The 284,907-nt window shown below is 40.4% G+C and overlaps 2 protein-coding genes across 8 annotated transcripts; both read right to left on the reverse strand.

Annotated features, from left to right (window-relative positions):
- Positions 1–3,948: 3,948 nt before the first annotated feature.
- Positions 3,949–136,084, reverse strand: msrb3 (methionine sulfoxide reductase B3). 7 transcript variants are annotated; one of them, XM_073059583.1, is made up of 8 exons: positions 135,951–136,038; positions 108,448–108,804; positions 107,382–107,524; positions 88,391–88,499; positions 86,591–86,668; positions 74,373–74,401; positions 6,624–6,721; positions 3,949–4,704 (listed from the first exon to the last, which is right to left on the reverse strand). In XM_073059583.1, the coding sequence occupies exons 3-8, from the start codon at positions 107,491–107,493 to the stop codon at positions 4,549–4,551; spliced, it is 582 nt and encodes a 193-aa protein (XP_072915684.1). In that variant the 5' UTR covers positions 107,494–107,524; positions 108,448–108,804; positions 135,951–136,038; the 3' UTR covers positions 3,949–4,548. The 7 variants fall into 7 exon arrangements, with proteins under 7 accessions (XP_072915684.1, XP_072915687.1, XP_072915685.1 ...); XM_073059586.1 differs by lacking the exons at positions 107,382–107,524; positions 108,448–108,804 and adding an exon at positions 106,520–106,646 and having other exon boundaries at positions 135,951–136,072; XM_073059584.1 differs by lacking the exon at positions 108,448–108,804 and having other exon boundaries at positions 135,951–136,071.
- A 54,224-nt stretch (positions 136,085–190,308) lies between these two features.
- On the reverse strand, positions 190,309–234,391 carry lemd3 (LEM domain containing 3). Its single transcript, XM_073059590.1, has 14 exons — positions 233,098–234,391; positions 211,481–211,509; positions 210,227–210,290; positions 206,553–206,629; positions 201,397–201,476; positions 201,145–201,290; positions 198,430–198,531; positions 196,893–196,995; positions 196,614–196,792; positions 195,078–195,159; positions 194,356–194,461; positions 194,128–194,206; positions 191,922–192,018; positions 190,309–191,210 (listed from the first exon to the last, which is right to left on the reverse strand). Exons 1-14 carry the CDS (start codon positions 234,338–234,340, stop codon positions 191,129–191,131), a joined length of 2,469 nt encoding a protein of 822 aa, XP_072915691.1. The 5' UTR covers positions 234,341–234,391; the 3' UTR covers positions 190,309–191,128.
- Positions 234,392–284,907: the final 50,516 nt, after the last annotated feature.

Raw genomic sequence — 284,907 nt, forward strand, 5'->3', positions numbered from 1 at the left:
ACAATAACAAAATAACAGCAGCAAAATCAGTTCTTTTCACACCTTCACACTCACAGGCCCCCAACCCCAGGACGGGCTGGTTTGGGGCCTCCAGTCTCTGGCCCAGTACTCTCAAACTCGCGGACGTTTGCCTCCACCTCCAGTCTCTGACCCGGACTCCCAGACTTGCAGGCAGCTCAGTGCAGCGAGCATTTCTTCCCCTTTCACTTCAATCTGCACCACTCTTGCAGGTCACTTCTCTGAGAATGTTGTGACAACGCTTCTTTGCAAGGCCAAGTTCTGCAGCCTGCAGCACACCTCTAGTTTTTGAACGGGGAGAAAATTCAGAAATCTGAGATGCAGAGGGACTTGGGAGTCCTCGTGCAGGGTTCTCTGAAAGTTAACTTGCAAGTTGAGTCAAAGGAAGGGAAATGCAATGTTAACATTCATTTGTAGAGGATTAAAACAGAAATGCAAGGATGTAATGCTGAGGCTTTACAGCACATTGGTCAGACTACATTTGGAGTAATGTGAGTGATTTTGGGCCCCTTATTTAAGAACAGATGTGCTGGCATTGGAGAGGGTCCAAAGGAGTTTCATGAAAATGAGCTCAGGAATGGAAGGGGGTAACGTATGAGAAGCACTGGGTCTGTACTTGCTGGAGTTTAGACGATTGTAGGAGAATCTCATTGAAACCTATCAAATACTGAAAGGCCTAGAACAGAGTGGACATGGAGAGGATGTCTCCTATAGTGCAGGATTGTAAGACCAGAGGACACAGTCTCAGAATAGAAGGATGTCCCTTTAGAAAAGTGCAGAGGAGGAATTTATTTAGCCAGAGGGTGGTGAATACCATAGACAGCTGTGGAGGTCAAATCATTGGGTATATTTAAGGAGGAGGTTGACAGATTCTTGATTAATCAAGTATGTCAAAGGTGACAGGGAGAAAGTGGAGAATGGGGCTGAGGGGAAGAATAAATCAGGCATAATTAAATGGTGGAGCAGACTGATGGGCTGAATGGCTTAATTCTGCTCCTCTGTCTTATGTTCGTACTTATAGTCTTACTTAGATCCTTTGACGATCAGGCTGCATTGTAACTTAGCTCTAGCTCTGTTGAAGATGGTGAAATGCTGGCAGGGCTCTGAAAACCTGTGTCAGCCAATGGGCCGGGAGTGTTCAAGAACATCTTCAACCTCTCACTGCTCCAGTTGGAGGTTCCCACCTGCTTCAAAAATGTGACAATCATATCAGAGCCTGAGGAGAGCGAGGTGACCTGACTCAATGACTATCGCCCACTGGCACTCACATCTACTGTGATGAAATGCTTTGAGAGGTTGGCCGTGCCTGCAATCAGCTTCTGATTAAGCAAGGACCTGGAGCTGCTGGAATTTGCCTATCGCCACTGGCTCTCCTTGGATCACCTGAACAACAGCAGTGTTGCTGTTATTTGTTAGTTACAGCTCAGTGTTCAGCACCATCGTACCCTCTGAACTAATCAACAAACTCCAAAGACTGGGCCTCTGTACCTCCCTCTGCAACTGGATCCCTGACTTCCTCACTGGGAGACCACAGTCAGTGTGGATCCCAGATAACATCTCCTCCTCACTGACAATCAACCCTGGTGCACCTCAAGGATGTGGGCTTAGCCCACTGCTCGACTCTCTCTACATCCACAACTGCATGGCTAGGCACAGCTCAAACGCCATCTATAAATTTTCCAATGACACGACTATTGTTCGTGGAATTTCAGGCAGTGATGAGGAGGCGAAAAGGAGTGAGATAGATCACTTTGTTGAATGGTGTCACGACAACAACCTTGCATTTAATGTCAGTAAGTCCAAGGAATTGATCACGGACTTCAGAAAGGGGAAGTCGAGGGAACATACGTTAGTCCTCACTGATGGATCAGCAGTGGAAAGGGTGAGCAGTTTCAAGTTCCTGAGTAGCAACATCTCTGAAGATCCATCCTGGGCCTAACATATTGAGGCAACTACAAAGAAGGCACAACAGCGGCTATATTTCATTAGGAGTTTGAGGAGACATGGTATGCCACCAAAAACCCTTGAAAATTTCTACAGGTGTACTGTGGAGAACATTCTAACTGGTTGCATCACGGTCTGTTGCAGGGGGGCCATTGCACAGGATTGGAAGAAGCTGCAGGAAGCTGTAAACTCAGCCAACTCCATCATGGGCACTAGCCTTCCCATCATCGAGGACACCTTCAGAAAGCGATACCTCAAAAAGGCAGCATCCATCATTAAGGACCTCCAAAACCTAGGACATGCCCTCTTCTCACTGCTACCATCAAGGAGGAGGTACAAGAGCCTGATGACACACACTCTATGTTTCAAGAACAGCTTCCTCCCTTTCACCATCAGATTTCTGAATGGACAATGAACTCCCTTTTGGCCCCATTTTTAAAATATATATATACACACACACACATACAAAATACTTAATCTATTTGTTGTGTATTGCAATGTACTGCTGCCGCAAAACAACATATTTCACAACATATGCCAGTGGTATTAAACCTGATTTTGATTCAAAGTGGCAAAGATATGCTCAACAATTACTGTAGTTGGATGCAGGCACCTTATCAGTTGGTGCCTTTAGCTGCAGTCCCTGGGAACTAATCTGTATTATTGAGATGGTGAGTTGCCAAAAACTAAAGGCAGCATGACAACTTCTTTTTTCCCATGGATCTTTCCATTTCATGAAGGAGCATGTAAGGCAAGATTAATATGAACTGTAGTTCTTAAGCCTTTAGAAATTTTGCTGGTAAGTAAAATTGCACAATAGCTCACTGCTTTTAGAGGGAAGAGGGAATAAATCTTTACCAAAACAAACTGGTCATCAGTCACCTTTATACAAAAAAAATGCGTAAGTTGTTCAGCTAACATTTCTGAACTGATATCCTTCTCATTCACAAGCTGCCACTTGTAATCTTGATGGGCCTTGGCAATGCCAACCCTGTGAAGAGCTGGCTGCAGACCAGGAAATGTTTCTTTCACACTGAAGTACCTGCAAGCATTGTTCCACTGACAAATGGTGGGCATGTGTCTTTGTCCAGTGCAAGGCGACTAGCAAAGGCATATAAAGGGCAATTTGCACATGAAACACATTATTTGGGAAGCAGTGAACAAATGACTAACTCAAGAGAATATTCTTCAGACATTGCACAAAAATACCGGTAGCAATTTCTTTCTTTTCTAAACCGGGGTGTATTGGTTATCAGAATCTATTAGACAGAATGTTGTGGACAGACAGAGCTCTCAAATGCTTTATTTAAATCCGTCTCTCAAATTTTTGAATAAATACTTTATTCAATTCATCAAGTATATTATCATTTATGAACCATTTAGTGTTCTAATTTAAGAAATCTAGGGATGTATAGAAGAACAACATATTTTTAAGTTAGCAAAACTGGAATGTATTTCAACTTTTTAAAGGGATGAACTAGGAAACTTAATGATCCTCAATAATAAGTTGTTACAAAAGTTTACTTTTCAGTCACTAATCCCTCACAACATTCCAGGAGAATCATTAAACTACTGGATGGCAAATTCTTCATGAAAATCTTCAAAACCTCCTTGAATTCCATTACAAATACTCCCCATCCTCCCATATGCATATCTATAGATTTTATGTACTCACAAGCATATGTAAAAGGTGGAGAGTTTGAAAAGGTGAAGGTTGAATCCTTCTATAAACGTTTGCCTCCTCTTGATTAGATTTCAATCCCCTCAAATATTTTCCCAGGAATGAGTGTGTGCAGGGAATCTGAGCGTGCTCCACTGCTCTGACCCCAGCTTCAGAAGACTGCTTGAGATAAAGTGCTGGAAGTACTATATACAAAATGCAGACTGTCAGCAATGGGACCAGGTATACTGAGCTGCTCTTGACATACACCAGCTGTGAACCAAATGACCTGTGGTCAGCCAGCAAGATTCACACACAAAAAACACTTTGGGCCTGTATCACTTTCTTTTATTAGGCAATGGTATTTTTTTTTCAAACAAGTTCTGAATAAAAGATAAAGGAAAAAGTGGAACTTAAATATCCATTTCATCAAAATAGATTTAAGGGTGGTGTAGAATACATAGGCTTCAGACATGCCATTTCTCTGTTCAGCTCATTGTGACCTGCGCTTGAACTTTTTGTTCTCTTGCTGCTGCATTTCATTGTCAGGCATTCCTGGCAGTCTCCACATTACATTATGAGGAAACTGCTAATACCTTGCTTTTCCTGACTGCCCTGTGCCATGCTATGCTGCTCTGGTAAAATACAATGGATTTTCTATTCTACATGGTAGAACTCCCATAGTTTGTAAACCCCAACCACATTGATTTGCTCCGTTACAATATATATCCTATGGTGAAAAAAACGATTTACAAGGATACTCTTATCCACGTTAAGTGAGTTCATTGTTTTGTGCAGAAGAGCTTTACTGTGTGCGTGTGTGTGTTTAAATAACTTGTTACTTTAGTACATTAAATGCACAAAGATGTCTGTCGCTGGAGCAGAGGCTTGTGAGGTAATAACCCCATTCATCAGCCCTCTGTAGCCTAAAGTTCAGTCTTGCCAGATGGGGTAGGATCGTTGCCTTCATCAGTTGAGCTCTGGCCCGTGGGTATAAAGGATAATGAGGCAGAGTTTATACAATACCGTTTACCAGTTGGACGGGGCCCATCATCAAAGATATGTCCCAGATGTGCACCACACTGAAATGGAATAGCAAAAGTAATTGCTTTCTTGTAACAAAATGGATATTTTAGATTGCTGTTATAGTCTACATCATTCATCACAGGGCAGTAAACTCTAGATAACATCTCAATATTCCTTCAGATCTAACCTTTCACCCTTTAATAGCAGCTATTTACTGTGCTTAAAAAGTACTCTTCCAGCAACTTGATAAAGTGATGCAGATTCAGAAATATTAATTATGCTTCATTAAATCAACTGGGCTGTAGTTAACTTCAGCTAAAGATTTCAAAAAGAATCATTATTTTATAACGGAGATTATAAACTAATTCTACAGGAATGTTTTTAACAGGGTTGCCTTTGAAATGGTCACGTGCATTTGTCAGTAGACACTAGAAACAATAAAAGTCACCTTTCTGAAGACTTCTGCTTTTGTACACACACGGAGGTCTGTCGAGCTGAGATCAGAGTGTGTATTGTTGATAAATAATGACACTGTTGTTAAAATTGCTTTCTGCCACTGTGACCCTGCCAGTCGTGTGGACCATCAGGTTAAACACCCTTCTTGTTGCCATGGATACAGAGATCTCTCCATTCCCTGGTATTACTTGCCAGCTTTAACATTCTGTCTGTGACTCTAATACATACTCGAAACCAAATGCTACAATTCCTGGACATTGCCAATCAAGCCCAGTTACTCGATAAACCCAATAAAGTCTGCAGATACTGGGAATCCAAAGTAACACACACAAAATGCTGGAGGAACTCAGCAGGTGAGACAGCATCTATGGAAATGAATAGACAGTCGACATTTTGGGTCAAAACCCTTCTTCAGAACTGAGAAGGAAGGGGGAAGACACCAGAGTACAAAGATGATTGGTTACATTTATATTAAATATATCCATTACATGAATTAAATTTTTACATTTTTATATAATTTTTTGGAGAATTGGAGATGCAAACTTAAAATCTTTTACATCATTGTGTGAGAAGCATATACTTGTTCTTTGTATCTATTTTTTACAATAGTATCTTGTCTCAATCCTGCAATATTGAACCCTTATTCGGGTGCAGTTCAAGTGGACACTGTCACAACAGTAATTGGCAACCTTTAAAAGGAGGGCTTTGTGGTTTAATGTGACAATACCATCCAGCTGAATCCTGTTCTCACAGATGTATTGTGAACATGGACTGTTGGATATCAGATTAGTCTTTTTTTTAAACTTCTTTAAACTGGAGGTACTGAAGGCAAATCTGATTTCACTTATCAACAACTTCACTAAGATCAGTTGTACATAAACCAAAAGCCAAATCTGTGATTTTAAAAAAAAAAATTCTGTGGCTCTACTGCTGAAATAACAAGAGAATAAATCAGATATGCTTTTAGCATTTTTGATCTACTGACCTGCATAAATGTGGTTTGGAAAATTGGAGCTAACTTACATATTATAAACACGAGAAAGTCATCGGATGCTGGAAATCTGAATACACACACACACATACGCACAAAATGCTGGAGGAACTCAGCAGGTCAGGCAGCATCTATGGGAATGAATTAACAGTCAACGTTTCGGGCTGAGACCCTTCTTCAGGACTAAGAAGGAAGGGGGAAGACACCAGAAAAAAAAAGTGGGGGGAGCGGAAGGAGACTAGCTGGAAGGTGATAGGTGAAGTCAGCTGGATGGGAAAGGTCAAGGGCTGGAGAAGAAGGAATCTGATAGGAGAGGAGAGTGAATGCTGCCTGACCTGCTGAGTTCCTCCACCACTTTGTGTGTTACGTATTATAAAACTTGATATCCATAAACTGTTGGCAAAAGAGTAATCAATGCAAATTTCCCTAGAAATAAGCTTAACTTAAAAAGGTATAAAAGATAGCTCCTATGTATCAACATTCAATAGCAGTATAAGTGTAAAACCAATAAGTTATTAATAAACTTACGTAGCTACAGCTGGTCTCAATCCTGTGCATTCCATGGGAAAAGTCATCTACCTGTGTTATTGCCTTAGAATCCAGCACATCATAGAAAGATGGCCAACCTGTGTGGTAACAAAACGAATCATCAATAGTTTGATTGAACAATCCTGTGTCTCCTCCACCAGCACAGGTGCATTTCAAGGCAGTGTGCTTATCCCCCTGCTCTACCTGCTTTACACTTACGACTATGCTGCTCAGCACAGCTCCAATGCCATATTTAAGTTTGCTGACGCCACCACTGTCGTCAGAAGGTGGTGGTGAATCTGGCTGAGTGGTGCCACAACAACCTCTCACTCAATGTCAGGAAGATTAAGGAGCTGATGATTGACTTCAGTTGGAGGAAACCAAAGGTCCATGAGCCAGTCCTCATCTGGAGATCAGAGGTGGGGAGGGAGAGCAACATTAAATTCTTGGTATTATCATTTCACAGGATCTGTCCTAGGCTCAGCACACAAGTGCAAATATGAAGAAGGTACAGTAGCACCTCTGCTTCCCTAGAAGTTTGTGAATGACTCCAGGATTGAATGGCTTGTCATATGAAGAGTATTTGTTGGCTTTGGGCTTGCATTCACTGGAATTCAGAAGAATGAGGGGTGACCTCACTGAAACCTATTGAGTAGTGAAAGACTTTGATAGAGTGGATGTGGAGAGGACATGACCGCCTGTGGGAGAGTCTAAGACCAGAGCACACAGCCTCAGAATAGAAGGGGTGTCCTTTTAGAATGGTGATGAGGAGAAATTTCTTCTGCAAGATAGTGGTGAATCTGTGAAATTCTTTACTACAGGCAGCTATGGAGGCCATGTATATTTAAGGCAGAGGTTTATAGATTCTTGATTGATCGGGGCACAAAGGGATATGGGGAGGAGGCAGGAGAGTGAGGCTGAGAGGAACTTTGAATCAGCCATGATAGAATGGTGGAGCAGACTCGATGGGCCAAATGGCCTAATTCTGCCCCTATATCTCATTGTCTTATTGAGCACATCTACATGAAACGCTGTCACAGGAAAGCAGCATCCATCATCAGGGACCCCCATCACCCAGATCATGCTCTCTCCTTGCTGCTGCCATCGGGTAGATGGTACAGGAACCTCAGGACCCACAGCACCAGGTTCAGGAACAGTTATTATTACCCCTCAACCATCAGGCTTTTGAACCAGAGGGAATAACTTCATTTGCCCCAACACTGAACTGTACCTACAACCTATGGATTCACTTTTCATCTCACGTTCTTGATATTTATTGCTTATTTCACGACTTCAGGATTGAAGGACGTCCATTTAGAACAGAGATGTGGAGAAATTACTTTAGTCAGAGGGTGGTAAATCTGTGGAATTTGTTGCCATGAGCAGCTGTGGAGGTCAAGTCATTGGGTGCATTTAAGGCAGAGATAGATAGGTTCTTGATTAGCCAGGACATCAAATAGTATGGGGAAAGTTAGGGGAGTGGGGATGACTGGAAGAATTGGTTCAGTCCATGATTGAATGGGGGAGCAGACTCGACGGGCCAAATGGCCTACTTCTGCTCCCATATCTTATGGTCGTATTTATTTAATATTATTTTTTTCTTTTGTATTTGCACAGTTTTTTGCCTTTTGCACATTGGTTGTTTGTCCATCCTGTTGGGTACAGTCTTTCATTGATTCTATTGTGTTTCTTGAATTTACTGAGTATCCCCACAAGAAAATGTATCTCAGGGTTGTATATGATGACATATATGTACTTTGATAATAAATTTAGTTGAACTTTGAGATCTGCATTCCCAGAATAATTTCAGTTGTAATGGCTTACTAGTTACATCTGATAATGGTAATAATGAAAATTACATATGATTTAATTCCAAAACTATTGACAGAAACAAAGGACAGCACTTAAACTATTTTAAATAATATGATATGTATTATAATATATATGGAATTATTTTATAGATCAGCTGTTACAGAATCAGCAAGTGAATAGCGTGCAAGAGGACAAGGTTAATTAATTTAGGGAAGAGTGATGATAATATGTTTTGTATTAAGATTGTAAGTGTCTTAGTTGAAAATGAAAGCAGGGCAAACAGTCTCAACAAAGCTAACTACAGATATATGAAGCATGATTTGTCTGGTAGAGTGAGAAATGGAAAAGTGTGACAATGGCCAAGCAAGAGCTAATATTTAAATAAACAATATATTGTTTTCTCTCCTTGAAACAAAACATGAAAAGTGATCCAACTGTAGCTAACAATTAATTAAGTCAAAGAAAAAAATTTATAGGATTGCCAAGTAGGAGACAGTTTGAAGATTGGGCGAATTTCAGAGTTCTGCAAACGAGGATCAAGAAATTGAGTGAAGGATCCTAATGAAGGGTCTTGGTCCAAAACGTCCACTGTTTACTCCATTCCATAGATGTTGTCTGGCCCGCTGGGTTACTCCAGCATTTTGTGCGTGTTGCTTGAATTTCCAGTATCAGCAGATTTTCTTGTGTTCCCAAAATTGATAAGTATAGAACATGTGTATGAAGATAATCCATCGAGTAATACAAAAATGCATCATAAACATTTCTACAGACGTGGGATAAGGAAACGATTAGCAAAGGTTCAACTCAACCCCTTACATTCTGGGATGGGAGAAATTATATTGGAAAATATAGAACTGGTAGAGAAATTAAAGAAGTATTCTGTTGAATAAAAAAAAACCAAATTCTTGAAAAAAAATTACGAATAGGGGAAGGGTAGTGATACTTTAAACAAATTAGCATTAAGAAAAAGCAATTTTGGAGAAATTAATGGAACTGAAATCCAATAAATTCTCATGATAATATTCATCCCAAGGTTTTGAAAAAGTTGTATATGGAAGTTGTGGATGCTGGTGATTATTTTCTAAAGTTCAATGGATTCTAATATGTCTCCATCTGATTATAATGGAAACGGAACTAGAGTGTAAATGTTGGTAACCAATTAAGAGTGGTAACAGGACAATTAAACATAATAAGATGTTTGATCAGAATTAATGAACTTACAAACAGAAAACTTTTGAGAAATTGTTTTGGAGTTTGTAACTTGCAGAATAGGTGATGGGTAAGTAGTAGATGTAGTATATTTTGAGTTTCCGAAAGGCTTCAATGAAATGCCACCCAGGAGAATATTGAACAAAATCAGGGCACTTGGGTTCATTAATAACATACTAGTATGTCAAACAATGATTTATGTATAGACAGCAGGGAGTTTAGATAAAGAGGTATCTTTGGGTACAAAGCTGTGTAACATGCAGGATGCCACAGGGATTACTCTTGGTATCCTAGATGACGTAAACCTGTGTGGTGGATGTAAGGGAGTTGTAGAGATGCTTCAGATGTATCCAGGACATCTTCAAGGAGCGATGCCTCAAAAAGGCAGCATCGATCAGTAAGGAATCCCATCATCCTCTTCTCATTGCTACCATCAGGGAGGAGGTACAGGAGCCTAAAGCCACACACTCAACAATTCAGGAATAGCTTCTTCCCCTTTGCCATCAAATTTCTAAATGGACACTGAACCCATGAACACTATCTCACTACTTTTTCTTTCTCTTTTTGCACTATTTATTTAACTTAATAAATAATTCTTACTGTAATTTACAGTTTTATTATTATGTACTATAAAGTACTGCTGCTGCACAATAACAAATTTCACAAATATGTCAGTGATATTAAACCTGATTCTGATTCTGATACAGATTGACAAAGTGAATGGGTAACAATGAAGTTGATGAATTCATTCCCTTGAAGAAAGTTGAAGAAATATAGAATAAAATTTTTTTAAACGATAAAGACTGAAAAGTGTCAAGAGAAACCAGGAATGTAACATGCAGCTACATTAGGACAGTTATTTTCCTTACTAAATTATTCCTTACTAAAATCATATAGGGCCTCATTAAGCCAGCACCTAGAATAATAACGTCCTTAAGAAAACATTTATTTGTGATAGACTGAGCACAATAAAGATTAATCACATTAATTCCTGCTATATAACAAATCACCTATAAATAGAAATTAAGGAGATTTGGTGTGGATTAATATCAGTTCAGAAAATCCAGAGGTCATCTCATTAAAATATTTTAAAAATTCTTATGAAGCTTGAAGGATTTATGCAGGGAAGATATTTTCTGTAGCTGAAATGCCTAAAACCGGATTTCTCATTTCAAAATGAGGGGTTGGTCATTCACATCAGAGATGAGAAGAAATTTCTTTACCCAGAGGTTCGTAAACCTTTGGAGTTCGCTACCCACGAAAGCTCTAAATGTCATTCGCTAAATGTATTCAAGAGAGAGAATGATATGTTCAGGAATCAGGGGATATGGAATTTGTACAGAAAGGCTGGTAGTGGGGTAGAAAGGCAGCCATGATCTTATTGTATTGTAGAGCAGGTGAGAGGATCTGAATGGCCTACTGCTATGCTTCGTTACTCCAAAACATAAAACCAATCATAAGAAAAAAACAGAAAAAAATGTGCATGTTTTTTTTTACTTTAGTGAGGCACACCCTTATGACACTGTGGTATGATGACGACGTATGACTTTCATATACTTTGTACATAGAACCCACAGTGAATTATGTAGACAACAAATAATGCTTAATGAAATAATATGTTTATAATACATTCAAAATTATAATATATTCAAATATACTCAAATATTAAATACATACTTCTGCAGCAAAGTGCTGGAGGAACTCAGCAGGTCAGGCAGCATGTATGGAAATGAATAAACAGTTGGCATTGAGGGCTGAGACTCGTCATCAGGGCAAACTTTTGCTTGTTATATTCTAGTGTTCCTCAACATCAGCGAGTAGCTCAGAACGAGTGGCTGCCTCTGCCTCTGCCTCTGAGTGTGTGCCGGTGGCCAGAGCCAGAGGTAAATGTTGGTCTGGGCTGATACCGCCTCACGTGTTGTGAGAGAGCAGAGTATCAGCAGGGTTCGGGATTGAGGGATCTTTGAATGGGAAACCAGCGCACCAAAAGGAGCAACCTAGAACTCCAATCTGCAAAGTTAAGCAGCCTTATTTGTGTTTCAGAAAAGATGGGCTTCTCACCCGTTAATAACAGAGTTGGATGAATGTTGGGAAGCTGAGGTGACCTTCCTGACTTACTCAATTGTAAAATAGATAGCCGTTAGTTAAACTTCTCCACATTTCTGTTTGAGTCATGCTATGATCTGGTTTGCCTTCACGGTGATTGTTAATTTGTAAGATGAAAAATTGAATGAATACTCAACTATGGCTGGCACCCCAGCTACACCAGATACGGTCATCATCTGATTGCCACAGCAAGAGTGGCTTTACAGTATGAATCAATGTCTGGCCATCGGAAAGGAAGTATGACTGAGTAGCCTGTATAACCTCATCATTCATCCACCTGCAGACATCCGAATTTAACACAACCTGGGAACAGAACCTTGGACCTTCTCATTTATACAGCTTGGCACTGCGTGAGGGGTGCAATCAGGTAGTAATTAACGATGTTCTGCACCGAAGTTCTGTTTGTCTAGAGGTATCTGACAGTTATATTAGAATAAGATACAATGGAAATAGAGGTTGTGATCACATCAATATACACGAATACTCTGATTTCTCAGATGAACAGATTGCTTTCTAACCTTTTTGCGATACCATTTAGTGGCAGTACATGCATGTATAGTGATTCAACAATGATTCTCCACCGTCACACACTGTCAGATGTGAGTGCAATATCCAGACAGTCTGAAACTTTAATTGGTGAAAGGTGTTACTGGCCATGCAGATGTGTACTGAGCAGCACCAGATAATGCTCATACAATCGAGGACCACATCCACCTACCCACCTACTATTCTGACAAAAGGTGCTATCCGGAGATGAACAGGAGTTAAATGTTAGGAATAACGCAAAGAACCAATATCAAGCTGAGAAGTTCAGAAAGTACCATTCACTATCAATACAGAACTCGGGACCTTATCACGTTATGATATGGAGACAAGTGGTTGGAAGGGGAAGTGACTCATGGGTGGACTCCTCTAACTGGTAGATCTGTATAAAAGCTCTAGAGAACTAGTCACGTTATAGCTGGGTTTGAAGCTACTTAACTGAATTGCATTTCTCGGGATACAATATTTTTAGGCATCTTATATTTTTGTTTCATGTTTCTTCCCCTCTGCCATCAGAGTTCCGAATGGACATTGAACCCATGAACGCCACCTCACTACTTATTAAATTTCAAAGTGGCCGGTGGTGCGGTCCCAGATTTGAATCCGGCTGGTTCCTTGTACACTTTCCATCTGTGCTGGGTTGAGTGTTGAGCTAGCAACTCAGCCTCGTGTAAAAACAGACAAATGCTAAAGGACAACAAGATTGTCGTCCAATATGCCACAAGGTGCAGAAAGGAACAACAAAAATTATTATATTTTATATATATTTACCGTAATTTGCAGTTTTAACTACGTATTTCAATGTACTGCTGCTGCCGCATAACAACGAATTTCTAGAGATATGCCAGTGACATTAAACCTGATTCTGACACTAATCTATAAATAATAATAAAATAATATTCTTAGAAAACTTAAAAATTCCATTGGGTATTAAGGTTGTTTGCTTTTTCTAAAACTATTAACAGTGCTAGTCTAATTTTAATTCATCAATTGAGGAATGTTCAACCACAATGCAACAAGGAGCATTTTTAAGGATTTTGTACACACTTTAAAGATTACAGTGAATAGTAAAATTGTTGACAGAATAAATAACTTCTAAAAAAATACCCTCTCCAGTGAGGGTTATCACTGATTTTTTAAAATATTGCTCATTCTTGCAATTTGATACTGTCATCATTGTAAAGAGCATGTCCATCATGGTTCTTCCCCAGTCTGCCCAGGGCTGTAGTTGCTCCATTTTAATCTTCTTAAATATCATATTTTGCTAACCCTTCCAGGTGTCAGGCAACTGCATAACTCAGGTTCGAAAGCTTTGAGCTAATCTATTCAAACAATAACAATGCAAGGTGCAGCAGGTTAACAAATAAGAGTTTAGTACAAGCTTCTCCAAGGAGGATGGAATGATAGTACACAGTTCCTTTGATTTGTAAGAGATCACTCTCTTTGGCCATCACTGACTTTTCCCTTTGTCATGGAAGTTTTCCTATCTAAGTAACTGCCTGCTCTACTTTGGAAGATGGTACTGATAACCACAACATTCTACCTAAAAATATTTGCCCTCATTTTGTCTCCGGTTCTGTTACCTATTAACTCAAATTGCATTCCTTGTTTAGACCATAAAACATAGGAGCAAAATTAGGCTATTTGGCCCATCAAGTCTGCTCTGCCATTCCATTATGGCTAATTTATTACCCCTCCCAATCCCATTTGCCTGCCTTCTCCCTGTAACCGTACTAATCAAGAACCTATCAATCTCCACTTTAAATATATCCAGATTCACCATCTTCTACCTAAAGAAATTCCTCCTTATCTCTGATCTAAAGGAACATCCCTCTATTATGGGCTGTGCCCTCTTGTCCTAGGCTCCTCCATTATGGAAACATCCTCTCCATATGCATTTTATCTAGGCTTTTCAATATTCATTAAGTTTCCAATTTTCCAAAATGAAATTGTAATCTCTATAGAATTTTGAACATTTTTATCTAACTTATCCTCACCTTCTACATTTGGGAAGAACAATTCCAGAGTTTGTTTTCTTCTCTCCACATAACTAAAATCCTTCAAATCTTGGATCCATTTAGTAAATTCCCTCTGCGCCCACTCTTAATTTTTCCAAAGTGTGGTGCCCGAAGTTGATTACAGTTACCCTACATGGTGCTTTATAAACATTTCTAGTTGTCATTGTAATTCTAGCACATTTAAAAATATATGGTGTAGCAGATGTGCTATTAATTTGGTTATCCCAGAACAGGAGCTGCGGGGCAATTTTCTGCCCAATAACAGCTCCAGGCACACACACATGGAGTTTAATAGGGCAGCTTTGACCTCTGCAAACTTCCTAGTTCTCAGGCTCAGAAATCCATCCAATGTAATCGCACCAGATCAGTCAGGTATAAGGACAGTGAACCCACTGAATACAAGAGGAAAAATTGTCTTTTGGGTAAAAGTAAAGCTTTTTGCTTAACTTAATCAAGATTGCCTAAATATGATTAAATTATATGCATGGATTGTTAAGTCTTCTAACCTAAGATAACTTAAAATAAATCATACTCTAAAACCCAAAATCTGTTCCTTAGTAAGTACATTCATGCAACACCAACAGCCATTACAGAGCAGAATGCAATGGGAATTCTACAAAAAACAAAAGACGCTAGAAATCTGAAATAAAAATAGAACATACAGCTCTGTACAACAATGTTATAAAACAGAAAAAGCTAAAAATGCTCAGCAGCTCAGGGAGCATCTGTGGAAAGTGAAAAAATGTCTTTGACATTTCAAGTCAAAGACCCTTCGTCCATTTCACTTCCCACAGACGCTGACTGGCCTGCTAAGTATTTTCAGCATTTTCTGATATGATTCCTGCGAAAGGGTAATGACATTATTGTACAGTGCCTTGTAAAAGTATTCAGCCCCAACCCTTTGGTCACATAAATGAGTATTACAACCAGAGATTTTGATCAATTTAAATGAGAATTTTTTATTTGTAAATCAGATGCTCCTTTTTCACATTAGAGCCCAAAAAATAGGGAAAATTGTAAAGCATTAACAACTAAAAATTCAAACACAAAAATGTCAGCTTGAAGTATTCATCCCCCTTTGCTCACTATTAGTTGAACCACCCCTCAGAGCTATTACAGCCAGCAGTCTTTTTGGATAAGTCTCTATTAGCTTTGCACAGTGTGAAGAATCAAGATTTGTCCATTTCCCGTTGCAGAATTGCTCAAGATGTACCAGGTTAGTTGGGGATAGCCATCTTGAGGTCTTTCCAGAGATGTTTGATTGGTTAAGGTCAGTACTCTGAGTGGGCCACTCAAGGACATTGATTTTCTTCATTTCAAGCCAGCCTACGGTTGCTCTGGCAGTGTGCTTTGGGTCATCGCCCTGCTGAAAGACAAGCTTACTCCCCAGTTTAAGCCTTCTGGCAGAGGCTAGCAAGTTTTTATCTAGTATGCGTCCGTATTTCGCAGTATTCATCTTCCCATCACTCCTGACCAGATTTTCAGCCCCTGCGGCAGAAGAGCATCCACATAGCATGATGCCTTACAGGATGGATAGTATTACCCGGCTGATGCACAGTATTAAATTTACGCCACACGTACCACTTGGTGTTGAAGCCAAAAAGTTCTAATTCAGTCTCATTTAACCACAAGACCGTCCACATCTTTACAGTATCTACGTAATGCTAGCAAAGTCTTTACAGGCAAGGATATGCTTTTTTGTTAAGCTAAGGCTTCTTCCTTGCCACTTTTCCATAAATACCCCTTTGGTGCAAGGTCTTAAGAGATTGAACGTCACCTCCAGATGCAGCCACTGACTTCTGCCGCTCACTGAGAGTGACTGTTGGCTCACAGTTATGTCTCTTACAACTCCCATTCCTCCCTGGCGACTAGGTTTATAGGGACAGGCAGACCTAGGCAGTGTGGCTGTGGTTTTGTATTGTTTCCACTTTTTCATGCTGAGCTGCACTGAGCTCCAAGGCATGTTCAGTGCCTTTGAGATGGTCTTGTACCCTGCCCCAGATTTGTGCTTCTCTATTATCATTTCCTTGACTTGTCTTGGAATACTCTTTTGTCTTCATTTTGGTTTGGTCTTTTGAAAATTGCCATTCTGTTGGGCCTTACAGAGAGAGGGGGCATTTATTCAGAACAGGTGACCCTTCAATTTTCTGCATCAACAAATTGCATGAGTTCGTAAGGTAATATACAGTATTGTACCTGAGGAAAGCTAGCACAGTTATTACAACAAAAGGGATGAATACTTCGTCAGCCTCACAACTTTGGTTTGTAATTTTTTGTAAATTGTTGACAGGTTTTGGAATTTTTTTTTTGATTTGACATGATGCACAATGTTTTGTAGAAAAAAAATCCTACTTCAATATAGTTTAAACTTAGAAAATGAGACAGTAAGATGTGAAAATTGTTGTGGGTGCTGAATATATTTTCAAGGTGCAGTCTATATAAAAAACACCAAGAATAGTAATACTTATTTATAATGATTGCATAGAATGTTGTCCTATACACACTACTCAATCCTGCAATTATTCAGCTAACAGTAGAGAAGATAACTTAAATTTAATAAATATTAAACAGGCTAGGCATCAACTCAGATTTCCAAGTGCAAAATACTCAAAAGCCTTCTTTACCTGCTGAACAGGAAATCCACACGACTGACATTACAACTGAGGTCTACAGATGGAACTTTGTGTTTAGTGAATTTGTCTTGTTTAAAGAGATAAACAGCACGCGGTTTAATATATTTTGGCTTCTTGTCGGCAGAAGCATAAACTGCAACTGTTTGGCTTTGCTTCACTGGAAATTATTTACTGCTTTCTTTTCCTACATCCTTAACAATGCTTATGCATTCTTTTGGCACTGACTGTGCACAGTTAATAACAGTAGTTGCGTCTTTTACAATCCACTACACCATAATTTTTTCTTCACCTAGTAATCTAAAACCTTCCATAACCACTGTGCACCACAAAGAGATACAAATCAGCTATAAGCACTTTCTCCCCTCAAAGGTCTAGCTTAGTAATTGCCAATAAATTTGCTGTTCTCCAACAACAAAAGCAGTTGAAATACTTGTGGTTCACCATGACAGCCTCGTGACCTTTTGAGCTTCTCATTATTTTGTGCAGGACTCATTCCAACTATGTTAACCAACACCACACAAACATGCAGTCATATATAATAAGGGTGCCAGTACTGATTCTTTGCATGTAATCAATGGAGTTACTAATGTCATATTTATAATTACTTTACCAATTACATTTGGCAAATGCTAAGAAACACTGGCATTATGATAAAATCTAAATTACAGCTATTTACGTGCTTAAAATGACCCAATATAGCATAATAGACTGCTCACCAACTCCATTTGAATTAGCATTTTGTAAAGGTTTCCTTCAAATGTTTGCAGATGTCCGTAGAAATCCAGATTGAATTAATGTCACTGTAATTTCTGTCAGTACTTTACCAGAGCACAATTTTATTTAATAACCTCTGGTTTTCTTTGAATTATTTACAACACTGAGGTGCTAGACCTATTTTAAAGATGACAATTTTCATTTATATAGCTGCAAGGTACTCAGAATCAGGTTTAAGACCATTAAGATGTAGGAGCAGAAACAATCCATTTGGCCCATTGAGTCTGCTCTGCTATTTCACCAAGGCTGATCCAATTTTCCACTCAGCCCCATTCTCTTGCCATTTCCCCGTATCCCTTCATACTCTGGCCAATGAAGAATCCATCAATCTCTGGTTTAAATATACATAAAGACTTGGTCTCCACAGCTGCCTGTGGCAAAAAATTCCACAGATTCACCACTCTCTGGCTAAACAAATCCCTCCTCCATTCTGAAAGGACGTCGCTCTATACTGAGGTCCTCTGGTCTCAGACTCCCATCATGGGAAACATCCTCTCTATATGCACTCTATCAAGCCCTTTCACTGTTCAATAGGTTTCAATGAAGTCAGCCCTCATTCTTCTGAATTCTAGTATCACCAGCATATTGTATGACATTTGTTGACTTTGAAGCAACAGTACAATAGAATACACAATAATTAGGGGGGAAAAAACTGTGAATTACAGTATATATATAACAATTATTAAATTAAGTAAGTAAATAAGTAGTACTAAAACAAAAATAAAATAGTAAGGTAGTGATCATGGGTTCAATGTCCATTCAGAAGTCGGACAGCAGAGGGGAAGAAGCTGTTCCTGAATCGTCGAATATAAACAGAAGTATTGTCAAAATTTGTTACTGAGCCTTGCAAGTCAATATTACTGCAGAAAGGCCAAAATGGTTGGTCAAGGAGGCAGAATTTTAAAAATGCTCCTTTACAGGAGCGGAGGTGTAAGGTGTAGAGATCAAACTGCAGAATCCAGTTATCTTGACAGCTGGAGCCTTGGCCTCTGCTGGTGGAGAGGTTAAATTTGAGGATGAGAAAGGTAGAAGGTTTAGAGGGCACAGACATCTAAGAAGGTTGTAGGATTGGAGGAGATTACTGAGGTAAGGAGAGGCAAAATAATGGAGGGATTTTAAAATACCAATGTGAATTTTAAATTCAAGGGATTGCTTAATGGGACCCACTTAAGTTTAGTTAGATGAATGGGAATGGTGAATTTTGGGGGACACACACTAGAGCCTGGGTAATATCAATTTAGGTAAAAGAAAAAACTTATTGGAATAGTCAAGTCTGGACATAACAAAATCATGGATTACAGTTTCATCAATGGATAATGTGAATCAGAGTCAAGAGTTGACTCATGTTACGGAGATATTAACAGGAGATGACATAGATGTATCATCCCAAGTTCAAGTCTGGATCAAATATGCCATAATGGGTGAGGAAGGACCTTGCTCAGTTTTTAGGATGAGGGTAAAATTGGCAACCAAAAAATTGAACCTCCTACATGACCACAATGATGCCGTGGTTTGGTGGCCTGCGTTATATTTTGGCTCTTCGCAGGGTCCTCGTTGCCAAACAGGTCAAAGGACAGAGGTCAAACTAAGAGCGGTCCACCAGTTCTCCAGGTTCAGGGGTTCAGCTCAGGGCTAACAACCCTGACCAGTAAAACAAAACTGTTACAGACACAGCAATGAAGAATCCTTCAACATCTGAGTGTGGCGGTATTCATCAGTTTCCACCCGGGACTTGCATGGCCGATAGGAGTGAAAACTGAGAGGAAGCTACTGACACGATGAAGGAAGCCATGAAAACTGCCAGAGATGGAGGACCTTTACTGCTGCCCTAAACAGCCTACTAGTGGCGTAACAGGCAAAAGAAGAAGAAGGAGGAAGGGAAGAGCCATCTGCTTATTGAATACTGGATATCAAGCAAGCAGTCTGATGACAGGAGCCAAAAGAAGTGGTGTTTGTGAAGTAAAACTCAGGGTCATCTGTGTTTATGTGGAAGCGACCAAGGATAGATCCCTGACAGGTTAGCAAAGGAATCTTCCAGTGTCTGGGAGGGAACCCTGGGCTTTTTTCCCAGGGCTGAAATGGCTATCACGAGAGGTCACAGTTTTAAGGTGCTTGGAAAGTAGGTACAGAGGAGATGTCAGGGGTAAGTTTATTATGCTGTGAGTGGTGAGTGCGTGGAATGGGCTGCCAGCAACGGTGGTGGAGGCGGATACAATAGGATCTTTTAAGAGACTCCTGGATAGATACATGGAGCTTAGAAAAATAGAGGGCTATGGGTAACCCTAGGTAATTTCTAAAGTAAGTACATGTTCGGCACAGCATTGTGGGCCGAAGGGCCTGTATAGAAAACCTATGTTTCTAGATGGCTGTAGACAGGCATGGTGCTAAAACATAGAAACTTGTTGCAAGTTGCTCTCTGCATTTACCAAGACTATCCATGATTTACCAAATTATCTTTGGCAATGAGTGGAAATTGTAACAGTATTTTAGTAATGGGATTTCAGTGGGTTATAAAGGAATGGTGGAATCAAAGTAAAAATGAAATGAAAACAGGAAATCTGGGAAAGCTTAGCAGGTCAGGCAACATTTGGGGAAAGGGAAACCAAATGAATGCCTCAAGATTGATCCAATGAAGTTCTTTGACCCAAAGCTTTAACTCTGTCTTTCAACCTCTGTTCCTATGTGTTATGGTCTCACATATGCTGTCTGATATATTGAATACTTCTAGAATTTTCTATTTTTACCCGCTCACTTCCGTGCTGTAATTCTCCCTCTGTTCCCTATCTTCAGCATCCTTTCTTCACCTGATTTCCAGCTGCTGGAAGGCAGCATCTGCCATTGGTTTTGCCAATGAAATAATTCCCTTGAAATGCTCTGCCTCTGCCCCCATCCCCTTGTGACAGCTGTGTGCAAGTGTTGATATTGAACTCTCTTTTTCTCTAACACAAAAGAATTCTGCAGATGCTGGAAATCTACAGCAACACACACAAAATGCTGGAGGGTCTCAGCAGGTCAGGCACTCTCTACGGAAATGAACAAACAGTTGACATTTCAAGCCGAGGCCCTTCTTCAAGACTGGAAAGGAAGAGGGAAGACAACAGAATAAAATGGTGGGGGAAGGGGAAGGAGGATAGCTAGAAGGTGATGGGTGAAGCCAGGTGGGTGGGAAAGGTGGAAGGCTAGTGAGAAAGGAATCTGATAGGAGAGAAGAGAGGGCCACAGGAGAAAGGGAAGGAGGAGGAGCACCAGGGGATGTGATAGGCAGGTAAGAAGAGGCAAGAGGACAGAATAGGGATTAGAGGAAGGGGGAAAGGGGAAGGAATCTTTTTTGACTGGAAGAAAAAAAATCAATACTCATGTCATCGTGTTGGAAGCTACCCAGATGGAATATAAGGTGTTGCTCCTCCACTCTGAGGATGGCTTCGTTATGGTGCAAAAGGAGGCCATGGATTGAAAATGTCAGAACAGGAATGGGAATCAGAATTAAATGTTTGGCCACTGGGAGGTTCTGCTTTTGGCAGATGGAGTGGAGCCACTTAGTGAAGTGGTCCCCCAATTTGCAACAGGTCTCACCAATGTAGAGGTGAGCACTGGGCACAATAGCCGAGCCCTGCAGGTTTGCAGTTGAAGTGTTGCCTCACCTGGAAGGATTGTTTGGGTAGAAGTGAGGGAGGAGGTGAACGGGTAGGTGTAGCACTTTGGCCGCCTGCAGGGATAAGTGCCGGGAGGAAGATTTGTGGGAAGTGACGAATGGACAAGGGAAAGATGGGGGGAGCGATTTCTGCAGAAAGTGGAGAATGGGGGGAGGGCGAAGTGGTATTTGGTGGTAGGATTCCTGTGGAGATGGTGAAAGTTGTGGAGAATGATATGTTGGGTGTGGAAGCTCATGGGGTGGTAGGTAAGGACAACAGAAACTCTCTCACTGTCAAGGCAACAGAGAGGAGTGAGCAAGGATGTTCCAGAACTGGAGGAAATGAGGGTGAGGGCAACATCAATGGTGGAGGAAGGGAAACCCCACTCTTTGAAGAAGTATGGTATCTTTGGTGTCCTAGCAAAGAAAGCCTCATACTGGGAACAGTTGAACTGGAGACGAAGGAACTGGGAAAGGGAATAGCATTTTTACAGGACATAGGGTGGGACGAGATATAGTCAAGATAGCCATGGAATCCTGTAGAATTATAAAAGATGCTGGCTGAAGTTTGTCTCTAGAGATGGAATCTCGTTTTTCTTTGCCCAAGTAACTTACACATAGGAAGAAGCAAGGTTTCCATGAAGAACAAGAACACTTATCACATCCCACCGATTGGAGATGCCTCATTATAATTCTACTGTTTGTCATTTATATCCCAACTAATTCACAGTGTATGTAAAATGTTTACAGTATTCTTGTTTTTTAACTGTCAATGGTAATTTCCTGCACAAAACTAGCTCCATCCCTTGCATATATTATTCGAGTGTCTTCTGATATCACAAGCTGAAACATAATACAACCAGATCTACCACCCCATAAGAACCTACAGCAAGTAGACCATTAGCCTGATGAAGCAAGGATGTCTTTCCAGCACAAAACTGCCCTCCATCCCCATAGTTTGCTACTGATAAGTTTGATGATATTGAAATCTAGGGCTTCAAATCTTTAAAAAAATCAGAAAATGCCAGAGGTAAACAGAAACATCTGTGGCGAGAGAAACAAAATTATCTTTTCTGAGTGATGACTTCCTGAAGAAAGCTCCAAGGTTTAATGTTTTTATTTCATATTTTCATCACCTGCAACTTTTATTTGCTTTTCAGACTTCAACACTATCCTGGAGCTAATTATTTTGAGAGGCTGATCACTAATAAGTACATGACTTAAACTGTGCCTGCTTCTTTGCAATAGAACCTATGACAAGCCCCTCTCCCACTCTGACCGCTCTCCACTGAACCAGCCACTGAATGGTCAATGTAGATAGCAGCTTTTAGTTGCATCATTACTTGGTAGTTGCAGAATACACCCTGGGTAAATAATGTAACATTAAAGTTTGCCTTCCTAATTTCTCAAAACAGACAACTCTCTCTGGGGCACACTCCAGTTCTCTTAATCAATTGGTGTTGTGACTTGTTCCACAAGGGCTGGGTCTCTTTGTTCAAAAAGTAAACTGTGGTTCAGATGTGAGCTCAAGAGGTAACTGAGGTCTGTAAGATTTAGAAACTCTAAAGGAATCTGACAGCAGATTGCAGTTGTCCGTAGGGGCAATACCCAAGTACTTGTGCAGTTCGTATGAGGAAAGACAGTTTACGACAATCATTGGCCATGCCTCTCCTGCAGGGCTGTGGTGCCGCACTACCACCAATTTGCAGAAGGTCCAAATGTCTTTGACCAAAAATATATATATATATCTATTGGGGTTCCCACGTGACAACTGCAGTGAACATAGCAGTTGGCTTTTCTACTGTCAACCCAATACCTAATGCAACTTGAAAATTGTTCTCCTCAGACTTGAAGTGCTTAAAATAGTAAATCCAACCAATTTCATGAACAGGCATCTTTTCTCCTTCATTTATAAACCTGTGGAACATCAGAGCATCAAATAGCAGTCTGTAGTAATATAAAGTCTTGTTACAACTGATAAAAGCATAAAACCTTGGCCATCTTTTTTTCCTTAGAAGCAGACAATCTCTTCTGTAATTCAATGTCGAACATTATTTATTCAGTGCACCAGACAAAATGGTGCAGCTGATAAAGGCATAAAACTCTTGTCTTTATTTTTTTTCTCTTAGAAGCAGGCAATCTTCCTTTTAATTCAATGTAGAACATTATTTATTCAATGCACCAGACATAATGGTCACTTTAAGGTTACAGGAAGCGAGTCTGCAAAATATTTCCTCTGAAACATTCCCTGTCAAACCTCTAAGGCCTACCACAAAATTGCTGCACCACATCAATAAATATGACAGCCTTAATGTTTTCAAAGTTTATTCAAAGTTCCTATATTCTTTATCTTTGCCTATCTTTATTGCACTGCAGTTGCCAAGTTCCACAAAGCTCTCGTATCGTTTCCTTGAATATTTATATACACGACAGTATTAGCTGCAAAACATTGTTCACTTAATTCATGGTTATGTTTTATCTCAGCAAACCTGGGCATTCCCTGTCAGCAGACCCCGCACAAATAAGTTAAAAGGTGAAATGCACGGAGCACTGAAAAACAATGATAGGCATTACTTTTCTTCCGACCCCATTATTTTATCATAAGACAAAAACAGAGGCCTTGATTTTAATTTTTGGACCCAATGAAAATGCGGGTGCACTGGGTTAAAAATAAGGGCGACATTTCATGCACAAAGCATCTGCATCTTTCTGAGAGAAGCATTTTGGGTATCACAAAGGCAACGTAAATGTTTAAATGCAAACGCACGATGATGTATTTAAAACCACAATAATTTACCTCCTCCTCACCGGGCTTCATCGACCACCTTCCAGCTTCTACTCCTTCCCCTTCCCCCACTCTTTATGCTGGCTTCTTCCCCTTCCTTTCCAGACCTGATGAAGGGTCTTGGACCAAAACATAGACTCTTTTATTCCTCTTCATACATGCTGAGTTCCTCCAGTATACTGTGTGTGTTACTCTGGATTTCCAGCATCTGCAGTATCTCGTGTGTTTATAATTTAGCCAGACACAGTTAGTTTGTCATGTGGTGCTAGTTTCACTTGGAAGCATCATGGTTGAAGGAGCCAATGGCCATCGTCCAGCACCACCTACATCCATAGTAATGAAGTGTTTTGAGAGGTTGGTGTTGAAATATATTAAATCCTGCCTGAGAAGTGACTGGGATCTGCTCCAATTTGCCAACCAGCACAACAGGTCCATAGCAGATGCTATTTCATTGGTTCTTCACTCAACCCTGGAACATCTGGACAGCAATGATGTATACATCAGGATGCTGTTTTCTTGATCGACTCGGCATTCAATACTATCATCCCCTCAAAACTAATCAATAAGCTTCAAAACCCTGGCCTTAATACCTCCTTGTGCAATTGGATCCTTGATGACCCCCAGTCAGTTCAGATTGGCAACAACATCTCCTCCACAAGCTCCACCAGCACAGGTGCACCACAAGGCTGTGCTTAGCCCCCTGCTCCACTCGCTTTACACTTAGGACTGTAAGGCTAAGCACAGCTCCAATGCCATATTTAAGTATGCTGACAACAATGATACCTTTGGCTGAATCAAAGGTAGTGATGAATCAGCACGTAGGAGAGAGACTGAAAATCTGGCTGGGTGGTGCCACGACAACAACCTCCTACTCAATGTCAGCAAGACCAAGGAACTGATTATTGACTTTAAGAGGAGGAAAGCAGAGGGCCTTGAGCCAGTCTTCACTGGGCCAGCTGAGGTGAAGAGCGTCAGCATCTTCAAATACTCTGTCTTATCATTTCAGAGGACCTGTCCGGGGCCTGGCATTTAAGTGCAATTACGAAGAAAGCGCAACAACACCTCTACTTCATTTGGAGTTTATAAAGATTTGGCATGAAACCTAAAATTTTGTCAAACTTCTACAGATGTGTAGTGGAGAGTATATTGACTGGTGGCATCACAGCCAGGTATGGAAACACCCTTGAATGGAAAATCCTACAAAAAGTTGTGGATATAGCCCGGTCCATAATGGGTAAAGCTCTCCCCAGCACTGAGCACATCTAATGGAGTGCTGTCGCAAGAAGGTAGCATCCATCATCAGGGAGCCACACGGCCCAGGATATGCCCTCTTCTTGCTGCTGCACCACTAGGTTCAGGAACAGTTATTACCCCTCAAACATCAGGCTCTTGAACCAAAAGGGATAGCTTTACTCAACTTCACTTGCCCCATCTCTGAACTGTTCCTGCAACCTATGGACCCACTTTCAAGGATTCTTCTTCTCATGTTCTCGATATTTATTGTTTACTTATTTATTACTATTGTGTATTTTTTCTTTCATTTTGTGTTTGCACAGGTTGTTGTCTTTTGCACACTACTTGTCAGCCTTGTTGGTGCAGTCTTTAATTGATTCTATTATGGTTATTGGATTTATTGAGTATGCCCGCAAGAAAATGAATCTCTGGGTTGTGTATGGTGGGATACATGCACTTTAACAATAAGTTTATTTTGAACATTGAACAGTATCCCAGGAACAGCCAAGATAATTAAGCCATCCTCCTGAATAAATGTTTCTCCCCAGCTCAGGGCCAGGAGTGCTCCTCTACAATCTCTGAGTTTTGAATCTGCCTACTACATCATCCCTGTGGGTCATCTTGCTGGGGTTGATGCACTCCCACCTGCTGGGCGACATGCTTTATACTGCGTTGGATTCATAGAGGGTTGGGCATGAAGTGTGTCAGCATGGCCCAAATCTCATCTTGACAAGTTGATCGAACACAACAATTTTTCCAGCAATATTACCCACACTGAAATAGGAAGGTGTCTGTGTTATGAAATAATTGATACAGTGTAAATGCTGGGTACAGTCTGTCCTCAATTGCAGTTTTGATTATTTTTATCCAGCATCTCTTACAGTAAGTTTGCACAGATGAGACCACCCAGGAGCAACACCTTATACCCACCAACCTGATGGCATGAATATCACTTTCTCCTTCTGGTAAGTAAATCCGTCACCCGCCCCCCATTCCCCACTCTGAACTTTTACTACTTCTCAACTGCCTATTGGGGAAGTCCTTCCTTTTTTCCTGTTGTCCAATCTCCTCTCTGATCAGATTCTTTCTTCTCTAGCACTTGATCTTCCCACCCACCTGGCTTCGCCTATCACCTTTAGCTAGCCTCTATCCCCTCCCCTCCCACCCACCTGGCTTCGCCTATCACCTTTAACTAGCCTCTATCCCCTCCCCTCCCACCCACCTGGCTTCGCCTATCACCTTTAGCTAGCCTCTATCCCCTCCCCTCCCACCCACCTGGCTTCGCCTATCACCTTTAGCTAGCCTCTATCCCCTCCCCTCCCACCCACCTGGCTTCGCCTATCACCTTTAGCTAGCCTCTATCCCCTCCCCTCCCACCCACCTGGCTTCGCCTATCACCTTTAGCTAGCCTCTATCCCCTCCCCTCCCACCCACCTGGCTTCGCCTATCACCTTTAGCTAGCCTCTATCCCCTTCCCTCCCACCCACCTGGCTTCACCTATCACCTTTAGCTAGCCTCTATCCCCTCCCCTCCCACCCACCTGGCTTCGCCTATCACCTTTAGCTAGCCTCTATCCCCTCCCCTCCCACCCACCTGGCTTCACCTATCACCTTTAGCTAGCCTCTATCCCCTTCCCTCCCACCCACCTGGCTTCGCCTATCACCTTTAACTAGCCTCTATCCCCTCCTCTCCCACCCACCTGGCTTCACCTATCACCTTTAGCTAGCCTCTATCCCCTCCCCTCCCACCCACCTGGCTTCACCTATCACCTTTAGCTAGCCTCTATCCCCTCCCCTCCCCTCCCACCCACCTGGCTTCACCTATCACCTTTAGCTAGCCTGTACCCTCTCCCCCCACCTTTTTATTCTGGCATCTTCCCCCTTCCTTAGCAATCGTGAAGAAGGGCCTCGGCTGGAAATGTTGATTTTCTATTCTTTTGCGTACATGTTGCCTGACCTGCAATGTTCTAGCATTTTCTGTGTTGGTTTGCTCAGCTGTTACAATTACATAATTTACTAAAAATTTTAAAAGCGCTTGCAAAAGTTACAGATCATACATTCATCCATTAAATTGATCCACAGTTACTCACCTAGACTCCTCCAACCCATAAATTCTGTCATCAAGGAGAAAGAGGGAAGCAAACACCCGCTCCACCCCTCAGTGATACCCTATTCTGACTTGGAAAGATGTTGCCATTCTTTATGTCACCGGGCCTAAATCGTGGCTCTCCCTACCCAACAGCATTACGATAGCAATTTTCACCAGAAGGAATCCAGCAGATCACCACCAGATTTTCAACAGCAATAAGTGCTCTCCTTTCTGTAGGTGCTCATGTCCCAGATATAACCAACTATCAGAACAACACTTTACAGTGCAGGCCAGCCGGGTTCAATTCTTGCTGCTGCCTGTAAGGGGATTGTACGTTCTCCCTGTGGGTTTCCTCTGGGCGCTCTCGTTTCCTCCCACAGTCTAAAGACGTACCAGTTGGTAGGTTAATTGGTCATTGTAAATTGTCCCGTGATTAGTCTCAGATTAAAATGGGTGGCGGGGGGGGTGGGTTTGCTGGGGGCACAGCTTGAACGGCCAGTAGGGCTTACTTTGCACTGAATCTGAATACATAAATAAATAGAATGTGTTTCCAAATCTACTGATTTCACTGCAGTGAATTTTTTTTTTAATTTCATGGAAGGCAACTTCTCAATGGCTTTGGTGGTAGATGTATTGGCAAGCGGCTGAACATAAAGTGTGAGTAAGTTGTATGTGAGCCCTAGTTAGCTGATTTCAGCAGGGCTCGAATACAACTGAGCAATTAGCCTCAGGGTTTTTGAGGAGAGAAAGTGACCTGGTGGAGAGTCTTGGCTCAGAATGTCAACTCTTTATTCCTTTCCAATAGATGCTGCCTGACCTACTGAATTCCTGCAGAATTGTGTCTGTGCTACCATTAAAAAGGGACCATGCCTGGGTTCCCAATGTTTGCTATTAAAACTGCATGATGGTAAATGGCAGGACCTTTCAGTTGTACAATGTCCTGTGTATGTTACTCAAAATGGCTTCTTTGGTTTGTTAAGAGTAGGAATGCTTCTTTGTCTGATAAGTGTTTCTCTCGCAGTTGTTTAGCTTTAGACTTGCTGATATGGGGATTGTATTCATTTGTTAACCAATGGGGAATGTGTGGTGAACTAGATATACCTGTCTGGACTGCTCCTGTGGCTCCTCCCACAGACCCCTGCTGACTGCTCCTGTGGCTCCTCCCACAGACCCCAGCTGACTGTTCCTGTGGCTCCTCCTACAGACCCCTGTATAAAGGCGACTGTGGCCTGTTGCCCTGCCTCATTCCCCAGGATGTAGTGTTGTTCATTCTTCCAGTCAATAAAAGCCGATACCTCGCTTCCTACGTCTCAGTGTGAGTTATTGATGGTGCATCAGAATGTTATTTTGTCTTGTGAGGCTGGGAGCTTGGGGGGTTTTTGCGGGTTTTCAGGAGAGTCGGGAAGAAGACGCCGAGGAAGGTGGACGTGCGCTGCACTGCTTGGTTGACCACCGGGGGTGGTCCCAGGTGCGAAGACGTGGAGGTCGGAAGAAAGTGACGAGGGGTCGAATGGTTCGATGGTTGAGCTACAACGATGTGCACTAAAGTGACTGAACTTTGATAAGTTGGCGCCTTTTGCTTTTTCTTTTCTTTCATATATATTGTACTGCCTAGTACTCTTTTAGTTTTAGTAAAATCTTTAAAGTGTATTTCATAACGGTATCTGGTGTGAATTTGATGCTGTGTGCGTGCGCGAGGCATAAACTTGATTCCCACAGCACCTGCGCGTACGGGAGGTGGGGGTGGTGTGTGGCTGGATCTCATTTTCCCCTAGACATTTACCAGCCTGTTGGGTGAGTATTACACAGTATTTTATCCATAGCCAGCACTCTCCCCCCAAATCAATTAAATAGTTGTTCATTCAGTCGTTAAGTGTCACGTCATATGACATAGGTGATCATGGTCTTTCCACGACCATGAATGTTCTTCGCAAATTTTTCTACAGAAGCGGTTTGCCATTGCCTTCTTCCGGGCAGTGTCTTTGCAAGAAGGGTGACCCCAGCCATTATCAATATTCTTCAGCCATTGTCTGCTGGATGTCAGTGGTCGCATAACTGGGACTTGTGACACGCACCAGATGCTCAGGTGACCATCCAGCACCTGCTCACATGGTTTCATGTGGCCCCGATCCGGGGACTAATCAGGTGCTACACTTTGCCCAAAGAGGACCCGCAGGCCAGCAGAGGGACGGAGTGCCTTACACCTCCCTTGGTAGAGACATATCTCTACTCCGCTATCCAGAAATGTAGTGGCAAAAACACAAGTATAATTGGTTTATAGCTGAAAGAAAAGTCCATAATAGATGTCATTTTTGTAACAATATTAATCTCTACCAGGGGATTAGTTTTGCAGTGAGAAGTGCATGTTATAACGAGCATATCCTCAGTCAAATTTCAAGGCACTTATGGTATCACTGTTCATTAAGTCCTGCCATCCATTTACTGCTGTACCTCGCACTCCCACTCAATGACCCTTAGTATTCAGTCTCCCACACTACAACTAAGCTTAGCATATAATCAAGATATAGTAGCTCATCTCCTGGAGATGATGTACTACAGCTTAACAACTCAGTGTCAGATTCAACAATTTCACATGTTCAACTCTTCGGGGTTTGGCATCTCACACTTTCAACATGCAGTTTATTCCCGTTTCTGTTCTTGTTTTCCAGATATCATTCATCTCCTCCAATTTACACCTTCTTCATACATACCTCTGTTACACTTTTCTAGCCAACACTCCGACTCATGCCACTCAATCCTTTCCTATGGCCACTCTCAAAAAGTACAGTATTCAAAGTACATTTATTATCAAAGTACGTATTCAGTGTACAACCTTGAGACAGCCGCGAAACAAAGAAACACCATGGAACCCATTCAAAGAAAACATCAAACGCCCGTTGTGCAAAAAAAGAGCAAATCGCGCAAATGGTGAAAAAACAAGTGAAAGACACAGAATATAAAACATCAAACCACAGAGTCATTGAAACAGTTTAGGGATGTCCAGCTTAGTTCAGTTCAGTTCAATTTAGCGCTGTGTCATTCGGTGACTGCAGGTCGCAGAGCTAGTCTGCCCCAACCAAAATCGCACAAAATAGCATAAAAAAAGTGTAATGAATAACTAAAAAGCAGCAGCCAGGGCCCTTTCTCCGGGAGCTGTGAGCAAGAGGGAGAGAGAGAGACCAGTCAAACACAGGCAGATGGCGCTGAACACCCGCTCTCCATTTGCTCTCGTCGTCACTGACTTCAATCTTGCTTGACACTTTAGTCGGCAAGATTGGAAAGAAACGGAGTCCATCATGGGCTTGCGCCCTGCCTCCAGGCCACACACTCCATCCGAAAACTCACTGTACTCCCTCGGAGACAGCAAAGCTTCCAATCGCTCAATCAGCCCAAAAATACACTACCGAAATGTAAATCATAAGTACCAATAGTAGCAGTATTATATTTGAAAGAAAAAAAGCAGTTTTGTGAACGTCTGAAGGACATTGCCTTTGGTCTCGTTGTTTGCTGGCATCATCTTTTTCCTTTTCATTTTCTTCTGTATTGGAAATTGTCCTTTCTCCCCCTCTGTCCCCTCTTCCCCTTTTTTTTTGCAAACTTTCCCAATTCTGATGAATGGCCATCATTTTTTTGTAAGTTTCTTCATTTATTTGGGTTTTTCACATCTTTGGTTTTACCATAACATGCTTTGGTTGTTCTTGACCATCCCCATCTCCATTTAAATATCTGACATGTTTTCTTAGAAGTTCTTATTATTTAAGGCAATTCAAATTCCTCAATCAGTGTCTATATAAACCAAACACAAACCAAATAATTGTTTTAAAGAAAGTATTGTTACATACTTTACGAGATATGAACCTGAGACCAAATCAAATTTACATTTTTAAAGTTGTAATCTCATTTAAACAATTGTTAGGAACTGCCATTGCATTAATGGTAATTGTTAAATAAATGAAGATTTAGATTCTGTGTTTAATGAAAAACCTCATGGGTTAAGTTGATATAAAACGATCAATTGTTTTCTCATATTCAGACCATTCTGAGACACAGATATGATTTAAATGGAGGTTTTAGGGAATTGAGGGGAAACTGATAGGGTATATCATTTACCCTTCAACCATCAGGCTCCCGAACCAGCACGGATAATCCCACTCACCTCAACACTGGACTAATTCTACAAACTATGGACTCATCTTCAAGAACTCTACAACTTCCTTATGTATGTATGTATGCATTTACATTTTAATTATTTGTGTTTGCAAGTTTTGCACATCGGTTGCTCATCAGCCTTTGCTTGTGCGTAGGTTTTCACTGATTATTTTGCTTATCTTTGTTCTACTGTGAAAGCCTGCAAGAAAATAGACCCCAGGGTTGTTGTATATGGTGACATATATGCATTTTGATATAAAAAATTACTTTGAACCTAGGTCTCATAAAGCAGAATGTGAATGATCCTGCAGAAATCTATTCCAGCTGCAGATAGTGGTATTCAGTTGGAACTAGTCTACAAATGGCATTTGATTCTAAATCATCTATAAACTTCATATGCAAAATGTATTTGTTAAATGAAGATTAAAAGGCATACTGAAAAAAGGCAGTTCTTTAGTATTTGGCGACAGAACAACCATAATCCCATTGAACAGTGGCATGAGCCTGAATGATAAAACAGTGCACACAGGTTCCTATGTTCTCAATTGCCCCTTTTCCACTAGATTTAATAATCATTGTTAGCAATGTACCTAATAATAAAGAGCTTTTATCACAACAGACTTCATTCTCCCAGAACTGACTAATTTCACATTACACTTAAAACTTGGAAGCAAGTAGAATCCAGAATAATTTACTGCAAAACTTCAATCTTCAAGTAGTTATGCATAATACAAAGTGGTAAGTCATAAGGGAAATAAAAATGTTTGCTTATTAAAAATATGCATGTACTTAAGATAAATATCATACACTGGTAGAATCCAATGCTCCTTAATTATCAGACAAGAGCACAATAATTACCCTGCCCTTCCCACTGTCTGGTGGGAAGGAAACGATGCCAGCGCAGGGAAGGTCAGAGAGTGGTGGTGGGAGCTCGGAGATTTGGTAAGGGAGTGGTTTGGACAGTTGGAAGGCTGGCTGGCTGGCTGGTGGTCACCTCCATTGCCTCAGCCATCTCCCAACCCCAGACCCAAGCAAACACTGGTAATTACAACAGGGTCTGCCTGTTGGCAAACCATATTTTTTTTCGGGCCATTGTGTCCACAACTTTGACAAGAAAGTCCATTGGATCCTCCAGGCTGGAAACAATTCACACCAGCAATCAAAGGCATACACTTTGAGAGTGAGACAGAATCTGGCCAAGCAATGGAATTTGCTCAAGGTTACTTTTATTTGTAGAATTATACTTCAAATTATGTTGTAAATATACAAAACACTGCTGGACTGTACTTAAAAGTATTGTGTGCAATCTTGGTTGCCACATTATAGGAAGGATGTGGTAGCGGTGTCTGGGTGGTGGTACGAGCACCAGCTGCTCATACAACCATCCTCCTCCTGCTCCTATGGCTTCTCATGACCCTGATCAGGAGGGAGGGGGCTAAGCAGGTGCTACACCTTGCCCATGGGTGACTTGCAGGTTAGTGGACAGGAGGAGGACCTTAACCCTCCTTTGGTAGAGACATATCTCCAATGGCTAGGGTCACCCTTCTTGTAAAGACACTACCCAGAAGAAATCAATGGCAAACTATTTCGGTAGAAGAATTTGCCAAGAACAATCACAGTCATGGACAGACCATGATCACCCACACTATACAATGATGATGATGATGATGTGGTAGAGGTGATTCACCAGGATTTTGCCTGGATTGGAGGACTTCATAGTGAAGAAAGACTGCACAGGCTGTGTTTGATTGCCCTGGAGTGAGGGAGGCTGATGAGTGGCTTGATAGCGGTGCATGAGAGGCGGAGTTAGGGTAGATAGTTATCCGTGGTAAGGGTTTCGAGAAAAAGTGAGCAAGTATTTAAGGTGAGAGGGAAGAGTTTTAAATTAGATTTGAGGGCTTTTTTTGTTTACACACAGTGTGATTAATATATGGAACTCACTGCTAAAGTAGATGGTGGAATCAGATACAACACTGTGGCTAAAAGCAACACACAAAATACTGGAGGAACTCAGCAGGTCAGGTATCATCTGTGAAAATGAATAAGCAGTCGATGTTTCAGGCTGAGACCCTTCGTCAGGACAGGACAGGAAGGGGGAAGACAACAGAATAAAAAGGTGGGGTAGAGGGGAAGATGGATAGTTAGAAGGTGATAGGTGAAGCCAAGTGGGTGGGAAAGGTAAAGGGCTGGAGAAGAGGGAATCTGATAGGAGAGGACCATAGGAGAAAGGGAAGGAGGAGGAGACCAAGGGAGAGGTGATAGACAGGTGAGAAGAGGTCAGAGGCCAGAGTGGGGAATAGAAGAAGGGAGAGGGAGGGAATTTTTTTAACTGGAAGGAGAAATCGATATTGATGCCATCAGGTTAGAGGTTATTCAGACTGAAAATAAGGTGTTGTTCCTCTACTCTGAGGGTGGCCTTAGCGCAAGAGGAGGCCATGGACCAACATGTTGGGACAGGAATGGGAATTAAAATGTTTGGCCACTGGGAAGTTCCACTTTTGGCTGGCGGTGCGGAGGTGCTCAAAGAAGCAATCCACCAATTCAGGACACGTCTCTCCAATGTAGAGGAGGCTGCACCGGGAGCACCGGACACAGCAGATTCGCAGGTAAGGTGTTGCCTCACCTGGAAGGACTGTTTTGGGGCCCTGAATGGAGGTGAGGGAGGGGGTGAATGGGCAGGTGTAGCACTTGGGCCACTTGCAGGGATAAGTGCCAGGAGGGAGATTAGTGGGGAGGGATGAATGGACAAGGGAATCACGGCAGGAGCGATCCCTGTGGAAAGCGGAGAGAGGTGGGGGAGGTAAAGACGCTTAGTGGTAGGATCCGTTTGAAGATGGCGGAAGTTGCGGATGATAATCTGAAGACTATTTCAATTCACACAGGCAGTCCATACAAACAGAAGAAATGTTTAATTCCTGGATTTTTATTTAAAAAAGGCAAAAGCTGTTCAATAACTCTGATCTTGTGCTGGATTTCAACATCACAACTATAATCATGTAACACACTGACTATGGATGGCACCTAAGCACACAGATTTAAGCAGCACATGGTATTTTATCAACCTCCAAACATACGGGAAATGATATTTATCATCAAAGTGAAAAATGCCACGCTAAACTCTTGTATTTTTATTTAAGTGCTTTCCAATGTGCTTTACAAAGTGTTGCAGTACACTCAAGGAATAATTAAAACAGGCAGCCAGACTTCCTAGAAGTTGTCAATGTTTTAATGCACATTGCGTAACACTTAATTAAAAAGAATAACCAAATAAACGTAAAGTTTTTACAATCTGCCAAGGTTCAATTTAAACCAGAATTGCAAAATGTCTGGAATTCCACTGTATCCTAAATTTCACCCCCAAAAAGATATCCAATAGCATTTTCTTATTAATTGCTAAATGGACCAATATAGCAGTAACTCTATCCCCTTTTCTCCTCTCTGAATGAGTGATGAAAACCTGATGGATCAGCCTTCTAGCAAATAACCACTGAATAGAAAGAATCAAAGAAACACAAACATATATAGAGACAAATATCGCTTAATCTACAGCTGTTTTACAGGTTGTCCTTAATGAGAACTGTAATGATGAAAAGAAAGTGGGAAACACTTTATTTGAAAGCCAGAGAGAGAGAAAAAAAATTACTGCAGTCAGTTTTCAAAAGGGATCAATTTTCTAGAAAACCTGGAGTTGGTAAGTGACCCAGCCGTGCAGGTATCACGTGCAACCCAAAAGAACATGGTCATTTAGAAGTAACTGCTTCAAGGAATTCAGCTAAAACTACAAAGACATGAAATTCCAGTCAGACACAGGAAATTCTTCAGAGAATAAAGGAATTCTCTGACTCAGAAGATAAAAATCCTCATGAATACTTGCTAAATTATTGTAATGAAGTATTGTCACTATGAACATTGTTGGGCGAATTTATACAGTGTGCAGCAGGTCTTTAACAAAACAGGAAATTAGACATAACCAAGACACATTAAAAATTTTTTGCTGTTTGGGTGGAATTTTTGTGTTAATTGCCATGCAGACATGTAGAGAAAACTATTTTACTCCCAATTATGCATGGGGCATTTCTGCAAAAAAAAAAGCACAATTCTGCTTATGTATATTAACAAAACTTATGTAAAGATCTTGCTTCCTGCTTCACCAAATTGTTATGTTAAGGCAGATGACTTGCAAACAGAAAGCCATTTCTGTGGCAAAAATACCAGAAATGAAGTCTGAGGTAAATGTGATTCAGTGTGTGCTTTCCCTTTTTGTAATTACTTACTCCACGCGATTTCTGAAATCAGAACCAAGTATAAGTAACTGATGCCAGGTGCTGCTTGTGGAATAAATATACAAGACTTGAGTTACTTTTGTGTAAATTCAGACACAAGTGGCCAAACAGAACTAAACAAAGCCTGCTGGGTGATCACTATGCATGCGAGTTTATGAGATAAAAAGCAGGACACACAAAAAATTCTTGATTCCAACAAAGCTGCGATTAGTCTACTGGAAGTTTTCAAGCTCACCCCACTCGGTTGTATCCTTCAAATTTAGTGCAATAGTGAACTCTACTTAAAATGGTAAATATTTAGTTTAAAAATACAACATAATGTGTGATGTTACCGAACTGCCAAAAGTACTGTGACCAATAGCAGCTGGGAGGGAAGTGTTCAGTTCACATTGCAATTATGCAGAGCTTGGGGATTACACACTTTACAATCAATAACTAAAAGTTTAACTCGTATGGCTGGGGAAATAAAAAGCTACTAGGTTAATCACACATTTTAACTATCTGGGGCGGAAAGCAAAGATAGAGAACTAAACAGTGCTTCTCCTTATGCATCTTCCACGCACTAAAAAGTTCCTAAAAGGACGGCAGGGTAGTGTAGTGGTTAGCACAAGTGACCTGTGTTCAATTCCCACCACTGCCCGTATAGAGTTTGTACGCTCTTCCCGTGACTGCGTGGGTTTCCTCCCACAGGCCAAAGACATACTCGTTGGTAGGTTAATTGGTCATCGTAAATTGTCCAATGATTGGGCTGGGATTAAGTCAGGGGACTGCTGGCCAGAAAGGCTTTTTCCGTGCGGTATCTCAATAAATAAATAAAAATAACCTAGTTCTCAAAAACGCAAAGAAATATGGAACCAAAGTTGCTCTACTCAGTGTGCCTACCCACTAACTCTAAAACACGTACATAGTGACAAACATTAATCCATGCATCTGCTTGAATGCTGATGGTCAGAGATTGATGTGTGGGATCATAAACCTTCACCTGTCTTCAATTCCTTTCACAGCTTAATAATTTTGTCTACACTTCCTCCATGCTAAATGCTACTGTGTCAATTGTCCACAACTGTCATATATTAAGGCCCCTTCTTTTGTAAAATAACTTCAAGCTGGAGTACTCTCTTTGATTTTGGTCTTCAAGGGCTACAATTGGAACCATAATCATGACAGTTTTACTTCTAAAGCATTCGGAAATACATGATAGTGAGGAGGTATTTCAATTTTTATTTCTGTTGATTTTGGAAATGATTAGAGAGGCCTAGGGAACCATTTATTCCAGCTGTTTACAGGGGTAAATGGGAAACTACTCCAGATAAAAGCACTTGGATTTGCAGTGATCATACAAATTGCAAACTACGAAAATTTCACAGGAGAATATTTGAAAATGGCCGTATTTCAAATTTTCTCTTATTATTATGAAATTATTTCCCATAGTATTTTAATTATTTTGGAATATATTTACAATGTCTACCAGATCATCTGTGTTACGGTTTATAGTGAATCAGGGCTTTTATATGAACAGGGATAATGATTTATTAGCATTCAGGCAGCTTTAAGATCGGAAATTATTAGGAAGAGGAAATAGCGTCTGATGCTGGTTTGGATGCTCAGTATCAGAGTGGATAGGGGGAAGGACATCCTCTTCCTCCCTAGAGGTAGAAAGCCCTCCAGGGATCAATTCAGAACAGAGTGGAAAGAGGTCATGCAGCACATTATTGCTGGGGAGTTTAACATGTAAGGCTCCAGTGTTGGAAAATTTCAATTGCCTCAATAGGTAAGAACAGTGATCTCTCATAAAAACAGAACTTGCTGGAAGTGCTCAGACAGTAAGCAGCATGGGCGGAGAGAAAAGAAAAAGGGTTAATGATCAAGTTAAATGAGCTATCATCAGAACACAAAATCATTAGTATTAAATGCAGAGATTGGATCCATCACGGGTAAAGCCCTCCCCCACCATTGAGCACATCTACATGAAACGCTGTCACAGGAAAGCAGCATCCATCATCAGGGACCACCACCACCCAGGTCATGCTCTCACACCACCAGGTTCAGCAACAGTTATTACCCCTTCAACCATCAGGCTCTTGAACTAGAGGGGTAACTTCACTCAGCTTCCCTCGCCCCATCATTGAACTGTTCCCGCAACCTATGCACTCACCTTCAAGGATTCTTCATCTCATGTTCTCGAAATTTATTGTTTGTTTGTTTATTATTTCCTTCTTTTTGTACTTGCACAGTTTGTTGTCTTTTGCACACTGTTTGAGTGCTGCGGTCTTTCATTGATTCTGTAATAGTTAGTATTCTATAAATTTATTGGGTATGCCCACAAGAAAATGAATCTCAGGGCTGTCTATGGTGACATACATGTACTTTGATAATAAATTTACTTTGAACTTTGAATTCCATGACCTCTGATGATAAGTCACTTTTGAAACCTAACTCCAGAAATTTTGATCACCCACAGAGTATTTACTGCATTTGCTGTTTCTAATTCAGATTTTTAGCCCCCGCAGTAATTTAGCTTTTGCAGTGGCCGTCTTAATACCCTCTTGTTGCACCATCATCAGCTATAATTTCACGACTCACTTGATTTGGCTTCTGAACTTCCTTTCGCGTTGCTGTGATCCTTGCACAACACTTTGCTGCACTTAATGCTATTACTGCAACCTTCACACGCCACTTGCATCTGTTACGTCACAGTTATTCTACACATCAAGCTCTAAGCAACTCAAAAGATTCCCATACACTATAACCTTGCAAGCGGTGGCACAAGAAAGGAGAAAGGGGTGACCGCGGTAATACTGAACTAGAAGTCTGCAACTGTCCCGTAGAAGCCGCAAGATCCCCTGACCAAGCCCATTTACTGTCAGTCAATACTTTGCTGTGCCGTTCCGTACATTGTGAATCGTGCAGTCGACCAAATGCAAGAATGAAAATGGTTCCTACAAAAGCCAGCTTTTTATCAACAGCAATGTCACCTTGCCCTCTCTCTCCTCAGATACTGCCTGACCTGCTGAGTATTAACTACCCTTTCCAATTTTACTGCAAGTGCAGAACACAGATGCAAGTGAAACATTTTACAGTACTATATGCATAACCTGGCACACACAACGTGGTAACTTTCAGCATGCAACACTTAAATTCTGTTTATCATCGTGGAACATCAAAGTTTAAAGTAAATTTTAATATCGAAATGCATATATGTTACCATATACAACCCTGAGTCTCGTTTTCCTGTGGGCATTCTCAGAAAATCTATAATAGTAACTATAAACTGTATCAATGAAAGATCAACCAGGGTGCAGAAGACAACAAACTGTGCAAATGCAAATATAAATAAATAGCAATAAATAATGAATACAAGAAATCATGAGATAAAGAGTCCATAAAATGAGATCATTGGTTGTGGGAACATTTCAATGATGGGGCAAGTGAGTGTAGTTGCCCCGTTAACTGTAGCTGAACCTGGTGGTGTAAGTCCTGAGGTTCCTGTACCTTCTACTTGATGGCAGCAGTGAGAAAGGAGCATGGCCTGGGTGGTGGGGATACCTGATGATGGATGCTGCTTTCCTATGATAGCATTATAAGCTCAATTTGAATAAACCAGAAGCATTTTAAAGAACACACACAAAATGCTGGAGGAACTCAGCGGGCCAAGCATCATCCATGGAAAAAAATTACAGTCGGCGTTTGGGGCCAAGGCACTTCGCAGTCTCTAAGACGCTGCCCGACCTACTGAGTTCCTGCAGCATTTCGTGTGTGTTGCTTGGATTTCCAGCATCTGCGGATTTTCTCGTTTGTGATTTTAGCATTTGGAGTAAAGATTTAGCATGTGTACTCTACTCTTCATCAAAATCATTACATGCCGTGTCTTCATGGCCGTGATCGTCCTTGGCAAATTTTTTCTACAGAAGTGGTTTGCCATTGCCTTCTTCTGGGCAGTGACTTTACAAGACGTGCCCCCAGCCATTATCAGTACTCTTCAGAGATTGTCTGTCGGGCGTCAGTGATCACATAACCAGGACTTGTGATATGCACCAGATCCTTATAAAACCATATGCACCACCTGCTCCCATGGCTGTACGTGACCCTGATCAGAGGGGGGGGGCTAGACCTTGTCAAAAAGTGGCCTGCAGGCTAGTGGAGAGGAGCGCCTTACACCTCCTTCAGCAGAGAGGTATCTCTACCCTACCACCCAAGATATACTTAATACTATCCCTATGTTTTTCTAAACCACTTAAGTCACAGAAGACCCTTGTGTTCAAATTACTGATCCTAAACTGCACAGCAATACATATGTGTATATACACAACAATATGAACAAAGGGAAAAGATTCAGATGTCATTCCTGCTATTAACCAGAGCACTGTTAGAAAACGCAAATTGTAACAAAGGACAAAACATGCCTGGGAAGCTCACAAATGAAGATTTAATGGTCCACCAGCAGGAACAATATGAATGCTCTTCCAGTAAAAGTAACTAGAAAAGACAAAAGGAGGGAGGTAAGTGGAAAAATGGGATTGACAAGATTAAATCAGAATCAGAATCAGGCTTGATATCACTGACATTCAGTATGCCATGAAATTTGTTGCTTTGCAGCAGGAGTACATTGCAACACATAATTATAATAAACAATAAACATACAGAATTTTAAAAAATTTACTTAAAATGTAGTGTGAAAAAGAGAGCAAAAAAAGACATAAGTATTGAGATTGTGTACATTGGTACAGTCCTTTCAGGAATCCGATGGCAGAGGGGAAAGAGATGTTTATAAACCGTGGAATATGTGTTTTTGGGCTTCTGTGCCTCTTCTGTGAAGGTAGCAATGAGAAGAGGGCATGGCGTGAGTGATGGATGTCCTTAATAATGGATGCCTTCTTTCTGAAGCATTGTCTTTTGAAGATGTCCTTGATGTCCATGTGGAACGGGTTGCGTTTGTTACTTTCCGCAGCTTTTCCCGAACCTTTGCAGTGACCCCTCCATACCAGACAGTGATGCAATTGGTTAGAATGCTCTCTATAGCACATCTGTAGAGATTTGCAGGAGTCTTTGTTGTCATACCAAATCTTCTCAAGTTCCCAAAATATAACTGCTGTCATGACTTCTTTGTAATTCAATCAATATTTTGCCCAGAATAGACCTTCAGAGATGTTCAAACCCCGGAACTTGAAAACTGCTCACTCTTTCTACTGCTGATCCCTCGATGGGGACTGATGTATGTTTCCTCAACTTCCCCTTCTGAAGTCCATAATCAATTCCTTGGTCTTACTGACATTGAATGCAAAGCTGCTGTTGTGATACCCTCAACCAGATGATCTATCTCAGTCTGTACACCTCCTTATCACCATCTGAAGTTCTGCCAACAATGGCTGTTCATCAGCAAATTTATAGATAGCATTTGAGCTGTGCCTAGCTACACGGCCGTGGATGTAGAGAATAGAGCAGTGGGCTAAGCACACATCCTTGAGGTGCGCCAGTGTAGATTGTCAGGGAGCAGAAGATATTATTTCAGATCTACACAGTCTGTAGTTTCCTAATGAGGAAGTCAAAGATTCAGTTACTGAGGGAAGTGCAGAGGCCCACGGTTTGGAGCTTGTTTATTACTGAGTATTGAGGGTATGATGGTGCTGAATGCTGAGCCGTAATCAACAAACAGCAGGCTGATGTAGATATTGTTATTGGCCAAGTGATCCAAGGGCCAGTGGAGAGGCAGTGAGATTGCATCTGCTGTAGACCTATTGTGGCGAGGCGCAACATGCAGTGGGTTCAGGTCACTGCTTATGCAGGAGTTGATTCTGGCCATGGCCAAGCTCTCAAAGAACTTTGTCACAGGAGACATGAGTGCAACTTGGTGATGGTCATCGTGCAGCTCACCCTGCTCTTCTTGGGCACTGGTATCATTGTCTCCGTTTTGGAGCAGATGGGAACCTGCTTGAGAACTGGCGTGGACTTGATGGGTTGAAGAACCTCCTACTATATCTTAATAAAGTATGGAGAAGCTGCCTATCACCTCTCATTAAACTGGAACTGTTCAGTGCAGAAACTTAAGGTCCTGTCTAGCAGTTTGTGTTATGAGGAATCATACCTACTCTCTACCTATAGTGATGGCAGCCCTAACAACAGTGAGGGCCAAACTGTCCCGGGCCATCAGAGAGGCAAAGCATGCACATGCCTAGCGAATCCACAGCCACTTACAGGACAGCGGCGACATGCGGCACATTTGGAAGGACATTCAGGACATCACCAACTACAGGACAACATCACCTGACTGTGCGGGGGATGCCTCCCTCCCAGATGCGCTGAACAACTTTTACTCTCATTTTGAGGTGGAAAATGACGTGGCAGCGAGTAAGTCCACCCCTCCTCCAAATGACCAGGTGCTGTGTCTCACTGTGGCAGATGTGAGGAGAACATCTCAACCCACGGAAGGCTACTGGACCAGACAATACTCCTGGCAGAGTGCTCAGAGGATGTGTAGACCAGCTAGCAGATGTTCTCACTGACATCTTCAATACCTCCGAGCAGTGCTGTCGATCCAACGTGCTTCAAGGCCGCCACCATCGTCCCATGCCGAAGAAGTCTTCAGTGTCCTGCCTCAATGCTTACCGTCCCATTGCACTCATATCCATCATTATGAAGTGTTTCGAGAGGCTCGTCATGAGGCATATCAAGATCCTGCTGCCCCCCTCACTGGACCCCCTGCAGATCACGTACCATCCCAACCACTCAACAGATGACACCATTGCCATCACCCTCCACCTGGACAAAAAAGACACGTACGTTCGAATGCTGTTCATAAACTTCAGTTCAGCATTCAACACAATCATCCCTCAGAAACTGATTGGAAAGCTGAGCCTGCTGGGCCTGAACGCCTCCCTCTGCAACTGGATCCTAGACTTCCTGACTGGGAGACCTCAGTCAGTCCGGATCGGGAGCAGCATCTCCAACACCATCACACTGAGCATGGGGCCCCCCAGGGCTGTGTGCTCAGTCCACTGCTGTTCACTCTGCTGACCCACGACTGTGCTGCAACACACAGCTCGAACCACATCATCAAGTTCGCTGATGACACGACCATGGTGGGTCTCATCAGCAAGAACAACGAATCAACGTACTGAAAAGAGGTGCAGCGGCTAACGGACTGGTGCAGAGTCAACAACCTGTCTCTGAATGTGAACAAAAGAGATGGTTGTTGACTTCAGGAGGGCACGGAGCAACCACTCTCTGCTGAACGTCGATGGCTCCTTGTTAGAGATCGTTAAGAGCTTCAAATTTCTTGGTGTTCACCTGGAGGAGAATTTCCCTCAACACCAGCTCCATAGCAAAGAAAGCCCAGCAGCATCTCTACTTTCTGCGAAACTCCATCTCCCAACCCCCCATCCTCGCCACGTTCTACACACCGCACATTGCATCTGCAAAGCAAACAGCATTATGAAGCACCCCTCATACAAACTCTTCTCCCTCCTGCCACCTGGGAAAAGGCACCAAAGCATTCGAGCTCTCATGACCAGATTACGTAACAGTTCCTTCCCCCCAAGCCATCAGACTCCTCAATACCCAGAGTCTGGTCTGACACCAACTTACTGCCCTCTACTGTGCCTATTGTCTTGTTTATTATATATTGTAATGTCTGCACTGTTTTGTGCACTTGATGCTGTCCTGGGTAGGTCTGTAGTCTAGTGTAGCTTTTGTGTTGGTTTACGTAGTTCAGTGTAGTTTTGTTTTGTTTCATGTAGCACCATGGTCCTGAAAAACATTGTCTCGTTTTTACTGTGTACTGTACTAACAGCTATGGTCGAAATGACAATTAAAAAGTGACTTGACTAATTCATAACTTTGTGTACATCAATCTGATTCCCATTGGCCTTCACAGTTTTAAGGAAAATGTATCCAGCCTATCCAGTCATTCCTCATAACTGCAATGCCCAGCCCAGGAAATATCTTGGCAATTCAACTTTTATTTTAATTCTGGATGGTAATAAACAGTCAATGTTTCGGACCTGATGAAGGGTCTCGGCCCGAAATGTTGACTGTTTATTCCCATCCATAGATGCTGCCTGACCTGCTGAGCTCCTCCAGCACATTGTGCGTATCGCTCTAGATCTCCAGTACCTCTTGTGTCTTTAATTTATTTCTCTCCATTATGCCATGCCAACATCACAGATGGATGAATTGCAGGAAAAAGGGTCAGTTTGGATAGAGAGAGAAAAAGCAAGTTACTTGAAACTGATTTCTACAATATCAAGTAAATAGTTTTCTGTCTGAATCAGAACTAGCCACTACCATCAGTAACACTGTCTCACGTTTTCTCTGCCCATTAGCAGAGCCTGCACTGCACATCTTTGAGCAGCCTATGTCTGTATTCTCACTCTCTAATTTTGTTCCACATTTTCTCTTTCCACTGCTTTCATTAACCCATTGATCCCTAGAACTATCCTGCCCATCATTTCTCCGCAACTTAAAACTTTTTCTGCCCCTCACGTTTCCACTTCTGACAAAATATCTTCAACCTAAAACATGAACTCAGTTTCTGACCAGCTGGGAGCCCCCAGCATTTTCTAGTTAACATCTGCAATTGTTTTTGTGTTCTCTAACAAAAAAACTCTATACCCACATCCTTAATATAATGACATTACTATTGCCTGAACACAAAACAATATACGATTATTGTTTGTTCGTTATGTGTTGTGCTGTATGACATGGATGATTATGGTCTTTCCATGACCATGATTGTTCTTGGTAATTTTTTCTACAGAGGTAGTTTGCCTTTGTCTTCTGGGCAGTGTCTTTACAAGACGGGTGACCACGGCCATTATCAATTCTCTTCAGAGATTGTCTGCCTGACATAAGTGGTCACATAACCAGGACTTGTGCTGTACACCAGCTGCTCATACGACCAGCCACCACCTGCTCCCATGGCTTCACATGACCCTGATCAAGGAGGCTAAGCAGGTACTACACTTTACCCAAGGGTCACCTGCAGGCTAGCAGAGGGAAGGAGCGCCTTACACCTACTGCGGTATCTTTACCCCGCCACCCAAACATAGCTTATATTCTTTGAAAAACAAAACAACTGTGAACACTAACACGAGAAAAACTGCAGATGCTGAAAATCCAAAGCAATACATACAAAATTCTGGAGGAACTCAACAGGTCAAGAAGCAGCTATGGAAAAGAGTAAACAGTTGACGTTTTGGGCTGAGACCCTTCATCCGGACTGATGTGAACACTTATCAGTTACGCATAAAAATTGCTTCTTTGCACTATATTGCACTAATTTAGTTGGCAATAAAAAGAATAAAAATAATAGATGCTGGATTTCTGAAATAAAACCAATTACTGTGAAACTTCTGAAGGGTCATCGACTGGAAACGTTGACCATTGACTGTTGTCCCACTGGTGGTAATACAGAGGAAATCAATGCTTGAACTGCACTCTTCTGTCTTCTAGCGATCTTGTCTCCAAATGCATGATTACAATACAGTACCTTGGTAGAGATTTTGAAAACTACAAGCTCATTGCTCATGGTTTATTAGAGTTTCTGACAACATGTGCCCAGATTATAGCTCTCCACAATCTCAAATGCCTTAGGGTTGAAAAATTCTTGCAATTTCTGAACTACCAATTCAAATGAGGCATCCGTAATTTTCTGCAGAGCTACTGGACTAGTGAGGATGTGATGCACTTTAGAGACATTTTTTATGAATAATATTACTTTCTTATTCATCGGCAGTACAATAGCCAATGCTGTCACTTTTTCAGCAGTCTTCTGTCTCAAAAATGTGAGCAGCTCTCAAAAGTGTCTTCGTTCTCTCCAATTCTAACAGAAAGAAACTGACTGCCCCCAGTGCTCACATCACGTAAGTGATGACTATGATGGGTGTACTAATTCCTGATCAACTTTCTCCGGACATCTGTCCAAAATTCAGGATGTCAAATCTCCAAATTCTGCTCAGTGAATCAAAAATGCCAGAGGCTAAGATCAGGAAGCCATTAAAGTTGAAATGTATGCAAATCTGGATTAAAAGGTCATAGGAAACTTGCAGCGACTCTGCTATTTGATGTTTTTTATGCAGCTTGTTTTAAATAATGAGTTAATGAAGACTGTACCATTTTCTCACACTGAGAGATAAAAATGTGCACAGATATTTTCCCATCAACTTATGAATGCATTCAAAGAAGAATGTTCATTCACACAAAGGCTTGATTTTTTTTTGTATTCGGAAAGGAATAATACTCCGAACAAGAGGTACTCTGCTGAAGTTCACCTATCCTTTTAAATGCAACAATGCAAAAAAAAAAGAGAAATCACTTTTTAAGTTCGTTAAATGCAACAGCTTTGCTGCTTCTGTTCAATTTTAACCTTAAATAAAATCACCAGTTCCGAACCAAATATCACCTACCATGCAATGTTATCTTTCGGCCAGTCAAACACGAACTATGAAGAGATAAGACATTGTAGCCGAAGTGGGCATGATTCATTTACATCCTACTTCCTGATGACTGGCTCGTGATAAAAGAGGGAACTTCGAGTTCCTGGAGTCATCTCTTTAAAATACTTCACTGAGTTTATAATGCTGATCCACCTGCAATCCTGTAGTCATTCACTTTAAGTTAACAACTACTTATGAAATAATTGCCAGAAAACATACACACAATTCATCTGGTATAAGACATGAAGGGGCATTCCCGTTCCCCATAACTTTTAACAGAATAATAAGCCTCCCTCATCAAATACGCAGTTTTGTATTGCCAGGGTTTTCGTACAATATTATTGTAAAATTTGGCTGCATCATGTGGCTGTTTTGCATACAGTGACATCTGAATTTAAGCAGGCATACTGTATGCACTACAGATCATCCTGTCCATTATTAAGGAAAAATGGCAACACTTTTAATACTTTTGATTGTGGACAGTCGAGAGTTTCTGTTAATATTTAGCATGCATTACTGATTTACTTCCACTGTTTCCCAAATGGAGCCCAACTACGTATCTACAGTGACGTGTTCAATAGCCACAGAAGCAAATGCTTGACAGCAGAACTACCCTACCTGTGCCTGTTAAAGGGATCAAGTACTATCAAAAATAACTTAATTTCAACAATGTTGCTCTAAGACAACACACGCTCAGTGTTGCTAGATTTCTTCAGTGATCTAAAGCATGAAGGGAGGTGACATACGAGGGCTTCAAGGAATTCGTCATGTTTCAAGACTTCTGCAATAAAGTTGTTCTCGGATGTGGATGTTCTAGAGACCCTTTCTACTTGGACATTTAAGTGAGAAGAAGGTACACAGAGGATGTTTCCTACAGTGGGAGAGTCTGGAACCAGAGGGCACCGCTCAGAATACAGGATGGTCCATTTAGAACAGATATGAGGAGGTTAGTGAATCCGTAGAATTCACTGCCACAGGCAGCTGTGGTCCATATATATTTAAAGCAAAGGTTCTTGATTTGTCATGATATCAAAATCATAGGGAGAAGGTAGGAGAATGGGGTTGAGAGGGATAATAATCAGCTATGATGGAAAGGCAGAGCAAACTTGATGTGCTGAATGTCCTAATTCTGCTTTTATGTCTTTTTGTCTCATACTCTAAATTAGGGTAAAAAGTAGGACGTTTACAAACACACACAATCCTGCGGATGCTGGAAATCCAAGCAACACACAGAAAACTCTGGAGGAACTCAGCAGGCCAGGCAGCATCCATGGAAAAGAGAAAGGTATAGTGACTGAACGTCCATGGTGAAAATGAGGTGATCAGGGCCAGGGAACTGACAGTTGTTAAGGAGATCGAGTGCACGTGAAGTGTCACGGATGTAGTTTGGAAGGGACTGGAGTCAAGATATGCGGACATGAGTTCAGTGGGACTGGTGCAGACAGAAACAACGGGTTTAATTTTTCAAAACTAAACTGCAATGAAGAAAATATCTCTAAAGTCGGCAATGAGATGTGATTGAGTTATACTCCCCAATCTATCTGAAGCCAGAATGCCCAACTGAGGATCTATCAAGAACAGCTAAAAATGAGTTCACATTGATAGAGAGCAGCAAGCTGGTTGTGGGTGCTGTGCTCGAACAGCTAGTCGGAAGTGAGCTCCATCCCCCCCCAAGGGAGTTTGACTGTGAGTTTCTCGGTCTCTGTCTGGTTGTCCACCATTTTTGTTTTTATCTAGAGTTCACTGACATCAAAATCATGACAGATTTGATTTTACAAGGATTCATACTGATAATAGCTTATACATGTTTGGTGAAATATCCTACCTTTAAATACAATTATTAATATATGAAATAAAAGTAGTCTTAAAAAATTTTAAATTCTGCTGGATGTTCATCTCTTTCATTGATGAATCCCACATTAGTACTATATTTTTCATGGCCCCAGCCTGTTAATAACTTTAGGGATGCAGGTTAGATGTCAATTAGCACTAGTTAGTTTAAATGAGCATTCCTAAATTAGGGCAGCACAATAGTGTAGCGGTTAGCAAAACACCGTATGGTACAGGTGAGCTGGGTTCAATTCCAGCCTCTGAACGTAAGGAGCTTGTACATTCTCCCTGTGACCGTTTGGGTTTCCTCCGGGAGCTCCGGTTTCCTCCCACAGTACAAAGATGTTGCTTGGTTGACAGGTTAATTGGTCATCGTAAATTAGGCCAGGATTAGTTCAGGAGATTGCTGGGAGGCATGGCTCAAAGGGACAGAGGGGCCTATTCCACACTGTATCTCAATAAAAAAATAAATCTACTCTAATATGTGTGAACGGGACAGAACATCACAACACCTCATCTGCAGGAACGGTTTGTACATGGAAATTTCAAAACAGTGGCCATTTTTGAGCTTTCGAATTGTCTATTGCTTACAAACATAAAAAGTAGATTTTATAATTTTTGATCAATCACTTCTAATTCATTCAATAAAGTCAAATTATTATCTTGATAATGACACACCCTCTTCTCATTGTTACCCACTGGGACGGAGGTACAGAAGCACGAAGGCACACTCTCAGCGATTCAGGAACAGCTTCTTCCCCTCTGCCATCTGATTTCTGAATGGACATTGTACCCATGAACACCACCTCACTACATTTTTTATTTCTGTTTTTTTTGCACAACTGATTTAACTTAACCGTTTAATTGGCATATATGTACTTAATGTAGTTCAATTTTTTTCCTCTATATTTATCATGTATTTCATTGTACTGTTGCCATAAAGTTAAATAGTTTCACGACATTCGCCGGTGATATTAAACCTGATTCTGAAATGAAGTTGTCATGGGTTACGGGTTTTAATGCCTATATTTACTTTTCATAAAAACACTGTATTTCAAATTTCTCCAATGTTCATTTGTCCTGGCTTCACTCATCTGTCCTCCTTATTACCTTTCTACTGTGCCAGATTCCTTCAATAACCTTTAAATCCTCATGACTACCCCCTACCCCACCCCCATTTCTCATCACCAGTTATTGGAATGTGCAGCCACTTGTTATTGTCTAGGTTAACTCCGAGTGCTTTTAAGACGACTGTTATCACTTCCTATTCCTCCAGTCCCTGGAATCCATTAATTTTACAATAGTCTTACATAAATAAACCATAATGTAGAAATATGTGATAACAGCAAGAGCTTTTTGTAAATATAACTTATTTTAAAAGGCTGATTGTATTTTGTGCGACACATGAAGGTTGATCTGGGAGGTCCTTTATTACAGCCATGTTTGCAGAATTGACTATACAATTCTGAGCTGTGTATTTTTCTTAAAACTGCATCAGAACAGATTAGAGAAACAGACAATTAAATTATTGTGCTATAAAATATAAAAATAAATTTCAGAAAGACCCAAACCGACAACTTATAAAATGAGAAGCTAAGTAATCTGTAACTTGAACAGTACACTAGAGATGTATTGGACTTCATTAATGAATCTCCAAGCCAGTGGATGCCTTGGAGACTGACCTGCTTTAAAGATCACATTCTAAAGCAAAAATAATCCTTGCTGTGTTACAGGGACACAACATTTTTATTTTTAGAAAACCTTATACACACGTTTACTTTAACAATTTAAATTATATTGGCTATTAGAGTGCTCAGTAATTGCAACCGCTTAAGTACGACCTGGAAGTAAGACATTGTAATGTTTGTACATTTTTCTGCCTCAGAACGAGACAGAATGGCAGAGCTCTCCCATTGTGATGCAGAGGCAAGTCACAGTAGTCTACATTTGCTTGACCCTCCATTTCGAAGCTGAGCCTAGTGGCAAGGCTGATTTTTTTAAAAAAGCATCACACACAGAACGCTGGAGGAGCTCAGCAGGTCAGGCAGCGTCTATGGAAAGAAGTAAATCTTTTGAGCCTGAGACCCTTTTCAGGACTGGGGGGGGGGGGAGATGCCTGAATTAAAAGGTTGGGAGAGGGGAAGGAAGCTGACTGGAAGGTGACAGGTGAAGCCAGATGGGTGGGAAAAGTAAAGGGCTGGAGGACAGAATCCAACAGGAGATGAGAGTGGACCACAGCAGAAAGCAATGGAGAGACGGGGCCCAGGGGAAATAACAGGCAGGTGAGACAAAGTAAAAGGTCAGAGTGGGGAGTGAAGGAAAGGTGTGGGGTGGAGAGGGAATTTTGTTCACTGGAAGGAGAAATCAATATTCATACTATCAGGCTGGAGGGTACACAAACGGAATATAATTGTGTGTTGCTTTTGATTTCCAGCACCTACAGTTTTTCTCACGGTTGTTTTTTTTTAAGAATTGTTTTTGAGAGATGGTTGTGACAATGCTGAGCTTGCATCCAAACAACTTTACTCGATTCAAAATGTCGATACAGAGGTTGGACTGCTAAACATTGCGCTGTTGGCTGGAACAGCATAATTGAGACTTTTATGGAAGTCGCTGATCTGCAAGATTGAATTATGAAGTGGACCAAATTACGGGATGAGGGGAATAATTACCCGTCTGGAGTAGGCAGTGAAGAGCTTCTCTCTCGTATCACTGCAGCCCATTTGGTGAAGTTAGTCACTGTGTTTGTGGGGAGGGAATGTCAGGAATTAGATGCGGTGGCGATTTCCAGGTGGGAATGCTGTGACCTGGAGCAGGTGCTCCCAGATACCTGCTGCCCTCACCCTTCATATGGTATCGGTTATGGATTAGAGTATGATTACTATTGTGATTGGTTTATTATTGTCACATGTACCAAGTTACACTGAAATGCTTGTCTTGCATACTGTTAAAACCAACCAAATTAATACACAGTGCATGGTTGTCAGAATAAGGTAAAGCAATAAAAATGCAGAATGAAGTGTAAAAGCTACCAAAAGGGTGCAGTACAGTTAAACAATAAAGTACAAGATCATAATGAGGTGGACCGTGAGGCCAGGAGTCTATTTAATCATGCAAGAGGTTCACTCAGTTGGATGACAGCAGATAGAAGCTGCCCTTGAGCCTTTTATAATCTTTTGCCCGATGTAAGGGTGGCGGGCGGGGGGGGGGAGGGAGAGAGAATGTCAGGGTGGATGGTGTCTGATTATGCCTGCTGCATTATTGGAACAGCAAGAAGTGTAGACAGAGTCCATGGAGGGGAGGCTGATTCCTGGGATGTGCTGACCTGTGTCTACAATTCTCTGCAGTTTCTTGCGGCTACGTGCAGAGCAGTTGCCGTACCAAGCCATTATGCATCCAGACAAAATGCTTTCTTAAGTGCATTCATAATCATTGGTAAGAAGTGACAGAGCCTTATTTATGTTTTGTTAGCCTCCTGAGGAAGTAAAGGCGATGGTGAGCTATTTTTGACTGTGATCTTAATGTGGTTGGACCAGGTCAGGCTATTGGTGATTGTTCACACCCAGGAACTTGAAGTTCTCAACCTCACTGTTGACGTAAACAGCAGCATGTGCACCACCCCCTAACTGAAGCCAAAGAGCAGCTCTTCTGTTGACATTGAGGTAAAGGATGTTGTCACGACAACACTAAGCTCTCTACCTCCTTCTTGTATTCACTCATTGTCATCATGTTGGAATGCCCTCGCTGATTAACAGCAATGCATTTTGTTGCTGCTCCACACTGCAGACATGCAGGGTTGCACTGGACAGTGTGTCAATCAAACAAGTCACTTTGTCTAGGGTGGTGCTCAGGTTTGAATGTCGTTGAAACTGCACACATTCACTGTAAGAACTCTGACTTGTACAGTGCAACGAGTAATAAGGTTTTGGGGAGTTAAAAACAGAGCCATTCCCTCAGCACAGCAGGTCTCTGAGTTGCTCTGATAGCCAAGATCTGTATTAGTCTGGTCAACAACCACTCCCACCCTCACCTCCCAGCAAAACTTACGATGGCATAATATTTGGTAATATTATGTTGAATATGAAGGAAAAGGGGTTAAATAGAAATTGCTTGGCATGAATATTACTTGCCACTAATCTGCAAATGCTTGAGATTGGCCTGGCCTTGATGATTGCAGTCATTTTCCAAGGAATTATAAACGGAATTTAACAAATGCATCAACCTACAACTGATTGAAGGATGGAGAGAAAACTATTTATGAACCAGCCAAGGATGGTTGGTCTGAGAACAGTTGTGGAGGAACTGCAGAATTATAGGCTACAATGCACTCTGAGACAGAAGACATATTTCCACTACTTGAGCATTAGTACAAATGCAAGCACATTATAGTAGTTCAGTAAAAGTGTAAAAACTATGCTATTCATTCAATAGGAAGTTGGACAAGTCCTGTCCAGGGCTGAAGTCGGCCGAGTCTTATACAGGCTGAAGTTCGAAGAGTCCTATCCAGGACTGAAGTTCAACGGGATTGGAGTTGGATTCATTCTATTTGGGCTGAAGTTTGAAGAGTCGTATCCAGGGTTGAAGTTGGATGAATCCTAACTAGGGTTGAAGTTGGATGAATCCTAACTAGGGTTGAAGTTGGATGTTATAACCATTTCAGCTTTCCTGAACTAAAGTAGAGAAAAATATTTGATAGGATTTCTAATGTTAATATAAACCAGTGACTCTCATTAAGAGTGTGTATTTCAACAAATATGAAGCTGCTTTGACTGAATGGAAAAGTAGAATCAGAGAAAACACATATTTTCCTTTATCAGGTAAAAGCTACCAATTCTTTTGCTCCTCTTTCCCATCTCAATATCATTGACTATTTACACAGATGGTTCCGCCTACACTGTTAAACCCAGATACACATTGTGGATAAGCTCAATGATCACCACAAGAAATTGTAACTCAGTTCAGATTTCCTCCCATATGTGCTTTCTTAGCAGGTTGCTATGATCAAGTGCATGAGGTCTAGATGATTTCCTCCTCCAGAAGTATAAGGCAAGGTTCCTGCGACCAAGCCTGCTTAATACTGACTGGAGATGAAATTTGCGCATTAAAAAAAAATCTGACTCAACTCACCCACCCAAACCTCCCAAAAAACTCCACTACCCACACACGAGGAGATCTGCAGATGCTGGAAATTCAAACAACACACACAAAATGCTGGTGGAACACAGCAGGGCAGGCAGCATCTATAGGAGAAGCACTGTCGATGTTTCGGGCCGAGACCCTTCGTCAGGACTAACTGAAAGAAAAGACAGTAAGAGATTTTAAAAGTTGAAGAGGGAGGGGGAAATCCGAAATGATAGGAGAAGACCGGAGGGGGTGGGGTGAAGCTAAGAGCTGGAAAGGTGATTGGCAAAAGGGATACAGAGCTGGAGAAGAGAAAGGATCATGGGACAGGAGGCCTTGGGAGAAAGAAAAGGGTAGTGGAGCATCAGAGGGAGATGGAGAACAGGCAAGGAGTGATTGTGGGAGGGGCAGAGAGAGAAAAAAAGAGAGAAGGGGGAATAAATAAACAAACAAGGGATGGGGTAAGATGGGGAGGAGGGGCATTAACGGAAGTTAGAGAAATCAATGCTCATGCCATCAGGTTGGAGGCTACCCAGAAGTAATATAAGGTGTTGTTCCTCCAACCTGAGTGTGGCTTCGTCTTGACAGTAGAGGAGGCCATGGATAGACATATCAGAATGGGAATGGGACGTGGAATTAAAATGTGTGGCCACTGGGAGATCCTGCTTTCTCTGTCCTTCTAGGTGAGGTGACACTTCACTTGTGAGTCGGCTGGTGTGGTATACTGCGTCCGGTGCTCTCGGTGCGGCCTTCTATATATTGGTGAGACCCGATGCAGACTAGTAGACCGTTTCACTGAACACCTATACTCTGTCCACCAGAGAAAGCAGGATCTGTCTTCTCCTATCATTTCGGATCTCCCCCTTCCCCTCCAATTTTAAAATCTCTTAATTTCTTTTCTTTCAGTTAGTCCTGACGAAGGGTCTCGGCCTGAAACGTCAACAGTGCTTCTTCTTATAGATGCTGCCTGGCCTGCTGCGTTCCACCAGCATTTTGTGTGTGTCCACTACCCACAACTTGATTGGAACATTACTCCCATTTTGCTTTTAAATTTGCCTTATCATTAAAACATACATTAAACTACCCAAATAGGAAAAGGCGATAAAAGTTTAGGATGTTTTATATGTTAATAAAATGCTAATCTGAAATCTGAGATTCACAGATTATTTTTATAACTCAAACTATTGCCATAATCTGGTAGGGCTAATGACCTACTTCAGCTTTCGTGTATATGGAGGATCCTCTCTGCACAGCTGGAGTCTCACAGCATATAGGCGTAGGAAACTTGGCCCCATCAGCTCTGCCCCAGCACTTAATAAAATCACAGTTGAACTGATGGTAAACTCAACTCTGGATAAGTCTTCTCATAGCAATCTTCTAATCAACAAGTCTATTTCAATGACCGTGCTCAATCACTCCTTATGCATAGCATTGCAGATACCGTCGGCCCTCCTTACCCGCGGGGGATTGGTTCCGGGACCCCCCGTTGGTACCAAAATTCGCGGATGCTCAAGTCCCTTACTTAACCCGAGCGGAACCCCAGACCTTATTTAACATGTCTCAGTGCGGTGGTCTTTGGGACCCGGCGCAGCCCTGAATCCGCAGTGTTTCTGCTGACGAAAATAATCACGATCACGATTGAAAATAAAGTGGAAGTAATAAAGCGATCAGAAAGAGGTGTAACGCCATCGGTCATTGGAAAAGTGTGAGGCTACAGTTGGTCAATGATCGGAACAATTTTAATGGAGCATGTGAAAGGCCCTGCCCGGATGAAAGCTACAATTATTACTAAGCAACACAGTGGTTTGATTACTGAAATACATACGTTTCTTAAGTGTTTTATATGCATATAAAGGTAAAATATATACTATATACTAAGACAAACGTTTGACTAACTGACGCTAAATAATACTGGATGTACATGTTCCGACTTCAAATCCGACTTAAAGACGGATTCAGGAACGGAACTCCTTCATAACCCGGGGACTGCCTGTACTTTTAAATCATCTCTGGATTACTTATAATACCCAATACAATGTAAATTCTATGTAAATAGTTGTTATACTGTATTGTTTAGGGAATAATGACAAGAAAAAAATAGTCTGTACATGCTCAAACGACGAGTGTTGGAGAGAGAACTTCCGGGTTTTCCCGATCCGCGGTTGGTTGAATCCGCGCATGCAGAATCCGCGGATAGGGAGGGCCGACTGTAGTTTCAAGAAATAAATATGAGATTGTTTACTATCAAGAACTTCAGCATCTACATTAATCAAACAGAAAGTGTTGACATGCACATGTGATGCATAAGTGCATACGTGCATGTAATAATGCAATGTTACATTTTCCCCATAGCCCCTTAGCCCCATACACACAGCACTAGAATCTTAACTGAAATGCAGCTACTAATCAGCAACTCTGAACTAACAGCTTCACACAAATATAGTATGTTTAACAAATGAGTACTTGTTTTAATTTGCAGTTTTAACTTAGAATATCTCTTCAGTCACCAGATTTGTACCAGTTTTAAATTACTTCGATTTTTCAAAGCAATCAAGTAACCCCTTTTGCAGAGGCTCTTTCAAATTGTGTTAATTTTGATGTTCTCATCAAATTAAAAGATATTCTTTAACAAATCAATAATAAGTAAAGGTAATATACTTAAGCTAGTCTAATATGGAAGTCTACTAATGCACTTTCACAGGCTGCAGTGTAAATAAGCAAATTAATTTTCATTACCAATTACATTATCTCAGTACCTTTATCCATGAATCAGAATTAGAATCAGGTTTATTATCACCGGCATGTGACGTGAAATTTGTTAACTTAGCAGCAGTTCAATGCAATACATAACCTAGCAGAGAAATAATAATAACAATAAAATACAACATAATAAACAAACAAATCAATTATGCATATTGAATAGATTTTTTAAAAATGTGCAAAACCAGAAATACTGTATATTAAAAAAAAAGTGAGGTATTGTCCAAAGCTTCAACGTCCATTTAGGAATCGATGGCAGAGGGGAAGAAGCTGTTCCTGAATCACTGAGTGTGCTTTCAGGCTTTTGTGCGTCCTACCTGACAGTAACAGTGAGAAAAGGGCATGCCCTGGATGCTGGAGGTCCCTAATAATGGCTGCTGCCTTTCTAAGACACCACTCCCTGAATATGTCCTGGGTACTTTGTAGGCTAGTACCCAAGATGGAGCTGACTAGATTTACAACCTTCTGCAGCTTCTTTCGGTCCTGTGCAGTAGCCCTTCCATATCACAGTGATGCAGCCTGTCAGAATGCTCTCCATGGTACAACTATACAAGTGGAGAGCAGAAGCTGCAGTGGAAGAAGCTGAGGCGTGACTGCACCACAAAGTGCTGGTGGCGGCAGTCGCCAAGGGAACAGTTGGACCTGTAAGCCTTGAAGTCCCCCGTTTTGACAAAGTACAAAGGAAAGAGTGACGAGGATGGGATCAGAATGAAGTAAGGGCAGCTGTGGAGGAGGAGAGGACCAGCAGAGCAGTGGCAATGAAACAGCAAGGAGCCTGGACCAAATGGGAGCAGGTGATCGAGTGAAAGATCATGTGGAACGATCTCTGGAAAGTGGATCCACACGAAATCAAGTTACTTATCCAGGCTGTTTATGACGCCCCTCCTAGCCCATCAAACCTGCATGGCTGGGGCCTTGCAGAACGACCAGCTAGCCCCCTCTGTGAGAAGACTGGTACGCTAGAGCATATTCTGAGCTGCTGCCCCAGAGCTCTTGCCGATGGCCGCTATCGAAGGGGGCACGACCAGGCCCTCCAGACAATTGCTGAGACAACCTGCAGCACCCTTAACATCTGCCAGAACACAAGTCGGTCAAGAATAGCATCTGCTTTGTCAAAGAGGGGGAAAGACCAGCAGAACACCAGAAAGCAACCAGGTTGCTCTTCACTGCGCAGGACTGGAAGCTGAAAGCAGACCTGGGAAAACAGCTGCAGTCCCCTCCCCACATCACAGAGACTACGTCGTGGACCGACACTGTGTTGTGGTCCGACTCATCGAAGCACGTTCTCAAGCTTGAGCTCACCGTGGGAAGAACGCGTGGAGGAGGCCTACGAACGGAAAAGAGGCAAGTATGAAGATCTGAAGAACAACTGCCAAAGAAGAGGCTGGAGAGCAAAGTGCTGGCCCGTGAAGGTCGGGTGTCGTGCCAGTCGCTCTGCAGAGTATACACTGCACTTGGAATTACGGGAGAGAGAGGAAGGAGAGTCATTTCTACCACCACAGATGCAGCAGAGAAAGCGTCAAGATGGCTCTGGATAAAGAGGGCAGATCTGTGGGTTGCTGCTAGGGCACAGGCCGGGGTCTGATCAACCTCGGTCAGATCGCCTGGGCAAGGGTGTATGATGTTGTAAGACCCGAAACACCTGACGACCTGAAGTAACATCACTGATAATGTGCCCTAGCTTAGCATCATGCAACGTTTCTGTAAGACTTGGAGCGATTGTGCGGGTGATGCTTCCCTCCCAGATGCGCTGAACAACTTCGACGCTTGCTTTGAGGTGGAAAATGACGTGGTGGCGAGGAAGTCCACTCCTCCTCCAAATGACCAGGTGCTGTGTCTCACCATGGCCGATGTGAGAAGAACCCTGTGCAGGGTCAACCCACGGAAGGCTACTGGACCAGACAATACTCCTGGCAGAGTGCTCAGAGGATGTGTAGACCAGCTAGCAGATGTTCTCACTGACATCTTCAACATCTCCCTGAGCAGTGCTGTCGTTCCAACATGCTTCAAGGCCGCCACCATCGTCCCCATGCTGAAGAAGTCTTCAGTGTCCTGCCTCAATGCTTACCGTCCCGTTTCACTTACATCCATCATCAAGTGTTTTGATAGGCTCATCATGAGGCACATCAAGACCCTGCTGTCCCCATCACTGGACCCCCTGCAGATCCCGTACCGTCCCAACCGTTCAACAGACGACGCCATTGCCATCACCCTCTACCTGGCTCTAACCCACCTGGACAAAAAAGACACATACGTTCAAATGCTGTTCATAGACTTCAGTTCAGCATTCAACACAATCATCCGTCAGCAACTAATTGGAAAGCTGAACCTGCTGGGCCTGAATGCCTCCCTCTGCAACTGGATCCTAGACTTCCTGACTGGGAGACCTCAGTCAGTCCGGATCGGGAGCAGCATCTCCAACACCATCACACTGAGCACGGGCCCCCCAGGGCTGTGTGCTCAGTCCACTGCTGTTCACTCTGCTGACCCACGACTGTGCTGCAACACACAGCTCGAACATCATCAAATTCACCGATGACACAACCGTGGTGGGTCTCATCAGCAAGAACGACGAGTCAGCTTACAGAGAGGACGTGCAGCGGCTAACAGACTGGTGCAGAGTCAACAACCTGTCTCTGAACGTGAACAAAACAAAAGAGGTGGTTGTTGACTTCAGGAGGGCACAGAGCGACCACTCTCCACTGAACATCGATGGCTCCTCGGTAGAGATCGTTAAGAGCTGCAAATTTCTTGGTGTTCACCTGGTGGAGAATCTCACCTGGTCCCTCAACACCAGCTCCATAGCAAAGAAAGCCCAGCACCATCTCTACTTTCTGAGAAGGCTGAGGAAAGTCCATCTCACACCCCACCCATCCTCACCACATTCTACAGGGGTTGTATTGAGAGCATCCTGAGCAGCTGCATCACTGCCTGGTTCGGAAATTGCACCATCTTGGATCGCAAGACCCTGCAGCGGATAGTGAGGTCAGCTGAGAAGATAATCGGGGCCTCTCTTCCTGCCATTACAGACATTTACACTACACACTGCATCCGCAAAGCAAACAGCATTATGAAGGACTCCATGCACCCTTCATACAAACTCTTCTCCCTCCTGCTATCTGTGAAAAGGCACCGAAGCATTCAGGCTCTCATGACCAGACTATGTAACAGTTCCTTCCCCCAAGCCATCAGACTCCTCAATACCCAGAGTCTGGACTGACACCAACTTACTGCCCTCTACTGTCCCTATTGTCTTGTTTATTATTTATTGTAATGCCTGCACTGTTTTGTGCACTTTATGCAGTCCTGGGCAGGTCTGTAGTCTAGCGTAGATTTTACTGTGTTGTTTTTATGTAGTACAGTGTAGTTTTTGTACTGTTTTATGTCTCATTTTTACTGTGTACTGTACCAGCAGTTATGGTCGAAATGACAATAAAAAATGACTTGACGTGACTTGACTTGAAGGTAAAATTCATCACCTCTTTTGAGAAAAAGCGCCTACTACAACATGTAGCTTAAACATTAAAGCAGAGAGTACTGACACATTATCTGTGAAACAGATATGACATCAACTATAAAAACTGTCTCTGTACTTTTCAATAATTTTTTTTAGTACAATGTTCTTCATGGAAAGAAACCTTGGCTATGTGTGACTCCTGACCCTCAATGTTGTGTCTGACTCTCACCAGTCCTCAAAGACGCCAATCAACTCAGGGATAGCCAGTTGCTGACTTAGCCAGCAATGCTCATAATCTATGAATGCATTAAAAAATCAAATAGTATTTGTGGAAAAAAATCACTTGTTATTTCTATATTCTTAGTTAGTTTACTGAGATACAGTACGGACTAGGCCATTCTGGCCCTTTCAGCCGCGCCTCTCTGCAATCCGCAATTTAATCGGAGCCTAATCATGGGAAATTTACAATGACCAATTAACCTACTAACCCGTACATCTTTGTGGGAAGAAACCAGAGCACCCAGAGGAAACTCACCCCACCATGGGGGAATAATGTACAAACTCCTTACAGGCAGTGGCGGGAATTTCCAAACCATATTTGCTTACTTGAGGTCTTTGTCCTTCTAAAGTGTAAACATAATGTAAAAGAAAGCCCATTTTTCATTGATATACCTCAGAAATATTTACTTTTTATCTACTGTTGTTCTTGTTGAACATTGAACATATAGTGTTGTAACTTCCACCAAATAAGTCATTTTCATGAATGTGATCAAAGGCCTTTTTGATTTTACACAACTTGAGGAGATGAGACTGTCTTTATCTTCCTTCACCCGCCCTAACTTAGAGTGAATAATTGATTTGTCAATGAAAAATGAAACATGAGACCTTAAAACCCTTTAGTGCATAGGTACGGGCAAAATTCTGTACGCAGAGCAACTGCTAATGGGAAATGGGAAATTATCTTGTCCTGCTTCCTAATCTTTTCAACCTTGGTGGTAGCCTGCACTATCTACTTTATCTGTCAGGTCAATTTTTCAGATTTAAAAGGAGAAAGGATGAACTGTTTTTCTAATAAAAATCTTTATCCATTTTGGTAAAACTTATAAAGTCTGCCAGAAATGAATAAATTCATGAGTAATACCAGTTGAATTATTTTCAAAAACTTATTTTAATAAACATCATCTTAAATTCCTTTGATAAATTTGTCAAAATGTAAAGTTTTACAGCCGACACTTGTCACCTTTAACAATATTGTACTCTTCCTCTTTTGCTCAATAATGATATAGACAACAGGACAGATTTATTAAATAATACTGTCCAATGACTATTAATATATGGTTATTAATGAGGTATTTGCATTTCTAAAATAATACACTGCATTGTTAAATTAAATGAGTCATATTCGCTTTACAAAAAAAGTACTTTTACTTCAGTTTTTGACATTGTTCCAATTTGCATTTATTGCTCTCATTTCAGAGGTGTTCCTGAAGCAATTGTAAGAATATTATTTTTTCTATATCAATTAATATATAGTTTGATAGTGGGGCAGCTCTATTAATGTAGACAACCGCCACCAAGTGCTCATGAAGGGGACTCTGGAATGCTGAGTGGGCAGTCAGCAACTTTGTTGTGCCCTGGTTTAGTGTCTACATCATTGTTGGGTGGTTCATCGGACTTTATTCCTTCTCTGTGTTAATAAAGCAGTTTTGTCCACTTTAATGGATGGCCAGGTCACTTCAGAGGGCAATTTAGAGTCAACTACTTTGCTGTGCAGATTACATGCAATGCTGTAAATCTTCATGCTGGTTGAAATCCAACAGTTAATGTTTGCAAAGACTGTCCAGAGCCATTACATTTATGAATTAAAGCTAAATACTTTAAAATATACTGTAAGGAACAAAGAAATGAGATTAGAGGTTGTTTATTTATTGAGAATAGGCTTGCCACCCAGCAATCCCCGATTTAATCGTAGCCTAATCATGGAACAATTTACAATAGCCAATTAACCCATTAACCGGTACATTTTTGGACTGTGGGAGGAAACTGGAGCACTTGGAGAAAACCCAGGCAGTCACCTGGAGAACACACAGACTCCTTACAGGCAGCGGTGGGAATTGAACCCAGGTCACAGCATCGTAAAGCACTGTTCTAACCACTACGCTACTGTGACACCCCTGATGTCACTATTTAGTGCTAAAAAAGTATAATGGCACCTTTCAATTAAAAGAGTAATGAGTTCAATTTTTGACCTAAGAAATAATCTAATATTAGTTACAATATTTAGAATTTCAGCAATAGAAATGGAACCATAATTCAGAAGAGAAAGGAGATTTAATACTATTTTTTCCTTCCTTTGTCACTTAAGTTTAGGCAAATAGGCAATTTTTCCCAAATCTATGCTGGGCAAAATGACATAAGCCAGGCAACAGACTCAAGAGTGATGGGAACTCAATCTGTGATTGCTGAACTCACACACATTGCTGGGACAGCTCTTCGATGAACATCTAACAGGAGGTCCGAGAATACCAAAATCCTCAATGCACAAGGATGCTCAGTGAAAATATATTAAATCTTTTTCTGTATCCTGTTATCCCTTTTTAAGGATATACTGACTCATTCTAGATTGCAATTACTTTGTGCCCTCATAAAACCAAATATAAATGGATCATGCATATTAAACTTCTGTGAACATGACAATGAGGATATATAATTAGCTCCTACCATCGATAAAAAGACTTAAGTTATCTTCCAGATAGTTATTTCACCAAGGCAGTAAAATATAAATTTAAAGAGAGCTAAAGCACTAACTGGGATTTCTTTTTCCTAATGCACTACATGCCACAGTATACACGGCTAAAAATACTTCAGGGTCTCTCTCACATTTTTGTTATTTCAGAGGAATATTTGCTGGCTAGTTATATTCCCTTGGAGATAAGGCTGCAGAGAAAATGTCTGGTGGGCTTCTAAGTCATACAGTGTAATTCATTCTCACTTTTAGAGGGTATCAGCTGTGTAGTAATAGGCACTCCTCAATTAATCTAAGCATTGCTGAGTTACAGAGGGCTGAGGGGACGAAAAACAGCTGTATTTCCCACATCCACTGACCCCACCCCCCCCCCTTGCCATTACCACCCCTACCCGGCCTCTGGAAAATACACATGCGGACAAACTAAAATCAATTGTGATTCTCCATCTGAATGAGAAACCAACTCTCACTCGTTGTTTAGACAAACACATGAAGAATGGCCGCTTGTTTGAAATTCTGGAGGGCTAAATGGATGATTAATAACGTGAAAATTAATTTCACATACAGACACTTCAGACTGGAAATAAACTTTAAATTAAGCTAAATCTTCCAGTTTGCTACTGGAGTGTTCTCCTACGGGGCTCCTTGCAGTAATGTGAGGATATGGAATATTGGGATCAGTGTAGTCACATAAAATATTGCATTTGTAAAGTTAGGTTCAAGTATTTGAGCAAATGTCAAGCTTACAAGGTGCAGAACTAGAGAGATAACAGACTAAGTGTAAGAAACACAGCTGAGTTTTTCACCCAACTGAGAAACTCTGGAGAGCTTCAACTGAGCAATAACATATGATGTAAAAATGCACTTCAGCTTCAATGTTTTTCAAACCTATTAATTTCTTTCAGCAGGTTATGACAATCATAGCATTATCCAAATTCTTTTAATGATTACACATTTATCTTTTGTTGCTTTATTACGGGTCCAGTTATACAAAACCATTGGTTCCCATTCTAGTTCAAAAATTATTCACCATTAGGAGACCTTGGGAAAACAGTAGACTTTTTGAACCAACTGTACACCATTCTTGTGAAACTGCTTCCTTAAAACTACCACGTCAGATTGTTCTCCTTCCATATTTCCCTTGATCATTTGTCCCTCCCCATTAATTTCCTCCCTGCAATTGGAAGAAGTGCTACACCTGCCCATTCACCTCCTCTATCACCTTCATTCAGGGCCCCAAACAGTCCTTCTAGGTGAGGCAATACTTCACCTGCAAATCTGTTGGCATTGTCTACTGTGTCCAGTGCTCCCGATGAGGCCTCCTCTACATTGGTTAGGCCCAATGTAGATCGGAGGACTGCTATGTTGAACAAAGAGGCTCCTCTTCTGCCACAATGAGGCCACTCTCAGACCGGAGAAGCAACACCTCATATTCCATCCGGATAGCCTCCAACCTGATGGCATAAACGTCAATTTCTCCAACTTACCGTAATCCCCCTCCCACTTTGGTTTCCCACTCTAGCCCCACTCTTACCATTTCTCTTTTCCTCACCTACCCATGCCCCTCCTCATTCCACTCTCTACCCCTATCAGATTCCTTCTTCTCTAGCCCTTTGCATTTTCCACCTATCACCTGTCAGCTTCTTGCTCTCCCATCCCTTCCCCACCTGCCTGGCTTCACCTATCACCTTCTAGCTTGTACTCCCCCCTCCTTTCTCCACCTTATTGTAGCTTATTCCCCTCTTCCTTTCTAGTCCTGATAAAGGGTCTTGGCCCTGTTTATTCCTTTCTCATTCGTAAGGCCAGTGACATTGTGGGGGTGGAACTGGACTCTCTGACGGTGGTGTCTGAAAAGAGGATGCTGTCCAAGTCGCAAGCCATCTTGCACAATGACTCCCATCCACTCCATAATGTACTGGTTAGGCACAGGAGTATATTCAGCCAGAGACTCATTTCACCAAGATATAACACTGAGAGTCATAGGAAGTCATTTCTGCCTGTGGCCATCAAACTTTACAACTCCTCCCTCGGAGTGTCAGACACGCTGAGCCAATAGGCTGGTCCTGGACATTTCCACTTGGCATAATTAACTTATTATTATTTATTTATGATTTTATATTGCTATATTTCTACACTATTCTTGGTTGGTGCGGCTGTAACGAAACCCAATTTCCCTCGGGATCAATAAAGTATGTCTGTCTGTCTGGAGATGCAGCCTAACCTGCTGAATTCCTTCAGCATTTTGTGCATGTTGCTCTGGATTTCCAGAATCTGCAGAATCTTTTGTGTTTATAATTCAAAAGTTGGTTCCAGCATGATCTCACCAATAAGGCAGAGATTTAATGGTGACAGTGCAAGCTTGTCCTTAGCCTACTCAGGAGGTACTGCAATAAGAGCTAACTTGCTACAGCACTTCCTATAATAAGTACAACCTATGGTCATGGTACTACTAACGAATGAGAAGGTAGATGCTGAGACCAGGGCATGAGATACCAATCAAGCAGGCTGTTTTTCCTGGACGGTTTTCGAGTCCTTGAGCAGGTGCTTTTAAAAGTGTTGCAGCTATCCCTATTCACATATGTCAGAATGTTCCATCACACTCCCAAAATGACTTTTAAGCGGTAAAGAATCACCAGTGAGCAAGTCAGTTGATGCAATATATCTACTCTGTGGCTTACTTCAGAACTGAAGCATTTCTCCTGGTGGATCTAGATCAGTTTTTGTTCAAAGGTGATGCCGAAAATATTCATGGCACAGCAGTTAGAAAGCGAATGACACCAGATCTGGACAGTATTCAAGCTTGATTAGATAAGTGACAAGTAATAAAAGGTCAATTCAAGTACCACCCAATAGTCTTCAGCAATAAGGGAGTATCTTCCTACATCTCCATGGTATAACCATCATCAAATTAGCCTTCATCAACAACTTGGGCATCACCATTGGCCAGAATTTCAATGGATGGAGCCACATACACACTTTGGCTACATGGTAAAATATTCTGTGATGAGCCACCCATTTCCGAATTCCTGCAAACCTTTCCACTCCCTGCAAGATGCAAGTCAGAAATGCGAAGGAATACTCTCTGCTTGTCACGTGGCAGAAAGGCAAGATACTCTGAATGCAGGCATTCACACCTGGACTAGGCTCCACAGTTAATATCAGTCAACTTGTTACACCCATCTAGATGTCAGGTGGCCAGGAAAGATCAACAGTATCCTCTTCACAATGTTAGGAAGCTCCTAATGCTTTTTGTGCAAGGAGAAGTAAGTTTCTCTACCTTTCATTTAGCACAGAGATGAGGTTGACCCAGTGGGTACAATTGTCAATATTGAGAAATTAGGGTCATATCCATGGAGCAATATAACACTGATATAAGTCCTTTTGGCCCAACGAGTCCACACTGACCACAAAGCTCACCCATCAAGTCCCATTTCCTACATTCCACCCATATCCCTCCAAAATCCTCCCCTCCAAGTGCTTCTTAAATGACACTATTGTACTTGCTTCAACCACTTCTTTTGGCAGCTAATTCCACATGTTCACCACCCTGCGTGTGGAAAATATTGCACCTCGTCTTTTTTAAAATCCTTCCCTCTCAGTTTATATCTCCACCTCCCCAGTTTAGATCTTCCCTACCTTGTAGAAAAGACATTACCATCCACCTTCTCTATGCCTCTCCGAATTTTAAACATTTCTATAAGGTCATCCTTCATTTGCCTACATTCCGAGGAATAAAGACCCAGCTGGGCCAAGTACAGACTGGAGAGCCCATAATTCAGTCTCTCTAGTCCTGACAGCATTCTCATAAATCTTTTCAGCACTCTTTCCAGTTTAATTATGTTTTTCCTATAACAGGGTGACTTAAACTATACAAGGTACTCCAAGTATAGCGGCATCAATAACTTATACAGCTGGAACATAATGTCCCATCTCCTGTACTCAATGCCCTGACTGATGAAGCTAGCGTGTTAAACTACTTTCACTATCCTATCTACCTGTGCTATCACTTTCAATCAACTAAGCCCTTTCGCTCTGAACTCCCTCAGTTCCACCCTCTTGTGCCATATTATTTGATGTACAAGTCCGATTCTGGTTTGACTTTGCAAAATGCATCAATTTGTACTATACTTATCTGTGAGAAATTCATTTGCTACTCCTCAGCCAACTTCCCCAACCGATCAAGGGAAACACGGAAAGCATCCAGCCCAGATGCAGTATCTGGCTGAGTACTAATTACCTGTGCTGATCAACTGGGTGGAGTGTTCACTGACATCTTTAACCTCAGCTACTGGTGGCTAAGGTCTCCCTAAGCAACTGGATCCTAGACTTCCTGACTGGGAGACCTCAGTCAGTCCAGATCGTGAGCAGCATCTCCAACACCATCACACTGAGCACGGGGGCTCCCCAGGGCTGTGTGCTCAGTCCACTGCTGTTCACTCTGCTGACCCACGACTGTGCTGCAACACACAGCTCGAACCACATCATCAAGTTCACCAATGACATGACCGTGGTGGGTCTCATCAGCAAGAACGACGAGTCATCATACAGAGAGGAGGTGCAGCAGCTAACGGACTGGTGCAGAGCCAACAACCTGTCTCTGAATGTGAACAAAACAAAAGAGATGGTTGTTGACTTCAGGAGGGCACGGAGCGACCACTCCAAGCCTAACATCAACAGCTCCTCAGTAGAGATCGTTAAGAGTACCAAATTTCTTGGTGTTCACCTGGCGGAGAATCTCACCTGGTCCCTCAACACCAGCTCCATAGCAAAGAAAGCCCAGCAGCGTCTCTACTTTCTGTGAAGGCTGAGAAAAGTCCATCTCCCACCCCCCATCCTCACCACATTCTACAGCGGTTGCATTGAGAGCATCCTGAGCAGCTGCATCACTGCCTGGTTCAGAAATTGCACCATCTCGGATCGCAATACCCTGCAGCGGCTAGTGAGGTCAGCTGAGAAGATCATCGGGGTCTCTCTTCCCGCCATCACGGACATTTACACTATATGCTGCACCTGCAAAGGAAACAGCATTATGTAGGACCCCATGCACCCCTCATACAATCTCTTCTCCCTCCTGCCGTCTGTGAAAATTCTCTGAAGCATTCGGGCTCTCACGACCAGACTATGTAACAGTTTCTTCCCTCCAGCTATCAGACTCCTCAATACCCAGAGCCTGGACTGACACCTTACCCTGTTGTCCTGTTTATTATTTATTGTAATGCCTACACTGTTTTGTGCACTTTATGCAGTCCTGTGTAGGTCTGTAGTCTAGTGTAGCTTTCTCTGTTTTTTTTTATGGAGTTCAGTCTAGCTTTTGTACTGTGTCATGTAACACCATGGTCCTGAAAAAAGTTGTTTCATTTTTACTATGTACTGTACCAGCAGTTATGGTCAAAATGACAATAAAAGTGACTTGACTTGACTAAGAAGAAAGTGGTGACCTGCCTCAATGATTGTTGTCCAGTAGCACTTACGTCCACTGTGATGAAGTGCTTTGAGAGGTTGGTGATGAAACTTATCAACTCCTGCCTGAGAAGTGGCTTGGATGCGCCCCAGTTTTTCTACCGTCACAACAGGTCCTCAGCAGCTACCATTTCATTGGCTCTTCAGTCAACATTGGAACATCTGGACAGCAAAGCTGCATATATCAGGATGCTCTTTATAACCACAGCTCGGCATTCAATACTCCCCTCAAATCTAATCAATAAGCTTCAATACCTCCTTGTGCAATTGGTCCCTCCATTTCCTCACTTGCAGACCCCAGTCAGGTCAGATTAGCAACATCTCCTTCAGAATCTCTCTCAGAACAGGTGCTTAGCCCCCTGCTCTACTCACTTTATAGCTGTTCTAATACTGCAAGTCTAAGCACCAGCTTTAAAGCCACATTTGTCATTGGCTGAATCAAAGGTGGTGACAGATCAGCATATAGGAAGGAGACTGAAAATCTGGATGTGTGGTGCCACAACAACGATTTCTCACTCAATGTCAACATGAGAAAGGTGTTAATTATCAAATTCAGTAGGGGGAAACCAGAGGTCCCTGAGCCAGTCATTATCAGGGATCAGAGGTGGAGAGGGTCAGTAACTTTAAATACCTCCGTGTTATCATTTCAGAGGATTTGTCCTGGGCACGGCACATAAGTGCAATTATGAAGAAAGCACAGCAGCAGAAAGCAAGTTGGCGAAGATTTGACATGACATCTAAAAACCTTGACAAACTTCAATATACCTGCAGTGGAGAGTATATTGACTGGTTGCATCACAGCCTGGTATGGAAGCACCAAAACCCTTGAATGAAAAATCCTACAAAATGTAGTGGATACGGCGCAGTCCATCATGGATAATGCCACTGAACACATCTACATGGAGCGCTGTCACAGGAATGACCGCCACCACCCAGAACACGGTCTCTTCTCGCTGCTGCCATCAGGAAGAAGGTACAGGAGCCTCAGGACCCATACCACCAAGTTTGGGAACAGTTATTACCCGTCAACCGTCAGGCTCTTGGACCAGAAGGAATAACTTCACTCAATTTCACTCACACAATCACTGAACTGTTCCTACAACCTATGGACTCACTTTCAAGAACTCTTCATCTCATGGTCTTGATATTTATTGTTTATTTATTATTTTTTTTGTTTTCTTTCTTTTAGTATATGCACAATTTGTTATCCTTTGCACATTGGTTGTTTGTCCATCCACTGGGTGCGGTCTTTCATTGATTCCATTGTGTTTCTTGGATTTACTGAGTATGTCCACAAGAAAATGAATCTCAGGGTTGTATATGGTGATGTAGATATTCTTTGATAATAAATTTACTTTCACTTTGAAGATCTCCCTGTAATCTACAATAACCTTCTTCACCATCGACACCACCTGCTAATTCTGTGACAATTGCAAACTTACTGATAAAGACTTGTATATTTGGATCCAGATCATTTATACAAGTAACAAATGACTACTTAGATTTAAGGTGCTAACACCGACCTTTCAACACACCACCACGGCCTCCATTCTGAAAAACAACCATCGACCACCACCCTCCGCTTCCTACCTCTGAGCCAGTTCTGGATCCACCACACGAACTCTTCCTGGATTGCAATGGATGTAACCTTCTAGACCAGCCTACCATGCAGGACCTTGTCAAAGGCCTTGCTAAAGATCAAACAGACAACATCTACTGCCCTACACTCGCCTATTTTTTTTTTGGTTACCTCTCTAATAAGCTCTCTAACAGGGGTTCCCAACCCTTTTTATGCCATGGACCAAAACCATTAAGTGAGGAGTCTGTGGACACCAGGTTGGGAACTCCTGCACAAAGCCATGCTGACTCCAAATCAAACACTGTCTATGCAAATGCTGCTAGATTCTGTCACTCAGAATTTCCTCCTGTCCTTCCCCACTACTAATGTTAGGCTGACGGGTCTGTTCGCTTCTCCCTGGCTTGTCCTTTCTACCCTTCTTAAACAACGGAACAACATTAGCCAGCTTCTAGCCTTTGGGAACTTTGAAGAAAATAGCTCCACAAGGGCCTAGGCTTCAACAAATTTCAAGTGTTGGTACAGTGCTCTTGTGCAGCACTTCAGTGTTCAATCCCCTTCAATAACCACAAGGTCTTCTATTTCCTAAAAAAAATCAGTCATAACTGAGCACAGGAAGAATCTTCTTTCGGTCAGTGTCAGCCTCCTAGGAGCTCAATATCACCTCTTCATTTTCAGCAAGTCCACCATGCGTGGCTTTCTTCGATCCAGTGCAGGTCTCAAAGGAACGAGTTATTTCCTACTTCCCCAAGATTCTGAATCATGCTCCATCAACTCTTCTCAGCACTGCTACAGTGAAAATCTCAGCAACACCAGGGCCTCAGTAATGGAATTCAATAGCAATGACCCACTCAAACTGCTCTCTAAACCAGTCTGGGAGGGCACCACAGGGCATGCCAAGCATACCTCCCACACTCATCACTGGCTACGTCCTGCCCTTTGACTGAAGCACTACAGCAAAGGGAGAAGCAGGGGCCAGCAACAGGCTTGAGGATCAGATGATGGGCTGTAGGTAAGAAGCACTCACTACCTAGTCGGATTGAGGCATGTGGTCCGTCACTTGTATGGAAGCATTGGTATGTGAAAGCTCCTGCAGACATGCAATGCAGAACTCAGTAAACAATCAAAAACAATGGCGCTAACACGCTGAGATCACTCACTTCAGCCACACCAAATAACTATGTCCAAATGCTCCAAAATCAAAGCTAATGAATCTTTAGGCAGTAACCTTTAATGACTATGAATGCCTGTTTCTGGCCGTATTCTGAATCTGAATGTCTGATTGCCTTCTCATAACAAAGGAGGTGATATTTCATATGGTTGTCCCACGGGAACCAAAGGTTTATATTTAAACCAGAACCTAACTGAGAGAGTTCACTTTCACCGACTTTTCTAACCACAACCTCAAAATACAACAAAAAAATCCAGCATTCCCTCACTGCCTTTGCTGACATTTTGAGATCACTTCTCAGAATCGTGACAATTCAGTACTCTGGTATTTCCATTAATTATATTTAGAACATTAATGCAATCAATTATTACCATTCCACCCACAAAGCTGGAATCTCTACTGAAATAAATGGGGTACAAATTAGCATAGTCAATTTGAAATGTGACCTGGAAAGTTAGGTAATGTTTTCAGTCTAGTCATCAATCATGATTTCATTAACGATTTGTTTATTTTGGACATTTTTAAATATAAAAATAGCACACAATTAACAGGGATAAAAGGCAGGAAGTTATGTTTTCTCTATCTTCTATTTTTGTGAATGGCATTCATTTAAAGAAGGTATGCCAGGACATAAATTGGCTGCCCTTACCCAGCAGTTCAATGTCAACTTATTTAAATATCTTTCTGTTCTCTATGAATGTAGCTCAGGAATGGAAAGATTAAATAGGGCTTGAGTTACTAGTAGCAACAGAAGAGCAACTCAATTCACTGACTGTAATTCAGTAGCTCTGATAAAATATGCAATGCGAGACTGGATAATGTGGTGTGAACTCTGACACAGCAGTCCACACTACATGATATCTACTAGTATATTTATAAAGACAAACATGAAGACCCTGTGCCAATTCTCTTCAGTGTTATATTACAGCAATTAGTAAATGTGGAATTAAACATTTCCATCGCTGACTGCTGTGCACAAGCATTTCAGATTCTACAGATGAATAGTTGGAATTCACAGGTGTACTCTTCGCATATCTAAAGAGGCTCAAGAGCCTGAAGACACACTCTCAATGCTTTAGGAACAACATCCTCCCCATTGTCATCAGATTTCTGAACAGACAATGAACCCATGTACGCTACCTCACTGTTTTTGCTCGCTTTATAGAATTTGAGGGTATCGACAATCATCTTGAATGTTTCCGTGAAAATGAAGATATGTAGGGTGTAAATATTTAAAGCATTGTATTAAAGCAGTCCATTATCTGCATTCAATGTTTGTGCTGATTTTGTTCATTTACAGTCAATCAAAAGAATATGGCAGCATTCACTGAATGAATTCCTCCATCGATAAATATTAGGAACTAATACACAGTTTTATAGTACTGTAGTAGTATTGGTAATGTTCTAATTTGTTCTCTATTTCATCTAAATACATAATTTGTTACTCAGTTAAAATTAGTTTACCTTTTTATACCTCTTTAATTATTTCCATGAAACTTTGGCTAATTGGGGGCAGCCACTTAATTAGGCTAAAATGGATTGATCTCTATGTTCTCATATATATAAAATACAAACCCCATTTCCAGAAAAGTTGGGATATTTTCCAAAAGGCAATAAAAACAAAAATTTGTGATATGTTAATTCATGTGAACCTTTATTTAACTGACAGAAGTACAAAGAAAAGATTTTCAATAGTTTTACTGACCAACTTAATTGTATTTTGTAAATATACACAAATTTAGAATTTGATGGCTGCAACACACTCAACAAAAGTTGGGACAGAGGCATGTTTACCATTGTGTTACATCACCTTTCCTTTTAATAACACTTTTTAATTGTTTTGGAACTGAGTATACTAATTGTAGTAGATTTGCAATTGGAAATTTTGTCCATTCTTGCTTGATATAAGACTTCAGCTGCTCAACAGTCCGTGGTCTCCGTTGTCTGATTCTCCTCTTCATGATGCGCCATACATTTTCAATAGGAGATAGATCTGGACTGGCAGCAGGCCAGTCAAGCACATGCACTCTGTGTGTACAAAGCCATGCTGTTGTAGCCCGTGCAGAATGTGGTCTGGCATTGTCCTGCTGAAATAAGCATGGCTGTCCCGGGAAGAGACGTCACCTTGATGGCAACATATGTCTCTCTAAAGTCCTAATATACCCCTCAGAGTCAATGGTACCTTCACATACATGCAACTCACCCATGCCGTGGGCACTGATGCACCCCCATACCATCACAGATGCTGGCTTTTGCACCTTTCGCTGATAACAATCAGGATGGTCGTTTTTATCTTTGGCACGGAGAACTCGATGCCCGCTTTTTTCCGAAAACTAGCTGAAATGTGGACTCATCTGACCACAGCACACGGTTCCACAGTCTTTCGGTCCATCTGAGATGAGCTAGGGCCCACAGAACTCGCCAGCGTTTCTGCATAGAGTTGATGTATGGCTTCCTCCTTGCGTAATACAGTTTCAAGTTGCATTTCTGGATGCAGCGACGGACTGTGTTAAGTGACAATGGTTTTCCGAAGTACTCCCGAGCCCAGGTGACTATAATTGTCACAGTAGCATGACGGTTTCTTAGGCAGTGCTGCCTGATGGCTCGAAGATCACGCGCATTCAACAGTGGTTTCCGACCTTGCCCTTTACGCGCTGAGATGTCTCTGAATTCTCTGAATCTTTTCACAATATTATGTACTGTAGATGTTGAAAGACCTAAATTCTCTGCAATCTTGCGTTGGGAAATGTTCCTTTTGAACTGACTTAACAATTCTCTCATGAATTTTGGCACAAAGGGGTGAGCCACGACCCATCCTTGCTTGCAAAGACTGAGCCTTTGATGGACGCTACTTTTATACCCAGTCATGATACCTCACCTGCTACCAATTAGCCTGCTTAATGTGGAGTCTTCCAAACTGGTGTTACTTGAATATTCTGTGCACTTTTCAATCTTATTTTAACTCTGTCCCAACTTCTGTTGAGTGTGTTGCAGGCCTCAAATTCTAAATTTGTGTATATTTACAAAATACAATTAAGTCGGTCAGTAAAACTATTGAAAATCTTTTCTTTGTACTCTTGTCAGTTAAATAAAGGTTCACGTGAATTAACATATCACAGATTTTTGTTTTTATTGCATTTTGGAAAATATCCCAACTTTTCTGGAAATGGGGTTTGTACATATATAAGTGTATGTATACCAGTACATTTTGGCCCAATGAAACGGCTGCCATAAAACAACAAATTTCACGATATATGTCAGTGATACTATACCCGACTCGGATTCTGATTTTATTTCACTCAGTCTTCTTCATGGTGACCAAAAGGTTGCCCGGCTTGAGCCATTCTTTTGCCATAATTTGCCACATTTAAATAGAAATTATATTTCATGTGAGCTAACTGAATGTACAGTAGTAGTTTAAAATAGTAGCACAACTTTAAAATACTGAGACGAAAATAATTCTGCAAGAATTGGTGCTGACATCCATAAAAACATATCAATGTCACATCCACATTCATTAGACAAAAGATAGAAATGCATCACATGCATTGGAATAATGTTACATGGGTAACATTCATGTTCATAAACTTTGACCATGAAGTCCTGATTTATGTGATAGCAATATACCCCTCTAAAATTCCACCAACTGAGACAGGGTTGCCATTTCTGACAGCAGTGCAGGACACCAGGAAATTTGGGTCTTTGTGATTATTACTGTACAGCAGCTGTTTTAACTTACTTTAAATTAGATAAACTTTTATGTGACACATGGCCAACACTATTAAGTAGCAGTCAGGCTGAATGCTTGACCCAATTTCACACAAATCAAAAATTAATGCTTTAAAATTTAGCCCAAACAATTTTAGAACACAATTGTTTTTCTGCAGTGTGGACAAGAATAAAGTAAATGACTCAGCTTCAAAGCTATACATACCAGATCCAGAGTCAAACTTGGTTTCAGACCTATAAAATGAAAAAGGAATTATTTTATTTACAAAGGTTAACATTTTTTGCATATCTCAATGTGTGTACAATAGCCAGAAACTTGTGGCGAGAGCAGCCTCTGAAGAGCACATATGCACAGTTAATTGCGGAAATTCAGATGTTGATGTCATTGCTTTCCCTGTTCTTCGACAGGATTCCTGCTGGCTGCAAAACACAGGCCAACACAGTTGCACAAGTTCTATTATGGAAAGGAACAGCAGGCAGTCACTGGTCAATTGTGGCACACCTACTTCCATCTCACCTAATTCACATGGAGAGAGTGAATGTGGTTTTCCTCCTGCCTTCATTAGCTGGGAATGAGTTCACTGAAACACACCTTTACCTGCTCAGTTTTCACTCGTGACACAATGAAAATACTGAGGAGATCTGATAGATTTCCTAACAGTTTTTATACCAACTGGCATGATGGTTGTCTTAAGCCCATTACGCTGTATCCCAGCAACTGTCAACATCTTTAAAAGATAACAGCCAAAGAAAGAACTGGCAAGATTTAAAAGCGAGTTTAGATAAGGTGATTATCCTACACTATCATCAATGAAGTGCTCACCAAAGTGTCAAATTAGAAGAATCAAATCATTACTGACTTGTTACATAAAAATAAAAAGTCAATTCAAATATCTCCTTGAACTTCATCCAACCTTTAGAACTTTTTCATTTCAGTGCATAATTATTTTTCATTTGTTATCTGCCACTTCTGATAATATTACTGATCCTTTTTTTTTTAAGAACTGTTATTTTCCCTACATTAGTGAACTGCAGGTTAAATCATACTACAAGCACAACCCCTCGGAAAACTTACTAATTAGCTGAGTATGTTAAGAATTTTTGTATCTTGGAACTCAGTATCTCAAAACCAGATGTCATTCCCCCCCCCCCACCCCCACTAGTTGTTGCATGGTTAACTGACTAGGCAATTTATACATTTTAAAAGGGAAAAAATTCTGCCCTTGTGGGAACATCATGTTTCAGATATAAGTTAATACTAGCTGTAAATTCAGGAGCCTTTGAAGCTCTCCATTCAGCTGTGGGAAAACTGCTGTTGGGTAATTACACTCAAGATGCTGCTGATGTGCTGTCAAGCAGAATTAACCCTCAGTCTAGGCCTATCTATGCAAGCTGTTACAAGACAGCATTGTCTGTATGAGACTCTCGAACCAATTAGTGAGCATGCTCTGGTCAGATTTATATTACACATTAATGCTCAGTTGTATATCTGTCCACAGCTGCCACAGCAAGATACAAGAATTGCTCAGCAGGAGCCCAGTTAGAGGATGTTACATGCATAAAGGCCTTTCAATAAAATGTATTAAACTACCTGAGAATGAGGCTTTAACCTCTTTTCCCTTCAATGACAGATGAAACTAGAGTGCATTTAAAGGTTATACTGTAATAGTATTTCATATCAATATTGAGCTTCAGCCAAATAATTTTATTTGGACAGAGCAAAAATAACAGGATTAATTTCCAAAAGTCTAACTTTACCGGCATTTTATTGCATCTCCACTTACAACGTAATAAAATTGCTTTTTTAACATTAAGAGATGTATTGCCAAAGGACTCGGCACAAATATTTCATAGTTTCAGGGTACACAAAGTTAATACGACTGTGTAACTACAGCTCAAACCAAGCATTTCGGTACAGTACATTAACATGTTGGAAGCCAACATATGCTGAAATAATGCCAGATTTTCAGGGAAACCTCAAAATAGACATGCATAATTTGAATCTGAACAAAATGTTTTCTAACTTACTAAATCACATTTGAGAAATGGATATTAAATTAACCTAAAAGGTCCGTAAACCAGTTTTTAAAAAAAATTGTTTAGCTCCTTCCATAATACTTTTGTGTAAAATATGACTTTGTTTTACTCCAATATGGCTAGGGTACCAAATTCTGAAATTCCTTTCCCAAGCCATACCAATTACAGATCCCTTTAGAATTTAAATAACCGACCAAGCTTTCAGACATAGTAATGGCTAGAAAGTTGAATACATAGCACTGGTTTTCTTCTGCACTACACCTCTGGGTTGTGGGAAGTGCATAAAAACAAACAAAAAAAGTTTATTTCCAAAACTAAATGGAGAACGCAAAACTGTGAATTTCAATCAGGCACGCACCCACCTTTTTCAGCAATGCCTGGGAAATTGAATCATCTATTTCCTCCACTCTTTATAGTATTTATTTGATCAGGAGGTCAAATAATCAGAGGTGGTGACCCATGGTTAACATCGCATTTCAGGGAATCTTCACATTTTTTTCCCCCCAGGTTACAGCAACTGCCATTTCACTTCTTATTGCCAACCCCAATGCTAACTCAAGCTGTTCCGCAAACTTTTTTTTATTCCATTCTGTTCCTTTTGCTGCTTCCTGTAAAGAGTGCACCAAATTCGGAAACTCCAGTGGATCCTGCCTTGCTAAACTGTGTTTTGGGTTATTCGTTTTAGTATAATGCAAGGAATCATAGACTATAGCAAAATCATCAACTTATCTTCTTAAACCAAATTGAATATATCTTCTTGTGTCTTTTTGTACATTTTTGTCAAGTTTTCCTTTCCTTCTGTTTTGGGGACCATAGGTTTGCAAATTTGAAGGATATCACCAACTATTTTCTCATGTTGGAGCAAGTAGTTCATCGTTAACTTTCTGCTTCTTCTGTTGACATTACTGTCTCATCTTTAACCCTGCCTTGATGCTGGGCTTTGTTTAGGCTGGTGACGTCGTGGCATCAGCGCCGGACTTCAGAGCGAAGGCTCCCAAGTTTGAATCCAGCCGGCTCCAAAAACCTGGAGAGGGATGGGCTCCAACAGGTGTCAGATGCCCAAGACACGCCGTACGATGAGCAATCACCAAAAAGATTGTCATGACGGCGCCCCGACGACTCCACCAGGAGTTAAGGGCGCGCGCGCACACACATACACACTCACACCTACAGATAGCCACAAGGTGTTAAAGCCATTTAAAAAGACCTTGTAGCCCAACTGTGGGAGGCCAGCCTGGGTGAGCATCTTCTCCCCGTGAGACCATCAATGTCAGATCTCAATTGCCCATTCTTGCTACCTTTGCCCAAGGCCCACATAAATAGATACCACTTGCACTTCTGGCTTGGATCTCTGAGCACCAGCCAGCTTTTCCACACCAGCCGCCTTCTGACCTCACATCCACCCCTGCTTTCACTGTACTTCTATCACCAATCTTTATGGTGCCCGAAGCCTCAACATCTTGGCCTCACGTGCTTCTACATTTTACTGAAGAGGGGCCTTGAACTGAACATGAAAACGTTCAGGACTCTTGCCTCATGCAATCCTGGGACCTTTCATGTCATAATAAAAAGGACCGCTCACCATCTTTTAGCTGGTTGAGAGCCCAGTGAAGTGTTTAGTGGGGTGACCTGAAAATTTTGGTCTTGTGAAGAAATAGCCTGGTGAAGAAGTGTGCCTGCAGAAGATATGCACTTTTTACAATGGGGCCATGAGACTCTCCACAGCTATAACCAGGCACTCTCAGTGAGAGGTTAGCAGAGATGTCTCTGTTCGGGCATACATGCAATCTGTCAATTAATTTGGGGAAGCATACCAATGCAGACAAAGATCTATCCCTGTTCCTGAGGGGAAAAGGCAATGCAGATGAAATTTCCTCTCCTCCAGTTTGGGTAACCTCCATGATCCGGTAGGCGAACAGCAATCTGAGAGGTGGGAAGGATCAGCAGAAGTAAGCTGAATAATCCAAGTGTAGGAAGCTTTGTGACCTCTATGGGCAAAGCGGCTAAGGCACACATGTGAGGTTATGGGATTCCCTATCATAGGACAAAAAAAAAGCAGTTTGGAGTTCTAGCTCTTTAAGTAGCACTCTTTGAAGGGGAAAACAGAGTTGGAAAATTTTTTGTGGTTTCTCTGAGTAAATAATAACTACACTTTCTCAGCTGAGCTTGGTTGCAAAATGTCACTGCAGACGATCTTTTTTGGTACAATACAGCTGCCTTTTTTGGAGGTGGTTTAACACTTAAGGGGTGAATATACAGGAGTGAAATTTCCTAGTGGGCACCAGGACAACCAGAAAGATGCCTAAAACTACTCTGTTCATGGGCTATGACGATTTTTGATCTCTAGATGTACCAACAAACTTCTAGGTTAATCTGAATGGTAAGGTTAATTAAAGACTAAATATTAAGACACAGCAATAGCGTATCTCCATTGTACATGGTCACAAGGTCTTTCATTGGACTTTTCACTATCACCAACTGCTAAACTTGCTACTAAGCTTTATCACCCACCTACTTCCTACACCCACATTCTATGCTCATAATTGTACAAGCATTGTTGTTGATAAATAGGAATCTTCTGAACCAAAAGCAAAGGGGGACTGGGCACACCATTACAAGCAACCCATCAGCCATTGTGGTTTGTTAGTCTTACTTAATCTACGTCAACCTTCAAAGCATACTCCTACAAACCCTTTGATATCATCTTCCTCGGTGCTTTATATGAGCTCTTTATTGCTTTATTGAGCTCTTCTGAAAACTATGTTGTTTCTTCTTAATGTCAAAAAGCTAATTTTTTTCAAAACCTAAAGATACCTTTAGTCCCAAGTCAGCAGCAAATAGAAGTTTAAAGAATTAAAATCACCAAGTTTAACAACAAGAAGTATTTTTCTTGTGATATACTCCCAACCTTTTTGCATTTTAGGATTCAGTCTTTCTGAACTTGATGACTAATTTTACTTTTACTTCATTTGCACCTGAGTACCGTTTTCTTTTGAACATGCATTCTGATAACAGCATCACCTCAAGTACTCTTGGTATCTCTTTCATCTTCTTTTGCAAATTAAACTGAGGTTAAATCCTCATTAAGCATTTCTGTAATTCCCCAGCTCTTAGTTCTTAATGAGGTCCTCAACATTCTTTGACAACTATTTCTACTGAGCCAGATTTGCAATTGTGTAACAAATCTTAATCAATAATGGCAAGTGTTTTTTGTCTGTGTGCAGGCTTTCCTATCTCATTTCCTCCCATTTACTATATTTAGAGGCTTGTCTTATCCTAAGTGACAAGATTTGAGATAAAGTGATTGGAGTTTGTTTTGACTTGTTCTTAGATAGTTATAAGTGGGTAAATAGGTTTGTAATGGAAAGAATAACAGATAGCTGGCTAATGAGTTTGAAACATACTGAAAAATGTGGGCATGACACGTGTTCTCCTAATGAATTTCGTGTGGTTCCCGACCATACAAACATAATAATAGATGCCTAATATATTCTCATACATTGGGATAAGTCATCCTAAAGTCACAATGCACAAATTTTAGAAAGCACAGTATTTCATTCTTAAAACCAATACAATCCCACATGTGTTTATTATCACTTGGAATCACAGAAAATGGTCACCAAGGTTAATATGGTAGTTAAGAGGATAGTTTTGGAAGCTAGTGGTGGCTAAATTCAGATGTGTTAGATTCCTTTACCTGTTTGTTGATAAATATGTTAATGATTGATAAATATTTCCTCAGGATGAGAAGCTCTGGTGAGATTGCCACTTATTGTCCACCTACAATTATCTCTAAATAATGACAGATAAGGTTTGACAACACAGGTATAAGGATACAAGAAATACAAGGCAAAAAGACAAAGGAACAGAATAAACTTTTTGGCCTATCAAGTCTGCTCTGCCATTCAGTCATGGCTGATTTAATATTCCACTCAACCCAATTCTCCTGCCTTCTCCCCATAATCTTTGACGCCTTGTTTAATCAAGAACCTATCAACCCCCATCTACCTCACAATCATCAGGCTCTTGAACAAAAAGAGATACCTACACTCACTTGCCCATCCATTGAGATGTTCCCACAACTAATGATCTCACTTTAAGGACGCTTTATCTTGCTATCTCATGTTCTCATTATTTATTACTATTTATTTATATTTGTGCTTACATGGTTTGTTGTCTTCTGCACTCTAGATTATCTTTCATTGATCCTGTTATAGTTACTATTCTATAGATTTGCTGAATATGTCTGCAGGAAAATAAATCAGGGTTGTATATGGTGATACATAGTATATGTACTTTGATAATAAAATTTACTTTGAACTTTGAAATATACCCAATACTTGACCTGCACAGATTTACCACCCTCTAGCTAAAGAAATTTTTCCCCATCTCTGTTTGAAATGGATGTCCCTCTCTTCTGAGACTATGCTCTCGGGTCCTAGGCTCCCTCACACACATCCGCTCTATCTAAGCCTTTCAATATTCTATAAGTTTCAATGAGATTTCCCCCCCCCCCCCCCCCACAATTCTTCTAAACTCCAGTGAGTATTCCAGAGCCTTCAATCACTTCTTATATTTGTTAACACTTCCATTCCTGGGACCTTCATTCCTGGAATCATTCTTGTGAACCTCCTCTGGACCTTCTTCAATGCCAGCACATCTTTTCATGGATAAGGGACCCCCAAAACTGCTCATGATACTCCCAAGTACGATGCCTTATAAAGCCTCGATATTACATTCTTGCTTTTCTATTCTAGTCCTCTCAAAATGAAAGCTAAAATTGTACTGGTCTTCTTAAACACTGACTCAATCTGCAAGTTAACCTTCAGGGAATCCTGTACGTGGACTCCCAAATCACTTTGCACCTCTGATTTTGAATTTTCTCCCCATTTAGAAAATAGACCATGCCTTTATTCCTTCTAAAAAGTGCATGACCACGCACTTCCCTGTACTATTTTTCATCTGCCTCTTCTTTGCCCATTTTCCCAAGCTGTCCAAGTCCCTCTGCAGACACTTTGCCTCTGCAACACTAGCTGCCCCTCCACCTATCTTCATATTGTTCACAAACTGTGCCACAAAGACATCAATTCCATCATCCATTTAGCATATAATGTGAAAAGAAGCAACTCCCAACACAGAGCCCTGTGGAACACCACTAGTCAACATCAGCCAACCAGAAATACCTTTTACTCAACTGTAATAATGATACATCTGACTGTATCTTCACCTTTGCAAACTGCAGGGTCAATGCTATCATATTACGATCACTGTCTCCTAAGGGTTCCTTTACCTTAAGCTCCTTAATCAAATCTGGGTTATTATAAAACACCCAATGCAGAAATGCCACTGCACTAGTGGGCTCACCCAGAAGCTGCTCCAACAAGCTATCTCTTAGACATTCTACAAATTTCCTTTCGAGATCCAGCACCAATCTGATTTTCCCAATCTACCTGCACACTGAAATTCCCCCATATCTATCGCAACACTGCCTTTTATACCCACCATTTTTTAGCTCCCATCGTAATTTGTAGCCCACATCCTGGCTACGGTTCAGAGGCCCATATGTAACTTCCATCAGGGTCTTTTTACCCTTGCAGTTTCTTACCTCTACCCACAAGAATTCTACATCTTCTGATCCTATGTCACATCTTTCTCAGGATTTGATTTCATTTTTTACCAATGGAGTTACCACACCCCCTCTGCCTAACTGCCTATCCTTTCCTACAATGTGTATCCTTGTATGTTAAGCTCCTAACTATAATCTTCGTTCAGCCACAACCAAACAATGCCCTGGTAGGTCATTTTGCTTCACCCCCCCCCCCCCCCAAAAAGTATCCAAAGCATTATACTTATTACTGAGGGAAACAGCCACAGGGATACTCTGCATTGGTTGCCTATCCCCATAGTCACCCAGATACCTGCCTGCTGCAACTTAGGGGTCTCTACCTCCCTGTAGCTCCCATCTATCACCTCCTCATTCTCCTGTACGAGCTGAAGGTCAGCCAGCTGCAGCTCGAGTTCCTTAACACGGTCTCTAAGAAACTGCAGCTCGGTGTACTTTATGCAGATGTAGTTATCAGGGAGACTGGAGGTGTCCCAAAGTTCCCATATCTCACATAAGGAACATACCACTCACTCTGGACACCTTCTTAGCACCCTAGCTATGTACGAGCAAAAAAAAAATTACCAGGAATTTACTTAGAACCTTTGCCTGTTCTTGCCTAAGCCTGTTGACCCAAAGCCTGACTATTTTAACACCCTAAGATTTTCAAGCCACACTAGGAAAAGATATTTACAATTATATTTTATACTTCTTCTTCTTCTTCAGCTGACTTTCAATTTTTGATGATGACTGAGGCCTGGGCAGGGTTGTATGGAAGACCTGCAGTTGCCCATGCTGCAAGTCTCCCCTCTCCATGCCACCGATGTTGTCCAAGGGAAGGGCATTAGGGCCCATACAGCTTGGCACTGGTGTCGTTGCAGAGCAATGTGTGGTTAAGTGCCTTGCTCAAGGACATAAACACACAGCCTCAGCCAAGGCTCGAACTAGTGACCTTCAAATCACCAGACCAACACCTTAACCACTTGGCCACGTGCCACATTTTATACTTAGGAATACAGCGTGGATCAAGCCCTTCCAGCCCAGCAATCACAGGACAATCTACAATGATCCTACCAACCAATACGTCATTGGAGAGCACCCCAAAGGAAAGCACGGGTCAAGGGGAGAACATACAAACTTTTTACAGATGGCACTGGAATTGAACTCCCAACTCCGAGCTGTAGCACTAACCACTATGCTTTCATAACGCCCTATATAGACAGTTGCTTTCTCTAAAAGCCAGAAGTGAATAAGAGGTTTCCTTTTTTAAATGATAGTCCAGTAGGGTACCACTTGCATAGTGGTTAGCACAACGCTTTACAGTGCTAGGGCGCTCAGGTTCAATTCCCACCCTGTCTGTAAGTAGTTTGCATGTTCTCCCCTTGACTGTGTGGGTTTTGTCCGGATGCTCCACTTTCCTCCTAAAGTCCAAAAACGTACTTGTTGGTAGGTTAATTGGTCACTGTAAATTGTCCTGTCATTAGGGTAGGGTTAAATCGGGGGTTGCTGGACAGCATGGCTCGAAGGGCTCGAAGGGCCTTTCCCGAGCTATATCTAAATAAATAAATAAACGAAAGTTTCATGCTCACGACATGAAAGATTAGTTTTATGAAAGCAAATTCCACATATATTTAATAGTTGTCATTGGGGAATTCAAACTTGCATCTCTGGATTAATGATCCAAACCTCTGGTTGCTCGTCAAGAAATTTAACCACTGTGCTATTGTCTCTCGCATAATAGATATTTAAAATTTGCACTCAACAGGGGTTTGCTATGGAAGTCACAACCACACTCATGGCCCTGAAGGAATAAGGATGGTGCGCAAAATAAATACTTGTCAATCCAGAAATCTGATTGGAAAATCACAGAAGGCGTTCAGAATGAAACATGGGCATGTGGGCAGTTTTTTCCCCAATATTTCAAATAATAATGTGCTTTCATATCACAAATATTATATCAAATATTTATTTTTAAACTAGTTGACAACATAATTTAGAATGATGCTAGTTTCATTATTAATTTTCATACTGCATAAATACAAAGTCATCATATTACCTCTGAAATTTTGGCCAATTGTCAATCACTAAGAAATAATAAAATCAGCATATTAGGCTAATTATACTAAGGGGCACCAGTTAAATTGGCTCTATGTTTTGGCAAATTATAAACTTTATATGATTAAACTTCATCTCACACAAAACTCAGCTGATGAACACCACATTTTCATCCACTGCCCTACTTTTGCTAATCTATACTGCATCCATTTGAGACCTCACCACCAAGCAATGCAGGGCTCCTCCAGAGCAGCAGTGCCACCTTGTTAGCAAGCCAGTGGGTACGTCCTGGTTGCTGCAGGAGGTACAGTTGTTCCTGTACACTTGCTGCCCAAAAGTTTGTATGTGGGTTTTGCATCAGGTTCATTAAAAGGAAAATGTTTGTCATCTGGCAGTCAATTTTGGTTTGTTGTGGTACCTCACGCTCTGCTGGTACAGAGACTGGCTGCATAAATAAAGGCATTAAGGTTGTTGCCGGGGTATCATGTACTGATCTATTGGATCTAATATCACCAGCTGGAAACTTAAGAGAATGAATTTCTTTTAATTCTAATATATAGCATTGTAGGCAAAGCACAACCACAGTCTAATTTCTCTGCAATTAACAGCACACCATGCCATAGGGAAAATGCAGCCAATGTGCTCTCTCTACTTGATGACTTCTTGCAAGAGGGAATGACACGCCATAGCAGCGTGTCGCTAGTACAGCTCGGGGTCTCGGAGTTCAGAGTTCAATTCCGAAGCCATCCGTTAGACATTTGTACATCCATCTGTGAGTGCACGGGTTTCTTCTGGGTAAACCAGTTTCCTCACACGTTCCAAATATGTATCGGTTAGTAGATCAATTGTTCATTGTAAACTGTCCTGTGTTTAGACTTGGGTTAAATAGGTAGATTGCTGGGAGGTGCAGCTCGCTGGGCAGGATCCATGCTGTATCTCTGAATAAATCTCCTTCCTACAAGTTATACTGAAATCAGATTGTAAGAGGATATTAATTTCTCCAGTTTCAGTATGAAAGGAAGCAAACACATAGCTCACTAATGCCATGATCTGCATTCAGGGCACTGCTTACATATTAAAGCACTTACTAAAATGGCACCCACTGCAACTCAAGACTATCGTAAAGCTCCAGTAATATTTGATACACTGACCCCCCCAAAAAAAAGGCATTCATGATCCCAACTATGACTTTCAAATGTATGCAAACATGATGATAGTAATAAAAACATTAAAAGAACAGCCATGTATCAAAGGTGATGCATGATATTCAAAGCAGAAATATTCTACTCATAAACAAGCACGATTTCGTTAATGGATTTCATCAGCAAAGTGGGCAAATTCATAGTGCAATTAAAACCTAAAAGCCAAGAGCAATTAGTTCATAAAGGAAAAACTTATTATTTTGTGAAATCAATTTGACTTGCAGTAGCAAATAAACCCTTATTGCTAAACCCTTGGTGTACAAAATGGTAACAGTGGCGACGTGGACAGGGTATTATTCTCTATCTATATTATTCCTTTCAACTGCTCCACACATATGGGAAGAGGAAGGAGGTTCACTAGGCTAAATACTGCATCCTGCCATCTGGTTTAGTTTAGCTTTTAGAGGTTTTGCTTTACAGGTTTTGTGTCTTGCAGATTCTTTTCGTGGGCCTGTTCCCCGAGTTCCTCTCAAGCACTTCAGCAAGATAACAAGTGCAGTCATCAACCTGGATGTGGGGTCAGAGTGACATAATGGCACAACACTTGCACGCCCTTTCAATGTAATTGTCGGTTTCATCATATGCTGTGAACTTCACACAAGGTTTCCATGACCCTGCTCTCGGGAAAATGCCAGTAAGCTAGAAAGGGTGCAGAAAAGATTTACGAGGATGTTGACAGGACTTGGGGAACTGGGTTACAGGAAGAGGTTGGGCAGGCCATAACTTTAATACTGGGACTCCTCAAGGAGTGATCTTATAGATAGATAGATAGATACTTTATTCATCCCCATGGGGAAATTCAACATTTTTTCCAATGTCCCATACACTTGTTGTAGCAAAAACTCATTACATACAATACTTAACTCAGTCATAATATGATATGCATCTAAATCACTAACTCAAAAAGCATTAATAATAGCTTTAAAAAAAGTTCTTAAGTCCTGGCAGTTGAATTGTAAAGCCTAATGGCATTGGGGAGTATTGACCTCTTCATCCTGTCTGAGGAGCATTGCATCGACAGTAACCTGTCGCTGAAACTGCTTCTCTGTCTCTGGTTTAAAATCATGAAGGGCAGAGATAGAGTGAATGTACCCACTCATATAAATCTTTTAAGAAATTAAGGACTAGAGGCCATCAAAATGACATGGGTAGGATTTAATGAAACTCGAGAGGCAACTTCTCCCACAAAGAGGGTGGTAGATACATGGAACAAGTTGGCAGTGGAAGTGATGAGGCAGCTACAATAAAAACATTTAAAAGGAATTTGGACAGGTGCATAGATGGGAAAGATTTAGAGCAGTGGTTCCTAATCTGGGATCCACAGACCCTCAGTTAATAGTAGGGGTCTATGGCATAAAAAAAGGTTGGGAACTACTGATTTAGAGGGATATGGGCCAAAGGCTGGCAAGTGAGATCAGCTTAGATTGGCATCTTGGGGGCATAAATTAATAGTGCTGAAATGCCTGTTTTGTGCTGTTTGACTCTTTGACTAACTTGTTTATTAACACCATATATTTTTCTACTTACGTAAAAAGGGGAGTCCCACAAACAACACAATTGTAGGTCCCTTTGTCTTTGTATAATGTGTACTCGCCTGTAAAAGGACTAGAATAGAAAATTAAGTGAATAAAGTGAATTCAAAGGGAGTGCTATTTAATTGCAAAACAGTAAACACGTTTGAAAGAAAATGCTGGATTGTTATTCTTTCACCCTTGTTCCTTTCTCCACCCCTCTCCCTCCGCTGCTAGTTTAGATTGTGAAAAGAATCTTTGCACCTGTATTCCAAATCATTCCGCCAGTTTGGTGTTCAGCAAAATATCATTTGGCCGAGAACTCATGGATTAAGATCAAGGTCCGGTGCCAATGTTCCCACAACCTATCGGCTCTTTGGCAAGGACTCTTCATCTCAAGTTATCAGTATTTATTGCTTATTATTTATTTATTTATTTATTTATTTATTTCTGAATTTACACCGTTTTATGTCTTTTGAACATTTGCTGTTGGTGGTCCTGTTGGGTGCTGAACGATTCTATTGTGTTTCTTGTATTTACTATGAATGCCCACAAGAAAATGAATCTCAGGATTGTATATGAAGTATACAGTGTGTACTTTAATAATAAATATACTTTAAATAATGCACTTCTGAATCTTCTATGTTGACTCACTTTCAGTAAGTTCAACTAATATATTGTGACAGGAAGAAAGTGTGGCCTATTAACTGGGGCCCTATGTGTTGTAAAAAGTCTTTTGCAGAGCAAGAACAGGAACAAGCAGTTACATCATTAATAAATTTGGATTTGATGTGCCTGCAAGCCTGTGCCAGGGTCTACTGTATAAACCTGACAAAATAGTTATCCTTGGCATGTCAACTCCCGAAGTAAGAATCAGCTGAGAGATTGAATTTATTCACTAAAAACAGCCTTGGAAGAGAGGAGGATTTTTTTTTTAAATGCACAGAGGGCTAAGTTCCAGGGACTGAAGACATGTGAGGGCAGTTATTGAACATTTTTGACATTCCGACCGCAAATGAGCCAATAAATACTTTCTCCACATGTGCTTCAAAAAAAAAGGTCTTAATTACACTACCTTCTTTTGGCAGCCAAACTTCTGAACACACAATGACCACCTTCAAACCGCTCATTGGCGGCAGTCCATTTCCCTCAGTGTTTAGTTTATTCTAGTATCTGGAGAGAGAGAGAGACTTCCAAAGTAGTCGAACTACTACTTTGCTGCTTTGTGTACAAGTGGCTTTAAAACAATGTGGAGGACGTCTCAAAATAGAAAAGACTTGGAAACAGGATTCTACAGTATAAATTGAATCACACCCCACTCATGCTTATGCCACATGGTTAAAAGCAAAGGAACAAAGAATTGTGTTAAATGCATCAGTGCAAATAATCAGCTGCCCTCCAAGTCGTGCAGATGAAACTCTAGTTGTAGATGTATGACATGAACTGCTGGAGTGGGTGATGGTTGATTATGGGAAAGGATCTCAAGATCAGCAAGTGTTGGTCCCAGAGACCTTTCAACTTAAATGTGAAGTCAGGAGAAGTACATTTTTGAGACTGTACATTGAAAAATTACCCAGGTTTGCCCGCGGATTCCTTGGATAAACTGACTGCAGCATACACAAGGTACATGTTGCAAACAAACACTGGGAAAGAGTCCAACCAACAGCATGTTAGATGCCAGATTTGCAGAGGAGTTATCCTGAACAGCCACCCCAACTAATATGGTATACACCATCAACCTTATGTGGAATGGGAGTGTTCAAACCATGTTGCCCCCTTCATGTCCCGTTAGACGCCAGACATTGAATGATCGCACCTCTCCGTCCCCTTTTCCTGAGTCACGTGGTACTGCTGGGCTGTCAAACGCTTCCTCAGCTCCTCCTGGGGGAAGGTTACCTTGCAGCTCTTTTTATCCCTACATGAACCTGGAAAGGGAGAATGTGGGAGAAAAAGCACTCTAGATTAAAAGCTGAATAACTATTTTGGCTAGTGGCCACAGCACAGTTTCTGCACTCATTTTTCAATTGCCAAACTAGTCCCCGATGCAATGCTGAGTTGAGCGGAGTACTGTTGGTTATTCTTTAATTACAAGTTAAGAATGCTGCAAGAGAGCCAGGTGACTCCAGTGGAGGTGTGACAATGTGTAGCAGCCAAAGCTTTCGCTGTGCATATAACATCCTGCTAGAGAACATACCGACAGTGAAAAACATTTTATGTTATACTAAAAATAACGTGTAGAATTCACTTGGGTCAAAAGCAGGCTATTTTAACCTCCCTGTTACAAAACCACCAAATGCAAGCGCCTGTAGGTCCCTTAAGAAAATGGTACAAAATAATGAGTTCAAAGTGTAACGGCAAGGTGGAATGAAACGAATTAATGGTGATATTTCAAATTTCTCAATCCCTGTGGAAATTAAGGCATAAATGGGATAATGGTGTCATGTGACATCATCTGTCAACATCTTGCCAGACCTCACTGAGCGAGTTTGAACAAAACATCACAAACTTGGACTTTCCTGGTCAAGCAGGCACAAGAGAGCTTCCCACTGGACTGAAAGGTACATGGATAAATGTATATTATCCAGCTTGGATTACAAAACAGTTGTACCCTGATTTAGGAAAACATCCAGGCAATCTGGGAGCAGTGCAGAGGTGCTTTAGGTTTATACTCACAACATGATAAAAACAATGTTTCCAATCTTGCAAACTCAGTAACTCAGGCAAGTTACAAGTCAATGAGCAAATGATATACCACACAGAATAATTCCAATGGCGTAACGATTTAAAGCACTTCTCAAACAGATAAGCACATCATAATGGAAAAATATGCAAAATATAGAAACTAGGGAATCCTCTCTTGGAATTTTATGATTAGCATGTGAAAGAACAAGGAGTTTACCCAAAGAACTATTTGAAAGTCTTTGTATTGAACATCAAAACTATTGAACTAGTGAGCTTTATTTTTCGTCCATTTCTGTCAGGCACATATAACGGAAATGAATTCCCTAAGATTTCACCAAAAATTAAGCAGTAGAGCACAAAACATAAATTTGATATTAGACATTCTAACTTGAACAGTTCTCCATAGTTTTTTTTCTTCCATGTTGCAATGAACTTATTCAATATTTTGATCTGGCATATAATACCTCATCAATAGCTTGCCTCTTCATACCCATAATTTTTCCCCAAGTATATCTTAATGTATTTTGGATTCATTCTTGAAGCTGCTTGCTAGTCCATCTAAAAATCTCACAGCCACTTTGAGCAGTAAGGAAACTTTCTTGCCAGAAATAACTTGGAAGATACGTAGCTCAGCTGGTTGATGTTGAGTTGCTGTCTGATCTTGGTAATTTACTTGCAAATGGTTCGTCACCATGCACGGAGATATCGACAGTGCACTGTTGAGTGTGGTGTGTCCTCTGTATGCTTGGCCTTTATACACTTTTCATTTGGATGTCATTTCTGAAACTCAATTGTGATGTGGGGAGGAAATCTTGTAGCTGATTAGCTGTGTGGCAAACTTCATGTGCTGTGGTATGGAATTTTCCCCGCGTCAGCTCACATGTAGGATCGAGGTCTACGCGTTTGTTTACAGAATTGTTCGCAGAAAAGCACGCTTCCAGGAACTCTCTTGCATGCTGCATGTTCGCTTGCGCCATGACTTTCATTGATGCCCAGTCGAATTTGTGCCCCTTTTGATCTTCATGGGTAGAGACTAGGGAGAAGTTGGGCATGCCACTGAAACAACTCACATCCATGCAAAAAGAACAATGCGATGGTCTTCCAGTTTGTGCGATTCTATAAAATACTGCAAGTACTAACACCACACAATTAATTCCATTTAGTTAGCAACAAAGTATGTACATTATCTATCATTTTCATTCACGTGCTGCCTTTAATATGTGAAAATGTCGCAGAAGGTTCCAGACTCACGTCTGTATGGCTAGGCACAGTTGAGACACCATCTATAAACTTGCTGATGACGCAACTGTTGGTAGAATTCCAGATGCTGATGAAGAGGCGTTCAGGATTGTGACAGATCTGCTGGTTGAGTGATGCCACAACAACAACTTTGCAAATAACATCAGCGAGATCAAGGAATTGATTGTGGACTTTAGGAAGGGCAAGTCCAGGGAAACCACACCACTCCTCACTGAGGGATCAGCAGTGCAAAGGGTGAGCAGTTTCCAAGTTCCTGGGTCAGTTTCAAGATCTCCCAAGATCTTTCTTGGGCCCAGGATATTAATACAAGGAAGGCACATCAGTGGCTGTATTTCATTAGGAGTTTGAGGACTATTGATAAGTCACCAAAGACTCTAGCACATTACTACAGATGTACCTTGGAGAGCATTCTAACTGGTTGCATCACCATCTAGATCGGAAGGTCCTGCAAAGCTGCAAACAGCCAGCTCCATCAAGGGCACTAGGTTTCCTAGCACTGAGGATATCTTCAAATGGCAGCATCCATCATTAAGGACCCTATCATCCAGGACATGCTCTCTTCTTATTACTACCATCAGGCAAGAGGTCCTGGAACTTGCGGAAACACATTTAGTGTTTTAGGAACAGCTTCACCCCCTCCACCATTTGTGAATGGACAATGAACTAACAGCACCTCACTATTTTTGCTCTCTTTTTACACTACATATTTATATTTTATATGTATTTCTTGTTGTAATTGATAGTATTTTTACTGATGGTATTATATATTGATATTATTTTATTTAGTATTACATATTGATTAATATTGATAGTATTTATGTCTTGCACTGTACTGCCGCTGCAAAACAACAAGTTTAACAATGTGTCAGTGATATTAAACCTGATTATGATTCAGGCATGGATGAGAATAAAGAAGTTATTTTACTGCATGGGCACAACTCTCCACATACGTTCTACATAGGTTTAACCCCAAAACATGCAGCTCCATTTATCCTGGGAATATTTGAACCGGTGTCTAAAGGGTAACATAAAAAAGAGACATGTATTTGAGCTGACAATTTAAACAATGTCTAATGTTCTGTGGCTACCCGAATTTATAACTATAATCTAAAGCTCATCCTGTGGGAAACTGAATGTGCAGACCTTTATCCAATCACTCAGTGATAAGAATATGTTGAAACACAAATGTGCTGTGTTACCAGACCTCTCATGCAGTCAGAATGATAGATAGATGGACTGAAAAGAGCAATTTAGTTACAATTCTGTTCTGATTTTGCAGTAACTTTAAGCTACACTAGACAGGGTTTTCCTTCAGATATCCTATCTGGTTTTTTTAAAAATTGTTTTTCTCCTGAAGGTGATTACTCTGACTTTTCCTTTTATGCTTCCAGCCTTCCTAAGTCAAATGGTCAGTTTTCCATGAAAAAAGCATTCCCAGGCTGTTCATCTATGACTGCATCACAGCTGTGTCCAATTCCCTTCCAGTCCAAACCGCATATACTTTCCACTTTGGTCACTGGCTAAAAGGAGGTTCAAGGAACCCTGCTTTAATCTTTGCCTGCGTTGCCAGAGTTGTGAAGAATGGAAACATGAAATTGGGCCAAGTTGTTCATGCCAAACAATGTACCTTCCTGAGTGAGTTCAACCGGCCTGCATTTGACCCACAGTCCTCTAAACTTTTCCCATCCATGAACCTGTCGAAATAGCATCTAAAATGCTGTAATTGTATCCGCCTCTGCCACTACTTCTGGTAGCTTGTTCCACTTACTGTAAACCTCTGTGGAAAAACTTGCCCCTCAATTCAAATACTGTACATTGCACAGTGGCGTATCTAAGGTATGGCAGGTATGGCACGTGCCCTGGGCGCCACTGAGCAGTTTCTATTAAAGTCAGACAAGCCATCCTCGGACAGTGAAAAAAGAATTTTCTTCAGATGTAAGATCTGTCTTTGATTATCATGGGTGAGAAGCACTAGGATGGCCTTATTTCAGAGCATTGTGTAAGAAGACCATGAAACGTTTCTTCACGAAGAAGAAGGAAAGCAGAGCTGAAGGACGGAAGAGACGAAAGTTGGAGGCGGAGGAAGCCAAGAAGTTGAGCAAGTTCTTCATGCCCTTCTTTGAAAAGCCCGGAACAAGTCATTCGACGCATTCCATGGAGTCACCTGTGCCTGCTACAAGTTTGTTAGAATCCGAAGGTGGATCAAGTACAAGTGTGTCACAAGCCGAGGAGGAAGTCAAGTCAGATAAATCCGAGTATGACGAGATTAAGAGTGAGGCTGCCAGAGAGAACATGGACATGACAAGAGGGGAAGACGATGGTGGTGGAGGTGATGTTGAGTTTATTGACGAGATTTTACCTGACGACACTGAACCTAGTGAACTGGATGGTGTCAAAGAGCCTCGAACTGTCATACCAGAAGTGATTGAACAGCATGATATTGGACTTCTGAAGTTCGACAAGGATACTGGAAAAGCAATTCTGCCTGAAGCATTGAGAACAGAAATAATAAAGCTGGGTTCAAAGTATTTCCAGAACAGTGAGAGGCCTTTCCTACCAACAAATAACCCCTCAATGAACAAAACTTGGTTCAAGAGGAAATTGGGAAATGGTCGTGGTGAGGAAGTGACTTGCTCATGGCTGGTCTATTCCCCTTCTAAAAAGTCTGCATTTTGTAACTGTTGTCTTCTCTATTCCTGGTCAGACTATCAATCCTCATTGGAGCAGGAAAGTGACGGAAGTGGAAAGAACCTAAAAGGATTAGTGTTCATGAAAATACCAAGAATCATTCGGAATGCTTCTCACAGTGGAAAGAAATTTAGCTGGAAACAGAGGAGTTATTGACACTGGATTTCAGTCACAGATTGAGAAGGAAAAGCAGAAGTGGCGTGATATCTTGACGAGAATCCTTCACTGCATAAATTTCCTTGCGACTCAGAACCTGGCTTTGCGAGGACACAGGGAGTCACTTCAGCTAGATGATGACTCCAATGTGGGAAATTTACTTGGCTTACTGAAACTACCGGCCATCTTTGACCCTGTCATAAAAGAACACCTCATTCATTTGGAAAGTCAACCTGGATTCATGTCTTATCTTTCACCGGGTGTCCAGAATGAATTCATCCACATGATGGCATCCACTGTTCGCCAGAGTTTACTGAGAAGCATTCGTAAAGCCAAGTACTATGGTCTCATGTTCGACTCAACTCCGGATCAGGCACACTGTGACCAGATGTCAGAAGTAGTGAGGTATGTGGAAGTTGATTTTGAGAGGAAAACAGTCCGTGTTAGAGAGTCCTTCCTTGGTTTTATCCAGATAAGCCAGAAGGATGCTGAGAGCTTGGTGGAAGACATCTTGAAACAGCTAGAGAAGGACGATATTGAGCTACAAAATTGTCAGTCACAGTGCTATGACAACGCTGCTGTGACGGCTGGACACTGAAGCGGTTCTCATCAGAGAATAAGTGAGAAAAAACCTGGCAGTGTTTGTGAATTGCGACAATCACTCACTCAGCTTGGTGGGTGTACATGCAGCCAAGCAGGATACCATGATGGTCACGTTTTTCGGAACCATCGAAGCTCTCTATGTGTTTTTCTCTCGTTCAACACAGTGCTGGGAAAAACTCAAAAACACCGTGCCTGTGGTTGTTAAGTCAGAGTCCGAAACCAGGTGGAGTGCAAGGACAGAAGCAGTGAAGCCCGTCAATTAGTACCTTGAGGAGATTCTTCAAGTTCTCCAGGACATGATAGATAATGAGAACAAGACCAGTGAAACAAGAAGTGACACAAGGCAGCAGTACAACCGCATGTTGAGTTACGATTTTATGATTTTGCTAGGATTTTGGAACAAAGTACTCATTTGCATTGACTGTATTCAAAAGAGGCTGCAGGATCCTAGCATGAACTTCCACAATGCTGCCCTGGATTTGAAAGCCCTCCAAGATCATTTTTATGATGAAAGAGAAGTGTTGGTCAGTGAGTCACACTAAGGAGGAGTCGGTCTCTGTCAAGAATGAAATACTGAAGTTGAAAGACATCAGAGACGAAAGAAACGAATGGCTGATGAGAACTCGAGACACGCTGGGTTAACAGCTAAGGAGGAAATGGAAAGAGTCATGAAGGGAACACTCGACCGTCTTCACAGAGAAATGGACGAAAGGTTCGCTCGTTTGCATGACACTGACGCCAAATTTGGGTTCCTCTTCAATGTCGAGGGACTGTGTTATGGTGCCAACAGTAATGACCTAAAGAAGAAGTGCGAAAATTTGGGCGCATTGTACAGCTCTTTGATGTTGATGGACAGCAGCTATATGAAGAAATTTTGGATTCAGAATGTTGCTATCAAGGCAGGTCAACATGAAAATATCAAGACCTGAATAGCTTCTTGAAGTTATTGTTCAGTATGGAGATGAGAGCATCTTCCCCAATCTTTGCATTGCTATTCAGATAATGCTAACCATCACAGTTTCCATCGCCAGCTGTGAGAGATCATTCAGCAAGTTAAAACTAATACTTTCATATTTGAGAGCCTCCATGGGTTAAGGCAGACTCTGTGATCTTGCTCTGTTGAGTGTAGAAAGAAAAGAAAGTGAAAAAGCTGACTTTGATCACATCATAGACCAATTTGCATCAGTGAAAGCAAGGAAGGTGCAGTTATAATTTTCATGTAGTGCCATAATTTGTTAATTAAAAGATTAACGAGCTTGACTTGTATTTTTGAGCTGATATTATGGTAAAGTTATCTAAAAGATGGGTGTCAGATGTTTAGACAGGGGCGCAATTTCAGTGCTTGTCATTGGCGCTATGTTCTGTAGACACGCCTGACATTGCACAAAACAAACTTAGTGGCAAACAGGAAGAGTTGGTGAATACTACTGCACTGATCAGTAAAAAGTAGAGATGGAAAGCTTTGAACTACTCTAAAGGAAACCTAAATTTAGAAAGTCATATACCATCACAAGCTACTTTAAAAAGCACAAACCCAGTATTATAGAATCCTAACCGAAAAAGTCAGTTACAAATCTTGAAATCTTAATGCAATTAAATGGCATGATTTCTATTGACATAATCTTGGAAGTAGGTACAAAGGAGATGTCAGGGTTAAGTTGTTGTTGTTTTTTTTTAAAACGCAGAGAGTGGTGAGTGCATGGAATGGACTGCCAGCAGCGGTGGTGGAAGTGGAAACAATAGGATCTTTTAAGAGACTCTTGGATGGCTACATGGAGCTTAGAAAAATAGAGGGTTATGGGTAAAGCCTAGGTAGTTCTAAGGTAGGGACATGTTTAGCACAACTTTGTGGGCTGAAGGGCCTGTATTGTGCTGTAGGTTTTCTATAATTTCAATTAACGTATTATACAAAGCATCATGTTGCTGAAGTAGAAAACACAAGATAAACTGGAATACAGAAATGATTCTATTCACTTTGGCCTACTTTCAAAGCCCACATTGCTTATAACTAACTAAATCTTCATCATCCGCAAAATAAACACTACATTAATTTATCCTCAAAATGAGAGTAAATCAGATACATTCATTCAATACGTTTATTCATCAGAAACACTTCTTTAGAGCTGCACTTGTTTCAACACCTGGATGGAACAAAATTTCTTACCTACCTCTTAAACATAAGAGAGGATGATAAATCAAATTTATAAGTATTTTATTTCATAACTGAGTCACAGTTTTTGCCTTCACAGCTTTTCTCTTGACATTTTCTGTACCATAAGCTACCAGGAGGAATGGGAAAGGCCCTCAAACTTTTAGGCTAACGTGTCTCTTTCAATCCACTGCTAAGAAAATCATTGAGCAACAGAAGAATAATTAATTCTATTCAAGTTCACAGCAGCACATGCTGGTGCATTAACAATTGAACTTCTGGCTTAAAGTTAAGGCTCAATAATGGGAAGGCAGTGTGATACTACAGAATTAGAATCATGTTTAATATTACCCGCATATATCGTGAAATATGTTGTTATGCGGCAGCAGAACATTGCCAATACATGGCAATAAAAAGAGTAAATTACAGTAAGTATATATAAAAATTAATGAAATAAGTAGTGCAAAAAAGAGGGGCAAACTACTGAGGCAGTTTGCATGGGTTCATTGTCCTCAGTAATATTTTTTAAACTTGGTAATGTTGGTGGCATACATAAAAGTCCATTTTAAATTTTTTTTTGATGATATTCAAAGTTGAAAGAAGAAATTTGAAAAATATTCATGTTGATCCATAGTCAAGAGTCAAATCCAAAATTCATTTTTCTTCCAGCAGTATTCATCAAACTGACTTTGGAATCAAGCACTTTGTTTCTTCAGGAAGGAACAACTATTTGCTTGCCATTTGTCTGGCAAAGAACAGTGTCATTTTTATCTGATCATTGACTAAGTATCATCTGCAAATATTTCTCTTCTCACTCCTGCACCTTTACCTCTGAATTCTTAAAAAAAAATCTATCCCTAGACACCTCTTCTCATTCGTATCCGTAAATACAACAGGGCAGAAATACAGTATCAGTTCCACACACCAAGATTTTAAACAGGCTTGTTCATCAAGTGGCACTACCAAGCAGATTCTGACGCTGGGCCATTGAAGATAGCAGAAAAGAATGAACAAAGTTCTTTCGACGAACCTCATAAAAGGACAAAAGGGTGGACATGAGAAGTAATGCCAGAACCCAGAGCCTTGACAGGCGAAGGCAAGGTTACCTAGTTTTGGAGCAATTAAATACAGGAATGATCAAGCAAGCACCAACAAAGAAGCACAGACACTTCACATGAGCAAAGAACGAAGGAAAGTGGAAGCTGTGCCACACAAGAAGGACCTCCGCAGTGCTGTCAAGAACAAGTGGAAGAGAGACCCATCAACCAAAAGGCCTTATTTCCACTTGGAATAATTTACTTATTATTATTTAATTATTTATGGTTTTATATTGCTGTATTTCTACACTGTTCTTGGTTGGTACGACAGGAGCGAAACCCAATTTCCCTTGGGATCAATAAAGTATGTCTGTCTGTAGCCACCACCTACTTTTGCCCACACTTCATCTGACTATGTGGATCTTTACAGCCATCTGAAGACCCACCAATAGAACAGAAATGGTCCAGGCAACCTTAGTGGTGACACAGATGTGACACCAATGTCTGGTTACATTTCAGAGAATTATCTGAGAGTAGATATGAAATCACTCTTTAGGAGGTAGAGATTGTTACTAGGAACCAGATAATGGTTACAGTCTTTGCAATATTTAATCAGAAAAACCTTCTGCTCAACCAGCACCAGATGCCAGCCTGAAAAGTTATAGAACATGAAAAAGGGAAGTGGTAGTGAGGTTGATTTGAGTATCTGAGTATCATCTTTCCAATATACATTCTTCCTTGTTTTATTCCTTTTAGGATATTTTCCAGTCACCTTGCCTCTCCATGTCCGTCCACTTTCCAACTCTAATTCCTACACAATCCTACAGCATTCCTAAACTGAAAAACAGCTTCAGATGCATAATGCACACTTGAAGGACATAAGTAAACAAAATGGGAACAAGAATGAGGAAAACAGAAGTTTTATATAAACTGTTTTGCATTTGTTTCAATTTAGCGCTTACAATACTTTCTAAATGACACAAAATTGTGCCAATAATAACTTGACGAACCCAAAAACTTCTTTAAATATCTGCTTTTTGAGACAGTCCCATTACCAGAAGTTGTCAAGATCCCAGTATGGGATTAACAGACACAATGAGTTAAACACGGTAGGATTACATAGTTTGTTATCTGATAACTTAACCTATTATGTTTCAGAAGGTAATAGACACGATAATTGCACAGCAAAATGAAGAGCATCAGAATTACTCAACTATGACTCATCAGCACAAAAGGTCACCTAGACATATTTCTTCTCCGTAGCCAATTCTGATATTTCATATTTCTGTACCCTGTAGATGATGGCATTGTAATAAAGTGATTATTTCAGCATTTAATCATGCGCCTTCCCTAAATTTTCCATATTTTTAATGTTGGTACTACACAATTTAATACATTTCCCAATGAAATTCTGAACATACCCAATTAACAATCATCTGATCAAACAGTCTCAGGTTTCTATTATTATAATTGTGAAATAACCCAGATGTTGTCAGCCAATAATAATATCCCAAAACTCAATCTAATGAAAATGGTCTACTGGATAGATTAGTGAATGCATACATGATTTAATTTGCTACTAAAACACACTGATCAATTAAATCTCAGAGTTGATGCCTGGAATGTGTTGTTTGCTTAGTTGAGCAAGGCTGCACAGGGTGCTGCAATTGGTCTGAATACCTCAAAGGAGAGCCAAAGAGAAACAGCAGAATTCCCATCCCTTCTCACAAACTGATGTGCATATATAATAATCCAGCTCAGTTGTGACGACCGCTACAATCCGATAGTTCGATAACTATGTTCCTACATAAAAAATGCCAGAGCTTTTTTGAGATATTGGATTGCCCAATGTACCATATCAAATAAGAAATTTTGCCTTCTCAAAAGGGACTGGGAAAATAATCACGAGTAAAATCAGAAAGTAAGCATGAGCAAATCTACATTATTTTCTTCTCACTTTATTTTTTTTCAAAAGTTTAATGTGCACAAATTGTGTGACAAGAGGCAGTTTGCACTAAATTAGCCTCAGAAAAACATGTGTAAAAAAAAAGGGAAAGGTGTACAAAAATAAAACTGTGTCAAATAATACTTTTGTTACTTAGAAATGTGTACTTGTATAAAAAGGCCAATTGTGCACACAAACTACAAGAACCAGAGTTGCCCATCTGTATGTCATTTACCGCAAGAGAAGCAACTGCAGGTTTAAATTACATGGTATTGGATTGCAATTTCCTAACATTGAATGCTTTTCTACTTTTACCTTGAGTCATTACTACAAAGTATTCATAAAAACTGCTCCAAACACAGTTACTGGCAACTCATTTAAGGAATGTTGACTCGCATTTTGATTTTTTTTTTAAAAGTCACATTGTTCAACATTGACTAAGCTCTGAAATATTCATTGACCATAATAAAAGATTTGTTTTATAAATTTTGATTTTGAAGTTGAGATCATTGAAGTCTCACTGGAAAAGTGGGCTTAAAATGCACTCTAAATTTTGTACGAATGCTTTTGATGTGACTGCTGCTCAAACTAACTTTTGCATGAACTACAGTATATGACAGAACTTCATTTCAATAACAGGCTTTGAAAGAGCACTGTCATATATCTTAGCTAGGGGCAGTCTTATTTAAAAAGGAATAAAGATTTCATTCTTGGTTTCTTTGTTAGTCTTACAAGACCAAATGAATGAATATTCACACAACTTTGGCAGAATGCGCTTCATGTTGTGCCTTAAATGTGTTGAGACATTTGAAGACATCAGTTTCTAATTAGCAAAATTTCTTCAACATTTTAGAATTTTAAACATATAAATACAACTTTCTCCTTGGCTAAACCCTTGTGGATTGGCTGTACAAGAAAGAATTAGACTGTCTAAAGGAATCCAATTAGCCTTAATTTATTAACTTTTTGATAACTTCATTTACATCTTATTTATTTAAACTTACAGATAAGTAAGCCCTCTATCCATACTAATATGAAGCAATATATTCCATAATCCCTATATCAGTTTCGAGTAGAGAATACTCAGAAGTTCTATTCTGCTAATTTAACAGTCCTACAAAGAAATTGAAAACCTGTTGGGGGTGGGGGAGGGGATGTGAGAGTAGAGCAAAGAAAAAACAGGCCATTTGGGTTATATAAAGAAAAACAGACCTTGCCATTCTAACAACACTGCTTTTTTAGTCACAGTGTAACATAAAAGTTTGAAACTGTCTAGAGTCAAATCTGCACACAGCATTCTAAATGCCTGGCCTAAGTAAAGTCATTTGGTTCTTGGTTCATATACAGATAAAGACGGATTTTTTTTGCTTATGGTCAAGTATTTTTACATATTTTCATAAATAAGAAGCAGATTACCTTGTCAATCACCTAAAGCCCATTTCCTTTTTATTCATTCCAATAGCACTGGGTCAATAACAAGGTTAACCAAGGTTTCCCCCCCCCTTAATTAGTAAAATACTGACAAAATTTGATTTTATTTAAGAACTGAAGTTTTGTTATGAGCACAGGAATGATTATGTTAAACAATTTATTGGAATGATCACAAAAGACCAATGAAACTCTTTGGGTTTTTCCGAAAATTCCACCCTCCTGAACTTACCTGGGTGCAAGGTGCAATGGGCAAGGAAGATAATCATCACCTTGTGCAAGTTAAGAAAAACTAAATGTTCAATTGTTTCAAGACATTTATTAAAGATATATTTCAAAGATTATTGACTACAATTGTTTATTACATTTTAGTTAACTGTATATAGAATGATTTTGCCTTACATATCCAACACCAAGCCTTTTGTATCTTTCCTGAACTATTTTAAATAAACACATTACACTTTCTCCAACTGTATGAAACCTTATTAAGAATAGAAGCCATAAAAATCTCAAAAAAGCAAACAGTTCTTTGGTTAAAACCATTGAGAAAGTTTCAAGGCAATACACTTCAGTGAACAGTTGTGTAAAGCAGCTTCAAAGGTGGACACAGTTTGCAGAGGAAACACAGGATCATTTGCTACTTTCAAAGAACCATTAAGCAGCAATAGCCTTCTTCAACAAGATTGCATCTGCAGATTGAGATGAAGGTTTTCACAATAGAAAACCACTTTGAAGGGCCTTATTCTTTGCAATTAAAAGCGAAAATAGCTTCTATATTAGAGGATTTAAATATTTCTAAAGAATTTAATTTCAGAAGATTAAACAGAGAAAAAAAATTGCAGATTCAATATTTGGAAAAGGTTGACCACTAATTGCAATAGTTTTAACATCATGAACTGCAAAGTATCCATACCATTTTTTTACTGTGCAGTAGTTCATGTGCCCATTGACTTGTGTTTACAATATAATGCCAAACTATCCAGACAAATGCGAGGTAACAGGAAGTTGATTGTTTAGATAAAGGTTGGGATTTTGAAAATTCTAATAAGAAACATCTTTGAAGAAAATTTATATGTGCCTGCTATTTACCTAGTATTAACAATGAAAAGAATTCAACTTATAATGTTAATAAAAATAAAAAAGGCAAAGTTTTGGTTATCAAACGATTTTATGAATAAGTTACTTTGCCTTTTCTCCAATCCCCAACCACAGACCACTAATCATATTAACTTCTATATGCAGTATTATATACAAGGAAATGGGTGCTCCGAGTAGCAGCATGCAGTTAAATAGCAGAATTTCAAAGCAGTAAATCATTTAGCAAATGACTGGAGATAATTATAAAGCAAAGCATAATAAATAGGAAAAGCAAATTATGCAGCACTTGCATTTAAAGGAGGGGTAGACTACTGTAGAAAATCCTCTAAATAACTTTACAGTGTTCACTGAACTCCTCTGAGTAGTACAGATCAAGGCAGTGAGCCTCCTTGTAGCAGCCTATTATGGATTCCAACACTGAAAGTACCATGCTGGAACATTAATGGTTCTCGCTCATTTTCGAGTACTGATGGATGTACTTTTGCTATTATGGGCTACAACACACAGCCAAAAATCTTGTAAAGCACGACTTTCCTTCCTAAGAATGTGTTTTGTATCATAATAATTTAGTCATATTGATCATTCATCTCCCTCACCTCAAGGCGTGACTTGTACATGGATACCAAAAAAATCTAATTCAAATACTGTTAGGGTGATTATGATCGAAAATAGCATCTCTTACAACAAAGCTCAAATGAGAAAATAAAATTCTGTAGATAAATTATTGGGAGTAGTTGAATGGATATGATATTCCAAATCATTTCAGTGCTGCAATTTGTCACTGGAGCTTATTCTAATACATTTATTATTTTATATTTACTGTGCAATGCACAATTCTGATAAATGCCCCAAACAACTCAGCTAATATTTCTGAATTCAATCCCATTTACTGAGTATAATCACATGCGCCATCTGCTGGATTTTGCTGAAGTGTGACAGGATCAAAATTTTTTTGCTTAAATCAGTTAAATGTAAAAACTACAGCATGGTATTCCGTGGGATACCATTTTTCAATAATAATGAGATTGGAAAGTAAGGCCCTGGAATGCATTATATACCAGCAATGGACAATAATACTGCCTTAATTAGAAGCTGTGATTACAGCGAAGGAATGCAGAAGATAATATGAAGTTTGGAGTTAACTTAGTTACTGTACTGTTTGTAATGTGATAGCCACTGGGTTAAGAGTTGATTGTATAAGCAAACCTCAGTATTGCTGCCATTTATGATAATATATAGGTCACTGCACCCATGAGCATTAAAGCACAGCATAGTAGTTCCCTTGATGCATCAGTTGGGTAAGCCAGCGGTTTGCTGAATAAAAGATTCAGAAATGTCTTGGGTTCAATTTCCAGTCCTGGAGCATCAGCAGTGGCTACGATAATTAGCCTTAATATCCCCTGGGTGGGAGGAGGGGAGAGGGTCAGGAAATTGGGTTCCACCTTGAGATTGCCATTTAGTAATCCTTACTGGTAAATTCATGGCCCTTAAATGAAACCATAATCTGGATCAGCTGTGCTGGTTTCAAAGTCAAGCATCTTACTGTCCAGATTTAACATGAAGAACAGCCCCTTGGAGGCATCAGTGAAGGACAGTGATCCTGGAAACTGACTCCAACAACATTAGTGCTTTTGGAAAAGACAGAAGTAAATTGAACAACCACCTCCCCCTCCAAAATTACAAAGAAAGATCATATTTAATGAATGCTTTAAATATAATGATCTATCCCCATTCCAAAAAGTTCTACTGGTGAAGGGATGGAAAAGACCCGTGAAAGTGAAACGGGAATTACTTTTATAAGTTCTTAATTACATAAGCAGCATCAGGATGTCAAGTCTGGCCACCCAGCAGCTCTTGCAACTTACATAAGCATGACCTAGAGTCTTGGTAACTGACCAATCAGCAGGTCCTCAGTATCAAATAGTTCCTAGACCTCCACTTTTGGAGTGATCAGTCAGGGTGCTGAGCATAGGAGTTGGTACATTATGTCGCAGTTGTAGGTGAGACCGGACTTATGTACTCTGTTCAGTTTTGGTCCCCCTGTTATAGGAAAGATGTGGCTAAACTGAAAAGAGAGCTGAACTGAATATGCCTGGACCCTTTCAGTTTTGCGTTCTATATTCTGTGTTTTTTGCTCTTTTTATGATGCCTTTTGACCATTTTTTGTGTGTGAGAGAGTGTTGATGTTCTTCCCTGAACTGGTTCCATGGTTTTCTTAGCTTCATGGCTGTCTGTGGGGAAGACAAACCTCAGGGTTGTATACTGCATGCATACTTTGATAATAAATGTAATTTGAAAAAAATTCATGAGGATGTTGTCAGGACTAGAGGGTATGTTATAAAGGAGAGGTTGGCCAGGCTAGATTTTTATTACTTGGAATGTAGGAGACTGAGGGGTAACCTTACAGAAATATTTACAATTACAATATAGATAAGGTGGACAGTAACAGTCTTTTTCCAAAGGTAAGAGAGTCCAAAACTAGGGAGCATAGATTTAGGGAGAGAGAGGAAAGATTTAAAAATGAACCTTAAGGGGCAATTTTTTCTACACAGAGACTGGTGAGCATGTGGAATTAAGTGACAAAAAGGAAGTGGCTGATGTAAGCATAATAGCATCATTTGCGAGGTATGGAGCTGAGGCTTAGAGGGATGTGGGCCGAATGCAGGCATTTGGTACCGGCTGGACAGGCACCACAGATTTATTGAGCAGAAGAACTTGTATCCATGTTGTATCACACTTTGACTATGATGGAAGCACCAATGTCAAATCAAAGTTAGACAGGTATCAAGGAATTTCCCTGGTTCAGAACATACTGTACATTAGTTTAAAGCAAGGGTTCCCGAACTTTTTTATGCCATAGACACCTATCATTAACTGAAGGGTACACAGATCCCAGGTTGGGAATCCGAGGTATAAAGCGATATCAACGACTTCCACTTTTCCCCCCTCCCCAAATGGAAATTGTCTCTGTATCAAAGATCTCCCCATGCCTGGTTATACAGATACTTAAACATAAACTAATGTTTTTCTGTCATTTACTCTTTGGGAGTTTTCTTCTATTTCATGGGTGTCTGCAGAGAGTAAGAATTTCAGGTTGTATACTGTATATTAAATGAAACCATTGAACCATTGAATCAGAAAAAAGGCCTATTTATAGCAGAGTTAGCAAGGTTTCAGCCAGTTGCCAGGGGAATAACAGTGAAGGATTTTCAAAATTCTTGGAATTCAATATTTCACACGGTCTTGTTTTAAGTGCATAAAAAGGAGTCATGCATACACCAAACAACCCCATTCTAGGTAATTGCTAGTTTTTCATAGTTAACTGCTGAGTTTGCCTTTCTACTTGTGTCACAAGGAGATTACTTTGTCAGTGCTGCTTTGGAGAGATACACTATTCAGGGTTGGGAGATGCTTTAAAGTGAAGTTCGCCATAGAAAATGAGATAATTAGATCACATTTAGAATATTAACTAGCCTCTGCCACAGGATTATGGATGGGAATAATATCTCCAGGTTGCAGCCTGATTGGTCTGTATCAAGCAACATCCTTAACCACAAAGTGTCTAATTTTGAATGTGTTTTGTGCATGTGTGCATTCCTCCAAATTAGTGGGCTGTACTAATAGGTTTTTTTAAACTCGGTTTTTTTCCTCTGCCTGCCATTTTAAGTGAGAACACACATATTTTGTTTCCTCTTTGAGAGGACACGTTCACAAACCGTCTCGTCTGCTGTCTCCCCAGATACTGTCTGACCTGCTGAATGCTTCCAGCTTTTCTTTCAGATTTTCAACGTCTGTAATATTCTAATTCTTCAAAATAATTTTGGTACTGGCACGCATTTCCATTTTTAGTATGCATTTTTTTAAAAAACAATCACAATTTCTTTGTTATTCAAACTGAAGCTGTTCACATGTACTTTTGATTACATCAAATTCCCCCAATGAATAATTTCTGAGCTGCTACATGACAAATAGCATGTGTACAAATGAAGATTAAAGCTGAACCTGTTCTTTTGTGTGTGGCACACACACACACACACACACAAACAGAATTGAAACAGGCTTCTCAGAATTTTTAAAAGTATTACCAGCACCATGTAAAGCTGTGCATTTTAAATATTATTTTATGCAAATCACAGGAATTGTTGCGATGACACCCCTAAATGAAAACCAAAATTGGAACAATGTTGGTGGCGATCAGTTAACTTGAGGAGGATTTACCATCACCATGTATTATTGTCAGCAGTACTTAGTTTTGTTGAGTTTTAAGTTGGCAATGATTTCAGTATAGTTACTGATAGTGAATAAAAACATAAAACAAATCTGGTACTTTAATTTCCTCAGGTCGGTTAAATTGAAAAATGTTTTGTACTGTGTATAAGTTACCTCTCTGGAGCTCAAAGCTTGAGCTAACTTTTACAACCGTAACTTTATATTTTAACCTACATACTTGTATCAATGCAATTGTTAATGCCATTCACATTATGGAATCTCAATGCATGAATTAAAATGTCATTCAACACTCTTTAAAATGAGAATGGTAACACTATCAAGATGCCGTCAAGATTGGGAAAAGCATCTCAAGTAGCAAAGATGATGATAATTAAATTTTCTCAGGATCTGTGAGCTGTCCTAGCATCTGCTAGATAATATATAGACTAGGGGTTGCTGGAAAATGTTACTTTGGATTTTTTTTTAAATGGGGACAATGTGTACACTTAAAGCAATGATTTATTGCTGACTTCTGCCTTCAAAGACAAACTCTTCTAAAACAAAATGAGGGTCAGTGTCACTAGAGTCAGCTAGGATTTTCTGCAGCAGTCACCTACTCCCCCATTATTTTTTTTCTTGCTAATGGCACCCAAAATTTGCAAGACACACAGCATGCAGCACACATTCAACCTGAGGGAAGCCCACAAGCACGAAGGGCTACTGGCTGGCTCTTTGTCACCAAATGCAGCAGGTTGAATGCGGACATCACTGGGACACTTCCACCAAGAAACAAGAGGCAAGAAGCAGGGAACAACAGCTAAGTAGGGAAACAAAAAGAAAATCATGTTAAATGTCAAAATGCCAACTGCATGCAGGTTATGTAAAATAACATTCTGAAAATTCCGACATTTTTAGAACCTAAACACGTAATTTGGAGTCAAACCACTAGTTTTCTTTCATCTGACTCAAGATGAATGTATTTTTCCATGTAAATGATGTTTATTCCTTATGTTTGACTTTGGATCGAGTTGTAAATTGGCAGCAAAAATGAATAAGGATCATTCATAGGCAAATACATCTTCAAAGTAATGTTGCTTATGGTGCTTTCACAGACGAGCAGCAAAAGCATTTCAGGAGTACCAGCACCTTCTGAAGAACAAAACAATGATTTATACAGTGAGCAGTTATTCTGGAGTGTGTCTGAAAGAAATATGCTTATGTTAACTTTGACATCTTAAAAGTGACTTATTGCAAAGCCAAAATAATTTTTCCTGTTTTTACAAGGAGAGAAAAAGGAAACAAAATTAAGTGTCACAACGAACAGTCTCAACGAGCCATTAAATAAAAGTAAACATGTCAACTTCAAAACGACTGTGTGCTGCTGAACCAAAGGGGCATAGATTGAGATTACACTGTGGGAAGTCCATTCATTATTAACCAACAGAAATAACAAATAAAAAATTAATCAGAAAGCTTCAGTAGATGAAATTATTCTTGTAACTTTTTGCAGAGCCTGCAATGAAAATGGAAGTGTTCAGTGATGTCCAATTACCTAGCAGAACTGCATTCTTACTCAGTCTCCGCAGCTGATCATAAAAGGGCGTCCTATTCGGTATCATCAATTGCAGTACCAGGCAGCCTGTGCGCCTACCAATCGAAGCCATCTGGCTTGTGTCAAGCCTCTGGGTCAGGCAGCTACAGTGCAACAGGAAGAGAGGCAGTGATGTCACTCTGCAGGTCAGGCAAAGAACAAGGATGTATTTTCTAATTAAAAGGCAGTGTGCCCCAGTACTAGGGTTCCAGCATAGTTGAACTGGGTGATTTATGTTTAATGCAAAGCTCATGCAGCTAGTGAAACAGCTGCCATCTACTGGTAGAATCAAGCAGGAAAGGTCACCCTGCAGGAGTTTACTTCTGCATATGTCTTAATACAGTGGATTCCAGTTAATTGGGACACAATGGGACCAGGATGTTTTGGCCCAATTAAGCGGCTGCCCTAATTATCCACGTTTTCATGGAAATGGCTAAAATGGTATAAAAAAGACAAACTACTGTTTAACTGAGTAATTAGGCTAGAGTTCATGGCTCGAAGGGCTGTTAGTGCCTCTTTAGCACTGTACCTCTCAATAAAATAAAATACAGGTAAAGAGTTGTTCCAAATAGTGACCGTCCCAATTAACCAGAATCCACTATATTTCCAAATAGTTACTTTTTGTGCAAATTTCATTAGTAACATAAATAGATTTACACTCTACAAATTATCCTGTTAAGGTGATTGTGTTTTCAAAGACTTATTTCCTTCTGACTGTACATGGCTTTATTATTGATATTTTTGTGAATAACATGGGCAGCTGGAAGGATTAATTGAAGGACTGCCAATTTTCACTACATAATTGCCAGCAGATTAACTCACAGATTTACTGTGCAAAGTAGCATGCATTAGGCAACACGGTCAGCAGTGCTTCAACTGAATAGCATTGGCTCCAAGCTATGTGTGGGGCAGGGGAATGAAAATCAGCCACGCATCTCGCTCACAATCCTGTGTGTGAACAGCAGGTTAAGGCAAGACAAGGCTAAATTATGCTGCCCCTCACTATCAAGAGCCTGATTACACTCACCATTAGGAGTAACCACTGCCTCGAGGGGTCGCTGTGCAAAGGTTCAGTTTGGAGTCTGGATCTGTGTTAGCCAGTTTCCTCATGCAATAAGGGGGCCTGTTGTCTGTTTGATCCCTCCTTTACTGAACTGGCTTGCTGGAAGTAGACCAGCTGTGTTCAGGAAATCCAGGTCTGCATACGGCCAAGCGGCGGTCCCCAAGGATTGTTACAGGCGGCCACCACAAGCCTATTCATATCTGATTGTGACACCTGGAGTAGCCATTCTCCCCTGCCCTTCAAATTGGATTCCTCTCCCGGCTTTTCAAATTTATGATATATGTGCTTGTGTCAATGCTTCAGACAAATTCTGAAAATGAACTACCAAATTCTGCAAATTATTCTAAATTATACAGTATGTAGCTATTGTTCATACATTTCATTTAAATTCATTTCAAATGAGCATTCCTTTAATTTCCAAAGTATAATAATGCATGTCCTTTATATACAATTTAATGTAATTTTTCCAATTCATTAAATAAATTTAATTTCAATTTTTAAATTGTATGTCCATATGGAAACAATTTTAATTCATTTATTTCTTTTCAAGCTAGCATTTAAAATGCATCTAACTTAATAATGATTCTATTTTATACCACAAATATGCCTCTCCTGAAATAAGAACAAAACTTTCAAACCAGCACGAAAAATGCCATGGGAAATCAGCCAATGTATGTAAAAGTTTCACATCTGGCTTTTGTCACATTCCCAAATGATCATATTTTGTCACACATCCAAATATTTCTCCATTCTTCCCTTGAAAGTTGCAATGGTCTCAGTCCCATTCCCTATGGCATTCACTGCTCCAATAAAACTCGAAGAAAATACATTTCTCCCAAGTTCTAACATCTTTCCTTCCTCTGTCTCTCTTTCTCAAGACAGACTGAAGGGCCACCTTCATCCCATTTTCCATCCCAAACTAACAACTTCTCCAATTTCATACAATTATTCAGCCTATCGAAGTGCCTCATAACTTAAAAACTACTTCATCAGAAATACGAGTTCTGATCATCAGTCTGAAACATTGACTCCATTTCCATTTCCGCAGATGGTGCTAATTTGCTGAGTATCTGTAGCATTTTCTATTTTTATTAGACTTGCAACATTTCCTTTTTTGTTTCTGAATACATTTCTGTGGTCTCTTCTGTTGCAAAAACACTCACAGATTTTAAGGTAAAACTTCATTCAATGTGACTTCTTCTTCAGAAAGTTTACATCCAGTAACTTTTGTGGATGTCCATTTGTTCATTATGTTTACAATGTGGGCAATCATGGTCTTTCCATGACCATGAATGTTCTTGACAAATCGTTCTACAGAAATGGTTTGCCATTGCCTTCTTCTGAGCAGTGTCTTTACAAGATGGGTGACCCCAGCCATTATCAATACTCCTCAGAGATGGCGTGCCTGACATCAGTGTTTGCATAACCAGGACTTGAGATGCACCGGCTGCTCATACAATCATCCACCACCTGCTCCCATGGCTTCATGTGACCCTGATCGAGGTGGGAGGCCAAGCAGGTGATACATCTTGCCAAGGGTGACCTGCAGTCCAGCCAAAGGAAGGAGCATCTTACACCTCCTTCGGTCGAGACGTCTCTCCACCGTGCCACCCGTTTGTTAATGCAAGGTTCTAAAAATACAAGGCCAAATATTGTTGACTCTGTTTCTGATCCAGTGTAGTCCCATGGCTTTCCTACACTCGCATCGTACCTGATCAGGATGCACTTTTCCAGTCTGAAGCACCTATGCCAGCAGCAGTATGGCCCATGCTGCAGCTGAGGAGGAACAGCCTCTGGAACTGCCCTAAAAACTCTGTTAGCCAGAACAGTTTCGGCTGCTGTGAAACATGGGGAATTTTAATAGTTCGAAATTACCCAGATGCCCAGGAGACATTCAAGATTATTTACTGTTATTTCCTGTACACAAGTGTAAAGGAGAATGAAATAATTGTTACTCCAGATCTCATGCAACACAAAAAGAAACCCAATAAGAATACAATAAATGTAAATACATAAGAGAGCTTATATACATAGATTGATTAGAAAAGTACAGAACTTCGTTGTCATTGGTCAAGGGAACAAGATTGCAGTGCTACTCCAGTCCGTGCAAAACAGATAGTCGGCCCTCATTATCCGCGGGTTCTGCATGCACGGATTCAACCAACCGCGGATCAGGAAAACCTGTGAGTTCTCTCTCCAGTACTCATTGTTTGAGCATTGTTCGCCTCAGGTCTCGTTCGGTCGCTTTGTTTCTGTGAAAAAATGGCTCCTAAACAGCAAATAAGTGTATTAGGTATTATAAGTAATATGGAGATGACTTAAAGTATACGGGAGGATGTGCGTAGGTTATATGCAAATGCTACGCCATTTTATATAGGGGACTTCAGCATCCATGTTTTTTGGTATCCACGGGGGGTCCCAGAACCAATCCCCCGCGGATAAGGAGGACCGACTGTATTTACAATGCATGCAGGACAGCTTAATTTTTTTTTAAATCCCATATTTACATGCAACACATGATTTCAATAGTCTATAACACTCAAAGGCCATTGGCAAGCCAGAGTGCAGCATTATTCAGCTGCACAAAACCCCTCGGGAAGAAGCTGTTTTCCAGTCTTAATTTCTTGGCTAAGATGTTTCTGTATCTCCTATCAGATGGCAGGAGATTGAACAGAGTTTCCAGGATGGGAAGGGTGATTGTCTGTAAAGTGACACTAGGTACAAGAGTGTCTGTACTTAAGGTGACTGGTAGGAAATGATAAATTAGTATTGGGGGAGTGTAGTGGGGGGCAGTGTTGATCAGCCTCACTGCTTAGGAAAGTAATTGCTTTTGAGTCTGTTGGCCCTGGTGTGGTTGCTACATAGCCTCCTCCCTGATGGGAGTGGGACAATTAGTCCATGAGCAGGATGGGTGGGATCCTTCATGACAATGCTGGCCTTTTCCCAGCACCGTTCTGCATTTATGTCATTGATGACGATAGACTGGTGATGGTGATGCATTGGGCAGTTTTGACTACTCATTGTACAGCCTTCCTGTCTGCCACAGTGCAGTTTCTGTACCATAGTGACGCAGCATGTTGGAATGCTCTCCAGTGTAAAACGTATCAAGTCCAGCTCTCTTCAGCCTTCTCAGAAAGTAGCGATGTAGGTGAAGTTTCTTGATTGTGTGGGATGTGTTCTGGGACCATGAGAGTTTGTGCAAGGTGTGCACTCCCAGGAGCTTGAAACTACTCAGTTTCCGCTGCTGTGCTACCGATGTAAGAAGGCATGAACGGTGTGAACTCTCCTTAAGTCAATAACCATCTCCTTCATCTTGGTGATATTGATGAAGAGGTTATTTGTCTGGCACAGGTCCTCAAGCTCTTCCACTTCCTCTGTAGGCTGTCTCATCATTGTTGGGAATGAGCCCCCCACTGTCACGTCATCAGCAAACTTGACAATGTAATTACTCAGGTGTTTGGCCATGCAACCATGAGCATGTAAAAAACTGAACTAAATAATTTACAGGTACAGGTATTGATTATAACTGGCGCTTCAATAACCAACTCCGCCATCTTCGTCAGGGATGATGATTGGGGGTGCTAAGCTTGTGCTACACCTTGCCCACGGGTGACCTGCAGGCTAGCAGAAAGGATGATACCTCCTGTTTTAGAGACGCATCTCCATCCTGCCACCTAAATTAAGTATTACTGAGCTCATTTTCATTAATTATACAAATACTGCACACCCTGCAATTGTACAATGGGTGAAGTCAGAGGCACGTCTGAAATAACTGGCAGAAAGAGGCAACAAAGTGCATAAATCATCCAGAGAAGTGGTATTATTCAGTCACAGAAGAGCAGAGAATATTTGTTACTAGCTCCCTGTAGCTTTTGTTTTGCTCAATCTGCCCTGGGCTGCAACAATCATGAGACGAAATGAATCAACAACAAATTCTGGTGTCCACAATGCCCGATTAAAACAAGGTCCAGACACCGTGAGAGCATTAAATCGGGATCTCAGTGCCCATATTAGGACTCTTCTCCAGGATGTGGACTACAAATTTCAACAGGAGATAAAAAACGCATGTCAAAAGTACAATGTTACAATATGCAGGTAGATTGGGAAAATGAGGTTAGTGCTGATTTGCTGAATTTGTAAAATGTCTATCACTTTTTAGGGCAGCTTGTGGTTGAGCCGACTAAGTGATCAGCTGTTCTGGATTAGGTGTTATGTGATAAACTGGATTTAATTAGGGAGCTTAAGGTAAAGGAACCCTTAGGAGTCAGTGATCATAATATAATAGAATTCACCCTGTAATTTAAAGAGAGCTAATGTCAGATTATTAGTATTATAATGGAGTAAAGGAATTACAGAGGCATGAGAGAGGAGGTGGTCAAAATTGATTGGAAGGGGACACTAGCAGGGATGATGGCAGAACAGCAATGGCTGGAGTCTCTGGGAGCAATTCGGACGGCGCAACATAGATACTTCCCAAAGAAGTAGTAGTATTCTTGTCAGGTCACTTGTCTGAGTGCTGCTGGTACCATGTAACCCGGTACTACCTGTCGCATGGTCGGGTGCTCGGTGACTAAACCGGCACCCCCACCGGGCTTGCCTGGTGAGGACGGTGGCTAGACATCTGCAGGATGAGAAACAAGACCTGTCAAAGGGCGGATGAACCCTCTCATAAATACTTCCCAAAGAAGTAGTATTCTAAAGGAATAATGACACAACCTTGGCTGACAAGGGAAGACAATGCCAACATAAAAGCAAAAGAGACTGCACATACGAAAGCAAAATTAGTGGGAGCAGTTAGAGGATTGCAATGCTTTTAAAAACGGACAGAAGGCAACTAAAAAGCCATAACGAAGGAAAAGATGAAATGTGAAGGTAATCTAGTCAATAATATCAAAGAGGATCCCAAAAGAGTAAGAGAGGTGAGAGTAGATATCAGACTGCTGGAAAATGACGCTGTAGCGCTATAGATGTAGAAACGGTGGACAAGGTATTGACGGATGAAATGAATAAGTATTTTGCATCAGTCTTCACTGTGGAAGGTACCAGCAGTATGCCAGAAGTTCAAGAGTGTCAGGGGACAGAAATAAGTGCAGTTGTTATTACTAAGGGGAAGATGCTTAGGAAGCTGAAAGGTCTAAAGGTAGCTAAGTCACCTGGACCAGATGGGCTCTGAAAGAGCCAGCTGAAGATATTGTGGAGGCATTAGAAATAATCTTTCAGGGAACAATAGATTCTGGCATGGTTCTGGAGGACTGGAAAATTGCAAATGTCACTCCATTCTTCCAGAAAGGAGGGAGGCAGAAGAAATTATAGACTAGTTAGCTTGATCTCAGTGCTTGGGAAGATGTTGGAGTCGATTGTTAAGAATGAGGTTGAGGTACTTGGAGACACCTGATAAAATAAGCCAAAGTCACCTGGTTTCCTTAAAGGAACATCTTGCCTAGCAAATCTGTTGGAATTCTTTGAGGAAATGACAAACAGGATAGGAGAATTGGTGGATGTTGTTTTCCTAGATTTTCAGAAGGTCTTTGACAAGGTGCTGCACATGAGGCTGCTTAACAAGACAAGAGCACAGGAAAGATAGTAGCATGGATAGAGCATTGGCTGATTGGCAGGAAGCAAAGGGTGGGAATAAAGGGAGCATTTTCTGATTGGCTGCGAAGACGACCGGTGTTCCACGTGGGTCTGTGTTGGAGCTGCTTCTTTTTAATTTCAATTGAAAAGAATGTTGGAAGGATGTTGGAATTGATGGCTTTGTGGCCAAATTTGTGGATGATCTGAAGATGGGTAGAGGGGCAGGTAGTACTGAAGAAGCAGATAGGTTGCAGAAGGACTTCTGAAAATCTAGGTACACAACATCCACTGATGTAGATGAAATAAAAGCATAGACTATTTTCTAAACAGGGAGAAAATTCAAAATTCTGAGGTACAAAGGGACTTAGGAGTCCTTGTGCAGGATTCCCTGAAGAATAACTTGCAGGTTGAGTTGGTGATGAGGAAGGCAAATGAAATGTTAGCATTCATTTCGAGAGGACAAGGATGTACTGCTGAGGCTTTATAAGGCACTGATGAGGCCTCAATTGGAGTGTTTTGAGCAAATTTGGGCCCCTTATTTAAGAAAGGATGTGCTAACATTGGAGAGGGTTCATAAAAATCTGGGAATGAAAGGCTCTTGGCCTATACCCACTGGAATTCAGAAAAATAAGGGGAGGATCTCACTGAAACCTGTCGAATATTGAAAGGCCTTGATAGAGTGGATGGGATGTGGAGAGGACACTTCCTATAGTCCGGGAGTCTAGGACCAGAGGTTACAGCCTCAGAATAGAGGGATGTCCACTTAGAGGGAAATGGATCAGCCACGATCAAATGGCACAGCATACTCGATGGGCAGAGTGTCCCAATTCTGTTCCTATATCATATGATCTTCTCCAAACTTAGCAGACAGATCACATTCTCAAGCTGAAGATAGAGTTCATAGCTGTGCTTCAGATCCCTACTCAGATCAACGCTAAATTTACTCACACTCTGACAAATATTTCTACCCACCCTAGCTCCAAAATGCAAAATCCAAAATCCTCATAAGCAGCTTTGCTTCCTCTGGCCTCAACCAGCCCAGCGCTCATTTTACTGGCTTTCAAAGTTCTGCTGTGCTATTCTAATCCTGGACTGTCAACTCTGAAGGCCCTGTCTTTCAATTCTCTCAGGAATTGCTGTTTGACTTTCCTTCTCCCACACAACTCTTTGAATCTGCCGCAGAAGTCAAAAGCTGAAAAATATTACTTCTTCCCATGAACCTCCATGCCAGCTTTTCTCATGGTTTGACTTGGATGATGCAGCTGGGGTTTCCATTACTGAAATGGATTTTGTTACCATTAATTCAGCAAATGTCTTTTAGAGCTGAACGGGTTCTGTTCCTATCAGCAAAAACAAGTCTTATTAACTCTCTTATTAGTCCCAACCATTGTTCCAGCATAATCATCCAACCTCTTCCCCGCCCCAAAGTAGGAAGAGTTCACACTGGCCATCGTATATCAGAATTAATTTATCCTTATCTGTGAGTGCCGTTGACCCACCCCAGCGCTGAACTGCCTCCGTGGTTGTGGCCTGCAGCTGTCAGGCTCCTGGACCAGCTTCACCCACCTCAGCGCTGAACTGCCTCCGTGGTTGTGGCCTGCAGCTGTCAGGCTCCTGGACCAGCTTCACCCACCTCAGCGCTGAACTGCCTCCGTGGTTGTGGCCTGCAGCTGTCAGGCTCCTGGACCAGCTCCCCCACCTCAGCGCTGAACTGCCTCCGTGGTTGTGGCCTGCAGCTGTCAGGCTCCTGGACCAGCTTCACCCACCTCAGCGCTGAACTGCCTCCGTGGTTGTGGCCTGCAGCTGTCAGGCTCCTGGACCAGATTCCCCCACCTCAGCGCTGAACTGCCTCTGTGGTTGTGGACTCACTTTCGGGGAATCTGCAGTTAATGTTCTCTATGTTACTTGTTTACTCTTTTATTAACCATATAACAATCACAGCACGGAAACAGGCCATTCTGGCCCTCCTAGTCCGTGCCGAACTCTTAATCTCTCCTAGTCCCACCTACCCGCACTCAGTCCATAACCCTCCACTCCTTTCCTGTCCATATACCTATCCAATTTTACCTTAAATGACACAATTGAACTGGCCTCTACTACTTCTACAGGAAGCTGTTTGCACAACAGCTTGTTGCAAACAATTGTTTGCACAATTCGGTTTTTTTCACACATTCGGAGTGTTGGTTGGTTGTGTGACTTTTTAAAGGGGCTCTACTGTGTTTCTTTTGTTTTGTGGCAGCCTGCAAAGAGATGAATCTCAAGTATAGATACTTCGATAATAAATGTACTTCAAACTTAGAACCAACCCAACGTGACCCAAATCTCTCATGCTCATCTTAAGTTTCAAGAACAGGAAGATATATTTGCCATTACTTTTTGTTAATTTTGATAATAATAAAGGAAGAATTCATCATTGAGAGCAGCACAGTGTGCAGCTGGCAGAGACCCAGCTTCAGTCTTGACCTCACATGAATATACTTTGGCATTTGCACGATCTCTCTGAAAACCTGCAAGTTTCCTCCGGATGCACCACTTCCTTCCTATTCCACTGTAATCTCCCCTGGTGTGTAGGTGAGTGGGAGAGTCTGAAGGAAGATGTTGAGGAAGTGGGGAGTAAAAAATGGGAATTCTGTATGATTGGTGCAAATGAACAGATGATGGTCAGCAGAGTTGCTTGGCTGAATAACTCATTTCCATGCTGTCTTCTCAATGACTAATATTCTATGAAAGGCATTCCTGAATAATCAAAAATCTTAAGATCAAAATTTGTGTATGGAATTGAAAGGTAGATGATTATTGTAGAAAGATCCCCTCATTATAAATACAGTCTATCTGCTGAAGAAACTGTCATATTGCTTTACCAAAGTGATTTTTCATTTTACAACTGTAAAAATACTAATAATTTAGAAATTACATTTGCAAAAACTACCTCAGCATCCCTTATTTCCATACAAATTCCCATGATTGTATTCAACCAGAGGCACTTAGAGTCATAACATTTTTTTTATCTAAAAGGGTCCCAAATACTAAATTATGCTAATTCAGTTCCAAATAGGGAAAAAGATAGATTCTAACAGACTTAACCATTAACAGAATAAATAATAATATCAAACGAATGAATAGACTAACTCTTCTCTGGCTTCTAGCCATGTACATATATTGATTTTAACCGACGTTTTGAAGATATACTCTGCCATCTTCATCAAGGATGGTACAAGTCCGATGGTACAGATACCCCAGCCGTCTGTTCCTCCTGACTGGTTAGTCTTCAACCAAATCAGGATTCCACAGTTCCACCTTGTTTACAATCGAATTTCAGTTCTTACTTGGAGTGAGGCCTTCATCTTTGTTAAAATTCCTATTCTTTCGTCTTAGTTCAATTAATTCCTTTACCAGGTGGTCCCAAAAGCCATTGACGTGGCACAGTTGTTCTGTGCCATTGAAGTCAATCCTACGGCCACTGAGAATACAAAGCTCTACTACTGTTGATTTCTCCAGGCAACCCAAAAATATACATCTACGCTCCTTGACGCGGGTTTCCACCGTGCGCCCGATCCGCTCCGCATTCACAGGGAACACTGTAAACGCCAGTTGTCCTGAGTCCCAGGTTATCTTCGGCTTTTGGGACAACTCAGTGAAGGAAGCCCTCGTGAAAAGACTAGGGAATAAGAACTTTAACTAAGATGAAGGTCTCCAAGTAAGAACTGGAATTCTATTGTAAACAAGGAGGGACAGCAAAAATCTGATTGATTGAGGACTAACCAATCAGGAGGAACAGACAATGGGGGTATATATACCACTGGACTAGACGTACCTAGGTATCATCCCTAATGAAGATGGCAGAATTTGTCATTGAAATGTTGGTTAAAGTCATTATCTGTACCAAGCTGGAAGCTCGAGAAGTTTATTCGTCATATACCCCAGGAAACCAATAGATCCTGTCTCAATATCAAACAAAGTTGACCACAAGCCAGGTATGGACCTTCATTTGCCATTCACTTTAAGTTATGCTATTGTCCCACATACACCTTAGCCTTACTCTTCAGAATGTTCTTGCTGAGGAAATTCTTACCAAAAAAAAGCTATGCTTCCAGATTTACCATTTGTCAGACCTATCCTGACATGCTGAAGGAGTTAGTGATTAAAGATCCAAGTCTGAAAACGGCTAGAAGTTTAAAACAAATATTTATTGCTAATTTATTATTATTCATTTCATTTTGTATTTGCTTAGTTTGTTGTCTTTTGCACACTGCTTGAATGCCCAAGTTGGTACAGTCTTTCATTGATTCTGGGATGGTAATTATTAGAACCATAGAAAACCTACAGCTCAATATAGGTCCTTCGGCCCACAAAGCTGTGCCGAACATGTCCTTACCCATAGCCCTCTATTTTTCTAAGCTCCATGTAGCCTTTCAGGAGTCTCTTAAAAGACCCTATCCTTTCTGCCTCCACCACCGTTGCCGGCAGCCCATTCCACGCACTCACCACTCTGCGTAAAAAACTTACCCCTGACATTTCCTCTGTACCTACTTCCAAGCACCTTAAAACTATGCCCTCTTGTGGCAACCATTTCAGCCCTGGGAAAAAGCCTCTGACTGTCCACACGATCAATGCCTCTCATCATCTTATACACTTCTATCAGGTCACCTCTCATCCTCCGTCGATCCAAGGAGAAAAGGCCGAGTTCACTCAACCTATTCTCAAAAGGCATGCTCTCCAATCCAGGCAACATCCTTGTAAATCTCCTCTGCACCCTTTCTATGGCTTCCACATCCTTCCTGTAGTGAGGTGACCAGAACTGAGCACAGTACTCCAAGTACTGACCAGGGTCCTATATAGCTGCAACATAACCTCTTGGCTCCTAAACTCAATCCCATGATTGATGAAGGCAAATGCACTATATGCCTTTTTCCAATGCACCATATGCCTTCTACTATTCTATAGATTTATTGAATATATCTGCAAGAAAATGAATCTCAAGGTTGTATATGGTAACATATATGTACTTTGATAATACATTTAAACTTTGAACTTTAAAATTGCTGCATATAAAATGCAGGTGTATAGAAATTTAGTTAGACCACATTTTAAATATTACACTCAGATCTGGTTAGCATACTACAGGAAGAATGTGGAGGCTATGGAGAGGCACAGGGAAGTTTCACCAGGATGATGCCTACATTGGAAAATATTAGTGATAAGGAGAGATTAGACAAACTTGGGTTATTTTCTCTAGAGCGTCAAAGGCTAAGGGGCAACCTGATAAAAGTATATAAAATTAGAGACATAGATAGAATAGATATTTTTTCCCTCGGGGGGGGGGGGGGGGGTGAAAACGTCAAAAACTGGACAGCTAGTGTTTGACACCATCTCATTTCAGTACTACTCCAACTGACAGGGAGAATGTTTAAAGGAGATATGCAAGGCAGATTTTTTTTTAATGGCAAACAGTGTGGTTGGTGCCTTGAATGCACTGCAAAGGGAAGTTTTAGAAACAAACATGAAAGCAATTTTTAAGAGACATTTAGACAGACCATGTTCAGGCATATGGGATTAGTTTAGATTGGTATCATGGTTGGCACAGACACAGTGGGCCAAAGGGTCTGTTTCTGTGCTCTACTGTTTTATATTCTGAAAGTACACAAGGAATGGAACAATAAACACAAATAATTGCAACTCCACTTAACTTTTTTCCTCAGTCATAAAAATTGCCACAAAAGTGTCAGTTCCATAGAAACAGAGAGCAGCCAGGAAAATCTTAGCAGAAAGACAAGAAAATCTGCAGATGCTGGAAACCTTAGCAGAGCTCGGCAGGCATTCAGTGCAGATCTGCTGGTAGTTTTCAGCAATTTCCAGCCTGTTGGAACAGGTGACCAAAAGGTTGGTCGAAGAGATAGACTAAGAAAAAAATCGCGATGTTAAGAAATTTGGGAAGAAAGATGTAGTGGCACACAGCTGTCAATTTACCAAAGGTAGTGCATCATATTACTTTTATAGAGAGAAGAGAAATATAGAGAAGAAGGAAGATAATTATAAGATACAGAACCCAGTACAGCCACATGCTTCATGAGTCTGCTCCATCACACAGGTTAAACCTGCAAATCTTTTCTGCGATCTGGAAATTCAACTTTCAAAATTCAATTTTCCATAAAATCACCAATCAGAATCTAGGTTTATTATCACCAGAATGTGTCATGAAATTTGTTAACTCAGCAGAAGCAATGCAATGCCACTACATGATAATATAAAAAGAAAATAAATCCAATTAGAGTAAATTATATATAGTCCACGTAAATAGCTAGATTAAAAATAGTGCAAAACAGAAATAATCATATCCTTGCTACAGACACTACAGCTACTATTTTTGCACAATCTATGTTAGGGAGTATTCTGGACTTAGGTCATATAACAAAATATTAACTTCAGCAACTAACTTCGGCCACCAAACTTCAGAGCTGAACATGGATTGTAGACTAAATTTAAAATGCAGCCCCGGAGAATAGCTTCCTGAAGCTGTCACACACACCAGTTAGTTGAAAACTAGACAATGCTGCTAAACATTCATTTTGTGTGGCTGGAGTTTGGGTGCAAAGGAAGGAGGGGTGAAAATTATATGTAATTCAAAGGGAGCATTGTAGATACATTGTAACTATAGAATTGTCCTTTGCTCTTTAGCATATGAAATGTCATGTGATATTGGATCAAACAGGCTTCTTCCTCCAAAAGGCTCTCAATATGATGCCTGCTGCTCGTTCTTGTTAAATAAAACACTTCTATACCCACGAGCTTCAGTGTCTCTCCAGTGTCTTCGTTCATGTTACAACAATCTTTACCCAATTTGTATTTCCCTTTGAACACTGTTTTAACCTCATTATATGAGGGGTGATTGATAAGTTCATGGCCTAAGGTAGAAGGAGTCAATTTTAGAAAACCTAGCACATTTATTTTTCAACATAGTCCCCTCCTACATTTACACACTTAGTCCAGCGGTTGTGGAGCATACGGATCCCTTCTTTGTAGAAGTGGTCCACAGTAGGGGTGATTGATAAGTTTGTGGCCTAAGGTAGAAGGAGATGAGTTATTAACTTCAAACTTTCTGCATCATCACTCAAAGAGCTAACGTGCATTTAACGAGTGTCTTGGACCTCCTGGTGGTCCACAGCAGGAATGATTGATAAGTTCATGGCCTAAGGTAGAAGGAGATGAGTTATACAGCTCTCGTTACATGCATGTGCAGTTCAACTCTTTGAGTGAAAATGCAGAAAGTTTTAAGTTAGTAACTCATCTCCTTCTACCTTAGGCCACAAACTTATCAATCACCCCATGCTGTGGACCACTTCTGGAGGTCCCAGATGCCAACTTCTACAAAGAAGGGATCCGTATGCTCCACGACCGCTGGACTAAGTGTGTAAATGTAGGAGGGGACTATGTTGAAAAATAAATGTGCTAGGTTTTCTAAAATTGACTCCTTCTACCTTAGGCCACGAACTTATCAATCACCCCTCGTATAGATTTCTCATGCATTTCTCTCTGCTGTTTGGAGCCCTACATACAAACCTCTTTAACTGATTCTTAGTTCCACTCAGACTGATTCTACTTCTTTATCATCCGAGATTGGATCTCTCTACTCTGCTGTCTTCATCACATCTTTAACCTAAAGGCTACTTTCTTCCTTTTTTCATTTCACCTCTCTTCTGAAAAAGAGAAATATTCTGGAATATTTCATTTCCAAGCTTAGTTACACTTGCAACATTGCCTTTGAAATGTTTACCAGAACGTGCCTATTTCCCTTTAATTATGCCATTAAAGTTCAAAGTACATTTATTACCCAAGTATGTGTACTATATACAACCTACAGATTTGTTTCTTTGCAGGCAGCCACAAAACAAAGAAATCTAATGGAACTGATTAAAAAAAAGACCGCCAAACACCGAACGTGCAGGAAAAAGAACAACTTGTGCTGTATTCAGAACTGAAGCTCACAAAAGTGAGTCCACAGCCACAAAGTCAGTCATCACTGCAGCTGATCCAAGAGCATGTTAATTGTAGCCACAGCCTCGGTTCATTGCAGAGATGAGCAAATCTTTCAGAGCAGCAAGCTAATTACTGGCCCATTGACTGCCTCCAGCCATGACATCCTGACAATTTCAATCCGGCCTGGTGCTTATATCAGCCAAACAGCGGGTCCACACTTCCTCTTAGACACGGGCCCTGCAGCTTCGATATGATCTCAAGCCCAGGACTCGGTGCCTTGATTCAGTCCACACCTGACCTTTCCAATTCAGCCTGGCACGTAAATTGGTCAAAACTTCACAGTAGTTAATAGCTTTGTCCATTGCCAGCAAGTTGTCGCTGTGCTTCACCAGCGCCATCTTAAACCATAAGAGTTGTCATCAGACTTGTTACAAATTCTCTAAGCCTTTCTCTTTAATAGAATCATAAACAGAAGCAGCACATTAAGGACATGGGAGGGGGAACAAAATCCAGTGGACTGAGAAGTATTAGTAAATACACTTGCATTTGGAACACCCTAATTTCACATGCGGCAGACACCCAGTTTCTACTTGCGTTGTTCAGAAACTGAAGCAGTCCGTTCCGTGGCTGCATGCAGACAGACCTCGACTGTATTCAGGCCTGGGCTGCTTCATGGCAAATAATGCTGTAGTACCAAACAGTGGCCATCTTTTATCAGTGAGTCAAACCACCTAACCGTGACATTCAATGGCATTTCAAGGGCAGCAGCAAATATTCTATCTGTTTGGCAGCAGATTCTTTCCCCCCTCTCATTTTAAACAATGCTCCCTAGTTTTGAGTATTACTATCTACTCCCCTCATGATTTTATAAAATCACCTTTCCTCGCTCAAAGGAAAACAGTCCCAACCTATCCATCTCTCCTTATAACTGTAGCCCTTTTGTCCCAGCAGCATTCCTGTGAATCTTTTCTGTACCCTATTGGCACCTAATACCGACATCCAGACTGAATGATGCCCCCAATCTCCTCACCCTCATGCCACCCATGCCTCAGAACTGTGCTAAAACAAACTTTTTCCACAAAAGGCCATGAGATATAGGAGCAGAAGTTGACCATTCAGCCCATCTAGACTGCTCCACCATTCCATTATGGCTGATTAATTAACCCTCTTAACCCCGTTCTCCTGCCTTCTCCCCACAACCTTTAACATCCTGACTAATCAAGAGCCTATCAACCTCTGCTTTAAATATACCCAATGACTTGGCCTCCACAGCCACCTGTGGCACTCAGTCCTACAGATTCACTATCCATTGGCTAAAGAGATTACTACTCATCTCCATTCTAAATTGATGTCCCTCTACTCTGAGGCTGTGCCCTATGGTCCTACACTCCCACACTATAGGAAACATCCTCTCCACATTCACTCAATGTCGGCCTTTCAATATTCAATAGGTTTCAATGAAATCCCTTCAGTCTTCCAGTGAGTACAGTCCCAGAGCCACCAAACAGTTCTCATATGTAAACCCTTTTATTCCCAATATCATTTCCTTGACCCTCCTCTGGATCCTCTCCAATGCCAATACATCTTTTCTTAGATAAAGGGCCCATATCTGTTCACCATACTCCAAGTGTAGTCTGAACAATACCTTATGAAGCCTCTGCATTACATCCTTGTTTTTGAACCTCTCAAAATGAATGTTAACATTACATTTGCCTTCCTTACCACTGATTCAACCTGCAAGTTAACCTTTAGGGAATCCTGCACAAGGACTCCCAAGTCCCTTTGCACCTCTGTTTTAGAATTTTCTCCCCACTTAGAAAATTGTCTATGCCTTTATTCCTTCTATCGAAGTGTATGACCATACACTTCCCAACACTGTATTCTATCTGCCACTTCTTTGCACAATCTCCCAATGTCTAAGTCTTTCTGCAGACACCCTGCTGCTTCAGCACTATCTGCCCTCCATCGATCTTCATATCATCTGCAAACGTGACACAATGTCAGCAATTCTATCATCAAACTCACTGACGCGCTGTATAACATGAAATGAAGCAGATCCAACACTGACCTCTGCAGAACACTACTCGTCACCAGCAGCCAATCAGAAAAGGCCCCCTTTATTCCCACTCTTTACCTCCTGCCAGTCTTCTGTGCTTGCTAGTATCTTTCTTGTAATACCATGGGCTTTCTTGTTAAGCAGCCTCATGTGCGACACCTTGTCAAAAGCCTTCTGAAAATCCCAATAAGCAACATCCACTGACTCCTTGAGAGGAGATCTGCAATACACTATAGTTTTGTGAGAGTCTTCAACAATTTTATGAGGGGACTAACACAAGGGTGCATAACTTTAAGATGATTGGAAGAAAGTATAGGGGGTAAGTTTCTTTATCCCTATTAAAGTAGAGTATAGGGAAAGAATAGAGAAACAAGAGAAAATCTGCAGATGCTGGAAATCTGAGCAACACACAAGGAAAGAATAGAGGTATGTTTCTTTACAGAGAGTGGTGGGTGTGTGGACCAGGGGTAGCGATAGAGGCAGATACGTTACGGAACTCTTGGGTACATGGATAGAGAAAAATGGAGGGGTATATAGCAGGAAAGGGGTATTTTGATTTTAGTGCAGTTTAAAAGATCGGCACAACATCATGGGCTGAATGGCCCACACTGTGCAAGGGAATGGACTGTCACTGTTTCAGGTTGAGATCCTACATTTATGGATATTAAACTCACCAGTCCGACTGAAAGATGTCTATCAGCACATCTACCAGAAGGTTCAAAGAATTTGAAAGTTATCTGCCAAAATTTTGATATGTATTTCATCAGGCTATACAAATTTTACCTCTATTTCTCTGCACACCTATAATCTCGAACCATTCTCCAGGCAGGAGACTTGAATGTGCAGTGTATGTTACACAGCCATAAATAATTACTCTGTTCTGCTGCTGTCTGTTCAGTTGACGCAAGTGCCTAATAAATGATTGGTAGATGAGACTGAATGGATTAACAGATCAGTTCACTATTGAAGCAATGTTTAATTGAAAATAAAATCACAAGGACAGGTCACAAAAGGAAGATGATTCTTGTTATGTCCTCACAGCTTTAAATCTAAAATAGTGCAATATTGAAAAACTTGTTGCTGTTTCTCTCTGGGAGTGCTCACTTTTATATTGGCAGGGGGCCTATATAAACACCAACATTCCCAGAGAGAAACACCAACTGCGCACTGAGGATGAAATATCTGCAAGCTAGTTCCCAAGCTGAGTGAACACCACGACATCAAACACCTCAACCAGAGCTACCAATATTCACCACCATTCAGAAACATCTCAAAATTATTCAGAAAAGATTCATTTCTAAAATGCTTTTCCAAAAGCAGCTTAAGCCTTAAATGTAGAAAATGTTGCTGCCAACTTGCAGGCAGCAAACTCCTGCAAGAGTAATTTGATAATCATCAGATAATCCGTATAGCACTAAATAAAGGTCATGGCATTGCACAGTAGCACGTCAGGGCACAGCAACAGCTGCCAGGCCTGTGGCATTTCGGCCAGTTCTGAAGCTCAGCAGGGAAGGGTAAAGACAGGCACAGCAATAACGACAGGAGACTCGAAAGTTAGGGGCAAGGCCAGCAGATTCTGTGGCCGAGAAAGAGAAGACAAAATGGTGTGTTGCCTCGCAGGTGCTAGGGTCCAGGATGTCTCAGAGCGGCTGCAGAAGATTCTCAAGAGGGAGGGTGAGCAGAGAGATGTCGTGGTGCACATTGGTTCCATTGACATTGTTAAAAAAAGGGGAAAGAAGACTTTCACACAGTGAACATAAGCATCCGTTAGTCTCCAGAGACTATGGACTTGCTCCTTGGAAAGTTTCCAGGGCGCAGGCCTGGGCAGGGTTGTATGGAAGACCGGCAGTTGCCCATGCTGCAAGTCTCCCCTCTCCACGCCACCAACGTTGTCCAAGGGAAGGGCAAGGGCTGATACAGCTTGGCACCAGTGTCGTCGCAGAGCAATGTGTGGTTAAGTGCCTTGCTCAAGGACACAACACGCTTGCCTTAGCTGAGGCTTGAACTAGCGACCCTCAGATCACTAGACGAACGCCTTAACCACTTGGATAGGGGGTTAAGAAAGAGGCTAAAGAGCAGGACCTCCAAGGTGGTAATCTCCGATTACTCCCAGTACCACGTACTAGTCAGGGCAGGAACAGGCTAGTAGTACAAATGAATGAGTGGCTGAGGGAGTGGTGCAGGGAGCAAGGTTTCAGATTTCAGGATCATTGGGATTTCTTCCAGGGAAGGTACAGCCTATAACAGAAAAGATGGGTTGCACCTGCACCTGAGGTGAACCAATACCTTTGTGGGTAGGTTTAGCAGAGCTGTTGGGAAGGGTTTAAACTAACCTGGCAGGCGTATGGGAACCAAAGTGGGAGGGGCTGAGAATGGGGCAATTGGTATGCAAGTTGATGCACTGTGTGGTGAGTCTCTGGAAATTCCAGTCTGTGGGAAGTATAACATGGGGCAAAATCAGCAAGGGTAATGAACACAGGGCTGAAGGTGTAATATATGAATACGCAATATACGGAATAAGGTAGATGACCTTGTAGCACAGTTAGACATTGGCAGCTATCATATTGTGGGCATCACTGAGTCATGGCTGAAAGAAGATCATAGTTGGGAACTTAACATCCAAGGACATACCTTGTATCAAAAGGACAAGCAAGTAGGCAGAGGGGGTGAGTTAGCTCTGTTGGTTAAAAAATGAAATCAGATTCTTAGAAAGAGGTGACATGGGATCAGAATATGTAGAATCCTTGTGGATAGAGTTAAGAAACTACAAGGGTAAAGAAATCCTGGTGGGAGTTATATACAGGCTCCCAAACAGTAGCTAGGATGCAGGATATAAATTACACAGCAGATAGAAAAGGCATGTAATAAGGGCGATGTTAAAATAGTCATGGGTGATTTCAATATTCAAATAGATTGGGAAAATCAGGAGTGGTTGATAGGTTCTTCATTAGTAAGGGTGTTCAAAGGTTACAGGGAAAAGGCAGGAGAACGGGGTTAAGAGCGATAATAAATCAGCCATGATGAAATGGCGGAGCACTCGATGGGCTGAATGGCCTAATTCTGCTCCTATATCTTCTGGTCTTATACTTATAGCTCAACCTCAGCTGTCTTTTAAGAAAACAGTGAATCTATCTGAAATAACTATATTCATTCAGTTCTATATAATCTGGTCTTGTACACATCTGCTTTACACTAAAACTTACTGAAGAACAAATAAATAAAGTAATGGAGATTTACAGCAAATTTGCAGGCCTTTTGGCCTATCATATTCATGGTCAAACCCTTTGTCATACTACACTAAACCATTTGGCTGTATTAGGTCTGTATGACTTCTGCGTCTTGCCTATTCTTCTAGCCGAATATCACTGGAATTATCATCGGCTCTATTTCAGCAAGTAGACATAAGTCTTCAATAGCGCTTCCACCACCAAAATCACTAAGAAGCACTTTTAATTTACCATTGTTCTTCTGGTGAAAATCCTACAGCAGAACTAGACAGGGCATGGCAGTTCCAGTTGTGATGTAGGTGTAACCTGGCCCACCCAATATGAATCATATGTAGTGAAATTATTCCAGGAATTCCTTCTCATTACAAAGCAAATTTCCAGTCGTCAACAGGACAGCAGTTCAGAACTGGTAAGCTGTAGTCAAAGGACAAGAAATACCAAATGTCATTGTTGTTCTTTTGCTATAAACTTGGTTCCTTAAGATTGTTGTAGCTGACAGAGCATGGGGTGGTAGTGGGGAGAAACTCTCACTTGCGACAATGCTAAATGATCCCAATGGCGTGCTTCTCGAATAGCCTCTGACACCCAAGTCCAGCTCCTGGCCTTCTCATGTGGCTTAGCTACTAAACCCAGCAGAACCGTTTCTACTGACAGGAGGAGGAACAAAGGTGGGTTACTTTTGCCTTAGAAACAGTCGCTTCAGGCAGATGGAATTCATCGACAGTGGTTGGCAGCTCATCCGGAGGGAAAACTCATGGTCTCATACCTCCGCTGCCTTGCAGCTACACCCGCTCATGGGGAAGGCTTTGGAAGTAAACCCCGAGGAGAAATACCAAGCTGGAGTCCCTAAGGCAGTCCTACATTGTGTACAACACTGACTGGTAACTCCTGCAATGCCGCTGGCGCCAGACTGTATCGGTCACTGCCATTCCTTTGGGTTCAAAAGCTGTGCATGTAACACAGGGGAAACCTGTAACATGGACAACAGTTTGCTCTCCGTATCATGCTGTCCTGGCTTGTGTACCTAAACAGCTGGGAAGCAACATCTATGGTCGATCCTGACCATCCAAGAGCGTCAAACCTAACTTGCAGACAACAACAAATTCCCTTTCCTTTCAGAGCAACACTATTTATCATTTATTTATTCTTCTAAGGAACAGAGTAAATCAAAATAAGAGTGTATTTCTTCAGCAATATTTACATTTTTTTATAAGAGAAACCCATTTTATATGGCAAGCAACTCGGGGATTAATCCTGACTTTCGTAAAGTGATACCTCAGATAGTATCAGAGCTTACTGTTTGATGGCTGTTTGAATTATTAAATAAACTCACTCAAAGACTCCATTAAACGTGATCGTTTACTCCAACAGCTTCTCCAGACTGATTCAGAAAGTTTCTACAAACAATGTTACAACCCAGCGAGCTGTCAACCATTTGACACTGAACTTGAAAGAGGTAAAAGCCTTAAAGCAGTAATTACCCTTTCACATCCAACATTTCGCTCCCACACAAGTCAAATTTTGATCAAAAAAAAGATAAAGCAATCAGGCTCTTGAATATCTATTTTGGCAATTCTGTTTCAACAATCTGTTTCCATCATGATTCACCAACATCTTAAATGTACTTACCTACCTTGATTCTGAATCCCAAAATCAAAATTGGTCATTCAAATTTTTCAAAACAGAGCTTAGCCAGCTTTTAGGGGAGAGTACAAGATTTTTACTCTCTTTAGCGTAAGGGAATTTGCTATGACATTTAAACTGCCTCTTTTTTTTTACTAAAACAATTTGTTTGTTGTAATACTTATCATTATGCCACTAAATTCATACATTGGTCATTCAAATCAGGAAGACTCCAATTTGGAAACCCCAGGATAATGTCGGTTTGATTGCCCCAGGACTCTAACTGTTTTTGGGTCCTCAATGTCAAAAGGTTCACCGAATGTCATTGGATGCCACTGCACATGGCAAAGTAGCTTTGCATGCAAATACATAATAGATATAAAGGTCCTGGAAGCAATTTGAAATCTCACAAGAACTTCACAATACTTGATCAGGCTTTTGATAAAATTCTATAGTAGGGCCCAGAAAAATGTTTTGCTATTTTACAGAATTTATAGGCCGAAAGGTCAACACTTTCCTTCAACAAATGTATGGCATGGCCATTCATCAGCATCAGTCATTGAATAAAAGCAGAACACTCTTTAAGTGGCTTTCCTCCCAGCCCTTTCAATTACAGTCTTGCCAATAATCCTTCTGGACTCGTAACCGGCCAGCCTTTCGCAAATCCAAGTTTCACAACTACTTCTGCAAAATCTGCGGCAAAAAGCCTACTAAGTAGTACAGGATACTCTGGGCCTTGTGCTCAGTGGAATTTACCAACAAACAGTGCACGGGCAGAACATATGCTGCTGCCCTTGTAATGCCAGTGAATGTCACGGTTAGGTGGGTTGACTCTGACACTGTTTGGCACTACAGCGTTATTTGCCATGAAACAGCCCAAGCCTGAATGCTGTCGAGATCTTGCTGCATACAGGCAGGGACTGCTTCAGTTTCTAAAGAGTACAGGCAGAAACTGGGTATCCACCGCATGTGGAATTAAGGTTAAAGTAAAATTTATTATCAGAGTATGTACTGTATATGTCACCATATACAATCCTGAGATTCTATTTCCTGTGGGCATAGAATCAGAATCAGGTTTATTATCACCGGCATGTGATGTGAAATTTGTTAACATAGCAGCAGCAGTTCAATGCAATACATAATCTAGCAGAGAGAAAAAATAAAAACAATAATAAATAAACAAGTAAATCAATTACGTATATTGACTAGATTTTTTAAAAACGTACAAAAACAGAAATACTGTATATTAAAAAAAGGTGAGGTAGTGTCCAAAGATTCAATGCTCATTTAGGAATCGTATGGCAGAGGGGAAGAAGCTGTTCCTGAATCGTTGAGTGTGTGCCTTCAGGCTTCTGTACCTCCTACCTGACAGCTACAGTGAGAAAATGGCATGCCCAGGGTGCTGGAAGTCTTTAATAATGGACGCTGCCTTTCTGAGACCCTGCTCCTTGAAGATAGAAACATAGAAAATAGGTGCAGGAGTAGGCTATTCGGCCCTTCAAGCCTGCACCGCCATTCAGTATGATCATGGCTGATCATCCAACTCAGAACCCTGAACCTGCTTTCTCTCCATACCCCCTGATCCCTTTAGCCACAAGGGTCACATCTAACTTCCTCTTAAATATAGCCAATGAACCGGCCTCAACTGTTTCCCGTGACAGAGAATTCCACAGATTCACCACTCTCTGTGTGAAGAAGTTTTTCCTCATCTCGGTCCTAAAAGGCTTCCCCTTTATCCTTAAACTGTGACCCCTCGTTCTGGACTTCCCCAACATCGGAAACAATCTTCCTGCATCTAGCCTGTCCAATCCCTTTAGAATTTTATACGTTTCAATAAGATCCCCCCTCAATCTTCTAAATTCCAGCGAGTATAAGCCTAGTTGATCCAGTCTTTCTTCATAAGAAAGTCCTGCCATCCCAGGAATCAATCTGGGGAACCTTCTTTGTACTCCCTCTATGGCAAGAATGTCTTTCCTCAGATTAGGGGACCAAAACTGCACACAATACTCTAGGTGCAGTCTCACCAAGGCCTTGTACAACTGCAGTAGAAACTCCCTGATCCTGTACTTGAATCCTTTTGCTATGAATGCCAACATACCATTTGCCTTTTTCACCGCCTGCTGTACCTGCTTGCCCAACTTCAATGACTGGTGTACAATGACACCCAGGTCTCGTTGCACCTCCCCTTTTCCTAATCGGCCACCATTCAGATAATAATCTGTTTTCCTGTTCTTGCAACCAAAGTGGATAACCTCACATTTATCCACATTAAATTGCATCTGCCATGAATTTGCCCACTCACCTAACCTATCCAAGTCACCCTGCATCCTCTTAGCATCCTCCTCACAGCTAATACTGCCGCCCAGCTTCATGTCATCCGCAAACTTGGAGATGCTGCATTTAATTCCCTCGTCTAAATCATTAATATATATTGTAAACAACTGGGGTCCCAGCACTGAGCCTTGCGGTACCCCACTAGTCACTGCCTGCCATTCTGAAAAGGTCCCGTTTACTCCCACTCTTTGCTTCCTGTCTGCCAACCAATTCTCTATCCACATCAATACCATAACCCCAATACCGTGTGCTTTAAGTTTGCACACTAATCTTCTGTGTGGGACCTTGTCAAAAGCCTTTTGAAAATCCAAATATACCACATCCACTGGCTCTCCCTATCCACTCTACTGGTTACGTCGTCAAAAAAATTCTATAAGATGTCCTGAGTACTTTGTAGGCTAGTACCCAAGATGGAGCTGACTAGATCTACAACCTTCTGCAGCTTCTTTTGGTCCTTGCAGTACCCCCTCCATACCAGACAGTGATACAGCCTGTCAGAATGTTCTCCACGGTACAACTATAGAAGTTTTTGAGTGCATTTGTTGACATGCCAAATCTCTTCAAACTCCTAAAAAAGTATAGCCGCTGTCTTGCCTTCTTTATAACTACATCGATATATTGGGATCAGGTTAGATCCTCAGAGATCTTGACACCCAGGAACTTGAAGCTGCTCACTCTCTCCACTTCTGATCCCTCTATAAGGATTGGTATGTATTCCTTCATCTTACCCTTCCTGAAGTCCACAATCAGCTCTTTCGTCTTACTGACGTTGAGTGCCAGGTTGTTGCTGTGGCACCATTCCACTAGTTGGCATATCTCACTCTTGAACGCCCTCTCGTCACCACCTGAGATTCTACTAACAATGGTTGTATCGTCAGCAAAATTATAGATGGTACTTGAGCTATGCCTAGCCACACACAGTCAGCAAATCTACACAATAGTCACTACAACAGGATCAATGAAAGATCAACCAGTGAGTAGACAACAAACTGTGCAAATATAAATAAATAGCAATAAATAACAACAGCACAAGATAACAAGATAAACAGTGCTTAAAGTGAGATATTTGGTTGTGGGAACATCTCAACAGATGAGTGCAGCTATTCCCTTTTGTTCAAGAGCCTGATGGTTGAGGGGTAGTAACTGTTCTTGAACCTGGTGGTGGGAGACCTGAGGCTCTTGTAGCTTTTACCTGATGGCAGCAGTGAAAAAAGAGCATGGCCTGGGTGGTAAGGATCATTGATGATGTTCCTGATCTAAGTGTATTTACTAATGTTTTCTAAGTTCACTGGATTTTGTTCCCCTGCTATGTTCTTAATATCATAAATGGGCTTAAAATCCACTAAAAGTGGAGAAAATATTTTGTATTCTCTTTTTAAAGTACACTCAAGATTGACACTGGCCCCTCATTTTCTTTTGAAAAAGTTTCAAATAAATTTGATGAATTAAAGGGTGATTTTTGGCACAGAGTCTCACTGTACTGCACACAAGGGAAAGAATCAGATTGACCCACTCCATTGAGGTGTCCTACTGGGAGCAAGCTGTGGAAGAATGATCTCAGTACTACTGCACAGTGTTAAATCACACCGGGATGGAAATTTTCATACAAATTGGAATTTAGCAAAACATCCAGCACAGCACTGGAAAGCAACCCACACAGTCACAGGGACAGTGGACGAACTCCACGCACGCACCATTTACCAGAAACTCAACTGAACCGGCCACATGAACACAATGAGGAAAAAGTGGTGGTTAAAGGCCGGAGATCCTGGATGGACGACTCACCTGCACAGAAGCCTGAAGCCCCACACCGTCTGGTTCTGGAATTGTTACTTTCTTACCACCATCAGGTTCTTGAACAGACCCACACAACCCTAACATGAGAAAATCCGCACAACCTAATCCTAACTCTGCAACACAGCATTATGCACCGTCTCTTGCACTACTATGAGCCTATCTCTGTCTTCTTTCGCACAAATGTTTTGTTTTGCATCAACTTCTTTCTCCTCTCTCTTCACTTTAAATATTCTGTCTTGCCTATACCAACAAGTTTGAGATACTGCTGCATTTTTCATTGTATCTGTACCTCATCGTATTTGTGCACAATTTGACTTGATAATAAAGTCCTTCCATAATTGTCAAAGCAGAAATCAAGAGCACGATAAATACCTGCCACTTGCCTGCTATCATAAAGATGTCAAAATATCCGATCTTAAAACAGATATTTATAGAGAAATATCACACCCAAGTAATCACAGCTCAGCTGTTGTGGTTGTAATGTTTGCTGTGTTGCAACTCTAGATTCTCAACAAGGCTGCTTGTATGTGAAAATCCAAAAGATTTCTCAGCGATATCCAACTCTTCCACCGAAGTTTTCATTATAGCAAAATTATTTTAAAGTCAAATGAACATACAAGAGCTTTTTAATATATTATTCTCTTTGTGAAACAGAGGTGCTAGTACGTACTAATTATTAGTCATTAAAGATTGAACTCTGTGGGCCTGAAAAACCAACTTCATATTTGTGGGTTTGTCAGGTTATATTTTCCATGATAAAAGTTCACAACATGTTCAAAAAGTTTGTTCACGTACTTCTACTTCTGTTTCCACCTATATGATTGTCTGTAATACCACAAGACACACGAGCAGAATTAGACCATTCTACTCATCGAGAGTGCTCCATCATGGCTGATTTATTATCCTTCCCATTTTCCTGCCTTCTCCCCATAACCTTTGAAAACCCTTACTAATCAAGAACCTATCAAACTCACCTTTAAACTCACTTGGCCTCCATAGTCATCTGTGGCAAACAACGCCACGGATTCACCACCCTCTGGCTAAAGAAATTCCTCCTCTTCTCTGTTCTAAATGGATGTTCTTTTGCCAACCTATGCCCTGTGGTCCCTGACTTCTCCCACTATAGGAAACATCCTCTCCACATCCATTCCCTCTAGGCCATTCAATATTCAATAGGTTTCCATGAAAATCCTCCCCCTCGTTCTTCTAAACTCCAGCAAGTACAGACTCAGTGACATCAAACACTCATCATACATTCACCCTTTCATTAACAGCATCATTCTCGTGAACCTCCTCTGGACCCTCTCCAATGCCAGCACGTTCTTTCTTCAATAAGGGGCTCAAAGTTGTTCACAGTCCAAGTGCGTTCTGACCAATGCCTTATAAAGTCTCAGTTATCACATCATTGCTTTTAAATTCTAGTTCTCTCAAAATGAATGCTAACATTGGATTTGCCTTCCTTACTGCAAACTCAACCTGCAGGTTACCTTTAGGAAATCCCGCCCAGTACGGTCTCCAGTGCACGTTCTTTTAAAAGCAAAAGTGCGATAAAACAGCTTGGTCTTCCTGGTTTGCTTAAATCTTAAATGCAATTAATTGGCTGTTTTGCCTGCTTGATGACATTATTGTTGCTGGACATTGGAGATCTCCTATTGTTGGCAAATAATTAAATTAACAATAAGAAAGAGAAATGCCCATCACTGAGCTTGCCAAAATGTTATAAGCAGCTTTCGTAGAAATCAGTGCCAAGTAGTGTTGCTTCAATGCTGACTGCAAAATACAGGCCTATTATCTTTTAAATAAAATTACTGACAGTAGACTAAACTTTGTAAATTAAAAACGCAGGTGCACCCTTTTATTAATAATTGAATTGAGGTTGGACTAAACAGCCCAGCTGTGTGGTCTCTCTCTTTAGACTCTCTTGGTGGTATTATGCTGTTAAGTAATCGTACATGAGCAGAGACAGGCTTAAGTAATTTGGGACTGCTGTGTCAGATGTGCATCCGTGGTAACTATCAACATTTCCACGTCCTTTTTAGTTAGCTCACACAACATTCTTAAACATAGAATCCAGAATCGTTAATAATTCCAAAACGATATCAGCAGCTTGTAAACTTTTTTATGCTTAAGACAGAAGGAACTTTATATACCGTAGTTATAAATGCATGCATTTAAGGAGTACTAACCAAGCTTTTAAGGTGGGTCAAAAAATTCTTGCCCGCAAGTCAGCGTTGACCCCAATTATTATTTAAACAGTGTGACATTTATAAGTGAGGTGGCATCGTTGAACCAACGGGAATATCTATCTGATAAGTCTGGTGTTAATGAAGGCAAGAATTCACGTCTGGGTTTAGGCAAGTGCGGACACAAAGGGGTCTGCAAAAATAAGTGTTAATAGCTGCTCAAGGGCAACAGTTCTGCAGGGTTTTTTTTCCCCCTGCAGTCGCTTATTTTTTTGTTAAATACGCCAGTGAAGCAACCTTTACAGGTCGGGCTAACATGCGCAGCTGAGCCCGGGTAGTGGCAGCATCCGAGCTCCTGCCAGTGTGGGATGGGGGGGGAGCCCATCAGCTCCAGTACCGGGCCTGCTGCAACTCCTCACGCTGAGCAAACACGCCACAAATACCCCTCTGAAAGTTAGAAGTAACAGTGAAGAAAACTTTTTCCTGTAATAAAAAAAAATCATTCCGCCAGCAGAATTGATTCCCACGCTTGAAACGCCGTCTCGTTTTTTTTCCCCCTCTGTGTGTGTGTGTGTGTGTGAATGTGTGTTGTTTATCTCTTGAAGACCCGGGCAGCCCTCGCACTAACGCTGCGCAGGAGCCGCCCGACTCCGCGGCGCAGATCCGTTTGCTCTGAGTGTTTATCTCGGGGGCCCTTACCTGGCGCCTGTCGCGCAAACAAGGTCAAAAGCAGGAAAGTAATGACAAATGGATCAAGACGACCGGCCTCCCTCCGATTCATTGAATTCCACCTCTCGGCTTCTCAGTGGGTTAGATAATCCATCGAGAAGCACTGTGGGAAATTCCTCTGCCCAACAACTCCAAATATGACCATTGGCCACAAGCCACCGTGAATATCCCTCTCATTTGCCAAGGTTTTTGCTAAAGTGCTCTGAGAGGGGGAACAAAGTTTGCTAGTCCTATTTTGCTGAAGAAAAGTCTTTGGTATAATTTAAGCTGACCTCCCTCACTTTGATGCAAGCAAATAGGCTGTAGGTGTGTTTAAAGTTCTCCTCTGACCCACCTGGTGTCTTTTTGTTTCTGCTTTTACGTGTCTTTTTAATTTTAAATTACACTAATTATCGTGCCTTTTCAATCCAAATGCAGGCAAAACAAAAGAGAATATTTTTAGTACAATTCCTGGTTCCGGGAATGGCTGACTTGAGGTTCCGTGTTGAGGCATTGCAGCGGATCCCAGGAAAATATGCTTCTAAAAGATAGTGTAATGAAAATGATGTAATAGATTACACTGTCTTTGTAATTTAACGTCCCATGAAACTTGATGATCAGGACAAAAACTGACTCGAAGCCAAACGATCCATTTGGGCAAGTGAACTAAAGTCTGATCCAGGAATTTTAGAAGGAAGGGAGGTCCATGTTCCAGGAGGAATTTCCATATGTTAGAATTTGAATATCAAGTGGTATAAACACTAATGGCAAATGAGATACAAAAAGCCACAGTTTGAGGGTTGCAACAGAGGGTCTTGGAGCTAAAGCAGCTCACAGTAGTGAGGACAAGGACAAGGAACAATTTGAAGACAAAGGTGAAGTTTTGGTTAATTCAGAGCAAATATGTGTTTATGAACAGAGAGACATGAGACAGTCGAGACTGCAGATGTTGGAACTTGGTGCAAAGAAACAAGCTGCTGAAGAATCTCAGCAGATCAGACAACATTTGTGGGGGAAAAAGGCCTGTCGACGATTCAGAATGAAACTTCAGCTGGGCAGAGGGAGAATGTTAAATTGATCATTGTGGATTAGGATTGAGTTTTGAACAGGCACATTGGCAGAAGATGAGAGAACTGCAAGAAGGGTATTGGAATAGGTAAAATCTGTGGTAACAAAGTTTCAAGCTACTACATTAATCACACCTTCTCTGGTGAACAGTCACTGCAATCAATAGCCTGTGATTTCCCTTTCAGAAATGAGCTTTTGAACCACCTGGCATTTTTGTGGTGTGAATTGAAGTCTCGAAGGTGCAGGACGGCTGCGGCGTGGATCGAATTGAAGTGGTGGGGTTTGGGCCTGAGAGTGTAGCAAAGCTTCAGGGCCCATCTCCTAGAGCGAGGAACGACCCGAGGTGTGGACGGTTTAAGCACCGAGCTGGGTTGAAATGGTCAGGGTGATAGAGCTGCAAGTGAGGGACAAGCTTGGTCAGCTTGCTGCTCCACAAGGTTTACTCGTCTCTATGCCGAACTGAGGCTGTGGCCTGCAACTAATGGGCTCCTGGATTGGAGGCAGTGATGAGTAGCTTCACGGCTGTGGACTCACTTTGGTGAATTTTGCTGTTTGCTTGTTTTTGTTGTTTGCACGATTTGTTTTTTTTCCCTGTGCACATTGAGTGATTGATGGTCTTCCTTTTTTAATGCGTTCTATGTGGTTTCTCTGTTTTGTGGCTGCCTGTAAGGAAACAAATCTCAAGGTTGTATATAGTATGCATAGTCTGATAATAAATGTACTTTGAACAGAGAAACTGAGACATCTTTATTATGGAGGTGGAAACATGGTCTTTTTAACGCAGTGGGCAAAAGATTGAAAGCCTAATTAAGGAAGAAGCACAATGGCAAACTTGTAAACAATCAGGTTCATTATGAGACAGGGAGAGAGATAAAATCAGTAACTAGAGGAAGCTTGTCTTTATTTACTGCACCCAACATGGCAAATCTGTGCTCCACATGGTTGCTTTAATACAATTCTGAAATTCTAAAACTTTGACAGACCTCTATAGATACACAATGGAGAGTATAATGACTGGCTGCATCACCACCTGGTGTGGGAACATCAATGCCTATGCATGGAAAATCCTCCAAAAAAAAATGTAGTGTACAGCCCAGTCCATCACAGGAAAAAAATACTCCATCATTCAGCATATCTATAAGGAGCAGCTTCACAAGAAAGCGGCATCCATCATCAAGGACCCCCACCATCCAGGCCATGCTCAGTTCTTGTTGCTACCATCGGGAAGGAGGTACAGGATACATAGACCCACACCACCAGAGCCAGGAGCAGTTTGGCTCGTAGGCTCTTTAACTAGGGTGGATGACTTCACTCATTTCAACACTGAACTGATTCCACAATCTATGGACTCACTTTCAACTATTTATTTTTTTCTTTGCATTTGCACAGTTTGTCCATTGGTTATTTGTCTGTCTTTGTGTGTAATTTTTCATTGATTCTATTGTATTTCCTTGTACTACTGTAAATGCCCATAGGAAAATTAATCTCAGGTAGTATATGGTGACATATGTGCGTACTTTGGTAATAAATTTACTTTGAACATTTACCTTAATTCACATTTGATTTTGTATCTTTAATGGTTTAGAAGAAACACACTAAACAACATTTAACACATTTAAATATTTTAAAGTAAATAATCACTCAATTCTTTATGTGCTCACTCCTATAAAATTCATAGTAACAAAATTATCAGTAGTCCCTTGCATGGGCCTCTCAATTTTTCTTAATAAGACTTCTTAAATCAGCTTCCTGTTTTCAAGGTCAAAATGATCATTTCTCCTTGTTAGCATTTGCCCTCCAAGAATTTTCTATCTCCACTGTGTACCATTTTTGTGCATTTTCAGCCCTGTGTATATATTCTCCATAAATCAGTGAAGTTACAGGAATAATCTCTGACACTTGAAAGGAATTTCCACAAAACCCACTCTCATTTTCTACCAATGAGCTCTCCCACAATCCTTTTCTGTTTGTCCCAATCCATCCTGATCAGTTCACCATGATCACAGTGTTCGTTTACATACGCTTGCTTTTGCCTGACCAACACCTACGTTAAATATTCGTCCTTGTTTTCAAATTTCTCCGTGGCTTTGTCCCTAACGGCAACGCAAAAGTAATTTTGATAAATGGACGATTCAATTAGTAGGTAAGAATGACAAGAACTTTAGCAGGAAAAATACATGTAAATTACATTCCCAATAAAGAATTGCCCTAATTTATGTATTTCAATCAACAAATTTTGTTGATTAACTTAATTCAGATAATACAACAAGATAGAGTGGCCAAGATTGTATTTTAGTCTTTACATGACAGATTGCTTCATTGGTAAGTAATGATACTTATGTGATCAAAGAATGATGAACTGTATGCCTTTACATGACACAGGGAATGAATGTGAGACCGTAGAATACTATGGAAGAATGAAACAGATACGTTGAATGGAGTCCCCTGACTGCTTTTAACTTTATTGATCTTGGGAGCTCCCAAGCCTCTTTTAAGGACCATTAAGTTTTATGATTGATTTCTTCTTGCAGTTTTCTTCAGCCCAGCATAACAATGGATTTCCAAAGGATCCCACATTTTAATTTAATCCAAAGCAGAAAATTCTGTCTAAAAGTCTGTTTAAGAAAAAAACTTTTCATTCTATAATGTACTTCTTCTCTTTCTCTTTTTCCAAACTATGTTATGGTCTGCAATATTTAATTCTGAATCTTTGCATCTGGATTGTGTCCCAGCAATTGCTTATAATGCCCCACATGTGAAGTGAAACTTCCTCTCTGTGCCCAAGACAAACACTACTAAAATGAGTTGTTTTTCAACTCTGTTTCATGAACCACGCATTGACATACAGCATGAGATTTGCAGTAGCAGCATTGCTTCTTTCACACTTTAGAATTAAGAAATGAGTAATTTTGCATAGTAATTTTCTATGCAATTTGCCATAGCATAAATAATGATCATGATCTATATATCCATGTAAAGGCTCAATTTAAAAACAAAATCTTAAGTATTTCAGTTAAAGCATTTAAATAGTAACATTTCTCTGTTTAATCATGGTGTTCATCTAATAAAGGAAATATTTCATGATGCAACTCAGTTTATAGTGTACATCATGTTTACTTCAACCATCCCAATGCCTACCTTATCAAAGTCTCTTGTTCACTGCTGAAGATTGAGATATTAAACTTATTATCTGCCCTCCATAACAAAAATACCTTTTATGTAGTTTAAAACAGTAGTTTTCCTAGACCTGGGACTCAATACCTGTCTTTGCCACTGGATATTTGACTTTCTGGCCAACAGACTGCAATCAGATAGGATAGGTTGCAATGTCTCTGCCATGATTATCCTTAATACTAGTGATCCATAAGACTGCATCCTTAGCCCCTTACTCTACTCCCATCTGCATGGTCAGATTCCATTTTAATTCCACCTACACTGTGGTGGATCATATCTCAACAGAGTACAGGAAGGAGATAGAGAGCCGAATGACATGACCAACGTTAGAGCATATTCTGCAGTTAGGGTATATAGCAAATATTAATTTCAACAGCAACTAGTCTTCAGATCGTAACATGGACTGTAGATTGAATTTAAAATGCAGCTCGGATCAATGGTCTTCCTGCAGCTGCATTTTGGAGTACATTGCAGACCAGCAACTATCCAATTGACCTGAGATGTCTGCATATGCATGAATGCAATCAACACCCTCATTGCATGAATATGATTCAGAGATCATGGTAATTAACAAATATTTTGGATGTGTTGGTGGGAAGATCCAGGTATTCGAAAAATTGCATGTATTCTGGAGATGTGCAATATACCAAATATTAATTTCAACAGCAACCAGTCTTCAGATCTGGATATGTTTGCTGTTGAAATTAATAATTGTTATATTGCGTATTTCCAGAATACGCCTTAACAGTCAATGCCAGTAAAACAAAAGGGCTGGTCATTGACTTAAAGAAGGAGGGTGGTGCACATGATGCTACTTGCATCAGAGCTACAAAGGTGGAGTGGTTTAAAAGCTTCAAATTCCTAGGAGTGAACATAACCAATGGCCTATCCTGGTACAGCCACATTGACACCACAGTCAAGAAAGTTCACCAGCACCTCTACTTCCTCATGAGACTAAAAGAAATTTGGCATATTCCCTTTGGCCATTACCAATTTTTATTGATGCACCATTGAAAGCATCCTATTTGGGTGCATCATGGCTTGATATGGCAACTGTTTTGCCTGTAAAAGAAATGGCAGAGATTCGTGGAGATGGCTGAACACATTATGGAAACCAGCCTCCCTTCTGTGGACTCTGTCTGTACTACTTGCTGCCTTGGTAAAGCAGCCACCATCATCAAAGACCTCATCCAGTCCTCCCTGATCCCAACAGACAGAAGATACAGAAGATTGAAAGGTTCAAGGACAGCCTCAATCCAGCTGTTATGAGACTATTGAACTGTTCCCAATATGATAAATGGACTCTTGACCTGACAGTCTACCTTGTTATAAACTTATTGTCTGACTGCACTGCACATTCTCTGTAAATACAACACTTTATTTGTCACGGTCCCAACCGTTAATTCCCCATATTCTCCTAATTCCCTTTGATTGGGGCACACCTGATTCTCATCTAAACCTGCAGCTTAAATATCCGGGCTTTGCATCCACACATCGCCAGATCATTGTTTTAGCCAGTGTGGTAATTCACGTTCCTGGCCGCTTAGGATTGTGTATTCTAAGTTTTACTTCAGTACCAAGGTTTACCTGTGTAACTCGGTCTCTCCGTGTCAAAATAAGCATTGCCTGCCATTTGCCTTTTCTGTTTGCCGTTCAGCTCCAGCCACACACGCCCTTGTCTGCATCCTAACCCTATCTGCACGCTAGTGTCCTGCGTTTGGGTTCGCCCATTCTTTCCAACACTATTCTGCACTCTGTTATTGTTTTTCATTGCATTAGCTGTTGTAGTAAATTATCTGTATGAACAGTATGCAAATTTTCCACTCAACGTTCAACGTGCATTTATTATCAAGTATGCATAACCTTGAGATTTCTCTCCTAACAGGTAGCCATGAACCAAAGAAACTCAGAAGAACAGATTAAAAAACAAGAGTATCGTACACCCAATGTGCAGGAAAAAAAACAAATCATGCAAACAACAAACGCAAGCAAAAGGCATTTTCAACTGAAGTCCAAAAAGAGAGTTCATCTACAGGCCCTTAGTTCTGCATGGGGCGGAGCAGGGAGCTGAACCATCCTGTCCCTTGCCTTAGACCCTGGCACCCTGATCTTTTCAATCTGGCTCACTACCTAAATCATCGTCCAAACATCGGCTTCAGTTGCTTGGATACGCTCTGTGGCCTGGACCCCACCACCTTGATTTGGCCTGTAACTGATTTTTTCAATTCAGCCTGGTGCTTAAATTGTTGTCCAAACATTGGGTTCAGTCACTTCCGTATGCTCTGGGGCCTAGACCCACCACCATCGGCCTGTACCCAACCTCAGCACCTGTGACAATAAAAAACACTTTCATGCAGATTAAAATCGTTTCTTCTTTTTCAATACATTAACATTTATTTTGATTGACTCCGTAAGTACACATTGCAATAATCCCATGTATGAACATTAACAAATAATACCATAAAACTGATGTTTAAAACATGCTTGTGTATGAGTTGCTCTTTGGAATCCGATGGTTAAACACTTTTCTTAGGTTTCAAATATATTTGGATTTTTCTGTGTTTTTTCTTCCAAGCTAAATTTTATTAGACACACTGCTGTGTAAATCCCACAGATGAGGGATGATCTCATTGAAACCTATCGAATGTTGAAAGGCCTCGATAGACTGGATGTGTTGAGGATGTTTCCTATAGTGGGGGAGTCTAAAACCGGGGGCACAGCCTCAGAATAGAGAAACATCCATTCAGAACAGAGATGAGGAGTAATTTCTTTAGCCAGAGAGTGGTGCATCTGTGGACTTCGTTGCCTCAGGTGGCTGTGGAGGCCAAGCCATTGGGTCTGTTTAAGGCAGAGGTTGATAGGTTCTTGATTTGTCAGGGTACGAAGGAATATGGGGAGAAGGCAGGAGACTGGGGCTGAGAGGAAAATTGGATCAGCCATGATGAAATGGCAGAGCAGACTCGATGGGACAATTGACCTACACTGTAATTCTGCTCCTATATCTTATAGTCTATAATCATTACTGTCTAAATATGTGTCCCCCCGCTAGAATTTTTAGCCCCTTCCAAAAATATTCAGGAGGAAAGATTCAATAAAGATTTTTTTTCCTTTGTGATTGCCTGTTAAGGAGGTTAATTGGGCATATGAAGAGTATCAAACTGCAGTGGACAATACTTTTATTGCATCATGCCAGCTGCGACTAACAAATTAACAATGTGCTTTCCCTCCATGTTGGCGTTAAAGTGCTTAGGCAGTAAATATTTGCAAAGTGCACATATTTATCTTTGAAAAGGGCTTGCCATGTGTTAAGTATCATCAACAGTAGATTAACCACCCATAAAAGAAATAAATTCAAGTAAATAAATTTACCCTTGACAGTCAGAGATTAGCAGCATTGAATTTATTTTGAACATGGTTGCATGCAGAGTGGGAATATTGAATGAAGGTTTCAAAATATTTTGTTTAATGGGAAAAGGAACTGCAATTTATTGAAAAAGGAAGGTCTTAAAATCAAGCCCACCCCCCTCTCTCCATCCTAATTAACTCTATGTTGAAATTCTGGGAATAGTTAAAAAGGAAGGAGTAACAGGTATTGCTACCAATGCTAAAAGTAAACATTTTTGAGGAAATTTGTACAAAAGCGATATTAACAATGTCCACAATAAAAGCATGCAAAAGATAAGAGTCAGTATACTTTTGGATTGATATACGATGACATTAGTGGAGGAAGGAAAGGAGGGGAAGAATTGAAGAATAATTGGTCTAATGACCTTCTTCAATCCTGTAACTGAAATATGATTCTGTAAGTTATATGACATGTTACACTTTGTACAGAAATGCTAATCATTTTATAAAATATCTTGGGAGAAGTAGAAACCAAAAGTAATTGGCTATTGGTTTATTATTGTCATGTATCGAGATATAACGGAAAGCGTTTGTATTTCATGCCATAGAACATAGAACAGTACAGCTTAGGAATAGGCCATTCAGCCTACAATGTTTTGCCAAACCAGCTAAAAAGTAAATGAAAAACACCCAAACACTAACCCCTCCTACCTACACCATGTCCATATCCCTCCATCTTCCTCGCATTCATGTGCCTTTCCAAACGACTCTTCAAAACCTCTAATGTATTTGCCTCTACCTCCATACCAGGCAGCGCATTCCAGGCATCCACCACTCACTGAGTAAAAAAACTCACCCCTCACAACCCCCTTGAATTTACCCCCAATCCATACAGATGATTTCAAAACATGTCTGATAGGCATAAGGTAAAGGAATAAGATTCATTAAACTTTGATCGATTAATTTAACACAATAAGGGTAGCACAGCAATGCATAGAGTAGAGGCACTGCCTTACAGTGCCCGGGATCCAGGGTTAATCCTGACCCCCTGTATTGTCTGTGTGGAGTTTGCATGTTCTCTCTCTAACCGTGTGGGAATCAAAATAAGGTTTATTATCACTGATACTTTTGTGAAATTTATTGTTTTGTGGCAGCAGTACAGCGCAAGCTTTAAAAATAAGTAAAAGTTACAGTATAAAAAATAAATAAATAGATCGATAGATAAATTAATAAATAGTACAAATAAGGTATAGTGAGGTAGAGTTCATGGGTTACATAAGAACTTAAGAAATAGGAACAGGAGTAGGCCATCTGGCCCATCGAGCCTACTCTGCCATTCAATAAGATCATGGCTGATCTGACCATGGACTCATCTCCACCTACCTGCCTTTTCCCCATAACCTTTAATTCCCCTACTATGCAAAAATCTATCCAATCTTGTCTTAGATATAAACCTTGTCTTAAATAATGGTTCAAGGATCATTCAGAAATCTGCTGTCAGAGGGGAAGAAGCTGTGTCCAAAACTTTTGAGTGTGGGTTTGCGGGCTTCTGTACCTCCTCCCCGATGGTGGTAATCAGAAGAAGTAATTTTCTATCCAATGTCACCTAGTCCCACTGACCTGCACCTGGACCATAGACCTCCACACCCCTTCCATCCATGTATGTATCCAAATGGCTCTTAAATATTGAAATCGTATCTGCTTCCACCACTTCTGCTAGCAGCTTGTTCTACACTCTCACCGTCCTCTGAGTGAAGATGCTCCCCCTAAACATTTCATCTTTCAACCTCTAGTTCTAGTCTCACCCAACCCCAGTGGAAAATGCCTTCTTGCACAAACCCTATCTATACCCCTCATAATCTTGTATGCCTCTTTCAAGTCTCTTTACATTCTCCTACACTCCAGGGGAAAAAGTCCTAACTTATCCAATCTTTCCCTATAACACAAATTCTCAAGTCCTGTCAACATCCTTGTAAATTTTCTCTGCTCTCTTTCAAACTTATTTATATCTTTCTTGCAGGCAGGTGACCAGAACTGTATACAATTATCCAAATTAGGCCCACCACCATCTTTTACAACTTCAACATTACATTCCAACTCCTGTACTCAATACATTGACTTATGAAGGCCAATGTGCCAAAAGCTCTCTCTGCAACCCTATCCACCTGTGATGCCACTTCTGAGGAATTTTGAATCTGCCTTCCCAGATCAATCTGTTCTACTGCACTCCTCAGTGCCCTACCACTCACTGTGTAAGTCCTACCCTGGATTGTCCTCCCAAAGCATAACCCCCCCCCCCACACACACTTTTCTGCTTTAAAATCCATCAGCCATTTTTCCAGCTGGTCCAGATTCCTCTGCAAGCTTTGATAGTCTTCCTCGCTATCCAATTCACCCCCAATCTTGGTGTCACCTGCAAATTTGCTGATCCAGTTGATTAGATTATCATCCAGGCCGTTGATGTAGATGATAAACAAAAACAACTACAAACTCAGCACTGATCCCTGTGGCACACCACTTGTCACAGGTCTCCAGTCAAAGAGGCAATCATCTACGACCACTCTCCGGCTTCTCCCACAAACCAGTGTCTAACCCAATTTACTAATTCATCCTGAATTGCCTTGACTGACCTTCCATGCAGGACTTTGTCAGACGGTGTTAAGGAACTGGAGCTGGAGCCGATGGAGCGGGAGGGATTGGAGCTGGAGGAAATTCTCTGGTCTTGCTGCCAATGGAAGATTTTGTTCCAACATCATCACAGCAGAGTGAGTGTTTGAGCTGTGCCCAGCCGTGCTGTCGTGTGTGTAGAGTAGAGCAGTGGGCTAGGCACGCACCTTGCAGTTGACCCATGTTGATTGTCAGCGAGGAGGAGATATTGCTACCAATCTGCGCCAACTGTGGTCTCCCAATGAGTATATTAAGAATCCTGTGGCAGAGGGAAGTAGAGATGTCAAGTTTTGAATCTTGTTGGTTGGTACTGAGAGGATGGTGGTGATAAGCACAGAGGAGTAATCGATAAACAGTAGCCTTGGGCTGCTCTGCTTCCTTCTAAACTTCCTCCGTACTTTGATGTCCACAGCAAAATTCCACATAATCAGATGTGGGACAGCACAAAAGAGCTACAGAAGAAACTGTCCTCCATCATGTTTGAGAGAATGGTAGCGTAGTGGTTAACACAACACTTCACAGAGTTCAATTCCTGCCACTGCCAATAAGGAGTTTGTACATTCTCCCTGTGACCGCGTGGTTTTCCTCTGGGTGCTCCGGTTTCCTCCCACGGTCCAAAGACCTACTAGTTGGTAGGTTAATTAGTCATTGTAAAGTGTCCCAGAATTAGGCTAGGATTTAATCAGGGGATTGCTGGGTGGTGAGGCTTGAAGGGCCGGAATGGCCAGTCCTGCGCTGTATCTCAATATGTAAATAAATAAAAATGCAGGCTTTGTAGGTTAGCTGACTGCAAATTAACCATAGTGTGTAGTTAAATGGTGGAATTTGTTGAGAGTTAGTGGAAGTTTTAGGAGAAAAAGAAGCAATGGGATTAATATAGGATTAGTATAAGTGTGTGTTTAATGATCGATGTGATTTTGGTGGTGGGGTGGAGATACGTCTCTACCAAAGGAGGTGTAAGGCGCTCCTTCCCTCTGAAAGCCTGCAGGTTACCCTTGGGCAAGGTGTAGCACCTGCTTAATCCCCCCCCCCCCGGCCCCATCCGATCAGGGTCACGTGACACCATGAAGCGATGGGAGCAGGTGGTGGATGGTCATGTGAGCAGTTGGAGCATAGCACAAGTCCTGGTTATGTGACCTCTGACACCAGAGAGACAATCTCTGAAGAGTTTTGATAATGGCTGACGTCACCTGTCTTGGAAAGACACTGCTTAGAAGTAGGCAATGGCAAACTGCTTTTGAGGGAAAATTTGCCAAGAACAAAGACCATGATTGCCCTCGTCATACGACATGGCACATGATGATGATGATGATGATGATAGTGGTTTTGGTAGGCTGAAGACCTATATAATACGTATACAGTAGTAACATATAAAACAATGTCCTTTGTATGGAAGACTTTGTTCAGTAATTATGAAAGATTTTTAAAAATAAATTTCAAATTAATAGTTATATATGTTATTTAAAAATATTGGATAGGTATATGGACAGGAAAGGAATGGGGGGTTATGGGCTGAGTGTGGGTCGGTGAGACTAGGTGAGAGTAAGCGTTCGGCATGGACTAGAAGGGCCGAGATGGCCTGTTTCCGTGCTGTAATTGTTATATGGTTATATGGTTGTTATATGGTTAAATGCAAATCTTTTATGCAGTGATTTTACTTCAAAGAACAATTGATATATTGCAGAAATTTCTAGTTCAAAATTCTTTATTTAATGTGAAGGAATATTTGCAATAGCATTCACAAACTAAATTACAAGGTCTCATAAAAGTCATAATTTGAATAGTTCAGACAACAGGAGGAGGATGAAGTTAGATATGGAGATTACAAGCTGAGAAGCAATAAATCAGGCAGGAAGAGGTCATGTTATGTCCCAGCTGTCAATGAGACGCAAGTCAGGGCAGTATGATATGGAGAGCAAGCTGTTGCCCATGTAGCAAGTTCCCCTCTCCAGGCAGCTGATGAACCTAAAGAATGGCAGAGACCGATACAGCTTGGCATCAGTGGCATCGTAGGAGTTGCCAGTCAGCATTGAACTCAACGTAGGACTGTCTCAGGGATTCCAGCTCCGGATTTTTCCTTAGGGTTTCCTCCTGAAGCCTTCCCCCATGAGTGGGTGTAGCCGCAAGTCAGCGGAGATTTGAGATCTGAATTTTCCTTCTCCTAGAAGAGCTGCCAACCATGGCCGATGAGCACCAAATGCCTGAAGCAACTGGTTTTCAGATGCCAGTAACCCGTCTCTATCCCTTCTCCTGTCTGTAGAAGTGGTTCCGCCAGGCTTAGTAGCTAAGTCACGCATGAAGGCCAGGAGCTGGACTTGGTTGTCAGAGACTATCTGAGCTGTTTGGCATTGAGAGTATTTAACAGGTAGTGGGAGCTTATCCCTATTACTGCTCCTGGCTATAACAATCTTAAGCAACCAGTCAGGAAGAAGTACATTGAATATGCCACCTCTGTTCTAAAAGCATCACTATTACCAGTTCAAAGGCAACATTTTCAAGTGCGGAGGAACTGAAATAATCTTAGATGTTGGGAGGAAATACAAGCTTAGTCAGTTCCAGCATTCAATAATTGGCCAATTTTCTGTTCATCAAAATGTGGCATTTTATTACAGTAAGATTTATTTGTAGAAAGAAGAGGGCAGCAGTAATGATCGCTGGTGGTAACGCATTGCAAATGTACTAAAGTGCACACAGCATGAGCATTAAAGAAAAATCCTCATTCAGTTTGTTAAAAATCCATTAAATTAGATCCAAATTAGTTCTAAATTAGCTTAACTTAGAAAGAGAAAGAAATCTTTAGTTGTTATCTGTGTACCTTGGCAGAAGATAGGGTAAAATGAAGTTACTCTTGTTTGAAAGTTCAAGTGTCTGAATATCAGATAAGGGCATGTTTGGCTCCAATCTCATACAGCGTTGGAACTCTCATTGTTTTGGCCTGACGATGAAAAAAGGTCAGAAGCTTCCCTTGCATAATTAGGACTTTGATTTATTATCAAATATGCAAATGATTAATTTTCTTGTAGGCATACTCAATAAATCTGTAGAATAATAACCATAACAGAATCAATGAAAGACCACCCAACTAAGGCGTTCAACCAGAGAGCAGGTGACAACAAACTGTGCAAATACAAAAGAAGAAATAACAATAATAATAATAATAATAATAATAATAATAATAATAATAATAATAAATAAGCACTAAGTATCAAGAACATGAGATGAAGAATCCTTGAAAGTGAGTCCATTGGTTGTGGGAACTTTTCAGTGATGGAGTAAGTGAAGGTGATTGATGTTATCCCCTCTGGTTCAAGAGCATGATGGTTGATGGGCAGTAACTGTTCCTGAACCTGGTGGTGTTAGTCCTGAGCCCTCTGTATCTTCTTCCTGATGACAGCAGTGAGAAGACAGTGTGCCCTGGGTGGTGGGGTCCCTGATGATAGACGCAGCATTTATGTGACAATGTAGATGCGCTCAATGGTTGGAAGAGCTTCACCCTAGATGGAGTGGGTCATATCCACTACTTTCTGTAGGATTTTCAGTTCAAGGGCATTGGTGTTTCCATACCAGGCTATGATGCAACCAGTCAATATACTCTCCACTACACATCTATAGAAGTTTGTTAAAATTTTAGGGGTCTTCCCAAACTCCTAAGGAAGTAGAGGTTCTGCTGTGCTTTCTTCATAATTGCACTTGCATGCTGGTCCCAGGACAAATCCTCTAAAATGATGACACAGAGGAATTTGAATTTGCTGACCCTCTTCACCTCAGATACTTCATAAGCACTGGTTCAAGGACCTCCAGTTTCCACCTTCTGAAGTTAGCACTGCAAGAAAAATTACTGGTTATTTAAAAATATACGCATATAATATTCAGATTAAATTTCTTAACAGAGTAAATAAAATGATATAAAATAATATTATTAAATGGTGTTTCAATTCTAATAGAGGCATAAATGGGATACTTAAAATCATCTTTATTAAAACTCTTACAACTATCTAAAAGGACTTAAATGTCTTTTTAAGAATGGAGAATATATTGAAAATGGTGAGAAATATAGTATAAGTTATCATCTGCTTGGAATAATTTATAGTACTTTGGGCCTTTGAAAGGACTTTTGAGTTCATTCACCCACTCAGTTCACTTTTATATTCTGTAAAATTAGTAGGGTGTGTTATGTTTCTTCTGTTTAAACATACCGTGGGTTAACAGTGAAGAATCATATTCTGGAAGAATTAAGAACTTTAATTTACAGCAATAAACAAACACGTCTTATCCCAGCCACGTGCTGGAACATTCTAGCAATCCTGCGCATGCTCAGTGCTCTGTCCAATCATGTACTGGCACATCATTGTACGTGATATCACCACATCTTCCTTTCCTTAAAAAGAAAAAACAATTAACAGCGTTAATCGAAACACATCTATATCAGATAACTGAAACTCTGAAGTTGGCTCTTTCTTAAGGTCTCTGTGATTTCTTCTTAACCATGCGCCCTCCTCTGCTTGGACCATGTATGATCTGGTCTGTGTCCGTGTGTTCATTTTGTATCCTCACTTTGTCTCCTTGTCCTTCAGACAAATGTCTCCTTAGTTCAGTCAATTCACGTTCCACTTCCATTTGTAAAGAAATATGAATCTTCCTTTCTTCATCTAATTAATTTATTAATTTTTTTATACCGAGACTTCATCATTTCAATAAAACTTCTCAATTCCTTCGCTTGTGCTTTCACTTCTTCCTGATACTGTGCTCACTGTGAGTGTTCTTGCTCTAGACGGTGCTGAAACTGAATCTCATATTCTGTCAGTGTCTCTTTCATTATCGCTTGCATTGAAGCAACCTCCTCCTGCCATTGCTTTTTCATGTCATCAATTGCCTCCTGTTTGGTTGTCTCAGACACTGCAGCTACTGCTTTTATATTCTCCATGTCAGCATTTGCCTCCATGAGCTGGACCTGCAGTCGAGTTACATCACCTGCTGCAATGCAACATTCTGCCGCTTCAGCTCTGTGTCACTATCCAAGACTAAAACTCTTTTCTCCAAATTAAGTTTTTCTCAGGCAGATAAACCCAGAATTGACTGTACATTTTTTGGCACGACCACATATGAAAGTGTGTGCACAATATTTTTGTGTGATACCTTTGCCATGCGTGTTCCTTTAACTGGAATGTCTGCACCTGAATACCCAGTCACTTTTATATTCATCCGATGTAACTTCGGTCTTGGCTTTAAAGTATTGAACTCAGATTCCACAAGAACATTTACTTGTATTCCAGTATCAAGTTTAAACAGAATATTGTTTTGGTTCATTTGCAACGGAATAGTCCAGTCATTCTTACTTTGTTTATTTTCACAAAGCACATCGATATAAAACTCCTCATGTTCATCTTCAAGCACAGCATTTACTTGTTTCATTTTATTTTCCTTTTCTCTACATTTACAACAGCGTGAAAAATGATTAATCCTACCACAGCCGTTGCAAATTTCGCCATATGTGGGACACTGATTTGGACAACGTTCCCTTGTACAGCAATCGCATGACTTTTTCTTTCAAATGCTGTTTTGCGTTCTGTCAGTTTTGTCGACATATTATTATATTTCTGTTTGTAAGGTGTGGGAGAAATCCCAGTAACTTACGGAGAGTACATGCAAGCTCTGTACCCAAGTGCCCCTTGTTCAGGTTTGAACCTATGTTCCTGGAGCTGTGAAGCAATGGCCCTCAATGTTGCACCACAATGCTGCCCTATCCAGGCATAATTTAATATCCAGGCACAAGATTTCCTTGATGATAAAATTATGGAAACATATAACAGAATATGAAAAAGTAGAAAAAAGTAATTACATAGAAAACCTACAGCACAATACAGGCTCTTCGGCCCACAAAGCTGTGCTGAACATGTCCTTACCTTAGAAATTACCTAGGGTTACCCATAGCCCTCTACATATACACAATAAAATCATTAATTATCTTTATAGAATTTTGTAAGCCAATTATGAAAACCACTGTTTGGAGGGAGAATGTAACAATGGCGCTCACAGGTTCTTATGAGAATTCTTGACTCTGGTTCAAACACCAATGACCTTTTATTTCTGATAACCATCATGTTTCATATCCTCAGTGCGCTTTGCTATTTGTGCAATTTGATCAAGGTGCTTCGGCACGGAACTGGGCCTGCAGCCATCGACACAGCACTGATTTGGTGGCTGTGGCCGCGGCCATTGGCTCCTGGGCCGGCTTCACTCGTCTCAGCGCCTTGTGCCTGTGGACTCACTTTTAGGGATTCTGCGGTTTGATGTTTAATGTTCTGTGTGTTATTTGTTCACTTTCTATTGTTTGCATGATTTATTCTTTTGCACACATTTTATGGTCTTGTTTTATGGGGGTTTTCTTGAAACGGGTTCTATTGAGTTTCTTTGTTTTGTAGCTGCCTGCAAGGAGATGAATCTCAGGGTTGTATATTGTATACAAATGTACTTTCAACTTTGAACTTTGGTATCTTAATTTAATGACAGGCAAACTCTTTGTTTCAGATTACATTACAACGGTGAGTTTGATATCAATGTAAGCAATGTCCTGAAAGATTCTTCCGGTTGGTAAGTACTGCATAAAGAGGAAAGGAAAAAATGATCCACACCTGGAGTTACAACACGTTTGTAATTGATTGGACATTTACAAGGTTTGATAGAGTGAAACTATTTCTGCAAGGCAGGTGTTTCTGAAGTGAATGGAGCACATTTACCTGCAAAGGATGCAGTTTATAATTTCCATTCACTAATAGCAACTGATGTTGGGACAATTGTAAATTTAAATATAAGATTGATAGTTATTTTTGATAGTCAGAGGTATTTTTACTATCTATGATCTCACTAAATAGCAGTGGAGCCAAATGATCTTCTCGTGCTTGTTATGGTGCGAAGCAATATTTCATGTGCACCATCTGAAAACAACAACGTAACTTGGTAGTTAAATTTTGGCCAAGATCCTAAGAACATAATAAATTTGAAAGGATGTTTAAAGACTATCTCACATCAGAATCATCTTAGCTGTGGAGTACATCTAGTTCAGTTTTATCATATTTTAATAGTTCTCATTCTTTTAAAATTTATAGAGATGGGGAAAGCAAACAAGTGTACTCCTCTAATAGTGATACGTTTCCTCAAATTCTCATCAAGCCTTGCATTGTATTGGCACAGTGTTTCTTTGTGCTGGTTTCAAAGTGACCTGTTGGTGTGTAATGATATCAGTCTGAAAGTGGTAGTAAGTAATATAACATTAAACTGTTCTACATGTTTTCAACTCTGTTGGAGTACACTCACTAGGCTTTTTCTCCCCCTTCTTAAAGGGTCAAGGGTAAGGAGCTCTCTGGAGTTTAATATTCAACAGAAATGAATCTCTAGATTCGTATCTCCTACAGTCACTTCCAGACATTCTGGATGCCCAGTTTTATGGGCGTATCCTTTGGGATTTCAACAGCAAATGGGACATTCAAAATGTAAGTAAGATTCATGGAAAATTAGAATCTCCTTTTTTCCCTGGTTATTACATTCCAATTTCTTTTCAGCACTTTGAAATGCTTTGCTTTATTGTTAAACGGCTCCCAATTGTTCTCCCAATCGTTGTGTCTAGAAACACAGCATAGTACCTAGAATGGTGTCTGATCATTCAGGGATGGAAGACATATATGGATATCAGATGAGAACAGGAGTGATCCGAGATATGATTTGTCCCCATGGTGAAACAAATGACAACACTTCCTGTCTGGGCTTACACATGAAGAATGGCTGTCCTGTCAACTTTGGGTAATTACCTTAAAAGTAAATGTTTTTCATAGACACAAGAGGTACTGCAGATGCTGGAAGTCAAGAGCAATACACACAACGTGCTGGAGGAGCTCAGCAGGTCAGGAAGCATCTGCGGATGGGAATAAACAGTTTACATTTTGGGCCAAGGCCCTTCATCATCAAATGAAAATGTTGTTAATTTTTCACAAGGTAGTGAAAGAATATATTTAAATCAATTTTTAAAACACTGCAAGATATATAGAGGGCTTCATAATGCTGGTAGTGCTTTAAAAAGCGTCTAAAACAGGTGACGCACCAAGGTTCATCAAAGATAGTGACCACGTATGCATTCCAAAATACAAAGTGACAATGCTCAAGATGATTCAAAGTTCAAGGTAAGCTTATTACCAAAGTACAGAAGCAGGAAACTGAAGATCTGTCATATATTGAAGTGGTTAAGGCCAAGCTGGAGAGATGAGGCAGTGGGTGATGAAAACAATTTATTCATGTGAATTGCAGCAGCTATTAGATTACTACTATCATGAATAAATGGTCCCAATAAAAATAATGAAGTGAAATACATTCAGAGGCCACTTTACATCCTCTTGACCGTGTCTGCGTGCTCTTATGCATTGAGTTGCTGCCACATGATTGGCAGATTAGATATTTGTATTATTGCGGAGTACAGTTTACAGAGAATGGTATTAAAAACCTTCAGTGGGAGGCAGTTCTGTGGGTGAAATTGCCTTGTTCATGAGAGAATGTGGAGGTGAATGGCCAGACTGGTTCAAAATGCCAGGAAGGTGACAGTAACTCAAATAATCATGCATTACGACAGTGGTGTGCAGAAAAACGTCTCTGAATGCACACACATCGAACCTTGAAGTACAGCAGCAGAAGACCATGAACATATACTCAGTTGTCACTTTGTTAGGTACAAGAGGAATCTAATGAAGTAGCCACTGAGTGTATGCAGTCCAGTGTAGGTCTGTAGTCTAGTGTAGCTTTCTCTGTGTTGTTTTTTTTAATTATGTAGTTCAGTCTAGTTTTTTGTACTGTGTCATGTAACACCGTGGTCCTGAAAAACGTTGTCTCATTTCTACTATGCACTGTACCAGCAGTTATGGTTGAAATGACAATAAAAGTTGACTTGACTTGAAAAGGAAAGGCAAAGGTGGTATATATTTTTCTGCAATTAATGATCTCATCAGATTTATTTTTCTTCAGGAATCTGATCATGTCTGAAATAACAAGTGCTGGGGATAGAGAAACACAGAGGCACGCCTTTTTTTCTTGGATGTTCCTTTACTCTGAAGTTCAAGAAAGACATCCGGGGATCATTTCAGGAGGAAGTGGGAACAAATTATGAAGCATGTCTAAAACATTGTGCTCGGGATTTGCCTGAAAGAAATTTATTGATAAAGGATCAAGTATCAACTCTACTCGCCATATACATTAAAATGTATTAGGAATTTCCTGTGATCAGGGCACGACATAGAACAAAAAACCTGAACATTCAACAATTATAAAGCATAAAGAATTATACAAATAATGAAGTTAGATGTTTAAGATGGTGTGTTTTTAAAAAAAAAAATAGATATAGGACTTTCCAGAAGAGAGCATTTGGAAAAGACAGTTTGCAGGTTACTTAAATGCGGACAAAATATTCCCTAAATGCCTGCCTTTGGTTTTCTCTCCTGCACTGTGCCTGCCTTCTTGTGGCAGATGCTGTTGCCCCCCCCGGTGGTTTTTTCTCCCTGTAGCTCCTCATTCTAAGTGACTATCCATGATTGTGGGATGACTATTTATGGAGCAGGGAAGACCAGCACAACATGAGCAAAATCAGCCTCTGTCTATACCAAGTAAACTTCGCAGGATGTCACACCAAACTATGTCCAGAAGTCATTAGCAGCCTGAAATATAAAATCACCTTAACCTTGTCACCTGTTGCATGTTCTCTTCAGTTGCACATTCTGCAGTTTTGTTAGAATAGTCAGTCAGACACTTCTGTATTTTTTTCTTAGAATTATACTGTAAACAAAGACCTGAAGACACTTCCAATTGGAGTTTTAAATTTGTACTTGTAATGGCCATACGCCTGTTGTAAATATTGACACATTCTTTAAAACTAAACACAAGTCTTAAAATAGAAGTACAACAGAAGTAATGACGGCTCCCGATTGCTATGTTTCAAGGCTGGTGGGAATGTGAATGATGTCATAAGGTATATTCACACTATTCAACATGCAAATTATAGCAGATTCATACTCCAACAAAGAAACAAAGACACTCATTTTGCCATGTTAATATGCATTATTCCGCTCATTCTGAAGAAAATGAACAATATCTGCATCCATAAAACACAGGAGTGAGGCTTGAGTTTGAGTACAATTATGATGATAAAACATCTAATGTGTGCATTAACATTTCTGTCAAATCAGTATTTTCAGTCCGGGAGCAATAAAGTACATATTGTCTTGCTTGTTTCACATTTTCCTCTATCATGAACCTTTCTCTTTCTCCTGCGCACTTTCCTTTCCATCTCTTCAGCTTTTGCTTGCATCTCTCTCTCCCTCTCCCTGTCACGTCTCTTACCTTTCTCTTCCCTTTGTTCTCTGCTCACATCTCATTATTCGCTCCTTGTCTTCTCTTTCTTTCCTATTTTACTCCAAACTTACTTTTCTTTTCATCTTCCCATCTTTCTGCTCTGTTCTCTTTCTCCTATTTTCCATCCTTCTCTTATCCACATTCCTATTCTCCCTATTCCCTCCTATACACATCTGCCTCTTCTTACTCTCCATTGTCCAGTGGATTCTGTAGTTCCCAATTCTCTGCCCTACTTGACTTGGAAAATGAGAATTAGTTTAATCAAAATTGACTAGAAATGTAAATTAATTGAGTTCTAATCAATAATTCTGAATTCTTTAAAATATAACAAGTTAATCATAAGTTGGAACAATTTGATTCATACTGGGAAAAATGGTTTAACTACGTGACACCTCATAGGCCTGATTTTATTCTCCCAAATCAATGAATATGTTGTAAAAAAAAGATCACTCCCTACTTGTACATATAACCATATAACAATTACAGCACGGAAACAGGCCATCTCGGCCCTTCTAGTCTGTGCCGAACGCTTACTCTCACCTAGTCCCACCAACCTGCACTCAGCCCATAACCCTCCATTCCTTTCCTGTCCATATACCTATCCAATTTTTTTTAAATGACAATATCGAACCTGCCTCTACCACTTCTACTGGAAGCTCGTTCCACACAGCTACCGCTCTCTGAGTAAAGAAGTTCCCCCTCATGTTACCCCTAAACTTTTGCCCCTTAACTCTCAATTCACATCCTCTTGTTTGAATCTCCCCTACTTTCAATGGAAAAAGCCTATCCACGTCAACTCTATCTATCCCCTCATAATTTTAAATACCTCTATCAAGTCCCCCCTCAACCTTCTACACACCGAAGATAAAGACCTAACTTGTTCAACCTTTCTCTGTAACTTAGGTGCTGAAACCCAGGTAACATTCTAGTAAATCGACTCTGTACTCTCTCTATTTTGCTGACATCTTTCCTATAATTCAGTGACCAGAACTGTACACAATACTCCAAATTTGGCCTCACCAATCCCTTGTACAATTTTAACATTACATCCCAACTCCTATACTCAATGCTCTGATTTATAAAGGCCAGCATACCAAACACTTTCTTCACCACCCTATCCACATGAGATTCCACCTTCAGGGAACTATACACCATTATTCCTAGATCACTCTGTTCTACTGCATTCCTCAATGCCCTACCATTTACCATGTATGTCCTATTTTGATTAGTCCTACCAAAATGTAGCAGCTCACACTTATCAGCATTAAACTCCATCTGTCATCTTTCAGCCCACTCTTCTAACTGGCCTAAATCTCTCTGCAAGCTTTGAAAACCTACTTCATTATCCACAACGCCACCTATCTTAGTATCACCTGCATACTTACTAATCCAATTTACCACCCCATCATCCAGATCATTAATGTATATGACAAACAACATTGGACCCAGTACAGATCCCTGAGGCACACCACTAGTCACCGGCCTCCAACCTGACAAACAGTTATCCACCACTACACTCTGGCATCTCCCATCCAGCCACTGTTGCATCCATTTTACTACTTCAATATTAATACCTAATGATTGAACTTTCCTAACTAACTTTCCATGTGGAACCTTGTCAAAGGCCTTACTGAAGTCCATATAGACAACATCCACTGCTTTACCCTCATTTTCTACTTTCGCTTGTTCTTCCTTTCCTCTCTTTTCTATAAGTGTGTACCTCAGATAAATAGCATGTGGAGATTTGTGGCAAATATGACTATATGATATATATGTACAATATCTGAAATACATCTTGTGGAAATGTTTGTTTGATGATGAAGAACTTCAATAAAAAATAAATAACAAAAAAAAAGAAATTAATTGATCCTACATGAAAGATCACATTAAGAGATTAAACAGGATTTACTTGTTGTTTTACTTCACAATTTTACAATTCCTAAAATTAAATTATGCACGATCATGTCTTGAACTGACTGTAGACTTCAGGAGAGGAGTACCAGAGGTTCTTGAGCCTGTCCTCATTGGAGGGTCAGGGGTGTAGAGGGTCAGCATCTTTAAATTCCTGGGTGTCACTATTTCAGAGGACCAGTAAATGCAATTGCCAAGAAAGCACAACACCGCTTCTACTTCCTTAGGAGTTTGCGGAGATTTGGCAAGACATCTAAAACTTTGACAAACTTCTGCAGATGTGTAGTGGAGACTGCATCGTGGTCTGGTATGGAACCACCAATGCCTTTAAATGGAAAATCCTACAAAAGGTAATAGATTCGGCCCAGTACATCACGGGTAAAGCCTCAAAACAACTGAGCGCAGCTACATGAAATGTTGTCACAGGAAAGTAGCTCCCATCACCAAAGATCCTCACCAGGCCAGGCCATCCTCTTTCCTCACTGCTACCATCAGGTAGAAGGTACAAGAGCTTCAGACTCACACACTAGGTTCAAGAACAGTTACTACCCCTCAACCATCAGGCTCTTGAATAAAAGAGAGATAACTACATTCACTTGCCCATCCATTGAGATGTTTCCACAACCAATTATCTCACTTTAAGGACTCTTCATCTCATTATCTCATGTTAGTTATTGCTATTTATTTATATCTGCATTTCCACAGTTTGTTGTCTTTTGCACTCTAGTTGATCTTTCATTGATCCTGTTATACTTACTATTCTATTGATTTGCTGAGTATGCCCACAGGGAAATAAATCTCAGGGTTATATATGGTGATACATATGTACTTTAAATAAAATTTACTTTGAAAGTTTACAAAAATAAGCTTTTACTTTTTTGGCATCCATATTGTAGATTAAGTTAATCAAGAGACAATAGTTCTTAAAACTTTGAAGCTCTTTAAGCTTGTAATTCCTGTAATCTGCAAACTTTCAAAGCGTTTCAGCAAGTAACCTGAATGCTGTTATTAATTTGTACACTTAATGAATAAAACTAAAGTGAATATTTGATTGGTTGGATTTTGATGATTTTAAAATCTAATCCCGATAGACTGAAAATAAATATTCTGGGTTTCATTTATGCAAAAATTCTACGGGGTGTTTTATGACTAGATTCCTACAAGGCCTTTAAACATTGCTAGTTCACCCATGAAGGCTTTGATTTTGTATAAACAGAGTGGGACAGTGATTTTCACATTTATGGAGCCTTGGGTCTGTATAACATATATTTAAAAGCTGTGTACAACTAATAGCCATCCACAGTAGTGTAACATCTGGTATGTGGATCTTGAGCAATTGACAATGAAAATTTAAAGATTTAATCCATTTCACAAAGCAAAATGTGAGGGGGGTGAGATGTCCTCATTGAAAGAATTGCATTCAGTTTTGACCGATGTTGCAATTACTATCTAGATCTCTAGTTTACTCAACAATATCGGCATTAACAAACTTGATGTTGTGTGATTAACCATGTTACTGATGTCACTAGTAATATGACTGAGATTTTTAATTATAGGAGGAAGAAGTCCGAAAACGGGTGAAACTAATGAAACTAGATTTACTTGCAATTTGATACTTCAGTTTTTTTCTCTCTTGTTCAACTTTACCAATGTCAATGTTCAGAAGAGTTTTAAGCTTTTTAAACAAATAAGATTGATGTTAACGATGTGGTGCTGATTTTGTTTATGTAACATCTAATGACCTCATTTAAGGAGTATATCCAAACTTTATTTTTATGTGTCAACCCAAACCTTTCATTTGGTGGAAACAAAATGGAAAATGGAAAACCACAAGGTGACCCTTTACCTAGAAATCCGGAACTAGCAAAATTAATCTTAACTACAAAGAACTGTTGATATTTGGCTTCAATAACAAGTTATTGCTGCAGAAGCAATAATTTTGCTCAGATTAGATAATACAAATATTAATGACATTTCTGTTTTATTGAATTATTGTCACATCATTAAAAATTAGCTATAGCCATGAAACAGATTTCTTTTAAGAACACTTAGGTCAAGTTCTGGTGCTAGTTGATGCCAGTACCTCAAAACCACTGATAAACATAGGCATCAGGGAATAAAATGTGTTTCATTCCAATGATTGTCCCCACTGAAACATTGGAGTATTTCTACTCTTGTGGCATCAAGATGCATTAAATCTAAAATTAGATAAATAACAAAAATGTAGCATAGCATTTTAAATAGTACGAAGATCACTCCTATTCTGCTATTATTTATGCAGATGTTTATTAGGGAGAATTCAGTGCTAGAAAACAACTGTATTAAAGGCTATGATTGAACTTTAGATCCTGGTCAGAGTCAGAAATGTTGTCTAAATCAAAGTGAGTGAACGAAATTACTATTTGCTCAAATCTGAAACAAAACTATCAGACACTGAGCAAAACGCAGAGTAACCAGCTGACAACAAGGGAATGGTAGGGGGAGGGGGGGTTAGAGGTAGATGTTTGAGAGGGTATTAATTTGATAGTTATTACACTGAACTCCAGGGTATTTACGTAGTTAAATTTCAGGATATGTACTAGACTAGAATTTTAGCACAGCAGGAATCTTAGGAAGTCGTAGGGTGGAAGATCGCAGTGGCAGGGTAAGGTCAGGGATCTGAAAGCAAATGAGAAATTTTAAATTGAGCTGTGACTGATCGGAGATACAATGCTGATCAATGAACACATTGGTGATGGCCCCAGTAAGGAAGCAGGAAGGAGAAATTTGGATGAGTTCAATCTCACGCATAGGGAATGGGAAGCCAGCCTGGAGTTCATTAGGGTAGTCAAGTTAAAGCCAACTTTGGCAGCAATGAAGGTTTGAGTAGGAGATCTCTGAAGCAAGGCCAGTTTCAAATAATTTCTTGTGTAGGTAAGGATGAGGGAAAAACAGCAAGAAAAAAATCCACTCCAAGCTTTAAATCTCAAGCAGTTTAAACAGAGTGGTATTTTATTAGCCCTTTCATAACAGCTAAAAAGTGTTAGAATGTTGGAACCGTAGTCTAATATTGAGAATCACTAAATTACAGTTTTCTTTTAGAAGGAAAGTATTTTGCAGTTCCTGCAAAACCTTTTAAAAGCCCATTCTTGAAATGATCCATGATTGCTTCCCTTACTTGCATCAAAAAGATCTGTAGATGTTTACCATTTCGTTACCTTTTTGGAATAGAGCTGCCAAAACTTACACATAATATCCTGAGACACTTCAGAGACATAATCAAAATAAAAACGCCTGAGGGGTGACAAAGTCAATGAAGTCTGACAGCACTGTGACAAGTGGCACTAGAGACTCATGTTAGAAAAATGGACCATTTCAGAGGCAGAAGAATAAAATCTGAGCGAAATGAAATGAGTATGACAAAGTATTTGAAAATATGGATTATGATTTTTGGGGAACTAGCAACCAAAGCAGTTAAAGTTTTTTGATGATGGGAACTGATATAAGATAGAATACAAGTAGCTGTGAGTTGGATGATTCGAGGTTTATACTGAAGAGAAGCATTCAGGTTTGCCAGAAATCATTGGATTAGCAATTTCGAAACTAATTCTAGAAGAGTGAGAGGGAATATTCACTGCTCTGCAAAAGATCTGATTAAAAACCCAGGGACTGGAGCTTTTAGGCTATCCAGCTAATTGATTATCCTCCCCAGTAGGAACCCTTAAGCATTTTGTTATCACCACATTAAAATCATACTTAGGGTTCCAGTTATTGATAAGCTTAGACGTGGTTTGAGATGAATATATTACAGAAATGGAAACTGGTACCTTTTTATGTCAATATGTATGAGATTTGCTCAATGACAAAAAGCAAAGATTGTGCAATTATAGAGTCAAGGAGCAATATAACATGAAAACAGGCCATTCAGCCCAACTTATCCATGCAAACCCAGATGCCCATCTAAAGTAGTCCCATTTGTTCATCTCATTGATTGTGGTCTAATTGCTAGTCCTTGGCTTGCTTACCTGGTTGATCAAGATCTTCTTGTAATTTTTGATGACATTCTTCACTGTTTACAATATGACCTACTTTAGTGTGATCTATAAACTTGCCTTTACATTCTCATCTAAGTCTTTTAGATTAATGACAAACAACAATGGACCCGACACCGGTCCCAGGGCACATCACTAGTCATAGGCCTCCAGTCCAAAGAAAACTTTTATCACCGCTCTTTTCTTCTTATCAACAACCTAAGTTTTGCACCTACTTAACTAGCTCTCCCTGGATCAGAAGCAATCTAACCTTCTGTGCAAACCACGTCAAAGGCCTTGCTAAGGTCCAGACAGACAATGTCCACTACACTGCCCTCAGGGTTATTTTGATCGGTCGGTGTCTACAAGACTCCTAGAAGGAGTAAGATTCAATTATCTTAAGTATATTTGAATCATAACTCTATCAAAGATTTCTAATTACAAAACTTAGTTGGTTTGTTTTGAGCAGATAGCAGACAAACTGGACTATACTGGCTCTTGTATTCTTCATGCAAGCAGTGGTACCTGTTCTATGTTTAATATTTCAGTAGTATTTGAATAATATTGTAAATATATAGTTTGAGTAAGCATTCTTGCTATTTAAATATTTCATTACGGGTTAAATGTATAAATACGTGAATTGCATAAGTCATCATGTTACTACATGATATTTGCATGCCTCGCTTAAAGTAAATTCAAATTTAGACTTGCATTTCAGACTCCCAGGTCTTCCTTAATAAATTTACTTTATACTTTGAACTTTAAAACTCCAGTGAGTACAGACCCAGAACCATCAAACAGTTCTCACACATTAACCCTTTCATTTCTGGAATCATTCTCGTGAGCCTCCTTTGGACCCTCTCCAATACCTACACATCCTTTATCACCCACTAAAGATACACATAAAGGGCCCAAAATTGCTCACAATACTCTGTGTGGTCTGATCAATGCTACATAAAGGCTTGCTTTTATATTCTATTCCTTTCAAAATGAATGCTAGTATTCCCATTGCCTTCGTTACCAACTCAACCTGCAAATTAACCTTTCAGTAATCCTGAACAAGGACTCCCAAGTCCCCTTGCACTCTGATTTCTGAATTTTCTCCCCATTAATAAAATTGTCTATGCCTTTACTCCTTCTACCAAAGTGCATGATCATACACTTCCCTACACAGTATTCCATTTGCCACGTCTTTCCCCATTCTCCTAACCTGATGGGCTTGAGTCCTGTCACCTCTTATAAAGTAAAATCAAAGAACATGGGCAACAAAAGGGCTTCACTTCCAAATGAGTGCAATGCTTTCTTGCTCCCTTTGACAGTCTAAACGTGAACCATCATGAAGTCCCACAGCCCCCCCAAAGGTCCTGCGATTTCAGTCTCTGAGGGTGATGTGTGAGCATCTTTCAGGAGGGTGAACCCATTAAAAACATCCAGCCCAGGCAGGGTACCTGGCCAAGTACTAAAGAGCCATGGTCACCAACTGGAGTGCTCACTGAAATCTTTAGCAGCTCATTTCTGTGCTCTGAGGTCTGAGGTACCCATCTGCTTCCAGCAGCCTTCACTTGTATCAATGCCCAAGAAGAACATGGTAACCCACCTCAATGACTATCATCCAGTAGCACTTACATCCACTGATGAAGTGCTTTGAGGGGCTGGTGATGAAACATATGAACTCCTGCCTGAGAAGTGATGTGGATCCACTCCATTTTGCCTGCTGGCACAACAGATCCACAGCAGATACCTTCTCACTGGCTCTTCACCCAACCCTGGAACATCTGGACAGCAAAAATGCATAGATCAGGATTTTCTTCATTAACTACAGCTCCGCATTCAATGCTGTCATCCCCTCAGAACTAATCAATAAGATTAAATACCTAGGTCTCAATACCTCCTTGTGCAATTGGATCCTCAAATTTTTCACTTGCAGACCCTAGTCAGTTCAGATTGGCAGCAACATCTCCTCCATAGTCTCCATCAGCACAGGTACATCACAAGGCTGTGTGCCTTGCCCCTCGTTCTTCTCACTTTACACTTGTGATTGTTCGGCTAAGCACAGCTCAAAGCCATTTTCAAGTTTGCTGATGACACCACTATTGCTACATCAAAGGTGGTGATTAGTCAGCATATAGGAGGGAGATTGAAAATCGGGCTGAGTTGTATTACAACAACAACCTTTTACCCAACGTCAGCAGGACCAAGGAGCTGATTGTTGACTTCAGGGGGCAGACACCAGAGGTCCATGAGTCAGTCCTCATCAGAGGATCAAAGGTGGAGAAGACTGGTAACTTTAAATTCCTCAGAGTTATCATTTTGGAGGACCTGTCCTTAGTCCAGCACGTAAGTGCAATTACAAATAAAGCAAAGCACTGCCTCTACTTCCTTAGGAATTTGTGAAGATTCAGTATGATAATTAAAACTTTGACCAACTTCTATAGACATATGGTGGAGAGTTTATTGACCACCAATGCCCTTCAATGGAAAATCTTGCAAAATGTAGCAGACACAGCCCAATCCTTCACGGGTAAAGCCCTCCCCACCACTGAGTACATCGACATGGAGAGTTGTCATAGAAGGCAGGGTTCAGGAACAGTTATTACCCCTCAACCATCAGGCTCTTGAACCAAAGGAGATAACTTCAGTCAACTTCACTTGCCACATCATTGAAATGTTCCCACAATCTATGGACTCACTTTCAAGGACACTTCATCTCATATTCTCAATATTTATTATCTATTTATTTGTTATTATTATTTCTTTCATTTTGTGTTTGCACAGTTTGTTGTCTTTTGCACACTGGTTGAACACCCTGATGGTGCAGTCTTCCATTGATTCTGTTATGGTTATTAATCTATGATGGATTTATTGAGTATGCCCACAAGAAAATGAATCTCTGGGTTGTATATGATGACATATATGTACCTTGATAATAAAACTACTCTGAACTTTGAAGTCCTTCCGCAGGATCCCTACTTGCTCAACATTACCTGTTCCTCCAGCTGTCATTGTACTGTGGGCATTTGTGGTACTGCTACAACAGTTTTTATACAGACGTTGATCCTCCTCTAGGCTCAGAAGCAATACTGACAGAACAATACAGCAGAACAAGTTATTCAGCAAAATTTAAAGCTATTCAGGAAGGCAAATACATTTATTTTCAGTGGCACTACTAAAACATGCAAGAACAGTATTTCGGTGAGCAAGGGCTGATATGACGTAAAAGTTGGTCCTTTTCAGCAATCTGGTATGAGTTCAGAAATCACGAGGTCAGTGTACTCACTTTCATGTTGTTGTTTGTTTTGTACCTTTGATAACGTCTACTATCGCAAAACTGCTTGCTTACTAGATCAACGTGTCCATGTGGCCCAGAGTTTGTCTTTGATTTTATTACCAATGCAAAAAGCATTTTTGTCTTTAGTCTTTACTGCTTATTAGACACAAAGTAATCTCAGTTTCAGGTTATGTTTACTGATCCAATGCGATCAGTTGGCACAAAGATCATCAGGAGTTATTTTCCAAGGAGAATCATTTGTTGAAAAGTTTCAGCCCAGTGGATTAAAATTCCAAAATAACCTGAAGTTATAGGCTACAAACCCACAAAAACAGTTTTTCTTCAATAAAATATACTGTATAACATAGATGTAATTGTTATGTGAATAGGATCGTTTAAAGTGAAGGATGTATGCTGACTTAATTTTCCGATGGAAAAATTATATATGTTTAGATAATATTATAATGGATGCTGTATGTCATACATGACAACATATTCTTGGAATTTGATATTCTTCTATTCAAAAAAACATAAGGTTTGGAAAATATTTTAGTTTTGATTATATTTGCCTCTGTAGCTGTGCCATGGTACTTCATTTATAACTTAGTGATAGTCCATAAGGTTTAATCAAATCCTTTTTGATACTCTTGTGGCTTGAGGAAAAGAGACTAACATTCAAACTGTGATCCAAGCTAAACTGAACAGTGAGGCAGGAGTTTACCTTGACATCCTTCAGTAAGTGAGGGCTCTACTTTCCCAGGTTTTAATAGTGTCTACTTAACCTGCTCAAAAATCATATGAATATGAATATTTTGCAGGGATAGGCTATGGTCTTACTGTATCTGTTAGCTTATACAGCAAGATGTTAACTGACCATCACCCTTTAACAATGAAACATGAGAGTCTGTACACATGCACTAAAGATGTAAAAACCAGATCCTGTTGTTGTGAGAATGAACCTCTTTGGGTTTTTTCTCCAAAATACTTGATGTAGGGAGGCACTCTCACAACATTTAAGAATACCTAGACAAACTCTTGAATTGCCCAGTTACTGAAGGCTATGGACCAAGTAGTGGTAGAAGAGAGTTATGTAGACAGGCACTCCCTGGTTGATATTGTGAAATCTAAAAACTCTTAAAAAGCAATTAAATGCCAGACTGGAATTGTAACTCTGAACAATTCCATTTTTATTTATTTTATTTTAGTGATACTAAAATGTGTGGAATAGGCCGTTCGGCCCTTCTGGCCACGACACCCTCCCCCCCCCCCCCCCCACCCCATCCCCGTCAAATCCAGATAATCTTAACCTAATCACAGGACAATTAATAAAGACCAATTAACCTACTCAGTTGGTCTTTAGACTTTGGAAGGGAACCGAAGTGCCCAGGGAAAACCAGTGCATTGCATCGGGAGGATATACAAAGACTCCTTACAGAATGGCACTGGAATTGAACTCTGAACTCTAGGCCACCCTGAGCTGTAATACTGTTGCACTAATCACTACACTACCAAGGTTGTATATGATCTGCCAATTCTTGCTAACTCAAATGCTGGCAAATTTGAAATGAGTGGAAGAGAGGAGGTGGGGCACTTGATAAGCTCCTGGTTATCAGGAGAAGCTCAACAGTGTTGAGACACTTTTTGAACTCATGAATCAAGCAATAATCTTTCCAGATAACATGGTCTTCAAAGAAAAGATTACTCTCTACCATGGCACAGTTTGGTTAGATAGCAGTGAGTTTATCTTTCCTTTACACAGCTTTCTGGACAAGTTACCAACACAGGTGACCAATGCAGAATAATTTCAATAGAGAGTTGGATGAGTTCCTGTTAGTGGATGGTAGCTTCAATTAATGAAGGAGAAAATGGAGACAGGAACAGAAGACACTGTAAAGAGAAGGACTGTATTGGGGACAAATGGATTAGATGATAGTGGAGTAACAAATGATCTGCTAGAAGAACTCAACATGTTGAGCTGTATCTGTGGGAAGAAAGGAGATGTCAATATTTCAGGTCAAAATCTGGAAACGAATTCTCCCTGAACCACAAACTTCTTACAGTGGGTTGTTTTTCGCACCCGACTCAAACATCATCAGTCACTTGTGTCTCAAAAGCTTCTACAGACGTATCATGGAGAGCCTTCTGACTGGCTGCGTCATTGTCTGGTCTGGACGGAGCAACTGCATAGGTCTGAAGTAAGTTGCGGAGAGTGGTAAAATTAGTCAGCTCCATCATGAGCACTAGCCTCTGTGGTATCCAAGACATCTTCAAGGAGTGGTGTCTCAGAAAGGCGACACCCATCATTAAGGACTTCCTTCCACCACCCAGGGCATGCCCTCTTCTCACTGTTACCATCAGGAAGGAGGTACAGAAGCCTGAAGGCACACACTCAGCGATTCAGGAACAGCTTCTTCCCCTCTACAATCAGATTTCTAAATGGACATTGAACCCGTGAACACTACCTCACTACTTTTTCTATTTCTGCTTTTGAACCACTTACGTTAATTTAACTATTTAATATACATATATGTATTCTGTAATTCATTCTATATTTATCATGTATTGCACTGTACTGCTGCCACAAAGTTGACAAATTTCATGACACACACCGGTAATATTCAAAGGATTCAAAGGTACATTTAATGTCAGAGGAATGTATACAATGTACATCCTGAAATGCTTTTTCTTCGCAACCATCCACGAAAACAGAGGAGTGCCCCAAAGAATGAATGACAGTTAAATGTTAGAACCCCAAAGTCCCTCCCCCAGTTCCCCTCCCTCGTGCTCATAAGCGGCAGCAAGCAACAATCTCCTCTCCCCCCACCAGCAAAATAAAGCATTGGTACCCACCACTGAGCACTCAAGTGTGCAGCAAAGTGACAGCAAAGACACAGACTTGCAGTTACCCCAAAGACTACTCGTCACCCAGTAGTCAACATACCACAGGCTCTCTCGCTCTCTGATGAGGGAGAAAGACACAGCATTTCACAGCGAGAGGGGAGACATAACAAACAACTGGCTGGATTTCGATTACGTTGCTTTATCCAAGCTCTGTGCCCAAAGATCTCGGGTCTCTGGGCACACGGCCATTGATGTTCCGACTCCCACGACACACCGACCTCCTGCCGGGACACCGACCTTCGATCCGCCCGTCTCCAGAGCCACGGGATCTCGGTCCTCCAAAGGCAAGCTGAGCTCTTCGGCCCAGCCCTTGGCGTGTCGAATAACGGCCGGTCGTGAAGCTCTGAGAGCGGCTCCCATTCCTGCAAAGAACCAAAGTCAGCATGTAACTCCAGGCCAGGCTCTTCAAAAGTACCCTGAAAGGGAAAAATAGAGATATTAAAGATGGAAGTGGAGCTGTTTCCGAAGATGCAAGCAAAGGAGTCTCTGTTAGGTGCCATTGTCTCCTCCTCCAATATTACACCTGATACTGATTCTGATGCTAGCTGGCAGTAGAGGCAGACTTGACACACAGTTAATGTTTTTCTGTGATTATCTTTTGTATTGTTATGTTATATTATCACCATCCAATTTTATTTCTGCCTACATAATTTTTGGTATCTATTTAAATTGTAACACACATCTTCAATTTTCTCAGCATTGATTGAAAATTTGATTATCATAATTAATTAGATTATATTATGTATATTAGAATAATATAACTTCTGTAATATGTCCTCAATTATGAAACATATAGGAAAAACAAATCTGTCATAACAATAACATGGCTTATTGTAGAACATTGATATAGGAGAAGTGAACTATAGTCAATTATAATATAATAATATAACTGACTGATAGTTCACTTCTATATTTAGGAATATGGCAAATGTTCAATACTATGAATGTCTGTTAACAAGAATTCTTTATAAATAAAGCAATGATTTAATAATTGTAAATTACAAATGCATTTATGTCAAAGTATATTCTGTGAGGTACTATAAATGATCAACTATAGAAAAGTATTGCACCAAAACCATCCTTACACTCTTCTTATGTTGGTATTTAAATGCTTAGCAGAACTGTTTATTAATGTGACCACAAATATGTTAGATCAGAAACTCAAAGAGTTTGATTCATAGAAGATTGTTTGTTGATTTCAATTATGCAGGCAGTCAAAGCACTGCTATTTGTTGTGTATTTAATATTTCTGTAATATTTGAGTACTATAATAATATATTGTTTGATTAAACATTCTTTGTTTATATAATTTGTTACAGGTTTTATCTGAAAGTACATGAATGGCATATGTCTTTACACCTTCACGTCATATGTGCATGCCTCACCATGGTATAACTAAGTAGATACACATCTCTTCAGTTTCAAAACATAACAGTGGCAACGAGTAAGGTTTAAAACAAACCCGAGATGACCACTTACCTGTTGAAGTGTAGCATAATTTTTCTTCACGAGGGGAGAAAAGCGACCGAGTTTAAAAAAAGGCAGAAAATGGATGAAATTCACAGGTTCATGAACAATGAGTACCAGGTGATAATTGTAAGTGATAAAAGAAAAGCAGAAATGGCTGGCTACATAGGAAAGATAGATGCGTTCAATTGCACAATAGATCACTGGCTGATGTATACTGAATTGAGCAATGTTTTAAAGCAAATGGAATAGCAGATGAGAAGCGAGTGCTAGTTTTACTGAGTGCAATTGATGGAAAAGCGTAAAGTTTGCCTAGAAGCTTAAATGCTCCAACCGAACCATCCGGAATGAGCTTTGCTGATATTGTGAAATTAATGCAGGAATGCTTAGAACTGAAACCATTGTTGATTGCAGAATGCTTTATGTTTCACAGGCAGAATCAAAAGGAAAGGGAGTCCATTTCAGCTTATGTGGCTGAATTGAAGAAATTGTCTGAGCAATGTTAGTTCAGTAATGAGCTTAAAGATGCACTGAGATATTACTTAGTTTGTGGAGACTAACAAGAAAGCATTCAAAAATAGCTCCTAACTGAAGCACAACTCACATTCAAAAGAGCAGTTGAAATCACCTTATCAATGGAAACAGCAGCCAGAGACACAAATGAGTTGCAATCAGGAATGAAAGCAGGCATGAACAAATTTGCAATGTCCAAACAGAAACTTGCCTGGCTGAGCAAATTATGTTACCATTGTGGCAGAGGTTCACATCCACAAGACCAATGTGGGTTTAAAGGTGAAACTTGCAGAAAATGCAACAATGTAGGACACGTACAAAAGAGCAGTTCAGGCAGACCGAAATAAGTGGACTGCACAGGGAAGAGAAAAAGATAAATGGTGAAGTTGCACTTTCAAAAGCATGTACTTGCTGAAAAATCTGATAATGATAGGAGTGGACTAGGACCCTTGAGATTTAAAATGTGAAAACTAACAATAGACAAACAATGTAGCCCACACTAGAAGTGAACAGCAAATTAATTAAAATATAATTGGACACTGGCTCACCTACTTCAGTCATTACACAAAATGAGTGAATGACATTTCAAAGTTACTGAACTGAGGCATGCAGATGTCCAACTAAGAACTTATACTGGAGAAAAGATAACTCAATGTTCAAAGTAAATTTATTATCAAAGTACATATATGTCACTATATACAGACCTGTGATTCATTGTCTTATGGGCATACTTAATAAATCCATAGAATATTAACCATAACAGAATCAATGAAAGATTGCACTGACTTGGGTGTTCAACCAGTGTGCAAAAGACAACTCCTGTGGGCATGACAATACAATAGCCAACAAGCCATATTGGGCTTGTATTTGGTTAAAACCGGAGGGCCAGCATTGTGGGGCTGGGATTGGCTGAGACTTGATTGGAGATCCATCCATCATTTGCATGACACATCCCCTACAAAAGAGTTGAATGAATGTGAATTAGGAAAGGTAATGGATGCTACCACAGCAGTGTTTAACGATAGCATTGGAAAACTCAAACATATCAAGGGTAAAATAGTGTCAAATGAAAATGCTACACCCAAGTTTTACAAAGCCTGTCCAGTTTAATATATCATCTGTGATAAAGCAGCCAGTGAGCTAGATTACACGGAGGCTGAAGGAATTGTTTCCGAGGTTGAGTGGTGCCTATGGACAACACCAGTGGCCCCGAGAAGGATGGGTCTGTCAGGATCCATGGTAATTTAAGGTCACCATCAACCCAGTACTGAAAGTAGATCAGTACCTTCTGCTCAAGAAAGAGGAAATCTTTGCAAACCTTTCCAGAAGGAAGCACTTCAGCAAAGTGGACTAAGCTGAGGCCTATCTACAGAAGGAGATGGAAGAAGAGTCCAAAGTGTTTCTCACCATAAATACTCACAAAAGACTTTATCAATATAATAGGCTTATATCTGGAGTAATATCTACACCAGCACTTTGACAGAAAACTATGCACCAGAAGCTGCAAGGCTGCCCAGGCACTCAGTGTTACCTGGATGACATCATTGTTACCAGTGAGGATGACGAGGAACATCTTCCAAAATCTCAAGACTGTTAAGAAGATGAGAAGATTACGGGATCAGAGCACAACGCAACAAGCTTTGACTGCTGGCCTGTCAGCAAATCAAGCAGCTAGCCGCGCATTGTTCAGGATGCCAAAACATCCAGAGTAAAGGTGTCCAAAGCTATCAGGGCCACGTACTGCAGCCTCAGAGTCAACTCCGACAACCACCTCTGAGGCCCCAGAACCCGAGGTTGCCAATCAGAGTGACCACCCTTGTAAGGAAAGATGCTATCTCACAAGAGTAAGGAATCCTGAACACCAATTAAATCTTTAGAGCTGAATGGCCAATTTCATATTTACTATGCTGTGGATGTCTATAAAGTGGTTGTATTTTATAGAATACTATATATATATATATAAAATGACTATAGGGCAATTTGTTACACATTTAAATTGTGATACATTCTATATTGAATAGAAGTTTATAGCTAAGCAGGGATGAGTGTTGTGTATTTAATAATTCAATAATATTTAATATTGTAAATACAGTGCTTGATTAAACATTCTTTGTTTGTTTAACTAATTTATTACAAGTTATGTGAATAAGTATGAGAATGGCATACGTCGTTATGCAACCATGCCATACGTGCGTGGCCCACTAACGTAAAACTAAGCAGACATGCATAAAAGACACTCTTTGGACGGCCCAAAACTTGATGGTCTGCCAGCACATGGAGATGTCCGTGGGGGAATGCTGCCGACTGGCACATTCTCGGCTGCAGGAGTACGTGCTGAGGGACGCACTCAAACTCGGTGCAGCCACCGCAAGGGCCCGGTGGGGAAGGACCACAGTTTAGGGTTCTTCTCCTGTGGGAGTGGGAGTGGGTAGGGTGGCAAGGTGTATACCCCTCAACAAAGGTATGTAAAGATGAACCAATAGAGTGAGTGGCTGAACATGTGAAAATATATAAAACGTAGTGGAAACGTCTGTAAAGGATTGAGAGTCATTGAATGGTTTATTGTACATAATTTTATTTTTGAATAAAGTATATTTTGTTAATAAAAAATCTCCCAGCTCCTGTGTTTTTCTTTTGATTCGTTTTTGGAGTTACAAAACACAACATTATTGATGTTGGCAGCTTAGGAGAAAAGTCAGCCAGCATTCTAACTGGTTGTATCAGTGTCTGATATGGAAAGGCCACTACATAGGATTGGAAGATGCTGCAAAAAGTTGCAAACTCAGCCAGCTTCATTATGGGTACAAGCCTCTCCAGCATGGAGGACATCTTCAAAAGACGCTGTAGGTTCACTGGCACCTCAATAACTTAAGAAGAGGAAGTGGAAGAAATTATGATTTAAACTGTTTGATTTAAACTCTTTCCTGGACATTAACACTTTTTAAAATTTAAATATAGCCCTTTGTTGCCCCATAGTGGTAATATTTGCAATTGCAACGAATAGGACTAGTTCTGCAACCACTAAAATTTGGTTTGGAAACCAAACTTTGTTTCCTTTTCTGTAAAATCTCTTTGGGACAAAGAGTTCCTGTTCTGAAATGTGAACTTCTGTAATTTTGTAATGTGAGTTGTGACTTCACACTCTAAATTGAAACTGTTTTATTTATCCCATTGCCCGAGCTTAATCTACAAAAGGGCTGCATGCTCTTTGGTGATCTCACTGTACTGATGAACTTTGGTTTCTATTATGCAACACAGACTCTGCTCTTAAGCATTCTGATGAATATTTTGTTTATCTCGAAGTCTTTGACAAGTTCCTGCAACATTCATATCCAAAGCAAATCATATGATCCTCTGCAAAATTATATTCATAACAATTTAGATTTTAAATTTCTTGATTGTTCTGTAGTTGACAATATGGCCTGTGACTTATTTTCCATTAACTTAATACCCACACATCACTTTCTTTTATTCTCCGCTCTTCACCACATCAAAGTATACCCATTTTTGCTGATGATACTGATCTTCCATTTTAAACCTTCCTTCAGATCACGTCCTCATTTGTCACCTCAATTTCCCAAAGAAGATGTATGACATAGGAGCAGAATTAGGCCATCTGGCCCATCGAATCTGTTCCACCATTCGATCATGGCTGATTTATTCTCTTTCTCAACCCCATTCTTCTGCCTTCTGCCTATTAGACATAAGATATGCGGTGCCTTGAACTCAGCCCCAAATACTTTGTTCACAGAAATGACTATTACAACCAGTGATTATGATCAATTTAACTGAGATTTTGTAATTGTGAACTGCACGCTCATTTTTTTTTACATGCCAAAGCCCAAAAAACGGGGAAAATTCTAAAGCATGAAAAACTAAAAATTCAGAAACTGAAATGTCCGCAGTTCAGAAGTATCCACCCCACCCCTTGATCAATACTTAGTTAAACCATCTCTTGCAGCTATTACAGCCAGTAGTCTTTTTGGATAAGTTTTTATTAACTTTGCACAATGTGATGACCCTATTGCAAGACCCTGCAACGGATAGTGAGGTCAGCTGAGAAGATCATCGGGGTCTCTCTTCCCGCCATCACGGACATTTACACTACACACTGCATCCACAAAGGAAGCAGCATTATGAAGGACCCCATGCACCCCTCATACAAACTCTTCTCCCTCCTGCCATCTGGGAAAAGGCACCGAAGCATTCGGGCTCTCACGACCAGACTATGTAACAGTTTCTTCCCCCATGCTATCAGACTCCTCAATACTCAGAGCCTGGACTGACTCCTTGCCCTATTGTCCTGTTTATTATTTATTGTAATGCCTGCACCATTTTGTGCACTTTACGCAGTCCAGTGTAGGTCTGTAGTCTAGTGTAGTTTTCTCTGTGTTGTTTTTTTACGCAGTTCAGTCTAGTTTTTATACTGTGTCATGTAACACCATGGTCCTGAATTTTTACTCTGTCTCATTTTTACTGTGTACTGTACCAGCAGTTATGGTTGAAATGACAATAAAAGTGACTTGACTTGATGAAGCAAGATTTGCCCACTGCTCTTTGCAAAATTGCTCAAGCTGTGCCAGGTCAGTTGAAGAGTGGCGATGCAACAACCTTGAGATGTTCGATCGACTGAAGGTCAGAACTCTGACCAGGTCACAGAAGGACATCAATTTTCTGCATTTGAAGCCACTCCATGGTTGCTCTGGCCGTGTGCTTTGGGTCGTTGTCCTGCTGAGAGCTGAACTTCCTCCCCTGTTTATGCTTTCTGGCAGAGAGAGGATTTCTCTCTATTTAGCAGCCTTCATCTTCCCATCAATCTTGACAGGTTTTCCGGTTCCTGCTGCTGAAAAGCATTATGTTATATTACGCTATATTATGTTATTACTTCTACCATGCTTTACAGTAGGGATGGTGTTACCTGACTGATGCGCCGTATTAGATTTAGACTACACGTGCCACATAGTGATGAGCCAAAATGTTTCACCTTGGTCTTATCTGACCATGTCTTTACAGTATCTTCTATGTGATGCTTTGTAAAGTCTTCATGGGCAAGAATATTTTTTTTCTAGTGGTATGTGTGGTCTAACTCTAATACTTAGCATCAGCCTGGTAACACCATCCCTACTGTGAAGTATGCAACTCACAAATAAAAATTCTCAGTTAAATTGATTGAAATCCCTGTTGTAATACTCATTTACGTGGGCAAAGGGTTGGGAGCGGAATGAGCTCTTATGTGTTACAAGGACATAGGAGCAGAATTCCAGGTAAGATGGAGGTGTGCTCAGACAAAGCAACTTCTATGGGGTCAACCAAAGGAGTTATTGTCTTTTTTAAATGTAGTTTTTATAATGTTTCTGCTGGACATTAAGAATTTAAATGACTGAAGTCTACCCCGTCAGTGAGTTGCTCGCTGACAGAGAAACTGAAGGAGCTGGACTTGGTGTAGACTGTGATGCTGCCTGCACTGGTGCATAAAGGAGATCTGCAGAGCTCTGCAGCCTAACTGCGAGTGATCGTCTAAGTCACTTTCCTAGTGATTGCAAGACTCTGTTTGGCATCGGTGGTGTGGAATGCTGCAAGTCCAATTCATTGGTTTATTGGCAAACGGCAGGGGAGCTGTGCTGCGTCGGTCACAGTGAGAACAAGGCCTCAAGCCGTGGCACGCGCAAAATGCTGGAGGAGCTCAGCAGGCCAGGCAGGATCTATGGAAAGGAGTTTCGGCCCGAAAGATCAACTGTCCTTTTTCCATGGATGCTGCCCGGCCTGCTGAGTTCCTCCAGCGTTTCGTGTACATTGCTTGGATTTCCAGAATCTGCAGATTTTCTCTTGTTTGTGATTGAAGCTGTGATGTCGCCTGTTTGCAGTTGCCCTGGGTGTGGGGTCGGTGTCGGGCGCACCACTGGCGGGGTGGAAACGGTGTGGCATGGCATCCATACTGGAATTGGTGCTGCCACCCAGTGTTTGCTCCGTAGAAGACAAGCTGGTTTGTGTTTGCCTGCAGACTGCGGCAACATTCACAGACTCCGGAGACTGTATCTTACTGCTATTTTAGATGTGCTATATGTGCCTTGAGCTGTGTATGACTGTTGGGACTGTGTTCTGCAGCTTGGCCCCGGAGTAAAACTGTTTCATTTGGCTGTATTCATGTCTGGTTGAATGACAATTAAACTTGAATTTGATTTAGGCCATTCAGTTCATTGAATCTGCACTGCCATTACATCATGACCAATTTATTTTCCCTCTCAACCCCATTCTATTACTTTCTCCCCCTAACTTTTGGCACCCTTACTAATCAAGAATCTATTAATCTCTGCTTTAAATAATTAAGAACACATCAAATTCCATTGTAAATATACTCAATAACTTTGTCTCCACACTTACAATCTACGGTATTAACAAAGCTCTGTAAACATTTGAATCTCTTATGCAAATGTGGCATTCCTCCCTGTACCTTCACTCCGTCTCTGCAAATTGAAGCTAAATTTCTCACTTTCCCGGTTTTTTCCTGAAACCTTATTTCTGTTTCTGTTTACACAGAACCACTATGTTTACAGTGTTCATTGTTTCTAATTTAATTTTACAGTACCTGTAGTTCTTAGATTTTCAAGAGTGTTTCTAAATCTCTATTCTGTCTAACCAAGTTCAACTATTATATATCTTTAATTTGGTGGCATCCGTCGGTCTCGAGAGACCATGGATCTGTGCCTGGAGTTTCCAGGGTGCAGGCCTGGGCAGGGTTGTATGGGAGACCGGCAGTTGCCAAGCTGCAGGCCTTCCCCTCTCCACGCCACCGATGTTGTCCAAGGGAAGGGCACTAGGACCCATGCAGCTTGGCACCGGTGACGTCGCAGAGCAATGTGTTAAGTGCCTTGCTCAAGGACACAAACACGCTGCCTCAGCTGAGGCTCGAACCAGTGACCTTCAGGTTACTAGTCTGATGCCTTGCCCACTTATAATATTGATTTCATGATCTCTCATCACCTCCACAGCTCTGCATTTATGATAGCCTCCTAAAGCTATCATGTTATTTTCTTTTTCTTTGCATAATCCAAGCGTACAAATCCAAACTGTCCTGCACCTTATGGGTAAGGATCACAAACATTTTTCACACTTGTCTGAGCAGCAGAATCAGAATGACTATTTCCCATCAAACCCTTAGTTTAATTTCCTCCTGTCCCCTTTTTAACTCTGCTTATTCTCTGTAATACAATTATGGATATTTGTTTCTTTTCCATTTCTCAATGCAATTCCAAATCTCTGAAATTTAAATTGCTCATACATACATGTCCTCTCTAGCCACAGGTGAGGTCCTAGAGTACTGGCAAGTTGCCGATGTTGTTCCATTATTCAAGAAAAACCAGGGCTAATCCTGGAAGTTATAGACCAGTGAGTCCCATGCCAGTGGTAGGGAAGTTACTGGAGAGAATTCTTAGGGATAGGATTTATGAGCATTTGGAAAACTATAGACTAATTAGGGAAAGCTAGCCCAGCTTTGTGTGGGGCAAGTTCTGTCTTACTAACTTGATTCAGTTTTTTGACAACGTGACTAGGGTAATTGATGAAGGTAGAGCTGTGGATATTGTCAATATGGATTTTAGTTATGTGTTCGTCAAGAGGTTTGGGACTGATTCCAACTGGGGTTTGTGATTAGTTGTGTTATGCAGGGATCTGCACTGGGTCTTCTGCCATTTGTGATGTATATAAATAACCTGGAAGAGAATGTAGATGGGTGCTTAGTAAGTTTGCAGATGATACAAAGATTGGTGGTGTTGTGGATAGCGTAGAACACTGGCAAGGAATACAGCCGATATAGATCAGTTACAGATATGGGTGCAGAAATGACAGATGGAGTTTAACCCAGCCAAGTATTGCACCTTGATAGGCCAAATGTAAAGAGACAGTACACAGTGGAAAGGGCAAGACACTTCACAGTATTGATGAGCAGAGAGATCTTGGGGTCCAAGTTCATAGCTCTCTGAAAGTGACTACCCAGGTTGATAGGATGGCTTATAAGGCATATGGCATGTTTAACTTTATTAGCTGAGGCATTGAGTTCAAGTCAACAAGTTGTGTTGCAGCTTTATAAAACTCTAATTAGACCATAGCTGGGGTATTGCACAAAGCTCTGGTCGCCCCATTTTATGAAGGATGTCGAGGCTTTGGAGAGGGTGCAGAAGAGGTTTACCAGGATGCTTCTTGGATTAGGGGTTGATGCACCATCAATAACTCTCGGAGACGTGAGGTGAGATAGGCTTTTATTAGCTGGAAGAAAGCAGTCAGCAGCAAGAGACCATCACACAACATCCTGGAGACTGAGGGAGGAGCAGTGCCTCCAATCGCCTTTATACCGGGGTCTGTGGGAGGAGCCACAGGAGCAGTCAGCAGGGGTCTGTGGGAGGAGCCACAGGAGCAGTCAGCAGGGGTCTGTGGGAGGAGCCACAGGAGCTGTCAGCAGGGGTCTGTGGGAGGAGCCACAGGAGCAGTCAGCAGGGGTCTGTGGGAGGAGTCACAGGAGCAGTCAGCGGGGGGTCTGTGGGAGGAGTCACAGGAGCAGTCAGCAGGGGGTCTGTGGGAGGAGCCACAGGAGCAGTCAGCGGGGGGTCTGTGGGAGGAGTCACAGGAGCAGTCAGCGGGGGGTCTGTGGGAGGAGTCACAGGAGCAGTCAGCAGGGGGTCTGTGGGAGGAGCCACAGGAGCAGTCAGCAGGGGTCTGTGGGAGGAGCCACAGGAGCAGTCAGCGGGGGGGGGGGGGGGGGTGTGTCCAGACAGGTATATGTAGTTCACCACAGGGGTGCCTGCTGTAATGAGAGCTTTGACGAACTTCTGTTATTTTCTCTAGAGCAGTGGAGACTGAGCGGAGACCTGATCGAGGTTTTATAAGATTATGACAGGCATAGATAGAGTAGACAGACAGCATCTTTTCCCCAGGATTGAAATGTCTAATTCTAGAGGGCATGCATTTAAGGTGAGAGGGTGGTAAGTTCAAAGGAGATGTGAGGGGCAGGATTTTTGCACAGTGAATGGTGGGTGTCTGGAATGCGCTGCTAGGGGTGTTGGTAGGAGCAGTTACAGGAGGGACGAAGGTAGGCACATGAATGTGAGGATATGGACATTGATGAGGCAGAAAGGTTAGGTTTATTGATCATTTGATGATTAATTTAATTGGTTTGGCACAATATTGTGGGCCGAAGGGCCTGATCTTGTGATGTACTGTTCTACACTTTATAACACACCGGCACAAACACCACTGTGATAATTCCTGGTAGTTAAACATAACTGGCCAAAATATACAGTGTGTAGATGTGGTGCACATACATCGGAGGAATCTAAGAACTTTCCCTGGTCCAAGATGCCAGCAGATCTTGGCCACAGCCTCAGACCTGATGGAACATGTAGTGAGGTCCAAAGGTTGTGACTGCCAAGTAAAACTGAAATTATCTACCTGAGGGTTGCATATAAAGGTTACAGGCTAAAACCTACAAAAGACATATTTGAATCGCGAAGAAGGGCGCTGCAGTCATGTGACGGTGTAACCAGAGAGCCATGCCTGTCACGTGACAGCACTGCCCTCACCTGGTTGGAAGTCACACCACATGCCAGTCAACATTTTGCCCCTCCCAACTAATCAATGCACACTTAACCATTGGCCACCTTAATTGGATTAACCTGTCTAGCACCAAGCCGTTGGCCCCCCGGTGAATCACCTGAGCTGGACCCTCCAGCTCCCTGACCTATCAAGGGTGCTACATGTGCTTGGCTCGCTCTGTTTTTGCCATCCTGGAGGGACCACCCTGCTTCACTCCAGGCTGGAGACACATGGTAAGGTGTGTATTGAATAGGGCTGTGGGAGTGTTTATTGTTGTCCCTTTAGCAGAGAGCTGTGCCTGCCTTAAGTCAAGGGGTAGCAGGTATTGTAGTTGCTTTTCCCTTGCTTGTATGTGTACCTGTACTCTGTCCCCACACCGTTTTCCCGTGTATTGTACTGGCGACCCGACTTTTCCTACGCTTGCCTATACTAAGCGCGTTTGTGTGAATATTATAGCTGCTTGTGTTGTTCCCAAGCTCTTCTCCCCTTGTAAATAAACTCCTTATTATTAAAACGGTGTGTCCAGAGCCCTTGCCTTTGAGACCCAAAGAATCTGTCTCATTTCCATCACAACAGACGGTTAGCACAATGCTATTACAGCTTGGGTATTTGGAGTTTGGAGTTCAATCCCTGGTGTTCCCTGTGAGCAGTTTGTATATCCTCCCTGTGGAATGAATGGGCTTTCTCCGGATCCTCCGGTTTCCTCCCACAGACAAAAGACCTACCGGGTAGGTTAATTGGTCACCGTATATTGGCCCATGATTAGGTTAGGGTTATATCAGGGTTGCCAGGGGCTGCTGGGCAGTGTGGGTTGAAGGCTCAGAAGAGACTGGTCCACACAGTATACATAAATAAAATTAATTACAAACATAGATTAGATCAAGCAACACACACAAAATGCTGAAGGAAATCAACGGGCCAGGCCCCATTTTGTGTGTGGTGCTTGAATTTCCAACAGTACAGATTTTCTCTTGTTTGTGAAAGATTGGATCAAAATCAGATAGGAAAATGTGTCTTTAGAACAGAGATGAGGAGGAATTTCTTTTGACAGAAGGTGGTGAATCTGTGGAATTTGATGGCCACGAAAGGCAGAGCAGACTTGGTGGGTTGAATAACCTAATTCTGTTCCAATGTCTTATGGTGATTTAGTCACTAGAGGCCTGATTCTAGAAAGACCAGCTCAAATATCATCACAAGGAATTTCATTTTATTTTATTTTACATTTCATTTAAATACATCTGGAAATAAAAAGCTGATATCAGTCTCTGTGTTGATAAAACCACTAAATTCTTATTAAAAACCCATCTGGTTCACTAACATCCTTCCTTTGGGGAAGACAGACCACTCTTACCCAGTCTGGAGTGAATCCACAGGAATGCTCATTTCTTTTAACTGCAGCAGCAAGCTACACAGTTTGTGGAAAATTGGGGGCAGACAAAAATGTTGGCGATGAGAGGAAGGAAATGGCAAAAAAAAGCACAAATGATGGCAATCAGCCATCGGATAACTCAATTATCCCACTAAACCAATTCTGAATTTAAAGGAGAAGCACTGTCGACGTTACGGGCCGAGACCCTTCATCAGGATGAGTCCTGACGAAGGGTCTCGGCCCGAAACGTCGACAGTGCTTCTCCTTATAGATGCTGCCTGGCCTGCTGTGTTCCACCAGCATTTTGTGTGTGTTGTTTGAATTTCCAGCATCTGCAGATTTCCTCGTGTCTGAATTTGAAGCCAGGGTTTGTAAGACTTCTATAAAATCACTTCACCCTAAAATCTGCTAGAGTCGTCTATTGTGTCTGGTACGGCCAATACGGCCTCCTCTATATTGGGTGAGACTCGTCGTAAATTGTGGGACCACTTTGTCGAGCACCTCCGCTCCATTCACCAGAAGTGGAACTTCCTGGTGGCCAAACATTTTAATTCGAATTCCCACTTCTGACATGTCAGTCCATGGCCTCCTCTTGTGCCGGGGTAGAGGAGCAACACCTTATATTCCATTTGGGTAGCTTTGAACTTGATGGCATGAATATCAATTTGTCTATCTGGTAAAAAAAACCTTCCCCTCGTCTTCTATTTCCCACCCTGGCCTTTTACCTCTTCTCACCTGCCTATCTTCTCTAGCCCTTTACCTCTCCACCCACTTGGCTTCATCAATCACCTTCCAGCTAGACTCCGTCCCCTCCCCCACACTTGTTTCTGGTGTCTTCGCCCTTCCTTCTCAGTCCTGAAGATGGTCTCGACCTAAAATGTTACCTATTTATTCTTATCCATAGATGCTGCCTGACCTGCGGAGTTCCTCCAGCACTTTGTATGTGTTGCTTTCTATAAAATCAGATGTTGGTGATAATAAGTACATAAAACTGAATAGAAAGTTGGATTATAATATTTAATTACTTTATGTAGTTTTTTTTTACCAAGACAGTCAAACTCGTATTAAACTAAACTGAGCAGTGGGATATCATGTAACAGAAAACTATGGCAAACTATTTTTCTGGATCAAGCTCATAGTAAGAAATCTTTTAAAATTCAAAGACAAATATCCTCAACAGCTCCAAAGTACATTAAACAGAGCAAGAGCCTGCAAATTCTCTTGCTCCTGTCCCATCCTAAAATTCCTGATTCAGCAAATAAGGAAACAAAATTTGCCATTCAATTAAATAAGCTAAATCCTATTTATATAATGTATAATGACTAGTGTTGTGCAATGCTTGGGAAGAGTCATTAGCCAGTTTTTTTTTTGAAAAAAGGACTAGCTTTATTTGTTATGGAATAACAAATACATGGAAACATACACTGAGATGTGCCATTTTGTGCTAACAACCTGCATATTCCAAGGGTGTGCTGGGGGTAGCCCGCAAGTGTCACTATGCCTCTGGCTCAACATGGCATGCACATAACTCACTACCCCATAGCATACGTCTTTAGAATGTGGGAGGAAACCCGAACACCCGGAGGAAACCCACATGGTCAGTTGGAGAATGTACAAATTCCTTATGGACAATGGTGGGAATTGAACCCCGATCTTACAGATGTCATTCTGATGTTGCTTCATTGACTCATATGTTTTGGTCTTGTCCTTGTTTACAAAATTATTGGAAAGATATTTTTAATATCATTTCAAGAGTTTTAAATATCAATGTCCAACCGCATCCTTTTACTGCAATTTTTGGTTTACCAATGATAGATAATAATCGTCTATCCGCTTCATCTCAACGACTGATTGCATTTGTTACATTAATGGCTAGAAGATCTATTTTATTGAATTGGAAAGAAATTAACCCGCCAACTGTATTTCAGTGGTTTTCTCAAACTATTTCTTGTTTGAGTTTAGAAAAAATTAGAAGTGTGGTTTTTGATTCTTCAGTTAAATTTGACGAAACTTGGAGACCATTTATTCAACATTTTCATATGAGTTAAATGGTCTGATCCCAAACCTTACTGTTATTATCCTTAAGTATTTGGATGGAGGTTCGGAGTTATCAGCACTACTGTATGTATTTAACATTATGCAATTGCCCATGTTGGTTAGTTTTTTTTTTAAGTTCTCTTTTAGTTTTTTTGGGGGTTTTTTTTCTCTCTTTTTCGATTCTTTTATATTAATACTATGAGTTTGGGAGGCTTTATATATTGATTATTACATATCTGATTGTCTGTTTAAACTATTAATTATGTACTCTCAAACGTTTTGTATTCATATCTCATGTTTTTCTTGAAATTAATAAAAAGATTTAAAAAGAAAGAAAGGGAATTGAACCCCGATCTTAAATCAGAGCATAAATTACTGTGCTAACCACTATGCTACCATGCCACTTGTTACAGCTTGAAATGCATTTTTCAGAACATTAATATGGCACTAACACTGCAGGCAAAACATTGCCTTAATAATGTCAAATAATTTACAATTTTCAAAGAATATTTTCTTATGATTGCACAATACTCAGTTCCACTCATGACTCCTCAGCAAATGAAGCAGCCTATGTCTGACGCACTACAACTTTGACAACGTTCAGGCACGGACCGATAATTGTCATGTGACATTCACACCACAAGGTTATCAGGCAATGATCCTCTGCCACAAGAGAATCTAACCACCAGCTTTTGACACTCAACAACTTTACCAATGCTGACCCCCCCCCCCCCCCACCGCCATCATTATCCTAAGGGTCTTCATGAGCTAGGAGCTCCAACATTCTCTTACACAAGTAAAATATCAGGTGTAAGAATGACCTGCCACCACAGGATCTTCTCAGCTTCTACAAGGCTCAGGTCAGGAGTGTGATGGAATACTTCTAACGCTGGATGAATGCAACGTCAACTCTCAAGACACCAGAATCGGGTTTATTAGCACTGACGTGTGTGAGATTTTTTGCTTTGTGGCAGCGGCATGATGTAATTCATAAAAACATTCCTATAAGTTATAAAAATAAATTTAAAAATTCATGTTAGTGCACAAAGAGAGCAAAAGGTGATTCAGTCCATGACTTCCTCTACTGTCACAAGGAGGCCGCTCTCAGGTTGGAGGAGCAACACCTCATATTCCATCTGGGCAGCCTCTCCAACCTAATAGCATGAACATCAATTCTCCCCCTCCTCTCTTTTTCCCATTCCTTCTCTTCTCCCATAGTACACTCTCCTCTCCCATCAGAATCCTCCTTCTTCAACCCTTTAACTTTTCCATCTATCACTTAGCTTCTCCTTTCATTATCCCTCCCACCCCAACCTGGCTTCACCCATCACCTTCTACTGTAGTTGTACTTTCCCTACTCCCCCACCTTCTTACTGGGGCTACTTTCCAGTCCTGATCAATGGTCCCAGCCTGAAAAGTCATCTCTCTTTATTCCTTGCCTGACCTGCTGATTTCCTCCAGCATTTTATAACAGCAAAAAGTGAGCCTGTTCAGAAAACTGGAGGGGAAGAAGCTGTCCTTAAAATGTTTGCGTGTATCTCTTTAGGCTTTTATACTTTCTCCCTGACGGTAGTAATAAGAGAGTATGTCAGGTGGTGAGGTTCATTAATGATGGACGGCTCTTTCTTGAGGCATCATCTTTTATAGTACAATGCTTCCCGGTTGATTGGTACTCCAATCACTCATTTCTTCCACCACCTGCTTGGAAAAAAAGATGCAACAAACTTTCAACACCATAAATCAGCGATTTGTTTGTTTCGTCTCCCCCTCACTGTGATATGGGGGGGGGGGCGACGCCTCTTTTTCCCTTATTAGGGAGAGAGAGAGTTTGTGGTATGTCGAATTACGGAGTGAATGAGTAGTATTTGGGGTACTGCAAGCCTGTGTCTTAATGATGCTTTGCAGCACGCTTCAGTGCTCGGCGGAGGGTGCCGATGCTTTTTTTGCTGGTGGGGTAGGGAGGGGAGTCGTTGCCTTGCTGCTGCCTATGCATGGGAAGGGGGAGCTGGGGGGGGGGGCTTTGGTGTTCTAACATTTAACTATCATTCATTCTTTGGAGCACTCCTCTGTTTTCATGGATGGTTGCGAAGATAGAATTGCAGGATGTACATTGTATACATTTCTGTGATATTAAATGTACCTATTGAAACAAAGGCAACAACTGGCCACTAGGCATCAAAACTAGGTATTGCAGTTATTCATGCAGGCAACTCTGATTGCAACTTCTATCACCAAAGGGGGTGTGAACAGGAGGTGTGTGGGAATGCTATCCTCTCCAGGTCACACAGTATTCAGACATGACATTCAAAGTCTGGGCTAATGATGGCTAGATCCAGTGACTCTAACCAACATGGCTACTTTCATCAGAAGGATAACAGTTCAAAAGGTTGTCAAACGCATATTCAAATGCAATATGCGCTGGCATGCCAAGGCACACAAATTTGTAAATAACACATCATGAATCATGTTAAAAGGTATTTAATTGATACAGCACAGATATTTTAATTGAAATGCTTTCTTGCTTTTCACGTATTTAATAGGATGCCAGAAAGCACTGGTGCCGAGAAATTCTTTAATTACTGAATTGGCACAAATCTCCACTTCTGCACGAAGCCACACAAGCTGGCAAGATGGGGATGTAGATCCACTAAGATTACCTTAGGCTTAAAACAGCACAGCTACTGGCTGTTGCAATGTTCAAAAGTGTGAAGGTTCCAGATGTCTAAAGGTGCATATCATACACCAGAGCATTGTTACAAGTGTTGTGAACTGCTCACTTTGTTGTTAGGATAGAGAGGCAATGGAGCAAAGGGATGATGCACCCCACCTCAAACCGGATCTCAATACAGGAGGACATGGAAAAGAGGAGGGATCCTTCACTGCAGTTGTCCAAAATGACACCTACTGTCTCACTTATAGCAATACTGTTTATTCCAGTTGCATTCCAAGTTACATGAAATTCAGTTCTAACACTTGTAACTACTTGTTACGTGCTGTTTCAGCTTTGGCACTCAGCTGCTCTCCTCATATGTTGATGAAAGTTTCTGATATTCTGAGATCTGTGTGATTATTGGACTGTACTTCATACTGGTTTCTCAGTTTTTCATTTTTTCGCCCCCACAATTGACAGGGTCAGGACCGCTATCTCTGTGGTGGAGGGGGATTGTGGGGTCTGTTGTTTTGTTGGGGTGGGGGTGAGGAGTTGATGACCTTTCTGTTAATACCTAACTATCTGGTATAGACAAATATCAGAGTTGTATTGTACAATAAAATGAATGTTTAGAGGGGAATACAGGCCAACATCAGATCAAGAATGTCCAAATGATGGGTAACCCCTATATGTAAAGGTATTTCTCATATTATTAAATTCAACACTAATTTCTATATATGGAGAACTAATTTCATTACTCTCCGCAACAATGATTGGTATTGAACACACACAAGACTAACAACAATCATTAAAATTCCACAGGAAAATGATTGCCAGTGATTTTTCTGAGTTACAGGCATAATATGTATACTGAAGAACCTGAACTACATTATCCAGGGACAACCTGTACTTCATGCAGAAGCTCACTCAGTACAAGCAATCTACCATGTATTGGGAAGGAGGGATGTGGATAATTACAGGGAAGTGTATGAGGGAATGCTAATGTTTTTCAAATGCTTATTGTTTCTCCTGCTTGACAAATTAAAAGACAGGAAGCAGCATAGACTATTAACCTCTACAAATAATAAGACATTGATAATAAATTTCCCTTCATGTTTAATCACATTTTATACATTCAGGTTGCATTAATATTTACAATTATTAAGACTGAACATGAGAACTTAACCACAAGGTGTAGGCGCAGAATTAGGCTATTTGGCCAATCGAGTCTGCTCATGGCTGATACATTTCCCTTTCAGCCCCAATCTCCTGCCTTCTCGTATCCCTTCATGCCCTGACTAATCAAGAATTTATCAACTCTTGCTTTAAATACATCCAATGACTTGGCCTCCAAAGTGGCCTGTAACAACATTCCACAGATCCACCACACTCTGGCTAAAGAAACTCATCTTTGTTCTAAATGAATCCCCCTTTATTCTGAGGATGTGTTCTCTGGTCTTAGTCTCCCCCACCATAGGAAACATCCTCTCCACATCCACTCTATTGAGGCCTTTCAATATTTGATAGGTTCAATGAGATCCCTCATTCTGAATTCGAGTACAGGGCCAGAGCCATCAAATGCTCCTCATATAGGCATTTCAATCCTGGAATCATTTTTGTGAACCTCCTTTGAACCCTCTTCAATGTCAGCACATCCTTTCTTAGATAAGGGGCTCATAACTGCTTGCAATACTCCAACTGAGTCACCAGTGCCTTTATAAAGACTCAATATTACATCCTTGCTTTTACTTTGTAGTCCTCTTGAAATGCCAACATTGCAATTGACTTCCACTCCACCAACTCAACCTGCAAGTTCAGCTTTAGGGAATCCTGTGTAAGGACTCCTGCAGCCTCTCTGCTTCCTTACCACTACCTGCCCCTCCACCTATCTTCATATTGTACACAAACTTGGCCACAAAGCCATCAATTCTGTAATGCAAATCATTGACATAATGCAGAAATAACCCCTGTGGAACCAGCAGCCAGCCAGAAAAGGCCCTCTTTATTCCCACTCTTTGCCTCCTGCTAATCAGCCAATGCTCTATCCATGCTAGTATCTTTCCTGTAATACCATGACATGCTTTGACACAAACATCATTCCAGTTCAATGTCCAAAAAGTTCACAAATCCATCTACCTCCATAACCTCATGCACTCCACTGATGGTAAAAGTTGTATTTCTTTGAACACCTACTTTAGTGGACAGCAATCTCTGAAATGTAACAGGTCAGCCATGGCCACCTAAAATGCTCTAGAGCCTAGGAAGCTCCATTTAGAAAATCTTGGCCTGAGTGAACAATGTTAACAGAATAATACAGAAGGGTAGATCTGAGCTCCTCTTGCCCCCTCTGCTCTGCAACACACCCATGGGATCATCATTGAATCATTACCGAAACATACAAGCTAGAAAAAAAGCTTCGGATGCAGAGGTGTCACCCATTGAGTCACAGTAGTGAATAGAGAAATGCTTTCAATCAAATCAGCCTGCTGAGAGCACTGTAGCAGAATTCAGGAGCGTTTATAAATCTTTAAATAACAGCATGGAGAGTTGTGAAAATCTTGCAAAATTTGGGTGGAATCAATAATTCATCTGAAGTAGTAAATACCACTCCAGGTCACCAGATAACATTCTAAACACACATTTTGTAGAATGAGGTCACTTCATTGGCATTCTTAACACACACATGAAATTCGCATGCACACATTGCAAATGAAATTCCCTGCATATTTTCCCATCTATGGTATTTCACTGATAAGCTGCATAATTAAGTTTCACTTCCAGAGATGAGAATGCAGTGTTTATGCAAAATCTAGACCTGAATCTACAATTTTGTGATTCAAATGTATCTAAACCAAATGAAATAGGGATTTTGCAGTTCGCTTTATGCTCCCTGTTGTACAAAGCCATCACTCTGCATCCAGAAATCTCTTAAGCTATTACATTCCTTCTAAAAATCTTTCAGAACTAATCTCTGACCACTTCTATCTTAGCTCCTACTTCTTAACCACTCTTGACCCAGACCAAGTTCCTTGCACACTAGACTAATACCACTGATCCAAAGACACTAGTTGAAATCTCAAAGCGGAATTTAATTTAAAAAAAACAATCTCAGCAATGGTAGCCAAGAGGCCATTGGACCATCACGTTACACTTACCTGTAACCCAATGTGGTTGATGCTCAGCTACCAGATAGGATAAATTACTATGGATAATAAATGTCAGTATTACCTGTCACATACAGATGGTTAAGATAAAGAGTTATTACATGATTTAGGGTAAAACAAAATTTCCAAAATATATTCTATATGGTGTCTCCCATCAGCTTTTTGTAGAGTTCTTGGCATTTATTTTTGTCAAAGGGGATAAAATATAGAAAACATGTTAGCACTGTACAGGGCAATGGTATACCACATTTGGAGAACTGAACAGTTTGTCTCCTTATTCAAGGAGGGATATACTGTGCAATTCATGGAGTTCACAATGTTGAATACTAGGATGATGGGGGTTGTCTTATGAGTAAAACTTTACCTACTGTATATCCATTGGAGTTAAGAAGAATAGCTATCATCTTATTGTAAGATAACTAATGCCCCAAGTTGTTTAATTCAGGGATAATGCAAAACATTAAATTTGTTTGATCAATGTATCTATTATCCCAGTCACCTCCAGAAATGTAACAGTCTTTTGGAGGAACTAAGGAGATTGAACAACATTTGTAGTCTCTTGCACCTCCAGAAATATATCTGATTTAAGAGGCATGGCTGTACAAGCTGCCCGTTACTTATAGTTAAACAGAAGTTTTCGAAGTAAATATAACGATTATGAAATGCTTTGAAGTGAAATTGAAATGCAATTCCCCTGCCGGAATATTTTGTTATAAAAACAAGTTGTTCAACAGTCACTGTACAATAACTTAGAAAATGTTTTACTTTGAAGGTGCTTATGGCAAGATAATACAAATCTTAATAAAGATTGCAAGTAATATACACAGATACCAGTATTTTAAAAACCCCTAGTAAACCTTTAATTAGAGTTGTTTGTACAAGACAAATGACAAATTACATTAAACATCTGAACTTTGAACTTCTGGATATTATACACCTTCCCATCTGTCTTGCAGTTTGGGATATTGTCAATCTTAACAGTTATAAGCAAAATAAGCTGGATAATGGTACATATTACAATATATAAATGTACAATGTTTACATAAAATGAAATACATCAGAGAAGCTGGAAAATTCAAAGATGCATCTGCATCAAGCGGTGCCCTTTAAAAAAAATGCCACATCCACATACTTCCACTCTTACAACAGGATCAGTCAGGTGCATGAGGGATTGGCCCAACATGAACAATATCAATACCATTACACAATGCACTCAAGGAACAGTGAGTTTCCTCACTACTTTTAGTACTACTGTTTAAACCAAAGTGCAACAAAGGCTGTACAGAAGCTCTTCAGATTTGTAAGTGGAACATTTTAAAACTGGGATTAAACTACATTCCTGTTCGAAACAGTGCCAGTGTCAAGCACACAGAGGTAAGGCACAGTAAAGGCTCTGCTGCGGGCAGTGTGCATCATGTTTATTAAGTAAATTGTGCATTTGTGCAATACCATGCTGAAACGCTCTGAAACTGCAGAATACGATCCAAATTCATAATAAAAATCAATAACAGTAGGATTATATACCAAACTATACTCATTTTGCAAATGGTTCCGTCAAATAGGTTGCTTTTATTTATGTACTGAGGGACAGATAAAGTTGCTAATTAAAATACATAAGCAGCTTTAATTGCATTTTGTAACAATCTGCACTTGGTCATTTTGTAAATTTTGGTGCATTACACGATACTGCTGGTTTTCTCCTTTCTGTAGATGGTACCATTTTAATCCAGACATGCCTAGTGCACAAAATAAAATCAGATCTTATTGGTAAGCAGACAGCTACATTATAAAGTTGTTCTGAGTAGTGTTCAAATTTATTCAAGACTGTTGAAATGCACTTGTCTATTTTGTGTACTATTAGTACTCAGCTAGTCTTCCTACTATGCTATCTGTAGCTTTTAGCTGGTTGCCCTGTCCTGTGCCAAACTACTTGTATAGATTTACTTCCGACCCACTGCAAATCACGACTCCAAAAATGGAAGGGTTTTGTGCAGTCAAGTTAAACCTGTTGGTGCCCTTTCATGTAGCCATTGTCAAATACTATTTGGACTTAATCTACATGATTAATGTCTAATGTACCTAAAAATATCATTCTTAACTTTCAGTAAACAAAACAGTTCATGTCCTATCCACGAATTAACAACTGCATGGAAGCCATGCCTCATTTTTACTTCTACACAACTATTTTAGAATCCCAATACACCAATGCTACAGATAGCTCCTTTGGAAATTTTCTTCAGCTTCCTGGCATCTTACACAAAAGATGCAGTCCTTATAATACAAAAAGTGTACATATAAAAGCAATAAAAAGGAAGACAGAGCATTCAAGCAGGACTTCTCCTGCTGCAGTATAACAGTACTGGCAGGAGTAGCAGAGGTCTCATGAGGCTCCTTGAGAGTTTGCTGTGTTGGTTAGAAGACGCAGATGTGACATTGAATTCATGTACCTATTTGATGGTTTCAAGGGAGTGTTGCAATGGACAGCCTGAGGGAAACGATAATGGTAGCGATCTAGTCTCAGATATTTTACAGTCACTAGCTTTCCTGAAACATGAAAAGAAGTTAATTAAATAAAAATTCAAACAAGCGTTCAGAAACTTAATATTCACAAGTGATGTTCTGCATAATGAGCAATAAATCACTGCAAAATGTTATTTATGCTTTGAAAAAAGCCACTATCCAAAACAATCAACTAAGCTTTAGTATCAAATGCCAATTTTTAAAAATTAAACTGCAATTCAAGATTTTTTTAATATAATTTCCTGTACACAAGTGTTAGGAGAATGAAATTAATTGTTACTCCAAGTCCAATGCAGCACAAAAAGATAAAGAACACAATAAAAAAACACAACGTAAATACACGATAGTTTATATACATAAGTGATTGCATGTTTATAAAGTTACGCTAGGTTGTACATGCAATGACAGATGGGGGTGGGGAGGAGTTGACCAGCCCTACTGCTTAGGGAAGCAACTGTTTTTGAGTCTGGTGGTCCTTGCATGGATGCAATGTAGCTTCATTATGGTACTGACCCTTTTCCACCACCTTTCTGTATGTAGGTCCTAGACGGCGGGTAGGATGGTGCCAATGATGCATTGGACAGCTTTGACTACTTGTTGCAGAGCCTTCTTGTCTGCCACAGTGCAGTTTCCGTACCATGCAGCGGTGCAGCTTGTTAGGATGCTCTCCACTGCACGTGTGCAGAATGACCAAAGTACGGATGTGCAAAGTCCAGCTCTCTTCAGCCACCTCAAAGTAAAGGCACTGGTGAGCTTTCTTGCATCTGGGACCATGAGAGGTTGATGATGTGCAGTCCCAGGAGTTTTAACAGCAATTTCCACTGCTGTAAAGGTGAGTGGTGCAAGTTCTCCTGAAATCAATAACCATCTCCTTTGTCTTGTTTACAGTAAGTGGTTATTGCCTGGCACCAACCCTCAAACTTTTCCACCACCTCCCTACAGGCTGTCTCATCATTGTTGGTGATGAGTCATTGGTGAACTCGACGATATGATCGTTTGGGTGTTTGGTTGTGCAGTCATGTTTGAGCAGAGTATGCAGCAATGGACTCAGCACAGTTATGGGAAGCACCCATGTCGAGGATGGGTAGGGAGGAGTTGAGTCTGTTTGTTAGCAAGTCCAACAGCCAGTTCCACAGGGGTGCATTTAGACCAAAGAGTAGAGGTTTATTCAGCAAACACGGGGAAATCTGCAGATGCTGGAAATTCAAACAACACACACAAAATGCTAGTGGAACACAGCAGGCCGGGCAGCATCTATAGGGAGAAGCGTTGTCGACGTTTCAAGCCGAGACCCTTCGTCTTGACAATGCTTCTCCCTATAGATGCTGCCTGGCCTGCTGTGTTCCACCAGCATTTTGTGTGTGTTGTTGTAGGAGTTTATTCTCCAAGGTTTGTGGGACAATAGTGCTCAATGCTGAACTGAAATCCAGAAACAGCATTCTTAGACATATCCTTGTTTTCAAAGTGTGTTTCAAGGCCAGGAGCATGACAGATGCTACAGCATCTGTCGTAGAGTGTTTCTGTCAGAAAGCATATTGGTGTGTGTCCAACGTGGCAGGAATGGAGTTTTTGGTATGTGCCATTATCAGCAATTCTAGGTAATTCATGACGATTGGTGTCAGTGCCACTGGACAGTAGTCATATAGTTCTGAAGGTTTAGAGTTCTTTGGTACAAGGGTGGTGGCGGCTGATTTGCAGCATGCGCAGATAGCAGCCTGGATGCATGAAATGTTGAAGCTGCTTGTGAAGTTGTGAGTGAAACAGGAAGGAGGGTTAAGCAAAATTTATAAGTAAAATTCATTTGTCCCACTTTACAATAGCCTACATTTTATTTGAGAAAGCTGGGGCTTTGCACAACACTTCCACACAACCAATACGGCTGAAATACTACAAATGGGAATGTAAAAGGCAAATGCAGCATTGGATTCTAAAGTGTGATATAACTCTATCCACTACCACCCAAGACACATTTATGGTTGCAGGCAAACAGAATATTAGCATTATTGATTTCCCTACTAATACGTACTTCCTGATTTCAATGTCCCTGATTGTTCACTTAGTTGTTTTTAAATTCAGCACATTATTCTACCAAAGTGAAACTTAAACAAGTAAGAGCATTTCAAAACATCTTACCATCAAACCATGAACCATGCAGTGCTTTAAAAGCCTTGCCAGCATATTCTGGAGAGAGACACTTTACATAGACACAACCCTGCAGCAGAGAACAGAGGAAATTACAGTACATGAACAAAAACAAGGAAACCACATCAATTACAAAAAAGAGACTAAGCAAGCTAGTAAGCTGCACATTCAGACATCAAAATGAAATCAGAATATGTCTTAAAAAGATAGTAGACCTACCTCACGTGAGTTTTTATCTACTGCAATATGAACAATTCCTTCATTGTCACTGCATTTTTCTAGAATTGCTTCTTGAATTGCAACATGCCAGTCATCCCCAATCTCCCTATAAAATATAGAAATGAAAATAACACTTCAGAAGGGTGGTAAATGAAGGGTGGTAAAGGGTGGTAAACTTCAGAATAAATGGAAAATTTTAGTACAATAAAATGTAACCAATACACGTAAACTGACATTTGCAAATCTATGTTTAACTGTAGATTGTGCAGTGTTTGGTGTAAGCATCTCAATTTTTTTTATCATGTCTTTTAAACCAGTTGTGTTAATTTCCACCACCAAAAGTTACACTTACACAATTACTCCATTACTAATATCCTTCCTAATTTGTACATTTCTTCCTACAAGATACTTTGTCAGCACATCGAAAGACAATTTAGGCAGCATTATTATTCTACATTTAACTTGGTACCTTTCTAAAGTGAAAGAACAAGTCTATTAAGTGAATATTACTTTATAATTTGGCAGCTGATTCCAATATGAGATAGTTAATAAAAATAAAAGCATGACTTAGATATTTAGGTAAACCACCATAGCTGAACACATTTCAATAATTACAGAAAACAAATTAAAAAGCTAAGCTTTTGAGTTATGATTTGCAACCCTTTATTTTTAACTATATTAATGTACAACTCTGGCCACTTGAAGACCACAGTAATACTTACATGACTGGGTCAAACATGTTGCGGATCTTTAAACAGGGTGTCAAACTATTAGGTGGTGAATTTCTACCATCGAGGTGGAAAGCTACACGAGAAAAAAAATCAGAACATAATGTTGTACCGTACATGGATTCTTAAATTATTTTTCTACAAGAACATATCCATCCAGTATTAAAAACTATTTAAATCGAAGCATCAAGGTGGAAGTTAATTTTACTTGGGGGGTGCGGGGGGGGGGGGGGGGGGGAGTGGATTGAACTTTTGCCAGGAATGCATGTTTCAGTGACCAAGTGAATGCACTCCCTATAGTGATCCTAAGCTTACAGTTTACCATCATTGTGACAACTAATGTTGACTTGAGAGCAGTCCTGTCTCAGTCAACAAGGGGTTTGAGGATTTCTCCTCCTGAATGGCAAAAAAAAATTAAATTCATATTTGCTTGCAGCTTCAAATACAATTATCCCTGTACTGCTGTTCCCACCTCACTGGCAGAATATTTGCAGCTACTTATTAGTATTTACATGCAAAATTTCTTCACAATGCAGCTTTCAGTAATGAAGCTGAGGAATGCCCACAAATCAAGATGGTAGTGATGCCTGTTGTCAACCAAATTCTGGTGGAAATAAAACAATAAAGACTACAGTATATAATTCCTGGAATTTCAATCCAATGGTTGCTTCCTCGGTGTTAAATAAAAGTCATTTCCGAGTCTAGTCCTTACAGTGTATTCTGTAGGACACTGTGGTTAAACAAAGCCAGATGCACACCTCCTACATCTGGACCTCAAATTCCTTTGACTTTAAAATGAAACTGATTACCCTAACTGATGCAAAGGGACTTGAAATGCCCAGCAGCTGCAAAACCAAAGTGAACAGCCACCTAATCAAAGTATTGCTAGCAAACCAGGGAGGAAAAAAATGCAGTTAAGTTAGTATTTTAAATGTTTTAGAGTGGTAAATATAGGGCAGAACATACATAAGATTATGGCAAACTGAACTACTTTAAGACAAAATTACTGAAGCTTGCAAAAGAGCACACACACACACAGATTGCCTCCAGAGCAACTGAAAGATCTGACAGAAGTATCTGAAATCATGAATGATGCAGACAAAATGGATATTGAGATCCTCCTTCCACTGGTTGAAGGGTTACAAAACTAAGAACATAAAATATAACTGTCAAAACTAAAAAAAACACATATGGGACTGAAGTGAAATGCTGGGGCTATTGATGAAGGTAGTTTCTATTGTAGCATTCAGAAGGGAGTTGGATAAATACTGGATATTTAAGAGGAAAAATTAGCAAGGCTCTGGAAGAGAAAGGAAGGAATGTATTACATTTACATACAGCTCAGAAGCCTTCTAATATGCTGTTATCATTGAGATCACCTTTACTGCACTAATGAGTGCAACACCAAGTGGTTGATTAGTTTGCACAAATCACATCAAGGTGACTTGTCAGCATTCAACTTAGTTTTCTATAAACGTTAATTTATTCAATACATTTAAAAGTGCAGAGATTTGTAAATCAAATTCATACCTTTTCCTTGCCATACTTTTGATGGCACAACTGTAATCTTATCGCAAGTCGAAGGCGGCTGCATCCACCTCCATACTAAGATATCTCCTCCTCCTATTCTTTGAGTTTCTTTCCGAATACGGGACTCATTGGTTTCTACAAAATCCACAGCTCTTTCCCATGCCTTCTTCATTTTTTTCCTGAAAATTTTCAACCAAAAAATATTAATATAGGACTGGAAAACAAATACTTTGGTGTGACTGAAGGTTCTATTTTGGTTCTTTAATATTAATGCCTTACCTATTCTGAGGTGGTATTAAAGAATCACGTACATGGGGAATAGGTAAATAGGGCTGCAAATCCTTATTTTCTTGGCAGGCTTCATTATGGCTTTTTAAAACATCTAAAAGCAAGAAAACAAACCAACCAGTGTCAGCCATCATTTAATTGGTAACTACTTCAATACATTCCTGTAAAATATCAACTTAAATCAACTTGAGACAGCAAGTCCGTAAATTGAGGATCGCAGACAGGGGTCTAATAATTACCCACCTCCATCACCTTCTCTGGCAATTCACAACAGACACCAACTACTTTTGGTGTGGACTTGTATAATATTACATAGTACTAATATTATTTACTTGCGTTAATATTTTATGACTATCGTAATTCTATGATACAGCTATCGTAATTCTATGTGCTGTATTCAACTCTATGTACTGTGGTTGCACCTTGGCCCAAAAGGAACAATGTTTCGTGTAGCTGTATACATATGGATGGTTGAACGAAATTAAACTTGAACTTGAAAATTTACCCTCCAGACCTTCATCTCCTCTCTCTCAACTTAAACCAATGACCTTTAGTTTTAGTACTCGACTATGGAAAGACTGAATATCTACCCTATTGCATAATATTATAAGTGAAAAGGTACTTGAATTGAGGGAAAACAAACCCAGCTTTTCTAATTTTTACTTAGAACTCAAGATCTCCACTTCAGGCAACTTCCTTGTGAATCTTCCGCTGTAGATGAATCATGTTTTTTCTGTAGTGTGGCAACTAAAACTGCATGCAATGCTCTAAGAGCAGTCTAACCAACCATTACTCTAACATGCCCTCGCAATTCTTGTACTCATTGTTTTGGTTGATGTAGGCAAGCATGATAAATACATTCTTCATCACTGTCTTACCTGTGTTGCCACAAGTACATAGGGTACTAGGACCCTGTCCTTTACTAAGTAATGCCCTGGATTAATTTCCCAAAAAGCATCACTTTACACTTGTCCAAGTTAAATTCCATCTGCCATTCGTTTGTCCACTTTCCAGTTGATCACTAACCTGTTGTAACCTTAGACAAACTTCTTCACGTCCATATCACGTATTGTTGACTCCCTTTAATGGGAAACTAATTCCGTCAGCCATCTCCCCATCTTAGACATCTTCCTAGCTGCTTGTTCATTCTCACTGAAGGCTCCCAGATACACAGTCAATTTAAAATGTACAGGTGTGCAACTGGCACAATCTTTTAACTTAAGGATTTCTATTTTTTTGGCCAGGGCAATAGATTTGCATGTTTTTTGTTCACAATATCACACGATTTCTTCAATGTGATGTTCACAAACATGGCGACTGAAAGCCTTTGCATACTGCATTAACACGATACAGCATGTTGCAAATTTGTCACATTATTAAAAGAGTGAATAGTAACCTGAAACTGTAAAACAAAGGTCTATCAATTTACATGGAAATTTTTGAAATTATAAAAGGCCTCAGCCTCAACTTGTTAATAGATTTCATTAGCCATCAATCATACTATATTTTCAAAACAAACACTGGGTACCTATGATTCTTTCCACCATGTCATACATCTGTTTGGTCTCTGATTCTTCCTTTCTCCAACGATATTTCATGTAAAGAAGCACTCCCCAAACAATTCCAACACCTAGAAGTATCAAATATACAACACCAAGTCAGTCATTACATGCCATGAAAAGGCAGATGGCCAGGATCTGGAAAGTTTTGTCCAGGATATTTCACCAAGGGTAAAGAATTCAAAGTCCCATTGGAAATCAGAGAGTGTGGGGTGGAGAAATGATACTGCTAGGTAACACAAAATTGGTAGGAAACTAAAAGACAAAACCGGTATTTATCTGGTCGGCAAGAAATAAAGAAGGGTGTGCTATTTGTGATCAATGCTGTGGCAAGAACAATTTGTAATACAAAAATAGTCTGGATAGGCCAGGGCAATCCTCTTGCATTTGTACAGAGCCCTGGTGAGACCACACCTGGAGTATTGTGTACAGTTTTGGTCTCCAGGGTTAAGGAAGGACATCCTGGCTGTAGAGGAAGTGCAGCGTAGATTCACGAGGTTAATTCCTGGGATGTCTGGACTGTCTTGCGCAGAGAGGTTAGAGAGACTGGGCTTGTACACGCTGGAATTAAGGAGATTGAGAGGGGATCTGATTGAAACATATAAGATTATTAAGGGATTGGACAAGATAGAGGCAGGAAATATGTTCCAGATGCTGGGAGAGTCCAGTACCAGAAGGCATGGTTTGAGAATAAGGGGTAGGTCATTTAGGACAGATTTAAGGAAAAACTTCTTCTCCCAGAGAGTTGTGGGGGTCTGGAATGCACTGCCTCGGAAGGTAGTGGAGGCCAATTCTCTGGATGCTTTCAAGAAGGAGCTAGATAGGTATCTTATGGATAGGGGGATCAAGGGATATGGGGACAAGTCAGGAACCGGGTATTGATAGTAGTTGATCAGCCATGATCTCAAAATGGTGGTGCAGGCTCAAAGGGCCGAATGGTCTACTTCTGCATCTATTGTCTATAAAGGCACCAAAGGCATGACTGCTGATGACACAAAGAACACATGAAGGTAGCACAAGAGGCCTACAAGGAGACATAGATAAAGTGAGTGGCAAAGACTTAATGTGGGAAACTATCAATTGTCCATATTGACAAGAACAAAGAAAAGGCACATTATGAGTGCAGCTGTCAGATGCTGAAGAATCTGGGTGTCTGAGATACATGACTAATAGCAAAAATTAGGAAAGCTGCAATGTTAACCCATTTTCCACAAGGAACAGAAAAGTATGGAACTATAATAAAAGGCAGTAGTTATAAAGACAGTAGTGAGACTACATCTACAGTTCTGTGTACAGTACTTGTCTCCATATTCAAATATTTTAATACACTGAAGCAGTCAAATAAGATCGACTAGACTGCATGTGGAACGGAGAGATTATTTCAAGGTTGAACTGCTGGAATTTAGAAAATATGAGGTGACTTCATTTATACAAAATTTCACAAAATTGTGAAGCAGATTCACAGAATGGACGTAGAGAAGATGCTTCCTCTTGTGGGAAAACTTGAAACCAAAGGGTCACATGTTTGGGACTAGGACTTTTTCCCCTTTAGAAGAATTGTTAGTCATGGATCTCTTCTCCTTAATGATGGAAACTAAATTCTTGATGAACAAAGGGAGTGTAAGTTACCATGGAGGGCAAGAATGTGAAGCTGAAGCTGTTATCAGATCAGCTACAATTGGTAGACTAAACTCAAAGTTCAAAATGTCAAAGGGACCCACTCCAGCTTCTCATGATTTCCATACTTTGGGACAAGTTTCCTGGGTTGCTGCTTTAGACTTCTCATAAACCTAGTTTTACTGACTAGATATTCTCTTTTTACAATAACAATGGCTGGAAACTTCTAAATATAGCCAATCTGCAATTGTACAATAATTTGTACTGCAATTTTGCAATAAGTGACAATTCAATGGAACATTCCTTCACTGTAAGTAGGGACATGCATTAGTGGCCAGCAACAAAACTGCTGGGGATGAATTCCTTTCCTACATTATATTCACCCCATTCATGGCCTCCTAATAGCACCCACTCTCATGTGCACTTGCAATAAACTTTACTGGATAGGAATGTGAAGGGAGGAAATTGTTATCCCAGCTTTATATCCTGAAGTACTAATGTCAGTACTGGAAATGGAGGTTTCCGAAATCAAGAAATTGAGTAACATTTTCAACTCCTCTGTTGAGGGCTAATTAAAATTAGATGAAAAGTCTGGAAGATAGAGGGTCACCAGAATAACAAGAAAATATTTGATTTCTACATCACATTAATCTAAGTTAGCAAAATAATAATCAGCCTCTGCAGGCTGCGGACTAGACTGAGGAAATATGCAACAACTCCCACAGTCTCTTCTGAAAAGTGGGAAAGATCTGTCCACACAAAGAAAAATAAGACTGATGATATTAAGTTTGGGCCATTACACAAGATTTGGTTCAGCCAGGATATGTGGAACCACAATGCATGGAAGAGAAAAAAAAAGGAAAAAAAATTCAATATATATGACAGTGAATATTGTTGATTACTTCTAAACTTTCTGAAGGAGCTTTGGACACAAGCTCGTTGCTGAAAGGAAATAGTCAAGACAAGAAACTTCCTATCATTGATTTCTATAATCCTGCAAGTCTCAGTAGTTTTGAAGTTGTACAATATTACATCACTGGATAAAGTATTACAAATGAGAAACTCACCAACAAGGAAGATAAACATTCTGTGAAGTACTGTTAAGAATGCACGGCGGAAACGGCAAATGAAAGACATCTGTGGATGGGTAGATTCCAGGTACAGTACTTCACTCACATCATTTACTGCTACTTCTGAGTCATTGCCAAGTAACCTATTCATTAAAGACAATAACTGATCATTACTAGTTCTGTTGCTCTGAGTTGCAATGACATAGATTTTGGGCTTAAAGTCCACCATCAATGAACAAATTCACTCACTTTATGCCCAAGTCATCAGTACTTTGTAAGATCCACTTGAGTGAACCATTAAATTTATCTTCATAATTGGGATCAAGATCCTGTATAAATCAATAGTAAAAAAAAATTAAAGCTCATCTTAAAATTTCAGAAATCAAGCTCTCTAAACATGCAAATCTGTACTAACTTACTACAGCACTTAAAAATTTTTGATTGCTTAACAATTCTAAGTAACTACTACTCGTAAGTACTTTGAGGCAAAATTTTGACATCAAAAACCACTAGCCTAATCAAAGACTAAAATAAATGACTTAATTATACAAATATTTAGATTTTCAAAAACAAAGCAACACCATCATATAACTACATCTTACAAATTAAAAAAGGAATTATGGTTAATTACCAAATGCAGAAAAGTCTGACTGCAGAATTACAGAATGCACTCCTAAAATTTATATTTTCCTACTTAAAGTCACAATGTGTGAAATAACAGGTAATTCAAATGCCACTATGCACTCAAACACACTTCAGCCTACTTAAATGCAATAACTGTTCATACAATTGGCTACTGAATATACTGTGGCAGAATGTTGCCTCTGTAGGTGTGGGTATGGTGTGGTATAAAGGGCAGTGATATTAAAGGATTGATTGTCCCCAAGCTTGATGATGATCTAGGAAAATGCAGGAATATTCATGGAAAGACCTGAACAATTTGTGGTAGTACATGGATCTTCTGAAAGCATCCACTGGTTCAAGACCAACCACAGTTGGTTTAAGAAAATTTCACCTGCATGCAAGAGGCAGAAAGTAGCAGCAGAAAATTTCCAAAAGGTACTGAAATGAATCAAAAAAATTTGCTGCTCCCTTAGATGAGTGTTTGAGGCGAATAAGACAATGGGATAACAAAACCACTCAGGCTTAAAGGCAGCCAAAGATCACATTACTCATCTCCTTAGAGGCAATGCCAAGTCTGACTCCCACCTTAAATAGATCTTAATCTATCACTGAACTCAAAGGCTCCTAATGGATAGTCAAAGGCCAATCTTCCAGTGGCATGATCTAATAAAAGGCTAAATGATGGTATTATTCTTCCAAGATTATATCTTATTTTTTTATTGTCTCATTATTAAATGATATTGTGAAAGAAAAATCCAACTGATTATCAACAATGTCCCTGATGCAGTTCCTTAACGCCAGATCATTGTTAGAACCACAGACTAAGATGTTTTCCCTATGCTCAAGGTTCTCAACTTGCTGCATTCAATAAGGCATGTCATTTTAGAGTTAGGTGGCGATCATAAATTTACCAATTAGTAAATTTGGAAAGGCCAGAATACCAAGAGGAAGGCTTATTGTCATTTCCTCAAAAAAGTATAAACTCCCACGTTTATGAAACTGAAAAACTTTCACTGTCAAGTTGCCAGTTAATGGAATTACAAAGCCAACAGCTCACGAGCATTTGTTAAAACTTGAGCAACAGAAGGCAAAGAAACAAGAAGTTCCAACATGAAGAGCCGTTGAGCAGTTATCACATCAAGGTGGTGGCCATCTTCAAAGATGATGTCAATGTGGTGCACAGCATTACTCATGGCCACTTGATGGAAAATGAAATGCCTTGCTTATATGGACCTTTATCAGATACCAGGAAAGATGCCCGTCAACACTTTCCTCAAGCTTCAACCAAAAGCCATCCAGGAAAAGTCACAGGAAGGACTCCTCCCAGTTTTCCAAAATCACAAGTTATATTGTGTATAGTTCTGATCACCGAATTATAGGAAAGATGTCAACAAAATAGAGAGAGAATACAGAGGAGATTTACTAGAATGTTACCTGGGTTTCAGCACCTAAGTTACAGAGAAAGGTTGAACAAGTTAGGTCTTTATTCTTTGGAGCGTAGAAGTTTGAGGGGGGGACTTGATAGAGGTATTTAAAATTATGAGGGGGATAGATAGAGTTGACATGGATAGACTTTTTCCATTGAGAGTAAGGGAGATTCAAACAAGAGGACATGAGTTGAGAGTTAAGGGGCAAAAGTTTAGGGGTAACACGAGGGGGAACTTCTTTACTCAGATAGTGGTAGCTGTGTGGAATGAGCTTCCAGTAGAAGTGGTAGAGGCAGGTTCGATTTTGTCATTTAAAAAAAAATTGGATAGGTATATGGACAGGAAAGGAATGGAGGGTTATGGGCTGAGTGCAGGTAGGTAGGACTAGGGGAGAGTAAGCGTTCGGCACAGACTAGAAGGGCCGAGATGGCCTGTTTCCGTGCTGTAATAGTTATATGGTTATATATTATTCACAAACACCAGTGACAATTCAATCATTTATCCCAACCACTGACACCTACCACAAATTAGGAGCAGAATTGACAACTTGATCCCATGATCCTAATCTACGGTTCATGACTGATCTGGTTGCTATCTCAGTACAAAATTCCTGCCTTTCAGTAACTTTTCACCCCTTGCTTACCAAGAACCTATCCCCAAAATGATTCTGCTTGCACTGGCCTTTGAGAATAAGAGTTCTGAAGATTCATAAGCTACACAGGAAAATAAAACACTTCAATGATCTTAAAAAAGGACGAACTCTTATTTTCTTGGAATCTCTAGTTCTAGATCCCTCATAAGAGGAAACAACTTCTCCATATACACCAGAAGGACTCAGTATCAGTCTCAATCAATTCGCTGCTCATTCTTCTAAACTCCAACAGATACAAATAGCGCCTGTCCCAACATTACTTTGGAAGATAATCCATCTATTAGCAACAGTTTAGTAAATAACCCCTGAAGTGCTTCCACCACACTAACATCTTTAAAAGGGAGATTGGTCAAGTTTGCAGTTCTCCAGATGGGCCCTAAATGGAACAAATATATTTTTATTATCTATTAACAATTAACAAAATGCCTTTTTTCCCCAAGTTTTCATATAGTAAATCACGTCACCATGTGATTCAAGGTTATTTAACTGTGTCTTCTTGCACTCAAGGTCCAAAAGTTTAGATTCTTCTAACATTGCTCATATATGGCACCTGACATTCCCCCCCCCCCCTGGAACAGAATGAAAAATAATATATAAATTAATGTATTTTATATAATATTTGACCTCAGTGGAATCTAAGCTCTATATTAACAATTCAAACCAGGGTGTACAAATGTGATAGCAGGAATGAGAACAGTAAGTGGGAGGAAGAAAACATCTTGATTATTCCAGCAGTTTCATAATTCTAGAAATATGAAGCAAAGAACAAACTGCCAGAGAAACTCAGCAAGCTGGTAGCAGCTGTGGAGACAAATAAATGGTTGATTTATATGAGACCCAGCATCAGGACCCAAATGATATAGAACCAGACCCAAGGCAAGGTTGTAACCCAAAAATGTCAACCGTCCATTTGCCTTGACAAATGCTGCTTGAACTGCTGAGTTCTTCCAGATTTCAGCATTTGCAATCTCTAGAGCAGGGGTTCCTAAGCTGGGGCTCACAGACTCCTTGGTAAGTGGTAAAACTCCATGGCATTAAAAAAGGTTGGAAACCCCTGCTCGACTCTCAAGACATATGAAAAATTCTATAGCTAGAAACAGGTTCAGGCAGATTATAAAAACCTGTGGCACAAATCAGTACAAAGGGGTATGATTTAGCGGCCATTACAGAGACATAGTTGCCAGGTGGAGATGGATTGGGAATTAAACATCCAAGGATAACAGGCAATACAGAAGGATAGGCAGGTGGGGTAACCCTCTTAACTATAGACAAGATCAGGGTGATAGTGAGAGACAATGTAAGATCTAAGGAGTAGAATGTTGAATCAATCTGGGTAGAGATTAGGAATAGTAAAGGGGGGAAAAAATCATCTTCGGTGGGAGTTGTCTATTGGCCACCAAATAATAACCAGTAATAACAATCTATTACAGTGGCACAGGCAATAAACAAACTTAATGTGAGTTCTTTGAGGATATAATGAGTGCAGTGGATGGACGTTATTTACCAGGATTTCCCGAAGGTGTTTGATAAGGTGCCACATAAAAGACATCCAGAGGATAAGGATGCATAAAGTTGGGGGTGATGTATTAGCATGGATAGAGGATTGGTTAACTAACAGAAAGCAGAGAATTGGGATACATGGGTGCTACTCTGGTTGGCAATCAGTGGTGAGCAATGCTCTGTAAGGGTCAGTGCTCGGCCCACAACTGTTCACGATCTACATTAACGATCTGGAAGAGGGGACCGAGTATAGTGCATTTAAATTTGCTGATGAGAGTAAATTGAGTGGAAAAGCAAATTGTGCAGAAGATAGAGTCTTCAGAGAGATATAGATAGGTTATGTGAGTGGCAAGGGTCCAGAAGATGGAGTACAATGTAAGTAAATGCAAGGCCATCCACTTCGGAAGGGAAAATGTAAGAGCAGATTATTAAATTGTAAAAAAATAAGTAAATAAATTGCAGCATGCTGCTGTGCAGAGGGACTTGGATACATGAATCACAAAAGCTTGGTTTGCAGGTGCAGCAGACTAACAAGAAGGGAAATGTAATGTTGGCCTTCATTGCTAAAGGGATTGAATTTAGAAACAGAGCTTTATGCTGCAACTGCACGGGATACTGGTGATGTCGCACCTGGAGTACTGTGCACAGTTCTGGTCTCCTAACTTGAGGAAGAATATACTGGAGGGACTTTGGAGAGGAGGTTCACCAGGTTGACTCCAGAGATGAGGGGGGTTAGACCATGAGGAGAGATTGAGTTGCCAGGGACTGTACTCACTGCAATTCACAAGAATGAGAGGAGATCTTATAGAAACATAAAATTATGAAAGGGATAGATAAGATAAAGGCAGGAAAGTTGTTTCCACTGGTAGGTGAGACTAGAACTAGGGGACATAGCCTCAAGGTTCAGGGGAGTAGATTTAGGACGGAGATGAGAAGAAACTACTTTTACCCAGAGTGGTAAACTGCCCAATGAAGCAGTGGAGGCTACCTCAGTAAATATATTTAAGACAAGGTTAGATAGATTTTTTTTTGTATAGTAGGGAAATCAAGGGTTATGGGGAATACAGCAGGCAGGTGGAGAGGAGTCCGTGGACAGATCAACCATGAACTTATTGAATGGCAGAGCAAGCTCAACAGTCCAGATAGCCTACTCCTATTTCTTATGTTCTTATGCAAGCCAAACAAACCCTGAAATAACTTACAGTTACATATTCAGCAGCACCCTGGACAGATAGACTTCTGTTTTTATAATGAACATGGTCGCCACAATCATATTCTCCTGGAATTAGACGAAAAAACATCAATTAGGATAAAAATCTTCCTTAGTATCAATACAGTAGCAGTAAAATGTGCGGCAAAAACTGCTAGATTTTAAATTCCAAGACCCATATCAGCATATTGCTTTTAATTAGGCGGTCATAAGTTTTACAAAAATGCTCCAGACTTCTCCAGAACAAAAACCACAAGAGTAGTATAAACTCAGCCTTCCGTTCATCGATATTAGCCCAGACATGTATTTGATTATCTAAATATTTTGGTGCCACTTTTGAAAAATCTATTAACAGTTGCTTAGTTTTTCCACTCTGCTTCATGTCATTCCATTCAAATTTGTGGCCAAGCTTTTTAAATAATTCTATATATCATAACTTAAGATTCCGAACCAAATCCATCAAATAGCCAAATGCAATAAGCCAGTGCCAAATTTTACATCCATTTCATAAGCTGCACCCCTGGATACTACTTGCAGTCATCCGATTTTACCTGGGTCTGGAAGAAATCAATAGGCTTGTGCAGGAATCTCAATGCCAAGCTAAATGGATTTGTAAATTATTCGATAGACAGATGACATTAATTACCAAATCTTTTACATACTGAATTAAATGTTAACTTGCCAAAACTGAATCAGTGCTCATACTAGTCAGAATTTAATGCCATATTTTTGTGATTTCTTCGTGTTTAAATTCAGAATTATTTAATTAAATTATGAATTATTTAATTATTCAATTAAGACATACAGGGGGTTGAAGTTTAAATATTGTTCCATATTAACCTCACAGCAACAATCCCATACACAAAAATCAACCTGCTGCAATATTCAGGTTAGGCAGCATCCACAAAGGGAAACAGATTAAGAGCCACCATCCAGAGAAACTCCTCAGTCTGCATGCTTACTTATATGGAGCTTTATCAACACTTTCCCCAAGCTTCAATCAAAAGCCATCCAGGAAAAAGTCACAAGAAGGACCCCTCCCACCTTTCAAAATCACAAGCTATATTTTTCCACCAACACCACTGATCATTTTGGCTTTGACTGTCTTCACTGCCTTATATTCAAGACAACCGCAACATTCTGTAATATTCCACACAACTCAATTTAAGCACGTGGATCAGGAATTCCAATAAAGTACTTGGGATCAATAGAGCCCCAAAAACAAACTACAGCTTTCTGGACTCGCTGTGTTCATCATCATTATGTGCCATGTTGTATGACATAGGTGATCACTGGCTTAAGACCATGATTGCTCTTGACCAATTTTTCTACAGAAATGATTTACCTTCTTTTAGGCAGTACTTTTACAAGACAGGTGACCCCAGACGTTCTCAACACTCTTCAGATACTGTTTGCCTGGCATCAGTGGTTCCATAACTAAGACATTTCACCTTTTTCCTTTTAACCTCTCATACATTCCATCCCATCTTAAACTGGCTTTCCTTTTTGTCTTCCCCTCTTTCTCTGCATCTTGAAACTTCTAACTTCCTATTTGGATGAATGGTAACCCAAACTGTTACTCTAAGTAATTTCCTCACTCTATAAATAGTGACCAAATACTTCTGAATCCTTTGTTTACTGTTTTGGTCAAATCAAGTATTACATTTTGCTTTTTGTCACCTTTCACATAAAATGGAACTGCTGGGTAGAAAAGGCGGTGCTCCAATTTCCTAGTTATTAAATGTTTATGTTGTTATCTGACATGTGGGTGGCTATCTACATGGAAAAAGAGGTTGTAGGTTAAAAGTTACTTAGGGGAGACAGTGGCTTAAGTGCCCAGATAATCATATGGTGACAAAACTATCTGTATCTTCATCAGTATCTTAGAGATCTATGCTAGGACCAACATACTGATGCAATCATGCAATCCGAAGGTAACACACTAGCAGATATATGTCATTAAGATTTTGAAAAGATCTGGTATGTCACCAAACACACTAGTAAATTTCTACAGATGTACCATGAAGAGCATGCTGACTGGTTGCATCACCACCTTGTAATGTGGCTCCAATGTACAGCATTGAAAGAGGCTGTAAAGGGTTGTAGACTCAGCCAGCTCCATCATAGACACAAGTCACCCCACCAGAGGACATCTTCAAAAGACAATGCCTTGAGAAGTTGGCACCCATCATTAAGGATTAAGCATCTAGGACATGACCTCTTCTGATTACTAAGATCAGGGAGGTGGTACAGGAGCCTAAAAAGACACTCAGTATCTTTAGGTACAGCTCTTTTGTCTCCTTATTTCTGATAAAATCTATGAATCAATAAATCCCAACTCACTATTGCTCTTTACACTTTATTGCAATAGCATTTTACAAAATTACACTGTATTGCTGCCACAAAACAAATTTCAAGACGCATGCCTGATAATACACCCAAACACCCAAATCTGATTCTGCTCCGTTAATTTTAAAAACATTAAGCTACAGAAATCAGATACTCCAGGTGCCAATTTTCCTACTGTAAAGTATGGAAGACGTTTTCTTCCAAATCCAAACTGTTAGAAGGAATAATCCTTTCTATTCCACTTTGGTGGCTATCAAATCAATCTCCAGTACATACCCAGTCATTGACAAAAATGTGCAAACTGTAATGGAAGATATTAATGTAAAAGTAGTCTAGCCACGTAGACTTTTAACATCAAATTACATGGAACAAGTATGCCACAGTTGGATGCATGATAGATTTTCATTTAAAATTGGATAATATGAATAATGAGATGGTCAATCAAGTTCATCACCATGGTGCAAATTAAAAAAAGGTAGCAACATTACACAACTAGTTGGTTGCATTCTCATTAATTTTATAGACTTAAGTTTCCTCCAAATAATAACTGATAAATTGCAAGGAAATTTAAATCCACAATTCTACATTTTTGTAACTTGTGGTACTATAACTTTGACCATTTTTGTCTAGATTAATTTACATTGTACAAATATAGTGAATTTATTCCTGCAGCTGAAAAAAAGGACAAGACTACAATTCAAAAGGGCCAAACCCTTGGATAACAATTGTTTTATGGTGAACTTACTATGCTGGCAACTTCATAGTGCTTCCTTCCAGAAAAGGATGAATATTGTGACATGAAGGGATTTCCGTGTGATATATCACGATGTTGGCAATCACAAGACAAAATACTCTTAGAACCTCCGATCAGTTGCACAATGCACAAATTTAACCTGAAGAGTTAACTTTAACTTTTCAGTATTTTCTTGACAGATTCCAAATCAAACTAATCAGGGAAAGTTAATAACAGACTGAATATTGTTGTATTATAGGCATGGTAATTTAATATCTGGAGTGTGCAGCAGTGCTGGGAAACAGTTCTAATGTTTATGAATAACTGGAATTATAGATATTAAACTTCAGATGATGAACACTGAAAGATGCTGTACAATAAAATACTGCCAAATATTTATAACCAAACCTTCTCCCAAAACTATCAAGCTATCAAATATTAAAATCTTACATACTTTATAACTTTAAAATAAAGTTCTCCACATATATACATCACCTGGAAGGGTAGACTCTTTAGTTTACTATGGACAAAAGTATGCCATTGTGACAAATGCGATTGCATCAAAAGTTAAAAATTGATCTTACCTGCTATTTTTGCAAGATGACTATGCAATCGATGAAGAATAATCAAAATTATCCTTTCTTTAACCTAAATGAAATACAGTTCAATTACCTGGATGTTATCTGCAGCTTGCAAAATAAATGCAACCATTCCACACTATGTCATTTCTTTACAGAAAACTATCAATGGAGCCTCTGTTTTACACAAAGTCAGTCTAAAAGTTTAAATTTATTTCTCCTTCACAGAGAATAAGTATATATTATTTACAATAATTTACCCATAAAACTAAAATTAAAGTACTTCATATTCATACATGTCCTATAAAATTTAAAAATGCATAAATAGTATATTTCTTAATAACAGATTTTTAAAATTAAACTTCAAGTACCCCAGATAAACATAGCATTCATATTAAACAATCGAATTTTTGTTTAAAACTTGCACTTATAATTTTCCATAACACCACTTCTCAGACAATGGACTTTGGAATGTAGTACCTGTTCTAATTTTAAATTCAGAGCTATTTTCCAAAAAAAAGTCGTATAAATACTAGATAATCTGGTTTTCACAATGCTGATTTCAAAATGTCAGATATTCCTGCATTCTACACAATAAATGGGACTTTTACCATCCATATGCAGAAGGGTGAGAAGATATTGTTTATAATAATCGCTTCCAATAGAACACTCAGTGAAGCACTCCTTCTCCACGGATCTAGAGTGGGAACCTAAACATTTTGTAAAGTCTCTGTAGTGGGCCTTGAATGACAGGCATCTGATTAGAAGATGAAGGTGCAAATTGGGCCACGACTGAAATAACTAGATGTAGTTTTTATCCTCATAGTAATACATTAAGGGGACACGGATAATGATGGAAAGGAAAAAAAGATTTCAACTATTATACCATGATGGACACATGATTCAGCCGTTTCAATTACTCACTACTTGGCTCTGTGGAATGTAATAACCTTCATATTGCTATCAGCCACAAATGTACAAAAAGGAAAAACAAATGTACCAATCCTAGAGCTAATATTGTTTCAAAATTTAAGCTTTGTTCCCCCCAATACTAAACTGTTACTCCATTAAAAACAGCTCAAAAACCATTTGTCTGCATATTAATTTGCTCAGTAAATAATAACTGACATCTATTCAGCGCCTTTAAAACTGACAACTTAAAGGTCAAACAATGAGTTTTTGAAATGTTAGATGTACCATTTCATTTGAGTTGTAAGGTACATTGTGGCTTCTGCAACTACAAATACAAGCAACACTCACCCCTTCATCCCTTTCAAATGTCTGTTTGACTGTAAAGGAAAAATAATAAGCAATAAGCAAATGCTTTAGCAATTTTTTTTCCAGAAATAAAATCCAAATTTTAAAAAAATTATACAAATATTTATAATCAACTTTAGTGTTAGATACCATAATGCCAGATCCCAAGGCTAAAGAAATCAAGTTGATTTGTACTGTTTTCCTGACTTTTAAAGGGGAGTAGGTAATGAGGGGGTATTCACTTTTGGAAGAATGCAGTCTTGTAGTTTTGTTTACCATCTCCCAGTTGGTCAAGGGAAGGACTTAAATGCAAGGCCTACCAAATCAACAGAATGCATAACTGCACCAACATGTTAAACTATCAAACTAAACATTCAATTTCATATTACAGTGCAAATTTTAACTGAACATTTAAAATTTGTCCTTGTTCATTGAAATGTTAAATGTTTCACCAACAGTCTGTACAGTCCACCATTTTCCTTTATTCTTCCAAAGCTGAATGGTTGGCAGCCAAAGTGATTTTTAAAAAAAAAAAAGTGCTTGATTATGAGAGGAGAGAAAATGTTGGCAAATTAATGAGAATTTTAATGCCTGTAATATTGCTATAAAGAGAAATTTAGATTATGTCCCACTTTTTATTTACTATGTAACATTCAGAGTTTTCCTTGGATTAATTATATTTGGTTTAATTTCATTAACTTTTTCAAAACAATATTGCAAGTTATAACTTAACTGCAATTAACATGTTTTAACAGTATGTAATCTCATGTTATAGAAATCCAAGTAGCTCTTCACCCAGAAAATGAAAACTCCAGCTGTCATCAGGCATTTCACCCGCAGCAAAATTGTATTTGCAAAAAAATGAGTAAACAGCAATTACATAAAACTTTTTTTCCATATTGATAATAAGGATCCCAAACCCAAATGTATCTTTCCTGCTGTTACCCCTGCAAATTAGCACAGGATTAAACCCAGTACCCTCCAGATCTATTAATGCACAAGGACAATAACTACTCCCCGGTCGGTGTTCACATGCACTTCCACACAATTCTTATCCATATACCACTGTAGGCAGCTGTCGATCCCAGTGGTTCATAGGTTTGCACCTCTGGTGGACTGTGTCCTCTCTAAGGCACAAGCCTGGGTGGAAAGATTTGAAGAACCGGCTGTTGCCCATGCAGCGGGTTCCCTCTCTCCACATCACTGATGTAGTCCAAGGCAAAGATAACACAGATACAGCCTGGCACCTGTGTTGTCGTAGAGGTTACTAGAGTGAAGTCGTAAACAATGTCAAACTGCTTTAGGAGACCCTGGCTCCTGATTTCTTCCTTGGGGTTTACTCCCAAAGCCTTTCCCATGGGTGGGTATGGCCGCAAGGCAACAGAGGTTTAAAAAAATCAGTTTTGCATCCAAGGCTGATTAGCCCCACCTGCCACATACCACTCCTTGGCAATGTCACCCATAAGCATAGAATCAGTTTCAAGATGTATGCTAATAATATCCAGTTTTACCTTAACATACAATGGTGCTATAAAGTTTATGAACCCCGTAGAAATATTTCTATTTCTGCATAAATGACTTAAAGCATGATCAGATCTTCACGCAAGTCCTACAACTAGATAAAGAGAACACAATTAATAACAAAAACACTACAAGAGTAAATATGCAGATGCTGGAAATCTGAGCAACACACAAAATCCTGGAGAACAATTATACTTGTTCATTTGTTTATTGAGTAAAATGATCCAATATTTCATGTACTTGTTGGAAAATGTATGTGAACCTTTGCTTTCAGTAACAGGTGTGATCCCCTTGTACAGCAATAGCTTCAACCAAATATTTCCGGTAACTTGCTCAGTCCTGCACATTGACTTTGAGGAATTTTAGGCCATTCGTCCTTATAAAACTGCTTAAACTCTGGGATGTTGGTGGGCTTCCTTGTATGAACTGCTTGCTTCAGGTCCTTCCACAACATTTCTATAAGATTAAGCTCAGGATTTTGACTCAGCCATTCCAAAACATTAATTTTCTTCTTTTTAAAAAACATTTCGTTGATTTACTCTGGTCTTTCGGATCATTATAATGCTGCATTATCCAACTTTTATTAAGCTTCAGGTGACGGACTGCTACCCGGAGATTCTCCTGTAAATTGTCTGATGCAATTTTGAATTCATTGTTCCCTCAACGATTGAAAGTTATCCAGACCAATGATGCTCCTTCTTCCATGCTTCACAGTTGGGATGAGGTTTTTAAATGTTGGAGGAAAAAGGGTGCTGCACACCAAACACAGCATGCACATTTCTACCAAAGTGTTCAACTTTTGTCTCATCTGTCCACAGTGCATTGTCCCAGAAGTATTATAGAGCATCCAGGTGGACCTGCAAGCTTGAGACGTGCAATGTTTTTTTTTTGAGAGCAGTTGTTTCCTCTGTGGTGTCCTTCCATGAACACCATTGTTGTGCAATCTTTTTCTTATAGTGGACACATGAATGTAGACTTTAGCAAGTTCTAGAGATTTCTGCAGGTCTTTTGCTGTTACCCTTAGGCTCTTTTTCACCTCCTGCAGTATTGCATGTTATGATCTTGGTGTGATCTTTCCAGGATGCCCACTCCTAGGGACAGTAGCAACAGTAGAGTTTCATTCGTTTGTAGACAATATCTCTTACTGTGGATAGATGAACACAGGTCTTTAGATAAAAACCCAAAATGCTGGCAGAACTCAGCAGGCCTGACAGCATCTATGGGAGGAGGTACACTCAGGTCACACTCAGGTCTTTAGAAAGCTGTTTTGATCACAGCATGGTGCACATAAACAAAGCTTTTTCGAGAAGAGTAGGCTCTGTCAGTAGCCCGACTGTGTGTCTTTTAAAGGGTAGGGCACCTCTACAACCCACACCTCCAATCTCATCTCATTAACTGGAACACCTGACTCCAAATAGCTTTTGGAGAAGGCATTACACCAGAGGTTCATACACTTTTTCCAAACAAATACATATAACATTGGATCAACTTTCTCAATAAATAAGTGAACAAGTATACTGTTTTTTTGTGTTATTTAATTAGGTTTTCTTATTCTAGTTTCAGGATTTGTGTGAAGATCTGATCACATTTACGGTCATATTTATGCAGAAAGAGTAAACTCTACAAGGTTCACAAGTTTTCTAGCACTCGTCTTGACCCCATAGTCTCTAAACCAGTAACATAAATTTCCTCCATTTCAATCCTGGGAAATCTTTGGTCCATAACACAAATAAAATTCTATCAGTGTGCTTTCCCTCAGTAACTGAAATTGTTCTAAACTCTTTGCAAAATGGTGTCATATTTTATATAGAGTTGAGCTCAGAGCCTCAAGAGTTGTTTATTGGGACTATCTATTTCCACCTTTGTTACAATGCAAAGAGCAGAATTGGGAAAATACATTCCCAGTCTTGTATCAAATTGTAAATACAATGGATCATAATAAATTAACTTCTATAAAAGCAACAAGTTCAACATCTCCAATTTTGTCATTTGAAAACTACTAGATAATTGTTTCTCCCATAATATTCTTTTAAGCTTTAGTGAATGTTTCTGAATAATTTTGGTTATTTATTTTATACTCTAACTCCTAGTTAAGGCACTGTGGTAAACTATGTATACCTGTCTGGACACGCTCCTCTGCTGACTGCTCCTGTGGCTTCTCCCACAGACCCCAGTATAAAGGCGATTGGAGGCACTGCTCCCCCCTCAGTCTCCGAAATGCCATGCTCTGTTTTGCTGCTAATAAAAGCCTATCGTTCACCTCCCGTCTCCAAGAGTTAATGATGGTGCATCAGGCACCAATTTCCATCCTCGTTTTTCCTCTTACTACTGTTTCTCTTTCTTACCCTAATTACCCCATCACATAACCACATCTCCAAAGTGCTCAATTATGGCCACCCGAGCATCACTACATTTAATCATTGTTTCATTGTTAACTGCATCATCAGGGACCATGGCCTTGAATTTCATATCCAAAGTCTCTTCACTTCTTAAAGATTCATTAAAAATGACCTCAATAACTGATTTTTAGAACATCCATCTTAATATATCTTACTTGTCTTCAACCATTGACAGTTCTTTTTATGCAAGCATGACAAATTTAACAAGTTCTTATTTCATTATGATCTTCAAAATTAATCACTAATAAACTCGAAGACCCTCTACCTCAATACCTTCCTGTGCAACTGAACCCTCAATTTCCTCACTTGTAAATCCTAGTCAGTACAGACAGGTGACAACATCTCCTCTACAATCACCATAAGGGCACCACAGGTTGTGTACTTAAGTATAACTCCAACATATTTAACTTTGATTTGGTTAACAACAAAGATGGTTACAAATTAGCAAATTGGAAGGATATTAGAATCCAATTGAATGGCACCACTACAACAACCTCAAAATTCAATCACTTCAAACTAAATTTATTACTAAAGTACAAACTGAGATTCATTTTCTTCCAGGCATTCATAGTAGAACAAAGTACAATAGATGACAAACAGTACAAATACAAAAAGAAACTAGTAATATTGATAATAAAATAAATGAGAACATGAGCTGTAAATGCCTTAAAAGTGAGTCCACAGGTTGTGTTCAAAGGTCAGTTCAGTGTTGCAGTGAGTGACAACGTCCATTCTGGTTCAGCAGCCTGGTGGTTGAATGGTAATAACTCTTCCCAAACCCGATGGTGTGGGACCTAAGGCTCCTACACCTCCTTCCTGATAGCAACAGTGGGAAGAGAGCATGGCCCATGTAGTGGTGGGGTCCTTGATATTGGATGCTGCTTTGTTGTAGTAAAACTTTTTGTAGATATACTCAACGGGGGGGGGGGGGGGGGGGGATGTCAGGCTTTGCCTGTGATGAACTGGGTTAGATCCTCCACATTTTTGTAGGCTTTTCTGTTCTTGGGCAGTGGCACTTCCATACCAGGCCTTGATGCAACCTTTCTGGATACTCTACACCATAAATTTGTAGATTTGTCAAAGTTGAGATGACATGCTGAATCCGTGAAACTAAAGAGTTGATTATCATCTGCAGGGGTAAGTAGTCAGAGGTGCATGAGCCAGTCCTAGGGGAGTTGAGGCAGAGGGGGTCAATAAATTTGGATTTCTTTGCATTGTCATATTAAAGGATCTGTTGTGGGTCCAGCATGCAAGTACCACCGCAAAGGTAGCATGACAGCACCGCTACTTTCTTAGAAGTTTGTTTTATATTCAGCATGTCATCTAAAACTTTATTGATGCACAGTGGAAAGTGACCAGTTGCATCACAGCCTGATATGGAAACACTAATGACCAGGAACAGAAAAGTCTATAGAAAATAGTGGATTCAGCCCAGTGCATAGACAAACATGCCTCACCACTGGATACATTTACAAAGACTGCTGCCACAAGAAAGCAATACCCATCAGCAAGGACATCCACCATCCAGGTCATGTTCTCATCTCACTACTACCACTGGTTAAGAGTTACAGAAGCCTCATGTCCCACATCACGTTCAGGAACAGTTATTACCTAACAAGCACCAGGCTCCTGAACTGATGAGGATAATTTAACTGACCTCAGTCTGAATTGAATCTACACTTTCAAGCACTCTACAACTCAAGTTCTCTGTACTATTTATTGATTTTTTTAAATTGGCACTATTTGTCTTTTTACACAGTGGTTGTTTGTGAGTCTTCATGTATAGAAATTATTTCCCGTAACTTCGTTATTTTCCCCCCCATATATGTCTGCAAAATAATCTTAAGTTATATGGCACTTCGATAATAAAGGATAATAAATTTACTGATTTTAACTGTATTCAAAACCTCTGGCACTTTAAGGACAGTTATCAAGGATGTCCTTGTATTTCATATCCAGCCTTAATAAGTTGTCAAGAATTACACAAAATTCAATGTAAAATATGCACTGGATGCATTTACCATTGTTCCTTAGCTTACCTGCTTTTTAAAAATGTTGATTATGGAAACAGTTTGCAGCAAATTCTGAATTAAATTTGAAGTCTATGAAATCACAGCCAAGCAGGCAAGACGACTGTGTATATCCATCTCACCATGGAATAATAGCAAATACCTAAACCTAGCAATCTGATGAAACTGGAGTCAAACAAAATGACGGGCCAAAATAAAATCACTGCTTAAACTAGCACAGCTCTTTAGCAGTACTAGACAATTAATGTCTTTCAAGCTCCTTACTGCATACTTCTATGCAATATAGTTAAGTCTATATTTGGTGAGATTTTGCTGGAAGGAACAATGGGCAGCATTTGCTGTCATTACCATAGGAATTCACTGCGATTCATGAATTTCAGTATCTATACACAAATATCTCAGTGCTGCTGTCTGAATTTCACTGCCGGGCAGCATTATTCTGTAGTACAATATTCAGGTTCACAGGCGATGGAAAAGATTTGGTGATTTTCCTACCATCAACCATGAGAAATTGGTCTGCAGATCCAAATTATGTTTTTGATTCAATTTGAAAAAGATAAGGTATGAGGTATGTGGAAAACTGAGGATTTGGGTACTTGATCATTTGGATTTGATATTAAATACACGAGCACAGGCTTATCTTGTTTAAAAAAACTCAAATCTTCTGAATGATTTTGCAGAAGCATTTAAAAGTCCAAGTTAATTTGATTTAGCTGTCAAAATGTTCCTTTTTGTAACACGGCTAGCTCACACGATCATTTGCTTGCACCCTCGTGGCATTCCATGAAGTGGGCCATGTCATGAAGGGTCCCACCAGTAGCCTGCAAGTTTCCCTAAAGGATTATTGCTTTGGGTTAAATCCATTCTGTTTTTAGATCAGAGTCAGTTATCACTACTGATTGCAACATCTGCCTTGCAGAAATATCTGATCAGATTGTTAGTATTCGATTATCTGGGTTTGTGGTAGCATTCTTTGTTTTCAATCAGAACGTCAAGTGCAAGGACTCCACTTTTGTCTCAGCTCAATCTAGATTTACTCTTCTAGCTAACACGCAAACAATATTGCAGGATCAACAATTGCTGTACTCTTTAAAAACTATGCCAAGGCACAGAATACTTGCTCACTACTCTCCAAGGAATAACAAAAACATATTCCTGAACCAATTAATTACTTACCTCATCATTTGTCTGAAATATCAGTGTAAAAATATGCAATTGTCTACTACAAATGGACCATCACACAAAAAGCAACATTATCAGCTTTTAAAGCATTTTGGAGTACCCCAAGAGCAGGAAAATGTATTAACGCAAGAGTTCCCATTCTGATTGTTTTCGTGTTAGTTTTATTCGTTTTATCAGGATACCACCACCGTGCCCATTCTCAGTCTCTCTAACCCAATACCAGTATTTCCTCAGAATGATGCAACTAATCAAAAAAATTTCAGAAATAAGTCTACTTATGACAGAGTAAACTTGCCTTTTATTAAAAATAAATTAAACCGCAGTTATTTGCCCAAATATAGACATGTTTTGTAACTGCCCAGTTTGGGATAATTAATTTCACAAGAGCTTCACTGCCACCAAAAACAAGGGACTTGGTGTGCAAGGAAAGTCTAAAGAAATTCTCATTAAAGACAAAAAATTGGGGAAACGACTGGCAAAATAGGATTCCACAGCTGGTAGGCTTTGATCATGAACTTTTAAGTGCCTACTTCTTGGGGATGCTGCACCCATTTTACAGATTAGGATACAATTTATTTCTGTTATCACCAGTAACAAATATCTAAATCCTCAAACCAATGTAATCTGAGAGTGATAATATTTTAGTTTCCCATTAAAACTTGTTCATGTATTTACATGCAATTTTATTTAAACATTTGTGAAATGATTTATCAAAAAGAATTTTGATATGGATACCTGTGTGTAACTCAACAAGCCTATCAAATTTTAAAACTAAAATAAATAATTCAATAGATTCACTGGAGTACTCTATAGTCAGTTTCTCAGGCATAATGAGTTTTTAAAATTCTCAGTAAAAAGTTCTTTACCCCAAATGATCCAGTGAATTAGAAGTTCAATCTGAAGTAGCTTTTTTCCCTACCTGCAAAGGGACTTCAAAAATATTTAGTGACTTCTCAGCAATTACTCTTTAAATATCCTTGACAAGTAAGATTAAAAAGAATTTCAAGACACTGCCCCTAATGTACTTGTAGAATATGGTCATGAACGAAAGCATGGTTCTTCTGAAGGACCATAGGGGAATCTATACGTAAAGTCAGGTGATGTGGGCAAGGTCTTAAATGAATACTTCTCCTCTGTATTCACCAAGGACAGAACACTCTGAATTCAGTGAGGGGTACAAGAATAATCTGAAGCAGCTCAGTATTAACTGCTCACAATTGTTATGTTATTCTTTCTATATCTACTGGTGAATTGGACAGCAATCTTGCCATTTCTTTAGCATTTGGCCTGCTTTTTTATTTTTATGAGACCAAGTTGCTAGCTCGATGCTCAACCCAGCACGGATGGAAAGCATGCATGGAGCCAGTCGGATTCGAACCCAGCAGCATTCACCTCGAAGTCCAGTGCTGATGTCACTACACCACTGGGTGGCTTTCTCACAATGGAGGACAAGTTAAATGTCACAGGATACACAAGCATTAATACCCAGGTCCATGAGATCCATCCTAGGTTACTACAGAAAGCAAGAAACAGAGGTGGGGCACTGCAACAGAAGTACTTTGCATCTTCATTAGCCATAGGTGAGGTGCCAAAATCTAAAGGACTTCTAATTAGAGAAGGATAGCAGGAATAAGCCTTTATGTCATTGGCAGGAAAACTATTGGAGAAAATCCTCAGGAATAAGGCTTGTGTATTTATAAACTAAGGAGTTATCACGTACAGTTGGCATAGCTTTGTGTAGGGGAATTTGAAATGACTCTTTAAAGTTTTTAAATACATCCATGCAGTTGCTAATTACAATTGTTGGATCTTCTATTTTCTTCACCTACTGTCCTATATTCAGGTAACCGGCCTTCCATTGGGTTTGCACCTTCAGATGCTTTTAAACTGCTGGAATGATGGTGATGCACGCAGATCAAAAAATTCTTATGTTTCCTCGCATTACTAGGGCTTAAATGTACCACAAATGATTAAAAAATAATTTAATCACCTCTTTAACAATACAGTCTTGTGTCCAAGTGTGGGAATACAACTTTTCAATTTTGTCCCACAAAATATCACCCAACTACTGGGATAATTAAAAGCAAATTATGAGGAAGGCACTATATTCTGGGGTAGTAGATCTTATGGAACGCTAGTTTACATTAAATACAGATGTCTCCATTTGACAATTGCAAAATTGAATGATCTTTATGAAACGAAAACACGATTGCCTGGCAGACCACAAGCATCCATCATACCCTACATTACTAATGCTTGATACACATGCCTTTATTGCACATTTATTATTTAGCTAGTGAACACATTTATCAGCTAAATACAGGTGTCCCCCGTTTTTTGAACGTTCGTTTTACGACACCTCGCTGTTACGAAAGACCTACATTAGTTACCTGTTTTCACGAACAGGTGGTGTTTTCACAGTAATGAAAAAAAGGCAGCGCGTGCACCGAGCAGCCAAGCTCCTCCCCCAGAACTGCATTCTAGCCGCCATTGCTTAAACACGTGCCTGTGAGCATCTGTGCTTTATGTCGATTTATTTTGTGCATCCGTTAGCAAGATGAGTTCTAAGGTATCGGAAAAGCCTAAAAGAGCGCGTAAGGATGTTACACTTAGTGTAAAACTAGACATAATAAGCGTTTTGATCGTGGTGAACAAAGTAAGGACATAGTGAGTTAGGCTAAGAGTTTGTGGAAGTTGACGAAGATGATGTTGAAGAGGTTTTGGCATCCCGTGACCAGGAACTGACAGATGAAGAGCTGATGAAGAGGAAAGGATAACAATTGAAGCCTAACACAGTAGCGAACGGCCTGAAAGTGAAGTTGTCCAGGAATTGAACGTGAAGCAATTGTGAGAGATTTTCGCTGCGATTGACAGCACTACAATGATTGCAGAAAAGTATGACTTTAATTTTGAAAGGGTACGTAGGTTTAGGGCATATTTGCAGGATGGTTTCAGTGCTTACAAGGAACTGTATGACAGAAAAATGCACGAGGCTAAGCAGTCAAACATACTGTCATTTTTCAAGCCTTCCACATCAGCCACAGCAGACGGCAAACCTCGATCTTCAACATCGAGGCAGGCAGACAAAGAAGGTGACCTGCCTGCCCTGATGGAAACAGCCGACGATGAGAAGACACCCCAGTCTCCTCTACTTTCCACCATCCCATCCTCCGACGACTCAGCCTAACACACCATCAGTGTGCTCGCTGCCTTCCTGATTCCGGTAAGTGAAACTACACTGGACGTACATTATTTCTACTTTATATAGGCTGTGTATTTTTACGTGTTATTTGGTATGGTTTGGCAGAGTCATAGTTTAAAGGTTACTGGAAAGAGTGCTTCTGCCAAGATAGATAGATAGATAGATACTTTATTCATCCCCATGGGGAAATTCAACATTTTTTCCAATGTCCCATACACTTGTTGTAGCAAAAACTCATTACATACAATACTTAACTCAGTAATAATATGATATGCATCTAAATCACTAACTCAAAAAGCATTAATAATAGCTTTTAAAAAAGTTCTTAAGTCCTGGCAGTTGAATTGTAAAGCCTAATGGCATTGGGGAGTATTGACCTCTTCATCCTGTCTGAGGAGCATTGCATCGACAGTAACCTGTCGCTGAAACTGCTTCTCTGTCTCTGGATGGTGCTATGTAGAGGATGTTCAGGGTTTTCCATAATTGACCGTAGCCTACTCAGCGCCCTTCGCTCAGTTACCGATGTTAAACTCTCCAGTACTTTGCCCACGACAGAGCCCGCCTTCCTTATCAGCTTATTAAGACGTGAGGCGTCCTTCTTCTTAATGCTTCCTCCCCAACACGCCACCACAAAGAAGAGGGCGCTCTCAACAACTGACCTATAGAACATCTTCAGCATCTCACTGCAGACATTGAATGACGCCAACCTTCTAAGGAAGTACAGTCGACTCTGTGCCTTCCTGCACAAGGCATCTGTGTTGGCAGTCCAGTCTAGCTTCTCGTCCAACTGTACTCCCAGATACTTGTAGGTCTTAACCTGCTCCACACATTCTCCATTAATGATCACTGGCTCCATATGAGGCCTAGATCTCCTAAAGTCCACCACCATCTCCTTGGTCTTGGTGACATTGAGACGCAGGTAGTTTGAGTTGCACCATATCACAAAGTCCTGTATCAGTTTCCTATACTCCTCCTCCTGTCCATTCCTGACACACCCCACTATGGCCGTGTCATCAGCGAACTTCTGCACACTAGCGCTGAGTGTTTTTGCCGCAAGCCCTGCCAAGAGCGCTTGCGTGAGATTTTCTTTACGGCGGACAGTGCTGCAATAATTGCAGGAAAGTACAGTATTCCTACTTTATATAGGCTGTGTATTTATCAGATCATTCCTGCTTTTACTATATGTTACTGTTATTTTAGATTTTGTGTCTTATTTGGCATGATTTGGTAGGCTATTTTTTTGGATCAGAAATTTTGGGTCACAAAACACTCACAAATTTTTCCCATATAAATAAATGGTAATTGTTTTCTCACTTTACAACATTCTGGCTTAAGAACCATTTCATAGGAACGCTCTACCTTCGAATAGCGGGGGAAACCTGTACATTTGTTCAGTATTCTCTACATTCTTGAAATTCTCACTACTTTCCATACTAAATGTGTAATAATTTAACTATTCTAACCACCTCTCACGTGAGATGACATTCCTTGCCCCTTTTAATTAACATCAGTTGCGAAACTGGCAACCACACATCTTCAATACTGCATTTTTGATGCTTCATGGGTGTATGATTGAATTAAGAAAAATGCTATAACAAAAAGGGATTAGGGATTTTAGAGGCCGAGGATGTGGCTCATCTGAAAATGAAGTGGAGGGCTGAAATGTCGTAACAATGTTTTTATAAAAACAATACCCACATACAGTAATTGACCCATTTGACGATCAATATTTTTGTTAACTATTCTTGCCAGTCCTGTCTGAGTTCATGTGCCACGCTATAGAAATGAACAGAAATCTAGGTGCAGTACTGAGTCATGCATTGTCAATTTAAGATAAGCATAAAACCAATGTAAAATATCTCAAACTAAGAGGTGCACAACTTATTACAGCCAATATTTATTCCTTGCTTAATATCCAAATTGGCTGATTTATTAACTTCACTGTTTAAACTTTAAGATATGTCAGGATCCAACCTGGTCCCAACATACTGGTACAGCAAGACAGCAGCTATATTACATTAGGAGTTTGAAAAGATTTGGTTTGTCACTTAAAACACTTCAACTTCTCGATGTACAATGGAGAGCATTCCGACAGGCTGCATCACTGTCTGGTATGGGGTGGGAAAGGGTCTACTACATAGGACCGAAAGATACAGGAAGTTGTAAAATTAGTCAGCTCCATCTTGGGTATTAGCCTCCGTAGTATCCAAGATATCTTCAAGGAACTGTGCCTCAGGAAGGTGGCGTCCAATTTTAAGGATCCCCATCACACAAGACATGCCCTCTTCTCATTGCTACCATCAGGAAAGAGGTACAGAAGCCTGAAGGCACACACTCAGTGATTCAGGAACAGCTTCTTCCCCTCTGCCATCCAATTCTTAAATGAACATTGAACCCATGAACACTACCTCACTTTAAAAAAAATATACATGTTATTTGTTTTGCACTACTTTTAATCTATTTAATATGTACATATATACACTTACTGTAATTGATTTACTTGTTTTCTTTCTATATCATATATTACATTGTACGGCTGCTTCCAAGTTAACTAATTTCACAACACATTCAGTGATAACAAACCCAATTCTGATTCTATTGACTGCAACATACTTTGAGGTACATCACAAATTCAAGTAGTCTTTTCCACATGGAATCTAAGAGAGAATGCTGATTCTGTGGACAGTTAAGAGTTTTTTTTTTGAGATCATGAGCATCTCGATGAAGGTATTCAGATTTATCCCATCAGTCTTGGAGGAAATCAATCAAGTTTGTGGAAATTAAAATTAAAATAAAAAGAAAAATAAACCTCCACTATTATGGGTTATAATTCAGTAAGGATGGCATGCATTAAGAGTCCTACATTAATTTTAAAACATTCACTTTTTGAACCCCATCATGGGATAAAATTGCTTCATAGCTCCTTATTTCTTTTTCAACTCAGAACACTGAATACATCTCAGCCTATAAATTCCTTAATTGTTGCTACTGCCTTTGTACAGTAACACATTAACCAATCCTTGAACAGAATGGCCTTCAAGTACCAAGTTATGATAAATAATCAATATTTGATTGATCAAGAGGAGAACAGTGCACAATCTACAACTTAGGTCTCTTTACCTATGGGGGAAAAATCTTGCTTGTGGTGCATTATATATTCAGGCAATTCTTGTGATGATTTTTGTTTGCATGGCAAGACTAGATGGGATGGAGTTATTGGCATCAGTTTTTAAAAACCATTTTGGAGTGAATGGTCTGTTCCAGTACATCTTCATTAATGGCTATTTAATCTATCAACTTCCATCTCTCACACCATTACCTTGAAGCTATGGTACACCCAGAATTCATGCAGGTACTTAAAATGGGATGGTTATTTTTCTTCCATCATTCTCCAAGAATGGAACTGAACAAAAATGTTGATGGATAGAGATATTAGTATCCCCAATTATTAACTTCCCTGATAAGAGTTAAGTCCAGTTAATTTTTCCAGTTTTAAGCCTTCTGCAATTCTAATATTATAAAAATCACATCCATATACACTTGTATCTTCCTTTTAATTTTGCATCCCACAGCCAGAGAAACACATTTAACTATGGTCCAATTAATATTCTGAACAGTTCAAATAAGCATTCTGTAGCCTATCAATCTGCCAAGCAAATAAAATGGTTATTTCCTTTTATTCCTTTAATCATCTTAAGTACGTATTCTGCTACTTCTGTGGACCTATAGGCATTTAGGTCACAAGACACAAGTAGGATGGGAATTGGTTTTCATATTGGGTGGAGTTCAGTAAGCCATTTTCTTACTGAATGGAAAAGGCAGGCCTCAGATCTGTCTCTTTCAATACCAGAATCTTCTACTTTGGTTGATTCCCACCTGGGGGAGGAAGAGAAGCTAAGATGGGATCTAAAACCCAAGGTGAGTGTTTTGAAATCAAGACATTGCTTTATTGGGTTAGCACTGGGATTATGGATGACACTGGGAGTTGGACTGAATCAGGATTCCACACCAGAAATTTTATGGCCTTAAGTTCACAGAATAGAATGAAGGTTTGAAAGTGCACAGTTAATAAATAGGTGGAAAAGTATGAAAGAGACAGCATTTTGCAAGGTAATAAAAATAAAATCTTAGCAACAAGTTAGATATATATCGCAGAGCTCAATTAGACTCATGAAACTCATGAATGTACCAGCCCATTCCATCTCAAAACAGTTACAGTTGAAGAATAATCCAAAGGCCAGAAACAAGAGTATGGCATGAGTGCCAAAGACAATGGTTTCAGTCAAAGGAAGTTTCCACTCCTTCATTACAGGTTGTCAGTCAGAAATTTAGAGATGGTGAATGGGCCAAGCGAGGTGATCGGTAGACAAGAACACTGTCAGATTACATATGGAAACTGGCATTGCATTTTCAAATTATGTTAGCAAAGAAGCATATCAACCAAAAATTAAGAGGCAACTTCATTAATTTGGATTTCCAGCAAGTGTAATGGCTGGTATTTCCCAATTTTACCACTGTTTTCCCTCTGTTCCCATTCATTTCCTTGTGACTAATAAGCCCAACTTTCCCAAGCTCTACCCTGGTCACAGACTTTTTAAAAATTCTCCTGCTTCTCTACAAATTTAAAGATGAGTCACATTTTTCTATTTTTTTCAAATTTTTATGAAAAATTACTGTTTTTCTCTCTTCATGGGTGTCATGCAATTTCCTTTCCAGTTCTACAATTTCTTTTAAAATCAGCTTTCCAACTTATGCAGTTTCAGAAACCAGTAAAGATCCTGGGGATTGTACTATATGAGGCAGAGAATCCACTGCAGACTATTAACCATATAATTACCGCACGGAAACAGGCCATCTCGGCCCTTCTAGTTTGTGCCAAACGCTTACTCTCACCTCATCCCACCGACCTGCACTCAGCCCACAACTCTCCATTCCTTTCCTGTCCATTTTTTTTTAAATGACAAAATCGAACCTGCCTCTACCACTTCTACTGGAAGCTCTGACTGCAGCTTGATATGAGAGACTGGAACCACACAAGTGCAGTCTAACTGGACAAATGAGTAATGCTGTAAGAGTGGGTTTAGTAAATTGAGAAAAAGACTGCCGACAAATTGACAGGGAAATTTATTTTCATCACGATCACATACAATGATAGAAGCATTGGCAGGCGGGATTGGTATAGACTGGCATCATAGGCCAAAGGACCTGTTCTTCTGCTGTATTGTCTTAAGTGAAAATGCTCTGAATAATTTTGATAATATCTGGTTGGCTTCTTGGGATACTGTTACTTTTAGTAGTAATAAGGAAGGTGTCCAATGGACCACACTTCAGGAAGAAGGCAATGCCGGCTGGTGGTGGGGGCGCGGGGAGTGGTGATGGTAAGGAGGATAGAAGAGAGCTAGTTTTCCCAACTGAGGTGCAGATAAGTGTCTTACAATTTACTTTAAATAATGGTTTAATTTCTAGTATTGAGGCATTTTTATGTAAATAATTTTTTAAATTAAGGTTATTAGAATGGTTTTAAAATTCCATTTATTGAAACATTGTAAGTGATAAAGAGAATCTGGAGAGCATTAAGTACACAAAAGAGAAGTTGCAGACATATATGGAACTAAAGATAGTGTGAAAAAGGATTGATGCGAATGCTCTGCTGCGAGCCAGCATGATGTGGTGTGCAGAATGACTTCACTGTGTCAGAGATTTGAAAAACAGTACCAAAACTTCTTGACATGAGCAAACTGTCAAAAAGTCATCAGGGTAAGTTCTCGGCATACATCACTTAAAGCTTAGTCATTGTTCAGAGCCAGCTCTACCCTGCAGGATGAGTTTTGGATATTTAGGATTATTTCAGTTGCCCCATCAATAAAAAAAAAGTTAGTGCAGCCAGGCAGGTCTGAACAGTTTATTAAACATAAACAAAAATTATTTTCATATCAGTGAAAATTAGCTTGTACAGTTAAAACTATGATCTGGTCTGTGGCTCAACTTCTCAGGAAAAAGGAAATAGGTATGAAACCAAAGAGTGAGCAAATTTTCTGGGTAGTTTTGAAGGGATTCTTTGTCTAGACTTATTGGCGACAGGGAAGGAAGAACTCTGATAAGAGGCCACACCTGTATTGGGTATGTGTAAACTGCAAAGGAGACTTATGTTATGAAGCCTAAGTTAGCCCCCTCTGCCTAAAGTAGTAACAGCACAATGAAGGAAAATGTATCATAGTTAAAATGTATTTCATTATTTTCATCGTAACACATGTTCAGTTAAGTAAATTTTTCATTTATAATAATTAAGCTCACATAGAAACTCTCCACACAAGAGGTTATAGGTTCGCAAGAACAAATACAGAGTACCCTCAATTGCTGTAAGGTAATGTTTCATGTCGTCTGTTATCAGGATTTGAGTGTAGTTCAATTTAACAGGCACAAATAATATCAAAAACATAAGAGATTCTGCAGATGCTGGAAATCTAGAGCAACACATACGAAATGCTGGAGGAAAATTCAGCAGGCCAGGAAAGGAATAAACAGTAAACATTTTGGGTAGAGACCCTTCAGCATTTTGTATGTGTTACAAATATCAAAACTAATCTATGTGTACTTGAACATGTTTACAAAAATATATGAAGCCTGATACAAAAACCAAAGATGGCACAAGACTTTAAACCTTTTATCTCATACAATCCATCCACTCAAATATGTTAAGCATTTTCAGTTCTACACATCTAAAATCTAATACTTCTCCATTTATGAAGCACTTTTCTACACTCAACATGACAAACTACTTCAAAAAAAAAGAAATTCATTAAAATGCTGTCAATGCCACTTAGTAATCAAAAGTTGTCAAAAGCCTAGGATGAATGGTGGACCAGGACTACAGTAACAACCACTCTTATGACTAAGGCTTTGTTCAGAAAACACAGAAAACAACAAACTAGAGTTTCATTTGAAAAAATACAAGTACCATTCACATCCAAACAAACATTGGGGTTTCTAACCTTATTACCCATCACCTGCCAATTTGTAGTCCTTCACTCGCCCACCCTTCTTTCCAGACGGAATGAAGGGTCTCAGCCCAGAATATCAGCTGTTTATTCCCCTCTATAGATGATGTGTGATGATTAATTCCTCTAGCATTTTATTGGTTTTGCTCAAGGTTCACAACATCTGCAGAATCCCCAGTATTAATAAGGTTTTCTTTCATCTAAATGGATAGCACCTTAAAAAAAATCATGGTCTTTGTTGCTTTTACAAGAGAGAGATGGCAGAAAAGGGGGAAAATGTGGATTTATTGCAGAATACTCCAGTGGTGATGGAAGGAGTGATATGCAATATAGTAAGGCAAAGGAAGCAATTATCTGCAAGATCGAGCATGGGCTGGATTCGGCTACAATGTGACAGGCTGCTTGGAACACTTCAACCAAAGCCCAAGCAGGCCTCGATCGACAAATTAAAGCCTTCTATTTGTGGTAGAATTTTGTATAGGCTTTCATCTGTCAGCAGTCAATACACAAGAATGTGTGACAATTTCAGCCAGCCCAAAGTTGGCTTTCCATGCTTGGATACCTGCTGTATATACTTTAACATTTTGTATTTGTATTCTGCATTCTGTATTCTGGTGTATTTAATTCACCCAGTTGTTCAATTTATCACCAAAAGTGATCACAATCCAACTGAAACTTGTCCAAGCACACTAAAGTTCTGAAGGACTATACTCATTTTTACAGTTCACTTAAATAAGCCCAATTCTTCATACAAGCACAAGTATTTAATACATTACTGGAATCCCAGTCTAATGCTGAATTGCATGCTAAAAGAATTAAATTCCACATGCCAGACACCACAGCTATCAAATAATCACACCAATTGTTAACTTGAACCACCTAGTAAATACTTCTGACACAAAGAATACATGTTTGGCCTTGAATGCTAAGATATTACATACCTGGGAGCACATACATTTACACAATCAATAAATTAGGTGCTCCTTCATCAAGCTTGTCAGTAAGAGGCCTTCTACAGGGATAGTCACACCATTATCTGGGCCATGTCTGTCAAGTATATAATTGTAAATTATAGCTAGATTTGGATTATAGAGTAACCGATGGCACCGAGATGCATAGGAACCAATTGGGAATGGGCAGGAACAGGTCACAAAAATTGGTTCGATTACATTACACTGAATTTTAGTATTATAAATTGGATGGATATTCAATAGATGGCTTAGATTAGTGAACTAGCAAACAGATAAAGACTCACAAACCAACTCAGCAGAAAAAAATCAATAAGCTATTATCAGAAATTATAACCTTAAAAAGACAGTTCTCAATACATCTGGTTTTCTGACAGTCTTCAGAACATCTGGTTATCTGGATGTCACTACCTACTGTACAACAAGCAATCAACTTCAAACTGTAGACAGGTGTCCTTTCAGTTTAGGGGAATAAAGCAATGGCATTGCACAATTCATGGAATGTAGCACGACTGACAAAGTTGCAAACTACTGACAGCGCCAGCAACAATGTCAAATATTGAACTAACCAAATGTGTCTAATTTTTTACCTTTCCAAGTAGTCAATCCAGTCAAAATAAAATTACTCTACACCATTTCTAGATAAATATTTGCTAAGACACTGAAGAAAAACTCCATATTCTAATAATGCTCTTTTGCACAATGGTTGTTTTCTTGTGCTGTTTTTCATTGATTCTATTGTATTCCTTTGTTCTACTATGAATACCTACAAGAAAATGAATCTCAAGGTAGTATGTGGTGTCATATACAGTCCACACTTCAATAATCTTACTCTGAACTTTTAAAATTTGTTCTATCCACTTGACAGAACAGAATAGGGTATTAATTTAATGCATCATGACAAAAGGAATTGAGCAACATACAACTGTAACCATTTTCTGAAACCAGCCTGTAGTCATGACAGGGATAGGACTAAATCAGCATATCACAATCTCTAATTTCTCCCTCCACTGAAACAGAATAAACAAATGCTAAATATAAGTGGAATTCATGAAATAACTTGGGAGAGATGGGTAAAGAATGAGGAAAATTAGTTCAATGTCACCAAAATATTTTTAACAAATATTTGAAACAGACTACAGAGCCATGTCACTTGGACATCTACACTCATCAGTATTGTAAATATATACACTTGGGACACTGCAAAGACCATATTGTTTATTAAATAGTTTAAAATGAAAAGCTTATGGCACAACATATGGTTATCAAGAGCAACTTGCATTTCTACTTCTTTGCTGCATTGTGGCACTCAAAGATGTTCTGACTAAAGTATAAACAAATATTTGGTAGTTAGCCAAATTATATTGGGAAGGGTTTCCCCCAAAGAGACACTTTAGAAGAGATGAGACTAAATAGAAGAATTTCTTTGGAAAGGAAATTTGAGAATTTAAACTGAATAGCTGAAATCTTTGCTGTCAATGATGCTGGACAACGCACCAGTAGATATACTTATGGATCCTTGGAAGGCCAAGAAAGGAATAGGAAGAGGAGGAGGTCACAGCATTTTTAAACACATTTAAGCTTCAAACGCAAATCTGTGGCACAGAAACTGCAATCGAGTGGATGCATGGTTAAATATCAATACCCAAAGTGTTATTTCTTGCAAAATTTGGAACTTGTCTTTAGCCTCCCTAATGTAATAATCCAGTAATATTTGCCCATCAGTGCTATCGCAGGAAAACTTTCACTACACTTAAGTTTTGCTGAATGTCATACTCTATGACAAAGATTAACTATTGCAAATGTACATTCTCACTCATTCAAGTTTTGTACTTGTTTTAAAAATTGATTAACAATTATTAATTGATTAACACAATTATTAACCTACTTTTATAGACTTTTTTTTTTGCATTTCATCAATTTGATCCCTTTCCCTAACTGCCAGTAAATTCACCTATCCTCAGCCCCTCCTTTGGTTTCACTGGCTGAGGAAACAGTTTTTCTTGTCCACTTAGATCTCTGATGTACTAATGTCTATTTAAATGTTCAATTGTTTTGGAAACAAATTTTTAAATCAAGAATGGTGCTAGCATCAACTGGCACTCATCAGAAAACGCCTTCTTCCATCAAATACTGAACCATAATGAAGGCATTATTGGACGTGTTTATGAAACAAGTATAAAGGTGCAAACTTCTGCAGACATTCTGAGAAGCTGACAAATTTCAGAACTGTCTGCTAGCACAGCCATCAAATACATCACAGCTAGCAGTAAATGATTATGAAGTAGATCCAATTTATAATATGCTGATGGAAAACCAAAGAAATGTCAAGCAGGAGTCTGCTAACATTCAGCACACAGACTACATTCTTAGCTCTAATTTGACAAAATGCTTCAGGAGCAAAGCCTGCAATTTCCTCTATCTAGTTATTACAAATTTTACAGCAACTGTGTTAAAAAAGGCATTTTGTATTTAATGTAAACATTACAACTGCCATGGCTTTAATATGGAAGCCAAAAAAACCTGTCCATTAACTACAAACTGCAATAATCCGAATGGCTAAAATAGATAAATGTATTATTAAAGGATTTACACTTGTATTTTTCCCCACAAATTTCCCAATCTTGTCACATTCTGCCTTAGCAGTTTCGCCCTATACCTTAAATATGAACTGAACGATGGAGATGATTTGTCCTTGATGCATGAAAATCATCTGAAATTAATTTTAGATTTTGGAGGCAAACGAGGAATGGTCACTGGAACTTACTGCTGATACAAACACAATAAAACGAATCGCTATTTTATGGCAATTTCAGCCCATATTGCATATGTTGCAATTCTTGAATTCAAGATGCAAGACTGTTTAATGTCATTCCCACAAGTGTAAAGGAGAAGAAAAAAATTGTTACTCTGGATCTGATGCAACACAAGATATAGAACACAGTAAAAATAAGCAAGATAGTTTACATACATAGATTAATTGAGGCACATAACGTATTACTATGTACAGGAGTGTCAGTATACATGTTGACTGACAGGAAATGATAAAGTAGTGGTGGTAGGGGGTGGGTTAACGGGTGAAGTTGTTAATCAGCCTTACCGCTTGGGGAAGTGACTGTTCTTCAGTCTGGTAGTAAAAAACAATTATGCAAATTTGTATATTATATCGCATTTTAATCTAACATTACAATATATTCCTTCATGGGTATACGGAGCAAGATATTGCTATAAATTATGGTTCCATCACCATGAAATAACTAGTCAGGTGACGTCTGTCACAATTAACAATGAATGATTAAACGTCTTGCCGCAAAACTTACCTTCCTCTGGTCCTCCTGAGCCCCTCATTCTTATATATGTAAGTCCCAAAACAAGGAAAAAAAGACAAGCAGCAGTCAAAAGAAACATGGATAGGTAGTGTGCACTGAATCCACCGTTCGCCGAACCGCCCTCCCGTTTAAACTGCTGTAACAGTTCCTCCTCAGGTTCTCTAGGGCTTTTACGGTTATAAGCACTGTAGGTTTGGTTAATGCCTGTGTGGTTTGAGTGATTGGCATCGAGTAGAAGAGAGGGCGAGGAACCGCTTTTACTGGTGAGAACATTACTGTTGTGGATGGATGGACTAGTCGGACCGATGTGATTGTCGTTTCTGGTGCTATTATAAAGACTGTCCCTCTCTGCTGCCAATATTCCAGGGCTAGTCTTGTTGGAAGTGGAACTACGGAACCGCAATAACATGGTGGGCTCTTCTTTGGCGTCTTCCTGCCTCTGATCCTCCACCTCCAGTTGGCTTCTTGTGTCTAGACAGCCAGAACCGTCGGCGACGTCGTAGATCCGCCTGGCGCCGCCTCTCCTCCCAGCGCCGCTTTCCTCCGCCGAATCACTGCTATTAACCGTGCCTGACATGGCCAGCAACTTCTTAGACTGGCTCCGTCTGGAGTTCGTCCTCCGGCCCCGCTCCGCTCGTTCATCCTCGGAGTCGGAGTAATTGCCGTCCCTAATGTAGGAGATTCTGCCGGTGCTGCCACTGCCGTTGTTGTTAGCATGCAGCTCGGTTCCCGGTGGCTGTTCCTCTTCCTCTGGCTCCTGCTGGGAGCCTCGGCTCGGACTCGGCCTCCACCAGGGGGTGGAGTTGTTTCTGCCGGCCGAGGCCCCCGCGTCGCCGTTATTGTTGCTGCTCACCATTCTCTGCGGTGTGCTCCTCGCTCGGCTGTTACTAGGCCGCGAACGGGGGTAGTCGCCAGAAGCCCTCTCCATTCTGCCCGCCCGCCGGCCTGCCTCGCTCCGCCCGTTGGCTTCGGCGTCCGACTCGTCCGAGCTGAAGCCCAGCAGCTTGCTCGGGGATACGGGGGGAGCAGTGACGCTGGCGCTGGATCCGCTGAGGCCCGAGCCCTGGCCTGCCCCGCCGCCGTTCCTGGTTTTGGGCCGAGCGCCACGCTCCTCGCGCAGCTTCTTGAGCTTCTTTATGTAGACGGGACGGGTGTTCTCGGTGACCGGGCCCGGCACCACACCGAGTCTTCTCAGTTCCGAACACAATTCCGCGTCCGTTAACTGCGCCGCCATTTTACCGCGCAAGGCGTGAGACTACCGGAACTGACGTCACCCAGTCTGCTGGCGCTCCCCCCCTACACACACACACACACACACACACACACACACACACACACACACACACACACACACACACACACACACACACACACACACACACACACACACACACACACACACACACACACACACACACACACACACACACACACATCCCTACCTACCTACCTACCTACCTTCTGGCCAAAGGAGTCCTTAAAGCCTCTAGCCCAGCTGCTGGGTATGTGAAAGTACAGGGGTGGGCGCAGGGCATAGATTCTTTCTCTTTCGTTTGCAAACATCTCATCTACCACTCCACCTTACTCCAGTTATGTTCAAATTTAAACACATGCATACAGCCAAACGAAACAGTGGTCCTCTGGGGCCAAGGTGCAAAACACAATACCGACTGTCACACTCAGCGCAAAGCACGTGTGTCTTGTATATCATGCAAATATTCAACACTATTGTGGTTATTGCCCTTCAGATATATTCCCCGGTTCACTTCTTATTATAACTTGTTTTTTTTTTCAAAATTTATTCCAGTTATGTTGGTTTTGCAGGCTTAGGCAGCGCTCAATTACCCTTGTGAAGGTGCCTTCTTGAACTGAGGTCTTTAAGGTATGGGTTATTCTTACAGGTAGGGTGTTCCAGGAATTTGCCCCAGCATGGTGTGTTATTTCAATAATACAACTTCCATATGGTGGCATTCCCATGCTTTTCCTGCCTTTGCCCTTTGAATTGCTAGAGATTGTAGGTTTGGAAGGAGCCTTGGTGAGGACTTGTAGTATACTCTCTGGATGGTACAAACTCTTGCTACTGTATGTAAGTGGTGAAGTGAGGGAATGGCTGTAAACAGGGTGCTTATCAAGCAGGCTCTTATCATCCAGAGTGCGTTGATGTATTTGTGATAAATAAATCTGAATCTCAGCTTCTTGAGTGTTGTTGAAGCTGCACTCACCCAGGCGAGCAGTGAGTATTCTTACCACGTTCCTGACAAGCTCGTTGAAGAGGGCTCGCTTTGGGGAGTTGGGAGCTTACTCATCACAGGATTCCTAGCCTCTGACCTGCTCTGGAAGCCACATTATCAGTATTGTAGAGGATTTGGTCATGATCACTTTTTTTTTTAAAGCTTGTATTATGTATCCTGCAATTGTGGCTTGAGTGAGTACAGCAGTACTGAGGGTACAAAATAGTTAGTTAAGGGAAATTAAGGTTCTATGAACAGAACAGAACAGCACAAGATCAGGCCATTCGGCCCATAATGTTGTGCCAAACCAGCTAAAAAGCAAATCAAAAACACCCGAACACTAATCCCTCCTATCTGCACCTTGTCCGTATCCGTCCATCTTTCATACTTCCATGTGTCCACCCAAACATCTCTTAAAAGCCTCTAATGTAGCAAATGAAAAATATTAAAAATAAAATATTTCATTTACTGTATGTAAGACTTAAATTTTATTTACCTGAAGCATTTTCACTTCACAGATGCTGCCTGCCCTGTTATTTTATGCATTACCTGTTTTGTATTATTAAACACATATGTGACATAGATACCATTACCATCAATGTGATGTTAAAAAATTGAAAGGGATTCAGACGCCATTTATCTGAGCACTGACAATGTCCAGAATTATGAGCATCACTGCTTGTCCCAGTGTAATACTTGTCCCACTCTCCATGAGTATTATGGGATGCCTGCTTCCCCTGGATACATTTTCTGAGAAGTCCTACCAGATGTCTGTATATTGCTTTGATTCTTTTCAATTGTTTTTCCATCTGTTCTTCATTTCAACATGTTATAATTTTTGGGGCTTTACAGTAGTGGTTTATATTTCAGTAAAGGGCTTGCACGCTAACAGCTCAACTATCATAGATGAACATGGTGAATTTATGTATCTTTTTTTTATGCTTTATACTTTAAATGGCATTTTGTATACCAGCATGTTGAAGACAGCTCAATTATAAATTCTAGCGGATGTAGATTAACTTAAGCTATAAGAAATATAATTAAAATTAATTAAATCAGTCAAAGAACACTTTGGAAATTGTAGTATACTAAGTCATCTACAGCTATAAACTGTTGTATCATGAACAAAGTCACTGGAGAGAGACTGAAGCTGGTGGATACAGAAGTGGTTTATTCAACAAAAACAAGCAACAGGCATCATATTGAGTCACCTTTCGGAGGAAGAGGCCTCTTCAACCCAATATCACATGACGTTTCATATGCTAAAGATCAAGGAACAATTCTATAGTTGCAATGTACCTACAATGCTTCCTTTGATTTACATATAATTTTCACCCCTCCTTTGCATCCACACTTCAGACACCCAAAAGTAATGTTAATCAGAATTCAATTAACTGGCATCCATAGCTCCAGGAAACCATTGTCCAGGCCTGCATTTTAAACTTAACATACAATACACGTACAGGTCTAAAGATTGGTTGCTGAATTTAGATGCAAGTTAATATTTTGCTACATAACCTATCTCCAGAATGTGCCCTAACACAAATCATTTCCCAAAGTTTTAAAACTGCTTGCATTGGCGGCACAGCAGTGGGAACTGTGAGCAGCTTCAAACTGCTGCAAGTGAATGTGGTCCCAGAATACATCCTACACAATCAAGAAAGCTCACCAATGCCTCTTCTTTCTGAGGAGGCTAAGAGAGCTGGACTATGTATATCAAAACTCACTCCCTTATACGGATGCACAGTAGTGAGCATCCTAACATGCTGCATCACTGCATGGGACAGAAACTGCACTGTAGCTGACTAGAAGTCTCTATAACAGGTAGTCTAAACTGCCTGATGCATCATCGACACCAGCCCACACACTATCAAGGATGTATATACCAATGGTGTTGGAAAAAGGCCAGCAACATCATGAAGGATTCCACCTTCCCTGCTCAAGGACTTTTTGGCCCACTCCCATCAGGGAGGAGACTACATAGCATCCACACCAGGACCACCAGATTAAAACAACAGTTGCTTTCCACAAGCTGTAAGGCTGACCAACACCTCCACCCACTAACCCACCCCACCACTACTTTATCATTTCCTGTCAGAGTCACCTGATGTACAAGCACTCCTGTGCTCAGCATCACTTTATGGACGTGCAATCAAACGATGTATATAAGCTATCTTACGTATTTACATTTATTGTTGTGCTCTTTATCTTTTGTGTTGTATCAGATCAGGAATAACAATTATTTCATTCTTCTTTACAATCGTGTGGTGGAAATGGCAGTAACCAATCTTGAAACTTGACACTTGAACTTGAAAAACGGGACTCCAATTCACTTTACTAGGCTGACCACAAGCCCTGTTTTTCCAGAAGGAGTCCCCAGATAAAGGACTTGGTGGAAATTTAATACCAACCAAAATAAATTTTTTAACAACCTGAATGAAAAGTTGCCCTGATGAGAGTCTCATACTAGTCAATAAAAAGCCAAATTTGGTTAACCTGGTATATTCCTGGGTCAGTTTCTGCCTGAGAAATGTTATCATTCAAAATAGGCTCAAGAAAATGGGAAAAGATGGTCATACTAATACCTCTTTGCAACTCTATCAGCACATTAAGCAGAACTTTAAGTTAAAAGCTAAAGATAAATGAACTGCAACATGAAGGCTGAACTTGGCTTGCATCCATTCAAAATGAGACATCCTGGAGGGTACTCATGACTAAATTGTCGGTTGTGGTTCAGTTGGTCACACTCTTGCCTCAGAGCCAGAAAGTTGTGGGTTCAAGTCCCAGTCTGGAAATCTGAGCACTAACATCTTGTCTGACACACCAACAGAATTCAGAAGTGTGGTCTTTCAGAGGAGATGATTAACGAATGCCTTGTTTATCCTCTTAGGTGAATGTGGAAAAAAGTGCATTAGTTAACGAACAAGAGAGTATTTCAAGGCTTGCTGGCTAATAGTTATCGCTCAGTCAACACCACTAAAACAAAGTAATTATCACACTGCAGTTTATGGAAAGTTATTCAGCATGAATTGATTCTGTTATTTCATGGGTTTTACTTAAGAAGGGATTTCTTGCCGAACTTGGAACACACATGGAATGCAAGTCTCTTTGTTACTTTTAGAAGCGACTCAATGATGTTTGGAAGCATAATGACAGACAAAACAAAATGTTAACTTTGTATTCTCTCATTATGTTTTGCCTTACTAAAGCTATGCTATTTTAATGTTTTCTTTCTCCAGTTATTATCAAATCTACATTGAAATATTTTTCAGATGCAGCAAGCAAGAATGACAGAGATGAATGCAAGTCAGAATATCAAAACTATCTGATGTAATCCAGAGGCTTCATCAGATAATTTATTCATCTTCTACATTTTTAAAATTTAAATTCCTTATACTGTAATTGAATGAAAAATAAGCACAATTTATATAACACTCCTGATAAAGGGTCTCTGCCTGAAATATTGACACTTTATTCCTCTCTATAGGTGCTGTCAGACCTGCTGAGTCTCTCCAGCATTGTATAATGTTCCAATATGTTTTCTTCAGCTTGAACAGTGCTCAGTAGTCAGTGAGCATATCTGGAACGAAAAACAGAGTTAACATTCCAGGTTGTGGATTTCAGTAGAAATGGGAACATTTAGAGCCAATGCAAGCTATAATTTCAAAGTTCAAAGTAAGTTTTATTATCAAAGTACATTAATGTCACCATATACAACCCTGAAATTCATTTCATTGCAGGCATACTCAACAGATCTATTGAATAATTACAATAAGAGAATCAATGAAAGACCACCCAACTAGGGCGTTCAACCAGATGACAAAAAATTGTGCAAATACAAAAAGGGGAAACAAATATATGAACAAGTAAGCAATAAATATCAAGAGCACGAGATGAAGGGTCCTTGAAAGTGAATCCATAGGTTGTGGGAGCAGTTCGAAGATAGGGCAAGTGAAGCTGAGTGAAGTTATCTCCTTTCGTTGAGTACTAGTAACTGTTCTTGAACCTGATTGTGTGAGTCCTGAGGCTCTTGTACCTTCTTTCTGATGGTAGCAGTGAGAAGAGAACATGTCCAAGGTGGTGGAAGTCCCTGACGATGGACTCTGCTTTCCTGTGACAGCATTCCATCTAGATGTGCTCAGTGGTTTGGAGGGCTTTACCCATCATGGACTAGGCCGTATCCACTACTGTTTGTAGAACTTTCCATTCAAGGGCAGTAAACACAGTAAATTTTAGAGAAAAGAAAAGTTCGGGTGTGGGAACAGGAGTGATTAGCTATGGGAGTCATGAAGCTGGAAAGAATGCTAATACGATTCTCAAGGGTGGGAAGATTGTAAAAATAATGATGGAATCTGTTGAAAAAAATGATAACGCCTAGTGGTTAACAAAGTTTGTGCCTGGAGTTGACAGAAATACATGAGGTTTGTGAGATCTTAAATGCCAGGAAAAGATTGAGGGAAAAAATGTTGCAAATGCTGGAAATGTGAGATACAAGGCAAAAGTAGCCCATTGTCTAAAATTGATAAATTTGATAATGATTCTAAAAGGCAGAAGTTTCCTCATTGAAAGTTGAGATGTTGTTTCAGAAACAATCTGAACTTCATTGGGATAGGGGAAGAGGCAGAAGACTGCTCAGAGCAGAAGAGGGATGAGGAACCAAAAAAAAAGCGACTATGATTTCAATATTCAAGATAAATTTGGATAGGTACATGGATGGGAGGAGAATGGAGGGCTTTGGTGCGGGTAGAGGTTGATGGGACTAGGTAGGTTTTTAGTTTGACATGGACTAGATGGGCTGAGGGGCCTTTTTCTGTGCGGTAGTGTCCTATGACTATGACAGTAAATGTCAAAACTCTAGGGGGTTTGCTGGAACAGAAACACCTAGGGATTCCTTGAAATGGTGACATGGGTAGATAGGGTGGTGAAGAAGGCATTTGGCGTATTTGCTTCCATCCTTCAAAGCACTGAGTACAACAGTTGAGATGTTGTGTTACAACTGTACAAGATGTTGGTGAGAACTAATGAGGCCTCTGTTGGTCAGGTTGACCATATATGTTGCAAGCTAGCTGTCTAGATATGCAAGCTTGGACAGTACAATATGGAGCAAGCTGTTACCCTTGTAGCAAGCTTCTCCTCTCCACGCATCTGTTGAAGCATCTGCAGTGTCGCAGGAGTTGTCAGTCAACGTTGAACTCAGCGTAGGGCTACCTCAGGGACTCCAGCTCTGGAATTTTCCCTTGGAGTTTGCTCCTGAAGCCTTCCCCAGGAGTGGGTATAGCTGCAACGCAGCAGAGGTGAGACCACATTTGTAATATTTTGTGAAGTTTAAGCTGCCTAGCACTAAGAAGGATGTCATTAAGTTGGAAAGGGTGAAGGAAAGATTGCTAAGGGTGCTACTATGACTGAAAGGTTGAGTCATAAGGAGAGACTGGGTATGTTGGGAGAGTTTTGCCTGGAGCATAAGAAGCTGAGCAGTGATCGTATAATGACATATAAAACCATCAAGGGCATTGTCAGTACTTTCCCCACAATAGAGGGCTATGGGTAACCCTAGGAAATATCTAAAGTAAGTACATGTTCGACACAGCATTGTGGGCCGAAGAGCCTGTATTGTGCTGTAGGGTTTCTCTTTCTATGTTAACATTTTCCATTGAGAATGATGGGTATGTTAAATGAACTACCAAAGGAAGTGGTTGATATATTGTTATATCTTTTTCAATCCAAAATCTTTCAATCTAGTGTTTGTTTCTTCTTAATTAATTTTAATGATTATGTTGTTGAGATTAAATATAACCCAACTTGAATATGCATTTTAATGCGTTAATGAACGCATTCATGGATCAGCCCAAATGTACAATATCCAATTCCATTTAAGCATATTCTCTCTTTTTTTTAACTGTTGTGGACACAGACTAGCTAAGTACAGCCAAGGAATGTAGCAATATAAAAATGGTATTGTGGACTTCACTGCTTTTACTGCTGCTGTACCACAAGTGCAGCAGTTAATTTGTTACAATACTACATTTTGCATGTTATTTTCTTCCTTTTGACTTGATGAACAGTTCAGAGTCAGACATAGTCTGTGAGATTTTATCTGGGATAGATTAGCTTTTCATAACATTACTTTGCTTTCATATAGCTCTCAAAAACTTGCTAAGCTAAAACAAATCCTGTAATTATAACTCATAAATCTTGAATGAAAAGAAAAATGTCCTAGAAATTTGCACTTCCAGCACAGCCAATTGCTGCTTGCTCATATATTATGGGCTGCACTATCTCATCGATCTAAATCATGTCAGCACATGTTTCATTTAAAAGTGGGTTACCTGGACTTATCTGATCTAAGGAGTATTTACATGTTGTTGGAAAGAATTTTTGATTCATTGCCAGTATACACTTAGGAGGGTGCCTGCAATGTGTAATTAGGTAGGAAAATACACTGGGTAACTATTTCATCCTGTTGTGTCTGCATGTAATACATCATAGCTCTAGTAAGGGTGACATTAGAAATTAACTCTACACCTAGTTACTAAAACAATGCATGTAAATCAAAGAATCATACTCCCTGTAGATTTACTTTTCCACATCATTTCAAAATTTAATATTTTTTTCCCAGAAAAAAAACCATTTTAATTGTTTAGGAGGTAACAATGCAATCAACAAAATTTGTCAAAAATGTCAACAAGCTCTTTTTTGGTGGATATTCCTTGTTATTTCCAATATTAAATTTGCTAGTCATCCCAAAGGTTTCTTACCACAGGCTAAATCTCTATTTGTGGGGAAAAAAAACTTGCAGATGCTGGAAATCTTAAAAAGAAGTATCTGATTAACAGATATTGAATTCTATAACTTCAGCTAACTTCATTTCTTGATCGGTATCAGTCATCAGTATGTGATATTGCCTCATCTTATTTTTCTCCTCCATTTTTATTCTTTTCTTCCTCTGGAATGGAGGAGATACCCAGATTGATCTGTCAGGCATGTCTTTGTGCTCGAATTTTGCAACGGGTATTTTCCTTTTCAGTGTTCTCACTATAGCTGCTCCCATTCACCTTGTTTACAGCTTTATCTCCATGTCACCTGGATTTTGCCTTTCCCCATCACACTTTCCTTTTTATCCTACACAGTTCTGATGAGGGATCTTTGACCAGAAGTATTAATTGTTTCTCCTCCCATAGATACGGTGGTCTGATGTGTATTTTCAGCATTTTCACCTTGACTTGTGGACAGAGGTAGTTTCAGAAGTAGTAACAAAGACACAATATAGAATCAGTTGAAATACATCAAATCTGGAATAATTTCACAAAAAACTAAGCAGACAAGTTAGTTAGACAGTATCTTTCTGACTGGAACCAGCTAATGAAATACTTAATCAAGGAAATAAAAGCTGTACTCTTTGGTACTTAGTCAATTTTGCATTATGCGAGCATAAGTGCACAGAATTTTAAATTGATCCACCAGGATTCACATTGAACGAAGGAAGGAATGAGACAGCTCTGAGATGTTTACATCCAGGGTTTCTCTTTGATGTAGCAGCAGTTTCAGTTTGTTTAATTCTGAACAGTTCATGCTGATGAAATACAGTATAAAGATTGTTGCAAACAGCCCAACAAGGCATTGAGCCAACACTGCCATCAGATGTTATCTGATAGCCAAGTAATATGAATACTTATTGTAGAATGTTCGTGGAACATTGACATACAACAACATTACAATTAAAATATTAACATGAGATCTGTTAAGTTTTTCAAAAAATGGAATTAGACCCATAATATTTCCAATAGTATATCAAAGAATCAGAAAATACATGATTGACAGCAACTTTGGAGTAAGACATAGTGTTAGACATTCAGATCAGCGACCTTTCAAAAGAATGGGAAATGTTTAGAGGTAAATAAATTCCAAAGTGCAAAGAAGCAGAGGACAAGAAAAAAATAGATGAATATAGGTTAGTGCTGTAAGTGACAAATATCTATCTATATATAAATATATACATATATATATGTATAAATGGCTTAGTTACTACTATAGTCAATACCTTCCGAATGCGAATCAAGTTTATTATCACTGATATATATTATGAAATTTATTGTCTTGTGGCAACAGTACAAGGCATTGCTTGCATGAAATATACTGTATGATACAATAAGATATATATATATTTAATTAAATAAGTAGTGTAAAGAGAGAGCATAGAACATTTTTCTCTTTGTCTTTCCCTTCACTGGCCACTCACACTATAGAGTATACGTTTGACAAAAAGCTTCATGGTTCAGTTAAAACGTTACCTTCTAATCTTTTCCATAACTGTGCTTTGCTTTCCATATTGACTTTTTTTTTCAATTTCCTCTTTTACTTTCTGGTTATTACCTAAATCTGCCTTCTGAGATTTGTCATAAGCTTCCTCTTTCTGCTTTTATGGTAACTTTTATCTCTTTTTTTTATCATCCATGATGCTGTAGTTTTGAATTTTCTGCTTTTACTCTTCCATAGAAAATGATTAGATTTAGAATGTTATCTTTTGCTCTGTCAGTGTTCTGTCTTACAGATGTGTTTTTTAACCAAATTTACTATTCCAGACCCCTTTTTAAAAAAACTGGTCTGAGAACTTTCAGCTTTGTATTTTCTGTTCTGACACCTCCGACTCCTCTGCAGTGTAGACCCCTTTAACGAACGCTAAGACAAACCTCAGGTCTCTGGTGAATCCTACGTCATGTGATGTACTTGTGTAAGTGGCATCAAAGCATAGGTTGAACACTGTAATGTGCTTGCACTATTTTCTCTGTCCCATCTATGTCATATACTTGAAAGAATGGGAACATATTTCCACAAAGCCTATGCACATATGCACAAAGCAATTCATCGCATTCTAGATTATACTTTCACTGTGCCAGAGATGTTTGCATTGTTGTGGTTTTTAATGATTGCTTCCAGAATCTTCTGCATTCTGCTACAATTACATTGATTTTCTTTAGTCTTTTGTTGTGGTGGTAAGAGATAAGGAAGGGACAAGCAAACAAAACCATAATTTTTATTTAACCAGTTAAGTTTAAATGCATTTCTTGCTTAATTCAAAAAATAATGGATTGAAACACAGCATGTAAGAACAATGAATAGCTTTGCAGAATAGGATTGTTATTGACTAACAATAGCTTTAGATAACTTATCTTCAATCCAAGATTGTACACAAGAAATAATGGCACTTGGGCATTCAGTGTTTGGACTTTAGAGAACCATAAGGAAGTATTCCAGACAAGAGCACAGAAAAGTTGTAGCACCATCTAGAGTGATTGTTACTACATACTAGTAAAATGATTCAGGATCACTTTACAAATTTTAGTTCTATGGAATTTTGAAATGGTAACATTAGTTACAAGGGGACAGTTTGTAGAACAGATACTGACAAAGGCACTTCCAATTCATCTGTCTTAGTCCAGGATTTCACAAAAGGAAAACTGTAGCAGCAACAGGAAGTCCTGATCTACATCAACAATGACCATAATCCTGGCACTGCTGCTCCTGTGGATAATATACAAATGCATATTCTTGGAAAATAGCTTTGCTCACCGGAAACACGTACCAGGAATTCGAGCCCAGTCGAGGTCAACAGATTTCAAAGATTTTCCATCCTAACCCTCAGCTAGATTTGTTTCCACAACTCTGTAGCCACTTGGGAGATCTTAAAAGATGACAATGCTCTGTGTAGCATTTTGCTGAAGTAAGGAGCATTTGAAACAGGATTTAGAGTCAAAATCTCAGTCCATTTTAGAAACTCCCTTGACAAATTGGTATAGGAAATTCTAAAAAAAAAAGGGGTATTCTTGCTTCAGTAAGGGTAAGACGAAGGAGCTCATACCAATCCTCATATAGGATCAGAAGTGGAGAGAGTGAGCAGCTTCAAGTTCCTTGGTGTCAAGATCTCTCAGGGTCTAACCTGGTCCCAACATATCGATGTAGTCATAAAGAAGGCAAGACAGCAGCTATACTTTATTAGGAGTTTGAAGAGATTTGGCATGTCAACAAATACACTCAAAAACTTCTATAGTTGTACCATGAAGAGCATTCTGACAGGCTGCATCACTGTCTGGTATGGAGGGGCTACTGCACAGGACCAAAAGAAGCTGCAGAAGGTTGTAAATCTAGTCAGCTCCATCTTGGGCACTAGCCTACAAAGTACCCAGGACATCTTTAGGGAGTGGTGTCTCAGAAAGGCAGCATCCATTGTTAAGTACCCTTTTCTCACTGTTACCATCAGGTAGGAGGTACAGAAGCCTGAAGGTACACACTCAGCGATTCAGGAACAGCTTCTTCCCTTCTGCCATCTGATTCCTAAATGGACATTGAAACTTTGCACACTATCTCACTTTTTTTTAATATACAGTATTTCTGCTTTTGCACATTTAAAAAAATCTATTCAATACATGTAATTGATTTACTTGTTTATTTATTATTATGTTTTATTTTTTATCTGTCTGCTAGATTATGTATTGTACTGCTGCAATCATTCATTCTGATATAATGGAATATAATTCAGTGTAACTAAAGTTTTATCATGATCTGAATCAGATATTATTGTCTAGGGGTTAATTTTTCCGTTGGGACACAGCATAGTAGTATCAGTGCTCTTTAATAATCACCTGTAACTTTATTTTATTGACCTCAGTTGAGAAATAATTTTGGGGGCAGAGTAAAATGCACTGTTGTTTCTGCACAGCACATTCAGTGCTACCAAATGGAGGTGAATGTCTAAGCTATTGTGTTTTTGTGTGTGAATACATTTTTACACAAACTCACAGCAAGCATTCAGAGTTGGGGCCTAGTATTTAAATAGTCAAGCTTTTATAAATAATAACTGAACACTATTTTAAATGCATTTATATTGCTATTACAGAGTGTTATTAGAGAGGTTTCCAAATGCACTTTATTTAAATGTATTCAGAATTAATAGCAAGCCAAAGAAAAAGCTAGTAGGGGTGAGGTACAAACCACATCATCCAACTCTCTCTATCTAGAACCTTACTTCGGTTGAATGCATTGATGCTATTGGTTGACGAAAACTGCCAGTTGGGTGGCAGAAGGAGGGAGAGAGAGAGACAGCCCTAGATATTTCGGAAGTGATCCAAGATGAGTGTTAATACAGCTTTATGCCTAAGAGATAATGGTAGTTTTAAAAAAATAAGGTGGTAGAACAAAAGAGAACAAGTGAAGGAGCAGTGATTGCTGACCAGATGTAGGCAGCTGGTTTAGAGGGGGTAAAAAACAGATTGGTAATAATACGCAAACACGGGGAAATCTGCAGATGCTGGAAATTCAAGCAACACACACAAAATGCTGGTGGAACGCAGCAGGCCAGGCAGCATCTATAGGAAGAAGCACTGTCGACATTTCGGGCCGAGACCCTTCTGTCTGAGAAGGGTCTCAGCCCGAAACGTCGACAGTGCTTCTTCCTATAGATACGGCCTGGTCTGCTGCATTCCACCAGCATTTTGTGTGTGTTGTTTGGTAATAATATCTCCATTTGGTCCTTCTGGTGGTAAACTGAGTGGTAGAGGAGAAAAGGGCAATTAGAGTTTCTGCTCATAAACCATCAACATCCTGATGGGTCCTTTGGCTGATTGAAGATTTTCATGGGCTTAGTGAAAATGGGTTTCATGACTAACATGGAAACATGAGAGGCAGAGGCTGGGGCAACACTATAAAGGGTGACAGTGCGGATTATGACAGTAGTGGGAGAGCTGCACTATAGTAAAAACTACATCAATGGACAGAAATATAAGGCAGCATGAAAGACTCAGGAAGGGTCAGGAAAACAGAGTGAAAAAACCAAAGGGCTCATTCCACATGAGCAGCCAAATACAAGTAGCCATTGGGGAAATTTTGCTTGAAATGATATGACAAATATTAAGAATAAGTATATAGGTCAACAGTGAGGATTAAATTATGTTTATATCCACTTATGTCTTTGGAAAATGGGAAAGATAATGAAGCATATTAACCCCATTCATTACTCAGCTAGTGTAATTTTGACATTACTTTTGTTTGTTTCTTAATGTTAGATTCAAAATATTACCTCTTTCATTTTATCTTGAAGCTCCAGAACCATGCACGCACCAAACTGTCTCCTGTTTTAAGAGCTGGCTGACTGCCCATATGTCTATTTTCTCCTGATCTGTCTGCCTAGACTATGAGTTACAGGGCTGTGCCTGTGATTTTTCTCCTTGTTTAGTGATTCAGCAGTTGGTGATTTCAATAGATGTGTCTACCTTTCCTTCCCCTGGAGGTTTGGGTCTCACTAAACCTACTCTTGATATTCTTAAAATGAATAAGCTCTGTCATGGCTTACTAAATCAAGAATGAGTCAATCGGCTCGCGTTGCCTCAATCTGAAGCAGACAATGAACCACAGCATTCCACAAATGGGCTAATCTAACATAATATATGTTGTCAGTGCCAAGACTAGTGACAAATTAAATCTCATGTCTTGACATAAGTGGCGCCCTATGCCCTATTCCTCCAACAATAGGAAAGAGTGGATTTAAAAATTACAATTTTAGGATCTATCCCTATGCACACACACCTGCTGCTATTTTTACAGTACCAGCTGGCAATAGTGACACATACTTGCATCACTTCTTACAGGGAAGAAACATTTCAGTCTAGTTTCTGCTTATAAATTGACTGTACTTAGGAATAACACACACAAAATGCTGAAGGAACACAGCAGGTCAGGCAGCGTCTGTGGAGAGGAATAAAGAGTTGACATTTCAGACCGAGAATGGTCTCGGCCCAAAATGACAACTCCTTGTTCTTCTTCATTGATGCTGCCTGACCTTCTGTGTCCCTGCAGCATTTTGTGTCTGTTACTCCGGATTTCCAGCTTCTGCAGAACCTCTTGTTAGTATTTTGCAATGATGTGGGGAACCTAAATTTAACATAGCTAAACTTAGCGAGGGTTTCCATGAAATGTGGCAGTGAAATAGAGATAGTCGGAACTGGCCCTAGCACATTAGTGGTTTTAAGAGAATTTATTATGAGACTGGAGGAGAACAGGCATCCACCTGCCAGTCAGCCTTAATGACTCAGTGAGTCTGCTCCGTGCTCACAGCTTTGCTTGCCTTGATCCAGCTTGGGGAGAGGAGACACATGGAGATGTCCTGTTCCCACCCAGCAGAAGATGCAAGCAGCAGTCAGTAAGTCTATACTGCTAATTTCCCAATTGCTCATTTTGAATGCACAGGCAGCCTATAAGAGGAGCATTTGTAACCCAAGGAAGACCTGTACAGGCAACCCTGCATAAAAGAGTGACTGTGTTCCTAAAAAACTGTCTGTATTGTACAAATCTGCCGATGCTGGAAATCCAAAGCAACACACACACAAAATGCTGGAGGAGCTCAACAGGTCAGGCAGCATCTATGGAAATGAATAACCAGATAAGCGGTCAACGCTTCAGGCCAGGACACTCCTTCAGCTCTAAGGATGAAGGGGGATGATGCCAGAATAAAAGTGTGGTGGGAGGGGAAGAAGGCTAGATAGAAGATGGTAGGTGATGGAAAAATTAAAGGTCTGGAGGAGAAGGAATCCGGTAGGAGAGGAGAGTGGAGCATGGAAGAAAAGGAAGAAGGAGGGGACCCCATGAGAAGTGATAGGCAGTTGAGAAGAGGTAAAAGGCCAGAGAGGGGAATAGAAGAGGGGAGGGAATTTTTTTTTAGCTGGAAGAAGAAATCGATATTCATGCCATCAGGTTGGAGGCTACCCAGATGGAGTATAAGGTGTTGTTCCTCCACCCTGAGGGTGGCCTCATCTTGGCATGAGAGGAAGCCATGGAGCGACATCTCAGAATGGGAATGGAATCAGAATTTAAAATGTTTGGCCACCGGGAAGTTCCACCTGTGTGTATATTGTGATCTTTTTTGAGACCCAAACCCCTTTTCCTATTGAATTATATCTTATAAGGGGAGATTTATCCTACAGGATGTTTTTCTCCCATATTAATATATTTTATTGACAGTGACACAATAACCCACTACCATTATTTAACAGCTGAAGCCAATGTTAAGTTCGAGTGCAATTCATTGGCAAGGCATTTTCTCTAATATGCAAAGCCTTTGGATTAGAATAGGATTTAGGCAGCGATGAGGGAAAGGGATGAAATTCAAGGATCGGGGTTCATGGGAGAAAGATGATATAGAAGTGTGGTAATGGTTTAAAGTGCCATGAACTATTGGATGTGGAGTAAATGCAGAGGAAACAATTTCAGATGCCCGCCATCACTTCTGCAGCTCCCCACAGTACAGTGTATCAGGCAAAATGCCTCACAGATGATGATGGTAGTAGCAATGCGCCCTGAGATGTTATTTCATGTGTCTTCAAATGGCAAAGGGGAGACTAGGTTGTGACTGCCAATCCAATAGACATGGTGACATCATGTCCAATTCTTATTGCTACACAGTTTTGAGTGAGTAGAATTAATACTTGACAAATTTTGTTGTTTTAACATTTCGAGCTTATTTTTTTCCCCTGCACAAATTCCATAAGTGTGAATTTGACTCCGTATCTCAAATTTTTCTGTAGTAGTTTGTGACTTCTGTAAGAGTAAATTTCCATGAGTTGACTACTATCCTGCTGGGGGGGGGTCACCTTCATTTTGATTGGAAAGGTGTCAAAATGAAATGTTTTCTCTGTCTGCCGACACTGGGCATGTCTGACTTTTGAGCATTGCCAGCATTTTTTGATCTTGAGAAATTTGACAAATTTTGTTGCTTTAGCATTTTGAGTTTATTTTTCCCACACAAATTCCATAAGAGTGAATTTGACTCCATATCTCAAATCTCAGCGTAGTAGTTTGTGACTTCTGTAAGAGCACATTTCCATGAACTGTACAGCTGTAACATTGGGGCCAGCTTCATTTTTATTGGAAAGGTGACAGAGTGGAATGTTTGCTCTATTGCTCTGTCCACTGAGAATGCCTGACCTTCTGAGTATCGCCAGCATTTTCTGTTCTTATTTAATATCTCTTTAGTTCAGTGCGCACAATAGGTCAGTTAGCAAGGTTAGAGCACATAGAATTTGGGGTAATATATTGGCATGTTTTAAGAATTGGTTCACAGTGGAAATAAACAGGCCTTTCTCAAGTTGCAGACTGTGATTAGTGGAATAGTGCAGGGACTGGGCTTCAGCTTTCACAATCTTGATCAATGATTTGGCTGAGGGGGCAAAGTATAATATTTCCAAGTTTCAGATGATAAAAAGCTAGAGTGGATTGTGAGTAGGGAGGGGAATGTTAAGACCGTAAGATATAGGAGCATAATTAGGCCATTTGATCCATCAGGTCTGCTCCACCATTTAGTCATGGCTGATACATTTTCCCTCTCAGCCCCAATCTTTGCCTTCTCCCCATATCCCTTGATGCCCTGACTTATCAACCTCTGCCTTAAATATACCTACTGGTTTGACCTCCAAACCAACTGTGGCAACGGATTCCACAGATTCGCTACTTCTTCCTCATATCCATTCTAAAAGGATATTCCTCTATTCTGAGGCTACATCCACTGGTCCTCGACTCCCACACCACAGGAAACATCCTCTCCACGTCCACTCCACTGAGGCCCTTCAACACTCGATGGAAGAGGCTTGAAGGGTACATTGATACATTTGAAAGAGTGGGAAAGAGACTTTGAAATGGAATATAACATGAAAAAATGTGAGATCACACACTTTGTGCATAAAACAGAAAAACACTGAATATTTCTAAAATAATCTCAGACTGAGCAGTGTTTAAGTTCGAAGGGACCTTGTGGTACTTGTACGCAAGGTACTGAAAGCCAACATTCAGGTGCAGCAATCAATTAGGGAGGCAAATTATACGTTTAATACAAGAGAATTTGAGTACAGGAATGTACAGAGCAATTATATTAGGTCTTGGTGAGATCACATCTGGAGAATGCATACAGTTTTAGTCACTTTGCCTAAAATGGATATACCTGCTCTAGAAGGACAGCAAAGAAAAATCACCAGACTAATTCGCGGGATGGCAAGCTTGCTATACAAGGGGTGATTGTGTAGGCCAGTCAACTAATCTATAGTGTAGCAGACTTTTATTTAGAGATACAGCATGGTAGCAGGCCCCTAAACCCAAAGAGCCTGCACTGCCCAGTTACACCCATGAGACCAAATAACCTAGTAACTGGAATAGCACACATAAAATGCTGGAGGAACTCAGCAGATCAGGCACCAACTATATAGAGGAATAAAGAGCCGATGTTTCAGACAATGACACTGCATCAGGATTGCAAAGGAAGGGGGAAGACATCAGATTAAGAAGGCGAGGAAGTCGGTAGGGGGGGTAGGGGAAGGTGAGGAGTGAAACTGTGAGGTGATAGGTGGGAAAGATAAAGAACAGAAGAAGAAGCAGGAATCTGATACTAGAGGAGAGTAGAGCTTGGGTAAAAGGGAACGAGGAGGGGCATGTGGTGAACTACATATACCTGTCTGGACTGCTCCTGTGGCTCCTCCCACAGACCCCTGCTGACTGCTCCTGTGGCTCCTCCCACAGACCCCTGTATAAAGGCGATTGAGGCCTGAGCCCGGCCTCATTCTCCAGGATGTAGTGTTGTTCATTCTTCCAGTCAATAAAAGCCGATATCTCGCTTCTTACGTCTCAGAGTGAGTTATTGATGGTGCATCAGGGCACCAGCGGAAGATGCTAGACAAGTGAAGAGAAGAGAAGGGGAAAGAGGGAACTCTGAATGAGGAATGGAAAAAGGGAGGAAGGAGAGGAGGGAGAAATTACTGGAGATTAGAGAAATCAATGTTCATGCCATCAGGCTGGAGGCTGCCCAGAAATAGTATGAGGTATTGCTTTTCTAACCGGAAAGTGGCCTCGTTGTGGCAGTAGAAGAGGCCATGGACTGACATGTCGGAATGGGATTGAGCGTTGGAATTAAAATGGTTGGGAATCCTGCTAACTTGTGCATCCTTGGAAAGTGGGAGGAAATCAGAGCACTTAGAGGAAAGTCACCCGGTCATTGGGAGAATGTACAAACTCCTTAGAGATAGTGGTGGAACTGAAAGACACTTCCTACAAGGCTTGACAAGATGGATTCAGGGAAGATGTTTCCCTTGCTTTGAGAATTCTTCAACTGATAGTCACTCAGAATAAAGGTTTAGGACTAAGCAGAAGAGAAGTTTCCTCTGACATGTGGCTGTTGTGTTTTACTATTTATTGTTATGTTTATTATTTAGTGTTGCATTTGTTATGTTATGATTGCACTGCTCCTGGGAAATGTTGTCTCATTCTGCCCTGCAGAGCTGATGTACGGTTAGAATGACAATAAAGTTTTTGAATCTTGAATCTTGAATCTCATTCAGAGGGTGGCAAATCTTTGCAATTTCTTTTCCCATAAGCTGCAGAGACTTGGTTGTTGAGTTCATTCAAAATAGAGCTTGAGAGATTTCTGGAGATGAAGATCAAGGGAAAGGATAATAATGTATGAAAATAGACCAGGATAGAAGATCAGCCTATGATGGACATTCACTGTCCAGGGCCATGGTGGGTGGGGGGAAGCTTTTCACCAGGCTCAACTTCCTAACACAACAGGTAGCTCTTCCGGAGATCAAAGAGTTCCTTTTGAGTAAGTTAAACTTCCAACCAATATTCTTTGTTCGGCTTCTTGTTGTAAACAGGAGCATGTGTTTAGTTTTTAATCTAAATTACAAGTAGTAATCAGTCTGAAGTTAAAAGGGCAACTTTGCAAACAAGCAGCACTGTCTTTAGAGTACAGACTGATGTTCCACGACACAAAGCTGACTACTCGGGAGATGCAGTGTAAGACAATGGGTTTGTGTTAATTAGGCTTGCATCAAACCAGACAACACTGGCTAAATTATGTCGGTCAAAGAAGCTTGCAGACCAGATTGACACTATCACTTAGCACATCAAATATCTGATCTATCAAAAATTGGAAGATTTGTGTAATCAAAAATTCAAGCATTAATTGTGGCATTTGGGAACTCAGTCTTCAGCAGCTCTAAGACTCCAAATCCAAACTCCAATCTCCTTCAGTGATCATTTCAGAGAACAATACAATAAAAAAAACATGATTATCCCAAGAATGCACCTCAGAACAACAGATGCTGTTTCTTGTGCTAAATGCAGAATTCCATAACAAAGATTTCACATCAGCGGCATGAACGTAATTTGCAATCTGAAGTCCATGATCAAATTTCTAGGATGGCCCAATTCCACCCACAAATCATCAGAGTTATGTTGCATTCTGGGACTTTTTTTAATGTATGACACTGAATGTATGACGATCATGGTCAATCCATGACATTGATTGTTCCTGGCAAATTTGTCTACAGAAGTGGTTTGCCATTACCTTCTTCTGGGCAGTGTCTTTACAAGACGAGTGACCCCAGCCATTAACAATATTCTTCAGAGATTCTCTGACTGGCACCACGTACCCAGGACTTGTGATCTGCACCAGCTGCTCATATAACCATCCACCACCTGCTCCCATGGCTTCACGTGACCCTGATTGGTGTGGGTGGGGGTGTGTGGCTAAACCGGTGCTACACCTTGCCCAAGGGTGACCTGCTTGGTAGCAGAGGGAAGGGGTGCCTTACACCTCCTTTGGTAGAGACATATTTCCACCCTGCCACATAAAATGACACAGCACATAACAAATGAGTGAACTGAACAAATATGGTGCGAAGGTTATGTTTTTGTTTCAAACTTTCCTTTTACTAATAAAAAAACAGAATAAGTAAAGTCTATATCAAACATTAGTTCAAGTCAGCTAAAATTTTGTGTCCAATTCTGGGTAAACAGATATAAAAGCTTTGGAGAATGAATGCTAGGTTAGAAAGCATTGTTATGTAGATGGATAAATGCAAGGGCTTTTCAGCATCTTGAAGGGGTTAAATTGTGAAGCTCAATAACAAGAGGGCACGTATTGAGACAAACATCAATTTCTGCTGCAAGATCGCAAATAAGGTGAAAAATGTATATGTAGGTCTTCCAGGGCAACAGGAAGCTGCCAACAGTTATGTTTCAAGCTGCAGTAGTGATGCAGCCAACACAAAGGTTTTGTGGGGAAGGACTGCAATCTAATGTCCTGCCTCTACTGGGCACAAGTGGACAGGGATCTGTATAACATGGATGTACTGTTCAAAAAGGCTACATGATTAGCATTGGTGCTTTGAATATTATGTGCATTGGTTTGATGATACTATGAGTAAAAAGAAAATGTGCATTCATTTTATTGAGTTGCTTACATGTATTTTTAATGAATAAAGAGTATTTACAAAATAAAAAAAGATGTCATTAATCAAAAGTGCTTTGCAAAAGAACTTGAGTCAACATGGAAGTATGTTGCTTTAAATGCAACGGTTGATTATGATTTGGGATTGGTGGATGTAGATTCAGTATTAGCTCCTAAAAGATGACTGGGAACATGAATGAAAAAAAAGTTATTAATGGGAATATTAGGAAAGAACCAGAGAATTGGGTTCTTTTTTTGAAACAGCCAGAGCAGATTCATTTGGCCAAAGAGCCTCCTCCTCTACTAGATTCTCCCGTGATTCTAAAACTCCATGGTTCTTTTAGAAGTGTCCTTGTATGCAATCAGGTGTTTCAGAAAATTATTATGCAGTTGCAGCTGCCACATGTAATTCTGCAGTGAATGGTTTTATTTACTTTGACTGTACTGACATACTGCAATAATATAATGCAATACCTTACTTGATAAAAGACAACTAAAGCTTACTTAAATGAACTAAATTTCATTCTGATTTAGAAAGGAACTTAATCCTTAATTCTTGATTTGTCTTAAGGAGCATCAAATGATCCCCATTCTGCCACATTTCATCACCATACTTTGCAAATATAATATTTATGTCTAATGAATCCTTGTCAAATCGCCTTTAATCTGTTACATGTAGAATTCGTTTTATGGGGACCAGTCTAAACATAATGTCTGGTAATCCTTCAACCTTAAACTGCAGAGATTTTTAGTTAGGAATGCATGTTGCTGCACATGTATAACATCTGTTTTGTCTAATATTGTCTTGATTTGTTGTAGATGATATACTCTTATAAGAATAAGACAAAGTATAAATGTCTTTTCTCATTGGGTTGAATTTTATAAGGAATATTTATTTATTTATTGAGATACAGCACAGATACACACTGCCCAGCAATCCCCTGATTTAACGTGAGCCTAATCATGGGACAATTTACAATGTCCAATTAACCTACCAACTGATACCTCTTTGGACCATGGGTAGAAACCAGAGCACCTGGAGGAAACCCATGTGGTCATGGGAAGAATGTACAAACTCCTTACAGGGAGTCCAGACGAAGGGTCTCGGCCCAAAACATCGACAGTGCTTCTCCTTATAGATGGTGCCTGGCCTGCTGTGTTCTACCAGCATTTTGTGTGTGTTGTTTGAATTTCCAGCATCTGCAGATTTCCTCGTGTTTTCTCCTTATGGGGAGTGGCTGGAATTGAACCTGGGTCGCCTGTACTGTAGAGTTGTGTGAACCACTATCCTACCTTGCTGCCCTATCAACATTACTTTTAGGTTACATATCTCTGCTGTTAAAGCGGGATAAAAATTAAAGTTAAATTCTCAAAGGTGATAATCCTGGGAAGTTAATATGTTGAGAACTATTGTTGTATGAAATGCCAAATAATTGAGACTTTTTTCTCATTACTTATATCAGATATTCCTTGATTAAAACACCAACTCTTCCATGATGAAATGATTATGCATTTCTTGAAAGTTATGAACGAGAATTTTTTTCCTGCAGCGGGGAAGGCTGATTCTTTATGAACTCATCAGTTTATGTAAAGCTTTCTGGCATTGACTTTTCTTCATCCGGAATGCCCAAGGAGTCTTGTAAGCCATTTTGTTATCAAAGTATATATATCACCATACACAACCCCAAAATTCATTTTCCTGCAGGCATAATCAGCAAATCTATAGAATAGTAATAGATTATAGAATAGATTATCAATGAAAGATCAACCAGTGCAGAAGACAACAAACTGTGCAAATGCAAATTTAAATAAATAGCAATGAATAACATGAACATGAACAAGGTAAAGAGTCCTTAAAGTGAGATAATTGGTTGTGGGAACATCTGAATGGATGTGCAAGTGAATGCAGTTATTTCCTTTTGTTCAAGAGCCTGATAGTTGTGGGGTAGCAACTGTTCCTGAACCTGATGGTGCAAGTCCCAGGGCTCTTGTACCTTCTACCTGATGGCAACAGGAAAAAAAGGGTATAGCCTGGGTGGTGAGGATCTCGGATGATGGATGCAGATAAAGTTGGTTCACTTTAACTTACAGTATGGTCTATAAATGGGGCATGATAAGGCCCTTCCATGTTATGCTTCAGTTATTTGTGTTGCTACTGAGATCGCATCTCGAGTCCTGCATACAATATTGGCTTCCTTATTTAAGAAATAACGTAAATGTGTTAAAAGCAATTCCAATAAGGTTTACTAGACTGGAACTTGAAATGCGCATGTTGCCATATGAGGAAAAAGTGGATGGGCTAGACTTAACAACTGTAGTTTCGAAGGTTAATGGCAACTTCATTGAAACATGTAAGTTCCTTGGGGAGTCAGAATGGTGAGAGTGTCTTTTTTTTTGTGAGAGAATCTAGAACCAGGACATTCACTGTCTAAAATAAATTGATGACTATTTAAAACAGATATGAGGTGAAATATTTTTTCTCCAAAAAGTCATGATTCTTTGGATTTCTCTTTATCAAATTTTTCCTTTTTTATTGATCTTTTAATTATTTATTGCTGCTTTCTTTATATTCTATTAAATTGTTCCACCTGTCACCTGTCTTGCATGATTATATGCTTTTCCCTTAAGTTTAAAACTATATTTAACTTTATTAGAAAACCACGCATGGTATGCGTTCTCCCCTTAGAATTTTGCCTGAATGTAACTCATCCATGTATTCTGAACAATCCCATTGAATGTCTACCTGTGGCATGGTACCACTGAGGTATTGCTGTTGTCTCATTTCTCCAATGACACTGGTTCAGTCCTGACCTGCAGCACCATCCATGTGTAATTTGCACATTTTCTTTGAGTCAAGATTTCTCTTCCACCCCAAAGTTGTTTACTGTAAATTACCCCTATAGATACTTCTATAGATGTTTAGTGGAGAGTATATTGACTGGCTGCATCACAGACTAGTAGGGAAACTCCAATACCCTTGGATGGAAAATCCTACAAAAAGTACTGAATATGGCCCAGTCCATCAGCGGTAAAGCCCTCCCCACAATTGAACATATCTACGTTTGTACATGAAACGCTATTGCAGGAAAGCAGCGTCCATCATCAGGGTACTTGACCACCCAGGACATACTTGTTTATTGCTGCTGCCATCAGGATAAAGGTACAGGAGTCTCAGGACTCACACCACCAGGTTTAGGAACAGTTGTTACCCCTCAACCATTAGGCTCTTGAACCAAAGAGGATAACTTCACTTGCCCCATCATTGAAATGTACCCACAACCATAGGATTCACTTTCAAGGACTCTTCATCTCAAGTTCTTATTACTTATTGTTTACTTATTTATTCTTTCTTTCTTTTTGTATTTGCAGAGTGTGTTGTCTTTTGCACACAGGTTGAACACCCAAGTTGGAGCTGTCTTTCATTGATTCTGTTATAGTTATGTATGCTCCCAAGACAATGAATCTCAGTATTGTCTGTGGTGACATATATGTACTTTGATAATAAATTTACTTTTAACTTTGTAGGTAGGTGGATAGGAAAATCAAAGTAAGATGATGTGCATTGAGACAGAATTGGCTGATGGGAAATGAGAAGGGGAATATGATTGATGAGGTAGTGCCCTTATGTAAGTTTAAAATACTAATCTAGGAGCCATTTTACTTTCTAACTTTCTGGTATTCAAATATACTATATTGCATATGATTGCTGCTTCCTAGTGGTGCTTTCATAAATGAACCCATTGATTACTCTTATTTGATTGCACAGTACTGGGGTTCATATTGTCTGATCTCTGTCTCCAGAATGTACTGAAACTGGCCTGAAAACACTCTCTATGAATTCCTCATCTTTTCCCATTCCCTTTGCCCACCTGATTTTTCCAGTCTTTTCTAATTAGCTCTCAACATTTCTTCTTTTGTACTTTTTCTTGCCATATGAACACTTCTGGAGGCAAATATACCACTCGTTCAATTGCCTTCTTTCCTTTGTTGTTTTTCATCTCCACCCAACCTGGTTCGACACCCTCTTCCCTGTGTCCTTTCGACTGTGCTAAGGCCATCATTAACAAAGCTATTCTCCCCTCTTCCTGTCCTTCATTATTCAGGTACTATTCTCCATCACCCTGTTGCCATTCCTCTGCAACAGCTAGTGGAACACAGCTATTCATTTCATTCCACTCTCAGTTTATTTGTTTTCTTTTGAATATAGGTGTGGTTGCAATTACAAAGAAGGCACGTCAGCAGCAATATTTCATTAGGAGTTTGAGAAGATTTGGGATGTCACCAAAAACACTTGCAAATCTCTGCATATACATTGTGGAGAGCATTTTAACTGGGCAAATCACCACAAACAAGAGAAAATCTGCAGATGCTGGATGGTGCATCATCATCTGGTACGGTGGGGGGGGGGGGGTGGTCACTGCACAGGATCAAAATGTGCTGCTGAACGTTGTAAATTCAGTCAGCTCTTCATCATGAGCACTAGCTCCCCAGCATCCCGGACATCTTTAAGGAGCAATGCCTCAAAAAGGTGGCATCCATCATTAAGGATCCCTCCCACCCAGGACATGCCCAGTTCTCATTGCTACCTGTGGTGAACTAGATATACCTGTCTGACTGCTCCTATGGCTCCTCCCACAGACCCTGCTGACTGCTCCTGTGGCTCCTCCCACAGACCCCTGTATAAAGGCGACTGTGGTCTGCTGCTCTCCCTCATTTTCCCAGGATGTAGTGTTGTTCTTCAGTCAATAAAAGCCGATATCTCACTTCCTAAGTCTCAGCGTGAGTTATTGATGGTGCATCACTACCGTCAGGAAGGAGGTACAGGAGCCTGAAGGTACACAATTAACAAATCAGGAACAGCTTCTTCCCATCTGCCTTCAGATTTCTGAATGGACATTGAACCCATGAACACTACCTCACTACTTTTATGCAACTTAACTTATATACATACAAAGACACACACACGCACACTTACTGTTCTTATTAATGTGTTACTGTACTTCACAGTTCTTATTAATGTGTATTGCAATCTACTGCTGTCACATAACAACAAATTTCACAACATATGCTGGTGATATTAAACCTGATTCTGATTCTGATTCTGGTTAAAGTTCATTTATGTATACATAAAATCATTGGGCTACTCAAGAAATTCTCTTGCCAAAGATTTTAAGTCAGTGTGATTCCAAGTTTTCAATTTGAGCTCGTACTAAAGCTATCAGTTGCGCCAAAGGGAAGGATTTGCCTCAGAGTGCTTATAATAACTGTTAATACAATCTTTGGAAAATTGCCTTTGGGACACAGTGCACGGCAATACTTCCCGTGGTATGCAAAAGTGTGCAATTAGTGCTAGATTATTCAAATATTAGGCCAGTATGGACATGATGAGTCAAATGGCCTTGCTCTATGTGTAATTCGCTATGGCTCTTTGGGCTGAATATCTCATCATAACTGAATTTATTCCAAAGTTTTTTTCTGAACAGTTTACATGTGTACAGACACACACTGGCTGTGATAACATAAGCACAGCACCTCAAAAAAATGCAAAGGCCCAAATATTTCTGCATATAGAAGGACTTTAAGCAGTGAACCTGCAACAATTTTGCGTGAGTCCTCTGGGAAGTGACATATTCAAATGCATTATGTGTAGTGCATCGCATGTGTTAGAGCCACAAACAAGTCTTCTGCACCTATTGAAACAAAGTCCATTTAATCAGCAAATTCACAATGGCTGGGGATAGTTGGAGCCCCCCCACCCCCCCGGTAATTTCAGGATCATCCAACTGCAGTTAATATGCAAAGCTGGCCTTGACAGTAGATGTTGCTTTAACGCAGTAACTTCTTTAAGCACCATGCCTTGTGACAAATTGACCTCAGGCTGGGACAATAGTTTTAGAAAGTAGTTCTGTCAGTATCCTGGAATAAAGTGGACACAGCTTACTCTGAGGTCTTTCTGCCTCATGTATTTGTCTGCACATTTTGCAAACAGACTTTGTTAGATGTAAGACTCTACAGAGATCATACTGTATGTAGTTGGGTTGAGTTGTTCTCCGATCTTGGCAATTCATTTGCAGATGTTTCATCACCATATGAGGACATATCATCAGTGTGCTGTTAATTTGTAATGTGTCCTCCAAATGCTTGGTCTTTATATATTTATCAATCAGCTGATTGGTTGCCATGATGGAAACTTAATTGTGGTGTGGGGAGGAGATCTCATCGCTGATTGGTTGATCATGAACTCAGTGTGCTGTGGTTTGGAATTTTGCCCACGTTAGCTCATAACTAGGAACAAGGTCTACGTGTCATGTTCTCAGAATTGTTCTTGGAAAACCATGCTTCCAGGAATTCTCTTGCATGCTGCGTGTTTGCCTACACCATGACTTTCACTGATGCCCAGTCAAATTTGCACCGCTCTAGATCTTCACGGGTAGAGACTAGGGAGAGTTGGTCATGCCGCCTGACAGCCATTTGATGTTCCTGGATCCTTGTAGATATTTTTCTCCCAGTTTGGCCAAGGTAATATTTGCTGCAGTCCCCGCATTTGATTTTGTAGACCACATTGGTCTTGTCCAATAACTTGGTTCATTCTTTTGGTCCGCACAGTACTCTCCTCAACCTTGCTGTTGGCTTATGTGCTTCTGCATAGAGTGCACCGATGTAAATCAAGTTACTGTTTCATTGCTGGCCTGTCCAACAGCAGTCCTGTTAGATGGGGATTTTAAGTAATGCAGGAGAAAACCTTCACCCCTTTGGATAGGTAGATGTTCACAGTGTAGCAAAACTTAATGTTCCATCACTGCCAGCTAGAAAAGAAGTGTGATTTCATGCAATGTACTAAAGGATGCACGAAGTTGCCAAATGCAGCTGCTAATTAGATTTCAGTAAAATTCTATGCAGTATTATTATCCACAAGACAATGTGTTAACTATAGAATCTGCAGCAATCCTAGTTTTGAGGGACTGCTTTTATTTTGCTGGTTGTTAGCCCAAGTGTTACCAATGAAATGTGATGTCTCTTGGACCAGGAACTAGAAATGCACTAGTAAACACAAAGTGCACTGCAGATGCTGTGGTCAAATCAAGACGTACAAAAAAGCTGGATGAACTCAGCAGGTCGGGCAGCATCCGTTGAAAGAAGCAGTCAACTTTTCGGGTCGAGACCCTTCGTCAGGACTAAAGAAGGAGGGGGCAGGGGCCCTATAAAGAAGGTGGGGGGAGGGTGGAAAACCAATCAGAGGAGAGATCAAGGGGTGGGGGAGGGGATAGGCAGGAGAGGTGAAGAAGGAATCTAAGGGGAAAGCACTATGGATAGTAGAAGAATGCAGAGTCATGAGAGGTGATAGACAGCTAGAAGAAGAGACAGAGTGAAGGTGGGATGGGGGAAGGGAGAGTGAGGGAATTACCGGAAGTTGGAGAATTCGATGTTCATACCAAGGGGCTGGAGACTACCCAGACGATATATGAGATGTTGTTCCTCCAACCGAAGTTTGGCCTCTTCATGGCAGTAGAGGAGGCCATGTATGGACATATCCGAATGGGAATGTGAAGGAGAGTTGAAGTGAGTGGCAACCGGGAGATCCTGTCCGTTGTGGCGGATGGAGCGTAGGTGCTCGACGAAGCGGTCCCCCAATCTGCGTCAAGTCTCGCCAATGTAGAGGAGGTCCCACCGGGAGCACCGGATGCAATAGATTACCCCAACAGACTCACAAGTGAAGTGTTGCCTCACCTGGAAGGACTGTTTGGGGCCCTGAATGGTGGTAAGAGAGGAGGTGTAGGGACAGGTTGTAGGGATAAGTGCCAGGTGGGAGAAATGCACTAGAAATGCACTCTTCATTCATTAACCACAAGTTTCATTAAGAATTCACTTTATGCATGGTGGAATCCTCCTGACTGAACCAACAGGTAGTTCCCATGACAAAATGAATACAGTGTCCCACAGCCTTTGATGATGGAAGCAGATATGAAAGACACACTTTATATTTCAATGTACACTCACTGAGAATTTGCCAACCAAGATGACTGTGTATGGTGTTTGTGACAAGTAACCAATGTTATTTTAATTCCGCAGAGGTTCTTTTAGTCACAAATCATAAGCAGACTTAAATTCTTAGATATTTAATCCACTGTCACTGTTGTTCTACAGGAGAAATGCCATTCAATATGGATCCAAATAGGACACCACCCTCCCCCACTCCCCAGCTCCCGGAGATGGATTATTCGCAAGACCACAGTTTCTATTCACACCTGCAGACAAGAGAAGCACTTCTGTGGTGTTTCTCTTGAAGTCTCGGCAGCATGTTGGAGTAGCACGATGCTACTCTGTTACTGGAGGCTGTGACGTCTTCCACCTTTCTCAAAATGGAGTAAGTGGGCCACTTGGCAAAAGTGATTGGTTCCTCTTCAGATGAATTCAAATTAACCAAAAGAAAACTCTCTTCCAGTATTTGTGGTTGCATTTTCTTAGGCAGAATTTTAGTGAATTTGTGTTGTACCCTCTTTAAATCCTTAATGCACTTCCTATAATGTAAAGCCTTCCACCACACAAACACTTAAATGGAAGTCTTTATATAATTATAAATAGGATCCTTATTACAATTTGTTTTCACAGTATCTGCAATAAAACCCACAATTCCAAAAGTGTTTTTTTTTGTCGCTGGCCTAAGAAACTGTCTTTAATGTTCTAGGAAGCCACATCCTCTGATCCCTCAACTCTTTCACAGCACAGAGCCTGTTTCTATTCATATCAAGTAAAAATACAAACAAAAACTACAGATACTGTCTGACCTGCAGAGTGCTTTCAGCATTTTCTGTTTTTGTCCCTATTCATTTAAAATGGTTAACCTTTAGTTCCATGACCCACTTGCAAGATTTATTGTGTAATTTTACAAGAGTGAATTCAAGAGCCTGTTATGTGCTTTCAACTTTCCAAAGCCACATGCTGACAATGCTTCTCCTTTTCATTGACTTCAAAAGGTAAGTGAAACACTCACTTCTAAAGCCTATCCTTTTTTTTTGCCCCCAACCACTTCCACCTTTTGTGTATATGGTGGGAAAGTCACAAAAACTTCCATAATCATGGTGTGCTAAAAATAGTGAAAATAGCATTTCTCATCCACATATCTACCAGACTAAGGTGATTGCCTTTCCAGCTTGTATAGAAAATAAAATGAAAGTTTAAAAGTTAGAAGTACATTTATTATCAAAGTATGTAGACATTATCCAACCTTGAGATTTGTCTCCTTACAGGCTGCCACAAAACAAAGAAACCCAAAAGAACCCATTATAAAAAAGAAGACCAACAAACACTCAATTGCAGAGAAGAATAAAAACATTTAAACTGAAAGTGAGTGCTCAGACATGAAGCCAGAGCAGCCAGAGTAGGCCGCAGCCGGAGTAGGCCACAGCCGGAGTAGGCCACAGCCTCAGCCTCAGCCTCAGTTCAGTGAATAGCAGAGAAAACGACACGAAATCTGTAACACCCAGAGCAGGCCATAGCCTCAGCCTCAATGCAAAGTGTTGTGGAGCAGCGAGTAGAACTGCCCGACCCTCGCCCCTTGCCTTGACACCTACCTTTTCAATCCATCTGGCCTGGCGTTTAAATGGTCCAAACATAGGTTGTTCCTCGCTCTGAGATTTGGGCCCTGTCGCATCGACACACTCTGGGCCTGGGTCCCGCCACCGCATTTTGGCCCATAGTCAACCTTTCTAAGTCACTTAGATCGATCAAACCTCACCCTCAGTTCAGGTGAACAGGCTCGAATCTGCCTCTCCTCTGCTCTGACTTTGCTCCCCTCCGCTCAACTCGACTTTGCCTAGAATATGCCTTGACTTTACCTCGACTTAGCCCCAACTTTGCTCGCCTCTTCATTGTTTGCGGTGTTCATTTACAAAAAGCATTATTAATAAAGTCTTTAGTTGTATTCCTTGTTTTATTAACCACCAGTAATTAATCACTCGCCTTCAGCAGTGACATCTAAAACCAGAAGGGAGAATCCAGTTACTTCAGACGAGCAATTTTGAAAGATTAAGATTTAAGATTTGCTTTATTTGTCATATGTTCCTTGAAGCATACAGTTTACATCAATAACCACCACAGTCCAAGGACATCTGGGGTTAGCCCTCTAGTGTTGTCATGCTTCTGGTGCCAATGTAGCATGCCCACAACTTACTAGCCCTTACCTTAACTTGTACGTCTTTGGAGGGAGGGAGGAAGCTGGGGTGTCTGGAGGAAGCCCACACAGTTTTGTGATTTAAATTGGCTAATTGCCTGATTTCTACCAGCAGTGGGCTAATCGTTCCTAAATTTTACTACATATTTCCCTACCGTGCAACCCTACGTCCCTGTCGTGAGAGGTGGAAACGGGTAAGGCAGGCCAACAGGGCTCCGGTGAAGATGTATAAGCCAGTCCCCTGTACAGTGGATAGAATGGATTCCAGAGGCGTTGAGAAACTCCAACCATACCATCGATTTTAGAGTATAATGAAGATGGGAAGTCATCAATGTACTATGCTCCATTGAGAGATAAGAACTGAAATAAGTAACATTTACAGTATTATGAATTCAATGGATGTATTGTGAACCTACGTTTTATGCCAGATGTGGGGGTTACATGCTACACTTCTGAACTAATGACCAAACAAATCAAGTCTAATATTTTAACTGTTGAATGATGACAATACAACATTTATTTATCTCTACGTGTATCCTTCCATTATTGATTTTACTGGATCTCTTTTTTTTTGCTTCATATATATTCAAGGAATATAGCCATTGCTGGTAATGTTGGAACTCATTGTCCAACTTTAAATGTCCTGAAGTGAGGCAACAGAGAAAGAACTAAATCACTGGAGCCTGAGTCATACAGACTGTAGGCCAGACCAGACAGAGATCAATTTGTTCCATTTACTGAGAATGACCTCTCTGTTACTGCATTACTGGAATTTAATTCCTCAACTGTTTTGGTAAGCTTCGAACTTATGTTCCCAGAACAATGCTCCAGAACTAAACTACCACCCTAGCCAGGTTTCAAATCCACATTTACAACTTCATATTTATTTTTTTGTCTGTTTGCTTATTTAGTGATACAGTGTGGAGTAGGCCCTTCTAGCACTGCAAGCCATGCTGCCCTTCAGCCCCTCATTTAACCCTAGCCTAATCACAGGACAATTTACAATGATCAATTAACCTAAAAATTGGTACATCTATGGACTGTGGGAGGATACCAGAGCACCCAGGGAGATCTCACACATTCCATGGGGAGGACGTACAGACTTCTGACAGAGGACATTCCTGTTAATTGGGACCACATTAGGACCGCTACATTTTGGCCCAATTAAGTGGCTGCCCTAATTAGTTGAAGTTTCATGGAAATTGTTAAATGTATAAAAAAGACAAACTATCATTTAACTGAGTAACAAATTATACACTTAAATGAAAAACAGAACAAATTAGAACACTACCAGTACTACTACAGTACCATAAAACTCTGTAGTAGTTCCTAATAGTTATCAATGGAGGAATTCATTCACTGTATGCTGCCGTGTTCTTTTGATTGACTGTAATGAACAAAATCTGTGTATCACCTCATGCAGATAATAGGCAGCCTTCATACAATTCTTTCAACTATTGCATCCTCCAAACCTTCATTTTCATTGTAACATTCAGCATGATAGTTGATACCTTCAAACTCTTCATCGTCCCTAAAAAAAAATCGTTTCATCTTTACTCCTGACCATTTCTGGCATCTCCAAACCTGAATGCTTGAAACCACAGTGAGCAAAGCAGATCGGAATGGTTTTACTGCTTATTTATTGCCAAACATCAGTAACAAAAATCACTGCTTGTTGAACACAAACACATGCAACTGACTTTATTTAAAATGTTCATTCTAAACACGGTAAACGTCTAATGGCCACACAAGTGCACGCAACTGATGCTAGTTAGAAACTGTTTGGCAACAGTCTCCTGTCCCAATTAAGCGGCATATTGTCCCAAATAAGCAAAGGAACAAAGGGAATCTAGGTTATTTTCTCCATTAGTTTTAGTTCTTTAAAAGTTGTCCCAAATAAGTGGCTGTCACCAAAATCTCTTAAATACCATCATTGTGTCTACTTCCACCACTAAACATGGCAGGGTGTACCAGGTACCTACCATTCTCTGTGTAAAAAACAGTTAGCCCCACACACCTTCTTTAAACTATCCACCTTTCATTTTAAATACATATCCTTGAGTATTTGACACTTGTACCCTGGGAAATCTTCCAATGGTCTACCCTATCAATAGCTTCCCTAATTTTATAAACTTCTATTAGACCTTTCAGGCTTGTACGCGCTAGAGAAATTGACCAAAGTTTGTCCAAACTCTCTTTCCAGCTGATACTTTCTAATCTGTATCCTGATAAACCTGCTCTGTTCCCTTTCCAAAGCCCATTCATCCTTCCTGTAATGGGGCAACCAGAATTGTGTACATTATACCAAGTGTGGCATAACCACGTTTATACACACACATCTTGCGCAGTAGAGAGCATCCGAACAAGCTGCATCGTCGCGTTGTACAGAAACTGCTCTGCGGCGGACAGGAAGGCTCTACAACGGGTCATCAAAGCTGCCCAACGCATCGCCGGCACCAGACTACCCATCAACAAGGACATATGAAGAGAAAGGTGGCGGGAAAAGGCCAACAATATCGTGAAGGGTCCCTACCACCCTGCTCATGGACTATTTGTCTCACTCCAATCAGGGAGGAGTCTATGTAGATTCCATGCCAGGACCAGCAGACCTAAACAAAGTTTCTTTCCTCAACCAGTGAAACTGATCAATACCTCCACCCCAGTGCACCCATCACCACCACCACCACATTATCATCTCCTGTCCGAGTCACCTCATGTACAGATACTCCTGTACCTAGCATCAATCAATCTGTGTATATAAGCTATCTTATGTATTTATATTTATTGTGTTTTTCTTTTAATTATTATGTTCTTTATCTTATTTTTGTTTGTGTACAAGGAAGTAGGTGATGGGTGAAACCGGGAGGGGGAGGGGTAGGCCATGGGAGGAAGGGAAGAGGTAGCTGATGGGCAGTTAAGGAGAAAAGGTGAGAGAGGGAAATGGGAATGGGAATGGAGAGAGAGGGTGGAAAAAAATCGATAACCAGAAGGTTGAGAAATTGATGTTCATGCCATCAGTTTGGAGGCTACCCAGATGGAATATAAGGTGTTGTTCTTCCAACCTGAGTGTGGCTTCATCGCGCAGCAGGGGAGGCCATGGACTGACATGTCAGAATGGGAATGGGAAGTGGAATTTAAATGGGTGGCTGTTTCTGGTGAATGGCACATAGGTGTTTGGCGAAGCAGTCTTTCAATCTACATCGGGTGTCACACATTTGCTAGAAAGGACCCTGGTCAGACCCCTGTGGTGAACTACATATACCTGTCTGGACTGCTCCTGTGGCTCCTCCCACAGACCCCTGCTGACTGCTCCTGTGGCTCCTCCCACAGACCCCTGTATAAAGGCGATTGAGGCCTGATGCCCGGCCTCATTCTCCAGGATGTAGTGTTGTTCATTCTTCCAGTCAATAAAAGCCGATATCTCGCTTCTTACGTCTCAGAGTGAGTTATTAATGGTGCATCAACCCCACTTGGAGTACTGTGCTCAGTTCTGGTTACATCACTACAGGAAGGATGTGGAAACCATAGAAAGGGTACAGAGGAGATTTACAAGGATGTTGCCTGGATTGGGGAGCATGCTGTATGAGAATAGGCTGAGTGAACTTGGCCTTTTCTCCTTGGAGCGACGGAGAATGAGAGGTGACTGATAGGGGTGTATAAGATGATGAGAGGCATTGATTGTGTGAATAGTCAGAGGCTTTTTCCCAAGGCTGAAATGGCTAACATGAGAGGGTACAGTTTTAAGGTGCTTGTAAGTGGGCACAGAGGAGATATCAGGGTTTAAGTTTTTTACACAGAGAGTGGTGAGTGCGTGGAATGGGCTGCCGGCGACGGTGGTGGAGGCGGAAATGATAGGGTCTTTTAAGAGACTCCTGGATGGCTACATGGAGCTTAGAAAAATAGAGGGTTATGGGTAACCCTAGGTAATTTCTTAAGTAAATAGATGTTTGGCACAGCATTGTGGGCTGAAAGGCCTGTATTGTGCTGTAGGTTTTCTATGTTTCTAGATATACAGGAGGCCGCTGCGGGAGATGACCCCAACAGGCTCACAGGTGAAGTGTTGCCTCACCTGGAAGGACTGTTTTGGGGCTCTGAATGGTAGTCAGGGAGGAAATGTAGGGGCAGGTGTGGGACTTGTTCTGCTTGCAAGGATAAGTGCCAGGAGGGATATCAGTGGGGAGGGAACGAATGGACAAGGGAGTCACGTAGAGAGTGATCCCTGCAGAAAGTGGGAGGGGGAGGGAAAGACGTGCTTGGTGGTAGGATCCTTTTGGAGGTGGCGGAAGTTACGTACCTTTATGTGCTGGATGCGGAGGCTGATGGGGTGGTAGGTGAGGACAATAGGAATCTTATCCCTGGTGGGGTGTTGGATGGATGGGCTGAGGGCAAATGTGCGTGAAAGGGCAGTGTTAATGGTGGAGGAAGGTAAGTCACTTTCTTTGAAGCGGAGGACATCTCCTTAGTTTTGGAATGAGGAGCCTCATTCTGAGAGCAGAAGCTGTGAAGACAGAGGACAAGGCAATGGCATTTTTACAAGCAACAGAGTGGGAAGAGGTATAGTCCAGGCAGCTGTGAGAATCAGTGGGCTTATAAACGATACCAATGAACAAACTAGCTCCAGTGACAGAGACAGAGAGATCGAGAAAGAGGAGGGATGTGTTCAGAATGGACCAGGTCAATTTTGGGCAGAGTGGAAGTTGGAGGTAAACTTGATGAAGTTGATGAGCTCAGCATGGGTGTAGGATGCAGCACTCATGCAGTCGTCGATGTAGCTTAGGAATAGTTGGGGAGAGATACCAGTGATGGCTTGCTGTTCTATGTAACGGACAAAAAGCAGGCGTACCTGGGACCCATGCGAGTGTCCATGGCTACACCTCTTGTTTGAAGGAAGTAGGAGGAGCCAAAGGAGAAGGTATTGAGAGTGAGGACCAGTTCTGCCAAACAGAGGAGAGTGGTGGTGGACGGGAACTGGTTGGGTTTGGTGTCCAGAAAGAAGCAAAGGACTGTGTGGCCTTCCTGCTCTGGGATAGAGGTGTAGAGGAACTGGACATCCAAGCGAAAATGATTCAACCAGGGCCAGGGAACTTGTAGTCACTGAAAAGATCAAGAATGTGTGAAGTGTCATGGATATAGGTGGGAAGGGATTGAACCGGGGTGGGGGATACAAAGAGTCATGGTAAGCAGATATAAGTTCAGTGGGGCAGGAACAAGCTGAAACAATCGATCTACCTGGATAGGCAGGTTTATGGATTTAGAAAGGAGGTAGAATCCGGATGTGCAGGGTAAGGGAAATATGAGGTTGGTCGCAGTGGATGGGAGATCGCCAGAGTTAATAAGGTCAGTAATGGTGTGGGAGACAATGGCATGGTGCCCCTTAGTGGGGTCTTGTTCAAAGGGTAAATAAGAGGAAGTGTCTGTGAGTTGTTGCTTGGCCTCAGCAAGGTAGAGGTCAGTCCACCAGACTACTATAGCACCACCCTTATCTGTGGGTTTGATGGTGAGGTTAGGATTAATGCAGAGAGAGGGGAGAGCACTGCGGAAGGAGTGAGATTTGAATTGGAGAGAGGGGTAGAGAAGTTGAGACGGTTGGCAGTTCGTATTGAAAAGATCCAGAGCAAGTAGAAGACCAGAATGAGGTGTCCAGGAAGAGGAGGAGGGTTTGTAGACAGGAGAAAAGGTCATCAGGGCAGACAGGAAAGTCCCTGCAAAGTAGGAAAGGAGACAGAGGCGGCAGAGGAAGAGCTCAGCGTCACAGCAGGCATGGAACTCACTGAGGTGTGGGTGCAGGAGCTGAGGACAGAATGTTCTGCCTCTGAGGGGGAACGTTAGAAGGAATTGTGAAGATCCAGCATGGATGAGAGCTGGGATCAGGGGGTTGGGGGCAGGTAGAAGAGAGCTGGTAGAGTTAAACGTTTTGATTTTCTTTTGGAAAAAGTACCAGAAAATTATAAAGGGAGTTTTGGAGACAGTTTCTTCTGCAAATATTTTAGGTAATAATGAAGTAAGCAAAATAGTTTAATCCTTTTCCAAGCCCGACTATTTCTTGGCTTTCGTGGTTTTGATTCCTTTGGAAGGTGCCAGAGATACATTCTGATTGTGCTGGAAGAAATGAACAAATAGAGCCCACTCTATTTGTGCTGAATCAGTCAATACTCACTTCCCCATTTCTGAACTGTCTTACAAACTTTTTTGAAAACCTCACAAGATATCCACACAATTCATTAAACTATAAAAAACCATCTTCTGAGAGACTGTAAATTCAAACCTGATAATCTAAACTGAACAAAATACATCATCAAATTTCAGTTGTTCATTAATAAAAGGTGAAGAAATGCTTTAGACACTTTTGAAAAATTAAAGGCTAATATTCCAATCAATGTGCCAACATAACTGTTTCTATTTAATAACATGAAAACAACATTATGTTAGCACAGTATCTGGAATATAACTATTTCAGTTTTCAGAAGATTTAAAAAAACTTTCTTCATCTTTCTGTGTCCTCAGCTCTAATATACAACAAGATTCGGGATTATTAATTCTCATAATTTCTTACAATTCACAGTCTGTGTAAAATCTTACCTAGTTTAATAAATTACATTTATAAAATTCCTGTAAATTATTATTTCAATTTTGGGTAATTGATTTAGATAAAATAAAAATTAGGTTCTTGGAAACATAGCAGCACAAAACCTTCCAAATTATAATCTGTCTCATCAATTTAGAGAGGAACAATATTCAATGTGATAGGGCACCATGATTGTGTAGCATTTGGTGTAATGCTATTCCAGCTCGGGGCATTCCGCAGTTCAAGTTCAATTTTGGCACCGTTCTCCAAGGAGTCTGTATGTCCTCCCCATGGAGAGCAACAGCTTTCTGGTTTCGTCTCACAGTCTGAAGACTTACCAGGTAGGTTAATTGATCATTGTAAATTGTCCCAGGGTAGGGTTAATTGGGTTTGCTGGGGGTTGCTGGACAGTGTGACTCAACGGGCCTACTGCATGCTGTATCGCTAAAGAAATAAATAAATTTCTTGTTCAGACATTAACCAGAATTGGGCAGCACTTAGCTATTATTAGTATTAGTAGTATTATTAATAATTAGTACAAATTATTAATTAATAATTAGTATTATTAGTATTAGTAGTATTAGTAGTGGCTAATTCCACCACTACTTATGAAGTCAGTTATGATATCCTCAGTAAGTTCTAGACCTGAATAACATTTGTTATTGAGAGTTTATCGTTGAGTGGTTTAGAGCCATTGCAGAGGTTAAACACCAACAATACTCTAATAAGTATATAATCTGCAAGTGAAATGTCATTGTCAATGGTTTTGTGCAAGTTATTGATGACCGTAAGAAATCTTACATGTCCCATTATGTCTTATTCCACAGATTAATTTGCAGATATTTGATATTTCTTGTCAGTCCACAATAGGGCCCTGTCTGGGGAAAAGATGAAGTGAACCAAATGGATTTTGGGAGGAGGTGGTGATGAATATGATTTTGCCATGCAGCATTTAAATGACCCAAGAAATAATGGTGCAGGTTTTTTTTTACCTTATCTGATTTAACCATCATTATTTCATACAAAACCAATGTCCCATGTCATATAGAGCATAAGACTAAAAGACTAGAAGACATAGGAGCAGGATTAGGCTATTCAGCCCATCGAGTCTTTATTCCTTCTACCAAAAGCATGACAATACACTTCCCTACACTATATTCCATCAGCCACATATTTGCCCATTCTCCTTACCTGTCCTTCTGTAAACATACTGCTTCATCAACACTACCTGCCCCTTCACCTTTCTTTGTATTGCCCGTAAACTTGGTCACAAAGTCATCAATTCTATCATCCAAATCATTGACATAACATGAAAAGAAGTGGTTGAAACATTGACCCCTGTGGAACACCACTAGCCAAACAGAATACAATCCCCTTTTATTCCCACTCATTACCTCCTGCCAGTTAGACAATCTTCTATCCATGTTAGTATCTTTCTTGTAATGCCATGGAGTCCTATCTTGTTTAGCAGCCTCATGTGTGGCATCTTGTCAAATGACTTCTGAAAATCTAAATTAACAACATCCACTGACTCTCCTTTGTCCATCCTGTCTGATATTTCCTCTAAGAATTCCAACAGAGTTGTCAGGCAAGATTTCCCCTTAAGGAAACCATGCTGACTTTGGCCTATTTTATCATGTTGCTCCAAGTACTCTGAAACGTCATCCTTAATAATGGACTTCAACATCTTACCAACCACTGAAGACAGGGTAATTGGCGTATACTGTAATTTCCTGTCTTTTGCCTCCACTCTTCTTAAAGAGTGGCATGAAATTTGCATTTTTTCAGTCCCCTGGAACCATTTCAGAATCTCGTGATTCTTGAAAGATCACTACTAATGCTTCCACAATCTCTCCAGCTACCTCTTTCAGGACTCTGGGGTGTAGTTCATCTGGTCCTGGTGACTTAACTACCTTCAGACCTTTCAGCTTCCGAAGCACCCTCTCTTTAGTAATAGCAACTACAGTCACTTCTATCCTCTGACACTCTTGAATTTCTGGCACGCTGCTGGTGTCTTGCACAGTGAAGATAGAAACAAAATACATATTAAATTTGGCCATCATTTCTTTCTCCCACGTTACCACCTCTCCAGTACTACTTTCCAGTAGTCTGATAGCTATTCACATCTCTGTAATACTCTTTGTATATCTGAAAAAGCTTTTGATATCCTCTTTTATATCACTGGCAAGCTTACCTTTATATTTCATCTTTCCTCTCCTTAGTGTTTTTTGTTGCCTTCTGTTAGTTTTTAAAACTTCACATTCGGCTAGTTTCCCACTAATTTCTGCTATATTGTATCCCTCTCTCTTTATTTTTATGTTGTCTTTGACTTTCCCTGTCAGCCACGGTTGCCTTACCCTTCTTTTAGAATATTTCTTCTTCAATGGGATATATTTATCCTGCATCTTCCAAATTGCTCCCAGAAACACTAGCATTCGCTGTTCGGCCGTCATTTCTGCAGGTGTCCCCTTTGAATCAACTTTGGCCTGCTCCTCAAAATTGAGAAATTGGTGTCCCTAACTAGAAATATACTGTTGGCCATTTAAACAGATATGAGCTGACTTTTTTCCCTGCAACAGTTAAGAGTCTTTGGAACTTTTCCTTTTCAAAGGGCAGTGGAAGCAGAATCTTTGAATATTTTTAAAGGAAAGATTGATATATATCTGATAAGAAAGGAAATGAAGGGTTATCACAGGTGGACATGGAATGTGGAATTAACATTACAATCAGATCAGCTATCACCTCAGATGACTAAGGGCTAATTCTTAATTTGCATGTAGAGGAATGTGTGACTAGGAAGGTGGGAATAATGATTTCCTAGTCAGGAAATTTATTTGCTGCAGCCCAGCAAGAGGCCAGAATATTATTTAGAAGAGAGCACTGGTAGAAATGTTGTCCCCTTGAGGCCATCTTTTTGAACTACACACACATATTGCTGGAGGAAATGAGCAGGTCAGGTAGCATCAATGGAGGGAAGAAGTAGTTGATTTTTTCGAGCCAAGACTGTTTACTTTTCACACAGCTCCCAATGAAGGGTCTCGGTCTGAAACAGAACTGTTCATTCTTCACCATAGATGCTGCCTGACTTGCTGAGTTCCTCCAGCATATTGTGTGTGTGCTCAGGATTTCTGGCTTCTACAGAATCTCTTGTGGTATTGACTTGCTGCACTCTGCAAGAGTATTGAGAGGGAGTGCAGTTCAAATGGTAGGTTGGTATAAAGCCCTTCAATCAGAATGCTAAATGTGTGCAAAAGTATTTTCAAAAATATAGCTGCCATTGTCTTCGTATTCAGCTAGATTCCCGATTACATAGCTATGTATGGATATATGACTAATTAAAAGGAATCCCTCCTCTGATCTCAGTGATGAATTTGGATCAATGACAGCTATTCAACAAACAGAACAGGATAAAATCTATAGATATTTAAAGCCACATTTTTCTTCAGGAATCCTGTCACAATATTGGGGACTTTGAATAGATTAATTAGGGAATCAGATAAACAAAGGGAAAAGATGCCAGAAATATTAATTCCATTTATAAGCCCTGTTTTCAATTTAATTGGGTAATAATTAGAAAAGGCAAATTGGAACAGCGTGCATTAGTAACATGAAATAAAGCTACTTCTGTAATAAAATGAACGATTCCTTTAATAAAATTTAATGTTAGACCAGATTAGTGCATACACATATACATACTTCTCTTCTTTCATGCCCCTCTCATTGACTGCAAAACCACTTACAGTAGCATAGTCACCTTCAATTCGTAGACCCTGGGAAGATTGTCTCAACCAGTAACTCAAACCCAACTACCAGTAACATCAGGTGATTGCTTGATAAGTGGGATCATTTGATCCAATGAATGTGAGCATATTAGTTATTCCATGTCACAAATGTCTGTATGATGTTCTGTTTAGTAACACCCGCACCCCTCCAAACAAATATTGTAAAAATGCTTACCCGAACCATTGAGTCAGACTGCCAAACTTCAGAGCTTGTAGCTTCTAGCATGTTCTTCTCCCCCACCCCCACCTTCTTGTTCTGGCCTCTTCCTCCTTCCTTTCCAGTCCTGATGAAAGGTCAGACTTTCCGTAGATGCTGCCGGACCTTCTGAGTTTCTCCAGCGTTTTGTGTGAGCTTCCCCTTTGTTTGGATTCAAAATGCTGACATGTGATTTAGTTGATAAACTGCCAAAAAATTACTATTTGACAGGTAATCAAATTTGATTAACTTAAACTGAAAGGTTGCGTCCCTGCCTCGTATGGAAACACCAATGCCCAGGAACAGAAATGGCCACACAACAGTGGCGGAGACAGTACAGGCCCCACCATGGAGTACATTTACAGCGGGCACTGTCACAAAAAATCGGCGTGCATCATCAAAGACCCCACCCATCCAGGCCATGACCCCTTCTCATTACTACCATCAAGCACAACGTACAGAAGCCTTGGGTCCCACATCACCAGGTTCAAAAGAGTTATTACGCTACAATCATCAGGCTCCTGAAATGGCATGGTTAGCTTCAATCACCACTGCCCTGAACTGATTCTACCACTTTCAGACTCATTTTCAAGGACTCTTTACCACTCATGTTCTCAGTATTATTTTTTTTTACACAGATTGTCTTCTTTTGCATAATTTTTGTCTGTTTTGCCTGTTTAAGAATCATCTTGTAAAATTCTTCTGTATTTATCTTTCTCAGTAAATGCCTGCAAGAAAATGGTATCAGCATAGTATGTGGTAATATAAATTTATTTTGAACTTTAAAACAACTTTTTACTACCGCAACAGTTAGCTGTAACTCTGAAACACTGATGTCCTGCAGAGGGCTCCCTCAGACCAGAAGCATATTCATGTCCCATCTCTGCTCCCTAACAACGTGATTCCAAGCTATTTTTATTTTCACTTTGATCTATGCATTTTAAATCAAACATTATGCAAAGCTATTAATTCTATCAGTAACATCTCAATTGATTTTATTATAAATGTAAAGATTTTGATGTGTTTATGTAATTTTTCAGGAATATTGTCAATATTAAACTAAAGTTATGTGGTAAGCTAAGGTACTCCCATGTGGTTTGAATAAAGTCCACATAAAACATTCAGTTATTGGATGCTGACAAATGCAGTAGTCTGTTTGACATCGAATTACTTGAGGGAATTTAATCTTTTCACATTGCACTTGTGCAAAAATAATTGACTCAAATGTTCTTTGAACAGTCTCTAATGATGACTACGGTATATACTGCTCACAATGTTAATCTCCTCAGAAAGCAGTCTATCTAACTCAGGGGTTCCCAATCTGTGGTCCGCAGACCCTTTGGTTAATGGTAGGGGTCCACGGCATAAAAAATGTTGGGAACCCCAGATCTGGGGACCATTTTTGAACTATTTTCAAAACCTTTGATTTGCTCTTAAAGTACAGATGTTGGCTAATAACATATTTCACTATATGATAAGGATTTTTGTCCTTTTTTTCTTTCTTTACCAAACAGCTTTGATCATGGTAGTGGGCTTAGATCCTTTTTTTTTGTATAATAAAATTATCACATTTCGATATTACGATTTAATTCAATTTACATGAATATCGGGTCATGAGATTACAAGTGTGATTCAAATATAATGTATTTGATATTATTTTATCCTTTTTTGACTTATAATATATATCTTCTTGTACTCTGTATTCTTCTATGTAGAAATTAATTAAAAAATATTGGAAGGGAACCCCAGACCTAAAGAGTGGAGCCTGGTCTTATGAAAGAAACTATGTGACACTTTCTTCAGCCTGTGCAGGATATTTTGACCAGTAATGCAAGGTAATTGCACAAGAATTAGATGCTTCAATCATCTGCTTTGGTTGACAATGGAATCCCCACTCATGCCACACTGTCTCATTACTACACACAGTTTTCTTTAAAGGAAGCAATCTGGATGTATATTCCTTTGCATTTGTTCCTGAAATGCCACTGCTGTTGTAGAGCAGAGAATACAGCAGTAAATTTGTGCAGAATAAGCTTTTATGAACCACAATGTGTCAATTACCAAATAATGTGTGCTGATGGTGATATGATAGACACTGACCTTATCAATGATGATAATTCTTTGAATCTACTTCGGAACAGTGCCTCTCCCAACTCACCATCCAGGCCACGCTCTCTCTCGCTGCTGCCATTCGGAAGGAAGTTCAGGAGCCTTAGGTCCCACACAACCAGGTTCAGAAACGGTCTTTTACCCTACAACCATAAGGCTTCTTCCTAAACCTGTGTGGGTAACTTCACTCATTTCACCACTGAAATGATGATTGAATACAACCTAGAGGAACTCAGCAGGCCAGGCAGCAACTATGGAAAAGAGTAAACAGTCGATGTTTCAGGCCAAGACCCCTCATCCGAACTGGAGAAAAAAGATGAGAAGTCGTAATAAGCAGGGGAGGGGAAGAAATACAAGGTAGTAGGTGATAGGCGAAACTGGGAGAAGGGGAGAGGTGAAGTAAGGACTGGGAAGTTGGCTTGTGAAAGAGCTAAAGGGCTGGAGAAGGGTGATTCTGATAGAAGACAACAGAAGGCATGGAAGAAAGGGAAGGTGGAGGAACACCAGAGGGAGGTGGTGGCACCCAGGTGGAATACAAGGTGTTGTTCCTCAAACCTGAGTGTGGCCTCATCATGGTAGTAGAGGAGGCCAAGGACTGACATGGTGGAATGGACATGGGAAGTAGAATTAAAATGGAAAACCAGTGGAGATCCTGCTTTTTCTGCTGGATGGAGTGTAAGTGCTCGACAAAGAGGTCTCCTAATCGAAATCGGGTCTCAGCGATCTACCGGAGGCCACAGCAGGAACACCAGACTCAGTAGATGACCCCAACATACTCACAGGTGAAGTGTTGCCTCACCTGGAAGGACTGTTTGGGGGTATGGATCGTAGTGACGGAGAAGGTGTAGGGGCAGGTGTAGCACTTGTTCTGCTTGCTAGCATGTGCCAGAAAGGAGATCAGTGGGGAAGGACAAATGGACAAGAGAGTGTTGTAGGGAATGATCCCTGCGGGAAGCAAAAAGTGGTGGGGGTGGGGCTGGAGGGAAAAATGTGCTTGGGGGTGGGATCCCGTTGGAGAGTGTGTAAGTTACGGTGAATTATGTGCTGAATGCGGAGGCAGGTAGGGTGGTAGGTGAGGGCAAGAGGAACCCGATCCCTAAGAGCAGACGTACATGACATGGGAGAGGTGGGGGTGAAGGCAGCATTAATGATGGAGGAAGGGAAGCTGCTTTCTTTGAAGAAGGAGGTCATCTCCTTAGTTCTAGAATGAAAAGCCTCATCCTGAGGACAGATGTGATGGAGACAGAGGAATTGAGAGAAGGGGATGGCATTTTTACAAGTAATAGGATGGAAAGTATAATCCATGTAGCTGTGAAAATCAGCCTTCTCATTCCAGACTTGTAAAAATGCCATCCCCTTTACTCCATTCCTCCACCCCCACTGCTTCTACTCTCAGGATGAGGCTTTTCATTCCAGAACTAAGGAGACGTCCCCCTCCCCACACCTTCTGACTCTGACTTCTCATCTTTTTTCTCAGTCCTGATGAAGGGTTTTGGCCCGAAACGTCGACCGTTCACTCTTTTCCATAGATGCTTCCTGGCCTGCTGAGTTCCTCCAGCATTTTGTGTGCATTGCTTGGATTTCCAGCACCTGCAGATTTTCTCTTGTTTGTGATTGAATGCATCCTATGGACTCACTTTCAAGAACTCTGCAACTCAGCATTAGAGAAGAAGAGAAGAGAAATTGCCTTTCGACTCATGAGAAAGCATAGGCCATCAACTACTTTGCTGTTTCTGTAGCAGGCCATTTCTTTTTTATGAGGTTGAGTTGCTATCTCGACGCTCAACCCAGCACGGATGGAAAACATGCACGGGAGCTGGCTGGATTCGAACTCGGGACCTTCTGCCCCAAAGTCCAGTGCTGATGCCACTACGCCACCAGCCAGCACCTAGTCTTAGCATTACTTATTTATTATCATCATTATTATTATTATTGTATTCGCAAGTTTGTCTTCTTTTTACACAATAGTTGCTTGACAGTCTTTGTGTGTAGTTTTTCCTCTGATTCTATTGTATTTCTTTGTTCTACTGTGAATGTCTGCAAGAAAATGAATCTCAGGGTAGTGTATAGTGACATATACAGACTTCGATAATATATTTACTTTGAACTTTAATCATTAAACTCTTATCCAGCAATGTAAAAAAGCGTGCTATAACCACATTATAAGCGGGAAAGATGGGTAATCTTTGATGGACAACTTTCTGCCTGATATTCAAGCACTCCATTATTTTCCGGGGCCAGTTCAGTGATATGATTGAATACTCATCAATCATCTAGTTCTTTGCAAATCCATCAAGTAATGCTGTTGCCTCATGGCTTCTGCAGCCCAGGTTCACTATTAGCTCCCAGTGCTGTCCGTGTCTGTACACGCTTACTGTGACCTCTTGGATTTTTTTCTTGGCTGCTCCAGTTTCCCCCCACATCCCAAAGATGTGCTGGCTGATAGATTAATTAGATTCTATGAACTACTCCGCGTGTGGATGGAGAACCAGGATGGAATTGATTGGTATGTGAGTGAAAGTACGTCACAGGGCAACACACTACGTAAATGGGGTTGTATGGGAACCAGCTTAGATTTGATGGGCTGAGTGGCCTCCTTTATGCCACAAGGAGAAAATAACCGTTCAAAGAATAGGTCTCATGGACAGATTTCCTCTATTTACAAAGATCATAGATGAAAGATTTCCTAACTGATTTATCTCATTGCTATCTATGGGACATCAATACTATCAATGAGAATGCACTTCAGAGGCACTGATTGACTGTGAGGCACTTGGGGTATCCTGGGTTGTGGAAGGCCCCTCCAAAAACACGTCTTTTCTGTTACAGTGCCATTAAGTCAAGGTGTCACACAGAATTTCACCTTTGCAAACAAGTTACTTAGTCTATTTCAATGCAAGGAGTATTGTGGGGAAGGCAGATGAGCTGAGGGCATGGATTGACACGTGGAATTATGACATTGTAGCCATTAGTGAAACTTGGCTACAGGAGGGGCAGGGCTGGCAGCTTAATGTTCCAGGGTTCAGATGTTTCCGATGTGATAGAGGCAGAGGGATGAAGGGTGCTAGTCGGGGAAAATGTTACAGCAGTGCTCAGGCAGGACAGATTAGAAGGCTTGCCTACCGAGGCCATATGGGTGGAGCTGAGAAACAGGAAACGTACGACCACGTTAATGGGGTTGTATTATAGACAGTCAGTGAGAATTGGAGGAACAAATCTGCAGAGAGATAGCAGACAACTGCAGGAAACATAAAGTTGTGATAGTAGGGGATTTTAATTTTCCACATATTGATTGGGACTCCCATACTGTTAAAGGTCTAGACGGGATACAGTTTGTAAAATGTGTCCAGGAAAGTTTTCTAAATCAATATATAGAGGTACCAACTAGAGAGGATGCAATATTAGATCTCCTATTAGGAAACGAGTTAGGACAGGTGACAGAAGTGTGTGTAGGGGAGCACTTTGGTTCCAGTGACATAACAACATTAGTTTCAACTTGATCATGGATAAAGATAGATCTGGTCCTTGGGTTGAGGTTCTAAACTGGAAAAAGGCCAAATTTGAAGAAATGAGAAATGAGTAAGGAAAGAAATGAAGAAGTGTGGATTAGGAGAGGTTGTTCTCTGGCAAGGATGTGATTGGTAAGTGGGAGGCCTTCAAAGGAGAAATTTTGAGAGTGCAGAGTTTGTATGTTCCTGTCAGGATTAAAGGCAAAGTGAATAAGAATAAGGAATCTTGGTTTTCGAGGGATATTGGAACTCTGATAAAGAAGAAGAGAGAGATGTATAACATGGATAGGCAACTGGAAGCAAATAAAGTGCTTGAGGAGTATAAAAAGTGCAAACAAATACTTAAGAAAGAAATCAGGAGGGTTAAAAGAAGACATGAGGTTGCTTTGGCAGTCAAGGTGAAGGATAATCCAAAGAGCTTCTACAGGTATATTAAGAGAAAAAGGATATTAGGATTAGGAGATCTAGGCCTCATATGGAGCCAGTGATCATTAATGGAGAATGTGTGGAGCAGGTTAAGACCTACAAGTATCTGGGAGTACAGTTAGACGAGAAGCTAGACTGGACTGCCAACACAGATGCCTTGTGCAGGAAGGCACAGAGTCGACTGTACTTCCTTAGAAGGTTGGCGTCATTCAATGTCTGCAGTGAGATGCTGAAGATGTTCTATAGGTCAGTTGTTGAGAGCGCCCTCTTCTTTGTGGTGGCGTGTTGGGGAGGAAGCATTAAGAAGAAGGACGCCTCACGTCTTAATAAGCTGGTAAGGAAGGCGGGCTCTGTCGTGGGCAAAGTACTGGAGAGTTTAACATCGGTAGCTGAGCGAAGGGCGCTGAGTAGGCTACGGTCAATTATGGAAAACCCTGAACATCCTCTACATAGCACCATCCAGAGACAGAGAAGCAGTTTCAGCGACAGGTTACTGTCGATGCAATGCTCCTCAGACAGGATGAAGAGGTCAATACTCCCCAATGCCATTAGGCTTTACAATTCAACTGCCAGGACTTAAGAACTTTTTTTTAAAGCTATTATTAATGCTTTTTGAGTTAGTGATTTAGATGCATATCATATTATTACTGAGTTAAGTATTATATGTAATGAGTTTTTGCTACAACAAGTGTATGGGACATTGGAAAAAAATGTTGAATTTCCCCATGGGGATGAATAAAGTATCTATCTATCTATCTATCTATCTAGTAAGGGATAAAATTGGTCCTCTTGAAGATCAGATTGGGTGGTTATGTATGGAAGCAAAAGAAATGGGAGAGATATTAAATGGGTTTATTGCAACTGTATTTACTAAGGAAACTGGCATGGAGTCTATGGAAATAAGGCAAATAAGTAGTGAGGTCATGGAACCTATACAGATTGAAGAGGAGGAGGCGCTTGCTGTCTTGAGGCAAATCAGAGTAGATAAATCCCCAGGACCTGACAGGGTATTCCCTCAGACCTTGAAGGAGACTAGTGTTGAAATTGCAGGAGCCCTGGCAGATATATTTACAAACTTTGTAAAATGTTGGTATCTACGGGTCAGGTGCCGGAGGACCGGAGGATAGCTCATGTTGTTCCGTTGTTTAAAAAAGGCTCTAAAAGTTATCCCAGAAATTATAGGCCAGTAAGTTTGATTTCAGTAGTAGGTAAATTATTGGAAGGAGTACTAAGAGATAGGATCTACAAGTATTTGGATAGGTAGGGACTTATTAGGGAGAGTCAACATGGCTTTGTGCGTGGTAGGTCATGTTTAACCAATCTATTAGAGTTTTTTGAGGAGGTTACCAGGAAAGTGGATGAAGGGAAGGCAGTGGATGTTGTCTACGTGGACTTCAGTAAGGCATTTGACAAGGTTCCGCATGGGAAGTTAGTTAAGAAGATTCACTCACTAGGTATACATGGTGAGGTAGTAAATTGGATTAGACATCGGCTCAATGGGAGAAGCCAGAAAGTGGTAGTGGAGGATTGCTTCTCTGAGTGGAGGCCTGTGACTAGTGGTGTGCCACAGAGATCAGTGCTGGGTCCATTGTTATTTGTCATTTATATCAATGATCTGGATGATAATGTGGTAAACTCGATCAGCAAATTTGCTGATGATACAAAGATTGGAGGTGTAATAAGGAAGGTTTTCAAAGCTTGCTGAGGGATCTGGACCAGCTGGAAAAATGGGCTGACAAATGGCAGATGGAGTTTAATGCAGACAAGTGTGAGGTATTGCACTTTGGAAGGACACACCAAGGTAGAACAAACAAGGTAAATGGTAGGGCACTGAGGAGTGCAGTAGAACAGAGGGATTTGGGAGTACAGATACATAATTCCTTAAAAGTGGCATCACAGGTAGATAGAGTCATAGAGAGCTTTTGGCACATTGGCCTTTACAAATCAAAGTACTGAGTATAAGAGTTGGAATGGTGAGGTTGTATAAGACATTGGTGAGGTCAAATTTGGAGTATTGTGTGCAGTTTTGGTCACCTAATAACAGGAAGGATATTAATAAGGTTGAAAGAGTGCAGAGAAGGTTTACAAGGATGTTGCTGGAACTTGAGAAACTGAGTTACAGAGAAAGATTGAATAGGTTAGGACTTTATTCCCTGGAGCGTAGAAGAATGAGGGGAGATTTGATAGAGGTATATAAAATTATGATAGGTATAGATAGAATGAATGCAAGCAGGCTTTTTCCACTGAGGCTAGGGGAGAAAAAAACCAGAGGACATGGGTTAAGGGTGAAGGGGGAAAAGTTTAAAGGGAACATTAGGGGGGTGCTTCTTCACAGAGAGCGGTGGGAGTGTGGAATGAGCTGCCAGATGAAGTGGTAAATGCGGGCTCACTTTTAACATTTAAGAAAAACTTGGACAGATACATGGATGAGAGGGGTATGGAGGGATGTGGTGCAGGTGCAGGTCAGTGGGACTAGGCAGAAAAATGGTTCGGCACAGCCAAGAAGGGCCAAAGGACCTCTTTCTGTGCTGTAATGTACTATAGTTCTATGGTTCTAATTTTATTTTATTCAAATTTTAGGTGGTTAAAGAAAGTGAAGAGAGCAGCAAGTTACTTATGGTTAAGCAAACTGGTCACAACAGTTAACATATATTTGAACAGAATCAGAATCTGGTTTAATATCACTGGCATATGTCATGAAATTTGTTGTTTTGCAGAAGCAGTACAGTGCAATACATAATATATATATAATAAATTACAGTAAGTTTTGGAAGGAGGTTCACGAAAGTGATTCCAGGATTGAACGCCTTGTCATACGAAGTGCTTTGATGGCACAGTGCCTGTATTCATTGGAATTCAGAAGAATGAGGTGTGGAGACTAATACCTTTGATACCTTTTGAATGTTGAAAGGCCTTGACAGAGTGGATGTGGAGAGGATGTTTCCTATGGTGGGAGAGACTAAGATCAGAGGACACAGCCTCTGAATAGAGGGGCGTCCTTTTATAATGGAGATGCGGAGGACTTTCTTTAGCCAGAGAGTGGTGAATCTGTTGCCACCGGCAGCTGTGGAGGCCAAATCTAAATGTATAATTAAGGCAGAGGTTGACAGATTCTTGATTGGTCATGGCATGAAGGGATATGGCGAGATGGCAGGAGATTAGGGCTGAGAGGAAAAATGGATCTGCCATGATGAAATGGCAGAGTAGACGCGATGGGCCAAATGGCCTAATTCAGCTCCTATATCTCATTGTCTTATTAAGTATATATAAAAATGAAAATTAAATCAAATAAGTAGTGCAAAAAGAGAAGGGAAAATACAGAGGGACTGTTCATGGGTTCATGATCATGTATACACACAACTCATACAGATCATTCAAAATATTTAAGATAGCATTTGGCCTTTTTTTAAGATTGAGGGTTGAGGGAATTTTGCGGGATTGGCACAGAAGGCAAGTTGAGTCAGTTATGAACAATGATAATAAGACAGGTGGCCTCCTTAAACCTGCCTATTTATTTGTGTCCTTGTATTAGACAATGCTTGTTGGTACTG

This window comes from Hemitrygon akajei, chromosome 10, assembly GCF_048418815.1.
Source record: "Hemitrygon akajei chromosome 10, sHemAka1.3, whole genome shotgun sequence".
In the NCBI taxonomy this organism is placed as follows: domain Eukaryota; kingdom Metazoa; phylum Chordata; class Chondrichthyes; order Myliobatiformes; family Dasyatidae; genus Hemitrygon; species Hemitrygon akajei.

Bases quoted from the DNA above. Each gene is read 5' to 3' on its own strand.
- msrb3 (XM_073059584.1), bottom strand. From the start codon at position 107,493: ATGGCTTCGATTGGTAGGCGCACAGGCTGCCTGGTACTGCAATTGATG. The intron at 86,669-88,390 runs GTGCGATCATTC...TTTCTATTCTAG, and splicing joins CAGGAAAAGGGGACGGAGAG to TCCTTTTACAGGCGAGTACA. The intron at 6,722-74,372 runs GTATGTATAGCT...GTTACCACACAG, and splicing joins CAAGTTTGACTCTGGATCTG to GTTGGCCATCTTTCTATGAT.
- lemd3 (XM_073059590.1), bottom strand. From the start codon at position 234,340: ATGGCGGCGCAGTTAACGGACGCGGAATTGTGTTCGGAACTGAGAAGA. The intron at 201,477-206,552 runs GTAAGTTATTTC...TGATTTATACAG, and splicing joins GTGCTGCTGAATATGTAACT to GATCTTGATCCCAATTATGA. The intron at 196,996-198,429 runs GTACCCAGTGTT...TCTTGCTTTTAG, and splicing joins CATGGTGGAAAGAATCATAG to ATGTTTTAAAAAGCCATAAT.